This window comes from Crotalus tigris, unplaced genomic scaffold, assembly GCF_016545835.1.
Source record: "Crotalus tigris isolate CLP2741 ecotype Arizona unplaced genomic scaffold, ASM1654583v1 scf7180000017694.5664430, whole genome shotgun sequence".
NCBI classification, from domain to species: Eukaryota; Metazoa; Chordata; class Lepidosauria; order Squamata; family Viperidae; genus Crotalus; species Crotalus tigris.
Window position 1 is genome coordinate 2,697,913 of NW_024096572.1, and position 288,358 is coordinate 2,986,270.

Here is a 288,358-nt window from a genome sequence, read left to right on the forward strand (position 1 = left end):
AGGATCATCAGACAAGCATCTACAGTTCTACCTGGATGTATCAAAAGTTTGGAAATGAAAAAAAGAATGTAGCAATTGGTAATTCATTCCTAAAACCGCATATTGGAAATAAGGTCAAGTAATTCTTAACTCCTAAATCTGAATGTAAATGTGCATCAGGAATATTTTAGTGGGAGGAGGAGGAGGAGGAGGAGGAGAAGAGGAAGAGGAAGAGGAAGAGGAGGGGGAGAAGAAGAAGAAGAAGAAGAAGAAGAAGAAGAAGAAGAAGAAGAAGAAGAAGAAGAAGAAGAAGAAGAAGAAGAAGAAGAAGAAGAAGAGGAGGAGGAGGAGGAAGAGGAGGAGGAGGAGGAGGAGGAGGAGGAGGAGGAGAAAATAAAATGTCAGACCTAAGTTGAATGCCACAATTATGAGGGAGAGGATTAAAAAAAAAACAAAGTGACCATGACATTACAATAAAGTTGAGTTTCTGTCAGTTTTTGTATACATGTCACACATACGATGGATGTAGAAAAAAAGATGTCACACATTCATAGCCACCATCTTGACTTTTTGACATTCCCCCATGGCTGCCCCTGAAGGAGACCAAAAGGCTTCAAAGAGTGTACTCTGCAACTCCCTGGGCCTTTAAAGCTTATCTTTGCAGAAGTTAAATACTTTAAGTACTGGAACTCAGTCAAATAAGTTTCTGAACACATTTTGGTGAGGGGTGAGGATGGCAGCAACTTGCAAAGCAACACACTACATTTACAGTTTGTTAATTGCTTAGTTCTTCTATCAGTGAGGGCTATGCTTCAGAGCTCCTTGCTTTTCCTATATATGGGTTAATTAGCTGCTTTTAAGGTTATCCTTTTCCATCTCTGTAAGTTACTTAGATGCTTTTAAATGCTGTCTTCTTTACCATGTGTTAATTACAACTGGGATTCAGCACTATTTCCTAAATTGTCAGCCAATTTATCAAACAACTTTCCTAATATAACTTCCACATACCCTTTTCCCTATTTCCTCTCCAAGCCTGGATGTCTGGCTAACTTGCTAACTTAGGTCAAGCCACTCATCCTTCTGTGGGCCAGAAAGGTTAATATATTGAAGGAGGAAGGGAGTTGTGGAGCTAACACATAAGTAAGGAAATAGATTTTTCTATCCATTTGCTTCGTTTCTCATTTACAGCAGTTGCTATATCCATCAGGAAAAAAGTACGCATTTAGTGTGAATTTTTTTTCCAATATGCAGCTTTTTTTCCTTCATGTGCTACTTTTAAAGTCAATTTCCTCTTATGTAACCTGTTTTATGTACACTTCTTCTTATATGTTAAAATGCTTTCTATTTTTCTGAGCTATGAACTATTTATAATAGTCTTTAAGTTTAAAGTGTGCTTTCTGCTTCTTCTTACAATTAAGGAAAATGTAATGTAGGTATACTTTGAAAAACAGGAATGGAATGAGTATCTCAATAATCCATATTGAGCATGTTGACTGAAATTTGAACAGTTATGAACAAAAGGAGCAAGCCACGTCAAAGGCAGAATTTAAAATATGGTTTCTCATAACTCATTTACATGATGGGTTGGCAGTTCTGGAAGCTACCTGAAATGTTATATGGTACTTTTTCGGCTCCAATGCTTCTCTAATAAAGAAAGGGCATATAATCCAAATAGTTGGATGTGTGAATTTGAAACCTTTATGCTGAAAGAAATTGTGGAGTTGTAATTCTTAGCCCAAATCTACAACCTTGAACTCTTGAGCTCTACTGTTGAGGCTCCTTCTCCAACTGTAGTCAGCTATAGGAGAAAATCTACCTGTTCTGTTTCAGGAAAAGAGGCATTGAGACAAAGCAACGAGTTCCAACAGTCTCCTTTATTGCAACACCAACAGAACAGCTTTTAAAATGGTGCGGCCCCCTTTTATAGTCCCCCTGCACAATACCTTGCTGGCCAATCATTGCAAAGGCTGGAAGCAGCCTTTTTTGTCCTGGGCATCCACATGGTCTGCCCGGGCCAATCGCTGCAGCCTGTGCCTGCCGGCCCAGGACATAACACTACCCATCAAGACTTCAACATTATTTGGGTCTAGCTTCACAAGGGGATATTTCCACTTGCTGTGTTTTCTGCATGTTAACCCAAACTGGAACACATTTGTCAATCTGTGGTGGAGGTGGGGAATGACAGAACTGGGCAAATCTGTTTTTTGGGGAACCGAAATAAACTACACATGATCTGAATTCCATATAGAATATTTATACATGTAATCTACAATTAATAAGTCAGTGTTTCTCAACTTGGGCAACTTTAAGAAGTCTGGACTCCAACTCCCAGAATTCCCCAGCCAACCATGCTTGCTTTTAAATGTTGGCTGGCCGGGGAATTCAGATTTCTTAAAGTTGCCCAGGTTGAGAAACACTCTAGTAAGCCATTGCTGAACTCCAGCTTGTCGGAACTCCATTCCGTACAAGTTTTTCTGTCTCGAGGCATTGCCCTCTCTATTTGCTCATGAACACTGCATTTAATCTATACTTCTAGGATTGATCCCCAATACTAATTTTATTTTCCCACAGTTATTTATGTAGTACATTGGAAGCTGGCCACAAAACTGCATATAACCCACATTATCCACATAGACTGCATATAACACACATTATCCACATTTATTTATTTATTTATGAGACGTATATACCACTTTAAGTGCAAGCACTCTCTAAGCGGTGTACACCAGTAAGCAATGTGTATATATATATATATATATATATATATATATATATATATATATTTACATTGCCCCCAACAATCTGGGTCCTCATTTTACCTACCTCGCAAGGATGGAAGGCTGAGTCAACCTTGAGCCCGGTGAGATTTGAACCGCTGACCTGCTGAACACAGTCAGCTAAAGTGGCCTGCAGTACTGCACTCTAACTGCTGCGCCACCTCGGCTCTTATCATACATCCACCATATTCAATAAAAATACCTCACTGTGTAGGGTGCAATCTTCTGCAGAGGTAGAGGGGTTTTTTTGGGGGGGGGTTCCATATTCCATTTCAGACGCTGGCTTCAAAAATAGCTGGCACAAATACTGCATCATGATAGTGGCCACTTTTTACACCAGAATGGTTAAATTTTGGGCTAAGAGATCTCGCCCTTTTTTTGTGTTACATAAGGTGGGTCACTCCTAACAATGATGAGATCAAGATAAGCATGCATTTTAAAAGTTAGATACTTTGAATCAGTTGCAGGCATTAAAACAATGAGCAGCATCTTCACCCACTTCTTTTCTTCTAGTTTAAAATTAATGAGGAAACTGCTTCTTTTCCGATCACTTACATTTTAAAAAGACACTCAGAGACATTCAGAGAAAGTCTTGGTTTTAAGAAGGATGATTTCAAAGCAAGCAATTAAAGGCTGATCCTGCACAACGCTTAGGAGTTCATAGCAATTTTGCTGTTCTGTAGGACAATTTTATTGAGAAATCTATATGATTTTTTTTTAGAACTTTGCAGAAGCAGCTTTGGAAATGAGCTGGTCTTTTCCCAAATGACAAATTTCTAGAAGAAAATTAGCTGTTATGCTTGCATTTGGAACATCCTGATCCTGCACGTGCTGCCTTACTAGGAAGATGGAAGGGAAAATGAAAAAGATTGATAGCCAGGTAAAAATGGTGCTTATATATATATATATTTTTTTCCTTCCTCGGTGTTGTTCCCATCCATTTGCTTCCATTAGTTTATGAATCAATCAATTGGAGCAGAAATGTAGTAGTTTAGATTGGCAAGAGAAGAAAGATTGTTCTTATTTCATATTTTTTTTCTTGCATTACTTTACAGGAATTTCTCCTTGATCAAATCTGAACTATTAGATTGTGGCTTTCAGCTTTTATTGTAACTATAGTGTGGACCTGGGCATTTTATGGCTCCCAAGTCACATCCAGGCCTTTGGCTGTCCCTGTCCAGCCCATGTGAAGTCAATCAGAAATTAGAAATCAAATATAAATACTGTAAGTGTGTTGTAGGGGATGGAGGAAGAAGCCAAATCAGGTTCAGCTCTATATATTTGCCATGTACTCCTTCAGTTGGCTGGTGGCCAGAGAGGGAGAAGACAGAAAGCAGTTTTGTGCATCTGTGCAGCACTCACCCTCATTTGGCGCACCCTGAGGAGGTGGCAGCAGCAGCAGTAATCACATAAGGGGACCTGGGTTGGGGCACCTACTGCCACTTTGGTTGAAGCACAGCCTTGTGGGCAAACAGGTGGAGTGCAACCAGGAGGTTTGGCCCTCCACAACAGTCCCAGTTTCTCATGTGGCTCCTTGAAGAAATGAATTGTGCAGTGGCAAGGGAAGAGATGCAGTCTATCATACGTTCCAATGGGGTGGATCAATTGCCTGCCATCAAAGGCCATCAAGTACCCAGAAAGAAGGTCATCTCTCCACGTTGGATGACAGAAAGTTATATCTCACTCCAGCATTATTGAACTCCTATTTCATTGGCTCCCTGAGACATAATCACTTCTACAACTTTCTACTAGGAAGGTAAAGACTGGGATGACAGCTTCAAGCTGTCCAAATGAAATGATGGGATAAGAAGCAGCCAACGTGAAAAAGAGAACATCAGCACAGTGACCTCATTTGTCCTAGGCAGAAAGTATTTATCCTTTGATGCATGTAATTTTCTTCTCCTTTTGTAAGGGAACATATTTTATCTTCTAGTTCCCGGTTGTGAAATCATCATCAGATTGAAGAATGGCATACCATTCATAAATAATACACTGCACATGAATTAAACTTGGATATATGATGGAATGCAAATGAAGATACACTGCCTCTGATAGATGCATTATGTCCTGCAGAGGATTTAAAAGTAATGGTTTTTAAAGACATTTTACACCTCATCACACTTATTAAGACTTGCTTTATATTAAGGCTACCTATAATATGTAGCATAACCCTATCATCCATCCAACCATATCTATACATATCTTTCTATCCATCTCTCCATCCATCTCTCCATCCATGTATCCATCCATGTATCCAATCTGTCTGTCCGTCTGTCTGTCTGTCTGTCTGTCTATCTATCTATCTGTCTGTCCGTCTGTCCGTCCATCCATCCATCCATCCATCCATCCATCCATCCATCCATCCATCCATCCATCTATCTATCTATCTATCTATCTATCTATCTATCTATCTATCTATCACATTTATATAGCCTCCCATCCTGGATTGTGAGAATATGACTTTAGGCAGTGTACAATGAAAACACATCATAAAATAAAAAAAAAGCATCTCCATAGACACATCATAAAAAAGTTTAAAAAAATATTCTACAATTAAAAACACCAAACAGAGTTACTAGTGACAGGGTGGCAATACAGCCATTCCACTGATTCACTACTTTCTTCCATTCCAAAGCCTGATGAAACAACCAAGCTTTAAGGAACCTTCAAAAATAAATAAAAAACGGAGCCAGTCCCACCTCAGGTGGCTGATGTTCCAGCAAGTGTGCGCCATTGCAATAAAGTCCCTTCACCTGATGCCACCAAATGCAACTCCTTAACAGGCAGGACCCTTTAAGCTGAAGTCCAGACTTACTGAAAGGTAACCTGATTGAACTCTACCAGCCTCACTCCACAGCAAGCTTCCTTAGACTTGCAAAGGCAGACAACACAAACAACATTTTATACTTTTATATTTTACAGTGAATGTAATTTGGGGCAAAAGCCAAAACCCTAAATTTCAGGTATAATAAAGAGGCTTTTCCTTGGAACAGTTTTATACATATCACTTTGAATTCAGGATGTTTCTTCATCACTGTTTCTGAACATGTTTTTTGAACTGGGACATGCTATCATCTCTTGAAAAATGGAGGACTTCTCCTCCTCGGTTTGTCCATGAATGATTCCAGTGAAAGCTCCAGGCAAACATTAGCATACAAAAGAACGCTAATAAATAATAGCTCCTGCTGAAGTCATTCATTTTAAGTGAGTTAAATGTAATGAACAAATGGTGGTGCAGAGAGAGGACGTTCAGGATGAAGACAAATATATAATGATGAATTGCTTCAGGTTTCATTTCTGCCAATAAACAGCAACTTATATATTAAAATGGCTTATGGAGATGTGTAGGAAAGTTGCTTTGCACATACTGCTTTTTAAGAGAGAGAGAGAGAGAGAAAGAAAGAAAGAATGGAAATTGTGTTGCACTGTTCTTTCTTTAAGGAAAGACCATTTTGGATCACTTTATTTTAAAATGTCATCCTGGTTTGCACACTCAGGATGGACTACTTGGACCATTCTGCAACTGCTTCAAACCCAGAATAGACTCTCTTGTATTCAAAAGTATATTTCTCTTTTCAAATTAAGCTTTGACCAGCTAGAGATAAATCTGGAATAGGCAGGGTTACTCTGTATTGAACACGCAACAGCTGGTTTTGAATTGGAAATAGAGGGATTTTAGTTTCAAATTTTTCAAATTCAAAACATGTGTTTACTTTTCACATTTTCCTGACAAAATGCACTATGCACTAATAAAGATGCGACATTGTTTATCTGAATAGTGTGTGGTTTCATAGAACAATTTTAAAAATGGCTTTAGCAGATGGTCTGGTTTTACCTTTGTTTCCTGTTTATATAAGGTGACCAACTTTTTTACAACAAAAAGGAGGACACAAATAAATTGAAGAAAAAAATATTGTAAATAAAAGAAACATTGTATTTATTGCAACAATAATACAGAATACACTATAATATGATCAATGCATAATAAAAAACATTTGTAACAATAACATTTTATATTGTAATTATGCTTACATGCCTATTAATTATTTAAATGAGTACTTTTCCATTGAATGAATATTTTTTGTCAATGTATCATCTTCTAACAATATATTGGAAATATCTGAACAAGAAATATCCTTCATATTGAATTTTACGGCAAATGCTGCAGCTAGAGTATCAATATTCAATCTCGATTTCTCACTTGTCCAAAAATCTACATGGTTGGACTGCGTGGGGATGTGCAGCGGAGGCAGGTGTTGTGAGCCAGGCGCTCCAGGATGGCCACGTAGATGCGCAGGGTGAGGTGGTGGCAGCACAGGTCAGCACTGCATAGACCACCAGGTGGCACGGCCCATGGAAGGTCAACTGCCCGCCGCGCCCCTGCCCACAGCCGCCTCGCCAGCACCGCTGCCCTGCCATGGAGAGCCGGCCCCGCGGCTCGCAAAGCACCAGCTGAGCCAGCTCCGGCCCTCAGCCGCCCCCCAGCACCACCGCCCACCCTGCGCATCCCCATAGAGCCAGCCCCACAGCTTGCAAAGGCAAAGCACCAGCTGCGCCAGCTCCGGCCCTGCAGCCGCCCCCCCCAGCTTCTCCCCAGCACCACCGCCCATCCTGTGCATCCCTGTAGAGCCAGCCCCACGGCTCGCAAAGGCAAGCACCAGCTGCTCCGACTCCAGCCCTGTAGCTGTCCCCCAGCTACCCCCCAGCACCACTGCCCACCCTGCGCATCCCCGTAGAGCCGGCCCCGCAGCTCTCAAAGCACCAGCCATGCTGGCTCCAGCCCTGCAGCCACCCCCCAGCACCACCGCCTACCCTGTGCATCCCTGTGTAGAACCGAACAGGGAAGATCAAGAGAAACTTACCGCTCCAGTCTCCTCCAGCTATCTGTGGAACTAAGTAAGAGATGGTGTAGTTGGGTAGCAGTGAGGGGTACAAAGTTCCTGCAACTTGCACGTGCAAAGTTTGCCGCCTGGGTGTTTTGGCGCGTTCAGCAGCAATTCCTATTGGCTTTTGAAAGCCAATAGGGGGAGTAGCACAGCTCAGGCAAAAGTTGAAAAAAACCATCAAAAAAAGGTCCCGGAATGCCTTCTGGATGTTTTATGAGGAAAAAAAGTCCTGCAGATAAGTCTTCAAATATAGAAAAAGAGAACATTTAGGAGGACATTTTTGAGGGAGGACAGAACTCCCAAAAGGAGGACTGTCCTCCCAAAAGGAGGACGGTATATGGAAAAGGAGGACATTTAGGAGGACACTTTTTGAGGGAGGACAGAACTCAAAAAAGGAGGACTGTTCTCCCAAAAGGAGGACGGTTGGTCACCTTAGTTTATAAGAAGCAAAATAAGTCTGTGGTAAGCTCCATTGGTGTGATGGACTGAAAACACTAAACCTAATGTATTCAACTTACATTACTTTTGTAATATAAAGTGATTTGACATATACAGGTGTGCATGTAGCTATTTTGTGATGTGTATAGCTCTATATTGCAATTATTACTACTTCTGATTAGGCACCCCAATTGTTTATTCATCTTGCTTCTTGGTTAGCAAAAGTTTGAAAGGCAGCATCAGTTCATCTGTCTTATCCTCTCTGTACAGTGCATTTCAGTGCATTTTTTACTAACTTTCCTTGACTCTCTGAAGAGAGAAAGAAGCTTAATATAAGGTAAGCTTCAATGTTTTATTTCAAATAGGAAACAAAGGAAGCATTACAAAATACATGGTGAAAATCAATGTTATTCCTCTCAACATAGACGTTGATCTTATATGTTTATTTTTTTAAAAAAATCTGTATCCAATGGTGGCGGTTGTACTAGCTGGCTAGTCTAACTAGACTAGAAAGAACAGATTGTGGTAAAAAGGTGATCTTGAGTTCAGCAGCATTGGTGATCAAATGCCTGTACATATTCACTGTGCCACAGGTAAGCTTTTTATACCTTTTGGGGCCCTAGGCTACACTTCCTATCCAGGAGCTGATTGGTTAGTCAACTGTGTTACCTAACCTACTATCCAAAATCATGCTTGCTGAATGGTCAGATCCCATCTAGATCCTTTTAGATTTTTTTCCTCCTTCTGCTTGAGCAACATGGCCTAATAAAATCTCCAAGGAGATCCAAATGCTACTCTTGGAAACTTACAGGTCTAGTTCTAGCTTTTCTTTGCTGACCTATTTACTAGGTTCAGTTGTACATGTTATTTCAACAACACTTATTTAGGTCATTTCTTCTGAGCCATTAAATTGCAGACCAAAACCAGACTTTCTTTTATGTGTGCTTAGTTATGCTTCATTCAGCCTGAAACATATCCATATTTCTCCAGATGCAAAGCCATGATGAATAGAAAATGCTCATTAGTATCCCCCAGAAATAGATTAAAATACAGACTATTATATGCATGATATTATTGGCTGCCTTAAAAAGAAGTTCAGAGTTTAAAAAGCTACTGAGTAAAAAGGAGAAGTCTAGCTTTGCTCTTTCAGCCATCTACGTGAAGACATTTATTTTTACATCTGGAAGCAATTTAACTTATTCTCCGACACTGTCCAAATATATACTGAATTTCTGGTTTTACACATTGTCTTTCTGTACATTTCACCCATTCCCAAAGTACATAGCTAAATGGAGATTCTCAGTCAGCCAGGTCATAGTTATCCCAAAGATGCTTTTTCATGAGGCAGCTAGACTTTCTTGTTTTCCTTTGAAGACGTTTCGCTTCTCATCCAACAATTTTATCCATTGTTTACAATGCTTTGAATTACATTCTCTACATAAGTATGATTTATTATAGATCGTGCTACCAATCAGCCAATTTTTAAAACTTATTTTTCCCTACATTCAGTTTATAAGCATGTGCCAACAAAAATATAAATTTATTCTGTATTTTAGTCACTCAGTTAAAATAAACATTTTGGAATTTTTCTTACATTCGCATTATAAAAAGGCACAGTAAAAAGTGTGTAATTTGGACAAGAAAGATATTTTTAATCTAGCACATTTGTTGAACATATCAGCAGAAATATTGGAAACTGCTGTCCTCTATTATATGTCAAGTTGTTAATTGAAAAGTAACTTGTGTGTTAAATGAAAAAAAAACAGTAAAGCCTTACTTCAATTGTTATTCAACAGATTGATCATACGTTACAAGGGGAAAAATTGCTAAGCAAAATATATTGAACATCTGTCTCAAAAGTGTTTAAATCAATTGAAAAAAAGCAAAGTTTATTTGACTTGTAGTTACAATCTAATTCTATTCAGACATTTTCTACAGGCTAAATAATTACAATTAACCACTGATTAATGCTTTAATTGATAACAAATTAAGACATTCTTCAATTTTCTATGAGAGTGCAATATAGTATAATTTAACTAAACACAATTAGTTTTGTCCTTATTTGACACCTATATAGAAAGTCATTATTTCAGGATGCATCTCAAGACATGTTTAGAGACATCTGCTAACAGTTAATGAATGATTGCCTTGACTTGTACTTGATTTCTCCATGAGTCTTGTTTAAAGATTTTATTTTATATTCAGAATTAGTTTGCCTTGGCTAATAAGCTGGAAATACTTGGAACAGATTTTTGATTTCAAATAAAAATTAATTAAAACAGAAAGGAATAAGGTCATTGTTTGATGCCTAAAATGACTTTTAGACCTATCTAAAGAACATTCCATTTGTCTTCCTTCCATTGGATGAGGGATGAGAAAGAAAGGCTTAAAACAGGGATCTTCAAACTTGGCCCTTTTATGATTTGTGAACTTCAACTTCCAGAATTCCTCAGCTAGCATGCCTGGCTGAGGAATTCTGGGAGTTGAAGTCCACAAGTCATAAAAGGGCCAAGTTTGAAGACCCCTGGCTTAAAATAATAGAACTTATACTGCCGCCACCACCCCCAATTTAGCCAAATATGTCAATTGGAACCTTCATTCAGACGCAGACACCTATATGATACTTGGATAGATTTTTTTTCAAATACAGTACATGAATGCTGATAATGCAGAGTTTGTGGTCACATATTCAACAATAGGCATGTTATATAAGGGTCCATCTAATTTAGTGCAGTGTTAAAGATGCAGTGTTACTATTGGCATATTGTTGCAACTCACATATTGATTTTATCTGGTTAAAAATACCAAAAGAATCAATGGATATGACTACCTATCTTTATATTCTTTCCAGGGAATGATCAGCAAACTTCTGGGAAAACAGATTCCTAATTTATGACATATTTCATTTAGGCATATGATAATTTGGCAAAGGAGAGATAAAGGGAGCCTGTCTTTGCTATTTTATCTAATTAGTTAGGACTGCTATTCATTCCCCCTAGGATAAGAGGGGAAATCCTACAGCTGTTGTGCCACTTGTTACTTTTGATCTTGCTACCTGTAGTCCTCATTTTAATTTCAAAACTCCTTTGAAAGTTACAATTGTGAATTCCTGATAAGAATCATTTAGTCATTGTCTGCAACTTATTTATTTAAGAGAGGTGGGAGAAAAAGAGGTGTGAAAATGTGAATAAGGGAGAAGAAAACATAGGAAAGAAGGGAGAAAAGGGTTAAAAAAACAGAAATAAACAAATATCCTCCATTTGTTTCTAATATTGACACTTAGCCTTCCAAATTACATGAAAGAGGAAATTGCACCGGGTAGCCCAGCCACCCCAACTCATAAAGACAAACCATTTGTCTTTATAAGCTGATTGCTATGGTTAGAGTATTAGGATTAAGAATTGAAAGACCCGAATTCAACTCAGCTACTGTAAGTAGCACAGAGGATACCTTTTGGTGAATCACTATTTCTCATTCCAACCTACAGTGCAAAGAAGTTGTAAGAATAAAATGAGAGATGACCTACCTTGTCTAATATCATTACTTTTCAGAAGAAAGGCAGATAGATAGATAGATAGATAGATAGATAGATAGATAGATAGATAGATAGATAGATAGATGATGGATGGACAGACGGACAGATAGATAATGAATTATATACCCTAACTAAACAATCATTTTTAATTATATAAAATCTTGTTATGGAAAATCTAAATTCTGAATCTAGCATTTTCTCAGCCAAGGTAGAGATAAACAGCACATTCATTGATTGGCATGAATGTGTCAAGTGAGGGGGGGGTTTCCCCAAGGAGAAACTGTAATGAGGACTGTTTCAGTAGAGCTCATGACATTTCATAGGTAGAGATGCCAAGTTCATACACACTTCATTGCTTTCAGGCTCCGTGCTCTTATGCTTCTTGCCTTATTAAACTGACTCTTTAACTCATCCTTTTCTCCAATTTACACATCCTGATCCTAATAAGTAGAAAAATGCAGTGACACAGGAGGCAAGGCAAGGAATATTTAGAAATTTATATGCCTGTGTACAGTATGCCGTCTTAATTGCTCTAATGCACTTTTTGTGGAGCTCTCCTTGAGAGCTATTCAAGTGTAGCTACTCTGGGATTTAGCTAATTTTTATTCGCTGGTGAATATTTTAAAACTAAGGGAGTTTAAGAGATGAAATACTCAAACACCTCCTTCTACCCACAAAAGGGACCAACAGTTTTGCCTCTGCTGACATTGGGGGTGCCGTGGGAGTCTTATTTCTGTTTCTGTTCTGCATTTGTGCTGTTAAAAACTGAAGCAAATTGTATTTTCTAGCCTTTCAACCACACAAAATAATTAAAAGCAAAATTATAGGGGTACCACCAGTTGATATATCTTGATAAGAGGCAACATTCTACTTAATCATCTATTTATCAGTCTGATTGCTGACTCAATCACAAAATGATTCATTCTCTTAAATAGAAATTAATTTCTGATGGAACTTCCTGTCATTTTAGAAATAATAATGATGCTGCTGCTATTTTTTAATCTTCCTGGGTTGGTTTTTTTTAAAAAATGGATTTTCTTTTCAAATACCTTTTTTGTTACTCTTGTTATAATTTTATCCTAATTCGTACATGTTTGTCTGCAACTTTCCTCAATATAAACTTTGTAGCACATAATATAGACATATAACCGCCATATAAAATTCAGAGAAAGATGCCATTCAAAGGAAGATTTACCTCTCATCCTTTAAATCAGGGGTGTCAAACTGCCGGCCTGTGGGCCGGGTGCATCACGCTGAAACCACACCCACCCTATTTCCGGCAATGGAAAAAAAGTTGCGATACGTCACGACAAGTTATGTGACATTGCAAGTTTGACACCCCTGCTTTAAGTAATCCAAGAAATGCAGACCAGGTAGGTTTTTTTTTGTTTGTTTGTTTTGTTAAAAAGCAGATCAATTTCCCACTTTCCCACTTACTTGAGAAATAAAGTTGACTAAAATGCCTAAAACTTCTACCTAAATATATGTCAGAGTCTCACTAACAAAAAGACCATAAAAGCAAACTTCATCACATTTTGAATGATTTAAGAAGTGACAGAAGAATTTGTTATCTGTTTAAATTCTTACTAATTTATTTGGTGCAGAAAAAAGCGACCTATTAGCGTTTTTCACAGTTATGGCCAATCTAGCATCCCATGATCATGTGATCAAAATTCAGATGCTTGGCAATTGGTTCATATTTATGACCATTGCTGTGTTCCAAGGTCATGTGATTCCCTTTTGCAACCTTCTAACAAGCAAAGTCTTCTTCCTCACAGTGGGAGAATTTTTCAGTGCAGGAGAACTAAAAATTCTACCTGGTGCAGTTCAGAATGCTTCTGTTATAATTATCTTTTTCCTTTGCCATAAACTATTATGGCTAGTATCTTGCTTCTTCATTTGCTCTGCCAATAGTGGGAAGTCTGCACTGACTTTGTAATTTTTTATTCCAAGTTATCCGACACTTTGCAGCTTGGAAGCTAGTCTGAGCTAGTCTGTGAATATCTGATGTCAGTAAGAGGCCTTTTAAAGAATATGATCCTGAAAGTGAACAGAGAGCGGAAAAAATACTACATAATTAATCATCAAATATCCCTTTAAAATTCTTCAATAATATTATTGCATTGAATGCAAACTATGGCCTTAGTCCAGCTCTCAACAAATGCTAATAGGCATTTGTTCATTTCAAGTATTCAAGTGTCATAAATGGAAATTCATCCATTTATGACACTTGACAGATTATTTTTTCCATTGGGATTACATTCATCCACAGAATGAAAATTATAGAAAATTTTCCTGAAACTCTAGTGCAGGGGTGTCAAACTTCCGGCCCGCAGGCCAGATGCATCATAGCAAAACCACGCCCACCCCATCGCTGCCAATGGCAAAAAAGTTATGATATGTCACAACACATCACTTGACGTTGCGAGTTTGACCCCCCTGTTCTAGTAGATCCATCATCATTCACTGGTCTACAGTATTCAATTATCACTAATCTATTGATTCCTAGTTGCATACAACATAGATGACTCCAATTCATTGTTTCTGATATGTATAATTAAACCTGTATGTTCACTTCCCTGCATGTATTCAACAGCTCCACTCCATCAGAACTTTTTAATTTTTTTCCTTCTTTTAGTTTCACAAATTCCTTCTTTCCTTCCTCCCTCCCTCCCCACTGTTTCAAGTCACTTTCTTTCATATGTCATAATTATCTCTAAAATTAGTCAATCATGGTATTCAGAAAATTCTATTAGCTAGATAGAGAAGGTATAAACTAGGCTACCAGCCATAGTCACATATGGAGCACCCTCTGCTAATAGCAAGAATAGTATGTCAGTTTTGGCATGTTTAATTTGCAAGCCCAGTCAAAAAGCCCAGTTTTACAGTAAGAAGGTTCATACTAATCTGTGCAAGTTCAGAGTACCTAGCTACAGATTTTATCATCCAAAGTCTGAGACTGCGGTGCTAACATATCTGAAAGTGCCAGAGGGCTAAGCAGTGAGGTCATATGAGCTCAGCTTGTATATTTAGTCTAAAGTAGTCAATGTTTTTCAGTGTATAATCTTTTTTGTGCTGCCCATATATAGTCATTCTGGCAAGGAAAATCTTCTGTAGAGGCCTTGATTTTATGAAGGGGGAAAATGACATACAGGGACCTTTTTATCATTAAACTCTTTATCATGCTACATCAAACTCTGTGACATCATGCTGCAGCTTCAATTATAGTTAATATCCAGGATGGGTTACATCATTAGCTTCACATTTAAAGTTCTCCATATAGGTGGACTTCGATGATCTGTTCCTGATGCTCACATTAATGCTTTTTAAAGCTGATAGGAGTATGAGCTCAAATTGTAAAGTAATCGTGCTATATGACTAGAAGTGGGGCAGTATCTGGCAATGACATGACATTCTGCTCAGGAGACTTTCTGCACCTGCAGGCTGATTAGATTTGTCTTATCCATTTGCTCTAAGAATGAATCACGGAAACATGATTTGCTGAAATGAGAAGAAATAACTAATGAGACACAGTGAACCATAGACTGTTCCACATTTCAGTGCAATTTTGAAGAGGCGAGGAGAGAAACTAGTACATAGATAGTCCCGGTGCTTTTTTTGTAAAAAAAAAAAAAAAAAAAGGTGCCAGAACTCACACACATCATACAACCTGCCTTGCCTACCCTACAAGGTTTCATCCAAAAAAGGTGCCGGAACTCCATTCTGGACGTTCTATGACAAAAAAAGTAGTCCTCGATTTACAACAGTTTGTTCAAAGTTACAGTGGCACTGAAAAAAAGTGACTTATGGCTGTTTTTCACACTTACAACCATTACAGCATCCCCGTGCTACATTCAGATGATCGGCAACAGGTTCATATTTATGACGGTCGCAGTGTCCCTGGGTCATGTGATCAACTTTTATGATCTTCTGGCAAGCAAAGTCAATGGGGAAGCCAGATTCACTTAACAACCTTGGTACTAAATTAACTGCAGTGATTCACGTAACAACTGTGGCAAGACACTTACATAACAAGTGTCTCACTTAACAACATAAGTGTGGGGCCCAATTGTGGTCCTACGTTGACTACATGTATGCCTTCATTCTATGAAGGTTCATGAAAAATGTGTGATGTGCATAGGCTTATCCATATACAAAACTCACGTTTTTACTGATGGTTTGCACCCTTATATTATTCCTACAGTGATTTAACCTACTGGTCTGAAACATACAGCTACTTAGAGATTGGTATAGATTGGTGTAAACCGAGTCTATTATATCGACCAGTTTATACAGCATTATTCATTTATTTATTTATCCATATTTAGAGGCCATGCGACTCCTTAATGGCTCAAGGTGGCATACAAATAAAAAAAGAATAACATATACAGATACAAATTTAAAAAGGACTTTGGCTCAACTCACCTAATCATCTCATCTACATAGCAAACGTAACGAAAGGAGGCCCCCAACTACTCTTTCCCAAGCCTGGGAGAATAACCATGTAATTCTAAATGTCACAAGGACGGGAGCCATGTGAATTTGTGGCAGGATGTCACTTTAGTTGGCAGGTGAAGGTGTGTTATGTCACTCCTCCAAAATGACATTGTTTAATTGACAGGATCTGGAACATACCCAATAACCTTGGGAGATAGGAGAAGTTGGAGTTGAAGCCCAGGTAACAGTCTGACAGCCATTCCTTAGCTCACACAAGGAATAGCAATGGAGGAAGCATCTCAAAAGCTTTCACTTTTCTGGAAGTCCTCATTTAGTGGCCATCTTGGAGATGATCTCATTCACTAGTTTCATGTAGAGGTTAAACAAAAGGAGACAGAGCATCAAACCTTACAACACTTTACAAGTAAGGGTCTCTGGCTATGATCTTTCTCCACCTGTTCATACCAATTGAAATTGGCTACAGAGAAGGGAACAGAATCACCACAAAGCAGTTGTTGGTCCTAAAAGATACTGTAGTTAACATTACTGAAAGTAAGGTGACCAACTGTCCTCCTTTAGGGAGGACAGTCCACCTTTTGTAAGTTCTGTCCTCCCTCGAAAAGTGTCCTCCTACATGTCCTCCTTTTCAATATTTGAAAACTAATCTGCAGGGCTTTTTTTTTTCCTCATAGAACACTCAGAACGGCGTTCTGGCACCTTTTTTTGATTTTTTTTTTTTTCAACTTTTGCATGAGCTGTTCTACTCCCACTATTGGCTTTTGAAAGCTAATAGGAATTGCTGCTGAGCACGCCAAAACACCCGGCTGGCAAACTTTGCACATGCAAGTTGTCTGTATTATTGTTGCAATGAATAAAATGCTTCTTTTATTTACGATATTTTTTTCTTCAATTTATTTGTGTCCTCCTTTTCATTGTAAAAAAGTTGGTCACCTTACTGAAAGCCATTGAGAGATGAAAGAGCACCAGGATGGATACCTCACCTCTATCCTGGCTCTGTCACAGGTAATCAACATGCGTGACCAAAGCTATCTTTGTACTAAATCCCAGCCTGAAACTTGATCATAATGGATTCCAGATTCCAGATTCCTTCAGGTTCTCTGGAAATTGAAGTCTGACCACTAAGGGGGTTGGGAGATTGGATTATAATTGCTCGTGACAGTGAGTCCAGCAGTGGATTCTTGAGCAGGCCAAAGGGACCACCATCTCACTGAAGAAAGCCAACACTGCTCAGTGGATCTGGCCACAGATCACTTCCTTGGCAACTTTATCAATCCAGGAGGAATTTTTGCTCCCACTGTGTTTTATTATCCTGATTTAAAAAAAAAAACTTGGGGGAGAAAACTGCCTATTTATCAGGGAAAAGAGACTGGAGATGCTTTTAAAATATGTGATTTATCTTAGGCTTTTTGTTTTTTTGTTTTTCCTTCTTTTTAACAGGAAAAATATCCTGTGTGCTCACCCATATAGTTCTTGAAATATTCTTCCACAAGATCATTTCTAAATATGTTAGACTTGTTTATCGTATAAGTATTAAGATATACGTAGTCCAATCCTATAGATTTGCTATGTAGAAAGCAACGATAAGGATTACAACCCATTTTGCTGTTGATACATGATGACTATTAAAGTTACTTTTCTAAGAGTAAAAGATCTTGTTTCTTTTGTTGTAGCTTATTCCCAATCCTAATGACTAGAGAGGCTTCATTAAGTTGAAGTTTTGAGAAATAAGAGTTTCTTTTTAATATTTAATTATCTGTGTTGTGAAAAAGCAAATAAGTATTTTTATTATTTTTATTTGTAATACAGTTTCAGAGCTGGAAAACTGATGATAAAGAAAAGGTTTTCTGTAACATGCCCTCTGTGACATATTGTGTAAGTCAAGCGGAACAAGCTGATTCTGCAACCATACCTGTCACTTACAATTATAGTCAGTTATTCTGCTACTTCTCCCTTGCTGCTAGACAGAAAACATCTACAGGCATAAATGGCCTTAATGTTCTAACAGGCAGCTCATTCCTGAAGACATAAAACTAAAACCAAGGGCCTAAGAAAGCAACAATTCAAATGTGGGAAGTCACAAACCCCCCCCCCCAGAAAAGGAAATATTTTGGGGGATATTAAAAAGGCAGAATATTATAGTTCCCCAAAGGATCTTAAAGGCAGAAAAACAGGCCTAGGTTTTCTTAATAGCCCCAAACAGAAACTAAATAGGCCAGCTCTGTAGAAATGCTGATTTGATAATCTGATTCAGAAAGACTGAGGGCCCTTTCATGAGCAAATTCTACCGAGCAGAAGCTCATTCAGGACAAAATATTTTGAAACCCCTTGCAGCAAAACTGATAGTTAACAATAGCAGAGTGATAGAATTAGAACCAGCAACCCCTCACCCAAAAATCCAACACAGGACATAGCCATCAGCTATGGGAAGCAAGGGAAGCAAGAAATGACCTTTAGGACATAATAGGATTAACCCACCACCATTAGAATACCAGAAGAGGGCACTCAGACTTGGGTCAAAGTTCATGCCACAGGAACAGGAACAACTCCAAACACAAAGCCCAAAAAGGTATAAAAACCCACCACTCACAGGTCCATTTTATCAGCCACCCCAGAAACACATGCTGTGTCACTGAAGTTTCTGGCAACAAAATAAACAACAACCTTCTTTCCTAAGCAGCCTCCATTTTATTTATTCCCGGCTTGGACTAGACCTGAAGATTCTTCTTTCAATACAAGCAATACAAGACTCTTTTTTAAAATAATTGTTCTAGGGAACAATATCTTAACGCAGAAAACAAGTGTGCACCAGAACCTTGTCCTTGATTTATTTCTCAGTCTGTATTTTTTAAAAATTATTACAATATGTTGTTTCGATTTAATATAAAGAACTCCCATCTGTACCTTCACATGCATATGTAGCTAAACTATTTTTACTTACTTCACAAAATACAGTATCCAAGATGGTTTCCAGCATCTTCCTAAAAATGTATACACAATCAATGATAATAACAGTAACAAGTACAGATAATGGCAGCAGTACTAGCAATGGCAATAGCAATATCAAGTCTTTAAAGCAGCAGTCCTCAATTTTTCCAGCTCTATGGACCAGCAACAGCAGGCGGCAATGGCAGGTGGTGGCGCCGGCAGGTGATGGCTGTAGTGGGAGAAGGGGACCTAATCCTGCCCATGTGCAAATGGTGCACATGGTGCACACACGACCACCATTTGTATGTCCCTGCTTTAAACATCCATCAAAAGCCACTAAAAATAAGGAAGGCAGTTTAATTAGATAGTTTTCATGTCAGTCAATTACTGCCATGGTCTTCCTGATCCATACTACATTTGGAAGCAAAGACTTGTGCAATCAATCACACTCAATCTCCTGAATGCATTCTGTAGGATTCTTGGTGCTCTTTGAATTTGGTTATTTTCTTGCAGATGTTTCATTACCCAGCTAGGTAACATCATCAGTGCTAGAAAGAAATAGCACTTGCTCTCTGTTTATATACAAGTGACTTGTATGCGTCAGTATTCATGATCCAGGAACTACCAACTCAGACAAACAATCAAACAGTAAACAACAGCCTAATGAAGGAACCAACAAGAAGACTCTTACCAACACTGAAGGGCAAGTCACTTTTATATAAACAGAGCAAGCCCTGCTTCCTTCAAGCACTGATGATGTTACCTAGTTGGGAATAAAATGTCTGCAGGAAAAAAAAAACCAAGCTCAGAGAGCACCAAGAATCCCACATTCAACCTTGAGCTGTTAAATATATATTCTATAGATTTGCTCCCTTAATCTGAATGCAGTTAAATAAGAGGAGGCTGTTTGCATGTCACAAGGTATAGGGCTATCTTGAACCTTTTGTGGCATCACTTTGAGCAAACCGCGTGAGACAATATTAAATCTTTTTCTAAATGAAAAAGAAATTAGTATCTGAAATTAAGGGCTTCAAACTTAAAATCTAAAAAGGCTTTTCTCCCCAAAAAAATCTACATTGCTCAGACCATTACTAATAGACTAAAATGACACAAGGTTTTAGAAACCCCTGGGAGCCTCTATATTTTCTTCCCATTTTGTAGACTTTATCCACTTCTTCAACAAATGCATTTTTATCTTTTAAGCTTTCAGAGTGCTTTATGCATCTATGCATTTTAAAAATGAGTTTCATAGGAAAGTTTCCAGGTAAATCTCTCTCCCCCACCATGGACCCATCTCCTGCTTCTGCAAAGCAACCTGACATGCAAATGATAAAAAAAAAAACAGCTTCAGTTGCTAAAACACTTAAAATAAGTTGATGGGTCTTATATTTCACTTTGAAATTATATGAACTGCATATTAGGCAATTATCTGTACAGTTTAAACCTGCTGAGAATAGAGATTAAAAAAATGTATGAAAGCAACTCAGTGGTAATACTAAAAGACACTTCCTTCTAAGGCTGTCAACTGAACTTTAGAATGATGACACCCACAGGTAATCACATCAGCTGCCAAAATTATTTTTTCCCCAAGTTTTATTCCGGAGAGTCCTGATTAAGTAAAATATTGCACTTATTGCTTTTGAATGAGTGCTGTGGCTTGATCTGGCTGGGAAGAGAATTACTTCCACCTCTGCAATTTCAATCACCTGTATAGTAATATCAGCCTAAAGTGTAGAAAATCATGAGGTCTCCAGACTGGTGGGTGACATACTGAGTTCTTGTCTTTGAAACCTCAATTTCAAGAAAGGGAATTGTGGGAAGAATTTCATAATATTTCACTAAGAAGAATTTGGTGTTTTATGGTGGAAAGGAAAAAAGTACAGGCAGTCCTAGAATTATAGCCATTCGTTTAGTGACCATTCAAAGTTACAACAGCACTGAAAAAAGTGACTTAGGACCATTTTTCACATAACTGTTGCAGCATCCCCATGGTCACATGATCAAAATTCAGATGCTTGGCAACTGGCATGTCTTTGTGATTGTTGCCGTGTCTAATAATAATAATAATAATAATAATAATAATAATAATAATAATACCTGATGTGGTTGTGGGGCTTGTGTCCTCTGAGGAAGATGAGAGCTATGCCAGAGGTTCAACCATACCGGACAAGTCTCATCAGAGGAGTCAGACAAAGAGTGTCTCTCCCATAAAAAATATGGTGAGACGTAAATTTCAGAATGCCATACCGGTTCGGATGTTGCCCGGGTTAACAAGGTCTGCGCTAGATATTGGAGTTCCTGGATATCTGGTGAAAAATGGGTTACAGGACTCAGGACTGTTGACTGAGCAACTAGGGCCAGCAGCTGCAGAACTACTGGAAGAAAAGGTGTTTACCCGTCGCAGATACACAGTGATTGAAAACAAAGAAATAATGATCTGTTACTACAGATCAAGTCCAACAAGAAGAGGATATCTAAAACGAATGCACCAGTTCTGGAAAGAACAACATCCAGGATCAGAAATAATAGAACAGAGACTAGCAGATCAACACAGATTTATAATACGAAATAAAGTATTCACAGAAACAGAACTGGACGAACTGCAAAGGTTTACCCAGGGCAAAGAAATCAAAGCCTTAACAGAAGTAATTCAGAATGTAGAGGAAAACCAACGGGAGTTGACAGTGAAGGAATCCAGCAGAGATATACAACTGCTCTCATTTGGAAACCAGGCACCTCTTCCTCAGGAAGAACAAAACCCTCTAACTAAAGAAATAAAAGAATTGAAACAAAGAATAACTGAGCATCTAGAACAGCACAAAAAAAACAGAATAAGGCTACCTGCATTGAAGCTTGTTCCAAACAGCTAGCACAAGCATTAAAAGATGCAAATACTGCAATATCAAGTATAAGCACCAATTCACTGCAAGAAACAAACCAACTAATGTACAGCACAGCTGCAGTTATAACTGAATACTGGGATGCAAAATCAAAAAAAAAGAAAAACAAACAAACAGTGCACCACAAAAATAGAAAGTTAGACTAGAAAATAAGATCAGCAAGTTAAGATCACATGCAAGCAAGCTAGAACAGATGAAAGAAAAGAAGCTGAAGAACAAGAAGACCAAAGAATACCTAATCAAGAAATACCACTTAGAAACAAGGAAGATCAAGGAAGCACTGGAAATAATAAAGCAACAAATAACAGCTATAGCCAGGAAAATCAGTAGATATGAAGCTCGAATTGCAAACTATAGGCAGAACCTCCAATTTCAATCCAATCAGAAACGTTTCTACCAATCCATCAATGGAGAAACTGCAAGGAATCAGTCAGTACCTGACAAGGAAGAAACAGTGCAGTTCTGGAAGCAGATATGGGATAACCCAAAGAAATACAACAAGGATGCGGCTTGGTTAAAAGAGGTGGATGCAAATAGAACAGAAGCTGAAATGAAAGAACTAGTAATAACAACAAAAATGGTAGAAAAAAGAGCAAGGAAAATCAAAAATTGGTCAGCACCAGGTGAAGATGAACTGCATGGGTTTTGGTTGAAACATCTAACTGGTATACACCCACTCATTCCCAAGCAGTTCAACAATATACTACAAGGAGGAGAAATTGAAAAGTGCTAACAACTGGGAAAACCTACCTAATAATGAAAAATCCAGCAAAAGGGGCAACACTAGGCAACTACAGGCCAATTACCTGCTTACCAACAACTTTCAAATTACTAACTGGTGTGGTAGCTGATGCAGTACAACAGCATCTAGTTGAAAACAATCTCTTTCCACCTGAGCAGAAAGGAAACCGCCCCAATAGCAGAGAACAAAAGATCAACTCCTAATAGACAAAATGATCTTGGAAAACTGCAAGAAAAGGAAGACCAACCTGAATGTGGCATGGATTGACTACAAAAAGGCATTTGACTCTCTGCCACATGACTGGATAATCAAGTGCCTAGAAATAACAGGAGTCAGTAGAAACATCACAAAATTTGTGCAAAGATCGATGGCACAATGGAAGACACAGTTGCAGATCAATGGTGAGAGACTGGGAGAGGTTAATATCAAGAGAGGAATATTTCAAGGAGATTCATTGTCACCATTACTATTTGTTATTGCACTGTTTCCTCTGTCAACAATACTGAATAACTCAGGACATGGCTATCAAACATCAAAAACATCTACCAGACTATCCCATCTCCTTTACATGGATGATCTGAAGCTGTATGGAAAAACATCATCTGAAATAGAATCGCTGCTCAACACTGTTCGTATATATAGCCAAGATATTGTTATGGAGTTTGGCTTGGACAAATGTGCCACACTTACTATCAAACAAGGAAAAATAGTGAAAATTGAAGGAATCAAGATGCCCCACGAAAATAACATTAAGAGTCTGGATGAGGAAGATTACTACAAATACTTGGGTATCCTTCAAGCTGACAACATCAAGCACACTGAAGTCAAGAAAAAGATTAGAGGTGAATACATCAAGAGAGTGAAGAAGATCTTAAAGTCCAAACTCAATGGAGGAAATACCATAAAGGCAATCAACACCTGGGCAATTCCAGTCATTAGGTACACAGCTGGAATAGTGGACTGGACTCAAGCAGCACTAAAAGTAATGGATAGGAAAACCAGAAAAATAACGACAATGAATCCTGCCCTTCATCCACGCAGTGACATTGACAGACTTTATCTACCAAGGCAAATAGGTGGGCGTGGAATGCTACAAGTACATCAGATGGTTGAAGAAGAAAAAATGGCTTTGGAAGAATATCTGAAGAACAATGATGAAGATGCACTGAAATTAGTATATCAGGAAGGCTTACTGACTACTGGAGAGACCAAACTGGCCTACAAGAAAGACCAAATGAAGAACAGAATAGAGGCATGGGAAGACAAAGCACTACATGGTCAATACATTAAAAAATAGCTGGGAAAGCAGATAATAACAAGACCTGGCAATGGCTAAGAGCAGGAAAATTGAAGAAAGAGACCGAGGGACTAATTCTGGCTGCACAAGACCAAGCCTTAAGGACAAATGCATATAAAGTCAAAATTGAGAAGACAGCAACAGACAGTAAGTGCCGCCTATGCAAAGAAGCTGAAGAAACAGTGGACCACCTGGTAAGCTGTTGCAAGAAGATTGCACAGACTGACTACAAGCAGCGGCATGACAAAGTAGCAACAATGGTGCATTGGAAGATCTGCAAAAAATATCATTTGCCTGTAAGCAAAAACTGGTGGGATCATAAAATAGAGAAAGTCATAGAAAATGATAAAATTAAACTGCTCTGGGACTTCAGAATTCAAACAGACAAGCACCTGCAACATAACACCCCAGACTTAACAATTGTCGATAAGAAAGACAAAAAAGTCTGGATAGTGGACGTGGCAGTGCCTGGAGACAGCAGAATAGACGAGAAAGAACTGGAGAAGATAACAAAATACAAAGACCTACAAATAGAAATAGAAAGACTGTGGCAAAAGCAAACAAGGGTAGTACCAATAGTGATAGGCTCCTTGGGTGCAACCCAAAACAACTGGAGCACCACTTGAACACCATTGGCATTGACAAATTCGCTATTAGTCAATTGCAAAAGGCGGCCTTACTAGGAACTGCTTCCATCCTGCGACGATATCTGTAATACCGTCAAACATCCACATCTGCCTATCCCAGGTCCTGGGTAAGGACTCGATAGGTAGACAAAATGCCAAATCCAGTCTGAACATCTGGCTGACTGTGCGGTGATCAATAATAATAATAATAATAATAATAATAATAATAATAGTAGTAGTAGTAGTAGTAGTAGTAGTAGTAGTAGTAGTAGGAAGGGACCTTGGAGGTCATCTAGTCCAACCCCCTGCTCAGGCAGGAAATCCTATATCATTTTGGACAAATGGCTGTCCAGTCTCTTCTTAAAAACTTCCAGAGTTGGAGCATTCACCGCTTCTGGAGGCAGGTTGTTCCACTGGTTAATTGTTCTAACTGTCAGGAAGTTTCTCCTTAGTTCTAGGTTGCTTCTGTCCTTGATTAGTTTCCACCCATTGCTTCTCGTCCTGCCTTCAGGCACCTTGGAGAATAGCTTGACTCCCTCTTCTTTGTGGCAGCCCCTGAGATATTGGAACACTGCTATCATGTCCCCACTCTGACAACAAAAGTCAAGGGGGAAGCCAGTTTCACTTAACAACTGTGTTACTGACTTAACGGTTATAGGGATTCACTTAAGCAACACTCATTTAACAACTGTCTTGCTTAGCAACAGAAATGTTGGGCTCAGTTGAGGTCAAAAGTCAAGGACTAGAGCAGGGGTGGGCAACCTCCACTCTTTTATGACTCATGGACTTCAGCTCCCAGAATTCAGAATTCAGAATTCAGAATTCAGCTGACTCAGGAATTCTGGGAGTTGAAGTCCATGAGTCATAAAAGAGCCGAGGTTGCCTACCCCTGGACTAGAGGTATAACCTTATTGTAAACCTAGAGATAAAACATCTAGAGGAAGTCTACTTGCCACTGATACATTTTCCTTATCAGAAAGCTGCCTCTTATAGGAATGCAAAACAATTTGTCTTGGCTTTTATCTTCAGCTCTCAGTGGACTCTGTGGCTGGGTGAAAGTCTGCTGGCCTCTAGCTCTCCCCAGTCAAATATCAAATGGGAAGCAATGCCATCTCTGAAAAACAAAGTTCAAATTTGCTTGTTTTCACAGTGCTTAAGTCCTCTGGCAACAGGTTTAAATAGATACAAATAAACCATATAAATTTTGAATTGAAGAAAAAAATGTGGAAAGATAAGCAGAAAGTAAAAAAGAAAAAATATTCTTAATGGCAATTATAAGTACATTTACCTCCTCTCTCTAAGGATTTGTCATAATTCCCTTCTCTCCATAATCTATCCTTTCTAATCATCAAATCTCCAGTTTATTTTTTTCCCTATTTTCTATAAAAAGTCCACAAGCTGTTTCCACTCACTAAATAAATAAAGTTGTTGAAGTTTCTGTAAGCAAACAAGTTAATTTTGCCAGCTCTGCTGGTTCCATCATTTTCACCAACCATTCCTGCATTCTGCGTATTTCAAACTCTTTCCATTTTTTTATGTAAAAAGTAGTCTTATAGTAGTGATCATATATAAAAATATCTTCTATGGCTCTTTTTTAGTGGTCCATTAGTCACAGCAAAAAAAAATGTTCCAGTTTCAGTTCAATATTAACCTTTAAAATTCTTTGAATCATTGTATGTATTTAAACGCATATTTTTTTCTGAATTTTTTTACAGGTCCACCAAGCATGACCCTGCAGGTTGTCCACATTTCCAACATAAATTTTAAGTACCTTTATGTATTCTAGATTTTTTTTTCTGGAATCAAATACCAAGGGTATGCCATTTTATAAAAATTCTCTTTTCAATTATAACATGGTGTGAATTTCATTCCTTTCAACCACATGTTTTTCCACTGTTCTAACAATATGTTACTGTATGATCAAAGTTCTTAGCCCATTTTATCACACACTTTCATTTGTTCTTCTTCCACTTCAAATTTCAGCAAGAGTTTATACATTTTAGCAATTACATGTTCATCATTTATGTATAGTTCAACTTCAGATTCTGTCATGTGCTGCTTAATGTCCAATTATCTATCTTACTGTAAATCTTTCTTTTAAATATGCATACAAAACCCATTAAAACTAAATCCCTCCAGAGCCAGTAGCTCTCTTGGTTTCAACTTATATTCTTCATGTTCTTGTTCTAAGAACTCTCAATAGTTTAACTATATCTCTTTACCTGTTGTTTCTTTCTTCTAAAACACTTCTTGTGCAGAGACCCCAAAAATGCATTTTCAGGCACAGTCTGGATTTATATCTATTCCATGTTTTCAATATGGCACTTCTAATATAGTGATTTTTAAAATCTATATTAACCTTAACTTTATTGTACCATAGAAAAACCATGAATATGTTTTAAAACTTGTTGAATCAATCTGCTTTTTAGGTTTAGGCACAATATCAAAGCAAATTAGCCAAGATTGGATTCACATGACTTCAAGACAAAACCTAATAATGCTAATCAACTTGATCACGTGCTATGGTATTTGTTTTCGTAATGATGGGATATATAATTTTTACATTACAATGGTGGCACACACTATAACTTCAGAACAATCTAACACAAAAATATATAAATAGTATAAAAGCAAAAATAAAGTAGACATCTGGAAAAATAACACAATTTCCAATCAACCTGATGAATGGAGATCTGAGTTCTTTCTTTGTCATGCAAATTCAGATTGGATGTTGTCTTTTGCACTAAGACTCATCAAGGAGACTAAATCTGGTCTAGTGGCTTGAAAGATGTGGGAAAATCTGCTACCAAGACAACAATCAGAGGAGCACAACTTTCAAAAAATAACTTTGAGACAAGCTCCTCCCTAATTCACATGAGGGTAAAGTGGAGAAGAAGGAAGGACTTTCAGACTTCAAAATTCTGTTCTTATAATTCCTGCAGTCAAAGTAGTTTTAAATCTGTATGGCATTGATTTGATATCGAACTTCCGGTGGTTCCAGCGACAACGAATGGCGGCGTTTTACAAAGCCGCCCGTTCCTGGTGCGTGTAAAAGCCGCGGGACTTTGACAATCAGCTGTCCCGCAGCTTGAATCTCCTCCCTGGGAAAAAGGGAGGAGGAGAGCTCTCAGGTAGAGGTAAGAGCTCTCCTGGATTCCTGTTATTTTGGGGATCGGAGGGTAGAGCTCCCTCGGAGCCTGAGCAACTCCGCGTTCCAGGGAGACTTCATTCCGAAGCTTTTGGGATGAAGCAAGTTGCCGCTTCCACATCTGCTTTTTTTTTTCCAGCTGCTTGTGAGTATTTGAAAGCAGACGGAGCAGACCAGGAGAGACTGTGCTCAAGTTTGATGGTGCCTTTAACCTCAGCAAGTTTCCTCTTCCTCTTCTTTTGTTCACTTTCCCTTTAGAAGAAAGGGAAAGTGAAAAGTAAAATGGTGATCGTCTTTCTTGCCTGATTTGCATTACAAAGTAAAACCTGGATACAGATTAACTCTTTAAACACAGAAGTAAGAATTTGGCTTTTATTCTTTTCTCTTTTCTTCTCTGTTTTTTTTTCTAAGAATATTTAAAAGAACTGTGAAAGGAGGTGCATTTGCCAAGTTACAGAACTGTGCCTTTTTTTTTTTCAATAAGAATCTTTCTTCTTGGAACTTTAGAAAATGGCTTCAAAACGTCTGCCTCCCGCCCCTAAGGTTTCTATTTCTTCTCCAATGCCTCAGCCTGCATCTCAGAAACCAAAATCACCTCCACCTTCTCCTCCTCCTCCTGCAATTTCTCTTAATGATTTACAAGATGCTTTAAAACAGCATGCCTTGGATATTAAGGAGGAGGTAAAAGATCTTATAATTGCAGAGAGGGCTAATACAGAAGAATTATTGGAGAAAAAGAACAAACAAGTAAGAGACCATATCCTTCTGGCCTTTCAGGGCTTAGCCCTGCACATAGAGAGGATTGATGACCAGATGGAAAAGATTACTGAAAATGCATCAAGGATGGAATTTAGAATGCAGGAGGTAGAGAACAAGATAGAAATTACACAGGATGAACAAATTATTTCACAATATAGGGAAATGGAACACGCATTGTGTATCAGAGGCCTGAGAGAGAACTCTCAGGACGACTTAAAGATGCTTATTGTGAAAGATATTGCTCCTAATATTGGCTGGCGGCCCGAAATAATTGAGAAGGAGATAGAAAAAATTTTTAGAGTTAATTCACGGGTTGCTAGACAGAGAAATCTACCAAGAGATGTGGTTATTTATTTTTCCAGAAGATCTATCCGTAATGAAATTATACAGGCTTTTTACAAACAAAAGTTTCAAATTGCTGATCAAGATGTGATAATTTTAAAAGAGATACCTCCAAAAATTTTAAGAGCCAGAAAAGATTTTACTTTCTTGTCTGATGAGCTAAAACATCGTCAAATTCAGTTCAGATGGGAGATTCCAAGAGGAATAATAGTAAATTATGAAGGGATACGTCACAGATTAACTACTGTTTCCAAAGCAAGAGATTTTTATCAGTCTATCTTAAAAGCAAGATTGTCACCACCTCCACAAATAAGGATAATGGAAGAGTCTCTTATGGCAGGAGCCTCATCAATGATGGTTATGGAACAAGCTGCACAGAATTCTGACATAAAAGAGCAAAGGATGACATGAGCTGCCCATAAACGTAAAGAAAAAAAGCAGTTGCAGAAGAGTGGTGAAAGTTTGGTTGCTACAGAGCCTGTGGGAGGGGCAAGACCAAAAAGATCTTCGACAGCAGATTTGCAGGCCATCTCCAGAGGCTCCAGGCTGGTGGAGATGGTCAGGTTCCTGACCTGGAATATTAATAGCTTAAACGTGCCACAGAAACGAAGAAAGATATTCCATTATTTGAAACAACATAATAATGATTTGATATGTTTGCAGGAGACTCATATAACTTTAAAGGATTCTAAATTCTTGATGAATTCCCGTCTGGGCTCACATTTTACTGCTCCAGCCCCTGGGGAAAAAAGGGGGAGTGGTAATTTATGTGAAGAAAACTTTTTCAGCTAAACTAATTGAGGCTGACTCTGAAGGAAGGCCGAAAGGTTCTTATTGTTGGACTATATGCTCCCAATCAACAACAGAAACAATTTTATAAGTTGCTGCATGGCAAGATATCTCAGTTAGATTATAAATCAGTAATTTTGATGGGTGACTGGAATGGGGTTCTAGACCCAACCATAGACAAAAGAAGTTCCTCTAAAACTTTTATTCAAACTAAACTACCTATGACTTTCTTTGATTTGAAGGAAGAACTGGAGCTTATTGATATTTGGCGAGAAAGGAATACAAGTGACAGAGACTTTACTTTTTATTCTGATAGACACCAGTCATTTTCAAGGATTGATTTTTTTTTATTACTAGTGACTTTCTCCCTAGAGTGAGGAAGGTAAAAATTTTTCCCAGAACATTGCCAGATCATGGTCCTGTGTGGATGGAGTTATATTCGGAAGATGGGAATAGAAGATCTTGGAGAATGAATGAGAACTTATTTAATCGGGAGGAGTTCGTACAAAAGTGTAAAGAACATTTAAAGGACTTTTTTATTATAAATATGAATAAGGGAACATCGATGTCTGTGGTGTGGGACGCTAGTAAAGCCTATATGAGGAGAATCTTGATTCAATTGAATAAAGTTTTTAGGGAAAAAGGATTACAAAGACGTAGAGAAATAGAAGAAGAGATTAAATTAAAAGAACAAGAGTTGGTTCTTAACCCTACTGATAATAATCTAAAGGTATCCATAAAGATGCTTAAGGAACAATTTAACATGTTGATGGCAGATCAGGTGGCTACCAATCTGTTGTATATGAGACACAATACTTTTTGCAATGCGAATAAGCTTGGGAGATGGTTGGCTTATCAGTTACGAAAGAAACAGAAAGCTAGAATCATAGAGAAAGTAAAATATAAAGGTACTGAGGTTTTTCAGCAAGATTTGATTAGAAAAAGCTTTTTGGACTTTTACACAAAATTATATTCAAGTGATAACATAAGGGGTTTGGATATAGATAAATATTTACAATCAGTACAATTATAGGCCAATTTCATTATTGAATGTTGATTATAAGATTTTTACAAAAATTTTGGCTAATAGACTAATGCAGGTTATGAAAGACTTGATTCATAGTGATCAAGCAGGATTCATAACAGGGAGATATATGAAACATAACGTTAGACAAATTATTAATTTAATTGAGTATTTGGATAAGAATAATCAGATTCCTGTGGCTTTTATCTTTTTGGACGCTGAAAAAGCTTTTGATCAATTGGACTGGCAATTTTTATTTTCTTTGGTAGAGAAAATGAATTTTGGGGATAATTTTTTACATGCACTTAAAGCTATATATCAGCAGCAATCTGCACAAATTGTTGTAAATGGGGGATTGACTGAGAATTTTAATATTCAAAAAGGGACAAGACAAGGATGTCCATTATCCCCATTGTTATTTGTTTTAACATTGGAAATTTTATTGATTCAGATTCGGGAATCAAAGTTAATTAAGGGTGTAAAGATAAGGAAGAATGAGTATAAATTGCGGGCATTTGCGGATGATTTGGTTCTAATTTTGGAACAGCCGAATCAGGCGATTGATGGTTTATTAGAACTTATAACACAGTATGGGAATGTTTTTGGTTTTAAAGTTAATAATTATAAGACTAAGATATTATCTAAGAATATGTCAGTTAAAGATAGGGAAAGTTTGATTAAAGCCACAGGTTTTCAGATGGTAAAAAAGGTTAAATATTTGGGAGTATATCTAACTGCTTCAAATGGAAAATTGTATAAGAACAATTATGAACCACTATGGGCAAAAGTCCAAAAGGATTTAAGAGATTGGAAAAAATTGCAATTGTCATTGTTGGGGAGAATTTCAGCTGTAAAAATGAATGTTCTACCAAAGTTTCTTTTTTTGTTTCAGATGATACCTATTCTTAAAAAAGAGGCAAATTTGGAGGAATGGCAAAAGGGTATCAATAATTTTATATGGGCCGGGAAGAAACCAAGGGTTAAATTTAAGATATTACAGGATGCTCGAGAAAGAGGGGGACTTAAGGCACCTAATTTGAAATTATATTATGATGCAGCCGCCCTAACTTGGTTAAGTGATTGGCTTAATTTAACAAATATGGATATTCTTTTTTTGGAAGGTTGGGATTTAATATATGGTTGGCATGCATATTTAATTTTTAATAAGAAAGTTGATCGGACTTTTAAATCACATATTTTGAGGAATGCCTTACTTCGTGTTTGGAAGAAGTATTATTATAGATTAAATTATAAAATACCTATCTGGGGGATTCCCAGACATGCAATTGAGGGAACTTCTAAGGGGACAAATTTTGATAAAATCTCATATAAAGAATTGTTAATTTGCTCTGGTTCAAATTGGCATTTGAAATCCCTAGATGTATTAAGGCAGCAAAATATTCTACAGTCATGGTTTCAATATTTACAAATAATGGATAGATGGACTGTAGACAAGAAAGAGGGAATAACACTAGAAGATAGACAATTGGTCATTCAGATTAAAAACCAAAGTCCGGCTCATATAAAAAGAATATACAATGTTTTATTAGAGTTAGATTCGGAAACAGAATTGGTTAAAGACTGTATGATTAAATGGGCTCAGAATATACAGGAGCCGATCTCATTGGATTTATGGGAGACAATTTGGATAAGAAATGTTAAATTTACACAAGCTCAAAATTTGAGAGAAAATTTTTATAAAATGTTTTATAGATGGCATTTAGATCCTAAAAAATTATCTTGTATGTATTCCAATATACAGCCCAAATGTTGGAGATGTGGCAATAATGATGCGACATACTTTCATATTTGGTGGAATTGTAAAAAAGTAAAGGCTTTTTGGATTATGATTTGGTGGAACATTCAAAAGATTTTTAGAAAAAAGATAAAGTTTACACCTCAACTATTTTTACTTGGTATTTTTGTTGACTTAAATGAAAAAGAAACTACTTTGATGTTGAATTTATTAACTGCAGCAAGGTTACTAGTAGGTTTATATTGGAAGAAAGATTCCTTGCCTACTTTAGAAGAATGGATATTTAAAGTATCTACTTTCGCAGAAATGGCAAAAATTTCTGCTTATTTAAAGGATCATACACAAGAAAGATATATTACTGTATGGGGAAGGTGGATAGATTATATTCAGAAAAAGTATGGAATTAAAAAGTTTCATTTATTTTATGAGTGAATAAAGTGAATAAAGGTTAATCATGATATTTTTTTTTCTTCTCTTTTTTTTTCTTTTTTTTCTTTTTTCTTAATTATCATATATTTTTTTCTTATTATTAACCCTGTATTCTGCTCTGGGAAGTGAAGGGAGGGGGGTTGGGGGTGGGAGGGAGGGTAAGGGGGGGGGGGTTTCTACTTTAAAATTTTATTGTATTTTTATAAATGATTGTATGTTTTAAAAAAATAAAAAAATTTAACAACAAAAAAAAAGCAAAAACAATAAATCTGTATGGCATTGGCTTCTTAGTCTGGCCTACCTTATAGAAAAGATGAGTGTAGTCTTCAGGAAGTAGTAACTTGTTCATCTGCTGCCTCCAACTTTCCTCAGGCATTTTGAGAAGATGTTTCCAAATGAGGATCTTCTGAAGGGCAAAGAACATCTTGCAAAACATCAGTCAAGCTCTGAATGTAACAATAAATGAGAAAAAAAATGTTATTTTCATAAAATCTGAAGGGACAAACTCTGCCAAGCAAGTGATGTCTTCTGAGACAAAGGAATGAGGTCCTTTCAACTTTCCTTCATAACTTCAGTCATGTGATCTCTCACAATTTGAGTTGCCACGAGGTACTTTTCTTCATTCAGGTTGAGACATATAAACGGAACTCAGTTTAAGCCCAACTGTAATGAGGAGAATGCCTGAAGCTCCTGGCTTGCAAGATGACAGACAACAGATAACACCCTGCACATTTTGTCTACATAAATTAGTCATCTTGTTCCTTGGGATATACAGGTGTGCCTGGCCTATTTTTGGGCACAGCTTAGAGCGCCTCAGGCCAGGTTGTCAGAACATACAAATCAACATAGCATGATAAAGCTCTGCCTCCTGAAAAAACAGCTGACAGCCTTGCCTTTTCTCTTTAAATGAGTCCCTCCTTTGGAAAAGGCAAATGCAGGTGAACGCAGCTGGTCCCGAGGGCCAAACTAAAAGCAAAACAGAGAAGGGGGGGGGAGTCTATTAGCGAGAGAAAAGAAGCATGCAACTTGTCTGCAGCTCACTTATAAGTGCCTTTGAAGCCTAGGGTTTTTATTTCCAATTGGGCGTAATAGAGAAAGAGAGAACATTTTGTACAAAAAAGCTCTAAAGCTTCACCTTGCCATTTCCCATTCTATAATGATGATGAATCATATCTTTCAAATCAGTTTGACATTACCTTCATCACTTGTAAATCCAAGAACAGACTCTCATTATTTCTTTGCTCCCAGAGCAAAAAAACCCAAAAAACTGGAAGAACTGTTTTTACGACTACTGGTCCCACACAAGATGTAGCCATAAACTACTTGTTCATCTGCAAGAGTCCAAGGGTATTATTTATTTATATATTTATTTTTAAAATCAGCTTAAAGACATGTCAGCTAATGCCGAATTTGTATCTGGTTCTTTATGGAAGTCTAACCTGTTGCAACACTTTCTTTAAAAGAATGTACTTTTTTTCCTGTTTTGTTTTTAACTTTTACCTTTCTCAGTTTATCTTTTCCATGTCATGGGCTCCAGGAGCATCCAGAATTTTGAAGAGCGTCCTGATTTAAAAAAGATTTTGTCAGCCTACCTCACCCAATCAAATCCACAAACAGAAGCGAGACTCGTTTTTGATGTAGCTGATCTAATACCTGACTCCCTTGTCTACAACTCGTCCGGGTCCCTGGTTGCGGCCTGGAATGAGGCGGCGTCCGGGGCCCTGGATCGAATTGTGCCTTTGCGACCTCTCTGTGGTGGTGGTCCCCGGAGGGCGCCTTGGTTTGCTGAGGAGCTCCGGGAGATGAAGCGCCACAAGAGACATCTAGAGCGACGTTGGAGGGCCAGTAACTCTGAATCTGACCGATCACTATTAAGAGCCTATCTTAGGACTTATTTAGTGGCGATAAGGGCAGCAAAGTGTGTTCACTTTTCCGCACTTATTGCATCCGCAGAATCTCGCCCAGCCACCCTGTTTAGGGTGACCCACTCCCTTTTTAAAGTGGAGGAGGCAGAGGAACCCTTGCAGGGGAGAGCTGAGGAGTTTGTTCAGTTTCTCTCGGACAAAATCGCTCAGATTCAGAGAGACCTGGACTCCGACTGGGCAGTGCCAGCCGAGTTGCCGGGGGCTGGTCTTAGTCATGTTATCTGGAGCGAGTTTGAGCCTGTGACCCCTGATGAAATGGACAAGGCCGTGAGGGCAATGAATGCCGCCACCTGTTTATTGGACCCGTGCTCCTCCTGGCTGGTTTCTGCCAGTAGGGAAGTGACACGAGGCTGGCTCCAGGCAATAATCAATGCCTCCTTGATGGAGGGGTCTTTCCCACAACCTTTAAAGGAAGCGGTGGTGAGGCCCCTCCTCAAGAAGCCTTCCCTGGACCCAGCTGTTTTAAAGAACTTTCGTCCTGTCTCCAACCTCCCCTTTGTGGGGAAGGTTGTAGAGAAGGTGGTGGCGTCCCAACTCTTGCGATCCTTGGATGAAACTAATTATCTGGACCCTTTCCAATCTGGTTTCAGGCCCGGCTACAGCACTGAGACTGCTTTGGTTGCACTCACTGATGACCTCTGGCGAGCCCAGGATAGGGGTCACTCCTCTATCCTGGTGCTTCTTGACCTCTCAGCGGCTTTCAATACCATCGACCATGGTATCCTTCTGCGTCGTCTCGGAGAGGTGGGGGTGGGCGGCACCGTATTGCGATGGTTCTCCTCCTACCTCTCTGACAGGTCGCAGTCGGTGCTGGTGGGCAGACAGAGATTGACCCCTAGGCGCCTCGATCATGGGGTGCCTCAGGGCTCGGTCTTGTCCCCCCTCCTTTTTAACACCTACATGAAACCGCTGGGTGAGATCATTCGGTGACATGGGGTGAGGTATCATCAGTACGCGGATGATACCCAATTATATATCTCCACCCCGTGTCCTTTCAGTGAAGCAGTCGATGTGATGTGCCGGTGCCTGGAAGATGTGAGGGTCTGGATGGGGGTGAACAGGCTTAGACTCAACCCTGACAAGACCGAGTGGCTCTGGGTCTTGCCTCCCAAAGGTCAACTGGATGGTCCATCATTAGTCCTGGGGGGGGCAAATTTACCTCCCTCAGTGCAGGCACGCAACTTGGGTGTCCTCCTGGACTCACAGCTAAATTTGGAACAACATCTATCGGCTGTGGCCAGGGGGACCTTTGCCCAGGTTCGCCTGGTGCACCAGTTGCGGCCTTATCTGGACCGAGAGGCTTTACTCACAGTCACTCATGCCCTCGTCACCTCAAGACTGGATTACTGTAATGTGCTCTACATGGGGCTACCCTTGAAGAGCGTTCGGAGGCTGCAGTTGGTTCAGAACGCAGCCGCGAGAGCGATTGTGGGCGCGCCAAGGTACGCCCACGTGTCACCTATCCTCCGCGAGCTGCACTGGCTTCCTGTGGGTCTCCGGATGCAATTCAAGGTGTTGGTTATCACCTTTAAAACCCTTCATGGCATAGGGCCAGGTTACTTACAGGACCGCATGCTGCCGCACAGCTCCCAGAGACCGGTGAGGTCCCATAGATTGGGCCTCCTTCAGGTCCCATCGGCCAGCCAATGTCGGCTGGCGGGGCCTGAGGGAAGGGCCTTTTCTATGGTGGCTCCGACCTGGTGGAATCAACTTCCCCCCGAGGTTCGAACAACTCCCACCCTGCCGGCCTTTAAGAAAGCCGTTAAAACTCTCCTGTTCCGGCAGGCCTGGGGCTGATGTCCCCGGGGGGGGCGGGACATGATCGGACTTGCGGTATGATTGAATTATTTTATTGTCTTATTCTCGATGATTTTTTTAATTTTGTACGCCGCCCTGAGTCCTTTGGGATTGGGCGGCATATAAATAAATTAAATAACTAACTAAATAAATAAATAAATTGGGTCATTCTAAGGCATTTCACACCCTTTGAAAGGCACTTCATGGTGTTGCAAAGCACTTTGCAATTTGATGGCTTTCCCAATGCTTCTGGGATTGTTTGTTTGTTTGTTTGTTTATTAAATTTATTTGCCGGCTGTCTTGCCACAAGGCGACTCTTGTGTTTTGTGATTATTGCAGGGAATGTACAACATTCCAGTTTTACTTCCAGCATGCAGAATGTCTAGTGATGTGCTGGTCACTGTGATGGACATTATGACAATGACAGAAAGGACTAGCATCTCAATAAACTCTCAGCCTATCAGAGATCTTTTGGTATTACAAAGATTATTTGCAATGTGCTCTTAACATTAATGTGGCCAGTCACAAGGCAACATCAAACATTTTCCTTTGAATCAAGCAGCTTACAAATTCCTCCACCCCAATTAACTGTCTACAATAAAACTCAGAGTTATTTATGTATTTAACTATTGCAAATTATATTTAGTTTGGGGTTTTTTTTCAACCAGGTCCTAGTTCCTGTAAAATCATGGTTTAATTTATAGAGACGGTAACACTGCAAACATGTTAACATCTATTTTTGAAGAGGCTGTGTTCCAAGATGTTCCAAAAATGCATTTAGGAGTAAAAAAAAAAAGTTCATACCAAATACTGTGATTATTATGAATACCCACCATGAACTTGGAATCCTCGATTTAAAATTTACTTCATCCAATCTCTGTAGAGATTACATCCCTGGGCAGTTACCTAAGGGTGTGCCCCACTGAATTTAATTAGATTTATTCAAGGGAGGTAGTAGGAATTATCTTCAGACAAATGGCTTTTCTTTTGGTTTTGATATCACCTCTTCTGTATGCAGATAGTTGGTGATGGAAGGCAGAAGAAGGCAATGAGGAAGAAAGAAATCTTGGCAAATGAGGACAAGCCACTTGGTAAAATGTTGGGGGAAAAGATTGTCTGAAGGATTAAAGTACCATTTGTGGAGTTTTTTAAAAAAAAAGTCTTTACACCAAAAACTAAGAGATAATAGTGACCAATAAACTACCTTTGTCCGAGGAAGGAGGGGACAAATGAAATAAAGTTATGTTGGCTGAAGTTCAAACCATGATTTGAGATTTAGGGACTCTAGAATTTCTCCAGAGTTGGAGTGGAAGAGAGCCGATATGATCTACTGGTTAAGGCACCAGGCTAGAAATTGGGAGTCTGTGAGTTCTAGTCCTGCCTTAAGCATGAAAAGTGGCTGGGTGAACTTTGAGCCAGTCACTCTTTCTCAGCCCACAGGGTTGTTGTTGTTGTGGGGAAAGTAGGAGAAAGGAATATTTGGTAAGTTAGCCACCTCGAGTTATTTCTAAAAATAATAAAAGCAGGATATGAATAAATATAATAAACAAACGAATAAAAGTAGTGTGCATAGCATGTATATTACAGAAATATGTGTTATTTTCAATGGTATACACTTTAAATGGTTATCTCTTACTTATAAACAGCAGTGTCCTCAGATGTTATCGCCAGAAAGGATTGCATCTATGCAATATTCCAAATAATAGCAATAAAGATTATATCTTATTTTCCTTCTGTTGAGTCAATATATTTACTTCTTGAGTGTACATAAAGAGATGTTTCTGAACCATTAAAATCATTAGATCGGGGGGGGGGAATATGAAGAGGCAAAGAGTAGCACAGAGCAGAACATATATTCATATTTAGTTTAAAATATTTTTATCCAGTTTTTCTATTTAAAAAGCACTTAGTGCAGCTATGATTGCATATCATATCATATGACTACAATTTGAAAAAGGGTGAGAAAATAGGTCTAGGTTTAATTGCATTTCAAATCTCTTTTATTTCTCAGAATCATGGCAAGTTCAATATAAACATTTCTTTATTCATAGTAAGAGCTCAATTAATATTGTGGCATAAGCTTGCAGCCTACACTAACAGGTCATCCTATTACATGCAATTATAATTTATTCTGTTTTACTCTCCAAACAAATCAGTATGATGTGGTCTGCACGACATCAATAGAAAAAGATATTGGGTAATTCAAGCCCAAGAATGCTGTTGTATACTTATTTATTTTTTATGAAACCTTTCTTTTTAGATTTTTTAATCCAACTTTTATTATTTTTATGTGTAAAATAATGCACATAAACACACATAATACTCATCCCTCCTCCTCTTTTATCCATAACAACAACTCTATAGGCCAGTGGTTCTCAACCTGTGGGTCGGGACCCCATTTGGGGTCGAACGACCATTTCACGGGGGTCGCCAAACAACGCAGTCCGCCATTTTTTCCCCCTTTTCCTTAGCTGTGCTACTCCCTTTTATTCTATTGGCTTTTGAAAGCCAATAGAATAGACTCTCTTGAATAGAGTCTAATTCTATTGGCTTTCAAAAGCCAATAGGAATTGTCCAGGCTGTCTCTGACCTGCTGAGCCCGCCAAAAGTCCCATTCTGCAAACGGTGCTGCACCGGTTGAGTAGTCTTCGACTTATGACCGGTTGAGTAGTCCTCGACTTACGACTGGTTGGGGGTCGCAGCATTAAAAAGGTTGAGAACCACTGCTATAGGCTGAGTTGGGCTGAGAGAATGATTGCACAAAGTCACTCAGCTGGTTTTCATACCTAGGACCAGATGAGAACTCAAGGTTTTCTGGTTCCTAGGCCAACAACTTAATCACTAGACCTAGAAATGGCTCTCCTATGTTTATTGCTAACCATGTGAGAAGTATAGTTTCTTATAAAGTTAAATAATCCAAAATATTAGTTTCCTATTTATTTGCATTGTTCCCTCTAAATTTGTCAGTGTATAGATCAAACTACCTACTTTATTGTTCATTGCCAGTAATACAGGAATCTCTCCAAACCAGCAGCTTTTACCTTTACTCAAAGGGGGGGATCGGACCTTGCCTTTTTGTGTTTAAATAGTGAATCCAAACTATACTTTGCTTGAGACTTCCACCCAAAAAGGACAGTTTCTCTCCAACAAAATTGTGCACATATATGGCGGCACAGATGCAATGCAGACCTGCATAGGAAAATCAGTCTCCTATCCACTGTCAAAGACAACATACTAAATGAAAGGAATAAGCAAAGGAAGGAGCCAATGAAGTGGGAGAGGGGAGGTGTAGGAGATGACCAAGCTGAGCACGAGGGAGGGGTTAAGCACATCTTTAGTCTCAAAGCACTTCGCACCCACAAGAGATCAAAGTCCAACCCACCAGTAGTTCAGATTCTTGTAGAGAGCATATGCTTGCAATAAGCCTTTATATTCATTTGACTTCCTAATTTTCCTGATGGAAGAGGAAAAAAGAGATTTATCATCTGAACTAGGCCAGTCCTGAGAATTTCTGCCAGATTCCAGGCTAGGATGAATGGGGCATTGGGAAAGAAAAAGCAAGCAGGACAGCTAAGGAGAGAAAACAGGAAGGAAGGCTATTCAGGTAGTCTTATTTAAGTGACTTTTTAACAGTGTTTTGATACGTACAATTATGTTTCCAGTTGAATAAAACCACTAATTTTTCAATTTTTTAATAATGTGGGAATCTTACAAATATGAAGTAAGTGATGCACTTCTTCAGAAATTACTGTCTCCTGGTTCACAGTTGCCTAGGGCAATCCAACTGTTCCTCAGAGGACATTATTACTAGTACATCTGCTTCCCTGGCTTAGAGACAAAGTGGTTTATTTGTTCAGATTTATCCAATCTTTCATAGTTATAGCACAAACTGAATGGATGATAGGGTGGAGAAGATGTGCCTGGGCACAAGTTGTTTCACAGATGGGGTACTCTCTTTCTATCCTTTTCTTCCTCTCTCTCCCTCTCTACCTCTTCCTCTTCCCTTCTCCCTCATTCCCTCCGTCCCTCCCTCCCTCTGTCCCTCCCTCTCTCCCCTTTATCCTGTTTATGTACCCTGTTTATTGACTACTACCTTGTAATCTTCTACAACTTTCTCAAACTTTATGTAATGTCTATGCTGTACAGTATTCACACAAGCTCACCTACTCCTGACTTTTGCCTAAACACAAAACTGAACTCCAGATTTTCAGTAACCTGTTTTTGTTTTTGTTTTGGTAGTCCTGAAACTGATCACCCTAATCTTATTCTCTTTTAATATGAAAACTCTGCCACTCTTTCTCACAGCATTCTGAGACAGGGTTTTGTTGCCATTACAGTCATCTCTCTCCTAGCATTATCTTTGTCATTCAGCTTTTATAAATGTCCTTGTGATTATTGTTGGCTAGATTGATCACTAATCTAATGCGTGATTTCCAAAAATTCAGGATGCTTTAATGGGGAACCTCCTTTCACAATATCAACCCTGTGAAGTAGGTTGGTCTAAGAGAGAGCAATTAGCAAAAGTCCCCAAATGAAATGCAAGAGATGGAAACAGTCTTGAACCTGGGTGTCTCTAATTCAGCTCTCAATCCTTCATCATCCTGGTTAATCTCTGGTTTATATCAATATCTATAGACTCAGCCTTGTTCTTGAGAATTATCATCACAGGTTCACTTCATCTCTTTTAAAAAATCAATTCATTCTCTGCTCACACATCTACGTTTAAGTCAATGCCCTTTACTGTATCTAGTGACAAGAAATATAAATCAGTATGAACAGTTATAGAAATGATAAAAGTTGTTGAACCATTTCCCAAATTACTATATTCAGTAGAATTCTGTTATCTCCCTGGAAATAAAATAATGACCCAGTCTGAGGAAAGCAAAGAAAAATGTAATGAATATATTTTGGCCCGAGGAACAGCTTTTAGAGTTTAATTTAAAGTTTATTGTCAGTCCAACATTCCTGGAGGACATCGGTTAGAAAGATATACTATGCCTTTCTGTGACACTGGGCTTCCAACAAATTTCTAATCATTATTAGGACATTCTATAAGCTACATTGACTTACAAAGAAGTGGCATTTTTGTCTTGTGAAACACTTCTACTCCATGAAAGCAGATTGTGAGTAAAAGGAAGCAAAACTGGAATTCTGTAAAGCACCAAATGCTGGTTTCAGTATATGCAGCATTAAGCATATTTTCATCAAATGCTTCCTCCATTCCAATCAAATCAAATTAAGGACTAGCTCCTTAAAAAATAGTGGCTCAGAATTGCCAAAATGTTTCACCAGCATATCACCCTCTGTTGTAAGAAGAGAGAAATTAGGCAGGTGAAAAATACAGCATATGATTTAAAAGTGGTGAAAGATAGTTTATTGAGAAGAATCAATGGCAAGGAAGTGACTGGTTCATTTGCTATTCTTTTTAATCACTTATGAGAAGCAATCATATAATTTGCGTGCACAAAGTCCCATGGTCAGGGGTTGGTACCACCCTTTAGGTATTATTGAAATAATACCATTTAGGTATTATTGAAATGGTGAGGCAGGGAACAGGATCAAGTTAGACATAAAAGAATTCTATCCTAAATTTGTGAAACAATTGCCCCAGAAACTAACACTGAACTGTTGAGTTAATGCAAAAAAGAATAGGAAGAAACAAATATCTTGTTTGAGGGGAAAAAAAGAACAGGCTACCTTGAAACTATTGGGCATTGTATACTGCTATTTTAGTGGAATAAACATAAGAAATATTCTGCTGCTATATTAGGGAGACTTTGAGCACAGCTGTGGATTTAACCCAACATGATTTAATACAGTTGAAAATGATAATGGATTTTTTTCTACTTAATTCTTCCAGCTCATTTTTCCTAGCCATAATTTCTTTCACCCACCAGTATGAACTATCAATAGACATTAGTTTTATTTAAAATTGGCCCAAAGAAGAGAACATTACAGAAGATGATTATGAAGAAATTCTCCCTGATTTTTTTTTTTTTTTTTTTGAGATCTGACCTTCAGGGATTTAAAAAAAAGGCAATATTTGTTTATTTCTTTATTAAAGAATTGTACATAGCCAAAATAGCCCTACCCAGTAGAAAGAAATAAAAACTTAAACCAAAACTTGAAAACTTGAAACTATTAAACCAGCTTCGATCACAGTTCCTACAGATCTCATTAGTAGCATGTTAACACAGCCAGAATTCTATCAATATGGTGATCAAGCCTGTGCATCTCAAACCCTGCACACTTTTCATCATCCTGGCATAGTTGTCATCTTGACATGTTTATGCTACTGCAGATACCTCTCTACCTGATCCCACTATTGATCTGCCCACCCAATGAGAATATTCAGCAAATCTTGCTCTTTTTACAAACACATCCATGCACGCACAGAGATACACATTACATGGAAAATAAACTATGTATGATTATGAAGAATTGTTTTTTTAGATATATTTTCCCATCTTATGTATGAATGCATGCATGTATATATGTGTTTTATCTATCTATCTATCTATCTATCTATCTATCTATCTATCTACCTACCTACCTACCTACCTACCTACCTACCTACCTACCTACCTACCTACCTACCTCTATCGTATACCTCCCATCTCACCAAAGATGACTCTAGGCAGCTTACAAACATTGAATACAATGTCCCAAAGGTACTTTTTCCAAAAGGCAACTGGACTTTCTCGGGGGGGGGGGTGTTGTTTGAAAACATTTTGCTTCTCATCCAAGAAGCTTCTTCAGTTCAAAAAAAACAGAGATTTAGGTCTCTGATGGGGATGTAGTGATTTTAAACTGATGATTCATTTGATTCATTTGCCCTAGGACTCAGTCTGGTGCTTTCCTACAAGTCTACCCAAAACTGCAAAATTAAACTTGAATTCTATGTTCTTATGCTGAACACTAACTCTAGACCACATGTACATTAGGAGCACTAATAGTTGACAAATTTCTGTGGGACAAAATGTTTTAAAAATTAAATCAATAAAGCTTAATATTTAAAAATAACAATAAAACTGAAGATTTGTTGCTGTTTGGCATTTAATAAAACACGGATATAAGAATAACGGCATTACAGAACTACTCTCTTAAAGTAGGCAACATATTTTTATGCCATTGATTATTTTATGCCATAAATAGTGATTAATGAAGTGTAAATTCCTTGCCTGATATGAATAATATTCAATGCAGCACTGCTACTTGCAAGAGTATAATTCTTCAGTATAATTTAAGCCTTTACCATCTTCAGACCCCTCTAATGAAGTAATGAACTCTCAGGCATATTTTTTTTTAGAGCAATAATACCAAAAGTGATGGTAAAGCTGAGAGAAAAGATAGTGCAAATTGATTCTATAAAAATAAAATAACAATGGAACAGAAATGGAATTTCACAGATGGGAAAGAAAAGTTTGCTAGTTAACATTTTTACTTTCTACTCAAGGGACAAAGATTGTTTTTTTTTTCCCTTAGCCATGCATCATCTTTTAATCTAACTGAAGCTTTGTAATGTTGGGATTTCTCAATCATAAAATAAGAAACTGAGGAGTCAGTCTCACCTCACCTTTATGACAGCTACATTTCTTAAACATCAGCCCTTCCCATGACAGCACTTGTTCATTCATTTCTCCCCCCCCCCACCCAAAGAAAAGTTAAATGCCTTCTCCAACTTAAAAGGTTTCTCACCCTAGCTTAACGGTGAAGCAGTCATTTGCTATTCCTTCAGTAAAATATGTCTTAGTATTTACTACTACTTGTAAAATTTTAACATTTTACAAGTAGTAGTAGTAACAACAACAACAACAACAACAACAATAATAAAGTTGGAAGGGACATTGGAGGTCATCTAGTCCAACCCCCTGCTCAGACAGGAAAGCTTATACCAGTGATGGTGAATCTTTTAGAGACTGAGTGCCCAAACTGCAATCCAAAACCCACTTATGCATTGCCAAGTGCTGGGTGGGTGTGGCCCATTGGGTGGATGTGGCCAATTGGGTGGGCATGGTCCATTGGGTGGGCATGGCTGCGGTGATAACGGCAGACTGGGTGGGACTAAAAAGTTCAATCAATCAATTCCAACTTTGCAAGATCTTTTTTTTTCCCGCGAGAAGTTGAAATTGACTGCTTGAACATTTTTTTTTTTTTTTTTTGCACATAGCGGCAGAGGCCTAAAGCAAAAAGGGTTTATAAAAACCAGCTTGGACTGGGGCAATGGCGCGCGTGCCCATAGAGAGGGCTCTGAGTGCCACCTCTGGCACCCATGTCATAGGTTCGCTACCACTGCCCTATACCATTTCAGACAAATGGCCTTCCAGTCTCTTCTTAAAAACTTCCAGTGTTGGAGCATTCACAGCTTCTGGAGGCAGGTTATTCCACTGATTAATTGTTCTAACTGTCAGGAAATTTCTCCTTAGTTCTAGTCATCAACTTAACAACCACAATGGAGCCCAAAATTTCTGTTATTAAGTGAGAAATTTGTTAAGTGATTTTTGCCCCATTTTACAACCTTTCTTTTGCCTCCATTGTTAAGTGAATCACTGCAGTTGATAAGTTGGTAACCTGTTTGTTAAGTGAATCTGGCTTCCCCATTGACTTTGCTTGTCAGAAGATTGCAAAAGGGGATCACATGATGCTGAGACACTGCAACCATCATACATGTGAATCAGCTGCCAAGCATCTGAATTTTGATCACATGATCATGAGATGCTGCAACTGAAAAATGATCATAAGTCACTTTTTTCAGTGTTTTGTAACTTTGAATGGTCACTTAACAAAATGGCGCAAGCTGAGGACTACATGCAGACAGGAAGAGCTTGTCCCCAAAGTGTAGCATCCCAGGGTTTTAAAAATTCAATTCTTCCAAGACTGTGAGGTCCTTGGTGCCCTCTGAACTTGGTTGTTTTCTTGCAGAGGTTTCGTTACCAAACTAGATAATGTAATCGATGCACTGATAATGTTACCTAGATTGGTAATAAAATGTCTGCAAGAAAACAACTAAGGTCAGGCGATGGGTTTTCGACTTATATACTGTACAAAAGTCTTCCCACTAAAAATGTACTTTGGAAACAAATAAAAATAATTTTGATTTCATTTGTTTTAAAATGAAACCTCAGGAATACGATTGCTCACAAGTCATGTATGTTATTATTTCCCCTTTCAGTATTAGAAGAAACAATCTGACCAATTTTTGGAAAGCTTTGATGTTCACATCAAAGGCTTTGGGGAGGCACCTGCAATCCTGAGGCCTCAGATTAATATTAATATCACTACTTTAGGGAGATCTAACATGTTTCTAAGATTGACCTCAGGTTTCCTTTGCTTATAAATAAAATCAGTCTTCAGCAGCTTCACAAAAACTCACCTGATCACTGGACATTCTAGCAATGCTGAATTGCATTCTTTCCAGGCTTTAATCTGGATGTGAGAATGGATTAGGTGGTCACGTTCTTTCTCCAAACCTTTTCTTAGTGATACATTCCCCTGGTGCAAAAATTACAAGCATCCTTTCCACAAGACCCCTGAGCACCAAAGCTGTAATCCTATTTTGCATACAGATATATGTCTGGCATTTTATGCTGAAAAACACTTATCATGAATAATGTTTGGATAAGCCTTACAGCAACTGAAACTTGGATTGAATGTTAATGTGTTGGCCTTTATCCAGTCCTTTATTGAGCTTTGGCACTGATTCAGAGTATCTTCTGCCTCCAAAGAATGGGATGAAAAGGAGAAGTAAGGCTGAATGTCACCTGCATACTGAGGATCATGCACCTTTGAAATCATCCTATTAGAATCATGTGGATGTTAAATTACCTGAGGGAGAAAATTAAACTTGAGGAACACTGCAGCGTAATTGCCAGTGAACTGAATGATAAGGCACCAGGGTTACCTTCAGAAAATAACAGCCAAAGAAGAATAGAGTTTCAGCTTCAATTTAGCTGGCTCAGAAGGATAATTGTGGTTCAGTGGAACTGTGTGATGCTAAAATATTAATAGTAATTACTATTTCCTTGCGAAAAAAATATCTTGGAATAGCAGTTGATCGCAAACTGAGAACGAGCCAGCAGTGTGAGGTAGCTAAAGAGAAGACAAATGTACATTTAGGGTCTGTCAAGAGAAATTCGATATATAAGTCAGGGGATGTAATTGTTCCACTCTTCTATTTTGGTCCATTTCAAGTACTGTGTCCAATTCTGAGTGTTATATTTTATAGAAGAATCCAGAGAAAAGAAGGACAGAAAGCAATAGCATTTAGCACTTAGACTTATATACCGCTTCACAGTGCTTTACACTTTAAGTGGTTTTTACAGAGTCAGCCTATTGACTCTAACAATCTGGGTCCTCATTTTATTGACCTCAGAAGGATGAAAGGCTGAGTCAACCTTGAACCAGTGAGAATCGAACTCCTGGAGTGAGCAGTGAGTTAGCCTGCAGTACTGCATTCTAATCACTGTGCCCCCACTGTTCTGATGGAAGGATGATTGGGGGATTAAAAGCAATAAATCCCAAGCTTGAAGGGGTTAGGAATGTTTAAGATAGAAAAGATATAATTGAGGAAAATTCAATATCATATTTCAAATACTTGAAAAACCCATTGCATAGAAAAAGGACCTGTTCTTTTTCATTCCAAAGTACAGGATATGAAATAAAGGATTTAAGTTAAAGAATGGCAGATTTTGAATAAATGTTAGAAAGAATAATTTCAAATTGGAATCAGAGACCCTGGGAGGCAGTGGGCTTCCAATGAGTTGGTTGAGTACAAGTGGAGGCAAGACAGCTATCTGTCTGAAATACTTTTAATTTGAATCCCTGCACTGGGCTCAACAAGATGGTCCGAATGCCCCATGTGAAGGTTTAATTCATAAATCCTTGTTGTATCTTAGAAATAAATTAGTTTTAAGTATTAAAAAGCATGTAACTCAATGCTGTGACCTTAGAACGGAGACAGTAAATAGAAACTAGACAGTGCTCCATCCTTCTGAGTCTGGATGGAATGGTGTGAAAGAATAACCACTCAACAATGTTTTATTAGATAGATACTGATAGATAGATAGATAGATAGATAGATAGATAGATAGATAGATAGATAGATAGATAGATAGATAGATAGATAGATAGATAGATAGACAGAGAGATAGACAGACAGACAGACAGATAGATACAGTAATGCAATTCAGCATCAGTTCGGCAGAACCAAAAGTTAAATTTTGTTTTGTTCGGAGAACCAGCTGAATGCACACCACTTCTGGAAGTCCGTTCTAGGCCTGGGAGGCCTGGAGGAGACCTCCCAGGCCTAGAACGGCTAGCCGGAAGTACAGGGATGCCACTTGTAGAAGTCCATTCTAGCCCTCAGAGGCCAAGGCCTGCATCCACGCAGAGAACCAGTTGTCCAGGGATTTGAATCCCACCACTGGATGGATGGATGGATGGATAGATAGATAGATAGATAGATAGATAGATAGATAGATAGATAGATAGATAGATAGATAGGTGTTCCGGCATCTTTTTTTGAAGGGAGAACCAACTCCTTCTAAGCTGCCAGCGCAAGTAAAGCTCTGGCTTGGTGAAAGGAAGCTGCCTGGGGAAATCGGGGGCATTGAAGGTCAACCCAGAAACACTTCCATGGTCCTGAAAGGAGACCCTCTTCTCTGCCTTGGTTCACGGGGCTCTCCCCACCGCTGCCGCCTGTCCTCACCCCCATGTTGGCCACCAGGGACCAGGACTGGAGCAAATCTCTTCGAGGGACCAGGCGTGCTCCCAAAGCAGCAGTGCCACCACCGCCTTGATCACTCTGGATCTGGAGAAAGCCTCTGGGTCATCAGAGGCAGAGGAGGACAAGGTGGCAGAAGACATGCCGGCTCCGAACAAGCGCCCTCTCAAAAGTCGCAGCAATGATGTCTGTCGGCTGATGCTGCTCACGTGATCTGCACCTTGGAAGCTCCCTAAAGCGGTCCTCTCCCGCTCCATAAAGGGCTTTCGACTGGAGCCAGAGCTGTGTGTGAGTTCCAGCACCTTTTTTTTTTTTACAAAAAAAGCACTGGATGGATAGATAGATAGATAGATAGATAGATAGATAGATAGATAGATAGATAGACAGACAGACAGACAGATAGATAGACATATAAATAGACAGACAGACAGACAGACAGACAGATAGATAGACATATAAATAGACAGACAGACAGACAGACAGACAGACAGACAGACAGATAGTGTTTTTGTGTTTGTGTGTGTGTATAAAACTAGAAGAAAAACAAAGAACAGTAAAAGTCAAAGGGGAAAAAAAGAAAGAAAAAGAAAAAAATATTTAAAAAGTCTTAGTCTTCTTCGCAGCAATAACCAACATGTTAATACTGTTACTACCCTTCCAAATTACATAGCATGGTTCACTTCTTCTCATAAATCATTATTTTAAAAAACCCTTTTTATTAATAAATCCCACAAATCACTGATTCCTTTTTGTCCTTTTTCAGCAAAGAGTCCATAAAAGGTTTCCAGTCTTTTAGAAAAAGTACGTATTCTCCTTCCCTAATCAAACAGGTCAAGTTAGCCATTTGAATAAGATCTACTATCTTCACAATTCAGCTCTCCATTGTGGCATTTCTATATTTTTCCATCTTGATATATAGAATAGCCTTACTGCAGTTACCACACATAATTTTATACCATCTATAAAACCAATTGTCTGTGAAGATTTCTTTAAGTAACTATCCACAAGTTCTAAAAAGGCTCTGGTTTCAACTGAAGATTCTGTTTTAAAATTGCCTTCATCAGTTTATATATTGATTATATCTACAAATTTTTGCTTTTCCACAAGTCCACCTTTTCTATTTCTGTAGTGTAAGAAACCCCCCCAAAAATACATATTCTGTAGAGCTGTTGTATTTGGGCTCTCTCTTCCTCACAATCCATCGGTGAGAAGCTCACTGATCATTGTATCACATTCCAATAAAAGTGTAGCTTGTTGCGTCTATTTCCGATTGCTCTGATTTCTGATTCATTCTGAGCACTTTTCTCCACATTATTTAACACTATTTGTGTTATTGTCTTTCAAAATTTATTTATTTATTTATGAGACTTATATACCGCTTTAAGTGCAAGCACTCTCTAAGCGGTGTACACCAGTAAGCAATGTATATATATATATATTTACATTGCCCCCAACAATCTGGGTCCTCATTTTACCTACATCGGAAGGATGGAAGGCTGAGTCAACCTTGAGCCGGTGAGATTTGAACCACTGACCTGCTGAACACAGTCAGCTAAAGTGGCCTGCAGTACTGCACTCTAACTGCTGCGCCACCTTACCTGCTTACTGGTTGTTTCCAAGAGCTAGGTACCAATACCAGTCTGTTTTTCAAGGAGGAAATACTGTAATACAGACATGTCAAATACAAGGCCCGGGGGCCAGATGTGGCCCATGAAGTGGTTTCATGTGGCCCGCAAAGCCATCCTGGAAACAGTGAGGGAATGGCCCCCGCTGCCTTGGCCCTGACCCAGGCCAGCTGGGAGCCAATGTACAATTTTGTGATGGCCATCTTGGCACTTGCCCTAGTGGACCATGCCTTGGCACTTGCCCCGGTCCCACCCCCTTCTGCCAGAGACCCTCAGATCTGTCCCACTCCTGCCCAGGCCCCCACAGGTACCCTTGATGCGAATGTTGTAGAACTGACCACACTCACCCAGTAGGCCACACCCACTCCATCCACGCCCCCCCAGCCCCCCCAGAGCAACCGAAATGCTGATGCGGCCCTCAGTGAAATTGAGTTTGACACCCCTGCTGTAATATATTTTCTATGAGACTCAGCTCCATTGCTGATCCATCTGAGAGACAGCCATTCTTCCTGCTACCTGAAAAAACTTTCCCTTTGGGGAGGGGAAGATGAGAAAGATTTCACTTCTTTCTTTTTCAAGGAATAAACACACAACCTGCTTCATGTAGAGCTTTGAGCAGATATTGGCACGCCACAAAAGGTTGTGTACTGGAGGGATGAGAACTATCTTGTACCACAATCAAACTCCAGGTGAGTTTAAAGCACAGGATAGAGGTGACTTTTTCTGACAATATCCATTCTATCTGCTCGCCTCACATTTACAGACAGACTGTTAGAGTTGTGCATTGGAGTTGGCTTGTCACTTGATAGCAAAAGAAAATTATTTTCAGCACTACCTCACGCTGGCCTTTACGGATCAACTTTCAGGCTGCTTATTACAAGTCGAATGAAATTTTATATTAAATTGGAGTTGAACTTTTCAAGAATGTTGACATTTTGAATTTAAAAAATTTTCTGTGCTCAATCAAGCTGGGCCACTCAGTTGAAATACGACTTGTGGCAATTATGAGGGACTCACGATAGGGACTAATGATGAGTTTTTGATCGCAAAAACAGCCCATTCAAAGAAGCACTCTCAGTGGATTCCTTGTACATAACAACTGTGAGGTTTGCTTTATTAAAGCATTTAATCAGCAGTATAAAACAGGACTTCAGATGTCACAGTGGCATTTTATTCTACACAGATATTTTTTTTCCTCTATTTTCACTCAGCGTCCAGGTTCATGTTAAAAATTGGCAGTATCAAACAGTAACGTCTCACAATTGTAGTGTTCATATACAACCTGACATACCTGGGCATCACTTGCAAGATCCCAACACACATACAATAGATAATCCTAAATTAAATAGTGGCTCACAAAGGGGCTTTAATGAAAGTAAAATTGCAGATATAAAGTTACAGCAAACAATAGGACCCTCCGTCTAAAATAATAATAATAACAACAACAAAAATCCCACCAGTGAGATTGTCCTGTTGTTGAATGTAGAGCATTATCTGGCAGAAATGCAGTAAGGTCTGAATAGGTCATGCAATCCAAACCACTATTTTAAGCTCAGTCATACTCACATCAATAGTGTTAATAAGTAAATTGTCTTTTATTTGCACTTAGGCAAAAGCCACTGCAGTAAGTGTACGTGAAACTAAGCAATAATTAAAAATTGAACAGCTTGCCCTTTAAAAATGAGTTTTAAAAACCCAGCTGCAACATTTTCTTGTAGCTTAGGCAGACTTGCATAACCTGTAGAAGTTATGTATGAACAAATAGCATTTAAAAGTTCTACAGTTATAGCTCTCAATGATTTATCACAGGGCTGCCTTAAAATAACAACCCCGAAGTTCTCCCTTGGGTCCTTCTACAATAGGCAATGTAAGAGATATAAAGGACAGTGTGTTCTACACACTTGTAACTGAACACATGGAAGCATTCTTCTGGAGGAATATGAAAATGCCACCCTGCACAGCTCTTTCACTCACACATGAGAAAAGCACACAGAAAAGGGCATCTTGTCCAAGGAAACAGGAGTGTTAATATTACAAACAGCCTCCCATGGTTCTTTCCCTTATGTCTCTCTTATCATTGCTGACAATTGCTATTTTGTCTCCCCTGCGGAGTTCCAGCAAGTATAATTGATGAAACCAAGGAAATATATAACATATGTTGGAGAAATGGAGGGCAACACACCCTCATCTCAGCACTGGGGAGCACTAGATAGCTTCCAATGGAAGAGAATATCTGTAGCTACGGGGTTGAACTGTGGAGTTCTTGGTGCTCTGAGCTGGATTGTTTGCTTACAGATGTTTCATTCTCTGACTAAGTAACAGTCATTGCACTGATGATTATATCTAGGTGGGTAATGAATCGTCCGCAAGCAAACAACCCAGCTCAGAGAGCATCAAGGATTCCACTGGGCACTGGACACATGTGGGAAGTCAGCCCCCCGAGAAGGAAATATTAAAAGGGTAGAAAAAATATTTCCTCAAAGGATGTTAAAGAGGCAGAAAAGCATGCCCAGTTTTCTTAATGGTCCCAGGTCTCCCTCCCCCATGCAGAGGCCAGCTCTGTAGAAATGCAGATGTAAATCCAGGAAGGCTGAAGCTAGAAGATTAAGAAGACAAAGACACCTACAATCTACATACCTCACTCAAACTCTAAGAGTCATCAGCCCCAGCCCCAGGGAAGCAGGATATGACTTTGGGACATAATAGGATTAACCCACCACCATCAGAATATCAGAAAGGCACACCCAGTCTCAGGTCAGAATACACGACACAGGAAATAGCCTCAAACAGGAACAGGAAACAACTCTAAACAAAAGGCTCCAGAGGGTATTAAAAACCCACTCCCTACATGTGCTCTCTCTCTCTTTTTTCTGCCAGAGCCATCTTTCTGTCTGGCTCTCCTCTTCAATAAAGTGCAACCATCTTTCTAAAGCAGTCGCCATGTTTATTCCCAGCTTGGACTGAACCACGATGAAGACTTTTCTTTCAACACATATGAGTAATCCCCAAGAAGAGAGCAGAAATTAAAAAAAAAACATTGTCACTTCTCCCCAAATGAAAGATAAATATTTCTCATTCAGTTGGCATTGGCCAATGTGTAGGACCCACATCAACAAGCATCGAGTCAACTTTGGCAAGAGAATTTGTATTCTTCCTTCAGCAAAAGCCCCTCCCACATGCAGGAAGGCACATGCCCTTGTCTTTCATGTCTTGAAGATGGTAGAGGTGCTTATTTTCTGAAACTAAGAAAGAGGGGCAAGATGAACAGCACTAAAAAGTGCTGCTATCGCTACCACTAGAGTAGACATGGAGAAAGCAGATTGCATAGATCTCCTACTTGAGCTACAGGCAAGGAGGGACAGGGTGAAAGATGAGAGGTCAGTAAACAAGCTAGGCTTGGAACTGGTCTTCATCCCACCATTCAGTTAAGGCTCTGAGATAGTGGTGGTCCTGCCATCTTTTCTTTTAATGTAGCACTGCTTGTAGTCATGTCTTTTCCTCCTCTGACCCATATTGTTGAAAGATTTCAGTACAGCAGTGTTTCCCAAACTTGACAATTTTAAGGCATGTGGACTTCAACTCCCAGAATTCCACAGCCAGCGTTGCTGGCTGTGGAATTCTGGGAGTTGAAGTCCTCATGCCTTAAAATTGTCAAGTTTGGGAAACACTGCAGTACAGCATTGACAATACAAGGGCAAGGTAGAGGGAATGCTGCTTGTCTCACCAGAGCTGGCCTTTCTAGTTCACCCTACCAGAATATTTCCCCAAGAGAAAGTGGAGCATCCCAGTTCAGAATTTCCTACCATCTACAATTTGAAGTGGCCTCCTCCAGAGTAGAACAGGGGGAAGCAGCCCATAGGTTTGGTCCTTAAACCACACTAGGTTTGGCCTTTGAGACATTTTGGCATACCATTCCCATTCCCAGCCTCAGACAACAGGGCCAATAGTTAGGAATAACGAAAAAGCTTACCCATGGAGCCATAGAATCAGTATGTATGTATGTATGTATGTATCTATAGCATTTATCGGCCATCCATTTTACCATAGGGTAACTCTGGGTGGCTTTCAGTCATAAAAATATGTCTATATATATACAATTAAAACATAAATAATTGCAATCAAATATTGAAACCTAAGGACACATGGGGAGTGTGGGTGGAGTGGGAAATCTGTTGTTACTTGATCAACCACCTCCACCGTGCTGTTCCCCCACTGGGGCCCCAGGCCAACTGGCAGAGCCACACCTTTGGGCCCTCACAAAAAGATAGGAACCAACCTCATTTAATCTATTTGATGAACATGGGACTCAGAGAACACAATCTTTTCCTTCCTTTGTTTAGATCTTGGTAAAGGTTATTGTCTCTTCTTCAGAGGCTGCTGTGAATAAGTGATGAGCTTTCCTTTCTACAGTACATTTCCCTGTACATTTCAATCCCATTCTAACCAGAGAGAGAGAGAGAGAGAGGAGAGAGAGAGAGAGAGAGAGAGAGAGAGAGAGAGAGAGAGAGAGAGAGAGAGAGGGAGAGGGAGAGGGAGAGAGGGAGGGAGGGAGAGGGAGAGAGAAACCAGTTGCTTTTATTTTTCAGCCAGCAATTACTTAGATGTGATTAACCTAGGTAGATGCTATGGATTTATACAACCTTTCTAAAAAAGCCACTGGGTTTTCCCTGCTCATATTTCTTGAAAAGATGATGGGATTCTCTATCTAAGACTAAACAACATCCATCAGTGATCTGGGGACAGATTTAAATAAAAATTCAATTGCTGTTGCTTTCATGTGGTCAACTGCATTTGCCGTCTCTTATTCCTGATGCTGTTGTATTCAGCTGAGCCAATCTGCCATTATCCACAGGTGGGCTGTAGCTGGGAGTCAGATTATTTCTCTTTCATGCTCTTCCCCTTGGCTGTGTCCCTCCACATTAAGGATGTTTCTCAGGCTGCACAAATGGGTGTGAAATCTCTTGATTGCATTTGTCCCCGTGTACACATTGTCCTTGGCTAGTTATTGTTGTGCCTTCTTAGCGAAGCTGAAAACATTCTCAGAGTGAAACTTCATATTCTCTTATAAACCCACTTTACAAAAGATGTGGTTAATACTGGACACATTGTTCACCAAAAAAGGGGGATCCCATGCAAAAGCCTTCTTTGGTTCTCATGCAGAAATCAGGGCTAATCAAATCTTGTACCTTCTTCAAACTTTCAAAGACATTTCATTTTTTTTACTTATAAAGAGGAGGACACCAATGCAGAAACACTTCACAATGATCTAATCTCTAAAAAAAACCTGGCCCCATTATTGTCATGGCTACAATGTATATGATGTCCAGCTCTGTACACCGATTTATTCTTCCTCAACAGCAACATCTGGAGGATGTTTTCAGTCAAAACTGCAGATTTTTGACAGGCTTTGTGTCATAATAACTATGAGGTTTCTCCAAGAAATTTGTGTGGGAGGATTAAAGACTCTTGTATAACCATTCCTTTTCTTGGTCCTACTGGGTAACGCTTACATTAAAAAGCTCATTCACATAAATAAAGCACAAGAATGTTGTTATTGCTGCAAATGTAAGTTTTACCACTGAAGGAAAGCTGGAAGAGTGATCTAGATGTATACATAATTTATATTATTAATAGCTAATGGGAAATTGGGTGCACAGGGGGTGGTATGGAGGGTATGCAAGCAGTGCTGTATGGGTGAGAGAAAGACATGTGGCTGTGAGGATAGTGCAGGTCAGGGAATATGCGTAAGAAGATAGCATAAGTTGGGGGGCATACAAGGCTGTGGCCAGGAAAGATGCATGGGGGTTAATGTTGTCTTTTTGTCATTTTTCCCCACCCTGTTGAAAGGTAGCATCAAGATAGAGCAATCAGATAGGCATTGTCTCTACATTTGGAAGAAAATCAGATGATTGCAGGAACTTGAAATAGTGTCAATAGGCTTTTATGTTTAGCAAGTCATGCCATTTTGGCATTAGTACTTTTACTAATTTTATGGGTTGTTCTTTTCTTCATAATTGGTTACACTACTGTATTGTTATTTGTCATGTGATATCTCAAATATGCTACATTTGGGACAAGATTTCTAACTTATGAGCTACTTCAGTGATGAAGCCACTCTATTGATCCATAATGGGGTTATCTTAGATAGATGGCCCACAGAAATATAAAATCTAGCAGTAGAAATCACTTGACTGTGGTTTATAAGACAATTTTCCAGCGTAGTATCTTGCAAATTTAATTTCACGAATTGAACACTTCTTCACCTTTCAAAAGTTGTTAAGTGGATAAAGTTTCTGTTCTGATCTTTCATATTGAACCAGGTCGATGCGTTCTTTTTCATATTTTTGCAGTGCAAACACCAGATGGTTGTTATAGATTTCAATTGTTTGTTTCTTAAGGAGTGAGAAGTTGAGCAGAGAAATTTCATCCATTGTTTTCCAAAGTGTTGTCTAATGATCTGATAGCATAACCAGGGTTTAATGTAAATAAGGTGACCAACCGTCCTCCTTTAGGGAGGACAGTCCTCCTTTTGTAAGTTCTGTCCTCCCTCAAAAAGTGTCCTCCTACGTCCTCCTTTTCGATATATGAAGACTAATCTGCAGGGCTTTTTTTTTCTCATAGAACGCTCAGAATGGCATTCCGGCACCTTTTTTTGATGTTTCTTTTAACTTTTGCATGAGCTGTGCTATTCCCCCTATTGGCTTTCGAAAACCAATAGGAATTGCTGCTGGGCACACCAAATTGCTGCTGAGCACGGGCGGCAAACTTTGCACATGCAAGTTGTCTGCAGCGAAGGCGAATTGGCAGGAACTTTGCATCCCTCCCTGCTACCCAACTACACCATCTCCTAGTTAGTCCCGAAGATACCTGGAGGAGACTGGAGTGGCGATGCCACGGTAAGTTTCTCTTGATCTTCAGCCCTGCTAGGGCAATAATGACTGTGGGCGCAAGAGGCAGGGGCGGCGGGGCTACTGCAGGCTTGGGTGTGAGGGGTGGCAGCGGCTGGCTGCCCCCATGCTGTGGGAGCCACAGGGCCCGCTCTACACGGGACTGCGCAGGGTGGGTGGTGGTGCTGGCGGGGCAGCTGCAAGTGGGGTGTGTCGATGGTGGGCTGCCCCCCGGGGCCGGAGCTGGTGCAGCTGGTGCTTTGAGAGCCGCGGGGCCCACTCTGCATTTATCATATTATAATGTATTCTGTATTATTGTTGCAATGAATAAAATGTTTCTTTTATGTACAATATTTTTTTCTTCAATTTATTTGTGTCCTCCTTTTCATTGTAAAAAAGTTGGTCACCTTAATGTAAAGTGCTTCCCAAGTGCATACAACAAGTGGATGGGGATAATTGGTTTGCTACATTAAAGAAACTGGATCATGAGTGAATGGTTGCGAATTTGCTCACAGTGTAAATATATCAGTGGTTTAAATCAATAATTAAGAATTGTTTCACTATATAGGATTTGCTCTTGAAACACAATGTTTTCTATAATTTATTGGTTATGGCTTCCTAGCTTTATTAAAAATACCCATCAGAAAATCTTGGATTCATGTGAGCTTGTTTTAATTGGTTTCAACCACTGAAGCCACATGCCATATTAGGGCTTGGATTTTTAAGACTGTCAAAGCAAACTCATATGGCACAAATATCAGCAGTTAATGGAGCCTAGTAACACCCACCATCCTTATCTCATAAAAATCTATATATACAGGATTTGTTGGAAGAAATGCACCCACAAAAGATTGTGCACTTCTGAAATCCACACACACACACACACACACACACACACACAACAAAAACAGTTACTTATGAAAAGGAGGAAAATCCTAATACGTACTTTAAAAGTATCTTCTCTGGGAAAAGAAATGCAGTTAAAAGTTAGAGTGAAATATACACTATGTTAAAAAAGATTTCTCAGGGAACTTAGAGGAAAACAATATACTACAGAGAAAATTGCAAAGCAAAAGAACAACTCTGTTTAAAAATTCTTTTTAAAAAGCCAATACATCCTTGATACTGCTATTTTGCCATAGAAAACAGAACTGTATTGATCTAAACCAGGGGTTCTCAACCTTGACAACTTTAAGACTTGTGGACTTCAACTCCCAGAATTCCTCAGCCAGCTTTGCTGGCTGAGGAATTCTGGGAGTTGAAGTCCACAAGTCTTAAAATTGCCAAGGTTGAGAACCCCTGATCTAAACATTCCTGGACTAGATTAGCCACTTGCTTATATACAAGTGAATTGTATATAATTGAAGGGTGAAAGGACCAAATGACAATTATATATGATAACATATCTTTGCAATTTTGCAATTCTTGCAACAGGTCAGAATTATAACAATCTATAAGCCATAGATTCAAAGGAAACCAAAAGCATACCGTATTAGAAAATATTCTTTGGTTGACTACTTCCTCCTTCCTATTAGTAAAGGACCAGAATGTGGTGTTGATATAGACAAAAAAATCTGATCCCAGAACGGCTTGCAATCTAGCACATGTGCGTTCTTTGTAAAGCAATTGCTATTTTGTGACTCTGTGTGTATATATTCATGCTAAAGATAATAGCACACAGCAGCCCGAAGAACAGAGTATAAATTATAGTCTCTCAAGTCTATAGTCAATGAAATTAAAGGATAAAATTAGATGGGGTTGGCACTGAGGGATGAAATTGCAAGTCTATGCTGTGCTAATGTAGCATAGAATCAACATGAACCATTCACCAATCTGAAAAGTCAGGCTTTACATTACTGGTTGGAGTTTACAAAGGGCAGGATAAATTAACATTCAAGTACTAATGTCTGCACTCGTAAAACCAAGAAAATCAAAATTAAGACAAGGATGATCAAATATTATGAACGGATTATAAGACACACACACACACACACATCTGTTCTGCTCCTTCAAAAAAAATGAAATGCTTCTGTAAGTTTTATTTTCCCGATATTAATTTGTTATTGTTGTTTCAGTAATGTGTAATCATGAATATACTCTATGGCTGTTAAAAAAGGATGCAAAGCTTGGTTGAGTTTCTGAAAGTGAAATGGTCTGCTGAGTTCACATAGATCCTGAGCATTTTTATTTTTTTTTACACAATGTATGCCAGGCCTCTGATTCTATTTACTGGAAATTAATGATACTAAAAATGTCCAATTAGTTTAAAAGGTTGCCATTTAGTAAGTCAAATGAATGGTTTTCTTTTCTCATTCCACTTAAACATTCTAATTTTGCTTTAATTATTGTGTGCTATTAGGTCTTTGACTCTTTAAAACCTTCACTTCATTCCTATCCTTTCCCCTTATTTCTTCAGCTCTGCTGTTCTACTCTATTATCTTCATTACCCTCTATTGACATGAGCAGCTCTGCCTTTTCACCCTTGTTTGGCACTTTGCCCTTGGCCTACTTCTTAATTTCAATTCACCATTAAAACAAAAAATATATTTTGAACAGGGTTAGAATATTTAGGGAGTTAGTCTTACAGTTCTCATTGAGGAAAAACAGTGATGTTTTCAGGGCTTCCATCTATATCTTGACATAACTCAGAGTCCTATTCCAGCTGCTCTACCAAATTTTTCTACAGGAACCTAGATTCTGAAATCCCTTTTTTACCCACAGCCACATTTCCTAAACAGGGCCTGTTCGACATTGAAAACCGCATGTAACAATACAATTTTCTAAGAACAGCAATACCTATCTTTGAAGGGCAAACTCATAGATAACATATTAGTGTTGATTTATTAGATGAACAAAACTAGGTTGCGAACATTTTTCATAGACATAAAGATGGCTTTAAATAATGACCCAAACTCAGTGCCAAAGGAGGAGCTCACCAACTAGAGGAAGAAAATTGGATCCTTGAAATTGAATCCAAAACTTGATTTCTTCAATTCTCTGAACAATTTCTCCTGAGTCTGAAAATGCAAGAATTGTCATCCCCCAAACCCAACTATATAAGCATCTGTGAATTCAACTTGGAGTGAGACAGAGGGATATAGAGAGAAAAAGATTAGATACACAGGCTGACTTTAATATAATAATTGACCAACTAGGTATCAGATCCATTTCTGGATTCTTGGCCTGCCCCTTTTGAGATTCAGTATTCCTTAAGCAACCGTAGAACATGAATCTAACTATTTGAGATGTGTTTTGCAGATACTAAACTTCCATTTCTGAATCAGTCTCAAATACAGCAAGAAAAAAGGGAGGGGTTAATAAGAAATTTAGAGTTATCTGTATGACTATGTTTGCACTTAATGTCCATTTTCTCTCATACAGTATATATTTTATTGGGTATGTCTTATTCTTTAACACGTGTTTTTTAAAAAACTTAATTATTGCAGCTTATCATTCTGAGCACTGCAGTACAATTTTCGGAGCACAGTTAGAGTCACATCTGCAAGTGGGATGAGGATGTATAAATTGGGAAGTCCAGCTGAAAAGATCATGCTGAACTGATTTCTTCACAAACCTTAACAGAGATTTGGAAAGGATTGCGGGGGGGGGGAGGTATTGCAATCAGTCAGAACAAAGAGCACTTCCAGTGTTCTCCCACCACCACTCTGGTGTTGTAACAATCGTCTTTGTTCTCCAGGTCCTGGACCCTCATTCATAATTTGCATGCATTTTCTGGGTATGCCTGATCAGAGCAAAGTGCCTGAGTTGTTACTTCATTGATAATAGTTGGTTATTTCACCTGCTGCTCACCATGTGTCTATTTCTCCAAGCCAGGACATTGTCTTTATTAGGTATGGGAATGATAAGGTGTAAAGTGTGAAGCAAAAGGGATGTTAGGTATCTTCAATTTGAGCATTTATTTTGCTATGGTTTTCTAGGCGTGTGTGTGTGTGTGTGTGTGTGTGTGTGTGTGTGTGTGTGTGTGTGTGATGGATAGTATAATGGATAACAATAAATAATAGTGAGATATATAAACAGGGATAATAGTTGGTTTATTTATAGCCATTAACATTCCCGGGCAATACCCACTAGATGATATACATGATCAATTTACATGGTAATAATAGCTTAGCTTTGGTTCTTGCTGGCAGAAAGAATGCAATTTCCCTTCCACTCCATTAGAGCTTTCTTATAGTATCGCATTCATCTCGTAACTTGGAAACCATACAACATTTTTTCCAATACTATAAACACCCTAAGACAGTCTTGAAATATATATATTTATTAAACATTATAATTGTAAAATAAAAACCAACACAAACTAAAAAGAGAGAAAAAGAGAAAGAGTCAAAAGTGCAAAGGAAATAAAATAATGTAGAAGAAAGAAAGAAAGAAAGAAAGAAAGAAAGAAAGAAAGAAAGAAAGAAAGAAAGAAAGAAAGAAAGATAGCAAACAAAGAGAAAGGAAATATATAAAGAAATGGCTTCCAAACTTCATCACATATAAATTTTACTAACTCCTCTTAATTTACAGCCAGTGATCCCTTTATCCAATGTTTCATCTCTTATCTAAAAAAAAAAAAAATCCATAAAGAATTGTCTTGGTGTCAGTAAAAGTCCATTAAAGGGTGCCAGAAATAACTACATATCTATTTCAATCTTGATCAAATAAACTAACTTTATATTCCTTCCTTTTAGTTATGACAATCTTAATCTTTACTGCATTCCATTAATGCTGTAGAACTTGATCTTCTTTCACTACTTTTTTGCCGCTTCTCACAAGATTCATCCAAACTTTAACAAACCACTTTTTCAAATCTAATATATAAAAAATCCAAGTCACTCTTTTGATTCAATTAATTCTCTTTTTGATTTTTAAAGCATCAACTGATTTATTTTGTATGTTCAATGAGAAAGCTTTTTCCATGTCATTCTTGCACCCCATCATTTGTAGATCTACTTTCAGTATCAATTGTGTCCTTGTCTTGTCAGATAAAACTTGTTCTTCTGCCATTTCTTCCACAATAATCTTTCTACAGAATTTATTCATAGATGTAGATATTGCTATTAACATTGTTGATATTAACTTCAGATTACATTTTTTAAAAAATGTGCTTTCCAATGTGAATTTCCAATAATATAATTTTTAATGTTATTCTGTAGCCGTTAATGAGTTTTAAGGTATTTTTCTCCTTTAAAATCTTTGCTTTCTTCTTGTGTCCAATTTTAAAATTGCTTACCTGTATTTTATCTTAGAAAAAATTCATTCCCACCTTCCCAAGGGAAGGATTTTTTATAATTAATTCCCAAATCTCATTTCAAACGTATCTGGCTCTTAATCCATTTATAACATTTTAAACTCAAACTCTTTATTGTCTTTTTGCTGTTTATTTCACACTTTAAAAAAATTCTTAAGCTTGTAGTTAACATTTCCTTTGTTAATAATTGAAGGAAGTGTTACCCATTGTTTTCAGATTTGTTGATCCAAAGATCTCTAATAGAAAAATCATTAACAAGCATTTTCTGAATGTGATTACAAAAGGAAGTATGTGAACTTGGTGTCCTTCTAAAGGAGCTAACTGCAGTTTGGTATGGTGACTATTCCTTTGTCTTCCAGTGCTCTAAACTCACCAGAAATGTCTGTCTTGCAGTCTCCTCACAAGAAGCAATTATCTGAAGCACTTGTGGGTGATCACATTCCTCTTCTTGTCTAAAGAGGAATTATTGGAGAGCAGATCTACTTCCTAGCTCTACTTTTCATCTTCTTCTAAAAACCCCCTTTTCTCATTTTATTATTATTTACTTGCCATCTTTGTATTCTCCCAAATTTAAGAAACCCAAGGTATATATCGAAAGTAATCTAATTTTATTGAAACAAGCCTACAGGAAAGAGGGATTGTTCAAAAGAATTCCTAGCAGTCTTGTTCTTGTGCCTTGCTTTTGATGTTCTGTGAAACTACAGAGTAAACTTTGACTTTCACGACTATGATCCTACCTAGACTGATTAGCTGATCCTCCATAGCCCAATTCCTGCATATCGACCTCCCCCAAATTTTGGCTTCAGAACTGGTCCTTTTGCCTGAAGTCCTGCTACCTTGGATTTTGAATCCAGCCTGACGGTGACCTACTTGCCTGAGTAGGACATAAACTGCATGATTAGTCCCCAGCATGTTTTTTTTTAAATAAAAAAACCCGGAAGCCTACTAGTAGGCAGTATGAGAATACTGTGAGAGGTGAATAATAAGATGGCTTCTTATGCTTCAGATTGTAGCAATAGCATTAGCCCTTAAACTTCTATACTGCCTCATAGTGCTTTACAGCACTCTCTGGGAAGTTTACAGAGTCTTCATTTTGCCCCCAACAATCTGGGTATTCATTTTACCAACCTCAGAAGTATGGAAGGCTGAGTCAATGTTGAGTCCCAGCAGGACTGAACTCCAGCCTGTAGGCAGATTTAGCTTTAATACTGCATTCTAACCACTGCACCACCAGGGCTCTGATCCTTGTTAGCAATTATGAACTTGACAACTGTTTTACATCACATACTTCATTCCAGAGATGATGCATATGGCAATTTGTGTATGGAAAGAATAATAATAAAAGGCTTAACAAGAGAACATATCAAGTGTGTATTGTGAGGTTCTGTTTCCAGGTTTTACTTTAATGTCTTAAAAATAGTCATCATTTATTTATAGCATCTTTAAATCTGATTCTTCAGCCCCTGTGGCTTTCAGAGCATCTGTCACACAATTCACTGAGGGAAACATACCCAGTCCCTGACAATAGACTTATTATCTAAAAGGAATGATGCAGAAGAAAAGGAGGAGAGTAGAAAAAGCAAGTTACTAATTTTTAAAATCAAATACTAGTACTTAAGCAATGATCAAGTGGATGCAATTGAGAGGAAATAGGGATCTGACAGAGTTGACCTTTTCAATGGGGCTGATTTATTTATTCATTCATTTTTATCCCACTGTTATTATTTTTATAAATAACTCAAGGCGGTAAACATACACAGATTCTTCCTCTTCCCATTTTCCCCACAGTAACAACCCTATGAGGTGGGTTGGGCTGAGAGAGTGATTGGCCCAAAGTCACCCAGCTGGCTTTCATGCCTAAAGTGGGACTAGAACTTACAGTCTTTTGGCTTCAAAACTTAATTACTAGACCAAACTGGCTGTACATGATCTACTCATGAAAGATTCTGAAGGAAAGTGTTTTTGTCCCCCATCTTCTCTCCATCTGGGGTAGCCTGATAGAATAAATTCACACTGCTGAAAGTTACACAGCCAATCTGAGTGCATTGACCACATGGAATTTTCCCAAACAGAAGGGCTAGGAGAAAGAATGTGTTTTAGTGGTTCAGATCTGGACCACACTGTTGCATCCTTAGAGACTTTGGTGTTTGAGGGAGGGCTGAAGGGGGGGGTCAGAATGATGGAAATACCATGGTGATGCAAGCTCCCCTCTTTCTTTGGAGTGCACCACACCCAAAAGGGATAGCACTTATAGTAAAACACTGCAATGCTGTGTCAACATTCTCTCTAAACCAGGGGTAGGCAACCTTGGTTCTTTTATGATTCGTGGACTTCAACTCTCAGAATTCCTGAGCCAGCCATGCTGAGGGGAAAGGGACAGGTTTCCAGCTGAGCCATGCTGGCTCAGGAATTCTGGGAGTTGAAGTCCACCAGTCATAAAAGAGCCAAGGTTGCCTACCCCTGTTCTAAACCATAGTCTGAAGCTGCTGCTGCTTGCAAGGAATCATTCTACTAGGGTAACAAAGTATGCAATTTGTATATCCGATGCTCCCTCCATCCTAAAGGAAATCAACCCTGACTGTTCTTTAGAAGGACAGATACTAAGGATGAAGCTCAAATACTTTTGGCCACCTAATGAGAAGGGAGGAGAAAACAGAAAAGAAGAGAAAAGACCCTGGGGAAGATGGATGGCAAAAGGGACGGCAGAGGATGAGATGGTTAGATAACATGAATTTTAGCAAACTCTGGGAGACAGCCAAGGACTGGAGGGGGGGGGCTGGAGTGCTATGGTCCATGGGGTTGCGAAGAGTCAGACACTACTTAGTGACCGAACAACAACATGCTCCCTCCAGCAGGGATTTTAAAATTTTGTGCCTCTGTATAATTCAGGAGTATTTACAGTCTCTATAATAGCTGTGTTAGTGTTTTGAATACTATTCACTAAGCTTGCCATAAAATTATCTAGCATGCCTTCTTATATAACTGAAAACCTAGGAGTTCAGAAAGGAATTAAGTTTCCCAACTAATTTGTAGAATATGTAAATAAATCTGCTATTGCTTAATATATCCCGCTCATTTTTTTAAAAAAAACATTCCATTGTCTTTAGGATTTTTTAAAATACTTTTCATTTTTGTCTTATTTGATGTCCATTTTAAAAACACAGTAATAAAAGTAAGATGGTCTACCATCTATGATTCAATTATAAGAGGATTTTCTGGCCATCTGTTTATTGTTCAATTAATTGCCAAATAATTACATTTAATTGAAACATTTGTTTCCAATTTCCAAAGATTAACAGCGTATTAAATGAGACAGGTCAATGACACCATTTAAAAGAGTGTAGAGTTTTGCTGTTAGACTTCAAAACAGCAGCTTTCATTAAACATCACTCTAGAATAATTTGTGTCATTAAATGTGGTAAATTTTATCCAATTACTGCAGCTGTTTTGATTTTATTTGCTTGACTCATTCCTAAGACAAGGATTTGAGTAGGCAGGTTTATGCTTGGGGAGTGTTGATAGGTTTTTTTTTTTATGAAAGTGGAATATAATTATATTATTGTCTTTAACAATCTTGCTCTTTTCTGCTTGTAAATGTAATTATACAAATATGTTTCATAATTAAATACAGATCTTGTCCGATATCTTAAAGAAAAAGTTGGGAGGAAATTTCACAGTTTCACTGGGCTCTTGGTTTCTCTCTCCCTGAATGGGCAATTTGGGAGAATAGCAGTATTATTCTAAGCTAGGCTTAAACAATGCTTTACCGAACAAGGGATCCCTTAGTGAAGTGAGGTCATATTCCGAAGTAGCAATCTAGTGATAACAAAGGCAATGAGTAACTATGACAAACAAGGTAAATAACTCAACTGGGAAAGACAAAGACTTTGGTTTGGGAGAAATCAACATATAAAAAGAGTCTAAACAAACTCAGACCCACCTTTACCCCCTCTTAACATACTGTAGTTATGGAAGCTTCCATGCATATAATGGAAAAATGAGAAAGTTCTTTCCCTGCAGATATTGGCCCTGTAAAAAGAAGGGTATATAATTTGCATCATCTTGGAAAATAAAGCTGTTTGATACAGCTGTGACAACTTTGGTTGCATTGCAACTTTCTGTTTCTCTCCACTCAAGAAAGGAGGTATTATAGAGCAATGCACATCTGGATTTATGGTTGTTTCATTTAAAGGAAAAAAAACACTGGAAATTCAGAGGTCTTTATAATGTGTTTTATTTATAAAACTGCAAGCAGAGCATAAAGGGGCAAACAGCTAGAGCTAAAGGCCTATAGATCATTTCCCAATGCAAATCTCTAGAAAGAGGCCCCATCCCATTTGTAAATGCAGCATCTCTTTCTTCCTCTACCTATTTGAAATACAAAACTGCTGTTTTTTTTTTTTCTCATGCAATCTATCAAGTCCTCCTCCTAGATCCTTTCCAGGCACAGCTATTACATAGTATTAAATTCTTTCGTATTAAAGTCCTAACTGCTTTAGGCCAAACCATACGGATACAATTGTTCATGGTAATGAAAGAGAAACCGCATTATATGAATGTATGTATGAATCATGTATGAATTATTATCTATTAGTATTTAAAACAGAAGTTGGCGGTCCATAGTTCATCAAAATCACATGTAGCTTTGGACCTTTTTTTCTGCATCTACCCCAATTCTGGAAAAAAACATCATAGCAAAAAGGATACTCACCCATCTTAACAGAATAGCAGCATTGGAAGAGAACTTGTGGGTCTTCTAGCCCAACTCCCTGCTCAAGCAGGAAACCCTACATCAGAGGTGTCAAACTGGTGGCCCGTGGGCCGGATGTGTCACGTGGAAGCTGTGCCCACCCCAGCTCCGGCACGGGGAAAATGTCGCGGTACGTCACGACACATCATGTGACACAGCGAGTTTGACACCCCTGCCCTATACCATTCCAGATAAGTAGTTGTCTTCTTAAAAGCCCCCAGTGATGGAGCACCCACAACCTCTGAAGGCAAGCTGTTCCACTGGCTCCACTCCATCCCTGTGCACATTTCTGAATTCAATGTCTGAATATTCAGCTATGGATGCCTAAGGCAGGAGAAGGCAATAAAGACTTGGCCCCACTTTTCTCTTAGCAAATGTAATACCCACAGTTGTGATTTCAGCAAATTATCTTGACATTCACCCAAACTTACTTTCCTGGGCTGTCTGGACATTTGGTCTACAGCGACCAGGGAAAGATGCCAACCCCACAAGCCCAATTCTCTCCACTGCGTATCTTTGAAAAACGTCAAGAAGTTACTTTTCCTCCCTGACTCAAGAATTTACCAATGCTGACTTGAAGCTTTAGCTCTTTCTTGCATGGTTTTTATACCTTCCACTGCAACCCTCCTTAAAGGCTGCTTTGTTAGGTTTCCTTGAACAAAACAGCCAAACTTGGCCACTTTGTAACTTTTGTGGATTTCAACTCCCAGAATTCCTCAAATAGCATGGTTGGCTGATGAATTCTGGGAATTGAAGACCACAAATGTTAAAATGCCATAGCAAGCAGTAGTTTCTGACCAGTCCAGTCCAAACATGTCTACAGGCTACTTTTTTTTCCTCTGGTTTAGTGGAAGTGTTGCCTGCCACACAGTACTTTTCAGGGTCAGTTGTAAAATTGTCTTGGCCTTTTGTCAATTAAAAAAAAAAGGTACCTTTGCTTATTTGTTCCTCTTTTATTCTTTCATATGGGTTGTTCTTATTGCATTGACTGCTGCACTTAAGTTCCATATTGCTGCAAATTAGTTGCTGGACAAAAGATTTACCACAGCCTTTAGCTTGAAAAGAAACCCTTGTTTTTTTTTTTTTCACGACTCTTGCCTGGATTTCACAAACCAGCTGCCACTTCTGATCCCTGTAGCAGAGAGATTTGGTTGTTTTATTCTATAAAATAGCAACAGAAGGAGAGAAAAAAGGCTTCTAGGCCTAAACACTTGGGGCTGCAGGTGGAAAGATGTGACATCAACTTTTCCTGTGACAAATGATGCCTGTGCAAGAAAACCAGAGTGTCAGAGAAAGGCTAATGCCTCTGCAGCTGTTATTTCTAAGAAATGAGCAATGGAGTTTATGCAATATTTATTAAGAAGGTATCCATACTGATTTAAATAAATCTGCTTGAGTTGGTGGCACATTCAAAATTTTAAGCGCATTCTATGAGCACCCACATAAAATGGTTGCCTGACACGCCTGCTATTCACAAAGAGAAAGGGAATTTTTTCCCAGAATCCTGTTCTTTATTGCAGGGGTCTCCAACCTTTTTGGGTTGGTGGACTAGTGGGAGCGGGAGGGGCAGGGGTCTTATGCGCACATGCGCAAATGTGAATGTGGCCACACGTGCGTACGTGTGTACAAACAGGCTGCGATCATGCACACCATGCAAACGGGGCTGTGAGCATGCGCGTGAGGCTCTCAGCGATGGTGGCGTCTGTGTGAGGCTTGTGGCGCTGGTACCGCCAGGCTCGTGGCAATGCTACCATCAGTGTGAGGATCGCGCCACAGCCCGCAGCAATGCCGCCCCAGTGTGAGGCTCGCACTGTAGCCAACCTGCTGCTTGCAGTGTTGCCACCTCCCACGCAACATTCGTGGCAATGCTGCCATCTGTGTGTGGCACACTGCTGCCCATCTGCCACTCTCAGCGCTACCACCCCTGCACAAAGTTTGTGGCAATGGCGCCGCCCACGCGATACTAGTCGTGCTGCCAACACTTGCACAACACTCATGTCAAGGTGGCACAAGGGGAGATGAGCATGCGCACACACTCGTGCACTGCCCAGCTACTCACACAGTCCAGCTGCCAAGAGGCCACGGCCTGATAGTAAGCTGCGGCCCATAGGCTGGGGACCTCTGCCCTATTGCACTTCAGCTGTTCTCTTCCTGGGCAGGTAGACATATCCCCATGCAGACCACTGAATGGCAAACCCATTTTTTAAAAATATTACTTTCTAAGAATATTTCCAGGATTGAAGCAAGATCCAGAAGAATTTCTGGGGAGAAAAAAAAAATTATGCTGCTAGAAGCTGGTGCAGTGCATCAAAGCACGCCAACTTTTCTATTCCAAAACCAGGTTAAAGAATATAATAAAACCAACTAATATAATAAAACCAATTGGTATAACCAGCACTGGAGAGAGTTTGAGGTAGATCAGGTGTCCCCAAACTCTTCAGCTGATTGACTCTTTGTAAAGTTTCAAACTGTTAATCAACCCCCAAACACTTGCCATAAGGCAATAATTTAACAAATAGTACTTTAATTAATAGTACTATGAATCTTACTGTTCTTCCTATTTGTTGTTTTTTCCACAACCACACAGTCTAACGTTTTTCAGATGAAATGAGTGTTGATCCATTGGTTGTGACATGAATTGACTACTACTACTAATATTAATAATAACTGGCCTACAAGAAAGTTTAAATGAAAAATAGAAAAGAAACATGGCAAAGCAAAGTATTACATGGCCAGTACACAAATACACACAGAAACAAAACCTAGAAGGCAAAGTCCATGACAACAAGAATTAGCAATGGCTAGGAGAAGGAAAGTTGAAGATAGAGTCGGAGGGGTTAATTCTGGCTGCATGAGACCAAGCCTTAAGAACAAATGTGTACAAAGCCAGAACTGAGAAGATAGCAACAGACAGCAAATATCTCCTTTGAAGCAAAGAAGTTGAAGAAACAGTGGAAAACCTAGTTAATTACTACAAAACATTGCACAGACTTCAAACAATGGCATGACAAAGTAGCAACAATGATGCATTGGAATGTCTGCAATAAATATCATTTGCCTACAAGCAGGAACTGGTGGAACCACAAAATACACAAAGTTATAAAAAATGAAGAAGCTAAAGATAGTGGATGTGGCAACACATGGAGGCAGCAGAACAGAAGAGAAAGAACTGGCGAAAATCACAAAATACAAAGACCTGTAAATAGAAGCAGAACAACTGTGGCAAAAATAAAAAATAGTACCAATAGTAATAAGCACCCTGATGCAATTCCAAAACAGCTGGAGCATTACTTGAACATCATTGGCATTGAAAAAAATCATCATCAGTCAATTGCAAAAGGCAGCTTTACTTGGAACAGCTTACATCCTGTGACAAGGCCTTTTAACATCAAGCATCATCTGCCTATCCCAGGTCTTTGGGAAGAATTTGACAGATGGATAAAAATGCCAAATCCTGTCTAAACATCTGGCTGTGTGACCAATTATGGCAACATTGACCACTTGGATAATCCCATCAACCCTTGGGGGTCAATATGGGCCACTTTGGAGAATCCTGGACTAAATGATTTCTAAGATACCTTCCAACCCTTCCATTTGTGGTTCTATAATAAGGTGGGACATGAAACCTGGCAGATGTCATAGGAGGGTTTTGCTGTCAAACAGATGCTATGTTAACAGAAGTTCTCCAGCACAATTCAGTGCATCACAAGTAACTTGCATTTGCTGAGGCTGTGGCATGCAGTTGAAGAGCCCAAAGTGCATGCTCCCAGAAGCACAAAGACGGTGGCAACTTTAGTGTCACACTAAAGGCATTTGTCTTAAATGCATGGATTTGTCAAAAAATGTTTTTTAGTATTATTATTACCATTGTATTTGAAATGAGAACTACCTGTACTTTTTAAAAACATGACATAACCATTAAGTGGAAGGAAGTTCTGAACATTATATTGTTTCTAATATTGTTTTAAACCACTAACCATTTACTGTAGTATCAACATACACTTTATTTTACCTTTTCTTCAGCACTACTAGAAAAGGCAGTAATGGCAACAGGGCCAAGAACAAAACATTTTTAGAACAAAACACACATTATTCTCACAAGATTGCTGACTATTACTATTTTATGGTATTTTTCCTCCTTCTTTTAGATGAACTGGTTCAATAAGCTTCATGTTTTAATATGATTTACCTTAGTCCCCCAAACATACATACTACCTATGTCAAATCTGAGATTCAAAAGTAAGAAAATTACATTCTAATTTGAGATCAAAGGGAAGAAGATTATATTCAGGATCTGATTCAACAAAAAGTTCAAGATAGGCAATGCATAAAGATGTCTGCAGATGCCTCTTCTTTTGGCAAAATGAAATGGAAACACTAGCACAGATGATATATCTATTAAGCAAAATTAAGGTGACATGGTTCAGCTTCAAGGGTTTCAGTGTAATACATTTTTGAAATATTCTGATGAATAACAGAATAATAGAATTGGAAGGGACCTTGGAGGTCTTCTAGTCCACCCCCACCCGCCCCACCCCCACTCAGGCAGGAAACCCTATAACCAGTAGTGGGATTCAAATATGTGAACAACTGGTTCTCTGTGTGAATGCCACTTTCGGAAGTCCATTCTGGGCCCGGGCAATAAAAAATTGGCTATCAGTTCTGCCGAAGTGTGAACTGGCTGAATCCAACCACTGTCCTATACCATATCAGGCAAATGGTTGTCCAGTCTCTTCTTAAAAACTTCCACAACTTCTTGAGGCAAGTTGTTTCACTGATTAATTGTTCTAACTACCAGGAAATTTTTTCTTAGTTCTAGGTTGCTTCTCTCCTTGATTAGTTTCCATCCATTGCTTCCTGTCCTGCTTTGGACAGGAGCTTTGGAGAATAGCTTCTTTGTGGCAACCCCTGAGATTTGGAACACTACTATCATGTCACCCCTAGTCCACCTTTTCATTAAACTAGACATACCCAATTCCAGCAATCGTTCCTTCTATTCTCCCAGTTTCTTTTAGTGCAGGAATAAGGAAACAACAATACAGCACATTCTAAATTGCTCTGCAAAGTATCTTAGGGTTAACCATGTTGAACAGTCTCTTGTCAAACTCAGAAATAATTATTTTCCCCAACATTTAAAAAAACAAAACAAAATATCCACCACTTAGTGAGTTCTTACTTTGGGGCCATGACAAATTTATTGGCATGCTTCATTAGAAATGTATCCGGTAATGAATAAAATAAAAAATATCTCAAAAGTATATTTTCAGGTGGGTTATCACAATAGTTAGTCCTTGCTTAAGTATGGCTATTTTGGGACCAGAATTTCCCTTAAGTGGTGCTGTCATGTGATCACATCATTTCGTGGCGGCAATTCTGGCAATCCCCTTGTTGTTCAGCAAGGATGGTGATTAGTTAAATGAATGCCAGGTAGATTTCAAGCAGACAGTCAGGTCAGGCATGGTGTCCATTGGAACATTGTGATGCCAGAGGTGGCTGCTGTTGGGTGGGGAGCTATTGCAAGGGTTCACAAAGCACAATATGAGCAGGGTCAGGGTTCCCACTGCTAGGTGCGGGAGGGTATGAGTGATTTACTGAAGTGATATGTATAGGAGAAGAGCAGGCAGAGTCTGGGGGTGGAGTCAAGAGAGGAATCTGCCTGAAGTCATTACATTCCCACAAGCGACCCAAGTCCAGCCCCTCTTGAATTTTGTTGACTACTAGCACCAATTTAGTGTGACTGTTAGTTGTGTATAGGCCGGGGTGTCAAACTGCCACCCCATGGGCCAGATGCATCATGCTGAAACCGCATCCACCCCAGCTCTGGCAATGGGGAAAAAGTCGCGATACATCACAACACATCACGTGACTTTGAGAGTTTGACATCCCTGCTATAGGCAAAAACAATAAATCATTCTTAATTGGAACTTAATGAGTAGTCCCAATTCTTTGCACCTGACATGTGTGACATTCCCTGATGGTTTCCCCATTGACTTTGTAGGAAGTCAGCAGGGAAGGTCATAAATGGTGATCATATGACCATGGGTCTTGGCAACCATATAATGGCAAGCCGGTTGCCAAGCATCCAGATCACGATCACACGATTATTGCTGTGATGGCCAGAACTTAAAGGACAGGCCATAAGTCCCTTTTTTTTAGCATTTTCATAATTTCAAATGGTCAATGAACATATGGTTGGTAAGTAAAGATTGCTTGCATTTAAGATCAAATTTCTAAAAAAAAAAGGTAAGATTCATTAACATGTATTGATTTAAAATTTATCTTTCACTTTCACTTTATCTATTAATTTTATATAAAAATAATCCCATTATCTATTAAGGTAAACTAACAAGATGATGCAGATTTAACTTCTTGCATATAATTTAATGCTATATGCAAGAGAAGGGATAAAAATAGAGGGGAAAAGTAGTGTTTTCCTGCTACGTTTACAGTAAAGTAGCACATTTTGCAGTAGACACTGAAATTCAGTACCTTAATTTGATGTATTTAACCCTACCTTTCTTCTACTTTCCATCAAAGAACTTTCTTGATTTACTGATTGGCTTCAAATATCCATCTAATTTATAATGGTGGTGTTCTTAGTTTTGGCCAGGTTTTGTGAAAACTCAGCATTTGTGTTTGCTGCCTTAATTAATGGTGTATCAGAGTGAACCCAGTCAATTATAGCTCAGTCAAAAAATTTGTGTGGGCAAAGAGACAGCTTGTTTTAATGGTTCAGGTCCAGCTGTTCTCTTACTGTTGCTCCCAAGTTTTATATTGTACATTTATTGTGGCATACGCTTCTGAGGCGATTAGGCTCTGTTTCCTCAAATATCATTATCATTATTATGGTTTATACATTTCATTTTCCCATGCGACCTTGCGCATTGCACTGCTGAGAAGACTGCATCCATACAAGAATACGGCAAAATCTTTCTCTTCATAAGAACATTATATCTTAATGACTACATAGTGTGTGCCACAAATCACACTGATGGGCTTCATAATAAATACTTGGCCTAAGAGATTCACTCGCTGCCAGAAGCAAGATGGATCTCTGACAAAGTATCTACATTTTAGCAAAAATTAATACTGCATCTTTCCATCCCTGCGTGTGCCCTGGAGAAATCCTGAATTGTGTAGGTCTAAGTGAGCCACCAAGAGTTCTTATATCTAAAGCTGTATCACACTTTCCTTAAAATATCTGGCTTTGTGGGTATTTTCACTGAAACCATAACATTTAAGGTGCCAGATCTTACCTTTTGGCTTAAAAGGTGAAAGGCAGTTAAGTAGTATGAAATATAAGTATAAATAAATAAAAGTGCATAATGGATTTTCTTAGTCTCTTCCTCCATAGGTCAATCATTAGCATACTACTTTTTAAAAGAAATTTGCCATTGGTTAATGAAATGATTACACCTACAGAGAGAAGACTATATTTGTGAGATAACACCTACCTGCATGGAAACTGTCAAGGATTGCTGGTTTTTTTTCTGTTTCATTCTTGTATCTCCATTCTGCTATCTGTCACGGAGAATTTATAAAATTTATTTTAGAAGGGGTTTGCTGTTGCTGCAATATTCTGGCTGTGTTTAACACTTACCTAGTGTACTTCATGATGAATGAAGACTGACTAAGCCATAGAGTGAAACAGGAATCTTATTGTGATCTCATAATATATCACATTTCTTTTTCACATTTGAGATTGAGTTAATGGTCACGTTAAGTGCCCTGGTAATGAATAAATCAAAATACAAAAAAAAAAATCTTGGTCAATTAATCCTTGTTATCTACCTAAATTCATTAACTTTCCTAGTCTGACTGTTCATTTGATTATTAGAGCTGTACTGAATATTGGAAATAATTAAAAAAAAACGGTTTTGAATCTGCAGCCGTGTGAATGTAGCACTTGCCTGCAACTATTTAAAGCTGCAGTGTCTTTTCCCAGGATCATGGGGCAGTTGTAGAATGGAATGGGATAACTTGCTGCAGCCAACATGCCATGGCCAACTCACCGTGGGACAACTGACTATGGAACAATTCAACAATTCACTTATTTAAAATAATTTTAAAAATAATTGTAATTTTTGTCATTCATATTTCATTTTAATGATCTTATTCCACCATTTCTTCGATATGAGTGTAACTTTGGTCCTATGGCAAGTTGTCCCGCAGTGAGTTGTCCCGTGGCAAGTTGGCCCCAAGAACTCAAGGTGGTGTTCTGCTTGTGTTCTACTTGAAAGATGCTAAGAAAGATGCCAACAAGGTCAAACCATGGCTTGTAAAATTTTCCACAATCCCATTATATGTGTATTATAATGTAAGTGGGAATAAGAAGCAGAATAAAACGATGATAAACTAGAAACAGACTTCACCATTAGCCTTTACAAATGAGTTTTTAAAATGTATGTAGGGAAAACCTCTGCCTAATACCCTTCTTCATTTAAATTCAAGAGAGGTGGAATACCAAGCTGTAGATATAAAAAGATTATTAGCTGCTGTGATAGAATGAAATTTATTCACTAGTTTCCTCCAAGCCATCCTGTTCTCTTTTCAGGCCTTCTAATATTGAGATTTCCTAATATCGTAACTGTCCATCAAAGAGACTGACAAAAAGACTGGATGTTCTTCTTTGAAGCTAAGACCTTGACTCATCAACCAAAACAAAAACCTTCTTGCTAGATCAAGAAAGTCTTATTTATCCATCGCCCTCTACTGCAGCAGCCCCAATAACTTTAGCTGATCTTAAAAAAACCCAAAAACCTACGTAGGGCAGACCCAATTAATATTTGGATGTGAAATTATCAGGAGCTTCCAAGTTAAGGGCTAAATCTGAGAATTGTATAAGAAGAACCCCCTGGAAGTGGGCAATGTTAAACCACTTTCTAATGTTGCCAAGATAAAAATATAGATGCACCCAAGAATTCACAATGTTACTCTGGTCTTAAATATTTTTTTTATCTCTACCATAACTCACAGTTGTCAACGCTGCAAACAAATTTGGCTGAAGCCATTTCTACTTCGTTTTCGGTTGCCACAGAATTGGGAAGGGGGTTGTGTACTTTTAAGTTTAGACAAAAACAATAAATTGTCCTGTGGGAACCAAGGTCATTGCTGCCTGAGCTTTGGCAGGCTGAAGTTTTCATTAGAAAGCCCACCAAGATTATTGGGGAATATGATTTATGACCTATTACTGGGGTGGGAAGTTCAACTTTGTAACATTGTAACCTTTGGGAGGGAACTTCAGTTCTGGTTTCACTTATGATCGTGCTGATACTATATAGCCAATAACTATGTTCTTTAAGGAAACCTCGTGCCTTGGAGTTATCTTTTTACTGGTCTCATCTATTGGAACCACGGCAACAGTCTTGTTAACATATTTTGCTCTATTTTGTATTAGTATGCCAAATTTAAGTGTTCTTTTCCTTTCATTGTAATCTTTAATTCCTTCTGTTTCCCTCTAGTGCTCAACCTTGAATTTCTCATCTCATGTTTGTTTGTTTTTTAAGAGAATTCAAAATAAAAGCATTTTCCCCATGGGACAGTTTCTTATAATTCCAAAACTTTATTTCAAATCCATCTACCTACCAGAATCAAAGTTCTAATCATCCTTTGTTTATTTCAAAATGTTTTTGGTTTAGGTCCCCAAACGTACTTAAAACTGCTTTCACTAAATATTGAAGGAAAGTCATCCTGTGCTGCCATAGTGGTGGATCCAAAGTTTTCCAATAGCTGAAAAGCAATTAGCAAGCAATATCCAAAGATGGTTAGAAAAGGAACTCATGAATGAAGGTGAATATAATGTCACTGGATAATGTTGCAGGATCCAATCTGGGCTGATTACTGGGACCAGAGGTATAGTCTTCCAAGCTTTTGAACTTGTACTGCAGACCATCTTTAGGCAACTTCTCTCTAGCAGAGTTGTGCTTCTCTGTGTGGTACCTTTAGTGCCTTTAGTACCTTTAGATGTTGATTGGGATGTACTGATGGCTCGTCAATGACTGAAAAGCCAGTCATCAACATACCCCAGTCAACATCTAAAAAGCCACATTCAACAGGCACTATAAATACCACACAGAACAGCACACACTCTGCTAGAGAGAAGTTCCTTGAAAATGGGTTCTAGTACAAGTCTGAAATCTCAGAAGACAAAACCCCCGGTCCTGGTAACCAACCCAGATTGTATCCTGTAGAAAAGACACTATATCAGGGTAGGCAACCTTGGCTCTTTTATGACTTGTGGACTTCAACTCCCAGAATTCCTGAGCCAGGATGCCTACCCCTGCACTATGTGAACCAGTGTCCTTTTGAAAGGCAACAACCATGCTTTGAGAGAAAATGGCTTTCCCTTGTCTTCCAGAGCTCTGAATTTGATGGAGACCACTGTCTCGCATCTTTTCACAAAGAGCAATTGCATGGAGCACTTGTGGGTGACACAAATCCTCTCCTTAGAAAGGGATGATCTATTCACTGGCTCTTTATTCCGCCATATTTGTCAGTTTCACTTTTAATAGATCCTTCTTCAGTTGCCATTTCTTCCTTGGAAGACTCTGTTGTTGTTCTTGTTACTTCTACAAAGATCTTACAAAGCTTTCTTATGTTGCTATCTGTTTCTTGATAATATGATATGTTGAGCATCCAGTACTTTCCATATGATGCTGTCAGTGAAACATTTAAACAAGCTGTCACTCTCTTCTTCCTGCTGGCAATGAATTGAAAAGTTTAAGCAAACTATGGAAAAAATAAAAAGGGTTCTTTCCCCTTACGCATAATGGAGAAAAATGGGCAGAGATGTCTCAAAAATTGACCTTAACTACAATAAACTGCTCACACCGTGACTAGCAATCCATCAATTTGCTCCATTTTTGTCAGAATGCCACAGTGGAAAGCTATAATAATTCTCAAACTGTTGTTAACCAGAACAATCACATTATTGGTCTACTGAGGTGACCTAAAAAGAATGGCAAGATAGGTTTAAACAACTTGCTTTTAGGTTGCAATCTTACCACAATTATTTGGTAATAGGTTTCACTGACTCAGTAGGACTTATTTCTGAATCAAACTGCACAGGCAGAGCCTCAGGGAACTTTTATACATGGATCTGGGAATTTATTTAATTGTTCTCTTTCTTCTGCATGATAGAGGTGTCCCAATTTGGTGTCAGGTGATTTGACTATCCAACTTCCCTAGTGCTACTAGTTATAAAGGAAGGAAAAGGAGAAATATGTTTTACTACATTAATTAATGTATTGGCCAAGCATTAGAGGCTCAGCAAAAATTTAAAATTAGTTAAAAAAAGTTGCAAAGGCCTTTTATCAGTGGAACCCTTCCCCTTTATTTTGTTATTGTGTGTCTGTCTGTCTATCTGTCTGTCTGTCTATCTATCTATTTATCTATCCAAATTTCTTTTTTTGTTGATAAAAAGTTAAAGAGTTAAATGGGAGACTAGAATAGCTATTTCAAGGTTTCTAGTCTCCCATTTAACTCTTTAACTCTTTGTCAACAAAAAAAGAAATTTGGATTTGTAATGTATCGCAGTAGCGATCTGAGCCTGCTTAACACCCCTAGTTTGGGGGGCTGCAAGGCAAAAGTGATTATACATAGAACTGCAGTATAGCAGTCAAAATACCAAGGTGCATCAATCTGGAAAAAACTTTTTGTGTATGTATGTATGTAGGTAGGTTTGAAAGCCTACTCATGACTGGCAGTTTGTGAGCTCTGCTCATATATCACCGGTCCACCCACCCCAGTATATATATATATTATACATACACACATATATATATATTATACATACACACACACACACACACACACACACACATATATTATACATACACACACATATATATATTATACATACACACATATATATATATTATACATACACACATATATATTATATATACACACATATATATTATACATACATACATATAAGCATAAGAAGGACTCCCAGCAATCTTGCATCACGCTCTGATGATGTCGGTAGTGTTGACCGACGAAAGGCTCAGCTTTTAATTAAACAGTTTTGTTTTTAGTATTATCCTGGTGTTCGGATTATTTTATGGTATACATACATATATACATACACACATATATACACACACACATATACATATATGTATGTATATGTATATAAATATATGTATATATAATCTCCACGCTCATATATACATATACAAATAGATATACATATGGCATGGTGGCCTAGTGGTGAAGACACTCACCTTTCACCAGGTTGAGAGTTCAATCCTAGGTAGCAGCAGATGTTTCTCTCCTAAGGCCCAAAGGAAAAAAAAAATATTCTATGACAGGAGTATCAAACTGCCGGCTCGTGGGCCGGATGCGTCACGAGGAAACCGCACCCACCTCATTGCTGGCAATGGGGAAAAAGTTCTAATATGTTGCGCGACATCACGTGATGTCGTGAGTTTCACATGTCTGTTCTATGAACTTTGCATAGGCATCAGGAAGGACATCGGTCAATAACCGCTCAACTCCATCCAGTCACTCCAACTCAATCTCAAATTAAGGAATTACAGGGTCATAAACAGGAATGTATGTTTGTGTGTGTATGGTATAGATATTGTATAGAACTAATCTAGACTACATAATGAAATTTCATTTTAATATCTGCTGATTAGTGTAAATTCAAAGTGACAATAAAGTTATTATTCTATCTATAAAATATCTTTCTATTCTTGACAGCTAATTTTTTGTATTTAGGGAAGATTTTAATATACTTAAGAATAGATTGTACCATAATATATGTAAAATAAGCAGAGTAATAAGAGTATCTCAGTAATAGTTTGAGTGACATTTTAAAAATTCTCTTGAGTGTTTAGGCTTGCTAGAAAGAAATATGCTTTATAAAGATCACAGTCACTCCCTGTGGAGACCTATAACCTTTCTTGAAGCTACTCACCAGCAACCAATAGTTTTGTTCTCTCTGCAAGAGAGACAATCACAATTAGCTTAAATATATGCTAGCACAGCCTCAGGGAAATATGATAAAGGGCCCTTTAAAAGATTATTCAAGTGTAGTTCAAATAGGGAAGATATCAAAGCACAGTTAGCTGTATGTATAAAGTCAAATGCAGAAAATTATTAATCTAGGTTAGTCCCATATGTTTCATTCTAACATTGTTTCTTTCTTCTCCCCTCCTTTAGGAACACCACTTAAAGCATATGTGCATTTACCAATAGTTTAATTTGCACCACTGTTATGAAGGGGATTTTCAAGAGGGGAAAAAATAGTACATGAACACTAATATTTGATAAAATTATTCAGCATCAGAATAAGTGAGGCAGTTGTGATGTTTTTAAATGTAGAGTACTTCCTGGGATATAGAAAAAAGAAAGGCAGAACTATCAACAAACCAGGAATTCTAATATGCTAACACTGAAACAGTGTTAAAATTCTGGTTACTTCAGAGGACTGTCCAGAAATATAAAGGACAAGAAGTGTAAATGAACTGATCCACAATTACAATTAGTCTCTGATAAATAATTGTCTTGCCCGTATGTTGGATCAAAAATCTTCTGGTTTCTACTGATCAGGTAACTGCCAATTCTGGTCCAGTACATCTCATAAGCATTCAGAATGTGTGCAAAGGCTGGGTGGAATGCTTTGCACAGCCTATCAAGAATGAAGTCCTGGACTTAGAACTATTCAGTGACCGTTCCAAGTTACAATGGTACAGAAAATAATGATTATGACCGTTTTTCACACTTACGACCGTTGCAGCATCCCCATGGTTACATGATCAACATTCGGACGCTTAGCAACTGGCCTGTATTTATGACAGTTGCAGTGTCCTGGAGTCACACGATCACAGTTTGCGACCTTCTGACAAGCAAAGTCAATGGGAAAGGTAGATTCCCTTAATAACTGTGTTACTAATTTAACAACTGCAGTGATTCACATAACAATTGTGGCAAGAAAAGTCATAAAATAGGGCAACCCCCCCCTTTTTTTTTGTCTTGCCTACCAATAGAAATTTTGGGTTCAGTTGTGGTCATAAGATGAGGACTACCTGTATTATAACCTGTTTCAAAATGAAGAAAGTGAAAATGTGCTGTTTAGTCTCACACAGGATAGCCGTTATTTGAATTTGATGGGAAATTGTTTCTCTGTCCCTCCTTCTCCTTTATAAGGCAAATGTAAACTAGCCGGGCACCCAACTGTAAGCAATTTGTCAGGTTTCTGCAGTTACTAACCTACAATCTCCTCTTGTATGAGTTCAAGAAACCTGTTTGTTCATCTTTTCTTTCAGGTCACAAGGTGAAGGGGTTCCCCTCCAATTTAAGTTCACAGCGACCCTGTGAGGCAGATTTAAGCAGAGGCGGAAATTGAGCCAATGCAATTTTAATGGGAACTGAATCTCCGTGGTCTCTTTTCATCATATCCCGTTGGTTTTCAAATAACCAAAGCTAATAAAAGAATAGTTTTCAAAAACCCATCGCAACTTTAATTCAAAATGTAACAACTCGGGTCTTTAATTTAGCTTCTGCCACTGCAGCTCAAACACGCGTTTTGTACCAACGCAATAGCATTTACCAGCAACGGCTCCTGCTTGCTTACTGTGTTACGCGCACATGATAGATCAGAAGACCCTCCGGTAACAAAATGGACTGTTCCATTTCAGAAGGTAGATAAGGGTCCGCTTTCTCGATTGCTTCTCTAAATAACTTTTTTTATTTGCAAGTAGGAAAAGCAGCAGAGCCGGGAGCGGAGGGAGGGAGAGAGTTTGAATCGAAGCCCTGTGCTTCTTTTCGTGCTGATTTTCCAAATGGAGTTTTTAATATCCTGGAGAAGTAAATAAAGTTACAATTTCGCTTCATTTTGAAGTGGTACGGCCCACTTTATGACTTTAGAAACTTTTTTTGTCACGTCACTGAATTGTATGTTTAAACCTGGCATTTTTGAACCAGGCAAAACGAGCTTTTCAAGCTTGGTGTTGGTTTTTTCCTTATATATTCGTACACGCCCATCCTCTTTATTTTTGCTCTAAGAAGGGATACTTCTACCTCTAAGTTGCGGTGTTTACGCAGGGGGTGTTGAGAGTTTAGTTCACACGTTTCGCATGCAACGTCTCCTTTCTCTGACTTAATTTCTCGAGATTTCACTCCCAACCCGTATCTGCAGTCAAGTGTAAGTACCAAGAACTATAATTCATGCTTTTTAAATTTATTTAGGCCAGAAACTCAAAGCTAGTATATTCTTCCATTTTTCGTACAAAAATATGAGATGTGCTACTTGAGAGTGGCTGGATTACTATTATACACTAAAGTATTACATGTTCGATACGTATAGTTTATGGCCCTTACATGTCATGGGATGCCATTGACTTAGTTTCCACATTGTGCACAATCATGCATTTTGTCATGTTTATTAGGCACAGCACAGTGGCTGGATTGATTGCACACCAAACTAAAACCGAGCGAAGTTATTTATTGCATAATTCATTTTGTGAAATTACCTAATGTAGGAAACTATGAATGTGTATTTGTGTGAATGAGGGATATTTTTAAATATGTCCAAGGGAAGTCATGTATGCATGTATCTGAGTGTGTAAAAATGAATGGGCACTTGAGTGAGGGGGGGGACTTAACTCTGTGTGTATGAAATGAGATTAGTTGTCTACTTGTGTGAGAGGTTTGTTTGTGAGGGTATATGTGCATTTAATATGAGGCCAACTTCCAAAATCCAAATGTAGTAGCTACCAGGTGCAGCCCTCTTCTGAAAAGCTTACTTATTCAGATTCTAGACAGAGAGGATCATGTTATTGCTTTTTTTTAAAGAGAGAGAAATGGAAATTATAAATTCTTGCCAATCTACTTCAGATCATTCATATCCCAATTTAATGGCATAAACCTTCATTAAATTGGTATCCTTCTTTTGAAATCTTTGTTTATATTACACCCTTTACCAAAATTCAGAAAAAGTGAAAGAATTAAGTTTAATATCAACAGGATTGTTTGAGTTGAATTTTATGGCTGGGGATGCTTGTTGGTGAGAATTGTGAGGTTGCTAATCATTGCTTTCTTTTTTTACTTTACGGTTACTTTATTTATTCATTTTTGACTATGAAGCTTCTACCTACCACACTACCAATTCCTAACACTGCCATTTCCTATAATTTGGGGTTATAGTGAGCAAAACTGGAAGTGGTTCTTCATATTCTGAATTCTCATGGATACTTTTATTTTCTCATGGGGATCTTCCTCGTGTCCTGATTAATGACCTTTCCTCCCAGCCTTGATTTGACACAAAAGTATATTGACATAAACTGTGCCATTAAACTCCCTTTGCCATGCCTTAACTGTGAGACCAAGCAGTTTTGCTCTCTGAAAAAGATTTCTGTGGTAGTTTTGTGACAAAAAATGGTGGAATCCCTGCTTTTCTTCCCCATCCCACCTTGTGTCATCTCTAGACAGGAACGCCAAACACCAAGTGCACTCCTGACTATGTGAGGGGGTGAGAGATTCAAGCTTTACTTTTTATTATATATTTAGCCTTAGTTTGTACTGTTTTATGCATGCTTCTACATGGTGAGACTGTTGATCTTCCAGGAAAATTGGAAGATCAATAAACCTATATCAAACAACCCGCAGCTTCAAAGTCTACCTGATTTGAAATGCAAACCAAAAAAAAGATCGAACCAGGATTTTTGTCCCTCTGGATCTTTCTTTCCTGAAGCTAGTTTCCTCCCCAAAATGTTTTGGGTCAAGCAAAAATCTGCTTCTCTCTTCTATCCCCAATATCACATACGTGTGCACGTATGTCCACCTATGTATTTTCCCTATTGTACAGCCCCCTTAGCACTCAAGCACATAGAATGTAACATCTGTTGTAAATCCCAAAAATGCTTTTTCAGGAGGCAACTGGACTCTCTTGTTTTTTTTTTTTTTGGTTTTTTTTGTTTTTGAAGACGTTTCGCTTCTCATCCAAGAAGTTTCTTCAGCTCTGACTGGATGGTGGGGAATTTCTATATAGATATGTCAGAAGATCACACAAGGTGATCACATGATCCAGGACATTGGAACCATCATAAATACAGGCCAGTTGCCAAGCTTCTGAATTTCATTATGTGAGCAAGGGGATGCTGCAATAGTTGTAAGTGTGAAAACGGTCATAAATCACTTTTTTCAGTGTTGTTGCAACTTTAAACAATCATTAAACAAGCAATTATAAGTCGAGGACTACCTGTATTTACAACAGATGTCTATGGAGATTCTCAGTCATCCAGATCATAGTTATCCCAAAGATGCTTTTTCAGGAGGCAATTGGACTTTCTTGTTTTTCTTTGAATGGAATGGGGAATGGAAGAATTTAATATTCCTTGCTGACAGAATGCAAATGACCAGCTATCTGTAAAGAATATAAATCCTTCCATTCCCCACCATCCAGTCAGAGCTGAAGAAGCTTCTTGGATGAGAAGTGAAGTGTCTTCAAAAAATAAACAGGAAAGTCCAGTTGCCTCGTGAAAAAGCATCTTTGGGATAATTGGCCTGGGTCATGTAATCACCTTTTATGATCTTCTGACATAGAAATTTGCTGTGTAATAATCTTGTAAATAAAAATAAGGAAAAAGCAGCCCACACATTGATACCAGTTGTCTGAAGCCAATCACTTGTCCCCATTGAGTATTAATTGCAAACCTAATTGCATCTGAGTATATTGATTTACTACAATTATTGGAAATTGGAGTTATTCTCTGCCCTTGTACCTCTCCAGTTGTTTGCCTAGAGGAACATAATTTAGTTGATCCAACAAATTGAAATGGGATAGTTATGTGCATTGAATATGCCACTTTTAATTCTATATTTTAATAATAGGTCAGTTAGGAAGCAGAAATTATTCTCAGTAACATATCTGTTTCTCAATCCGGTGGGCCTTAGCCTGTTATTCCGATGCAGGCACCATATTGCAAAAAATATTTACTTGCACAACTGACTGCGGGCTGATTAGTTAACATTGCCAGTACCTGAACAAATGAGGAATTTTATTCTGTGCACTAAGTTATTAGTTTTAATAAAATAGTGGGATCTAATAATATATGGACAGCATAGTACAATGATGGCGAATCTTTTAGAGACCGAGTGCCCAAAACCGCCCCCAGCCTGCCCACGCTCTGCCCGCCCACCCCTGCCCTGCTCCATCCTCGCTCTGCCCGCTCTCAGGGCCATCCATGGCCTGCCGCAGATCGCCCAGGCAGCCTTGCAGCGCCATGGTGGCCACGCCCTCCAGCCATGCCCACAGCATCATCTGCCCAGCTGCCATGTGTTTGGCTGCGCTGCTCTGCCCGGGCCACACCCAGGGGTGACTCTCCTCTGGGGGGGCTGCTGATGAGGGGGCTGTGGGGAGAGGTGGGGCTGGGGCGACCTCTTGTTTGCCTACAGAGAGCGCTCCGAGGGCCGCCTCTGGCACTTGTGCCATAGGTTCGCCACCACTGGCATAGTATATAGCGACATATAAGAAATAACCTACAGTACTTGGTTTTCGTTGCTAAGATGGGCAGAATTACAGGTAGTTCGTGAGTATTTCCCTCATTTTCACCTTGTTCTTTATTACAGGTTCTTCTTCCCTCCTTATCTCAATTATTAATGCTGGAATGCCTAAGACGTTTCTCCTGGCTGTCTTGCAGCCCAACAAAGCTTTTATGTTCCACGGTCCAGTATCTGAATCTCGTTACCCAACATAGTCCATCTTCTTAGAGTTTCCACATTTTCACAAATGCTCCAGGATTTTCCTCCTAGTCTTAGGGCTAGAATTTCTGGACTTGACAGGTCCCACTCCACTCAGTTCCATTCCACTTCATCCCATCCCATCTTGCTCTCTTTCTCTCTCTCTCTCTCTCTCTCCCTCCCCATCCATCTATCCATCCATCCAATCTTGAAACCACCATCTCTCTCAAAGTGGGAGGTTAGCCAGATGAGGTCCTCTTCAGTAGCATGTCCTACACATCTGAGATAATCCTCCCTCTCCTGCTCTGGCTCTTTTTATATTTTTTACAAGCGTATTCTATTATTTCCCCCTTTTCTGCCTGCCTGCTTGCTCTTGTGCTGAGTCACTTGGCTTCAAACAAACAAACAAACAAACAAATATCCATGAGCTTGGCAGAGATCCAACCACTTTCTTCCTGCCAGGCACATCATCCTATCACAAAGGTTATTGAAATATATAGCTAGGAAATGTTAGTCCACTCCAGATTAGCATCTTACTTCCGAGCAACTATGCATGAGAAACACCCTTCTTTTTTAAATATTAGAAAGGCCAGCTCTGTGTTTAAAGAGATAGTGGCTTTCATGCATATGCAGTTCTCACCTGTCTGGGCTCTAGGTATTTATTGTAGAACCCATCAAACCTTTTTTTTAAATATATAGGGTTTTCAAGTGCGATGTAGGTCACCATTTATTAACCATATGAGAAATGTCGTATCATTCCCACTTAATTTTTTCCTATTTCTAAAAAACCATTTCTGTACAGAATGACAGATACTTTGAGGGGATTCTCCCCCCCCCCTTAAAGGTAGCTTAGAGACATTTAAACATAAATGCCCTTCCCTTCTCTCCCACACATACTTCTAGAACACATGAAATATTTTGTTTCTTGGCTTGTTTAATTTAGACTGCATCTGTTGTGTTAAAAATGGAGTAATGTTGTAAAAGTGTGGAATATGGAAGGCAAAAGCAAGTAGATGCCAAAAATTAGTATGGCATTAAAAAAACAGTGCATAGGGAAGAGATACACTTGAATGGGGTCAAACATTAGCTGGGTGAAAACATTAGATTCTCCTCCCCAACTGCAAAAATGAGAAAAAAGCAATTGTTATCTTAAAGATAGACTTCTGTGGTGCTTTGTAAATAGAAGATGACCAACAAATATTCTAGATTCCAGAACCTTTGGAAATGTAGAGGACAGAAGGAAGGGCCTTGAGGGATAAAAGGGCCCTTTTCAAGCCAGGACCATGGTGCCCTCCCCCAGATAAGATCCATCTCTCACCCTCTTGGGTTTCTGAAAGGGCCTGAAGACCTGACTCTGCCAATTGGCCTGGGGCTTCAATGGGCCATGCTATTCTGGAGGGGGTTAATAGATTAAGACAGGGGTCTCCAAACTTGGCAACATTAAGACTTGTGGACTTCAACTCCCAGAATTCTTCAGCCAGCTAACAGGAATTCTGGGAGTTAAAGTCCACAAGTCTTAAAGTTGCCAAGTTTGGAGACCTCTGGACTAAAATAAGACCCTATCCTCCTCCTCTGTGCATGTTGCTCCCTTCCTTCTCATCTTCGTTAATTTTTAAATCCCTTTTTACTTTGTTGATTGATTTTACTTTGTTGACATTGTAAAGTTTCATATTGTGGCTTTTATTGATTATAAGCCACCTTGAGTCACTTCTAGGCAAGATGGGTGAAATTGCAAGTGCTTCTTGACTTACAACCTTTCATTTAATGATCATTTGACATTACAATGGCACTGAATAAACGGACCTGACCATTTTTCACATTTAATGACCGTTGCAGCATCCCTATGGTCACAGGATCAAAATTTGGATGCTTGGCAACTGGCATGTATTTACAACCGTTGCAGTGTCCCAGGGTCATGTGATCACCTTTTGCCACCTTCTGACAAGCAAAGTCAATGGGGAAACTAGATTCACTTTACAACCATGTTACTAACTTAACAGCTGTAGTGTTTCATTTAATAGTTGTAGCAAGAAAGGTCGTAAAATGGGGCAAAGCATATTTAACAGCTATCTTGCTTAGCAACAGAAATTTTGGACTCAGTTGTGGTCATACGTTGAGGACTACCTGCATAAGTTTAATAAATAAAATAAAACATCTGAGACAAGTAACATGAAAATGGAAGGAAGGAGGCACAATGAGACTTGCAAAATTCTTCACTATAAAAGTACTAAAAGACGTAAATGGCATTGGTTTCCCAGTCTGATGTATTTTGACAGGCAGACATACAAAAAATTAAGCAAGCAAGTGAATAAGGCAATAAAACCTTTGGGGGAGGAAGGTCAGAGTACAAACGATGAAATAACAAACAGAAGACATCATAAAAGGGGAAGGATAAACTGGACTTTGATAATAAGAGAGTGAAAGAATGAATCAGAAAGTTTAAGGTAAGAGAAAAAAAATCCTTTCTTAGAAATAAGGCTGCAGGGTGAGGAGAAGCAAAACCTAAAGTTGAAAAGCAAAATTAATATAACATGCTTTGTCCCACATAACTCTTAAATAAGCAATGTCAAACTTTATGATTTAGTGCACTGGCATCTTGGTTTCACAGGGACATATACACAATTGTTTTTAGTTAAATTAACAATACTTGATGAATCAATATTTAGGGGGAAAATGCTTTATATTTCACAAGAAATTTTAATCATTGTTAGAGTGATTAGTAATTGGGGAAAAACAGGAGAGACTTTAATGACAGTAAGATTTAAGTCCATTCATATACAAAAAAAACCTCCCCAAAATGCATCAGATTTATAATCACATGTGTGTTCTGATGTAAGAAAGTGGAAATGGAAAAGATAAAGTAAAAAGAAACCTTATTTGCAGTCATTATTATTTTGTACCATTTGTTTGAAATGGTATAGAGATTCCTGCCTGAGCAGGGGGTTGGACTAGAAGACCTCCAAGATCCCTACCAATTCTGTAATTCTGCTACTTGATAATCATATACAGTAGCATTTTACTTATCCCTTTCCCCTTAATGCTAGTTGCCTAAATCTTGTTTATTATAATTATTTATCCATAAGAACCGTTTATTTGGCAATGTCACAAGCGGCTGAGTAAAATTTAGAGACACAATTTGTAATGTTTGCATTTTGATCGGAGAATAGCAAGAAAGTATAAAACTCATTGGGCACCCTTGGTAATTCTTTAAAACAAGGAAAGCTAATTTCCTGTAATATTTTGTTATTACCATTCTAATAAAGCATTATAAAAGTTGAATGTAGTGAATTAAATATTTATTTTATTCAAATGAAAGCAAGACGTTAAAGTTCTTTAATTCTCTGTTTTTCTTTTGGAAAAAAAACCCTCTTAATGCGTGTGTATTAAAAATTGGATTGATCTGTACATTGGATGTTTTATTTTGTACGGGCACATTTAATTCAGTAGTTTCCATTTCAGCACTCATAATTGCAAGATTTGTGTTTTTAACACTATTTATTTCAGAAATGTAAATAACTACAAATTTAGATGTAATGAAATTCACTGTTCGGTTGTATAAAATGCAATACTGATAGCGAATTAAATGACCCTATGTTTCTGCATAATGACAGCTTGGGGGGGGGGAATTCAGTACTCGGTCATTTAGTCCTCTAAATATGATTTGCAACAAATTATTCCAGAGTTTTTGCATATATATCCATCAGGATATTCCCTTCCAAGATTAGTAGTGTTGTGCAGAGTACAGAAAAAGAAACATTCAGCGCAAAAATTCAAAGGTGTAAGATAAAGAAAAGGAAGTTTAGCTAAAACAACTTTATACTGATACCATTCCATACCCCTCTCTCCATTTACTGGTAGTTCTTGACTTACAACTTTTCAAAGTCACAATGGCACTGAAAAAGAGACTTATTTTTCACATTTACGACTGTTGCAGCATCCCCATATGCTGCATAATCGTAATTCGGATGCTCAGCAAGTGGCATGTATTTATGACAGTTGCGGTGTCCTGGAGTCATGTGATCACTTTGTGCAACCTTCTGACAAGCAAAATCAGTAAGGAAGCCAGATTCACTTTACAACCATGTTAACCTAACTTAACAACTGCTGTGATTTGCTTAACAATCGTGTCAAGAAAGGTCATAAAATGGGGCAAAACTCAATAATTTAGCTACAAAAATTTGGGGCTCAATTGTGGTCCTAGATTGAGGACCACCGGTCATTTGATCTTCACAAACTATCCACATCTCTCTTTATACTTTGATTTTGGTTCTTTAAACTTCTCTTTCTGAGAATCACATCCAATCCATGCAACTACAACATTTTTTTTATTCATTCTTTTCCTTTTGACTCACTCTTTGAATTTTTTGCTTTGAAATTTGTTTTTCATTCTCTCTGATCAAACCACTTCAATCTACTACTTTATTGCTGGTCACTTATTTTTTGTATATAAACCATTTTCACTTTGAATTCATTCATTCTTGACCTATTTCTTCTCATTTTACCATATGCAATACGCTTAAGTAGCTCATTTGCACTTTATTCAATTCGGTAATGATTGATAATTATTCTCAGAATCTTGTGTCCTTCAGATTCTTTTCTCTCCTGTCTTCTGTGCATCTATTTTTCCCTTTTCTGATGTTCTTTGACTACATTGATTGATTAATCCTTTGATGACAAATATGTTTACAGTATTTGTGAAACACGCTTATCTTTGCAATCATCTGAACAAGCAACCAAATACACTTTGATTGATTCAGTACTGTTGTTCTAGTTATGATCTTAATATCTTCTTTTTTGTTTATGTATTTGTCAGCAAATAATTTTACTGACATATTTTATATGGCTAATTTTACTGAACTGATATTAATTCTGGTTGTTCACATTTGTTTACTTGTTTAGACTTTTTTTGGGGGGGGCTGCCCATCTAAGAAACTTTGATGGTGAATGCCATAAAAATTGAGACACTCATTGAAAGAAAAAAGTCAACTAAAACTACTTTGAGATTCAATACAAAATATGAAACCATTAGATAAATCTATTGCAGACCCTCCATCCCATCTCCATTGCTTAGGAAAATCCAGGTTTTCATGGCTTTGCTAAAGGCCAATCATTTTGCTGGTGGCTAAGAAAAATAACTGCAGCTAAATTTGCCCACAGCATTTGACGCTCTTGATCATTTATTCTCTAAGTTAATTAGCCAACTGTGATAAGATTTCCAAGTTGGTTTTAATCTATATTTCTTATTACATATTTTCAGTGAAGTGGAAGGGTCTCTACTCTCAGTTCTTTAGGTTACAAGTTGTCCTTGATTTACAACAGTTCATTTAGTGACCATTCGAGGTTACAACCACACTGAAAAAAAGTGACTGATGACCATTTTTCACACTTACAACCGCCGCAACATCCCGTTGGTCACGTGATCAAAGTTCAGATGCTTGGCAACTGACTCATATTTATGACGGTTGCAGTGTCTCGGGACCATGTGATCCCCTTTTGCAACCTTCTGACAAGCAAAGTCAATGGGGGAAGCCAGATTCACTTAACAACCATGTTACTAACTTAACAACTTCAGTGATTCACTTAACAACCGTGGCAGGAAAAGCCATAAAATGAAGCAAAATTCACTTAACAAATGTTTCGCTTAGCAACAGAATGGGCTCAGTTATGGTCGTAAATTGAGGAGTACCTGTATTTGATGGATTATTTGTTTGCTTAGTTTTTATGGCACTCATCTCCCCTACAAAATGACTCTGGGCAGCTTCCGTTGTTGTTTCTCAGAGTCTGATATTAAGTCTATTCTTGTATATTTGAACACCTTGTTGTTGGGTTGTTTTTTTATTTCTTTCATTTTTCAGATCTATGTTGATATTCAGGTTTATTTTGCCATTGTCTTGGATGACGCAGCAGAGCCTTCACACTTTTAAATAGCAAACTTGGAATTCCACTTTATTGAGTTCAAAGCTTAGAGTTGATTTCTCTCTTTTCCCTTCCTTTATGTCTTTTCCCTTCCGCATTATCAGTTGCAAGTATTTTGTGCGGTATGTAATTTTGCAGTTTGTACTTATGAGAAACTTACTTTAAAACTTTTGATCAATAAAGCTGCAATAATGTGGATATATTTTTTTTAACTTTTAAATACTTAAGAGTATCCTGCTCATCTCTTAATTTGGAAATAGCTAAGCAGTTAGTTCTCATCTTGGTAATGTCCCACCTAGATGGCTGCAGGAGTTGAGCATGGCTTCCTAATTTTTCTCTCTTTCTCCTGCTCTATGCTCAAATGTTGCAGTTCTAGATTTCTCCTAGCCTATCCCCATCTTTCCTTTTGTTTTTGTCAGTCCCTTCCTTGGTGGGAGCTTTCGGTAATTAATCAGTTTACATTGCTGGTAAAAGACTGGCTTTCTGAGTCATACATATAAGAACATTCAGTTATTAGAATAACTTGATTACGGTTTATATTCCTGTATACATAGCTTGATAATGTAACCGTGGTCTGTTAGATTTTCTGGAATGAAGTGTCTTTATGTCTGGAGGTTCTTATAAAGCAGTGGTTCTCAACCTGTGGGTCGGGACCCCATTTGGGGTCGAATGACCATTTCACGGGGGTCGCCAAACAAGGCTGTCTGCCATTTTTCCCCCTTTGGCCACACCCCTGGCACCCGGTGATGTATAAGTGGTTGGGGGTCACCACAACATGGGGAACTGTATTATGGGGTCGCGGCATTAGAAAGGTTGAGAACCACTGTTATAAAGCTTTTTGCAGAACCATTCTTGACCCAGAGAAATGTTTTCTCTCCTTATTCACCACTGATGTGTACTTAAATGATGTTAATATTAGGAAATGTTTCTATTGGTTATTGTCCTGTAGTAAGAAATTATCATGCTGTTTTGTTGTAGTGTTGTTTTTTTTTCTGATATATATTTTTATTTACCACTACTGCATGGACACATTCTAAATTAATCTTCATCTCTTCCTCTTCGTCTGACATTCCCAATTCTCACTTTCCTCAACTTTTCTCTTTGCTCTTTCCCAAGAGAGAAAGGATAATTGTTGAAGCATGGCGGTGGGGATGAATGCTCAGTTTGAAAAATGTTTGGAAACACTAAGCTTAGAAAATGCTTAACTTAGTAAAAAATGGGTCCTATTATCCTTGGTGTTGGAAAGCTTTTAGCAATTCATATACGTAAGCCATAAGTTATCGTTGATGTAATTAATACTCAATGATTTGCACTCTGAACTTAAAAGAAATGAATTCTTTCATAAAGTTTATGGTAAGTGTCAGTGGCCAATCAACTACAACCAGAAATAAAATACGGGTTAACTGATTACTATTTCGTTACTTGTATATACTTAACCCCTCCCCTGAAAGCCATTATGTTGTCACCTTCTTTTATCAAGCATTTTGGCAACATCTGTCACAGTCACTATAGTTAACAGTAGATTTTCAGATTAATATGTAGATTTTGCTTGACTTTTGTTAGAAAGCATGACAGCTAAAGTCTTGAATATGCTATGAAGGCATAATATTTTGCTCCATTTCAAATCCTCCAGTTGTCAGAATTCTGCTAAAAGGGCAAAGTGAATCAAAAGATTAGAGAGGTGGAGAAGAAATGCAGAAAGTCTTATCAATGGAGCTAAATGTTGAAACAATAAATATTTTTCTGGACGTACAATTGGTGACTGCAATCCTTGCACCCAAGAAGCATTCAACATATACCTTAAACACAACATTACTGCTACTTTTTGCAGTAAGCTGCTATTTCCAATCATAGATTATCAAGGACAGTAGTTAGCAAATGTTAGCTTAATGTAGGATTTGGTTCTGGTTTTGGACCATGCTGAACAAATTTGGAAGACAAGCAGTGCAGAGCACAGGGCCAGGGAGACAGAGTGAATAGAGGCATAACCCTCAAGATTGGTTTCATACATGTTTTTTCCATCCTGGAGGAGAAATGTCATATACTACTAGTTAGGTTGTTGTCCTCTTGTTTTGTTTGATTTTATAAATTTTTGTTAAAGTTTATGTTAACATAACATATAAACAGAAATAAAAATAATAGGAAAATGGAGGAAAGAAAGGAAAGAAATGTGAGTTAGAGGGAAATAAATAAAAAAATAGTGATTTCCAACTTTTTTTAATGTAGTTGCAACCTCAACATTTTTATTTTAGTAATAAGGTAAAAGTAAAAAAAATAAAATGGAGGTTGCAGCTACACTACAAGTAGTCCTTGTCTTATAACCCAAAATTTCTGTTGCTAAGTGAGACATTAAGTTAAGTGAGTTTTGCCCCATTTTACGGCCTCTCTTGCCACAGTTGTTAAGTGAATCACTGTACTTGTTAAGTTATTAACACGGGTGTTAAGTAAATCTTGTTTCCCCATTGACTTTGCTCGTTAGAAGGATCACATGACCCTGGGACACTGCAACCGTCATAAATGTGAGTCAATTGCCAAACACCTGAATTTTGACCACATGACCGTGGGATGCCGCAACAGTCATAAGTGTGAAAAATGGTCATGTCACTTTTTTCAGGGTCATTGTAACTTTGAATGGTCACTAAATGAACTGTTGTAAGTCAAGGACTACTTGTAATTAACAATACTAGCCATTTCTATAACAACACTATAATCAGCAAAACCCATATCAAAGTTTTATCCCCCCCCTTTTGAATACAAAGTTTAGAAGGCCTGTGAAGTGCCTGATCTGAAAAAAATGAAGCTTTTCTTGAGTCGTTTATGGACGTCTGAGATTGCCCATCTCTAGTTATTCCTTTCAATCTATATGTTTCTATATTCTTAGTTTGTGTAAATTAAGATGCCAAGGAGCATAAAGGCTTCTTGGGCTTGAAAATGTCAGTTTAAATGTGGTGATACACCTGCTATTTTCAGGAGCACAGATTGTGGAAGCAATCATGCTGCCGGCAGCTTTCTGAATCCGCAAGTGTGAACGACACTGTAGGATTTGTTACTGCTGTTGAGGCAGTGGTAGAACAGAGAAGTTGCTGATAGAGCTTTATGGGGGAAAGATTATATTTAAAACTAATAGCTTCGGGGCTACAGCAGTCTGCTGCCTTGAAAAATGCTGGAGTTGAGAACTTCTCACTTTCCTCTCACGTTGCCAAGTATTTCATTTTTGAAAAGCTTGTAGTTGGCTGCTCATACATAACTATAATCTTCACATCAGATGCTAACCCATATGCAAGGCATAGTCTCTAAATGGAGATTTCTTTCTCTCTCCCTTTCTCTCTCTCCATCTTTAGAATGAGAAAAGTGTTCCTTGAAAATGGATCTGCCTTCTCATGTCTCACCAGTAAGCGTTATAGAAACAATTGCTTTCCAACTAGCGTGCAGTCCGGTAGACAAGAAAGTCGCTCTGCACTTAGATGAAGAAGATGAGCTAAAACACTTTCGCGAATGTTTCCACATTCCCAAAGTGACGGATCTGCCTTCAAGTAAGAAGTGCAAGTATACTAAGGTGGCTTTGCGGGGTTTTTTTTTTCCTTTTTGTATGCCTCTGTTGTAAATTGCGGGAATTGTTGCCGCTTAACACAGCAATGGAGCGCTGGCAGCCACCTCTCTGAACCCAGCGTGTTTCTTGCATTGCTAAATCAAGGCCTCAAGTTGAATACTCTGTGTTCTCACTCCTGTCCTGAACAAACCAATGAATACAATGCAGCCCTTGTGTAGTGCTTATGCTGTCACTCAGCCTCCCTGAACAATATAGCGCCTGATTGAAAATTGTAGGCAAGAGCATATCTTAATAGGTTTTTGCTGCTTGCGTTTAGTACTTATTGCACAAAAGAAAAGAAAAAAAGCCTCATGCCTACAGGCTTTGCTTTGGTGTTGTTGTTGTTGTTGTTGTTAATTGTTAGAATCCATCAAAATCTTCCATATAAATGTCTGGAATGAGAGCAGTCTGAGAGGAATAATTATTCTAGGATAATTGGCCTTAATGGTTAATTAAATAATTGTACAGATTGATTAATTAAAACAATGCTCTTGATTAATTTTATAAGATCCCCACAGTACTTAACTGTGTTAGAAGTATATATTTCAAGTACACATATATTGTACAACTCCTTTCTATTGTCCGGCTGAAAAAGTTTCTTTTAATATGTTTGCTGTAACTGTGGTAACATATCTAAAATTCAGGAGTAATTGTATTAAAATGCAAAGAGAGAGAGAGAAAAAAAAATATTGATTAGTAAAACACTTGATTAAAATCAATACAACCAATAAGAATAAAATTTCTTAAATCTGGTGACAGGCCTGTTTGTTACTCTTAGGACTTAAACCTTAGTAATGGCTTCCATTCCATTCATTTGAAAAATATCTGGAATGGGGAGAGGGGAGTCAGGGGAGGAAGATTCTCAAATAATTTTTCTAAACCAGTGTTTCTCAACCTTGGCAATGTTAAGACATGTGGACTTCAACTTCCAGAATCCCCCAACCAGCAGCCTTGGGAGTTGAAATCCACATGTCTTAACATTGCCAAGGTTGAAAAACACTGATCTAAACCAATCTGAGCCCAAGAAAATGAACCACCTCTCATCAATATTCAGTAATTGGAGAAATATAATTCCATTATTTGAGAATTCAGAGATACATCTGAATAGATTCTGAGTAGGGGTAGGAAGATTACCATTACATGGCTTTATATGACTTAGTATATTTTAAACATAGTAAATGTTTTTCATATATTATTTCATTCCGTCACTTTGTGATTTATGCTTTTTTAAGAAAAAAAAAACTTTTGCAAAATTTACATTTGCTACCATTCACAACTTTTTTCATCATATGCAAAGTATTGCGAAGAACACTTCCTAAATTATACTTTAACAATATATACCAGGGGTCTTCAAACTTGGCCCTTTTATGACTGGTGGACTTCAACTCCCAGAATTCCTCAGCCAGCGTGCCAGGCTGAGGAATTCTGGGAGTTGAAGTCCACAAGTCATAAAAGAGCCACATTTGAAGACCCCTGATATATACTAACCTACTATGCACATTCCCACTTTTGGGTAGATCTTTCCCAAATAGATCATACTTTATGGTGGTGGCAGTCGTAGATAGATTATCTTCTTTCAACCTATTATTTCTATGCAGGGTGTTAAACTCCCCTAGTTTTGAGCAAGGGATATGCATTTTCCCCCAAGCTTTTTTTGTGTGGCAGGGATCAAACGAGGTGCCTCCAATGGCACTTTGGAGTAGAATTCCTGGTCCTGTATGATTTGTTGGGAATCTCTGAAGCTGTGTGAGTCCTGGTTAAATCTTACAGAGAAGAAAGATCTCATGTGACCTGGAACACATTTATGAAAGAGACACAGTCAGTTCACATATATCTATATCTATGTCTATCTATTTGTATATCTTTTGAGAAGGAATTGGGTTTACAGTCTTTTGAGGTAAGCTTTAAGAAGTCTGATTTTGACAAGTCTTGCAGAGGAAAATAGGAGAGTCTGTTTTGAAATGTGATGAATTTTAACAATGGCAAATGCTTTAAAATATTTGTTCCTCAGGGCAAAAGCTCAGTTTAGCCAATGAATTTGTCACAGTAGCCCCTTCCTTGTTTTTATTCAACTGCATAGTTTTTCCATTTATAAACTTTTCAGATTAACATGTTCTTAGTTGTAATTGGAGGTAAAGATCTTACTTTCATTTTGGCTGTGAAAAATCTTCGACTAATTCTGATTAATGCTTTTGGCAATTTAGTTGGGAACGGATAATTGTTGCAGATGTAAAATGCACCTATAAAATGTAAAGTCACATAGTATTCTCTGCTATCCTAATTCAAGGTCCATATCTGGTTTTGTTTATTTTGTTTGTTGTTTCCTGGTTAATTGATTGATCTAAAAAGCTCTTAAATACACATCTATAAAGCATTCCTCATACTTCTATGGAGATTCTCAGTTATCCAGCTCATGGTTGTCAAGGTGCTTTTTCAGGAGACAACTGGACTTTCTTGTTTTTCTTTGAAGATGTTTCGCTATAAATCCTTCCATTTCCCACCATCTAGTCAGAACTGAAGAAGCTTCTTGGATGAGAAGCGAAACGTCTTGAAAGAAGAACAAAGTCCAGTTGCAAGAAACCTCCAAATGGCTTAAATGACTCTCTAAAACGGGTCTTCAAATTTGGCTCTTTTGTGACTTGTGGACTTCAACTCTCAGAATTCCTCAGCCAGCGTGTCTGGCTGAGGAATTCTGAGAGTTGAAGTCCACAAGTCATAAATGGGCCAAGTTTGAAGACCCCTGCTCTAAAAGAATGTAAATGACCAGCTGTCCGCAAAGAACATAAATCCTTCCATTCCCCACCATCCGGTCAGAGCTGAAGAAGCTTCTTGGATGAGAAGCAAAATGTCTTCAAAGAAAATCAAGAAAGTCCAGTTGCCTCCTGAAAAAGCACCTTTGGGACATTCCTTATACTCACTTTACCGTGGCAGTTTCAAAATTATACAAGCAGCTTAGCTAAGTCAGGAGTGACATTATTTATTTTTCCATGTCCCTGTCAGCAATCACCCTACTAGACTTTACAAACAGATAATTACTTATTAACAGAATACAGATTGTGATAGTAAATATTGAAGAAGAGAAAAGGCAAGAGCAAACATAGTTGCTTCTCGGTTACATGTATAGCCCTTCTCTTGCTCAGCATACAAATAATGCTGTTATGGTGAAAGTTCCAGAGCAAAGCCAATTTTCCCTATAATTCAGCATTGCTTTGCAGATGCATTATTGCAGAAATTTCTCATACTTGCTTGCATGAACACAGTATATGTAACATGGACACAGAGCACTAACAATACTTGCATGATAAGAAAAAAAAAGTCAGAAACATCTTTTTTTAAAAAAAATTGTAGATAATGATATAGTTCTTCTGTGGTTCTGAGATTGTTTATATTGGGAGTCTCAAAAATATAATTGCAAATGCCGTAAGCATGGCTCATTAACTTGAGGGTTACAGTACTGAAGCTTTACATTTGTTAATACAAAAGAGTCTAGTGAGTAAAAAAAATAAGACTGTTGTTGAAAGAAAAATCTTCATCAGGGTCCAGTCCAAGCCATGAATAAACAAAATGGAGACTGCTTTAGAAAGAAGGTTGTAGTCTATTGAAGAGCAGAACCAGACAGAAATGAGGCTCTGGGAAAGCTGACCACATGTTGTGGGGAGGAGTGGTTTTTTATACCTTCTTGAGCTTTTGTGTTTGAAGTTGTTCCTGTGAGGTTCAGTGTGCCTTTCTGGTATTCTAATGGTGGTGGGTTATCCTATTATGTCCCAAAGGTCGTATCCTGCTTCCCTGGGGCTGTGGCTGATGACTATGTCCTATATTGGATTTTTTGGGTGTGAGGGGTTGTTGATTCTAGGGATCTTTGTCTTTCTAATCCCATGAGCTCCAGACTTCCTGGCTCCAATATTTCTGACAGGATTATCACATCTGCATTTCTACAGGCCTAGTTTCTGCTTGGGGCAGTCATCAATATGAGAGATCACCAGTAAATTGAAAGGGGGGTTCCTGCTTAAGATTTTCCATTATTCCTTTGGGGAAATATAATATTCTGCCTTTTTAATATTCCCCAAATATTTCTTTCTTGGGGGGGGCTGTCTTCCCACATTGTCATAGTATGCCATTACACATAATTGCAAACAATTCTACCTAACACACCTGCATTACTTTCTTATGGTTTACTGTGTATGTGCCAAAAGAAGATGTTTTTTGCCTAGTTGATTGATATGGTTGATTTCTTCCAAACATGCCTGCTACTTTTGTCTGCTCTTTTTTTCTTTTTCTATGATCTGTACTTTTGTTCTCTTCTCTAAAGTAAATCGAGAAATGAGGACTTCATTGTTAAAATGAGTAGCACTATAACTGACAAATCTAGCTAAGCAGAGCAGTCATCAATATGAGAGATCACCAGTAAATTGAAAGGATTGTAAGACAGACTGAAAAATTTAAAAAAATCCCCAAAGGAGGCAATACCAAGCCATTTCTATATTATTATTATGTCTTTAAAGTGATTAAAATGAGGCCATCATTTAAAGAAACCAATAGACTGTTGCTATTAGTCCAAAAAAAGTTAAACAATTTGGCTGACTGGACATCTCATATGGTTTTGTCTTGGTTCACTTTTTGGCATTTAACTAAATCCCAGTCTAAGGTTCCCAGTCATTGATTAGCTTCATGAAGCTCAAATGATTATAGGAAAGGATGATGAATATTAATGAAAGATAAAGATAATAGATACATTATCCATAGAATTAATTAATAAGGATTATAAATGTAAATGAATAGTAAATATATTTAAGATAGGAAAGAGGGGAGTGAACTTTGTAGGCTTGCCATAGTATAAACTGGTTACCTAATGTGACTATTAAAATTTGCAAAACAATTTATCTTACGATTTTCTTCCAAGATTCCACGCCATGAAAAATACTTTAGAATTTAGACTGAATCAACATACACACTATTATTCATTCTACAAAGGGACTGGTGTTTTCCATATATACAATATATATGTTGATTTCTTTCTCAAGACCCCTCCCATCCCAAATGTATTTGCAGCAGAAGAAGGGATTAAAGTAGAGCGCAAATTATATTTGTTCCAACTTCAGCTTTTGACAAGTAATAGCCAAGTTAAATCTTGGGGGAAATAAATCCCAGAAAAGTCTCTCTTTTTATCTGAAAGTAAAGATAGATTAAGCGCCTAGGGAGATGGCTTTATTTTGTTTAATGGCTGGGCAAGGCTGACTTAGAGGAGGCAGAAGGGCTGCCTGCAATGAAACATATTTTTTAAACTGGGTTAGAGAAGAGATTGAGACCTCTAGTTCCAATTGGTGCTTCCAAAGCTTGTGGTTGCTAATGTATGCATCCATTGGCTTGTATCTGTGGCCATTATTATTCATAAGAGTCCAACTACAAGATAAAACTGGATTATAACCCAAGTCTCAAGTTAATAAAAACTGGGAAACTGGTTCCAGAGACAATAGTCATCCTCTAATTCCCACATCCTCCCTATACCTCCAATAACAGTTATTTACACAGTGTACCTGTTTTTACTCCTCTTCTTTACTTAGCCATGAGAGATGTTACTGGATCAACCCAGTCATGAGGCTCCATTGAGATTCTTATGGCAACTGGACTTTCCTTTTGGAGAAACTTGCTGAATTGATGGAGTCATCTGTTTTTCATACGTGACTCATGTTGGCTTCTTTGCTCTATATCAGTGATGGTGAATCTTTTAGAGACCGAGTGCCCCAAAACCAACCTGCCCCCACTCTGCCTGCCCACTCCTGCTCTGCTCCGCCCTCACCCTGCCCACACTCAGGGCCATCCATGGCATGCCGCAGATCGCCCAGGCAACCCTGCAGCGCCATGGTGGCCACGCCTGCACCCTGCAGCATCATCTGCTGCCCAGCTGCCATGTGCTTGGCTGTGCAGCTCCACACGGGCCGCACACAGGGGTGACTCTTCTCCGGTGGGGCTGCTGGTGAGGAGGGGGCTATGGGGGGAGGCAGGGCTGGGGCGACAGCATGCGTGCCCACAGAGATGGCTCCGAGTGCCGCCTCTGGCACGCGTGCCATAGGGTCGCCACCACTGCTCTATATACTGTTTCGTCGTCTTAGCAAATTCAATGGAAGGACTTCTTGATTGCTCTAATAATCATTAGTGCTGCCTAAAGATGACCCATGGGCTTCGGGTCTAGTTAGCAGCATCTTAAACAAACTACGAGAAGGTCAAATTGGTGATGTGTCATGGTATCATTCTGCATCCTGATTATACAGTAACGAGTCCTAACCCTTTATAATGTATGAATTCTATAATTTATTTAATCGTCTGCAATGATTAAATCTGTGTTCTCTTCTTCAGGATAAAAAAATGAAAAAAGCCAATAGTATTTCAAAAATGAGAGTCTAATAGCCTTTTTGAAATATTTGCTACTCATACCTAGGATTCCAAGGGTTTGTGGGGTAAGTGCATTTACACAAGCTGTACTCTCACTGCACCAACCACAAGAGGATTTGCATGTTGGTTTGGAAGATGCAAAATGGAAGTTGAAAGGAATTTATTTAACAGCCCAATTCATGATGGGAAACGGTTGTTTAAACTCAGTTATAAGCTCTTTGAATTGTTCCTGTGAGCAGTTGAAAGAGGTAGAAACATTATGAAGATGATATTACCCATAATAAGGTCATGGTATGTTCTCTCTATCATTCCACAGTTGTGAATACAAAATAATGATTTTAAGTTATAAAAATACAGATCCAACACTCTATTGGGGGGGGAGACTTCACAAGGGCAAGAATAGTTTGATAGTGGAACCAGGTATTCAGGCAGGTGGTGGTTCCTGCTTCAGTGGGTCAGTAATTAAACATCTGTTGAAGAAACTTTATTCAGAATTATCTCAATGGCCAGGACAATGAACTCAGTTATATTTCATACTAACCAGAATTGAGTTTAAGCTCTGTCTTGATTATGGTTGATGCTGACAGCAGTATATCTGTATGCATGTTCACCCAAATTCTTTTACAACCAAACATCTTGAACTGCATGATTGGTATCAGTGCAGTTCAAGGCTTAATGGTGTCATGTGAGTGAAGTGGAGAGTACCCTAGGTACTTGACAGTTATATCCTGAACAGATTGTAGCTTCCAAGTGGTTTTCAGTGAAGTCACATATAGTGTGGAGTTTGGAGTTGTCCAAATGGGAGATTGTAGGACATGTGTTACTGTGAGAAGAGCACTCCAGTCCAGATAGGGATGCAATTAGTTTGCAAGATGGAGTTCTATAAAGACTTTCCTGGCCATTGCTGCCAAGTACTCATTGAGCAGTTGCTGAGAGTCTGTGTATCAGGTGTACTTAGGGTTGGGGTTAGGTTCTACTCTGTTGTGATTAAGGGCATCCTTAGAACCAAAAGCCACTATGTCTTCTTAGGATTAAGCCTAAACTGTTCCTCCCTATCCAGACCCTTGAAGCCTTCAGGCATCAGGATAATACCTCTGAGAGTTGCTTTGTTGGGCCAGGGGTCAGAATACAGAACATACAGAGAGGGAAAAAAGTATTTGATCCCCTGCTGATTGTGTACATTTGCGCACGGACAAAGAAATGATCAGTCTATAATTTTAATGGTACGTTTATTTTAACAGTGAGAGACAGAATAACAACAAAAAAATCCAGAAAAAACACATTTCAAAAAAGTTATAAATTGATTTGTATTTTAATGAGTGAAATAAGTATTTGACCCTTTGCAAAACTTGACTTAGTGCTTGGTGGCAAAACCCTTGTTGGCAATCACAGAGGTCAGACGTGTCTTGTAGTTGGCCACCAGGTTTGCATACATTTCAGGAGGGATTTTGTCCCACTCCTCTTTGCAGATCCTCTCTAAGTCATTAAGGTTTTGAGGCTGATGTTTGGCAGCTCGAACCTTCAGCTCCCTCCACAGATTTTGTATGGCAGGGATTCCCAATCCAGGGTGCAAGATAATATTCCAGGTGGTGCGAGATGATATTCCAGGGGGTGCGAAAACTTGGGTTTTCAAAATTATAGTGTATATAGATAATTCATTGCTGTTATTTCAAACTTTTGTAAGGGGTGCAAGAATATATCAGAAGCGTTCTAGGGGTATGGGGTATAGAAAAGGTTGGGAGCCACTGTTCTATGGGATTAAGGTCTGGAGACTGGCTAGGCCACTCCAGGACCTTAATGTGCTTCTTCTTGAGCCACTCCTTTGTTGCCTTGGCCATGTGTTTTGGGTCATTGCCATGCTGGAATACCCATCCATGACCCATTTTCAATGCCCTGGCTGAGGGAAGGAGGTTCTCACCCAACACTTGATGGTACATAGCCCCCTCCATCGGCCCTTTGATGCAGTGAAGTTGTCCTGTCCCCTTAGCAGAAAAACACCCCCAAAGCATAATGTTTCCACCTCCGTGTTTGACGGTGGGGATGGTGTTCTTGGGGTCGCAGGAAGCATTCCTCCTCCTCCAAACATGGTGAGTTGAGCTGATATCAAAGAGCTCGATTTTGGTCTCATCTGACCACAACACTTTCACCCAGTTCTCTGAATTATTCAGATGTTCACTGATAAATTTCAGCTGGGCCTGTACATGTGTTTTCTTGAGCAGGGTGACCTTTCGGGTGCTGCAGGATTTCACTACGGTAATACACCGTAGTGTATTACCAATTGTTTTCTTGATGACTATGGTCCCAGCTGCCTTGAGATTGTTGACAAGATCCTCCAATATAGTTCTGGGCTGATTCCTCACCATTCTCATGATCATTGAAACTCCACGAGGTGAGATCTTGCATGGAGCCCCAGACTGAGGGAGATTGACAGTTATTTTGTGTTTCTTCCATTTGCGAATAATCACACCCAACTATTGTCACCTTCTCACCAAGCTACTTGGCAATAATCTTGTAGCCCATTCCAGCCTTGTGTGGATCTACAATCTTGTCCCTGACATCCTTGGACAGCTCTTTGGTCTTGGCTATGGTAGAGAGTTTGGAATCTGATTGATTGCTTCTGTGGACAGGTGACTTTTATACAGGTAACAAGCTAAGATTAGGAACACCCCCTTTAAGAGAGTGTTCCTAATCTCCACTGGTTACCTGTATGAAAGACACCTGGGAGCCAGAAATCTTGCTGATTGATATGGGATCAAATACTCATTTCACTCATTAAAATGCAAATCTATAACTTTTTTAAAATGCATTTTTCTGGATTTTTTTTGTTGTTATTCTGACTCTCACTGTTAAAATAAACCTACCATTAAAATTACAGACTGATCATTTCTTTGTCAGTGGGCAAATGTACAAATCAGCAGGGAATCAAATACTTTTTTCCCTCACTAAAGCCTGATAGAGGGTAAAGTTAAATATTCAAAGATATTCTTCCGGTAGCCAAGAGATAAAATACACAAACCAGTATCCAGAGTTCACACGCACATATCCCTTATGCACCACATATATGTCGTGCCAATTTCTGAGAATGATTGAACAATTCTATCAAATTTCTGCCAGATTTCTGTGTGGCCCAAATGTGTGTTAATTTAGCAGAATGATATGTCTCAGGTACCCACATTAGTAGATTCTTTTTTAACGTTTTCCTTATTCAGTGCAGTGTTTTTCTTTAATACAGATAACCTTGACTCACAGCCATTCATTTAGTAACCATTCAGTTCTAACAGCATAGAAAAAAGGGACTTATGACCGGTTTTCACCCTTAAGACCGTTGCAGTATCCCCCTGGTCACGTGATCCAAATTTGGTTATTTTGACAACTGGCATGTATTTGTGACAGTTGCAATGTCCCAGGGTCATGTGACTGCTATTTATAACCTTCTCAGCCAGCTTTCGGCGAGCAAAGGTCAATGGAGAAAGTGAGATTCATTTAACAACCACACGATTCACTTAAGTGCAGCGAGTTGCTTAACAACTGTGGCAAAAAGGTCATATAATGGGGGCAAGTCAACAACTGTCTTGCTTAGCAACAGAAATTTGGGGGTCCTTTGTGGCTGTGAATTGAGGACTACCTGTAGATATATTTATGTTTATATTCTTTCTGAAAATTGAGCAGGTTGGTCCTCAATTGCTTGAAAAAAATATCTGAAGTTTGGATTTTGACTTAAATCTACAATGCAGGTTCTCCTACCTGTGAATCTTTTTAAAATATTTAGAAAAAAAAATGAGCTGGTTAATTTATGAGACTCGTGGTCTGTGACAGTGACTGATGCACTCTGGTGTCTTCTAAGCATCTTTGTTGCAGAGGTACAGAAGACAGAAATTAATTAAAAATGAATGGAATGGGAAACAACATAGATTATGATGATTGCTCAGTAAAAATTAGGCAAGTTTCTAAGAAAAGGGCAATAAGTAGTATTATATGAAGAGATACTGTTCCAAGTTGGATCTGTCAGTTTTTTTTACTCAAGAGTAAGAAAGGAGAAATACATGCCAGGTATTTTATACTGTATATGTTTTAATACTCACGGTATTTTATGCCAGCTTTTAACTCACTACCTGCTCTAATGCTTGGCTGAGATTTACAGAGTCCTAATGAAATTTATTGTTCTGAATCTCAAATAAAATATTTGCTACTTATAATCTCTATAGACTTCATCATTATCCTCTAAAATAACAAAGGACTGTGGACATAAGCAATTTACAAGTGTGAATAATATTTTCCCCTTATGATTTTTTGTTTTTATAAGGATGCTCAGAAAAAGCTAGTATTATATATTAGATTGAAATGTTTGTGTTTTCTAAAAGTCTTTAAAGCTTTAATTAAGAACTTAGTTGTCTCTTATATGTGGCAAATGCATTAGCGGTTGAGTTAAAAGCAGTACTACAAAAACTTACTTTGAAATGCTTTGCAGTTATTTAATCTGTTTTCCCACAGCCCTAAAATGAAATTGCTTTAGTATTCTGTTGTATTTATATAATAACGTTTTTATGTAAATTTTAATAGACTTTTTTTTCAAGCTGTCTACTTCTACGCATTCAAGTACAAGCTATCAGTGGCTGATACATGTGAAAACATGCAATTCCAATAAATGGAGCATTGTCCCTCATGACCCTGATATAGAAAATAGTACAGTAGGGAATGAAATGAGATGAAACAGGCTAATCACCTCTTCTCACGTTTAATTAAGGGACGTGACGTTATGGCTTCAGACGTTCCTTCCCATAGTAGAATGGAGTGAGCTAGCAATTGCATTTCTCCTTCCTCGCAGCTTCTCAACTAATTTATTCCTAAAAAAACATTCTGGGATAAATTTGAAAGGGGCATACAAAGAGAATGTGAGAGTTAAAGACTTGTGTGAATGAAAGTCTGCTTATCTTACATGGGATTCCAACCCATATTTTATGCCCCCAAAGTTTTTTTCTCTCCTATTGAGTGAAAATTCTTTACAGCCTATCACCTTACTGATATAATATCATGGCAAGATGAAAAAAGTAAACAAATATATTTCATTTTAATATTTTTTATGAGCAGAGTCCTAATAACTTCTAATAGTCCTCAAAAGTTGTACAAAATGTATTATGCTTATGGAAGACTAAATTTATATCCCTCTTTTATTATTTTTATAAACAACGCAAGGTGACAAATATAATATATCCAATACTCCTTCCTCCTCCTATTTTCCCCACAACAGCAATCCTATGAGGTGGATTGGGCTGAGAGAGAGTGAGTGGCCCAAAGTCACCCAGCAGGCTTTTATTGCTAAAGTGAGATTTGAACTCACAATCTCCCAGTTTCTAGCCTGATGCCTTAACTTAACCCAGGGGTCTTCAAACTTGGCTCTTTTATGACTTGTGGACTTCAACTCACAGAATTGCTCAGCCAGCGTGGGAGTTGAAGTCCACAAGTCATAAAAGGGCCAAGTTTGAAGACCCCTGCCTTAACCACTAGACCAAGCTGGGTCTCATTTTTAAAAATTTGCTTATTAAATTATATTTCTGTTTAACATAACCAAAATACATGGCTATTCATAGCTTTCTTGAGGAGCAAAGACCAGAGCTGACATTTTATTGTAGGTAGGATAGCTGACTTAGTTATCCATATTTTGGGGAGCACTGTTGGCTGAACACGGAGCACCATGTTACTTTTTTCATATTGTTTTCTATTTTGTAAATGTTGATGTAATTGTAATGGATTATATTTTTGATACAATTATATTTGTACGGTATTGACTGAAAATTATTAACCTCTTAATGTTTAGATAACAGACTGCTGAGGATAAAAAGAGCATCAGGTAACATGTAAGCTATTGATTCCTAAATGATAGCATTCATTCCCTGCACATATATTTTCAAACATATTTACAATTGTGGAAGAAAAAAAAAAAAGAAACTTTTAGTAAAGAAAACTCATTGTTTTAGAATTGCCTATCAGTAAATGTACCTTCAAAGCTGATTAGGAGGCTAAAAACTCATCTTATGAATAAAATATATAAAACAATATGGACATAAATTCTGTGTTAATAAATATGTTACTACAGTTTGATATCCACAATATTTGAATCTGTTGACCTTCAGGAAATCCCTTAAAACATGGATGTTCCAGCAGTTTTAAGGATCCCATGGAAATACAGTAGGGAGCTCATAAAGTGGTTAAACCGTGTGTGGGAGGCTGGTCCATACTAACACAACATGTCTTATATTTATGTTTAGTGGTTTTAAAATTGTTGTTTTAGGCTTTTTAAAAACTGTTATATTGTCCTCTACCCAATTCCATATTTGTAAGGTGAGTGGCTAAATAAATTTGATAAATAAATAACATAAATAGAACATTTTTATGGATATTTGGTCATATTCCACTTTATCTGAACCTGCTTCTACTAAAATCATTTAATAACTGAAATGCAATGAGGGTGTTTCTCTATGTGTCCATGTAACATAAGAGATATCAAACTTTGATCATACAGAAATTATTTTCTTCTGCAGATAAAGTGACCAGGACAGGAATACTTTCTCTGACCAGTAATATCCTCCATTCATTGAAAAAGTCCCTCTAAAATTTATCAAGTTAGCAAGTTATCAATTTATTATGTTGAGCAAGTTAGCCACATTAATATAGGTGTTTAACATTCTCAGAAGAGCAGGAGCATCTGTTGAATTGTAATGATGCTCAAGTAATGCCTGTACATTAATTTAAAAGTTGATTCTTTGAACTGAACAAGCATACTGCTTGTAACACAGAGTATCCCATTAAGAATCTGAAGTAAGTATAAAGAAGTCTAATTCCTAAACTGATTTTGAAGCTGATTTTTCAAATTAGACATTTAATAACCAGCCATAGATAACTAGAGAGCCAGTTTAGTCTAGCGGTTAAAGCAATGGGTTGAAAAACAGGTGACCATGAGTTCTAGTCCTGCCTTAGCCAGGAAAACCAGTTGGGTGACCCTGGGCCAGTCAGTCTCAGCCCAACTCAACTCACAGGGTTGTTGTTGTGGGGAAAATAGGAAGAGGAAGGTGGGAATACATTCACTTTGTTGAAGTATTTATAAAAAATAATAGAGCTGGGATTAAAAAAAAGTTTGCTGCCTTGAATTATTTGTAAAAATAATAAAAGCAGGAAATAAATAAAATTAAATAAATGATACAAAGTCATACATGGGCAGTTCATGGGCATACCATATTCCTAATTGCTTTGTAGCATTAGTCACTAACCATGAATGAGTAATGAGACAGTTTGCCAACAAAACTACATATTCTGCTGCCTAGATTACAGCACATTTTATGTCATACTTAATCATACCCCAGATCCTAAAAAGTCCACTGTGTTTCTATTGTCCATGGTGTTTATATTTTGTAGATGTTGAAAATTCATGCTGGTTTGAAAGGGGAGTCAGGGAGAAAAGAGGGATGCTAAAATTATTTTCCAAGAATATGTGGTTATTATTTTTTTTAAAAATGAAATAGCATGCCATTTATCCATACGGACCTCTAACATATTTGTTCTCTCTATTATATAGCATGTTTTGCATAGCTTTGTATTCAGATTTAGGGATCTTGTCTTCCATGTTATTAACATTTTGAAAATTATTTGAAAGGAAAAGAGACACAGTTTTCATCATTCAGTTCATTATGGCAACAGAATCTTTCTTCAAGCCTGAAAAAATACAGACACACTTAAATGAATATTGGACAGAGTTGTTCTCCAGTCTCCAAAGCATGTCTTATAAATAATTTTTGAAGCATGCACAATACTTCATGTCTAGCATGCTGTTGATGCAGATCAAAATTCTTGTATAATGATTAATAACAGAAGAAATCTATCTCACAAATGGAAGTCCTTCATGAAATCATAGAATTGGAAAGGACATCAGAAGTCATTCAGTTCCATATTGGACTCAGTGTGGAATCTGCTCAGAAAAGGGAACATAATACTTTATGAGGCAATCTGCAAGAATTCCAATATAGATCTTGAATCTAATTCCCCATAATTTTAGCCCCCTGATTCTGGCCCTACCTTTTTTTGGGCAACAGATTGAATTAGCTTTAGATATCCGAAGACTGCTATTATTGCTCCTCAATCTTCTTGTCTGTCCACCTAAACCAGTGTTTCCCAAACTTGACAATTTTAAGGCATGTGGAATTCTGGGAGTTGAAGTCCACATGCCTTAAAATTGTCAAGTTTGGGAAACACTGACCTAAACATATGACATTTGTTCAACTTTTCTTCCATTAGGCATGGTTTTTAGTCCCTCATCTTCTTGGGAGCATCTGATCCTTGGTAGCCCTCTGTCAGTAGTTATCAACCTTTTTGATCAAATGCTACTGTTGTCCTTCAAAGAATTGGAACGTTGACTCTAGGATTGCTCATCAATCTTTTTTATGGAGCACTCCAGCCCAAGCACATCTAGAATGAGGCCAAGACTATAAAAACAGCTTACAATCTTCTTTTGTGTTGAAAGAGAAGTGGATTAACATGATTTTGCTATGCTTTGATACATGTAGCATGGTTTTAATGTTTATGCAGCACGATATTATAGTATAATCAATATTAAAACATATGTCTTTGGTAAGCACATATTTTAGAACTGACAGATATCTTTGTGTCTTTTAATGAAGAGAATTTTGGCAATTTCACAAATGCTTTTTGCTCTGCGTACCAAAGGCCTATAACAGGAGAATAATCTTTTGTTAAAAATGTGTTAATGTCTTCAGATATAAATGAATCCGTCATTTTTAATATTTGTTTCAAACAGATAAGAACAGTGGCAGTCTTTTAATGGCTTTCTTGGATTGTTTCCCCTTCAGCCAATCCAACTTTAGTGAAGGAGAATGAAAACTGCATCTACTTTGCTGGACACTCTCTTGGTCTTCAGCCAAAGAAAATTAAAACTTACTTGGATGAAGAACTTGACAAGTGGGCTAAAGTGTGAGTAATTCTCTTGGGTACAATACATTGAATATGTCTGTTTGAGAACAATGCATTGAAGATGAATAGGAGAATATTTCTTAAATATCCCCTTTTCTAGGAAGACTGTTACTACCACAGTATCCTTTTAATAGAATATTACTTTAAAAGATCTGAATTATTTATTTATATCCCCCTTTTTATTATTCTAAATAACAAACACACACAATACTCTTTCCTCCTCCTATTTTCCTCACAACAACAATCCTGTGAGGTGAATTGGGCTGAGAGAGAGTGACTAACCTAAAGTCACTCAGCCATTTTTTTCATGCCTGAGTTTAGACTAGAATTCACCGTCTCCTAGTTTCTAACCTGGCACCTTCACTATTATACTATAGGAAAACGGAATAGTTACGGTAAGTTTTTTACATAGCTTCCATTTGGTTAGATTATTTGAAGAGTACAATTAAAATTTTAATGACTGCAGTTTAAATAATGAGGCCTTATATAGGCTTACCCAATAGTAGTTCCGACTGTGTTCAATTGGAATTTCATTTATGTGAGTGAGTAACAGGACCTGCGTATCTTTAATCTGTTTTCTTATAGAAGTTAGGATTGCATTGTTGAACTTTATCCTGGTTGTGTGATTCAAATCCTCATTTTATGTATTTTAGTCTCCAGTCTTTATCATATGTTTTCGTAAAACATTGTTTGCTCTTTTAAAGAACAATCCATACAAACTATATGATGTTTGTTTCTGGACTGTGTGTCTTGGCATTTGCTTTCTTAATCCTAGACTAACTTGAGTGGGGCAAGATCTTTGCAGCTATAGGCTTTTATCAAGGCATGTAACTTCTGATTCTGAAATTTTAAAATTTAAGTTTTACAATACGAACCAGATTAGGGCTGAAGTTTTTGACTTATTCAGAATTTAGTAGAGTATCACTACAGGAAAGTGTATAGTTTAATATTTGAACATTTTTCAGTGTTCTAAAAGTGACTTTCCTTGATTAAAATTGTAAGACAGTTTTCATATGACTGTAAAATTACCAGAATGTTTAAGATATCTTGAACATTAAAATAAAAATATGTTCAAGTTGAAAATAAAACATTAAAAATCATATATATGTTGATCCTCAAGAATCCAAATTTATAAATGTGCTATATAGAAGCATAGCAGTTCAAAATCAAACTTGAACACAAAAAAGATGAGGATTATTTTTTGCTTGGTTTGATTTTTTTTTATTACCATTTTATGAAATTCACATACATGAAAATATTCTTCAGTCTTTACGCCAGCGGTTCTCAACCTGTGGGTCGCAACCCCATTTGGGGTCGAACGACCATTTCACGGGGGTTGCCAAACAAGGCTGTCCGCCATTTTCCCCCCCTTTTTTTTAGCTGTGCTACTCCCTCTTATTCTATTGGCTTTTGAAAGCCAATAGAATAGACTCTATTCAAGAGACTCTATTCTATTGGCGTTCGAAAGCCAATAGAATCTATTGGCTTTTGAAAGCCAATAGAATAGACTCTCTTGAATAGAGTCTAATTCTATTGGCTTTCAAAAGCCAATAGGAATTATCCAGGCTGTCTCTGCCCTGCTGAGACCGCCAAAAGCCCCAGTTTGCAAACGGTGCTGCAAGGAAAGCTTCCCTCCCTGCTGAGCAACTACTAAAAGTAAGTAGAAGAGGGCCAGGGATGGAAGGTGGGAGGCCGGTGAGTGCAGGGAGGGTTGCTGGCGCGCGTCGGGCTTGGTGGGTGCCTTACCTGCCTGGGCTGGGCCAGCTGGTGGCCCAGCCGGTGGTCGCCCTGCGCCGTCGCTGCCACTTGCCGGGGCCGCCCAGGAGCGCCTGAGCCTACCTGCCGCTGCCCCGAACAGGCGGTGGCCAAGGTAAGGCTAGCAGGGCAGCGGTGGGCGCAGGGAGGGTTTCTGGCGTGTGTGGGGCCCAGCAGGTGCCTTACCTGCCTGGGCTGGGCCAGCTGGTGGCCCAGCCAGTGGTCGCCCTGCGCCGTCACTGCCCCTTGTCAGCTAGGCCTCAGCCAGCGCAGGGGCGGCACCATACATGCGCGGCACTCCCGGGCAGGAAAAGTCTTCGACTTACAACCGGTTGGATAGTCCTTGACTTATGACCGGTTGGGAAGTCCTCAACTTACAACTGGTTGGGGGTCGCGGCATTAAAAAGGTTGAGAATCACTGCTTTACACATTTGTAAAGTTGAGGATGGAGTTCTCTGTTTAAAAATGCATATAAAAATCTATACATTGTGGAAATACAAAAGGGGGGGCGGAGTTCTTGCAGAGGTGAATATGTTCTGGAAAATGTCTAGAAAAATAAGTACACATTTCTGTGCATGTCAAAAGACATAATTTCTGTCTATACTTAAAAAGAAAAGGAACAAAAAATTATGCTTGTACCAGTTGGAGCAAAATTAGGACTGAAAAACATAAATGTTAGAGCAGTGGTTCTCAATCTTTTTATACGGCGACCCCGGTCATAAGGATGCACCGCGCATGCATGGCGGCGCCCCCATGCGCGGTGCGCATGCGCGACGGTGCCCCCTGAGGGGAAAAAATGGCGGATCGCATTGTTTGGCGACCCCTGTAAAATGGTCGTTCGACCCCAAATGGGGTCGCGACCCAAAGGTTGAGAACCGCTGTGTTAGAGGAAAAAATGATGAATCTATCTACTAATACCAAAATATGTTATTTTATATTATTCTTAGTAAATATCATGCTGAGGAAATAATTCATATCCATTTCTTCAATTATCACAGTTCCAGAGATTTTATTTCTGCTTTTATTTTGAGTAGAGGAACTTTGTAAGCTTAGTTTTTAATCCATTAATGAAGCTCTTAATTATTAAATTATATTAAGGCTACTCTCTTGTACACATGGAAAATTATTCTTACTGAACTCAGTGAAACTCAACTATTTTACTATAAGTTCGTTGGTCAATGACCAAAATAAAATGATTGACTGAGTAATGTAAGTCTGAAAAATAATGCTTATGCAGTTTTTCTTTAAAACAGAAAATCAAAGTCAATAAAAGTGTCATGGCTCATTGTGGAGGAAAGGGCGAAGGAGAACATTTTAACTTTAAGTCATATTCTTCTCTGTGCTCATCTAGCATAACTCTGCACTTTGCCAGCCACTTAAAAAATTCAGTCTTATCTATTTTTCTATGATTGTCATAGAAGATCAAAGCAATTGCTGACTTCATCGAAGAGGTAAAAGTTAAATAGCTGTTTCCTCCATTCATACGAGACCTGCAGAAGTAATATTTAATCTTCCATAACTTGCTATTTGATTAGTTCATTTTTACATGCATGAGTTGTGACAACAAAAGGATTTGAGGATGAAGAAAAACATATTTAACATTTGTCGAAGATCTCTATCTTAGAGCAGTTGTCCAAATGTGATTGACAATAATACAAGGTACTTGTGTTGGGAGTTGTGAAGGATGTGGAAACCATCACCTGAACTCTGTAGAATACTTTGTAGAATGTAGCCATACATCTCTACCTGTGAGAAAGGTATTAATCAAAAAATTACAAATCGAAGAATCAAATGTAGCAGGCAGTCTTCTCCATTGGCATGATTCATATGGAAGTCCCATGTACCTTTGTTGGACCCCTGTATTAATTTATTGTTGACAAATCTCATAGGTTTTGAAGTCCTTCTCTGAAATCTTGTGAGATTTTGAAATAAGAATGCCAAAATTTGACAAGATAAAGAAAAAGAGTATATTTGGAAAACTGAGAAAATAGGAAGAAGAAGAAAATGAACAGATGGGAAGAACAGCACTATACACGTGAAATAAAAAAAACTCTCAAAATAGGCTGAAATATCAAAAGTCAGGAGGATTCAGAATGAAAGCAAAGTCATGCATTTTTAGGCATTGGAGATAAGTGAACCTCAGCCTTTTAATGAATACTCAATACTTTCTTCCCCAATAACTTAATATCTATATTTCAGGTAGCAGTGGATTAATAAAAAAATATGACAAGAACAGAAATGACAACTTGTTAATGCCAACATTTATGGGCGTCCTCAGGCATAGTACTGAGTTAAGTCAGGATGATGAGCTTCGTATTCCGTTTCTTCAATTATCAGGATTCCAGAAACTCTACATTTATCTTTCTATGACACTGGTTCTCAACCTTTGGGTCGGGACCCCATTTGGGGTTGAACGACCATTTCACGGGGGTCGCCAAACAACGCAGTCCGCCATTTTCCCCCCTTTTCCATAGCTGTGCTACTCCCTTTTATTCTACTGGCTTTTGAAAGCCAATAAAATAGACTCTCTTGAATAGAGTCTAATTCTATTGGCTTTCAAAAGCTAATAGGAATTGTCCAGGCTGTCTCTGCCCTGCTGAGCCGCCAAAAGTCCCATTCTGCAAACGGTGCTGCAAGTTGTCTGCAGCGAAGGCGAGCTGTCTGGAAGTTTCCACCCCTCCCTGCTGAGCAACTACTAAAAATGTAAGTAAAAGAAGGCCAGGGGTGGGAGGTGGAAGGCCGTCGGGTGCAGGGTGGGTTGCTGGCGCGCGTGGGGCCCGGCGGGTGCCTTACCTCCCTTGGGCTGGGCCAGCTGGTAGCCCAGCCGGTGGTCGGCCTGCGCTGTCTCTGCCGTTTGCCAGCTACGCCTTGGCCGGCGCAGGGGGTGGCCGCGCATGCGCGGGGCTCGCGGGCAGGGAAAGTCCTCGAGTTACGACTGGTTGGGTAGTCTTCGACTTATGACCAGTTGGGTAGTCCTCGACTTACAACCAGTTGGGGGTCGCAGCATTAAAAAGGTTGAGAACCACTGTTCTATGGAGAGTCTCAGTTATCCACATCGTGGTTGTCCCAAAGGTGTTTTTTTCCCCCCCAAAAAGCAACTGTTTTTCCTTCAAGATGTTTCGCTGAAGAAGCTTCTTGGATGAGCAACAAAACTTCAGGGAGAATGTTTGAAAAACACCTTTGGGACTCTATGTGTATCTTTTGTTTCCTTTGAATATAGCATCACTTCTGTGTTGTTGGCTGTTTGGCCCTTTAGAATGGAGGAAGGAATGAAAAACAAGTCATTTGTTCTTCAGAAGCATGAAGATCATTAAAACAAGCACACGAAGAACAATTCCTCTACACTTTAAAAAAATGTACATGACTAGTACAACATTACAGCCGGAAGGCCATTTGCAGTCTGTTCAAGCACCTCGCTGCAGCCCATCATTTTTTTTAAAAAAGTGAATTTCAAGCTATTGCTGGTACCCCAAAAGACATGCTGCTAAGCATCTCAGCCTTGGCCACCATCTCTAGAACTTCTGCTTTTCTGCCAATCACAGAATAGCTCTTTAGCACTCTGGGTAATTCCTTACAGCTCATAATAATTTTTAATTTCTCAGTGTGACCCTTTTCCTCTGTCAAGTTATCCTGGGCTATATATTATTACTGTTACCTGGGGAGAAAAAAAAAACCATACATGGAAGGCTGTGTCCTTTTTTAATCTTATGCTGGAGATGTTAACATTTTTTTCAGCCAGATCTCCTATCCTTACTATTTTAGGAATGTAAGGATATAAAGGTTATTTTCAATAGCCAGAAATATTGGCAATTAATTTCTGTTTAAGAAAACATTGCATGCTTAGTTATAAAAACATGGGCAACTATTAAGCGGTACTCCTTTCCACTGAGAAAAATTGATGGCAGTAGAAAAGCACCCATTTGTTGATTTCCAATTACAGCCTGAAGGAGATAGAAGATTCAGGCTCCAGTTATGCCTCCAAATTAGTTGGAAGTGATGGACAGTTTTCTGACTCAACTCCAAAATCTGTACACATCCCTAATTTGCACTTACGGATACTATAGCAGATAAACAAAGTCATATAAACAAAATTCAGTTTCAAATATATCTTGGCAAAATATATAAATTCAGAAGGAGAACGTTGTGTGAAAAGAGGGAGAACCTTGTGTGAAAATAACAGGAGTGTGCCAGATAGTATTATTTTAGAGAGCCTAAAGTAAAGTAAATGTCAAAATCAGGCCAAGCCGAAAGAGGACAGTTAGAGAAAAGCAAGATATATTTAGAAATGTCACCAAACAAATCCAGCACAAATCTAAGAACTGGAGGCCTAAAGGTCTGAGAAAAAAGTATTGGAAATATTTTGCTTCTGAGTTAATAAACAGAAAGAAAAGTTGGAGATTGGCTGTTCTTCATCTTCTTTTAAATGAATGATGGTTTGTTGTTTTACAATTTGAAGCAGAAAAACTGGTGTTGTGTGGATAAGCCACAGAAGCAAATAAATGTTGATCACATTTTGGATCTTTTTATAAATTGGGTCTACCTTTAATATATGTTGTATCACATTGTTTATTTCATTTTTTTAAACGCTGGCAATGTTTTGATAGAGCAGTGATGGCAAACCTTTTAGAGACCAAGTGCCCAAAACCCACCCCCCACCCTTGTCCCCGCTCCATCGTGCCCCGTGGGCCACCCATCACCTCCATGGCCCACCACAGATCATCCAGGCAGCCCAGCAGCCTCATGGCAGCCACACCCTCCACCCGTGCCCTGCAGCATCATCTGTGCGCGACAGGGCGCAAGGGCGGAGTCTTGTCCCCGCTGCCTGGCTATCATGTCCTTGGCTGCACTGCTTCGTGGGGGGCCATGCCTGGGGGCGATTCTCCAGGGGGCTGCTGGTGAGGAGAGGGCTGTGGGAGGAGGCGGGGCTGGGGCAATGGTGTGTGTGCTCACAGAGGGCTCCGAGTGCCGCCTCTGGCACGCGTGCCACAGGTTCGCCATGATAGAGAATTGGAATTTTATAAGTAGAATAATAGATTTGGAAGGGACCTTAGACACCAGTTCAGGATCCACTAAATTATTGCTGACAGATGACCCATCCGGCCTTTGCTTGAATGCCTTTTAACAAAAAAATGGAAGGGATAGTATGTTCCACTTCTTGGCAGCTTGTATAGTCAAAAAATTCCTCCTGATATCCAGCTTGAACTTGCTTTCTTGTAATTTATAACTCATTGGTACTGATTGTGCCCTCTGGGCAATGGAGAGTAAATCCATTCTCTTTTCTGTGTGGTAGCTCTTTAGATCAGTGGTTCCCCATACCCCTAGAGCCCCTATACCCCGCACCCCTAGAACGCTTCTGATATATTCTCGCACCCCTTACCAAAGTTCAAAGTAATGGCAACAAATTATGCATATACACTATAATTTTAAAAACCAAGGTTTTCGCGCCCCCTGGAATATCGTCTCTCACATAGTTTGTCCTTACTATCCTTTCTTTTTCCTTGGTTTTTTGTCTTGTCTCTGTGATAGCACCAGAAGTGCAGAGGTGTCTCAGGAGTGGGCGAGGCTTTGAGAGGCCTGATGCAGGTCTTATGTGAGTTGGGGTGTGTTCTGCAGTGTGGTACAAAGCTGCTATGATCTAGGACAGGCATGTCAAACTTGCGACGTCACATGATGTCGCGTGACGTATCGTGACTTTTCCCCCATTGCCGGCAATGGGGTGGGTGTGGTTTCGGCGTGACGCATCTGGCCCAAGGGCTGGCAGTTTGACATGCCTGATCTAGGAGGTATTGGCCTGGAAGACCTCAGCCTACTGCCCATCAGTGTGTGCAAATCTGTTATAACCCAGGAGGCCTGCATCTGCTACCTGGCCCCTTGGGCCCAGAAAGCCTCAGAGACATGGGCAGGTGGGGGCAGTTACAATGCCTCTATTGTCGTAAGAATAGGTGGACTGCTAATTGCCCCGATTTTCATCATTTGACTGGGGGACGCTGCAGTGGCCTTATCTTTGGACACAGAGTATAAGTCTCTTAGTTCGGCATCATTGTAATGTTGAGAGTATCTTTATGAATTTTTGTCTGACTCCAACGAATTAACTATAACCAAAGAATAGGGAAAACAAATCCCCAGAAAACATTGTGGTTTTTTTTCCCCACACCCCATTGAAATAGTTGCCAGGTGTTATTATTGAAGTGACCTTGGTGCCTTTCCTGTTTCTTGGCTTGCTATCCCTGGTGCTGTTACAACATTCTGTGCTAACTTAGAAGAAAACTAACTGCCATGAAACCATTATTTGAGGCAGAAGTGGCACAGCTTATTTCTATCACAAGCCTCTAACTGCATGACATATTGTTAGCTTTGCCCAGCCAGGAAAAGAAACAACTGAATTAGCAAGCAAGAGGCAGGTAGGCAGAAATAATACTGATTCATGTTATGCTTGTCTAAGAACTGCAGTAGTGAAGGAACTCTTACAACTCTCTGCCTCACATTTTAATAGATTGTGACCAGCCAAGCATCAAAAATGCTTTTTGGTGAATTGTGTACCAGGGATGCTGAATATTAGGATGAATTTAGGTTTTTCTTAGCAGACTAAACTATAATTGGAATATATCTTCCAAAAAGTATGTTGAGGAGTCCTTGGTGCTCTCTGAGCTTGGTTGTTTTCTTGTAGATGTTTTATTACCCAAACTATGTTAGGTGATATCATCAGTGCTGGTGAGGGGTGGGGTTTGTTCTCAGTTTAAACCAGGAGTAGGCAACATTGGCTCTTTTATGACTCGTGGACTTCAACTACCAGAATTCCTGAGCCAGCCATGCTGGCTCAGGAATTCTGGGAGTTGAAGTCCACGAGTCATAAAAGAGCCAAGATTGCCTACCCCTGGTTTAAACTATCTATCTTAACCATTCTCTGCCATCCCCTTTTGCTTTCAGTCTTTCCCAGCATCAGGGTCTTTTCCAATGAGTCCTCTCTTCACATTAGGTAGCCAAGGTATTTGAACTTCAGCTTCAATATCTGTCTTTCCCCAAAAAAAACCAAAAACCAACAGTTGGGTTTATTTCCCTTAGGATTGACTGATTTTATCTCCTTGCAGTCTAAGAGACTCTCAAGAGTTTTCTCCAGCACTACAATTCATCACAATTCACCAGCCCTCATGTTGGCTCAGAAAATCCAGCTTTTTTTTTTTTTTTTGCTAGATGCTGTGACTGTCTCTTATGGGAAACTAGACAATCCTTGAAGCCTTGGGTCATCTTTTTAGAGAGATTTCCCTACCAGATTCCTTAACACCTTCTAGTATACTGCCTTCACTGGAAAAGTTGGGATGCCTCCAGAGATGGACTTACCTTGAAAATAGCCCATGTTGCACTGTCAAGCATCAGCACAGGAAATGTTTTATGATATTTCTGTTATGTCATAAGCTGGTTTATGATAAGTTATGCGTTATAAGATTTGCCAAATTTTAATTCTACAGGAATCATAGGTCCCCAATATTGGATGCATTCTGCAAATTAGCCCATTTGATGTACCTTGGTTCAAAATGTTTGGCCTTATGGTGCATGTTTTGACCAGTTAAAGCTTACAGGAAAGAGAAGTTTAGGAAACCCATAATCCACTGGGTCATCATTTCAGGGATATTTTCTTACTTAAACAGAGAGAGACTGACACTAGTGGGCAAAAGAAAAACATTGGGAATGGGAGAAACGTCTGACTTCCAGCTTTCCCACTGACTTTTCTTGTAGGAAACTGGTAGGGCGCATTGGAAATGATGATCAAATGACTGGCTGGTTGCAGCAGAGCAGCAGCCACAACATTGCCAAATTTAAATCCCACAGGAGGTATGGATTATGAGATTTGGGGTAAATTCTTCCAGTTAGCTCATTTGAGATAAATTGATTTAAAAATGGTTGCCCTATGATACATTTGCCCAACTGAAGGTTACAAATGATCAAGCATATATGAATTGTACTAATATGAATGACTTCATATTTATTCAGGACTAACTTTGTTTCCAAGGAAGCCTCATTTCAGTTTCGGTTGTAAAGATGCCTCTGAATAAATATGAATGATATGAAATACATCTGAGACTTATGAGAGCCAGTATTGAGCTATGGGACCATGACTCAATATAAGCCATATGGGTATGCTTCAGAAATAGCAATCTGATATGTGACCACAAATGACCAATAATCTACATTTGGGGATCAGGAATTTTTGGTCTTCTAGATCAGGGGTGTCAAACTGCCAGCCCATGGGCCGGATGCATCATAGTGAAACCGCACCCATCCCATAGCCGGCAATGGCAAAAAAAAGTCACAATACGTCGCGACACGTCACATGACGTTGCGAGTTTGACACCCCTGCTCTAGATGATGCTAAATATCTGCCAGGATCGCCAGCCAGTGTGACGAGTGGAGTAGAATGCTGGGAATTGTAGTTCAGTAGCAGCTGGAGGACCTGAACTTCTTTATTCCTCTTTCAAACAACTGTATTAATTCTATTTAATATACCTTGGTGCATCTGATACTAATTTAATGGTTCACTCTTATAATTAAATCAAAATAATTGTAGTAATTACATCAGAAAATTATATATTATTTTCTGAAATTCTAAGAGTGGAATGTCAAAAACAAAATTACCCTTAGAAACTATTACCACCAGTGCTTATTAGACTAGGGAGCAAGGTGACATGGTGTGTGGAGATATAAATTCTCTTTTGCGGAAAACCATGCTTTTACAGTCAAAACGTAAAATACATTGCGCTGTCAGCAAAAACCTTGGGCTATCTTGTGGTTTCAATAAAAGATTCCAAGATTATGCCTTTAAATACCATACAGGTAGTTCTCAATTTATCACCACAATGGAGCCCACAATTTCTGTTGGTAAGTGAGATAGTTATTAAGTGAATTTTGCCCCATTTTACAAACTTTCTTGCCACAGTTCTTAAGTGAATCACTGCAGTTGTTAAATTAGTAACAGCTGTTAAGTGAATCTGGCTTTCCCATTGACTTTGCTTGTGAAAAGACCACAAAAGGTGATCACATGACCTTGGGACACTGCATCTGTCATAAATATAAACCAGTTGCCCAGCATCCAAATTTTAATCACTTGACCACGGGGATGCTGCAATGGTCATAAGTGTGAAAATCAGTCATAAGTCACTTTTTTAGTGACATTGTAACTTTGAAAGGTCATTAAGTAAACTGTTGTAAGTTAAGGACCATCTGTATTAGCATTCTCTCCCTCTCTTTCTTCCTCACAAACACATACAAATGAAAGCAATGTTGCATCATTTAAATATATATAAAGGGAATTAATACTTTCTTGTCATGTTGTGTTACACACTTTGAATATTCATATTTTGTTCTTCAAAATTCTGATGACTTTGGTTCATACCACATTGTCATGATAACTTGAATAAATAGTTTCAAAATTGTGAAGTACAATTTCAACTGGGTGGAAATGGATTTCACCTGCTAAAGTCAAAGCATATACAGAAAAGAGGAGAAAATATGAAGAATCGCCTTTAACTGCCACTTCATTCCATTGTTTTTAACTCCTATCCTCTTAGAAAGTTTGAAGCATTTGATATTCAGAAACCCTTAAATTTCTTTTCAGCTATCTGCATCTACTTGAAATATAATTATACAAGCTAAGAAGAAAACAGTATTTAACATAAAAAGTTTTTCTGAAGATTTAATTCCCCTACTTTTTTCAATTAATTCTCAGTGTATTAATGTCATGCTGGATGTTGAGAAAGGCTGGGAAACATTTCCAGCATATAGTTTCCTGCCATTGGATGTTGAAAACACAGGAAAATAATGATTTCATACATCCCCAAAACGTTTACAAGGCTTTTATTTACCCCAAATTTGCCCATTCCCGAGGGAGATGCTTTCCTTGATTTTTTTGTGCCATAGCCAAAATATCTGAAAATCCAGATCTATGTTTTCCCACCATACAATTTTTCTGAACCCTGTGAATTTTTAGATGTTATTAGTGATTAGTGATTTAAATCTGGAAGAAAATTATGACAAAGCAATATGGAGAAGGGTCTCCTGCACTGGACTAAAAGGTCTGTCCTTACAGCCAGCTTATTTTATTCTTTTTAAAGTCTCCTCAGTAGTGTTTCTCAACCTTGGCAACTAAGATCTGTAGACTTCAATTCCCAGAATTTTCCAGCCAACCATACTAGGACTTCAATTCTGAGAGTTGAGGTCTTAAGTAATACTGCTCTAGAGCACTGCCTAAAATTCCGCTGAACTCAGCCATATTGATTTTTGCAGGACCACTTTGTATTTGAATGTGGCCTCTGGAAAAAAAAATGCAACAAAGCCGGTGCTTTTACATATTCTGAATAAAACTAAGTTGATAACTCAGACTTTCTTCCCTTTGATTTTTTAGATTGGTTTCTATTACAGTGACGTTATAATTTTATACATGGTTTGTAAAAGTGCTTTAAAATGACCTCCCTCCTCTCCCCCTCCCCCCCGGTGCTTCTATGTAGGATGATCATCTAGAAAATGAATCTGGCACTGCTAAGAATAGGTTTAATTTTCAGAGAGTTTTCTTTCTTTTTTTTAAGAGTTTGAAATTTGGGGAATAGTGTTAGAGAGAGAGCACTGAAACTACGGAAGAAGGATTTTGTTGGGAAGGCAACAGAATATCAGGAAAGTTTAATGGTGGATGCAGGGTAAAATTTTCTGCAGCAAAAGGGAGAAACTAAAATTAGTTTAAAGAGCAATCACATCAATATTAAGTCGGAGAAAGTTGCTTTTTTCTATAACATTTTATTTCTGCACTTAAAGTCTGGCTCAATTTAACTCCCTGCTCACGTCAACAACTCTTCTCGGCAAGCAAATTGAGAAAAATCAGTCCAAATGCTCTTTTAAGTATAAAAAAATTCCCTGTCTTCTTTTGGAGGAGCATTTTCCCATGGTTTTCTTTTCTCTTTTTTCTTTTCTTGACTACCTTGACTGGATTGGCCTGTGGGTTCTTAAAAGATCTGACAGAAATTCATTGTAAGACACTGCTTCATATTTTTACCTTATATTAAAAAACATTAAAGTGAAAAACTGGAGTACTTCACGAATAACAAGTGAATGAATTACATTCCGCTCCACTGTGAATTCCACCCCATGGATATGCTCAGATGCAGCAAAATAATTTATTGGATATAGTAACACATATGATTAGTGAGGTCAGATGTGGGGCGAATTGTGTGAGGCAATCAGGCAGAACTACAAAACAATGGTTTATTAAGAGAACAAGGACAATATGCTGTGAGTAGGCTTTCTTTCTAGAAAATTAAATTTATGGATCTATCTTACGTTGGCTTTGCAAGTCTGGGCTTGCCTTCTGGTAACTTCTCTAACTTTCCTTGCATTTCTAAATATTTTAGGACTGAGGGAATACTGTTTTACAAGACCCTGGGAAGGTAATAAGGAAGGGGGAATGTTTTGTTTGTCCTCAAGACTGCCACATTTTCCTGTGCAAAAACTGGGCCATTCAGATTGCAAAGTGAGAACATTTTTCTTCTATACTCAGTATATCAACTGTAGATATATAGATTTTCAGGTAATAATTTGGGCTTCATTCAGGTGTGCATAGATCCATATGTAACTCTATTTTGTAAATTTGAAATTAAAGAACTGAAGGATTTTGGTGGCATTCTTTTTTTTTTCTCAGCCAGGTTGGCAGATGATTTTCCTCTCTGACTAATAAAACACCTGATCTTCTAGCTTCAGCATCACCAAGAACTTTATATGTTGGGTAAACACATCCTTAAGGTATCTTCTCCCCTTCAGTCTCAGCATATTTCTCTGGATCACGTCCGACATGACTCTTCAGCAAACCTCTCTGTTATTGACCTCCACCCTTCAGCAGTACAAACATTTTCCAATCTAATTCACCTTTACCAATCAGTACTGTTCTTATTAAAACCATAGAACTTTACTTATCTACTACAGTTTAGTTCAGGGGTGTCAAACTCGCAACGTCACGTGACGTGTTGCGACATATCACAACTTTTTTTGCCATTGCCGGTATGAGGGTGTGGTTTTGCTATGATGCATCCGGCCTGCGGGCCAGCAGTTTGACACCTCTGGTTTAGTTGCTAATTATTGTTTCTATTCCAAATTTCCTTCCGTCTATTTCCAAGAGTCTTTTCTAATGATTTTTGTCCCTAGGCCAGTGGTGGCACTCGGAGCACTCTCTGTGGGCACATGTGCTGTTGCCCCAGCTTTGCTTCCCTCGTAACCCCTTCCTCACCAGCAGCCCCCCCCCGGAGGAGAGTTGCCCCCGAGTGTGGCCCACACAGAGCAGTGCAGCCAAGGACATGGCAGTCAGGCAGTGTAGACAAGACTCTGCCCTCATGCCCCATCATGCACAGTTGATGCTGCGGGACGTGGGCAGAGGGCATGGCCCCATGGTGCTGCTCGGCTGCCTAGATGATCTGCAGCAGGTCCTGGAGGCGGTGAGTGGCCCTGTGGAATGGCACTGAAAACTTAATTCTGGTCCTTTTGTGGAGAAAATGCTACCTCAAGCATTGATCAACCTTGTTGACAATGTTTTGGAATAAACCTATGCCCAGAATTTTGTAAAGGATAAATAGGGACTACTAACAGATGGTTAGGATATATTTATTTCAATTACCTGTCCACATTTGGGGAATAATTCTGATGCAATATTTCCCCAGACACAAATTTGTGAAATTATTTAGACCTGTGCTTATTTTTGTTAAATGTGTGAGAGAACTGGGTACTTGCATATTTCTTTTTCTGGAAAATATTTTGCATATTCAAGAAAACGAAACAGCCCAGAAAGGAAAACTCCAGGACTTTTCTTTCCCCCAATAGACACTTTTCTTCCTGAAACAATCATTTGGCCATGTGTAGATTTACGGAAAAGCTTAATATGACAATATGTTAGGGAAAAGATAATTTCTAACATCATTTCTGCATTTAGACATTCAGTTATGAATACATAGAGCTAAATGTATGCATTCACATCCTATACCTAGTGTCTTTGAGTTAATGGCACTTTGCAATTTTTTTTTGTTTATTGCAGAGATACTACTACTACTACTACTACTAATAATAATAATAATGATAATGATAATGATAAAGTTGGAAGGGACCTTGGAGGTCATCTAGTCCAACCCCCTGCTCAGGCAGGAAACCCTATACCATTTCGGACAAATGGTTGTCCAGTTTCTTCTTAAAAACTTCCAGTGTTGGAGCATTCACTGCTTCTGGAGGCAGGTTGTTCCACTGGTTAATTGTTCTAACTGTCAGGAAGTTTCTCCTTAATTCTAGGTTGCTTCTCTCTTTGGTTAGTTTCCACCCATTGCTTCTTGCCCTGCCTTCAGGCGCTTTGGAAAATAGCTTGACTCCCTTTTCTCTGTGGCAGCCCCTGAGATATTGGAACACTGCTATCATGTCCCCCCTCGTCCTTTTCTTCATTAAACTAGACATACCCAATTCCAGCAACCGTTCCTTATATGTTTTAGCCTCCAGTCCCCAAATCATCTTTGTTGTTCTTCTCTGTACTCTTTCTAGAGTCTCAACATCTTTTTTACATTGTGGTGACCAAAACTGGATGCAGGATTCCAAGTGTGGCCTTACCAAGGCATTGTAAAGTGGTATTAATACTTCACGTGATCTTGATTCTATCCCACTGTTAATGCAGCCTAGCACTGTGTTGGCTGTTTTGGCAGCTGCAGCATACTGCTGGCTCATATTTAAATGATTTTTTTTTTTTTTTTATTGAAAGTTTTATAAATTTTACAAAAAAGGAAAAATAATACAAAACAAGAGGCAACATATACAGAAAAATAAAACTAAACAATACATATATTAAATAAAAAAAAAAACCCCATCCCCCAGCCCTCCCAAAAAAAAAAAAACAAAAAAAAAACCCTCCCTTCCCCCCCCCCTGAGCTTCCCAGAGCAGAATATAGGCTTAAAAAATAAAAATAAAAATTAAATTAAAAACTTTATATTTATATATATAAAAAAATTATCTATAATATATATGAAAATAAAACTTATGAAAAAACTATATAATATTTTTGTATACCCAATCTAAATTGTATAAATTTTATCCATTTATCCCAAACAGCAAAAAACTTCTCTTGCGTTTGTTGCTTTAAGAAAGCCGAAATCTTTGCCATTTCTGCCAGATAAGCTACTTTAAGAAACCATTCCTGCAATGTAGGCAAAGATTCCTTCTTCCAGTATTGTCCTACTAACAGCCTAGCGGCTGTGATCAAGTTTAACATCAATACAACCTCCTTTGTATCACAATCTGTAACAATACCTAACAAAAATAATTGCGGAGTAAATTTTACCCTCCTTCTAAAAATTCTCTGGATATTCCACCATATTTTAATCCAAAATGCTTTTATCTCTCTGCATGACCACCAAATATGATAATAAGAAGCCTCCTTATAACCACATCTCCAACATTTGGGTTGCACGTCAGGATACATATAAGACATTTTTTGTGGATCAAGGTGCCATCTATAAAACATTTTATAAAAATTCTCCCTTAAGTTCTGTGCTTGAGTAAATTTGACATTTCTCACCCAAATAGTTTCCCAGGTGTCCAATGAAACTGGCTCACCAAAATTCTGCGCCCATCTAATCATACAATCTTTAATTAGTTCCGTTTCTGAGTCCAATTCAACTAAAACCCCATAAATTCTCTTAATGTGGGTTTGTCTTTGATCCTTCAGTTGCTTAATAAGGTTTTCATCTTCTCTAAGAAAACCCACCTTACAATCCATCTTCCATCTATCTAATAATTGCCTATATTGGAACCAAGAATAAGTAAAATTTTCTTGTGCTAACTCTTCCCGTGATTTTAATTGCCAGTTTTGTCCATCCCATTTAAGTAACTGTCTATAAGACACCATATCCATTTTAACCCCTCTTTTTATTCCTTCTATCGCATGCCAAGGTATAGCCCATAATGGTACTTTAAAATCACTTTTATAATATTTTCTCCAAATCCTAAGTAAAGAAATTCTTAAAATATGAGATTTAAAAGCCCAATCTATTTTTTTATTAAATATTAAATAGGCATGCCACCCATAAAGTAAATCCCATCCCTCTAAGTAAAGTATCTCAGAATTTGTCAAATTTACCCAATCACTAATTAATGTTAAAACCACCGCATCATAATATAATTTCAAATTTGGTACCTTAAGTCCACCCCTCTCACGGAAGTCTTGCATAATTTTAAACTTAACCCTTGGTTTTTTCCCTGCCCAAATAAATTTGTTGAGACCCTTCTGCCACTCATTTAAATTAATCTCATTTTTCAAAATTGGTAACATTTGAAACAAAAAAAGAAACTTGGGTAGAATATTCATTTTTATCACTGCAATTCTTCCCATGAGGGATAATTGCAACTTTTCCCAATTCTTCAAGTCCTTCTGTACCCTGACCCACAACCTTTCATAATTATTTTTAAATAATTTTGCATTAGAAACAGACAGCATCACCCCCAAATATTTTACCTTATTAACAATCTCAAAACCCGTCAAGTTGACCAAAATCTGCTTCTCCTGACTCGACATATTTTTAGGTAAAATTTTAGTCTTATTTATGTTAATCTTAAAACCCGAGACCAAACCATAATGATGAATCAACTGTAATAAGTTTACTACAGAATAATCAGGTTGCGACAAAGTAACAACCAAGTCATCCGCAAAAGCTCTCAACTTATATTCTTTTTTATTAACATATATTCCTTTAATTTCCTGAGACTCTCGAATTTTGATCAATAATATTTCCAATGTTAAAACAAACAACAATGGCGATAAAGGACACCCCTGTCTAGTACCTTTCTCTATTGTAAAAACCTCCGACAAACCTCCATTAACAATAAGTTGTGCCGTTTGTTTTTGATATATTACCGTAAGGGCTTGTAATATCTTTTCACCAAAATTCATTTCTTCCATTACTCTTAACATAAAATGCCAATTCAATTGATCAAATGCTTTTTCAGCATCTAAAAATATGAGCCCTGCAGGAACTTGGTTGTTCTTGTCTAAATATTCTAGTAAATTAATAATTTGTCTGACATTATTTTTCATATACCTTCCTGTTATAAATCCTGATTGATCTTTATGCACAAGATGATGCACCACCCTCATAAGCCTATTTACCAAAATTTTTACAAATATCTTATAATCCACATTTAAAAGAGATATAGGCCTGTAATTTTTTGGTAGGGTAAGATCTTGATCCTCCTTTGGAATCAATGATATAAAAGCACTACGCCATGAAGGAGGAATCTCTAAACCCTGTAAAATACCATTAAAAAGATCATGTAATGGTTGGATCATCTCCTCTATTAGAACTTTGTAATAAACAGCTGTTAACCCATCCGTACCCGGTGCTTTCCCTAATTTCAATTGTTGAATTGCTGAGGTAATTTCCTCCTTAGTAATTAAACCATTAATTTCATATTTCTGATCCTCAGTCAGTTTAGGAAAACTTGCCTCAGCTAAATATTTATTTATATCTAGCATTTGTATATTAGTAGATTTATATAGGTTTTGATAATAATCCAAAAAAGATTTTTTAATCAATTCCTTCTGAGAAACTAATTTACCCTTATAGTTTATTTTCTCTATTATTCTTTGTCTCTGTTTCTTTCTTAATTGATAAGCCAACCATCTCCCAGGCTTATTGGCATTACAAAATGTATTTTGTTTCATAAATAATAAGTTGGTTGCAGCTTGATCTGCTATCAACATATTAAATTGTGACCTTAATAACTTTACAGATTCTTTAATACTCTCATCAGAAGGATTTAAAATCAAAGCCCTTTCTTTTAATTTAATTTCATCTTCAAGTTCTCTACGTTTCTGAATCTGATTTCGCTTATAAAAATTATTCATTTTTATCAAAACACCGCGCATAAATGCTTTACCTGCATCCCATACCATTGACATTGAAGTCCCCTTATACATATTCAAAGCAAAATAGTCCTTTAAACACTCCTTTAGTTTTTGAACATTCTTTTCTTGTCTAAACAAATTTTCATTAACTCTCCAAGATCTTCTTTCCTCTTTCTCTTGAATCAGCTCCATCCAAACTGGACTATGATCCGTCAGTGATCTAGGAAAAATCTTTACATTCTTTACTTTATTATACAAGTCCGTGGTAATCAAGAAAAAGTCAATTCTTGAAAAAGATTGGTGTCTATCAGAAAAAAAAGTAAAGTCTCTCTCCTCTTGATTACGTTCCCGCCAATAATCCCTTAATTCCCAGTCTTCTTTCATGTCAAAAAAGGCTTTAGGTAGCCTTGCTTGTTTAAGAAAAGGAGAGGAACCTTTCTTATCCCTTAGTGTATCTAAGACACCATTCCAATCACCCATTAATACCACTGATCTATAATCAAGCAAAGTTATTTTTTGATGTAACTGTTTATAAAATTGTTCCTGTTGTTGATTTGGAGCGTAAAGTCCAACTATAAGTACTTTCTTACCATATATACCAAGTTCAATCATCACATATCTCCCCTGGGGATCTGATTCTACCAGACAAGCTGGTAGGTTTTGTTTAACATATATAACAACTCCCCCTTTCTTCCCAGGAGCAGGAGATATAAAATGAGATCCCAAACGAGCATTAACTAAATATTTCTGGTCTTTAAGTAAAATATGAGTTTCCTGTAGACAAATAACATCATTGGTATGTTGCTTCAAATAATAAAAGATTTTTTTCCGTTTCTGAGGAGAATTCAATCCATTAACATTCCAGGTCAAAAACTTTGCCATCTCCCTTGGCACGCAGCCTGGAGAAGACACCATCAAAATCTGACAGAGCTGCATGTGTTGCATAACTCTTGGGTCTTGCTCCTCCCACCGGCGGTGAAGCACTTCCAGGAGAACTCTCTTTGGGCTCTTTTTTACGTTGCTCCTTCTCTTTACGCTTATAGGCTGCACGAGTCATCCTCTGCTCTTTAGCCTCCGTCTGGCGTTGCTTTGCCGCTTCTATCATCCCTGCGGAAACCAAATCTAATGCCTCAGATTGCTGCTCAGCTTCCTTACCACTCAAAGATTTCCGACCAGATGAAGTTGAGCCTGCACCCAGGACCGAAGTATAAAAATCTCTAGCTTTATCAACTGTGTTCAATCTGTAGCGTGTCCCAGCATGGCTCAAAACAATACCCATCGGAATTTCCCATCTAAATGGCATCGATCTAGCTTTAAGCTCATTGGTTAAAAAAGCAAAGTCTTTTCTACTTCTTAAAATTTTGGATGGGATTTCCTTTAGAATGATGACATCTTGGGCGGCAATCTGAAATCTTTTGTTGTAAAAGGCTTGTATAATCTCATTCCGCAGGGACTTCTTTGTAAAGTAAATCACCACATCTCTAGGCAAATTCTTCTGCTTAGCAATCCAGGAGTTGAGTCTATAAATTTTTTCCACTTCTCTCTGTAATTCTCCTTTATCCATATCCAAGGCCAGCGCCAGATCAGTAAGGACCACCTCCACCAAATCTTGATTGATATCTTCCTTGAGGCCTCTAATCCTCAGGGCATACTCCATCTGTCTATACTGAAACATCAAAATATCTTCTTGTGAGGAGTCCACCTTCCTTTCCACGTCTTGAATTTTGTCATCCAAAGAGTCAACTTTGTCTTCCACTTCCTCAAGCCTTGCGTCGAGCTTAACCACCACAGTAGCCAAACCTGAAACAGCTGCCAATATATCTTGTCGTAGTTCATTATTATTTTCTTGCAATTTAGACTTTATCCCCGTTATCTCTTCTTTGAGATCAGATTTAATTTCTGATTTAATCTGTGAAACAAATTGATTCATTTCCTCTCTCATTTGAACTACAATCTCTCCCATTATGCCTCTAACCTCTTGTACTGAAAGTCCAGGTAGAGGAGGGGAGGGTGGTGGCTGAGCCGGTGGTACATGTTTAGATTGTTGTTGTAGCTGTGCAGTGGAAGTTATAGGAGAAGAAATAACCTTAGGTGCTGAGGAAGGCTGCTGCCTCTTTGAAGCCATTTTAAAAAGCACAATTGTCACTTCCCTTTCCCCTCCAGCCAAAAAGGGAGGAGGAAAGAAAAAAAAAATTTTTAAAAAGAGACAAACTATAGTCATTAAAAGTCCAGAGTAAATCCAAAGAATAAGTAGTAAAAGAGCAAACAGTTCAAAAGAAAAAATTCTAAACCAAAAGCAAAAGCAGAAGCAAAAAACAGTCCTTAGAAAGGGAAAGTAAAACAAAAGAGAAAGGAAAAAAAACTCCGACAGTTTCAAAACGCCATCTTAAATCCTTTCACTAGTATAACAAAAAAAAGGAGGAAAAATAGTAAAAATCAAAAGATAAAAAAATAAACACCTAAAATATAACAAAAAATCCTTTAAACTGCTCCGTCCGTTTAAAAATTACTCACCAAAATGCTGTAAACACGGAGATAGAAGCGGCGGTTTCTTTTGCTTCCTAGGAAGCAAAAACAGCTGGGAGGCGGAGATCAGCAAGAGCTCCGAGGGAACACTCCTTTCACCCCCTCTAGAAATAAATCCAGAGGGGGTTCAGGGGTTCTACCTCTACTCTTGCGTTCTCTGTCCCTTCCCTTTGCCCGGGAAGGGATTTCCGAGCCGCGGGCCAGCTGATGCGCGCTGCGCTCCGCGGCTCTGACACTTCCCCAGCTGGACGGCTAAAAGCTAGCCGCCATCGCCGTCGCCTCCCACCGGAAGCTCTCTGCTCATATTTAAATGATTGTCCACTAGGACTCCGAGATCCCTCTCACAGTTACTACTATTGAGCAAGGTACCCCCTATACTCTACCTGTACATTTGGTTTTTCTTGCCTAAATGTAGAACCTTACTTTTTTCACCATTGAATTTGAAAGGCAATTGTAAGGATGTCTGTGCTAGCAGAAACCAGGACTTATTGTCTTATTTTTTGAGCTCTTTATATTAAACTTCGAAAAATATTTGTAGTAAACTGTGTATGTAGAGCGATTGGGCAACATATACATATCCCCATGTCTCCCAAATCTATTTACTCTTTTGCATATCCAGGCAAATGCTTATTCAGCTTTCAGTCTCCTGGTACATTAGCATTTTATTTTAAAGTTTTTCCTGCTTATTTTCTGTAAGAGAACAGCATTTTCCCATTGTGGCCATTTATTTAGAATTCAGTCATTTTCATCTCCCCCGAACATGCACAGTTTCTAGCCTTTTGTGTTCTCCCAACTGCCCAACTATTTTCATGCTAGTTTTTCTTGATGGTGCTTCTATACTTATCCATCTGACCAGATACATTTTCGACACCAAGGGTATTTCATAGTGTTCTGAAAGATGCTCTTCTGACTATTGATAATACTAATAGCTGTTTAATCCTATGCAGAGTTGTACATGGGTGAACTTATTGATTTCCGTGGATTTAGACATCTTAACAGAGGGATTCGGTTCGCTTTCTGAAGTATAGGTTGATTTAATTACGATGTTCTTCATATGAAATAGCTGCAGCTAATTCTATTGCGGAACATAGCTCAAAATTGCATATTGTACTGTGTGATTTGGCTGTCAATCTCTTCCATTGATACTTCACAGAAAGTATGTCATCTATGCATGTTTCCAGCACTGAGACCATTAGTTTTATCAAGGAAAAAAAAATCAATGTAAAAGTTGGGGGAATGTGGCTGTCCGAGATTTCTAGCTGTTAGTACTTTCTATTTTAAAGCCTGAATTCTTTAGGGCTCAAACGGACCTTAATAAAAGATCATTTTATTCATCTTTTTGTGTACTGGTTCCTCCATCGTTCTTGCCAGAGTGCTACCCTAAGGGGTGAAAAAAAATCCTGATTCCTTTGCATTTATAAATAATGGCTGGATTTTGCCGATAGAGATTGAGGCATTGCAATGCTTTGTACAAAATTAGTGTCCTGAATTCGAGGCCTGATGCCTGGCCTCCACAGAACTTCAAAAGAACAAAAGTTTCAAATACTACATATATAAAAATGGAAGGCAATGATTATTTTTTAATTAAATTAAATATAATGGAAATAAGATCATGCTCAGTTTTGTCATGATGCACCACAGTATTTTTTTTTTAATTCAGCTCGCTTTTTGAAAATCAAATACTATTCTCAGACCAGAAAAAGGAGTTCATGAATCTAGATTACATTTGTAGCAGCAAGCCAACAATAAAAGATTCATTAAATTGACTTCTGCAATTTTTACCTGAATAAAACTGGTCCTGTTTGTGCTGTAAGTCTTAGTTATATACATTTCAATTTATATACCCAGGTTCCAATGCCCAACATGCTAAGTATTATGAATTCCATATTTTTATTAAAACATTTACTATCTCTGATTCTTGAGTATTTCTACAGGAGACAAGAGCTGTTCAAAGATTTCGTTTCCTCGCTAAGAATCTTTTGATTATCCTGAATCAGTGGTCAAGAAAGTGTGGTTTTTGGAATTCTTTCCAATTGCCTTACTAGCAGTGGTCCTAAGAGACATCTGTACTCATATGCAGTAATCTTATCCGCGTGTGTTTATAAGTATATTGGTGTGTGTTGTGTAAGCACTTATATGTTGCTTCTGCATGTGTGAGAAAGTGTAATCAAATGGGTGAATATGTTACCGTATATGTCTGTTTCCGCTCTCATCTCATGTTTGTGTGTGTATCCCGGGAAAGATGGACAACCAGCACATGTTCTTCTTTGGGTTACGTGATCAATGAAGAGAAAGGGGAGATTTAGAATGGAGCAGTTGGCAGCATTCTGAGTGGTGGTCCAAGAGCTTTCCCATTGGCTCATTTTTAAATTCAGTGTTTGTTTTGCTTGCTTCTCCTAGCAAATTTGATCTTTTCTTGGGGAGAGCTATACTGCTGATAGACAGGGGCCCAAACCCCTTTAGATACTTGCCCATGGGTTGGAGAGAATAAATGATGCTAATTTTATTATACCTTGTGAGTACACCTTGTGACCAGGTAACATGGGCAGCTGATAATTTTGCAGACAAAACTTTGGGTTACTCCCTTTCATTCATGGCCTTATGTGAGACTAAGATGAGAGAGAGAGAGAGAGAGAGAGAGAGAGAGAGAGAGAGAGAGAGAAGAATACCTGGAAAATAAAAAGGCACCTTCCCTTCTCTCCTTTTGCTTTTTCTACGACTTAATGGCTATATTTTCTCTTGCTTCTTCATTACTGTGGTTACTTGGACTCGATTCATAATACTGAAAATTGACATTAAACAATCTACCTACAATGCAGCACAAAACACTATTGATACATTATCCATCACTGTTGCATTTCAAACAATAGCAGTAAGAATAGTAGTAATAGTTGTGTTTATTTATTTAATTTATATGCCACCCATCTCATCAGAGGCAACTCTAGACAGTTTATAACCAAGGTGAACAAAGATGGCAAGATGCAGAGCAAAATATACATGGGCAGAGATAGAGTCTTATCCCACTCCATTATCCACCTCCAGTGTAAAATGCCTCCATCAGGGCCTTAGGACAATTGGCAGAGCCAGGTCTTCACGCACTGGTCAAAAGGGTGGGTATGGATTGCACCTCAAGGGGCATGGTGTCCCATAGGGCAGGGGTCCCCAACCCCCAGTCCATGAACTGGTACCGGGCTGTGGCATGCCAGCAACCGGTCCGCACAAACAAGCAAAGCCCCATCCATGGGATGCAGGCAGCACATAAAAACACACACTCTCCGGTCACTGGAAAAACTTTTCTTCATGGAACCGGTCCCTGGTGCCCAAAAGGTTGGGGACCTCTATCATAGGGCATGCTGTAGCAGAAAAGGATCTTCTTCTGGACCCCACCAGCTGGAATTTCTTGACCAATGGGGTCCAGCACATAACCCTTCTCATGGCACAGGTGGGATGAGGCAATTCCATTGGGGTGAGACAGTTCCTCAGGTAATCTGGAGGGCTACCTTTCCATGTGTACAATGTGTATTATATTCTCCTTGCTAACACCATGATTAAGTACTGTGTGTATATTCCCATCTGTTTTTTTTTTCTTTTAGAGGTGTCCATGGTCATTTCAATGGTAAGCGTCCTTGGGCCTTGGGAGATGAGTGCATTGTTGAGCTTATGGCTGAGATTGTGGGTAAGAAAAGATTACTTTAAATGCTTTTTCTCCAACTTTATGCTTTTCTTTGTAGATGTTTCTGGCCTTTTTTTCTGCTCTGATTGCTTCTCACTAAGCATGTGAAGTTAACACTGCATTTTAAAATGGTGAAGTGCAAAGATTTAATGCAGACAACACTATATGAGCAAATGTATGTCCTTACACTAATTGGAGTCTGGGTTCGCCATGAATGACTTGTTCTAAAGGAAACTTGGCATCCCTACAAATGTACATGCATGTCACAGTGAATCAATTATCATTCCTTTTGTTTAGAAAGCAATGGTTGCCTGTTACATGATAATGTCTTTAATTGCTTCAAGAGAACCAAATTCTCACACGGAATTAATGTGGCAGAATATAATCTATAAAATGATTTGGAGATTGTTTACAGGCAAAGAAAGGATCTGGGCAGTTACCTGCAGAAGTCAGTATTTCTCTAGGACAGTGGTTCTCAACCTTTCTAATGCCGCGACCCCATAATACAGTTCCCCATGTTGTGGTGACCCCCAACCACTTATACATCACCAGGTGCCAGGGGTGTTGCCAAAGAAAAAGGGGGAAAAATGGTGGACAGCCTTGTTTTGCGACCCCCATGAAATAGTCGTTCGACCCAAATGGGGTCCCGACCCACAGGTTGAGAACCACTGCTCTAGGAGATGCACAATCAGTTCCTAAAACTAGTCACAAAAGCAATGGATATCCTTTCCAGGTGAAGGAATGGCACTAAACAGTTCAGGCATAAATTATTGTACTGTGAATGACATGAAAATGTATTATCCCTAGAAATGTACATTGTTATGAATGTGAATAATAATTATCCTGATTATAAAATCTATTGTTTTGCCAATTAAATTTTGTATGAGCATGCTAGTAGTCTTTCATATTTAAGTTTAAGGAAATGCTCTACTTTCAAGAGATGCTGGACTATTTCTAAAATCAGCCTTGCTCTATATTAGCCAAATATGTCTTTTTTTTTATTGAGCTAAGCATTGAAATTCCAAAACTCATTTTCCTTTTTGAGTTTACCTTGGAAAGCCCTGATTAAACGATGCATAAACTGAAGGGCACATGCTCCAAAATAAGAGCTGAATGTTTTTTCTATTCCTTTCCATAAGTATGCTTTTATACACATTATAAGATGGACATACCTGAACAAATAGAAAAAGAGTGTGGTTCCATTTTGTTTCAAGACTGCCGAGTTGAACCGTAAGCAGTACCATTACTGTTGGTTTGGGTATATATAATGTACATGTTTGCTGTAAAATAGTAACACAGAGAATTGTTCAAGAGTGTTGGGAAAAATGCTTATAACAAAAAAAAAAAAGCACCACATTCTTTTCTTTATTTTAGGAGGTTTTTTTTCTCTTGGTAGTTATTTGAAGTGACTGGCTGTCAGATATAGCAATAATTTAGAGGCTTAAAAAAAACAGAAGAAAAGAAAATATGTAATTCCAAATGCATCATGGAAACATCCTTGATTAATTTTGGTTGCCTATCACATTTCTTCAATCTGTATTTTAATATTTTATTTTTTAATATTTAATATTTTTGCATAATAGTCTTCCTAATAAGTCTTCTATTGTGTACTTACTATTTATCAATAGATTCATATATATTATAATTGCTGTAGAATTCATTCCTAAAGAGCAAAAAAAAAATATGTAATGGATGGATGCATTTATTTTGCGTATTCATATATTACTGTAATTTACACTGGACTTTTGGCTTGTTACACAGAACAGCACAAAAAAAAATATAGCCACAAAAATAAAATATTAAAACAAGAATAAATGAAAAATGAAAAAGGTACAGATATCAGGCACTTTTCAATCCTTGAATGTCCTCTGGAACAAAGTTGTTTAGTAATTTCTGCAAAACCATTGATCGGCTTGCCAATTAGACCCCCCAATAAGAGGGTCTTCCAAAGTATATGGGCTGCAACTGAAAAACTTTGCTTGTAAGTCCCTGTTCCATTGAACTCAGGTAATTAGGGAACTGCCAGAAAATGTTGGTAAATATTACATACTGGGTGAACCAGATTTGTCATTTTTAGATATAGAAGGCAGTCTTATAACTACCGAGGTACCAAGCCATATTAAAACTAGCATTTTTAATTGCACCCAAAAATTTATTAGCATCGATCCAAATAAGATAATAATACAGAACAGGTATTACATATTTTTGGCAGCCCTCGTTCTCTGTCACATGAACTATTAAATTTGGCAGCTTCTGATTTTTCTTGAAGGAAGGTCCTAGGTAGAGCGCACTGAAGCGATCCAAATATATAATGATCATCAGACAAGCAGTGTTGCTGGACCATCCTCTTCAAGTCCACCAGGGCCCTTGGCCCTTTACCTGCCTGTCTAGGAATAACTGAACTCTGCCTGCATATAGAATTCTACTCCATGCAGAATTATCACCAGAGCTGACAGATAATCCTGCACAAACAGTAACTTGGCTTTATTGTAATTCAGCTTCATCCTATTTTGTCTCAGAGACCTCAACCATCTTCAAGCACTGAGTCAGGACTTTCATAGCATCTCTGGCTCAGCCTGTGTAGAAATTTGAAACAGATGATATCTCACTTCTGAACCAATGAATAACCTCTCGGTAATTTTATATAGATGTGAAAAAGTCAAGGAGAAAGACATGAGCGCACAGCCAGCCTGATTTCTCTTCGCCTGTTGTTACTAGATGGAACTGCCCATTCAGGAAAAAGTGAAACCAATGAAGTCCAGTGTCCCAATCCCCATTGGTTGCAGGAAGTGCAAGAGGATACCATGATCAATGGAATCAAATATTAATGAGTGTCTGTTGGGATTAGGTGGGATGTATTCCTCCATTCAAGCCCCAGTGAAAATAACCAACCTGAACAGCCAGTAATATATATGTCCCATACTCATTCTAAGTCCTGACTGAAAGTGGTCTACATAATTCACTTTGGTGGCAATCTATAAATAGGGCTCTACTATCTTCTCAACATTTCTTAAAATAACAATGGCTGATCCAGCCAAGGCTTCTTGAGGACAGGCAGTACCACTGTCTCCTTGAAACTGGGTGCAATACTTCTTTTCTCATAGAAGTGTTGACCGTCTCCTAGCCCCAGTCCATCACATTTCTCCTAGGATTTCCAAGGAACCAGAAGAGTTATGGATCAAGATGACATAGTTTATTCTATAGTGTACCCTTTCCACTCCATTGGAGTCCGCAGCCTAAAAAGAAGACATTGTTTCAAGGATTTTATCAGATTTTATCATTGTAATATGATGAAACCAATTATACTGGTCCAGCAGAAGGCCTTCCTGCCCATCCTTCCATAATGGAGGATGGGAAATTTTAAAGTGTTTGGATGAGAGTCTGCCTGTGCATTAAGATCAGATAAGTACAAGCATCTTAATATACATGAGATATATTTTGATATGTAGGTATTCCTCGACTTACAACAATTTGTTTAGTGACCAGTCAAAGTTACAACAGCACTAAAAAAAGTCATTTATGCATTTTTCACACTTACGATCATTGCAGCCTCCTTAATGCCCACTTGATCAAAATTCAAATGCTTAGCAGCTGCTTCATATTTGTGACCATTGCAGTGTCCCGGGGGTGTGTGTGTCATGTGATCACCTTTTGCGACCTTCTAACAAAGTCAATGGAGAAGCCAGATTCACTTAACAACAATGTTACTAATTTAACAACTGCAATGGTTCACTTAACAACTATGGCAAGAAAGGTCATAAAATGGGCCAAAACCCACTTAAAAAATGTCTCACTTGGCAACATAAATGTTGGACTCAGTTGTGGTCCTAAGTTGAGGACTGCCTATATATGATACGATATAGGTCTGACCATGAGTTTGTACTCTGTGCTTAGTCAGATTTACTTTTTGTCTTTCTATACTCCCACTCCTGGCCGTGTTGCTACTACTACTTTGTCACCTGGAGAGATCCTAAGTTAAGCAAGGATCTACCTGGTCAGCAAAGAGATGTTTCCTTTGCTTGTTGGTTTCTGACCTATGAATCCTGCCTTAGCATTGGGCATTTAAGACAGGAGGAAAGATTCTGTGCACTTTGCAGACATGTTAGTTTTTATTTTGGAAGTTTGGCTTAAATTATATAACTTCATCCCAGAAGAGATCAGGCAGGTTTCTATCTTTATTTTTACCTTATTGTTATTTTGTCTTGGTTTGGCTGGACTTCATGTTTTATGTCATTTTGTTCCTCTGGATGTTTTAATATTCCTATAGCATATCATGAAAGCCACTGACAGTCACTTAGATTGGGATGGGCTAGAAATCGAATAAATGAGTAAAGCTCTAAGTAAGTGATGTGGTCACAGGAAGGCAGTCCTTACATCCAGTCCTACCTCCTCCTCCTCTTCCTCACTCAACTCATCATCCCCCCTCTTGCACAATAATTGATACCCATGAGAATCTCCAGTCATTGTAGTACTGACTCTTATCTCACATCTTATTTAACTTAGGTTGTCCTACTTTTATGGCTGCTGTATTATGCAAATTTGAGTGTCCCAACCTTTCTTGAGCTGCTGGTTTTACCTTAGAGAATCAGATCTGCTCCATATCTCTGGAGTTATATGCCTCACACAGTTCACTCCTGCAGAGCAACCCATCCTGGTCTCATTAAGGTCTTCAGAAAGGTTTTGTTGCCACTGTCCATTTTGCAAATAAGGACAAATGGGGGTCCACAAAAAGCAGTGCTGCCTAGGAGGAAATCAAAGCACGGAGAACATAGCAACAAACAAAGCAATTACTGGCTGTGAATGTAACAGGAGAAAATGTAATGTAAAATCTGCCAGACAGCCAATAAATCTGTTTTTTACACATTGCTTGTTCCTTTGGTCAGAAAAAAAAAAAGAAATCTGTTTTTTATCTGAGTTTTGCAATGAAATGTAATGTCACTTCTCAAGCAAAAGGAGTAAAAAAAAAAAAGTTTCCTCATGCAATACTAGATACAGCTTTCATATATTTTTCCAGTGCACACTTCTTTGAATATAAGTGGACTTTTATAATTTGGAGTGGCATGTATATTATTGTTGTAATAGTTTATTATTTCATTGTTTGTGGCACAATCAGCCAAATGTTCAGACTGAATTTGACATTTCTGTCTGCTTACCTATCAAGTCCTTCCCAGGGTCCTAAGATAGGCAGATGTTGTTTGATGGTGTTAAATTTAAGCAGGATGTAAGCTATTCCAAGTAAAGTTGCCTTTGACAATTGACGGATGGTGATTTGGTCAATGCTGCTGGTTTTCCAGTGGTGTTCCAGATGTTTTGGGATTGCACCCTAGGCGCCTATTACTCTTGGTGCTAACTTTGCTTTCTTTTGCCACTGTCATTCTGTTTCTTATTATTGATGACAGTTATATTTTTATTAAATTATGTTTGTTTTCAAAACAGCACTTGAGTCCATTTTCTGCCTCAACACAGATTGTGAATTGAATAGTGCCCTTTCAATCATTTGTAATTTCTTGGTTTGAGAATCATATTTTAATTTCCTGTTAAGTTTGAGGCTTTATTTCTTAACTCAGATTTGCAGACATGATACCATTGAATTTGCTGATCTCTTAGTGCTACCAATTACCATCTTATTCCCCTTCTTCTGCAGGTTATTTTTCACCCCCCTGCCCCCAGTGGTTTTATATGTATTCCGCTATATATTCTAGATGGACAGTGATTAGTATTTATATGTAAGGGTGTAGTTATATACATATGTTCGTTAGCATGTCTATATGTGTGTTTTGAGAGCAGGCAACAGAATTCATTTTTAATGTGCGCCAGTGTGCCCACAGTAAAAAATGACCGTAAAGGTTAACTTACCTTACCTTACCTTACCTTATCATCTTACCTTACCTTAATCTAAATTCCAAAGGGTGATTGGCATTCGACCTCCTAGCTTATTGTAGCAAATTTCACTTTAATGATTTTATGGCAGATTAATCAACTCTCTCACATTTTCCCCCACTTTCACAATGAGAACAAATTACCTTTTCAAGAATTCCAAATTGTGATGTCATTATACCAACCATCTCAACTGGATAATTACCAGATATTTTGCCTTTAAGCAAAAATTAAAAAAGAAAAAAAAGCAAGTACGGGATAAAACCCGATTAAAATAGTCTCTGCTCACTGTGGTATTTTCAGTAAATGTTCATTTTCATTTAAAAAGATGCAATATATTATCTGAAAGGAAGGTGTTTGTTTTATTTAATGCACTTGTCATATAAAAATAAACTAATTTAAATAGTTTTGTTGATGATGTTTAACATTTTACAGAGGAGGAGGAGGAGGACTGGCTGGGGCTGGTTCTGCAAAACAGAAAGTGAATATTGTGTCTCGTGTGATTTATTCAGGAATAGAATAAAGACTGGAAATAGCATTTCTTTTTGCAATTTAAAGGTTTATGCCTCTATAATACCTGGCTTTTTAAATGAGCACACATTTCCTTTTAAATGAAGGCTGCAATTGTAAATGCATTGTGAAATACAAAATCAAGGTCATTGAAGGCCTGGACCCTCAGTTCATTTTCCACTTCTAGTTAATATGCTGAGCAATGTAAGAAGGAAAAAAACATTTTGTGGATCTCTCCCCCCCCTCTTTTTCCTTCTGCATTTTATTAATGTACTATAACCTTGTCAGTATTATCTTTTGATGGGATGAAATTATCCTATTTCTCATTTCCTACACTTAAACGTTAGGTGAATATAATGAATACTTTCCAAAGTTACAGTAAAAGTAATGACCAAAGTCTGATGTATATTTGTGTGTCTGCGTTTTCCTTCACAAAGAAGATTTATAAGAAGGACATCTGGGTATTTAGGCTGTCTGTGAATTTTTTGTGGTGGATGAATAATGAGACCAAGGGAACAAACTTTATTTTGTCTACTGGACACTTGTTATTGAATATTGTAATAGCTTAATTGGATCATAGAAACATTACTTCCGAAATGTGGCGCATGCTGTGAAACATCACTATTTTCCTAGGGTATACATAAACTGTTTTGTTGTCATGGAAATCTGATAAAAAAAGCTTTTAATAAATATATCATTGTAAAGAAACCCACATGAAAAATGTGATGCCATATTCAATACAGGATATTGGCAGACTTCTAAAGGTGAACTTTAGATTAACCATTTATTTCTCAGCTCTGTGCTTTATTCTGTAAATGACAGAAAGTGGTTGTATTTATTTTTCCAACACACTTTGAAAGAAAATCAGTCAGGCTATAAATGGATCAGGTCTTGTTTTACTACTTTATCCATACTGGGTTCATAAAGTTGTAGCAAAATATTTTTAAGATTTTCGACTTTCATTTTTAGAATATACTAATATGACTCTTGAGGGAACAAGAAGGTGGAGTGAAAAAAGAAGATGACAGCTCTTATCAAACTGACAGAGGGTATTATTGCTGCAAGGTCTTTTTTGTGGGTCTTATGGAGTGTTGTACCACTCAGCGTACATCACTACTAATTTTATCAAAAGCCCTGAAGATCTATTTATTTACTCACGATTTCCTTGGACCAAGTTTCTTCGCATTTAGAACCCAGATTAATTCTATTATTTTGAAGGTGCGTGAGGAAGATTGTGTAATCATTTTAACTTAGGTGTTTAAAATGTTTTGCTACACTTTTCTGTACATCATTTTTTTTTTATTTTGTAAGCCACTTGGAGAGAAATTGTGATGAGGATAAAGCAGCTATCTTGAACCTAGTCCTGTACATGCATTGAATTGGAATATAGCCTTCTAGAATACAAATACTGAGGGACAGTGTGTTAGGAGAACAATAAACACATTGCCAGAGCACAGTTGCTTTCTTGCCCGGAAACTAGCATTATTTACCAACAGAAGTTCAATTGTTAGTTAATAGAGTGCCAATGAAAAGTATTTAGAAAGGAACAAAAGGGAAATCAAGAGAGTTATCCCCCCTGCTCCCCTAAGACATACCCAATTCCAGCAACCGTTCCCTATATGTTTTAGCCTCCAGTCCTCTAATCATCTTTGTTGTACTCTTTCTAGAGTCTCAACATCTTTTTTACATTGTGGTGACCAAAACCGGATGCAGTATTCCAAGTGTGGCCTTACTAAGGCATTGTAAAGTGGTATTAATACTTCATGTGATCTTGATTCTATTCCCTGTTAATGCAGCCTAGCCCTGTGTTGGCCTTTTTGGTGGCTGCAGCACACTGCTGGCTCATATTTAAGTGATTGTCCACTAGGACTCTGAGATCCCCCTCACAGTTACTACTATTGAGCAAGGTACCCCCTATACTGTACCTGTACATTTGGTTTTTCTTGCCTAAATGTAGAACCTTACTTTTTTCACCATTGAATTTCATTTTATTAGATGGTGCCCAGTGTTGTTTGATGTCATTCTTATTTCTTAACAAGGCTGCATTTTCAGTAGAAGACAATATATAGCTCAGGATTGAATTCTCTGAGTGTGGTTGTTTTCTTGCAGATGTTTCATTACACAACTAAGTAATGTCATCAGTGCTAAAAGTGGGTTGGGTTTGTTTTCTGTTTATATACCAGTGGCTTTTCTGTCAGTATTGGTGGAAATGGTCTTGATGATTCCTTGATTGGGCTATTGGTAACTGCTTGATTGCTGATGTAGTATTAATCTTGGTGTTAATCTCTGTTTATCTTTATGTGAATTGCTGGCAAGGAGGTGTTGTAGTCTTTTAGCTTTTTGCTTGTCTCTTTTGAATGGGATGCAGATGTTGCATTTGAGGGAGCTATGTGAAAACTCCACTGCTGAACATCAGAGAAGCTATAATATTGTTTAAGTTCTCCACTATGCTTTTTTTCATTAAAATTATCTGCTGTTTCTTCCCTTTCAACATCTCACCTTTTTATCATCAGCCCTCAGGTTTTCTTGCTATTTTCGATCTTGAGAGACGCACCTTAAAAAATGTGCTTAACAAGTCAGACTAAAATGTGAAGTTTCTTAAAAGACTTTTCTGATTAGCAGGTATATGTTCATCTGGATTGTGAGGGATAATTGTTCTTTCATTTTTAATATGAATTCACTTGTCCTTTTCTCTTACCAGATCAACTAATAGAAATTGGAATGGATGTTGCTATTCATAGTGTATTGAGAAAATCCATTAGTAGTGGCTGCAATGTCCATTTAGCTGTGTTTTTAATAACATCAGAATTCTGGATTCTGGGCTCAGAACCCGTTATAAATCAGTGTTATATTTGCTGTAATAAAGGTTTGAGCAAGCTTTAAGCAAAGTCTTCATTTTTATTGGAATGCATTCTGCAGTGATCATTGTAATAAAAGATTATTGCCTTTAGCACAGTTGGAAGTCCTCAACTTGTAACAGCAATTGGGGCCTTAATTTCCATCACTAAGTGCTGTGACCATAAATCCCTGCAGTTCCAGTTGCTGTTGTTAATCAAATCCCATATCAATAGTCAACTTTCTGCCAGCTTCCTACAACTAAAATCAGTGAGGAAGCCAGCAGAAAGTTTTAATCCCAGACTGGCAGGCAAGTGGCTGCTGCCAGAAAAGTGCAGAAGAGGGTCAACAAGTGTGTGCGAGGGTTGGGTGGGGAGGGTGTGTGAGAAATGTGGGGGTTGGGGAGGGTGCACAAGAGATGTAGGTCGGGGAGATTGTGAGGGAGTACACAAGAAGCATGGCACAGGTTGGGTAGTATGCAAGGGGATGTGCAAAGAGCATAGGTTGGGGACGTTGCATTAGAAGTATGGATTTGGGGAGGGTGCACAGGGTTGTACAAGTGGCCAGTGTGGCACAAATGCAGAAGGATTGTGGGAAGGTGCATGGGTGGGGGAGATTGAACCCAGTGAGTTGCAACTTTCCCTGCCAGCTTCCCAATAGAATTTCTGGGGAAGCTGGGAGGAAAAGTTGGAAATGGTGATCACATGATCACCGGTCATGTATTGCATGACCGGTCAAAAGTGTGAACTGGCTGCCAAGGACCCAGATTGCGATTTCATGGCTGCGGGGAAGTTTGGATGGCCAGAACTCTGAAGACTGATCTTAACTGGCATTCACTTAGCACCATTGTAACTTTGAATAGTTGTAACCTTCTGATTCTTCATATGGAAAATGTATTTTTAGACAGAAGCACATTCCTGCTGAATTTGAACAAAGTGTTCATGATGAAACCTAATCAACAGATGGATTTTAAGGAAGGAAATCTTGCTGCCTCATTATCTACTTCATTTGCCCCACTAGACTGGTAAAAAATAAATATTTTCCTGCTAAAGTAGCATGTTGAGATGATCACGGAAACATTTTTGTTTCATTGGTCCATTGTGACACATCAAAGACATATTTACCTTTCAGTCATTCGAGAGACTTTGACAGCAAGCTCACATCATGGGGGTTTGAACTTCATTGGAACAGACCTTGTGTAGGACAAAAGGGAAAAAAAAGAAACATCTGTGTAATTGCTTTTCAGGGGCTCGTAATGAAGAGGTAGCATTAATGAATGGTTTGACAGTTAATCTACATCTCCTAATGGTAAGTCATAATAACCTACATAGTGTCTAGCTAGATGAAACTATGCAATAGATAGTGCAGAATTTGTTTGTGCATCTCTTGAGACATCAGTACAACGTGGTATCTATCTAGCTGGATTAAAATTTGTCCCTTGGTATTTGGTTTAGGAATTCTGAAGAGTGTACTGAAATAACTATCCTGGGTTTACAAACAAGCCAAAACAAAACAACAAAAAAAGGGCTATGCAAATCTAATGTGAAGATTGACATAAGTGATAGTAATGGCATGGAGTGAAGTGACTCATTGCTTGCCTTCAAATACCTGGAGTAATATATTGGGCTGTCTAATTAAAGTGCTTTGACATGGAACTAATCAACACTTAGCTTTCAAATGTCATGGAAACTGTCCTAAAACAAGATATGCAAGCATGTACTTACAAAGAAGAAAGAGAAGATAGCTACCCAACTCCAACGTTCATCCTCCTCCTATTTTGTATCTCAGGACTGTGGGTTTGGTAGATAATTAACTATCAGATAATAGAGGAAACTAGTAAACCTCCTGTTCATATAAGTCTATAATAAGATAGACTTGATCTTTACAGAAAGAGCAAGCATGCCTTAAATATCATGTTAAAAATCATCTGTTCAAAAATAGGTTATATGTATTTTTAGTTTTAGAAAATTTAGCCCAAACTCACTGAATCTTATTTCTCTGTCATTTATGGCACTCAGCATTTTTCCCTGTTTTATTATTTTCGGTTTTATATATTTGGCATATCAGTTTCTCATATTATTTAGAGAAAAATGGGAAACTCTTATTTTTTTCTAGAATCGTCTTTTGATTCTGGTCCAAAGTGCAATGCCCAGCCTTTGATATGATTGAAGTTAAATCCGGCTGTGTACCATGGCACCAAATCAGGCCTAGATGGATATCTGTGATTAGTGCGTGTGTTTATTTTTTTAAACATATACAGTAGAAAAATTTTCTTTCTAAATAACATCAACAGATTTTTATCAGGCACTTAAAAGCAGAATTTAAAAGTATGTACAACTCTTGCTTCCATGTGTCTCTCCAAAGTGACATTTTGATTGTTACCCTGACATTCCTCAGAAGCTATTACAATGCAGAGTGATTTATTTGCCAAGAAACGATTATTTCTTTCAAATTTCCAGAAGTAAAAGGAACACAAAACTTTAGGGATATATAGAGTAGAATTACCTTTCTGCAGCTTCTGAGAAACACTATACCATAATATGTATAGACATTGATCCTGTATAGACGTTGAATAGAAATTGATCATAACAGAATAATATAGTGACATTTCTATCTAGCACCTCATCTTTTCATAAAAGCTTTCTGAAAATTTTTATGTATGATGTGTTTATATATAGCACATGATATCTTAAAATAGCTTGTACTAATCTATTCTTCAGGTAACATTCTAAAATATAGTAGATTTTATTCCATCCTATATGTTGTAAGAGGATTTGTTGTTATTTTTTTACAATTATTTTATTAGACAGATCAGGCAGTATATAAACAGATGTGGCCATACTTTAATATTCATAAACCCTCTTTTTTATATAATGCTAGTTAAAGTAGATAGAATTTGATAACATTTAGGATGTCACCAAGTACCTATTCCTATTTTAGAACAGAATTTACAAATTGATAATAGAGCAAGCAAATTGAGAAAAAAGTTGTTTTGCATTTGAATTCCTTTGGCATCTTCAAGTCATTGCTTTCCTACTGCAGTAAAAAAAAATCTCTATGGAGAAATATGCTAATTATCTTCACTGCCTATAAGAAAATATGTAGAACATCTGGATATCTGATTATGTGACATAAAGAAAAACTTCTATGAATCGATTGTTTTATAAGAGCCGTGATGGTGCACTAGTTAGAATGCAGTATTGCAGGCTAATTTGATCTTGACCAGCTCAAGGTTGACTCAGCCTTCCATCCTTCCATCCTTTCAGATGGTTGGGGGCAATATGCTGACTTTGTCAACCGCTTAGACAGGGCTATAAAGCACTATGAAGTGGTATATGGTCTAAGTGCTATTGCTATCTTTTCAGTGGATTGATAAATATTTCATTTTAGATAACATAAATCTGTTTTATATTTACAGTTGACATTTTTTAAGCCTACATTCTATCGCCATAAAATCTTTTTAGAAGCCAAAGCATTTCCTTCTGATCAGGTAAGCAATTAATATTTCAACATATCTATGCTATACAATTTTGTATGTTACCTGATTATTTATTAGATGCTCTTTTTTAAAAAAAAAACCTTAAAAATCCAAGTTAGACACAATCCTTTTGAAATTGACATTTTTTTTTACTGATTGGCCTTTTTTGTTGTTGCTGTTCAAATAAAAATTGTATGGGAGTAAAAGATTGAATTGCCACACTGATTGATTAATCTTTTAAAGATACTGAGCAAGCTATTGACCTAAATCAACAACAGGTTGTAAATGTTTTATTAATTCTTGTTGCTGTTTTACTTTATGAAACCAAATCAATACAAAACTCATACAATTAACAGTTTTATATCCCCAGATAGATAGAGAAATTCTTGTCGAGGGTGCTTTAGATTACTAAGTCAAACATCATTTGTGTGCTACAAAGTAGGACAATAGGCAGTGAATCAGAGACTTAAACACATTAATCTTCACGTTTGTGAGTCACTACTGATATCTCAAATTTAACAAAATGCTTGGAATCAGTGAGAAATTTGTTCAATTAAACATTATAACATTCCCTCCAATAGACTTGTTATATGGGGTAACACAGGTCAGTTGGAACATTTTTTTACGACAAATACTTAATTTGCCATTCATAAGTTGCATGTAATATAGCTTTCACTTTCCAAGGTAATATTATGTTTGGGGAAAATATTATTACATATATTCAGCATTCAAAAGTGACAGGGCTATTAAATTCACAATGCTGTGTGGAATGCAGTTGTAAAGCTGCAAAAAAGTTACTGATGATAATAAGGGATACCAACTACAGACATCCAATTCTAATCCTTTCTTGTATCTCTGTCTGCAAACGGAAATCATAATAGTGCTTTGTTCTTCCCAAAGTAGAAAGAATTAGAAGAAAAAAGGAGACCTTCCCATTGAGCCTTTTCTGTGTTATGATCCAGCATTGCTAGTGGCTCTTTGGGAATGAAGCAGACACGTAGGTAGATTACATCTGAAGTAATTGGTCTTCCATAGCTCAATCATAATGAGAGAGAAATGAGCAAGCGAGATGGTTGCGCAATGCTGTCATTGACATGCTGTTCCTCATCAAAAGTATCTGCCATTTTTGACATCTCCTAAACTTTCTATATTGTCCAAGGAGATGTTCAATGATTTTTGTCTAGTCTCCTTTATGGTCTGATATTTCCCGGTAGTCTCCCAACCAAGTCCTAAGCAACCCTAACTCTGCTCAACAGCAGAACATAGGCAAGGTTGGACATCCTAAAGGTGCTTTTTCGAAAGGCAGCTGGACTTTGTTTTTCCTTAAAGACATTTTGATTCTCATCGAAGAAGCTTCTTCGGTCACTGAAGAAGCTTCTTTTGGATTAGAAATGAAATGTCTTCAAAGAAAAACAAAGTCCAGTTGCCTTTTGAAAAAGCACCTTTGGGATAACTATGACTGGATGACTGAGGATCTCCGTAAGTTGGACAACTGCTGTCACCTGCTGGGACTATGTATCAGGTTATCCAGATTCACATATGGTATGGCTACCTGATCTGTGCTATAAAAATATAGATAGCTCCAAGGTGGGCACACTCTTTATTACTGTCTAATGATCAACTGAATATTTTAGCCCAGGTCTAGTATCCCTGAAATATGTCAGTGTAAACAATACTAGATCATAGTGCAGTAATGTATCATCACAATAATTTAGCACTATTCATATTTTTGGAATCTAAAGAACTGGTTGATACCAGAATAAATTATATGTGTCTCACTCAGTATTATCTACTCTGATTCACAATGACAGGTGTTTCACCCTGCCTACTATTTCATCCTCTAAACCATGAATGCCAGTCATTCAATATACTGTAAAACTCTTTCATGTAGACTTTGCATATCCTAAGCCTAGTGTATTAATTAATTGGTATTAATTAATTGTTTATAACAGAATGATTTGTTTTGCTTTTACATCTGTCCGCTTTTTTAAAAAATATCTATTTTTTTTTCACAGTATGCTGTTGAGTCTCAGCTCCAGTTTCATGGGCTTGATAGGGAGAAGAGTATGCTTATGATTCAACCACGAAAGGTTTGTTGAACATGGTTTGTATCATGCTAGACAATTCACGGCCTTCAACATACATGAAGCCGTCAGCATACAACTTTAAAGCTCCTAGCATCAAAAATGCTCTCACTGAATTTTGGCAACAAAGTGGCCAAATCTCACTGAGATGATTTTTCTTCAGCAAAAAGCCATTGTTGATACTCCTGAAACTCCTACTCACGGTTGCAGTTTTTCAGGCCAATTGTGGTCCTTTTGGGGTTTTTTCAGGTTTTGGTCAGAAATTGGAGTAGAAAGTCTTGGGAAATAACTGTTCTCATCCTCATCCTTAAACCCAGTGAAAACCCTAGGAAAACAACCTCAAATTTCCCTTTTTTTTCAGGGTTTTACATAAATGTATTTTATATTAATACACTTCACATTAATTCCTTTCTTAATGTGGAGATTAGTACGAGTGTGATTCCCAGCAACTTGTTAACCAATAGCCTACATACTTTTGTAGCAATGGTAGCTAAATCTACTGTTAATTGCTTTTTGAAAGAAAAGTTAATGCTAGAGTCATATTTTTCTAATTTTCTCTGCCTAAATTGCCTTTCTGAAGGGATGGCCTCAGGATAGTTTCATTAGAGGCAATAACCAGAAGGCAGAAACTCATGTGCTTTGGGTGTGAGACATTAATTCAATAGACACTGTTTCTCAACATTGGCTACTTAAAGATGTGTGGACTTCAACACCCAGAATTCTGCAGCCAACATGGCTGGTTGAGGAATTCTGGAAGTTGAAGTCCATACATCATTAAGTGGTCAAGGCTGAAAAACAGTGCACTAGCCAATGCTTGACAAGCCAATGCTTGATAAGGTTAAGGAAACAGAAGGAAGGGGAGACAATGGATAAGACTGATGGAATGGATGAAAGAGTTACTGGAATGTTTTGGAAATAAATATGAATTATTAGGTAGATAGATAAAGAAGATGAACATTAGTCCACACAGTCACCAGAAAATGAAGCCTAGCTTGGGGACTGATAGTTACATTATTTAACAAATATATAGAAGAAGTTTATATTTATATTTAAACAAATTTTAGTAAAGGTTTCATACTCTATAGGTTGGAACATACCACAACTCTAAACAATAAAATAATGTATAAACATAAGTCCCTACCTCTATGTATCCACATGCTATAGTTTTTGACAAAAAGCTGGGGGTATATAAAATAATACATCATAAACTGTTATGACTGAAATATTGTCAACATATTACTGCAGTAGTGACTGTAAAGTTTCTGGTTAGGAAAGAAGTGTTTTCCAAATTTATAAAAGATTGCATTCTAGTTTTTTGACGTGAAGAACTTTTGTTACTTTTCGACAGAACTGCTGTGAACTTTTGATTCCAGCAAAAAAAGGTTTTCAGAGAAGAAACTACTCTCAAGTTCTTGATAAATGTTAAAATATAATTAAGATAATAGAAATTACTTTCAAATCAGTAAATCTTATGCCAATTTTTTTTTTTGCAGTGATGTATTTAACTTAATTTGGAGTTTTCACTGCTTAATTGATCCCTTGGTAGGGATATGTTTTACATCATCCCTTGCAGTGAAGGAGAGATGAAATGATTTTGGCTTTAAAGCATCAAAAGATCTTGTTTTTTTTTCCTTTATTGAATATTTTTCCTTAGTTAATAACTTTGGAATTTTTTTTCATCTTTGGATTATTTGAATCTTATTGTTCTGAAATAAAAATACCATTGAGTAAAACGTTTAATAACATTTTTGTGGGATATGGGCTGTTTCTGGAAGTATCAAGAGGAATGTATGAGTTAGCTTCAGCCATTATAATCTTTTAATTTTGTCCCTGGAATGCTGAATTTGGCAAAATATTTTAATCCTTAAGATTGTCAAATAAGACCTTTGTGTGATTGAAGAACATAAGATATATTCATTCATTCCATTTACTCCTGTTCTTTTATTAGCTATTTCACCATTTCTTCTTTTCAGTCCCCTAACAGTAGTTGTTTTTCTACAAAATCCTATTCACCAATAAGCACAATGATTTATGTTCATATATTGGTAAAATGATATTTGGAATTTTTACAGCACTTTTTAACTGCTTTGAATGTTTTACACAGATTCTTGGAAGTCCTTAAAGGTTAAGTTTTGGGATGACATAACTTTACTATTAGGTCAACTTCTGAGCATTGCATTTTAACAATTCAGGGAAACTGGAAAAAATTAAGAGAAGTTTCAGAGGTGCAGAGAATAATCTTTATGAAGAAAGTCAAAGGAGCTGGACCTTGAAGACAGAAAACTCAAGAAGGGTAGGAAAGCAAATTTAAATTAGCCGAAAGAATTTCACACAGAAGAAAGTCAAAAGCTGTTCTTTAATACTCCAAAGGGCAGGCCATTGAGGAATGGATTTCAAGTATGGAAAGGAAGACTCCAAATGAATTTTACAAGAGGGTTGAACTTGATTTCCCACCAAGCTAACTTGAAAACTAATTAAACAGCACAGAGAAATCCAGGAACTCCTGCAAAGTCACTTCTTAGAGAAAAGAGCAGCCTACAAAAATGACTCTCAACAACTGCAGTGTATCAGAAGCAAAACGTTAATATAAGGTTGAAAGTTAGGAATGCGTGTAATATATATATATTTGTTTGCTGTATGTTATTGAAGTGGGCCAGTCCATCCTTGTGGGGCAGGGAACGTAGTTTTTATTCATCCATCCATCCATCCCTCCCTCCCTCTCTCCTCTCTCTCTCTCTCTCTTTCTCTTTCTCTTTCTCTGTGCAATGAACAGATATGTTATTATATGACCCTGGAAGAACATTGTCCCACACTAATGGCATAAATGGCGTGTTTCAGTTCTAAGGGTATATGGTTTTATGAATACTCTCCCCATGATTGCAGATTTATGATGCAAATTTAGGTAAAATGGTAGTTTTGCCCCATTTTGTGACTTTTCTTGCCACATTTGTTAAGTTGTTAAGTTAGTTACACGGTTGTTAAGTGAATCTGGCTTCCCCATTGACTTTGCTTGTCAGAAGGTCTCAAAAGGTGATCACATGACCCCGGGACACTGCAAACGTCATAAATATGAGCCAGTTGTCAAGCATCCAAATGTAAATCACATGATCATAGGGATGCTGCAATGGTCATAAGTGTGAGAAATGGTCATAAGTCACTTTTTCAGTACCTTTGTAACTTTGAAAAGTCACTAAACGGATTATTGTAAGTAAGGACTACGTGTATAACTTAATCAAATAAGAGCTGGAAAAGCTTCTTGGATGAGAAGTGAAACATCTTCAAAGAAAAACAAGAAAATCCAGTTGCCTTGTGAAAAGCACCTTGGGTCAAAAAATAAGAGTTTTGTTGTAACAGAATAAATGCCCATCCAGTCTTGCATCTCTCAGTGGACTCCAGTGAGTGCCCATTAGAAACTTAAAGATATAGTTGTCTTTGCTACTATTCCTCCATTGGTATTCCTGACTGAATGCAGAAATTTCTTGTACTTACCGTGAATAAATTCTCATGGATACAACTCCTCTATGAAAAGTTCTATGAGCTGTAGATTTGTCTTTGTATTTTTTTTTTAAATCCAACCAATTAATTCCATCTTGAAGTATTCAGGTAAGAAAAGTATATAGGGAAGCAAAGCGAACAGTAAATTTTTTAAAAATCTAAAGCTTAAGGTAATGATTACTCGCCTATTTAAAAGCTTCTCCAGGATTCCTAGTTTTGTACCTCACTGCAATTTTAAGAATTTGTTCTTGATGGCTTCCTGCAGTCAGCAAGTTGTATTATAAAAAAATACATTATGAAATAAAAATGACAGTTCCATTAGTTCCAGGGCTGATATAAAATATGTTCTAACTTTATTTCAGGGGGAAAAAACCTTGAGAACTGAAGATATCCTTGATATAATTGAGAAGGAAGGAGACTCAATTGCTGTAATTCTTTTCAGTGGGGTGCAGTACTACACTGGACAGCTGTTTGACATACCAAGGATAACAAAAGCTGGTCAAGCCAAGGTATAGTTATTGCCATGTTCCTTAGATCAGTCTTCCCAGACCTGACAGTGTGTAGATGGGTTGAAAGTGCCAGTCCCATAATTTGAGTCAGCCAGGCCTGGGAGTTGAAGTTACAGAACTAGTACTTCTAGATTTGAATTTTCCTTTGCTATACTCGACTTATTTTTATGAGTAGGAATTGAAGAAAAATGTCAGTCGATAACAGTGATAGTAGAAACCAAATCATGTGTTGCTAATGTTGATTGGTCAGTCCTTCTCAAATTTTGACATATATATTGAAATTGATAATACTGATATTTCTGGAAAGCATTTTAAAATGCCAGTTCTCAGGCATTACAATCCAAGCCATAGCACTGAAGGTAAATTTAATTAAACAAAAAATTCTATAACGTTAAGCTGGAGAGTCAGACAATTACCATGAATAGGTTATACAACAAAGTCCCAGAGTTATACAGATCTAACCTGTACATTTTTGTTTGTTTAAAACTACTTACTTAATTGTGGACTAGATGTGCTTTCTACTGAGTGGCTTATTTAATGCCTAGACAATTTGTGCATTATATATTACATAATATTGGAATGCTGTTTACATTTGCGATGAAATTAAAATACATTTATTCTATCTAGAATAGAGACCATAATATAAACCGGACATGTCAAACTCGGATGTCACGTGACATCGCGCAATGTATCGGAGCTTTTTCGCCATTGCTGGCAATGGGGTGGGCGCGGCTCCGGTACAAAAGAATAGACTCTTTAGTTCTCTGGTTTATACAGTTTAAATTTAATTTCCTCCAAAGAAGTCTTTTTTTTTAAATTAATATGTATGGTTATTGTTCTTCCATACGCAAATTCCTTTCTGTAAGCTCTTTGATTTTTTAAGCTTTCTGTGAAACTTTTTGAAAACACATATTCCTTTTAGACTCATCTTTCAGGCTGACTGAATTTTGTAAATTTTTTTCAGCAGGGCATAAAGATGCTAGCAGTAACTGTTAATTTGAGGGGACCATATCACAACAAATCCTTTGGTGTTCTTGAGTACAGTATTTCACATGAAAACAGATCTGTTGCTTTTTAAAAATAGTGATATTGTACATACCAGAGCAGCCAGTACAGTTAGTCCTCAACTTACAACAGTTCATTTAGTGACCATTCAAGTGAACAAAGGGACTTAAAACTATTTTTCACTTACAACGGTTGCAGTAGCCCCGTGATCACATGATCAAAATTCAGATGCTTGGCAACTGACTCATATTTATGATGGTTGCAGTGTCCCGGAGTCACGTGACCCCTTTTTGCGACCTTCTGACAAGCAAAGTCAATTAGGAAGCCAGATTCACTTAACAATCAAGTTACTAGCTTAACAACTGCAATGCTTCACTTAACAACTGTGGCAAGAAAGGTCGTAAAATGGGATAAAATTCACTTAACAACTGTCTCACTAAGCAGCATAAATTTTGTGCTCAGTTGTGGTCATAAGTCGAGACTACCTGTATACATATTGATGGAAAACCTCTTCAGCATAATTTAAACCCCTGACATGGATTCATTTTAATGCTTTAGAAATGGTCTAGGCCTGCATTTTAACTGTCCCTGTAAGAAAAGACCCAGGATATGTTTCCTCAGCAAGTGATCCAGGAGGTTGCTTTTTCCTCAAGGTTTGGTCACATTTTGCTGCATTTTTCTTTACCCAGACTGCTATATGAATTTCTGGTGATGCTGACACCATTCGTATTCAGCTCAGCAGCTGAACAGGAAACAAACAGATTACTGACTATATCACCTCCATGAGGTAACTCATTTTCAGTGACCTGGCCTTGGGGAATTTACTAAAAAATATAGGCTCTCTGGACACATTTCAGGGATTTGTTTTAACCTCAGGGATCAGAAAGAACAATAGTCAATTAAGTTTTCTTATCAAGAGGTCAGCAGAATTTCAGAAGTTATTGGAAATACTTGTTTTATCTCTGTGTGTATGCTATAAAAAAAAACAACCAAACAACGAAGTGCAGAAAGGGAAGGGTGCATTCTAAGTACAATGACAAAACTATCGTTGCATTGACTAGGAAAATTTGCACATAGGCCAGGGATTGGCAACCTTGGCTCTTTTATGACTCGTGGACTTCAACTCCCAGAATTCCTGAGTCAACTATGTTGACTCAGGAATTCTGGGAGTTGAAGTCCACGAGTCATAAAAGAGTCAAGGTTGCCTACCCCTGACATAAGCAGTTGGTCCCTCTCATTAAAACACCACTTTAAAAATTATATTAAATTTATTCATAAAGCGTATCTTCCTTGGTCATTAAACCTTTGATTTTTCTCAAGGCACTGTAATGGTGGATTAATAACATGTTCCCTCCCATCTATGAGATATCAAGACGTTTTGGTAGCTTCTTTGGTTGTGTTGTGTGGTTGAGTCATTGATAGCAGACAAATCAGACAGAGTAGTCTGTCTGGTTTCTAGTATTTTTGGTTCTCCATAAAAATGTGGGAGGATGGGTCCACAGCTTTTCACATAGCATTGCTCTTCTTCCATAATTTGTTCTCTCTTGGCTATAATATTGAGGGTTTACCCATAAGATAGTGGCAGGTTTACATCTCTGGGAGATGAAAGAAAGCTATCTGTGCTCACACCATGGATGGAGCCTTTCAAAAAGATATTGTGTTTGCCTACTTCTTTTTCTGATTGCTTTCAGAAATTGCTTGTTAATTGCTTTTCAGCTTTTAAAACTTTTGGATCAACATGTTTTACAGCACTGGGTCAGTTTCTTTCAATCCTTAGTGACAGAGGTTTTAACTACAAGTTGAAGGACTTAAAATAATTTTGGAATAAACAGCAAAAGGTTGATTAGAGCTTTGATTCTCGTAAGTTGTAAATGAACGAAGGGTTAAGGTGGATTTGAAATAAGATTTTAATTATAAGGATCCGTCCCATGAGAAAATACTTTTGTTTTGAATTCTCTTTTTTAAAAAAATGTAAGATGAGACTTTGAAGGTTGGATATTAGAGAGAACCAGAAGGAACTAAGGTTGCAATTAAAAGAGAAGAACACTTAAATTTGACTTCCTGAAACACAATGGAGCAAAGTATTTTAATATTCAACATATTGAAGGATATTTTTGAACAATAGACATAGAAATTAATTTTAAGAGTCTCTGCCTCTATATGTAGGTTGTATCTAAGGAAGAGGGGCAACTTTTACTTGATAAGAAGACAGAGTTGAAAGTGAATTTCTATAAGAATAACATGGAAAAAAGATGCTATATTACTATGTATGCAAAAGAAACTGTTTGATTAAAATGAAAAAAAAAGATTTGCATATAACAAATCAAAAAGGGTGACCTGGGTAACTTTCCTAAATTGGCTTTACAAAAGAGACTTGTTAAAGCTTTGAAGAATTTTGTGAGAAGGTACAAAGCAAAAAATGAAAAGCAGTCAAGTTCTAGGACATTATTTGAATGAACTGAAGAGTAAGCTCATTAAAAAGAAAAAGGAGGAATATGAAGCCAATGTAAAACAATACAACCAACCAAGCCAGATAGGCCAATCAAAAACACAATCTACAACAATCTTGATCAAGACACTTTGGATAAAGCTAGATTAAAAAAGCCAGAAAATCCCACTCCTGCCTCTCAGTGCACTGATAACATTACTTAATTTGGAAATGAAACGTTTGTAAGAAAAACAAGCAGAGCAAACATAAAAATTCTCACACCATAATTCTGAGCTGTATGTACAGTATGCACCAATATTTTAAAAAGCTTTAACAATTTCATACTTTGTAACACAATATTAGCTAATATATGGGTTCTAACATATTTGAAGGGCTGAGAGCCACACCTTAGCCTTCTGATTTTCTGCAAATTGCTTCCATGACAGTCTCATATTTTTCTGAATGATTTTTCCCAAGTTCTTTGGAGACTTATTATTGTGGAACCATTGATATCAGAATGACTTCACCTATATTAAATTGCATAATTAGATCTTAGTATTATCTTCTTTTATGTTTGAGGAGCTGTTCAATGCTTAGAGCAGTGGTTCTCAACCTATGGGTCGGGACCCCATTTGGGGTCGAACGACCATTTCACGGGGGTCGCCAAACAACGCAGTCTGCCATTTTTTCCCCTTTTCCTTAGTTGTGCTACTCCCTTTTATTCTATTGGCTTTTGAAAGCCAATAGAATAGACTCTCTTGAATAGAGTCTAATTCTATTGGCTTTCAAAAGCCAATAGGAATTGTCCAGGCTGTTTCTGCCCTGCTGAGCTCGCCAAAAGTCCCATTCTGCAAATGGTGCTGCACCAGTTGAGTAGTCCTCGACTTACAACCAGTTGAGTAGTCCTCGACTTATGACCGGTTGGGGGGGTCGCGGAATTAAAAAGGTTGAGAACCACTGGCTTAGAGTTTTAGTTATTATACAGTAAATCCAATAAGTAAACAATAAATGATATCATAGGAAGAGTTAAGTTGAAGTGTTAGGAAGGATTTTTTTTTTCATATTTTTGGGTGATTAAATAGTGGAAAAGGCTGTGCGAGGTTTCTGAAAGACATATCACTTCTATATTTTTAAAATCCCTATCTAAAATGAAAAAAAATGTGAAATCCAGAAGTGCCAAGGGAGATCAAGGCCAGATGTTGTGACATAAGCTCTGTCCATTTTGTTCATGTGCTGGGACAATGCATGTATGTATGAAAAGAATGGAGGTTATGGTGCATTTTGTTGCAATCTCAGGATCCTTCTGATATCTCTACACAAATCATGCTGTATATGCAGTGCTCAAATGCTGAATTTCAAAAGAATAATTCTGATAGCTTTCTGGTGATTGAGATAAGATGGGAATGGAAACAGTTTATTTCTGACAGAAATTCTACTTCCCATACCCACTTCTAATTTCTCCAAAAACGGCATTGGAAATTGGCCATTTTGTTGCTTTGTTGGCATTCAATACAGTACAATACAAAAATATGTACTGCATATGCATTATAGGCGTGGCTGCTGCCAAATTCAAAAACTATGTTGCTTTGTTTTACTTATGGTGTTTTGCAGACAGATTGCCAGGTGAAAGAAGGGTGCATTCTTAATGTGATATTTCTTTTAGAATAGAATAATAGAATTGGAAGGGACCTTGGAGGTCTTCTAGTTCAAGCAGGAGACTCTAGACTCCAGTGGTGGCGAACCTATGGCATGCGTGCCAGAGGCGGCACTTGGAGCCCTCTCTGTGGGCGCGCACGCCATTGCCCCAGCCCTAGCCCTGTGGTCCCCTCCTCTCCAGAAGCCCCCCTGGAGGAGAGTCGCCCCCTGGCGTGGCCTGCATGGAGCAACGCAGCCAAGGACATAGCTGGGCAGCAGGGACAAGATTCCGGCCTCGCGCTCCATAGCGTGCAGATGATGCTGCGGGGTGTGGGTGGAGGGTGTGGCTGCCATGGCGCTGCAGGGCTGCCTGGGTGATCTGCTACGGCGAGCCATTGAGGCAGTGCATAGCCCTGTGGGTGGGCAGAGCAGGGGGCGAGTGGGGGCGGAACAGGCAGGACAGGAGGCGGGGCGGGGGACAGGTTTTGAGCACTTGGTCTCTAAAACGTTCGACATCACTGCTCTATACCATTTCAGATACATGGTTGTACAGTCTCTTTTTTAAAAAAGAGTAGAAAAATATGTTTTTTATTGTTTAAATTAGTATGAGCTGCATTGAAATAGGTCCTTTTTGTTGGTTCATTTTTGGGCTCAGTTCCATGGACACTTTTAAAAACTTTCACTCAAAAAGTCTATTTCATTATTTCTTTTTTTGTTGTTTGTTTGAATACCTTTCCAACAAAAGACATGAAAGAAATTAGGTTGAAATTTGAATAACAACAGTAAAAAAAGAATTTCTTCTGTAGGGAAATATATTAGAAGGTTACTTGCTCTTTCAGTGCAATGAATGGAAAATAGATGCAAAGCAAGAGGATGTGGAAGCTGCTTGGAACAGATGAAAATCTCATGTTCCATTGTGCAGTAGGAACATGTGGAGTTAATGATAATAGGAAATAAGAAACAAATAAAAGATTCTTGGACAAAACACCTATAAGATGCAAAATAGAGGGTGAGAGAGATGTTACATAATGTGTATAGCTGAAAAAGTGACAAAGAGTAAGTCAAGGAGAGCAAGGAAAATGGTTAAGACTAAAAGAGGCATAGAAAACTGAAAGTTATTTGGTGAAAACTAATATATATATATAAAGTGGATAAAGAGGTCTGATCAAGGAGCTTCCAGTTGAGTGAATAGAACTGAAAGTAAAAATGGTGAAATAATTTGGACTGGAAGGAATATCATACAGAGATTTATATGAGAATAATAGTGGCATATTGAAGCATGGAATTGAAATAAATAGTGTAAATGTTAGTGTAGAAGAAAAAAAAAAGCCTTGAAATTAAAAGATGCTCCTTGGGAGAAAAGCTATGGTAAACCCAGACAGCATATTAAAAAGCAGAGACATCAACTTGCCAACAAAAGCATATAGTCAAAGCTATGGTTTTCCCAGTGTATGGCTTTGAGAGTTGGACCATAAGGAAGGCTGAGTGCCGAAGAATTGATGCTTTTGAACTGTGGTTCCGGAGAAGACTCTTAAGAGTCCCTTGGACTGCAAGGAGATCAAATCAGTCAATCCCAAAGGAAATCAACCCTGACTGTTCTTTAGAAGGACAGATTCTGAAGATGAAGCTCAAACACTTTGGCCACCTAATGAGAAGGGAAGACTCACTGGAAAAGACCCTGATGTTGGGAAAGTTTGAAGGCAAAAGGAGAGGGGGATGGTACAGGATGAGATGGTTAGATAGTGTCATTGATGCAATGAACAAGGCAAACTCCAGGAAACAGTGGAGGATGGGGAGGGGCTGGCGTGCTGTGCTCCATGGGGTCACAAAGAGTCAGACATGACTTAGCAACTAAACAACAACAACAGCAAAAGAAGAAAACTAATAAAAAGGATATCATAAATGTAAAAATATTAAAAGCTAAGTTGTAGATAGGTAACTGGGGAATTATTAAATCATTTATTACAGCCAAAGTCAGAATTATTATTAAAATATGGAAGTGGTCTGTTATTTGAATGGTTGTGTGATTTGTTTTAAGGTGTTTGAAAGAAGATCAAACACCTTGACAGAAGAATATGATTATTGTTCTTCTGTGCAAAGGTAAACGTAGCAAGAGTGAATGCCAAGACTACAGAGGAATTAGTTGTTAACTTTGTTAAGGAGAATTCCAATGTGTTGATTTAGAGAAAATTTGTGATAAATGAAGATTAAATCTCAAAACAAATACATGAAGGAAGAATAAATGAGTGAAGAGTAGGGAAAAACCAAGAAAGTCTTGGGTTAATGATATCACTAAAAAAGAGAAGTGTGAACTTGTATGGACCTGTTGGAAGAAAGGATGGTTTGCAAGGATAGTAGCTCAGGGAGAGGTATAAATAGTGATGATGTCAGACTAGATTCAGCCTGTTTCATTTTTTGTTGATGTATTTCATGATTGTAATCTCTTTGGTTTATTATTTCTTATTTGTTTTCTGTGTTTTGCATAGTACCAGGGGATAGAATGATAGGCATGCTTGTATTTTCAATCAGAACACAACCAACTTGTAAATGTTCTAAGGCTGGCCTAGCCATGCTTGGAACACAGTGTTTTGTTTATTTTCCATTTGCCCTATGCATGTCCCTGTGCATTATATATTCTAGAGGCATCTAATATTATGAAAATCAACTGGCCAGCCTTGAAGAAATAAATATCTCTCATATATATTTCCAAATGAGAGTGGGAATATGCTGCAATTTTGTTTTGCATTAGCCCTTGTGCTGAATCTGGGAGTGGGGGAGGAGGAGGAGGTGGTGGTAGTCAACAAAGACATGTGATACAGAGGCTCCTCTTACACTGAGGAATTTAAGGAATATCATTGTCGCTCATTGAGAAATATTTTCTAATTAAGTTATTTTATTTTTATTTTTTCAAATCAATTTCTTGAGTTTCTTTCCAGTGTAGTGGTAACTACATGTAGACATCTTCACTGTGAAATATTAAATGAAGTAAATAAGCCTGAAAAATCATCTCAGATTATTTCTTTATTATATAACTCAGTCAACACTTTCTGGTCAGATCTCGTTCTCTAGGCATTACTATGCAGCTGGTTTAGTTTCAACCACATCCCATCAACCATCCAATTGTGTTGCTTTTGTTACAGGTTCTGTTTCCCTGTAAATCAGAGGTGCCAAACTGCCGGCCCGTGGGCCGGATGTGTCATGCCAAAACCACACCTACCCCATTGCTGGCAATGGAAAAAAAGTTGCAATACGTCGCAACACGTCACATGATGTTGCGAGTTTGACACCCCTGCTGTAAATTGTGTAGGATTGCTTAACAGGAAGGCATGCTAGTATAGCTTCAGAGCTTGTCTTTCTGATTTATCTCATCTTCTTATTCTTTATAATCATTTATCTTCCTGCCTGCCTGCCTGCCTGCCTGCCTTCCTCTTATTTCTCAATTTCATTGTAAATTGTAAATAGTTTATAGATGTAGAGATGAACAGTTGCTTTATTTATAGTTCAACCCTCAGCTACAAATATTCTGTTCTATCAGAACTACTTTATTATCCCAAATAGATTTATTATCATTGGATAGAATTTTTGGGTTATTCCTCTTTCCTGACAATATTTAACAAATAGCCCTGCTCAATTTAATCCTGACATGAACTATATTAAATTTCTTATAAATTTCTTTCCCTGGTGACTAGCAAATCTATTCCATATGAGCTATTGGTAAATATTATTGTTAATCCTGAGGTTTCCTCTATTGTTAAAAATCCTTGTGATACATTCTAAATACTTCCATTTTAACGCAAGGTCAATTTAATTAGTTAATTAATTCAGAGCGTCTCTTACTAGTTAATGTCTCAATTAATACCAAGGCAAATTTAAGGATAGAACCAAGAGAAATTCAAGTACCACTACTAAAGAACCCAAAACGGTACTGGAATTTCAGTAGCAAGGTTTGCAAAAACAAGGATGAGAATGGCAATATGAAGCATTTGGGACATTCAGCACTCAATGTTCCTTACCTTTAATATCCACAAAGCTCCCCCCCCCCCCCCACACACACACACACCAAAATAAAAAGGGGTTGAAAACCACTGGAATTCCTCTCTTGGAGAAACCGACAACCTGGAAAAAAAATGCCATTCTATTGATGGCAAAGAATCCTGGCTTAAAAAATCCATTAGCACACAGCAGTGTTTAATTTTCCTACTTGTATTTTTTAAAATCTATCATTCTCAGCTTTATTTTGAAACTTACACAGTCTGCAAGTTTGTCCTTTCACCCTGAAAGGACTTTGTATGCTGGCAGCCTCATTAGTGGCTTCATTAGAATTAGTGTGTTCACTTATAAATGCAATTATTTTCAGAGAGTGAAATACAGCCAAGTAGAGTTAATATATTGAAATACAGTTTTAATAATTTAGATGGAGAAAAAGACAGAAGCCAAAGTTTCCAAGTCTTTGTGTTCTTATTTGAGAAAAGATTTGAGAATTTATGCCCTTGCTGTTCATCCTCCCACCATACTTATAAAGGCTTTTAAAAAATATGTAAAATATTCTTCAGTGTGCAGTCCATACAAAAAAATGTACTATATTTTTCAGTACTTTATTTTTCTGTTACTGTTTTTCTATTTAAACATACTGCCATCAAGTGGCAATTTATATAAATAAACCATAGCTTGTGTCTTACATGGACTTCCAGTTTCAGAAGTGAAATGTATACAGAACTCATGGAAAAAAATATACTAAACTGAATTTTTAACACTTTATGACACATTTCTTAATTTATTTCCAATTTGGGGTGAACATGTTTTCACAATATGGAAATGCTAGAAATATTTCAAAATAAATGAAAAACACAGGTTGTTGGATCCATGAAAATTAGACAGACATAAAGATAGGTAGCCTTTTTCTTCCAACATGGACTCCCAGGTCCATAATATTAGGTTCAGAGAAGCTAAATGTTTTTGTCATTTGAAAAAAAAAAACAACACAGTTTTGGGACATTACCTCATCTGTTTCTAAGTTCAAGTCATCAAGGCTTATATGCCTGTTTTTAAATATTTAAGTTCTTAACAATTGTGTAAAAGTTGTCAAAGTATATTTTTAAAAAGTTCATTAAAAAAATGAAAAGAAACATGATGATATTTATTTGTCTAAAAGGGCTGCTTTGTTGGATTTGACCTGGCCCATGCTGTTGGAAATGTAGAATTACATTTACACGAGTGGGGAGTTGATTTCGCTTGCTGGTGTTCCTACAAGGTGAGCATATATTTATCATTCCAGAGAATTAGTAGTAATTAATTTCAGCTGCTCTTGCACAAACTCAGAGCCAACATGGAACAGTTGGTTAAATGTCAGAGAGGACAACCCCATTATTTATGTCACACAACTTTCGGTATATTTTACATGTAGGATTTATAATGAATAGTGCAGTTAGATAAAGTGATTATCAGTAAAAATAGATGCAAAAATAGAAATACGGCTCCAAAAATGAGAGTGAGAGAACTTTCTATAAATTAGTATGAAATAAAAATTCTACTGATGCATAGCAGCACTTGAAGGATCCATTTTAAATGTTCTTTCTCAATGTATGAAATGGCTAGAAATTTAAAAGATGGTCCCTTTATGGATCATTGCTTTGTCATGGCAAAGGGGCTTGTACAGCTCAAAGAAGCTATGAGCAATGCCATGCACCCATGATGGGCAGTTCATAGTGGAGAACTCTGATAAAACCTGGTTTACTGGAGAAGGAAATGGCAACCCTCTCCAGTATCCTTGCCAAGAAAAACCCATGGATAGTAGGGTTAGGCTAAAAGACTAAAATATATGACACTGGAAGATGAGACCCTGAGGTTGAAAGATGTCCAATATGCTGCTGGGAAAGAGTGGAGGGCAATTACAAGTAGCTTCAGAGGATGAGATGTTTAGATAAGGTAATCAGCGCAGTGAGCATGGGTTTGGGTGGATTCCAGGAAACGGTGGAAGACAGGAGGGCCTGGCGTGTTGTGGTCTATGGGGCGGTGAGGAGTCAGACACAGTGACTGAACAGCAACAACCTATTCCCCGTTCATAGTTATTTAGATCACATTTACATCACAGTATAACAATACTCTCCAAAAAGGGGGGGAGCTTGTTTTGCTTTCTCTGCATGATAAAATCAAGAAATATTTAAATGAGGAATTCCATCTTACAGTACCTGAATTCTGGAGCTGGGGGTCTAGCTGGTGCTTACATTCATGAGAAACATTCCAAGTCTATGAAACCGGCGTAAGTATACTCCTTGACAATATGCTGTAATAATCTTTGCTGAATTCATGTGATATCTACTTACAAAAAAGTTGATAAATGTAAGCCACACATTTCCATGGGTTATGATTGGTCCTATGAAGGAGGCATATTTTTCCTGCCTTTTGGGTGAAAAATGGAAGAATTTCTTTAAAAACTGCATTTTTAAAGTGGTAAAAGAATTTGTTTCATGAAGTGCCAAGGTCTGTCTCTCTGTCTCTCTCCCTCTCTTTCTCTTACTCTTTCTCACAAAGCATATCTTCCACACGTTCGCAGTCGTAAAAGACTGTACGACAGTCTTTTGAAAACAAGCATTTTGTGAAGTAGTCATGCAATCGCAAAACATTACGCAATCGCAATATTGTTCTAAGGAATTGCACAGAGAAGAAAGATATGAGTGAAGATCTAGGCTTCCTACTCTGCAATATCATTCTAAGGGAGTGTAAAACTTTCTGGAATGATTCTGTGACCGTACAATATTATGTAATGCTCAAGCATTCGGATAAACTCAGATTACTTTTCAGTTGCAGGAAGATCATACCGTTTTGAACATGGGTGAACATGTTGCTCTCTGAACAGAGACACTGATGATGTTACCTAGTTAGGGTAATGAAATGTCTTCAAGAAAACAAGCTCAGAGAGCAACAAGGACCCCTCATTTCAGGCCTGAGCTACAAATATTCTCCTTCATTGGTACGTGGGAACCATTTTAATATAGAGAGTCAGAGACAGCCTAATTTTTATAAGCTTAGTAGAAGTTCAGCTATTCTCTGCTGCACATCTTCAGGCTAGGATGGCAATTGGGATCACAGTGATTGCTGTTGCTGATAGTATTTTAAAGCACAGTATCACATGACCACATTGCTTAACAACAGCAATCCCGGCAGTCAGATTGCCTTTGTAACCCCAAGATGTGTGGGTCATTAAGTGGAAAGCAGTGAGAGTTTCAGGTAAGGAGTGCGGTGTTGCCCCAGGAGCATGGGGGAAGCCTAATGAAAGCAGCATGTGAGTTGGGAGAGAGGTTACTGCCGTGCAGCGCAAGCGCAGGAAAACCAAGGAGGCAAGAGCATAGGTGTGCACAAGCACAGGAAGGCCAAGGGAAGGAAGAGTCGGTCCAAGCATGGGGAGGCCGAGGAAAAGATGGTATGGATGCTTGTGGCTTCAGGGAGGCTGAAGAAAGAGGGCATGGATCCATGTGAGTGTAAGGAAGCCTGTAAAGGAGGGTACGTTGCAGTGCTCAGGAAGACCTGGGGTGGGGGGAAGACTTAACTGGAATGATTCCTTCCCTGCCCGCTTCCCAGTTGACTTTTTCTGGGAAGTGAGCAGGGAAAGTTGCAAACTGTAACTACAGGACACTGCAACCATTGTTAAGTTCGATCTGGTTGCCAAGTGCCTGAATTGTGATCACATGGGTGATCACTCGTTCCTAGCACCATCAGCTTTGAACAGGCACTGAACAAGTGGCCATTAAGTGAGGACTGCCTGTGTACAGTACATTGCTAATCAGAGTGTTGTGTTTTTACTTACCATGAAAAATCAGCTTGTTATTCATCTGGCTTGAATCAAAGTGCAGTAGATGCCAATAGTTGTAGAAATACTTGATCAGGAAGACCACTTTCTCTATTCTGTATAGACTTTGTGGAGTGGGGGGAGGTTCACCAAACAGGAGTTAATATAGCCTCCCATTTTTCCTTAAATACTCTTTGTTTTAATGGGACCTGATTTGTTAAGATTACAGCTGTGATAACAACCGCAATGTAACAATAATTTTAGCTTTTTCCCCATCACGCTGGTGTTCCTGGAAGTGAAGCTCAGAAGCCCCACTTTCCCAAATGTGTAGGATAGAACTGTGGTATATTGTTCATGTTTAAAATTGTAGGGGTGAAATGGATATGGGAAGAAAAGACTTTGGGCAAAGCCACGGAAATTCTTTGTTTCGTAGAACACAAGAGAGAAAGACGGTCTGCTGCCTTGAGGTTGTTGTGATCTTGTCTGATGGCACTTAAAAAGCCACACACCTGACATGGTAAATGTGCACACAACCAGGAAATTATAGCTATAGTAAAATATGTGCTAGCATTTCTTGCTTCTCTCAAAGCCTTGTTCCAGGATAACATATCCCATTTTTTTTCTTCACTCCTAGGTAAACATTAGAATGACAAAAAGGGTTAGAGTGTTGCAGTATGTGTCCTTTTCCTCAGTTTATTAACCAAGATATGCTCATACCTGTTATGTAATCCCCTGATATCAAGAAAAAACAGGAGACAATTCCTTTTGCACCCCAACTTGTGATGTAGGATTATAGTATTCACATTCTAAACATTCATGACATGAATCATAATGAAACATAATTAATAGGATAACCTCTGAAATTTGCACATACCCTCTCCCTGTGAAATTTATTATTTTGCATAATAATTCTTCTTACAGCTTTAATGTGAGAGCAGCTATTCAGTTCTATGGTTATGATACTTACAATATTCCATGGAGAATATGTTGTAAGGGGTAGCCCTTCTGATTGTACAATCCCAAGAGAATTGGGCAGAAGCAGTAAAAGTTTGTCGCTATATATAGGAAACTAGCTTTCAGCTAGAGAAACAAGGATTTATTTTCCTCATGTTTTCTAAAAGTACAGTAATGCCATTCACGGGATTGTAGATACAGCATGTGCAATCTTTAAGAAACAAAACTAGGTCATCGATACAGAAAACAAAATATAATGAAATACAAAGGGCTGAATCCAGATTTAATGCTCGGTAGAGTGCTGAGGATGGTAGAGAAAGAATTGTGAGGGTCTTTTTGCAGATTCCCACTTCCTTATGCTGTTTAATAGCAAATTGAAGGAATGCTTTAGAATCGTGAGGGAGATAATCCTCTACTGCATTAGCAAAAATGACCAATGCTCTGCTCTTTCAGTGTAAGGACTTTTCGGTTTTGATTCTAGGTTTACAAAGGGGAATAACCTTTAATTCATTCATATGTCAAAATTCAACCAATAAAGTACAATTATTCACATACAGAACAACATTAACGGTGCCATCAATGTTATATAGCCTGCATTCTCAATATATCAGAGAGAATTACAGCACAAAAGTCAACTCTAGGGAAAAAAATGAAGTTAAAATGGTTTATACTTGCAGTCTTCCAAATTAGCCTATTTAATGTTTATTTATAGATAAAAGATTGGTCTTCAGATTTGGCATATTAGTTCCTAATGTTCAAGATTCTTATTATCTGTTTCTTTTTATTTTCCACCAATATCACTGGTCACTGGTAAGGCATTGAGACAAAATTGAATTTGTCTATGTCATAGTATTCCATTTTGTAGCTGATTTAAATGCAGAACATTTTGCTTTATATTGTATAATCAAATAGAGTAGAATTTAACTGCTGTAGAAGCTGCTGGTGATATGCTGCTTCTGGAAAGTCTTTAATCCTCATTTGAATCAAGGATGACACCCAGTGGCCAGACAGCTTCATTCCAATGTATAAATGAAAAACATAATTTCATTTCTTTTTCTTGTAGTGATCTCTTCAAGAAATAATTAAATACCTCTCCTCGTGAACTCTCTATTGTCATTTAAATTGTTTAATCACTTTTTTCACATTGTGGCCTTCATGAGGGTAACATTTCCCATTGCCCACAGAGATTTTTTTTTGAATATCTCTCTTTCATGTTATTGATATTTCAGAAAAGTAATTCATCTTAAATTTATTAAATTACAACATGTGCAATCAGTGTAGCCATATGAATCCCTATTCTTCTCACTAATAAAGGGCACTAAAACTTATGAAGTTTTATCAAGATAAATTAGGATCCATTCTCATTCCCTAATATATCATCTGTCCTGCTTTTGAAAATTGTTAACACTAGTTTCACATTATTCTAAAGGTAAAATCATAAATAGCAATAGCACTTAGACTTATATACTGCCCTCTCTAAGCAGTTTACAACATCAGCATATTGCCCCCAATAATCTAGATCCTCATTTTACTGACCTTGGAAGGATAGAAGACTGTAAATATTCTGAATATTAATATATTTAAAACCTTGAATTTGTTTTACAACTCTATGGCTCACTTCTGAGATAATGGGGGATACTTATGTTAGAGTCTTCACAGGAATGTGAATTTCAGTTGGTAGGTGTAAATACGAGGGCAATTCAGAAATAAACCTCTGTTTGGATATCAGTGACAGACACTCATATATATACCGAACTTTATTATACACATTAGAAAACTACAACATTACATTACTTTTCAACATAATCGCTATTCAAATTGAGGCACTTGTCATAATGTCTTACAAGGTTTGAAATTCCTTAGTAGTAGTCACTTGGCGCCAAATCTAGGCTATGCGGGGGGGGGGGGTGTGTGTGATCAAAAACATCCTAACAGAACTGCTTCAAAAGTTCTTGGGTGCATCTAGCAGTGTGTGGGCGAGCATTATTGTGAACCAACACCACACTGGAAGTCAGCATGCCCCGACGCTTGTTATGGATGGCTTGTCTGAGTTTTCGTAACCTTTCACAGTAGATTTCTGAATTGATGGTTGAACCATGCTCCATGAACTTCACTAGCAGTATTCCTTTGCCATCTTCACATTTGGCTGGATTTTCTATGGCACCACTTCCGATGTGGCATTGATTCACAGTATGCTCACCCACACACTGCTAGATGCACCCAAGAACTTTTGAAGCAGTTCCGTTGGGGTGTTTTGGTCACACACACATACACACACACACACACACACACACACACACACACACACACCAATAGCCCAGATTTGGTGCCAAGTGACTACTGAGGAATTTCAAACCTTGTAAGACATTATGACAAGTGCCTCAATTTGAATAGCGATTACAGTATGTTGACATGTAATGTAGGGTTGTAGTTTTCTAATGTGTATAATAAAAGTTCGGTATTTGCGAGTATCTGTCATGGATAACCAAATGGAGATTTATTTCTGAATTGCCCTTGTATTTACACCTACCAACTGAAATTCACACTCCTATGAAGACTCTAACACAGTATCCCCCATTATCTCAGAAGTGATCCATAAAGTTGTAAAACAAATTCAAGGTTCACCATCAAGAAATTTCTCCTTATTTCCAGGTTGAATTTCTCCTTGATCAGTTTCCATCCATTATTCCTTGTCTGACCTTCAGATGATTTGGAAAATAGGTTGACCCCCTCCTCTCTGTGACAGTCCCTCAAATATTGGAACACTGCTATTCTGTCTTCCCTGGTCCTTCTCTTCACTAGGCTAGCCATGCCCAGTTCCTGTAATTGTTCTTCATATGTTTTAGCCACCAGTCCCTTAATCATTTTTCTGCACTTTTTCTAGAGTATCAACATCTTTTTTATAGTGTGGAGACCAAAACTGATTTCAGTATTCTAGGTGTAGAATACTCATTTGAGTATTACTAAGGCTTTATAGAGTTGTATTAGTATCTCATGTGATCTTGATTGAATCCCTATGTTAATGCAATTTAGGATTGCATTGGATTTTTGGGCTGCCTTTGCCCACTGTTGGATCATATTTAATTGATTGTCCACTAAGACTCCAATATCCCCCTCACAGTTGCTGCTATTAAGCCTGGTTTCACCAATCTATATGTATACTATTGATTTTTCTTGCCTAAGTGTAAGACTTTACTTTTCTCTATGTTGAATTTAATTTTGTTAGATAGTGCCCAGTGTTCAAGGCTGTCAAGATCCCTCTGGATCTTGAGCCTATCATCTAGGGCAGGGGTAGGGAACCTTGGCTCCTTTTTGCTGACTCGGGAATTCTGGGAGTTGAAGTCCACAACTCATAAAAGAGTCATGGTTCCCTACCCCTGATCTAGGGTGTTGGCTATTCCTGCCAGCTTAGTGTCATCTGCAAATTTGATAAGTTCCCTTTTTATTCCCTCATCTAGATCATTTATGAAGATGTTGAAGAGTACTGGGCCTAGGACAGAACCTTGTGGCACCCCACTGCTTACTTCATGTAGATGTAGTACCATTAAGGGTTACTCTTTGAGTGCGGTTTGACAGCCAGTTAAAAATGGTGATGGTGTCTATCCCACTTTTTTAAAGCTTTCTAAGAAGTAGGTTGTAGTCTACTTTATTGAATGCTTTGCTGAATTCCACGTATACCACGTCCACAGCATTCTGCAGGTCCACCAATTTAGTCACCTGATCAGAGAATGAAATAAAATGGGTTTGGCATGGTCTGTTTTTAACAAACTTGTGCTGCTTCTAGTTACAACTTTGTTTGTTTGATGTTAGGCTGATTGGTCTGTAGTTTCCTGAGTCTGTTTTTTTTTTTCTTCCTTTTTTGAAGATGGGAATCACATCAGCTTTTTTCCAATCCTTGTCTTTGTGTTTATCAGAGAGATCTTTGTGCAGCCATGATGGTTTCTTGTTAGATTTCTTGATTTTCTTTTTCAATGGTATTGTGTTGGATTGGGCTTTTATAATCATACTTTTCAAAGTTTCCCAAACTGTTTGAGTTGTTTTCCCTTTTAGGATTTTCATCCAATGAACCTTTCCCAAGTTCTCTAGGAGTTTGTTAAAATCTGCTCTTTTAAAATCTAAGACTCTGATACCACTATGTTCTATTGCTTGTGTTTGAATTATATTGAATTCCAGCATGACATGGCCACACTCGCCCGAGGTTCCTGCTGTTTTAACTCCCTCTATTACTTCTTCTCTGTGAGAATTAAGTCCAGTATGGCTGTCCCTCTAGTTCCGTAAACTATCTTTTGGTCAACCTTGTTCATTTATCTCATGAATATTTTTATATTCTCTTGGTATTCACCATTTGATGATCAGGAGAAATAGCTAATCATTTACCGGTTCAGGGAGAAACGTCCAGATAAATTGAGGTAGGATTTTTTTTTTTTTAAACACTCGCTTCTCTTTCCCAAGCTCAAAGAAAACCGGCATCTTGCTACAAATCCCTGTCTCTCAAGAGTCAAAAGTACCTGGAACAATGATAATGATTGCTTGCACATGGTAAAATGATAAAGACTGCTTATGCATGATGCCATTACATGTAGTAAATAATAATAAAGTTGGAAGGGATCTTGGAGGTCATCGAGTCCAATCCCCTGCTCAGGCAGGAAACCCTACACCATTTCGGACAAATAGCTGTCCAGTCTCTTCTTAAAAACTTCCAGTGTTGGAGCATTTACCGCTTCTGGAGGCAGGTTGTTCCACTGGTTAATTGTTCTAACTGTCAGGAAGTTTCTCCTTAGTTCTACGTTGCTTCTCTCCTTGATTAGTTTCCATCCGTTGCTTCTTGTCCTGCCTTCAGGCGCCTTGGAGAATAGCTTGACTCCCTCTTCTTTGTGGCAGCCCCTGAGATACTGGAACACTGCTATCATATCCCCCCCGTCCTTCTCTTCGTTAAACTAGACATACCCAATTCTAGCAACCGTTCCTTATATGTTTTAGCCTCCAGTCCCCTAATCATCTTTGTTGCTCTTCTCTGCACTCTTTCTAGAGTCTCAACATCTTTTTTACATCGTGGTGACCAAAACTGAATGCAGTATTCCAAGTGTGGCCTCACCAAGGCATTGTAAAGAGGTATTAACACTTCACGTGATCTTGATTCTATCTCTCCTGCTATCTAGAACAGTGGTTCTTAACCTGGGCGATATTGCCCCCCAGGGGGCGATTTCATTTTTCAGGGGGGGCAATGGAACGAAAAGGGGCGACGTGGGGGCGAAGGAACGAAAAGGGGGCAATATGGGGGCAATGGAGTGAGACGTTTTGGGGACACTTTTGAGACTTTTTCATACAGTGAATCGCTGTATATCTGATGGAGGGGGGAGTACTTCTTTCGAAACATCGCATGCTGAGTGGCTCTGTAAAACATTTTGTATTGTACTTTTTTAGCGTGCACTCCAGTTTGATATTATATTTTCTTTGTGTCTTTTTAATCCTTTTTACAGTGTGTGTGACTATATATACTTTCCTCAAATCTTAATTGAGTGTCAGAGTTTTTGTCTTGAAATTCTTAGTTCCTGCATTGCGGTTTGTTCTTATGCCATTTTTATATTTTTTTTGCATCTTAAATTTCACTTGTAATTCAATCATTAAATGTTACTGTTTTTCTTTTTGGGCATTTCACTTTCTTGCAGTTGAATTTTGTTTTCAGTGGTCATTACATTTAAGTGTCTTGAATAAACAAGATAATAATGAAATACATGTATCACGAAATTTGGGAATAAAGTGACGGGTGACACCAAAATTTTTTCACACAGTTTTGATATGGGAAAAAGACTGGAAATAAATTATTTGCATCGATATGTCCTGATGACAGTTTTAAAGAAAACAAAACAAGTGTTTGCATAAACTGAAGAATTATTTCCTATGTTGTGATTGAGAGGTTATGTTGGGGGAGGGGGGCGATGACAACCTCCTCATTGGCTCAAGGGGGCGATTTGTTCAAAAAGGTTAAGAACCACTGATCTAGAACATGTTGTTATGTATAGTGGCTACTTATCAGGATGTATCAAAGCTAACAATGGGTCCTTGGGAAAGACTGAGTAGGTGGATAAAAATGCCAAATCCAGTCTAAACATCTGCTTGACTGTATGAATAGCCATGATGATATTTTATTAAAATTATGCGGTCTGACTCCTGATGATTTACAATTGTTAAAATATTTTAAAAACAAAGGACAACAGTGGCAGAGAGGAAAGGAAGTATGGGGTATCAATCATCTTCTCCAAAGGTCTGGATAAAGAGACAAGTTTTTAAGACCCTTTGAAATCCCAGTAGTGTGAGAACTGTTCAAATTTTGGAGGAAACCTCATTCCAGAAGGCAGATTTTTACTATAGGAAGGTATGTTTTCCAGAATCCCAAGATTAGTTTTAAAGGATGAAAAAGTGATCAATGTATGTAAAGTCACCAAAAGATTAACCAAACCTTTTTGGTAGAACGTCTATGGCTGACTCCAAGGTTTTAGCAGTTAGAACTGAAGAAGCTTCTTGGAGGAGAAGCAAAATGTTTTCAAAGGGGGAAAAAAAAACCCAAGCAAGTCCAATTGCCTTTTGGAAACGTATCCTTGGGGCTGTTTTGATAGAGGATTAAAACAAAACAACACTCATCCTAGAATTTAACATGAAATGTTTTATTATAGAAACTGAGCTCTAACTTATCAAGAAGGGACACAGATGAGAAAACATTTATATAATGTGAAGGGTGACTCTAAATAAGAGGCCTGTGCAAATCAGTCCTGATTTGATTTGAGTTTCAACACCAACCTGATTTAATTCAAGCTGCTTTATTCCGGTTTTTAAAACATGTCCACAGGCTAATAATGTGAAAGCATTCAAAGGCCAGCAGCTGCTTCATTTTTGGCAGAATGGGATGAAAACAACAGAGATAGTTGTTTTAGAGGACTTTAGCCCTGCTAAGTGTCATCTGATTAATTCTCACTGCAGTACATTTTTTCAAGCGGATACGAGGGGAAAAAAACTGCGTAGATGTGCTAAACCAGTTGTATTCCAAGCTCAAAATAAACATTTCTCAAGAGTTTTAAAAGTAAGTCCTAAGTTATCTACTTGCCCTTCTGGGAAACAGGTTTGGCATGGCATTGAAATGTAATCGTTCATTTGTGTCCTTGGGGACACAGAGCTTTGTTGCCTTGGTCACTTGATACAGGTGGGTGCCAAGAGCACTGTCAAAGCTATTTGGCAAAGGTGGTCCTTCCCAAGGAAGATCACCCCTGTCTCCCTAGTAGAGCACATTGATAAACCGTGGCTCCCTCTGACCGGACTTGGAGAAGTACCCTTGACCTTTCTCTTGAGGAATAGTGTGGCTCTGCTCAGCTGAGAGGCACTTGTGTCACACTAGGACAGGGGTAGGCAACCTTGGCTTTTTTATGACTCGTGGACTTCAACTCCCAGAATTCCTGAGCCAGCCATGCTGGGAGTTGAAGTCCATGAGTTATAAAAGAGCCAAGGCTGCCTACCCCTGCACTCGGAGGATTGGCAAGCTTGAGTTTTCTCTGGAAAGGAGCTATTTGTAACCAATTTTGATAGAATATCAATCTTGGCAGGGCATATTAGACAAGCTCTTATGGACATGGACACGGAGGGTGGTGGCTTGCTAGCTGTTGACCGTGTTAGGAGAAACAGCCTGATACAGTGGGATGCAGGGTCACAAAGATAAGCTGACCGGAGAAAGAGGGCAGCTTAGAGAAAGTGGAATTTGTAACTTCACCATCCAACTATCGTTAAGCCTCACACAAATTTGCCCATATGTCAAGAGGCTTCCATTTTCAGAGATCAAAAGTAAAAGACTGCATATTGTATCAATCAGCCTTGTATCCGTACTTTGGGTGCTGATAGTTGAACTCCCGTAAAGGTAGTCCTCGGCTTATGACCACAATCGATCCCAAAATTTCTGTTGCTAAGCAAGACTGTTGTTAAGTGTGTTTTGCCCCATTTTATGACCTTTCTTGCCATCAAAGTTGTTAAGTGAATCACTGCAGTTGTTAAGTTAACAATGCGGTTAGGTGACTCTGCCTTTCCCGTTGACATTTCTTGTCAGAGGGTCACAAAAGATGGATCACATGACCTTGGAACACTGCAACCGTCATAAATATGAGTTAGTTGCCAAGCGCCTGAGTTCTGATCCCATGACCATGGGGATGCTGCAGCAGTTGTTATAAGTGTGAAGAACAGTCATAAGTCACATTTTGCACTGCCGCTGTAACTGCTGTAAACAATCACTAAATGAACTGTCGTAAGTCAAGGACTACCTGTGTATTGTGAGGGAATGGAGGGAGCACATTCCAGGCTAGCAAAAGGCAGGGCAGCTTGGTGTGGGAGTAAAAGGGTGACCGTGTCTCTTTCCCAGTAGTTCTGAGACTATATGTTTTATAGTGCAAGTAGTCTGTTTTAATTTGGCAAGATTTCCGACTGTAGGCAAGGAACAATAAAGGAAACTGCTTAGAAGAATCTCAACCTGTCTTTCTAGGTTTCTGGAGCTTGACACATTGTGTGGACAGGACCCACCCATTCCATTAGAACAGTGGTTCTCAACCTTTTTAATGCCATGACCCCCCCCAACCGGTCGTAAGTCGAGGACTAAACCGGTCGTAAGTCAAGGACTAAACTGGTCATAAGTCGAGGACTACCCAACCGGTTGTAAGTCGAGGACTTTCCCTGCCCGGAGCACCGCGCATGCGTGGTGTCACTCCCTGTGCCAGCCAAGGCGTAGCTGGCAAGCGGCAGAGATGGAGCAGGCCGACCACCGGCTGGGCCACCAGCTGGCCCAGCCCAAGGGAGGTAAGGCACCCGCCGGAAAAGGGGAAAAAAATGGCGGATAGCCTTGCTTGGCAACCCCCGTGAAATGGTTGATCGACCCCAAATGGGGTCGCGACTCATAGGTTGAGAACCACTGCATTAGAATAAAAGAGAGAGCAAGCTGACCACCCTGAAGGAGTTAATGTGGGAAAGTGAACGAAGCCCAAAGCAGTGTTAGCCCTGACATCCCAGAAGAGCTCTGTTAAGCAGGGAATTTAATGAGCTGATAAAGCTCCAGTAGTTTTACAAGTTGCTGATTACCTTTCGAGACCCTGGTGTCTTCATTATTAGTTGGGCTTGCTGTCTTTTTGATCGCTTCTCATCAGTTAAGTGCACACAATGTAAAGGGGGGAAAAGCATAAATGCCTCCGTTGCTTTGAACGTTTGAAAACTGGATAGTACCTGATCACAGATAAAACAATAAGTATATTTATAAAAGACTGGGAACCTCATGTGGACTCTTTGCTGAAAATGGAAAAAAATGAATTGGTGATTTATGGAGTTGCTGATGGAAAAGGGTTGAATATGGGAAGAAGGGAACCATGTAATGTAATCTTAAAAAGGAAGGAGAGATAATAAATTTGTAACTGATATAAAGAAGATCAGAAGTCATTTCTTTATATTTCTCCTCTTGTTCTCCTGTACTTTTTTGTTTTCTATTATTTTTTCTTAACATATTTTCACCTAAAATTTCTAATAAAAATTGTTCTTATAGGATTCTTATTGATTTTTTTAAAAAAAGATAATGACTGATACAAAGTAGCATAAAGAAAAAGAAGAAAAAGCAAAAAGTGCCAGAAAAGAAAAAACACTGAAGAAAAATTGGAAAGAAAGAAAAAAAAGAAAGTGACTTCCGATATTCTTCACAAATTTATGACTACAATTATATTTTAACTTCCTTCGCTATAGTTACCTCATAATACTCTTTGTCCCATAATGTATTCTGTCTAATCATCAAACCCATAAATTACAAGTTCATTTTTTTCATGTTATGCAAAAAGACCATTAGAGGTTTCTAGTCACCAATAAGTGTAGAAAATTTCTCTAATCAAAGAAGTGAATTATCCATCTCAACAAGATCTATCAGTTTCACCAATCATTCCCTCATAGGGGATAGTTTGAATCTTTCCATCTCTGTGCATGTAATAATCTTGTTGCAGTAATAATTTATTGAAATAATCTTCCATGATTTTTTATCACTTTATCCATTAGCTCTAATAAGATGAGTGCTGGCTTGAGTTGAATATTAACCTCTAAAATCCTTAGTATTAAAATATGTATTTGAATCCAAAATGTTTTAGCTTTTTTACATGTCCACCAAGCATGATAAAATATTATTGCATGCTGTTCGCATTTCCAACATATATTTGAAGTACCTTTATACATTCTGTAGAATTTCTCTGATGTCATATATCAACAAGGTGTCATTTTATTAAAAAAATCTCTTTAAGATCAATTTGCAATGTAAATTTCAACCCTTTTAACCACCTGTTCTTCTATTGGTCCATCTGTATAATATAACCAAAATTCTTAGCCTACTATATGGTATATTCTTTAATCTGTTCTTCCTCCATTTCAAATTTCAACAAATGGTTATGTATTTTAACAATCACATGTTCCCTATCAGTACAGTATAATATGGAGCAAATTAAATTCTTTCTTAGTTTGCTCCATACCATAAAACTTTTTGTCCATTTTAATCTTTCTGATAACTATAAATGGTAAAACTATTGGCAACTATATCCTTCTGCTACTAATTGCTTTTTTGATAAGTTAGTAGTGTGGTTGCAAAAGGTGATCACAAGATCCTGGGACACTGCAACCATCATATATACATGCCAGTTGCCTAGTATCTGAATTTTAATCAGTGACCACAGGGATGTTGCAATAGTCATAAGTGTGAAAAACAGTCATACATCACTTTTTTCAGTACCATTGTAACTTTGTACGGTCACTAAATAGATAGTTGTAAGTTGAGGACTACCTGTAAATCAAATAAATCTATAGCAACCCTTTCCCACAGAAGTAGCTAGCTTAGGGGTAGGCAACCTTGGCTCTTCTATAATTGGTGGACTTCAAATCTCAGAATTCCTGAGCCAGCATGGCTGGCTCAGGAATTCTGGGAGTTGAAGTCCACGAGTCATAAAAGAGCCAAGGTTGCCTACCCTAGGCCATGATTTTTTTTTTTTTGTCCTCTCTGTTCATTTCATGGGACTAAGCCCCTGAACACAATCATGAATTTATGTACAGCAGTGTTTCTCAACCTTGACAATTTTAAGGCATGTGGACTTCAACTCCCAGAATTCCACAGCCAGCAATGCTGTGGTTGTCAAGGTTGAGAAACACTGATGTACAGTATTTCCTCCCGCATACTCATGGCAAAACCATTCAAGTCCACCATTGCAGTATCTTAAGGGAAATTGAAGGAAGATTTGATTCAACATAGAATAGCCAACTTTTATATGGATTAGGAAGCATATTCCTAAAACTGTTTTTGATAAATACAACAATTTCTCTTTTTGCCTCCACTTAAAAGACAAGCCAAAGCTGAAATGCCTGGTTTCTTTTCAAAACAGTAACAAAGAATTTTGCATGTAACATCCATAAAGTATACAAAATGAGATGAAAAGTTTTATTTCAGAGTGTACAGTAAAATAACTTTTTTTTCAGATTTCTTCTTATCATTAGCAAACAGCAATTATTTCTAAAAAAAAAAAGGGAGCAGATATAAAACTAGCAGAGACAACCAAATTCTAACCGCATTTACAAACTCGGCTAACAAGAAGCAGAGTTTATTTCAGACTGCAGCTATAGTAAGATTTTGCATAAAGGAAACAAATTTGTTTGCTGATCGGCTAGCCATTTCTTACTGCATTGTGGTAAAATAATGTTAAAATGCTCATCAAGGTTTTTTTTTTTCACATTTTACTCCAGCTTCTTAAAGCACCCTTGACTACATTCCAGAATAAGCCAATTTTTGCTGCCAAATAAAGAAGGAAAGCATAGTAAGTGCCTCTAACTCATTTCAAAACCAAAAGTTAAAGCTTCCCTTGAGAAGAGGCAGTTTAAGAATAAACCCTTTGGCTAATTAGGTTTAATGGGACATTGTCTTGGGAGATGTGATTTATTAGGCCAGTCCAGGCACACAATAGGCCTGCAGGGTTCAGTTTGTGGATTCTCTAACTAAATGGCAAATATCCAAGCAGTTTTTTTTAGAATATATCATTAAGGATCATTAAGAGAATGAAGGACAAACTACATGTTACACTCACAGGTCTGTAAAAGTTTGGACCTGAAAAGCATACTTAAGAGATTGAGATATTGAGTGAAGACATAGGGAGAAAAGAATACCATATATCTTTTTGTTACATTAAACCATGAACAGACTAGTTTTCAAGTTTTTATCCTTTTATTTCTTTGCATATAACATATACTTTTTTTATGAAAGCTGACCTTCCCTTTTTTTTCAGATGTTTTGCTGTTTTCTAAAAGTCTGTTACATTAATCAGGAGAATAGTTGTAGTGGATTATATATTTCATGGTTACCACATCAAACGCTATTTAAAGATTAAAAAATTGGCACATGGCATCTATACCACTTTGGGATCATTTTCTGAGATATTCACAGAAGTTCTCTTATAGAAAAGAGGTATAACATACAACACTTCTGAAAATTAGTATACTATTATCTCCATATGGAGAGGAAATATCTTTGGACATTGATTCATCGTTGAGGTCTTTCTCCTCACTGTCATTTTATGCTCCTGCTTTCCTTGGGGAAAGATAAGAAAAAAAACCGAAGAAATGCCTTAAAGTAGTCAAAGTGTTGATTGTTTACTTGTTAAAGTGGATTCACTACCAGGGCCCTTTCTTAAGTACCTATATGCTTTCCTCTAAGGTTAACACAGGATGTTTAATCATGCAATGAGTCATCAAACAAATAGTTTTTTATGCTGGAGACAATTAACCACTAATAGAAGCAAATAAACCTTTTTATGTCCTCAACGTGTAAACTTTCCATCAGCTTCTATTCAATATAACTCCTGAGCAACAGCCCCTCTTTTTATTAAATCCATAGGCAATAACTCTCTGAGCGTATAACGCCTTTGTGAAGTTATTACAGAATATGTAAGAATATATGACGGAAAGTGTTTAAAGGAAGCTGCAAATTATCAAGAGAATTGAATGGGTTAATATAATGCTCTAAAGCACACTAAAGCAGGAAGGCAAGATCGTTTTTAAAACATCTATTTTTAAACTGGTGTGGTCTTTTTCAGGATAGTTTAAAAAGTATGCTAGCTATGTGATTACATATCAAAGAGAAAATGAGGGTAAATTTACATATTCAGCAGACAATGGTTGTAAGAGCCAAATTGTTAATAAGCAATTAGTGACTTACTGCAGCATTACTATGGACAAATTTCTGAGATGTGCTTGCTGAGTATTTGGCTTTCTTCCCTATGCAATCTTTGAGGCTTTTCCAGTTGCACCTAACTCAACTGTTAAGTCATATTTCCCCTCCCCATTCCAGCACCAACTAAGGACAGTACATAAAATCTATTAAACTTGTCACCTATTATCTTGAAGGGAAATCAGGTGACTAGTAATGACTGGAAATAGAGACAGAAGAGTTCATGTTGTTCAAGTTTGGTCATTTTATCTTGACTTGAAGATGGATGGAAAACATTGTAACTCAGCTGTGTGGAAAGGTTCTTAGAATTATTCCTATTTGACTTGGAAATGGGGTCTTCTGAATAATGTCTTAAACTTGTAAGCTTTGTGAACTTTAGGAAATCAGTTAAGCCCGAGATTGAATGATGCCTATAGCCAAAGCATAATTTTCAAAGTAGTTTGTACTAAAGAAATAAATTGCCGCATATATCATTCTTGGAGGTAAGAGCTAATATCTCTTCTAAACTATAAACCACGTGGATTAGTCCCAAAAGGCAACCGTGCTTTCTTTAATACATAAACAGCATTCTGACGTTTCCACAAAATTGACCGCATGTTGTGCCCTAACAATATTGTACAATTTAGGAGTCGTTGGGTCTGCATAAAATTCGGGTTTTGCTTAGTTTCTGTTATGAAATAGGATTTTACATTAGAGGTTTTGTATTTCAGTTAGAGTGTTTTGTTTGTTGCTTGGTTTTATTTATGACCTCACCATACATACTTGGCTATTCTGCATTTACATGTATTTATATAAAGAATTTCCAGGTAGCAAACAAAAGAGTTTAGGGCAATTATTTATTACTGTAAGATATTCATAGGAAAAGAAACTGAAGGAAAAAAACAAGTACAGATACCCATTCTAATCTTATCTTATAATGATCAGGTAGGACAAATAAACTGGTTGCTTTCTCTTCTTCCTCATCTACTGGGAAATCTGTTGCTATGTAAATTGATGGAGGGTCAGAAAGCTTTGGTTTTACAAATGGAAGTAACCAAATAAGAGAGTTGGAAGGGACCTTGGAGGACTTCTAGTCCAACCCCCTACTCAAACAGGAGACCCTATACCATTTCAGACAAAAGGCTGTTCAATCTATCTTGAAAACCTCCAGTGATTGGACTATTTCTTCCTAACATAATTTTCACCAATGGGAAATAGTTTGAATGCTGAATATGATCTGGAAACTCTTTTGTTGTATGTGTATAGATGTTTTTCCAAGAGTTACTAAGCTCTTAAACCCAAAGTTATTTGTAAGAAAATAAACTGATCAGTCTTGTCCTCTGAAACTTTAACTGCTTACCTGGTAGAAAGAAGTATTGGTTTGTACATTCCACAGCTGAAAGTTATGTAGCATTATTCCTTCATCAGATCTCTGTCAAAAAACATACTCCTTGAAGGCTCAATCAACAAATGAAGAAAGATAAAGTGAGGAAGTGTTAAGATCTGCTTGAAAGTAGAAACTGTATCCCAGAAAGAGCTTTAAAAACATATGCATTGTCTCATTTTATTGCTTTTCAAAGTGTAATCATATTTTCAAACCCCCCCCCACACACACATACACGGCAAGATATTTTGTTATGGACAGAGTCACTATGATGACTCTGTTCAAATAGATTTAAAATAATAAGCATGAATGATAATCATCCAAACATGCATACTTTGGTTCCCAGTTGGAGGTTAAATTTTCCAAGGAAAACAGAAAGATGGAACTGTTATTTACTCCAGAGTATTTTTGGATGTCTTCTTCTTTTCTCCTTTCTAATGGAAATGAACCTCATAAATCCAGCTGATAGAAATAATGTATGAGTCCTCTGCAATGATAGGCAATCACAAGTTGATTTAGCAGCCTTAATTCAACTTCATTAGCCTTGCGGGAGGAGTTTTGGTAAGAGCTCTTTTTCAGATTTAATTTAGACTTCAACTCTTTTTGTGGGCAGCTAGTACTTTTCCTCTGCTTGTTCTCGGTGAATGAAATTACCTCTCTCTTCACAAATGCCAGAGGCTTCCAAGAATTCTACAAGCCCTGATTGGATTCTCAGCATAATAGCCATTTCTCTTTCACATACTCCGAGCACAAAAAACTTGTATCTTGTTATAAAAGTGAACTCAATCTCCTTTTGTTTTGACCTAAAGGGGTAATACAGAGGGACATGTTCAGAAATTGGTAAATTACCAACTGAATGGAATATAAAAGACTAACAAGGAAAAAAAATCAATCTTTAAGAAAGACACATGCCGAGTCCTTGTCTTCAGACCTCTATCAGTAGTAAATCAACCTTAGATCACCTTATATTGGTTTTCTTGTTTTTTGTTTCATAAATACAATGAATGTGAGTTAACAAAATTTTAATAGGAACAATGTTGTTGTTAACTGCGAAGTCGTGTCCGACCCATCGCGACCCCATGGACAATGTTCCTCCAGGTCTTCCTGTCTTCTACCATCTTCTGGAGTCCATTTAAGTTCACACCTACTGCTTCAGTGACTCCATCCAGCCATCTCATTCTCTGTCGTCCCCTTCTTCTATTGCCCTCAATCTTTCCCAGCATTAGGCTCTTCTCCAGTGAGTCCTTCCTTCTCATTAGGTGGCCAAAGTATTTGAGTTTCAACTTCAGGATATGGCCTTCTAAAGAGCAGTCAGGGTTGATCTCTTCTAGGACTGACCGGTTTGAACGCCTTGCAGTCCAAGGGACTCGCAGGAGTCTTCTCCAGCACCATAGTTCAAAGGCCTCAATTCTTTGGCGCTCAGCCTTTCTTATGGTCCAACTTTCACAGCCATACATCGCAACTGGGAAAACCATGGCCTGGACTATACGCACTTTTGTTGGCAGGGTGATGTCTCTGCTTTTTAGTATGCTGTCTAGATTTGCCATAGCTTTCCTCCCCAGGAGCAAGCGTCTTTTAATTTCTTGGCTGCAGTCCCCACATTACTAATATAAAAAAGGATGAAATGGGGGAAAAAGAGAATTTGGTGGAGGGAAAATAACTACTTAAACTGTGATATTTTCATATAACACAGATAAGGTTGGTCTAATGGTTAAGGCAGTAGGCTAGAGCGGAATCCCACCTTAGACATGAAAGCCGGCTGGATGACTTTGAGTCAGTCACTCTTTCTCAGCCCAACTCTTCTTACAGGGTTGTTGTAGTGAGGAAAATGGGAGGAGGAAGTATTAGATATGTTCACTGCCTTGAGTTATTAATAAAAATAATAAAGGTGGAGATGTGGTTATAAGGATGCTTCCTATTATCATATTTGGTGGTCATGCAGAGAGATAAAAGCATTTTGGATCAAAATATGGTGGAATATCCAGAGAATTTTTAGAAGGAGGGTAAAATTTACTCCGCAATTATTTTTGTTAGGCATTGTTACAGATTGTGATACAAAGGAGGTTGTATGATGTTAAATTTGATTACAGCCGCTAGGCTGTTAGTAGGACAATATTGGAAGAAGGAATCTTTGCCTACATTGCAGGAATGGTTGCTTAAAGTAGCTTATCTGGCGGAAATGGCAAAGATTTTGGCTTTCTTAAAGCAACAAACGCAAGAGAAGTTCCTTGCTGTTTGGGACAAATGGATAAAATTTATACAATTTAGATTGGGTATACAAAAATATCACATAGCTTTTTTATAAGTTTTATTTTTATATATATATAGATATTTATATATATATATATATATATATATATATATATATATATATATATATAAATTTTTTAATTTAATTTTTTATTTTTATTTCTTAATTTTTAATTAAGCCTATATTCTGCTCTGGGAAGCTCAGGGGGGGGGGAAGGGAGGGTTTTTGTGAGGGGTGGGGGATGGGGGGGTTTTATATATATGTAATGTTTAGTTTCTTTTTTGTATATGTTGTTTTTTGTTTTGTATTGTTTTTGTTTTTTTGTAAAATTTATAAAACTTTTAATAAAAAAATAATAATAATAAAGGTGGGATAAGAAAAATAATCCTACTCAAAATTGTGACATTTCCATATAACACAGCCAAGGTAGCCTAGTTATGCTTGTCATAATTTAATGTAAAGTTTTAGGGTTACTCTGTGTATCTCCATTCCTCCTTAAATTTTGCTCCTTGGCTTATAGCAGGGGTCCCCAACCCCCACGCCATGAACTGGTACCGGTCCACATGCCAGAAACCGGTTTGCACAAACAAGCAAAGCCCCATCTGCGGGATGCAGGCAGCACACAGAAACACGCCCCCTTCGGTCCACGGAAAAACCTCTCTCCATGTAACCAGTCCCTCATGCCCAAAAGTTTGGGGACCTCTGGCTTATAGGATAGATTGGTCAAAATGAAAGAGCCCATAAAAAGAAGTCTTAACTTCATCAACCATGTTTAATAGTATATGAAAGAAGATTATAGCAGGTCTCTCTATCTGCATTTCCATTATTTTGAAGTTTTTCACAAAAGCAGACTAATAATAAACTTGGAACTTTTCATAGGACTGTGGGATATGTACTATGATAACAATCTGCTAGCAGTTCCATCCCTTAATAGAGTAGGATTGATAATTAGGCAACATTTGCACTTAGCTGAAAAGGCCAAGGGAAGAATATAGTGTGGATGAAAAGACTTGTAGCTCAGCAATAAGGAATGAAATGAAACTTGACATTTAAATTCTTACAGATACATAGTCCTTATAAACACATGACTAATTATTAGCCACGAGATGCCTAACAGTGTCTACTATTTTAATGCTAAATGCTCCATTCAAAGGAGTATGTACGACACAGATATTTTCACAGGTTATTTTTCTCCTTATAGTATTAGAATAGTTGTGCAATGTGGATTAAAATTGGGAAACAGATTGTGTTAAAAGGGAGAAGAGAAAAAAAATATTCTGACTATACACACTACAATTGAAATGGAAAGATGGTGAGGAATGGACAGCCACTTAAAATCTTATGGTGGTACCCTTTACAGAAAGATCTGTCTGACTTGGAAAACACCACGCAATTCACTTTTTTAAAAAGAGGGAAAAGCGTGTGGAAGAGATGTGCCTTCTTCCCTCTGTAGAACACAAATTTACCCCATGATTTTTCAGATTATAAATTATAAATGTGCAGTGTGCTCATCTGCTATTCAGCAACCTGGGCCAAAGGATGTAGGGGGCGGGGAAGGGGGGGGGTCTCCCTTCCTTTCTGTTCTTTAAACTAGATCTCCTTTGATGTCTATACCACTTATACATAGCAATCATTACATCCCACACTCCAGCATCATTAATGCAACTACAAACGAAACAAGTCAAGTTTTGAATACCCAATGTTTTATTCTAATCACACAGATGTGAAGGGAAAACTGAACTGAGTAAAAATAAAAATACTTATGGATGGGATTGCTCCTTAGAGTAACTCTGCTTGAAAGCAAAGGGAGCCAGATATTGCCCTTCTGGCCATGAGCTTCATTCTTCAAAATCTTCTGTTTTCTCATCTCATGATTTGCAAAAAGGGAGCATACTTGGAAGGTAAAAACTAGGCCTCTGAAATATGCTTTGCAATTTCTCTGTATGTGTCTTCTCTGCCTTGATATTGGACAGGGAACTGTGTAACTATCTTCAGGGATTACCTATAGTCATTGCATTACCATTCATTTTTATGATTTATATCCTGCCTTTCTGGCAAATATATAGATCTTTTTTCCTTATATAATAATGGCCCTTAACCCTCATTCTTTGCAGTTTACCATGGCACCTCCCTAAAGGTTGAAATTTCAATTATCCAAATTAAAAAAAAACATACTTAAATTGCCTAGAATAAAAGAGCAATATAAAATTGGTCTGCGAAAATAAAAACAAACATAAAGCCACACCAATGTAATTGTACAGAAGATTGAGAAGCTGAAGAAATGCAGAATTGTGAGTCCTCACAATTGGAAGTAATAAAAAATGTTGAATAGTGTTACTGAACTTCAAGATAGGACAGATATTTCATTCGCAATCTAGGGGAAAGGAAGTTAGTCAATCGGTCAACATCAATGGCTATTATAATCTGGCAAAATTTGTAAACTTATGTTTAGGAATACAAATCTGACTCAAAAGAAAGCTCGACTTTACAATTCTTGAGTCAAAAATGAACCTGGTTTTCCTCCAACTCATCATTGCAGCCCGTAAATTCCTTCATAACTTTCTAAATCTATATACTTGCATGGAAAAATAGCAAAAGTAGATATATAGAGAAAAGATGGAAAGTAGCTTTCTCCTTAGCCTTTTTTCTATGTCCTGGTGCATTAGTTTTATTTGAGACTTGCAAGTACTGAATTCATAATGCAGTTTACTTAATGTTAGGCCCCACACGTTGTCTCTGGTATAAAAGGAAGTTTTTAATATGCAGAACTTTGAGGAGTAGAAAATTATCTGGTGTCCAGTAGCATACTTAATGTACCCCCCACATTGTGGTCTGCAGGCCCCAAGAATGAGACTATACATCTAATTTTCTTTAGGGCTTATAGTATACTCCTCTAGTTTTTGCTTATTTTCTGTTGGAAATCCCATTGCTGAATCTTGTAATGTAATCAGAGTAGATTCTGAAGTAAGGAGTAAGGAATGTGAAAGCTTCAGTGGCCTATCTCTTCTCCAAGGCAAGATGAACCTTGGTCAACCTCCCATTCAAGCTGATGTTGAATTCTCACCACACCAGTGGCTCACAACTTTTCCGGTAAACTTTACCGTGGCATTGTCCTGTATAATTTTAACGTTTCTTGTTTTATATATTTATAAAACGCTAGAGCAAGTCTTTAACACCTAGGCTATTTTGATTCTTAACACGCTGTCATTTGTCAGAAGCAGTATCAAGGCTAATTTTATGTTTTCCCTTACCCCCATGCAAAACCAATACTTTTTTAGAGTTCAAATTTTACAGCCTCTTCCTAACTCATCAATATTTATACAGGCCATTAGGATAGAGGTAAACTGGGCCCAAGTGAACAACTAAGGATAACTGGCTATAACATTGGAAGTTATGTCTAAGAAATTCAATGCAGCACTTTCCATATTTAGACCAAGTTAGGGGCAGAATTTTCTATGAAGGATAATAAGGGTTGCCATAAAATATAACTCCTGAAACTTACTGTTCATAATTTAGTTTTCAAGTTTCCCGAAGACTGCTAACTGTATTGTTTTTGAGAAAACTGTCCCAAAGATTATGAAATGTATTCAGGTCCTGCACTCTTTATGGAAGAAAATATAAAACAATGATCTATTACTTGCCTTTTTTTTTTCTTTCAACAAGAATAGCAAGCTGGATACCTGCCCCAGTCCAGTGATAGGCAAATTCAGGCAGAATGTTTAGAGGAAAGGAGTCCCTTTTTTAAATAATATTTTATTAGTTTTCTAATTTTACATTTAGGTATTTAAAAAGCAACATGGTGTCTGGGTTAATCAATGGTTCAATAACATACTAAAACCTTTAGTACAAATTTCAAGTTACAGCATCAAATATTTCCTCTCTTTTTTCCTTAATATCAACTATCTCGTATTTAAGCTAATACAGTTCTTATTATATTAACTAAGTAAAAAAATCACTATTACCTTTATCAATAAATTTTTAGCTTATACATATCTTAATTACATTTACATTCAATCTTTATAGGCAATCAATGTCTTGTTATTGGCTTTTCCCCAATTTTTAGTTTCCCATAAATATACAAATTTAATATTTGATATTTATAATTTCCAGGCTTTAGGTAACCAAAGTTTCCCTTATCTCAATTCATAACAGATCTAATATTCAAAATACACATCTTATCTACGAGTATAGTCTTGTTCTATTTTCTAAAAGTTATCTATTTCACACCATATTAAATCATCTAATTAATAATACAATATCCCCTTCAATAAATCAAAACCATTATATAATTGTCTGGGTTAATAAATCAAACATATTTATATTTTTTTTCTTTTGGGTCTAATTTTTAAATATTAAACAAATAGAATCCTTATTTTCAACTAATTTCCAAATATTTTAAATTTAGTGACCAAAATTCCCCTTATCTCAACTTCTTCCTTTAACCTTCTAATTAATAATATGAAATCCCCTCTAATAAATCAAAATCCCAATTTTCTTCAGCCTTATTCTGGCTTTCTTCCTTTGCTAACTAGCTTTCCATGTCAGTGCTTTTAAATAATCAAATAGATCTCCCTGTATTATTATATATATAATTTGAAATAGGAGAGACCATTTAGCTGCCATTTTTTGGGGAAGGACTAGCCCATTTGTGTTCATTAGATCGTCTCCCTATTATTGCAATTCCCCATGATTGTCCTGATATGTTTATCTTCCATTCAATCTGTTCTTCTTCTTTCTCCTCAGATTTCTTCTGATTTATATAGAAGGTCTTTTCCATTTTCAGTGCTGTCGCTCTCTTTTCTGGATTTTCCATTAACTGTGTTTGTTGGTCAACTGAGTCCTCTGTCTTAGTATTTGATTGTTCCACTTCTTCTGTTATCTTCTGCATTGTTAGTTCTTTGATTGTAGTCAAAATTTGGGTTTGTATATCTAAACTGGTATCTTGTTCTTTTATGTTGCATCTTATTTTGCCACAAGCTGAAAGAATGGTTTCATGTATTGCTTCCAACATGGAAAGGATCTTTTCCTGGTCTTCATCCATATTCTCTTAATAGTGTGTTAAATTGAGGACTTTAAAATCAAATGTTAAAAATAATTTTATAACTAAATATGGGACCTCTATTTCATTTATTATAGGTGATCTTTATAGTAGAAGTTGTTTGTCAAGTAAGATATTATAATCCAAGGTATTTCATCATCTCATGTAATAACCAATGTTCCTCAGATAAAGAAATAGAAAAGCAATTCCCCACATATAGCTTTGAAAGTCAGTAAAGGTTCAAGCAGGCCAGTTATGCCGCCCAGAAATTCTCTTTACAGCTGAGTTTTTCACAGGTGGTATCTATCAAGATCAAAAGAGTAGATGGATAGATTATATTCAGAAAAAATATGGGACTATAAAGTTTCATTTATTTTATGAGTAAATTTTATAGTAACTGTTGTAGAGATTTGTTTATATGACTTAATTTAAGGGGAGTTAAAAGTTAAGTATGATGTTTTTTCTTTTTTTTCTTTTTTCTTTCTTCTTTCTTCTTTTCTTTTTTTTATTATTGTTAACTTTCTTATTAATAACCCTGTACTCTGCTCTGGAAAGCGAGGGGGGAGGGTTGAGGGTGGGTGAGTGGGTGAGTGGATGGGTAATGATAATATAGTCATGGTAAATGCTTGGGCATTTCCCCTATGCTGTGTTCATGTGTGTGAGAGGGATGAGAGGGGAGGAAGGAGTAGGGAGGAAGTAGGATGGTTAGAGGAGAAGGGGAGGGGAAGAGAGTAGGAGGGGAGGAGAGAAAGAGGAGGGAAGTAGGGAAGGATTAGAGAGGGTGGACGCAGCCTGGGGAGAATGAGCATGCGGTACCAATGGTTAGGAATTTATTTTAATTGGATTGTATTTTGTATGAATAAATAGAAAATAAAAACTTTTTAATAAAAAAAAAAGGTCAAAAGAGTTTTATCTGAAGTCTGGGCTTCAAGCCAAGTCTCTTTTAGGCAATAACAAGTTGTAATACCAAACCTCACCACAAGATGTGACTGATGCCATTTAAAGTTTTTTAAGTCCAAAATTTTTATAATCTTTTTTCCAGTTTTATTTCTTTTTTGTAGATAAAAACAAAAGTCTCCAGTAAAAATAAGAAAACTTTTGGTCCCCAAGTTTCAGAAACTTATAAACCCAATTAGATTAAAATTGTTCTTTTAGTGCTTTAACTCCCCTGGGTAGTCAGTTGCTGCTGTTCTTAGAGGGTGGGGTAGAAATTCCCTTCCCTCTCTCGTCACAGGGGGGAAAATACTTTGGACAGCTTTTACAGGAAAAGAAAATACTTAAGATCTTAAAGGGAAGATCAGATCTCACCCAGTTTCATCTGTGTTGCTTTACAAGTTCTTCATGGTAAGTTTGACTTCGGCTGTCTGCAGCTTAGTGATAAGCCATATTGCCATGGCCGGTCTTTCCTCCGCCGGTTTGGAGGGCTGTCCCGGATCTAGCAGAAGGGATGCCGCCCTCCCATGATCAAGAGGGGGTCTCCTCCTTGCTCATCACTGCTACAGTGTGACGTTCGACCCTTTCTAGGGTCCCCCAGCAGAACAAAATCAAATGTGGAAGACGGAGCTTGCCTTCTAGCGTCAGCAGAGGCTGCAATGGCAAACCGGAAGTCAGGAAAGGAGTCCCTTTTATCAATATCTTAAAATGATAACAGTAAGCATAATCCCTGGCTTGATTTGGGTCAAGACCAAAAATCTAATAAATGGACAACAAATCCAAAGGAAAAGGCAAGAGACACAGAGAGGTGGAATCCAGCATTCTAAGCATGGCACAGGAAACTTAGATTGACAGTGCTGAGGCTTGGAAAACTGTTCTCAGTTTCTTCTCTCAGGGAATGAGGCCAATGTATCAAACAAGCTGAGCCTCCACCCAGTTTGAGCCAGTTTGGTCTAATGATTAATGCACCCGGTGACTATGAGTTCAAGTCCCACCTTAGGCATGACTGCCAGCTAAGTGGTTTTCGGGCAATTACCAAGAGTCTGCTAGCTGGGTGACTTTTGGCCAATTACCAAGTGGCTATGAGTTCTAGTCCTGCCTTAGGCATGACTGCCCGCTGAGTCACTTTTGACCAGTCACTTTCTTCTCTGCCCAACCCACTTAAAGTGGTTTGGGTTGAGAAGACAGAGTTAACTTTAAACACCAAAAGGTTTAAAGTCTTTTAAAATAATGCAAGGGTTGCAATATATATACTTGCAATATATAGTATACCTTAAAACTGCATGGAAGTTGTTAAAGGTTTTGTACGTGATTCAGAGCATCAGAACTCAAATTTCAAAGGCATTTTAATTTATTGGTTTTATATATGTTTATTCTGACTGTGGTAGCCAAATAAAATTATTTTGGTAATGTTTTCAATAGAAATGTCAACAACATCCACAATGTATTTATTTGATTTATATGACTACCCGTCTCACGTATGTGGTTTTGGGCACCTTACAATTAAATGGTTAAAAACAAATAAAATGCAGAATATAAAATGAAGACACATAGCAACTGAGCATCATAAAATAACCATCAACAAAAAAAAAGTCAGGCATATGACACTATACACAGAGAACTTTACTTAAATGTGACAGTGACACCCACAATTTTCTCAACCAGCAATCTTTCTGTCTTGGTCATGTGGTTCACTTAGCAACAAACTACCCGTTGAGTGATTGGGAAGCTGAGCAGGAGGTTAGAGACCTGAGAGCTGTCATGGAGTGGGGATTGAGCTCTCGTCTTTCACTCCAGCTCCTGCCAGAGTCATGAAAGGAGCCACCAACTAGGCGTCCCCAGGGCAACAGTGATGTCACTGGCTAATCCCTTCAATCTGGAAGCGCCCCATTGCTTCTGACATGAGTGCAAAAAAGCAATCATTTCACCAGAACCAGTTGCAGTTGCTAAACAAGGAATACTTGTATTAGTTTTTCTCATACCACTTTTGGAGCCCATATGTACAGGAAACCTGCCTATAGATGTAATTTTTGAAAGCTTTGCAAGGGTAAATGCAGATGTCTTAGCATTTTATACCTTGACATATGAAAAGTTGCTCCTCATTGAGACTAAACCCACAGAATTTGCTGGGGCTTTCTTCCCCAGCCTCTGAAGGTTCTTGTAGGGTTCTTCTGTTCTTGATTGCATTTGCGGACAGAAGATAGTTCTTTGGTTTGCTCCTTGGCCTGGAATGCTTCCCTTGGATTTAGGAAGCTGTCATTTGAATATTTGGTGGGATGGCCATCTTTCTGTAGAAAAGATCTGCATCCCCAAGAGTTCAGGCAGCATTACAGGTAATTCTCAACTTACAACTATTTTAACAACGGTTAGAAGTTACTGTGGTCTTGGAAAAGAGTGATTTATGACCCATCCTTGGAATTATGACTTATCACACAACCTCTACATCAGGGGTCTTCAAACTTGGCCCTTTTATAACTTGTGGACTTTAACTCCCAGAACTCCTCAGCTAGGCACGCTGGTTCAGGAATTCTGGGAGTTGAAGTCTACAAGTCATAAAAGAGCCATGTTTGAAGACCCCTGCTCTACAGTCACATCACAATTTAGGGACTTGGTGACCAGCTCATATTTATGATATTACAGCGTCTTGTGGCCAGCCAGCTTGACAAACAAAGTCAATTGACAAGCCAGATTTGCTTAATGACCATGGTGATTTGTTTAATAACCACAGTAAAAATATTTCTAAAATAGGGTCCAGTCACATGATGACTCAATTGACCACATCACTTAGCAACCGGAATTCCAGTTCCAATTTTGGTCTCAAATCAAGAACTTCTTGTATCCATTGATTACTATGGACGTAGTACTAAGGCCTATGAATCTCTCAAGAGTCTAAAAAAAAACATTATCAATTCCTCCCAATCTATGATTTATAGATTTGTGATTACTTTATGATATAATCTATATTCTATATTATGAAAAATACCTATCAACTATTTTATCTTGGACATCTACAGGAGTACTGAAAATCAAAAAGACTCCACTATGGGCTTTCATACCATTCTCATATTCTTCATACATCTTGCTAGAAAATGTCTTGTGAAAAAAATATATATCTTTTAATTGGGTCACTAATCCTTATCATTTCTTTTTCCCTGGTCCTAAATTTACCATCACCCCCTCCCCAGTTTAATAGGATGGTGGGGTCATGACTACAAAACCAGGTTTCTCATGGAAAACAGTATGTATATTTGCCCTTCTGTTTTAAATTATTTGTTTTAAATTACTGCTTACTTGTTTGTTTTTATGAACGTATATAAACGGCATCAAAAGTAATAAAGTTGCTGCAGAACAAGAGCAACAATTCTTTCAGTACAGGGAAATGTTTCCATTCCAACCTGAAATTAAAGATCAAAGAGTCAAAAGCTTTAAAAAGTCCAAATTTACAGTGTATAGATGATTTATAAAGGCCTGTATAAAGATAGAAAAAGAAAGAGAGAAGGGAAAGAGAGCGCAGGAGATCAAAAGCATGTAGGGGAACATTGCTTGGGAATTTAAAAAGCAAACAAACACCAAAATGTCAAGGAAAAAAAATCAACATTTTTATTATAAAGGTAAAATAAATTAGTGGCCTCTATAGTTCTAGCCTTAACAGGAAGGCAACATTGGTTGTTCTGTGGAAATTCCAAATTTTGATGTTATTTATTTGGCATTATTATGTGCATGTTGCTTAGCAGCCTGTTTTTGTTTCATTTTGATTAGTGTTGTAACATTGACATTTAATTTATACTCTTTTTTATGCATTTAAAATCTACTTGGAGTCTTGAACTTGCTATATCACACAATAAGAATGGATTTCAGGCACTAAGCTAGTAATACTACTAAGGCCTTACTATTTTTTTACAAGTTACTCCTGTTTAATTGTGCTGCCCTCAACATAATTTGGAAAGTATATATTTTTAAAGTTTTTAAAGTCACTTACCATTATCGAAAGTGACAGTTTCTTCAGGGATTAATTTCAAAGTTAAACATGGCCTGTTTATTTCTTTCATCAAAATATGCATGCTTGTGCAACCTTAATAGTCTTTAATCAAATTTATGGGGATCATTTGGTACTATATGGAAAAGATCAAAATGTTTTAAAGCTAAATTTCTACTTTTTGCATTAAAAATATTGAAAATTGTTGACATCCAATTGTTTAGATTAGCTGATGGAGTAGCATCAAACCTGATTTGGAAGGCCTGGCTGAAGCTCTCTACAAGAGAGGACATTCAAATAATATTGAATACAGCCTAATACAGTGATGGCGAACCTTTTACAGACTGAGTACCCAAAAACTGGCCCCACCCCACTCCACCCCCTGCTCTGCTCACACCCCGCCTGCCCGCAGGGCCACTCACCACCTTCGGGGTCCGCACAGATTGCCCAGCAGTGCCATAATGGCCCCGCCCTCTGCCCGCGCCCCGCAGCATCAACTGTGCACAATGGGGTGTAAGGGCAGAGTCTTGTCTACACTGTCTGGCTGCCATGTCCTTGGCTGCACTGCTCCGCATGGGCCACGCTCGGGAGTGACTCTCCTCCAGGGAGGCTGCTGATGAGGAGGGAGTCGCACAGGAGGCAAGGCTGGGGCAACAGCACGTGTGCCCACAGAGAGGGCTCCGAGTGCTGCCTCTAGCACCCGTGCCATAGGTTTGCCACCACTGACCTAATATTTCTCCAACCATATATAACCAGATTCCTCACATAACTTATTATTGTTACAGAATTGCAACTCAGCCCTGGAATCAATGGATTTCGTTTATCAAATCCTTCCATCTTATTGGTCTGTGCTCTTCACGCTAGCTTAGAGGTGAGTAATTATTTTCTCCTAAGGGAAGACATTCAGACAAAGGAAAAAATGTTGTTTCATTAGGCAATATTCCTTTTTGATGACAGTAAACTGAAAAAATCTGTCCAAAGACAAATGCTTTGAATAACCTTTTACAGTGGTACCTGGGTACTCATCGTTAATTGGTTCGAGAAGTACCAAAAATTGTGAGTACCAAACAAATTTTTCCCCTAAGGAATAATATAGTGAGTTACAAGGCAACCAACACTGAAAAGTTCTAGCTTCTGCAATGAGTACCAGGATGATATTTTTACATCAAAATGCACTGAGTACCAAATTTGATGAGTTTCAGAGCAGTTGAGTACCAAGTACATCACCTGTACTTTGCCCACTTCGTTGGTTCCATTGCAGTCCCATGTTCCCCTTTCAGCAGGGACATGAGACGATCCATAGCGAAGTGCTTGAATCAGACAGAAGACAGGGAGGCTTTGAAGCTGGAAACATGCAGTACGTTAATTAATTAAATGAATAAATTATGTAACTAAAATACAAGCATTGTTCTTCTAAATGTATGTTTTTGGTGCAAAAATCAATGAGGTACAGTAGTAGGCACTCTGTAACATCGAGCTGAGCCAACCCATCAGACTAACTAAGAAAAACTTCATAACAATGAAGCCTCCTGCTGATCCACATTTATTTTTCCCTAGCATCAACTGATAAATTAAGAAAGAAATTAAAATTTGCAAGCTTATATGGGAACGTATTTACTTATTTAGTTCTTTTATTTAATCTAAAGCTCCCTGGCTCCTATTGACTCTTAAGAGGCTTTCGCTTTAAAAGCAAGTAATAATAAAACATAAGAAAGAAATCATGGATGTCCAGATGAGAAAAAGCGTACCTACCAACAGACATAGTATGCTCTGAAGCTACTCTACAGAAAAGCCAGATTTTACCACCATTATAAATGTAAAAAATGCTCTTATTGGTAATTCTGTTTCTTAGAACAAAGCTACGTACATCCTGATGTAATATTATTATAGGGACAGTATCCTTTCTTTGGAAAATATGGATAAACTTTTTGAAGAAAGAGCATACTCTTGTTGGTTTGTGTGCTATTTCTCAGCTGCATGTCCACGATTTGTCTCTTGCTTTTTATTCTTAATTTGTTTTTAATGTGAAAGTCTCCTGGAATTAATAGGAGCCAAGGGACTCTAAATTAAAGAAGTAAACAAGTAAATACATTCTAGTATAGGTTTTCACATTTTAATTTATTTCTTAATTTATCAGTTGATGCTAGGGAAAACTAAATGTCTGTCAGCAGAGGGGTTTATTGTTATGAAGTTTTTATCAGTTGCACAGAATGCCGAAGCAACATCACATAGAGGAGCCAGAGTTTTAACCACAAGCAAAATCTCCAAATTTCATAGAAATACTGGGAAGCAATATATCCTGGAATATTATTCACGTTTGAGTTACAAATCAGTGATTTTTTTTCAAAGAAAAGAATAATGTAGAATTTAATATATCAAGCCTCAATCGTGTGACGAGAAGATCTAATATACCTCACATGTCTTCACTTAGTTGCTTTGTAGAAAACAATTAGCAATCTTTAGGGAAACCTAATATAATGGGTGTTGATTCATAATTTGCTACTTATACACTGATTTCTATCGGAAGCTAATGTTGTGTGTATATCTTTGAAAAATGCTATTTCACAGCCATCCATATCCTTCGATATTCACACATATTTTTATTCATCTCAGGCTGCCGAAGTCTCACTTGGGGACATTTTGGAAGTGAAAACCAAGCTATTTTTCCCCTCTAAATTGCATTGCCAGTAAAACAAAACAAAATCAATCACAGAATTACTAATAACGTAGAGAGTTTTATTTGAAAACATTAAGATTTAAAATTCTGCATTAAGAAATGCCAAGGGGATATGGCGGGTATATCGTATGTGAGAGGATGTGTGTGAGGGTGTGCATTTATTTATTCGTTTATTTATCCGTTCATTTGTTCTCTTGAGCAATTAATTTGGTTTACCCTTAAAATATCTTTTGTATTTTGTAAACTTTATATGACCTTAGAGATGATACTGTGCTCTGACCCAGATGGTGCTTACAAATGAGTGGGGGGGGGAGAATCTGTCATTTAGCCCACTACAGGGGGTCAAAGCAGGAAGAGCACATCAGTTTCTATGGACTTGCCTTTTTCTGTTTGCATTACACTTTTGGCACAGTCAGGATTCCCTTGCGTTAATTGCTGTAGTACAGTGAAATAGACGGTCTCTGGCAAAAGATGACACTTACGAAATGGACTGCCATCTTGCATAGGGATACATTAAGCAGAAGGTACAGTTTCTAAAGAAACAGCTGAACAAGGCAAGTGTTGAAACACACAACAAAGGCAGTTTTCCTTTTACAGCAAAAGAAAGAACATTTGTGATGGAAACATTTTTCTTTATCCGTATATTTCCTCTACAAAATCCTTACAAATGCCACTCCAGCTGGGAAAGGTCTACTACAGCAACTCATTTCCCAAAGTTTTTTGCAACATGAGATGACTTCTGTTGCCTTCCCCCATGCTGGCAAGTAGTATTTTTTATCCCTTTCTCTCCCCAAGTCCCAATGCATTTAAAGTTGTGAATATTTGTTCCCAGTGCCATCGTGTTAACAAAGTGCCTCATGCTCCCAATCCACATGTTTCCTGCAAGACCTACTATCCCTGGGAAGCAGTTGCAGCTTTATGCTGTTCGTTTCTTGGGAATGTCTGATCATTCTTGAAACACAACATACAGAAGCAGAGAAGAATGGTACTTAGTAGACAATGTGCATGTAATTAAGCTAGCAAGAGATAATTTCCAAGTGCATTTGTTACGATACGTGGTAGGTGCAGTGAATGGAAGGGCTGTTAGCGAACCGATTGCTTGAATATGTCTGAAGTGTCATTACAATAAGGGGACACCATACAAAAAAAAATGGGCTAGCTATAACTTTGGGAAACTGTTGTTTTGTTGTGTTTTAATGTTATATGATATTGCTAATGATCAAATAAATGTTGACAATAAATCCAAATAGGGTACTGTGTGGTTGAAATGGTTCGTTCTTAGGCTGTCTTTGTAGAGAAAGCAATGTTCTTTCATGCAGCAATGATATTTTTGTTTTTTTGTTTTAATTAGATCTTTGCTCAAAGTACAGTGAAGTGCCTTAGAAGGAAATCCATACTTCTTACTGGTTACTTGGAGTATTTGATAAGGCACTATTACGGCAAAGATAGAAATGACCCTGAGAAGCCACTTATAAAAATAATCACACCATCCCACCATGAAAAAAGAGGATGCCAGCTCACCTTACTTTTCTCTGTTCCAATCAGAGATGTTTTTAAAGAGCTGGAAAAACGCGGCGTCGCTGTAAGTAGCCTAGGTTTATGTTGGAAACTTCAAAAATGCTTTTATTTTGTGGAAGTGGCCATCTTAATTTTAGAATAGCATTGTCGTTATAATAGGCAGGGTAGAATAATCAAAACAAAATAAAGTTTAAAGTAGCATTTCACAATTCATAAATATTGAGAGTTGACCTTGTGGTTTCAGGGAGCAGAAAGTAGAATATGTGAGATGCATTTGCTGGGTCATTGCAGTGGAAGAATCACTTGAGAGTTTTCAATAAGTCATAAAATTACGACCAAGGTTGAGCTACACGTCCCTGTAATAAATATGCAACAATTTGGGGAAAATTGGAACTGGGTAATGTAAAGTTTTGGGTGGTTATACACAGTGCTTTTTTTGTTAAAAAAAAAAAATGTGCTGAAACTCACACACGTCATACAACCCGCCTTGCCTACCCTACAAGGTTCTATCCAAAAAAGGTGCCGGAACTCCGTTCTTGGCGTTCTATGACAAAAAATGCCCTGGATATTCAATAGCATTAAATAGTATAAAGCAGGAGCCAGCAATTCTGGGAGTTGAAGTCCACAGGTCTTCAAAGTTGCCAACATTGGACACTCCTGGTCTAAAGGTTGGTTGGTTGGTTGATTTCCTTCCTTCCTTAAAAGTAATTACTTTTTTTTTAACCATATCAGACAATTCTTTCAAAATATTATCCAAAGAAAATGTCCCCTGAAAATTATGCTGTGTAATTTAATAATGCAGCTTTTATGAACCTTGTGTGAAAGGAAAATTGTGCTCTGGTGGATTCTGGTTCCTTCCACTAGCAGAAAGACAACTCTGGTTCTATCTAATACATTGGAATTATGAGACTTATTAGATTATTATGTTTCCAGTTTTGTGATTAATGGAAAAGATGAGCGGTTCACTGGGATTATCATTTCACCCAAGAACAAAGTAATGATTGGAAAGACACATTAAAAATAAGGGTGTTTTTTTTTTTTTTTTTTTTTTTTTGAAGTTGAAGTCCTAGTGCCAATCATGTAATGGTCTTGAAAAACAACATGGAAATTATTTGTCACTGTGTTCTTCCAGATGATAAGGCAAAAGATTTGTAGGACAGTATGGTGACTGATTAGTATTCTAAAAGAAGCACACAAATGTTACACATGCGATTTTTTTGTGTTTTCACTTTGACAAACCAACACAAAGGCGTTAAATTTATGGAATATTTATCTGGGTGTTTTGCAGTGCGACATGCGGGAACCTGACGCTCTCCGTGTTGCCCCAGTTCCTCTCTACAATACTTTCCAGGATGTGCACACCTTTGTGGAAATCCTAGAATCTGCAGTTGCAGCTGCAAAGCAGACTGCAAACTCGAAGTCGCTTTCCTGATCTTATTGACAACATAAATGTATCTTTGTCCTCTTCTCCTGGCCAAATGCATCGGAGATTTCGAACATCTTTTGGGGGGCGTGGGTGGAATTTCTTCCAGATTGGGCCTTATTCTACTGCTTTACTTCCAATGATTAATTCACTTTCAATATTGGATTGTAATATGCTTTCTATTAAAACTCATGCTTTCACCCACTGGAAGTTTTGTGTGACATCATTATGCAGAATAGGACTTTTGATTGTTCCTGTTTAATGTGATATCTTTCTGTGTAAACGCAGTCCATGTTAAGTGGCAAGCAGCCACCTTTCTCCCTGAGTTGCCTGGGAGGGGCTTTTGCCTGCACATAAAGAGTAAAAACTTCTTGACAACTTTGTGCTGTCACCATGAATGGCTAGCAATTCACTGACTTCATATTGTTACCTTAAGTACACGAGGGGCCATAACTCTTGTTCAGGTATCGAGATCTGTTCTTAAAGGTGTTGTCCAAATATTGATACCTTTTAGGTATGATGTATTTTACATTTGATTTGTGATTTAGATTGAATAAAATATTGTCAGAGTATATTAATATCTTAAACATTTCATATTCTTCAGCTTATATATATAAATGAAGTATGTAAGAGTTCATGAAGGATTTGTAGACTCATAAAATGTATAAGTTGGAAGGGTCTTGTGGTAGAATCACTAGCCAAAGGAAAAGGGGAGAATGAAAAGGCATTCCAGCATGGAATCACTCAGTGGGAGGAAATGAAAGAGGCCGGACTATTGATGTCTTTATCTACCATTTCCCAAGGAAATGCAGTCAGTCTGGTGAGATTCTTGTAAATGGGTGATCAACAATAAAGAAATTGCTTTGGCCTACAGATTGTTCTGATTCCTTGTGTCTGACAAATCTGTGGGTTCTTTCAGTGTAGGAATCCACCAATGGTATTTAGTCCCCAATTGAAAACCTCCAAAGAGGAGGGTCAACCATTGTTTTGGAGACATTGTTTCACTGCTTAAAAGCTCCTTCATCAAAACATTCTTCTTAATATTAAGATTGGTTATTCTTTCTTTTAAATTCAACTCACTGGTCCTTGCCTATACAAACTTTTCATTGAATTGTTCTGCATGTTTCTGATCATGCATGTGGCATTATTAATGGATAGAGTTTCTAGAGCAGTTTTCTAGGCCTGATGGGCACTGATATTTGAGAGACTTAATGCATGCTTCAGCATATGCTGGGCTAATGGTTTCCACTTCCTCATTTCACCTGGAAGCTGTTCTGTGCTTTATCTTCTGTTAGGACCTATATTAGAAACTGCTTTCCCCAGCTTGACAAAGATTGAGAGTTGAATATCAGATTATGCTAGTTTTTGCCCAATGACACTATCCTATCTCATCATGCTGTTGAATATTAGCTAGTGAAACTAGTGTTTTATGTGTGTGTGTGTGTGTGTGTGTTTTCTGAGGTTTTCGCGGGTGTTTGTATGTAGGTCTTTGGTTATTCGGGTTTTCTCCCACGTAAAATTGGAAGTGTCTTGGCGACGTTTAGACGAAGTCTCATTCGTCATCTTCAGGCCATCTCTATGGCTTCTCTGATTATTTTATATTGCTATTTTATAGCAATGCAGTTCACCATTTTAAACCCCCCTGCAACTCAGACTAACCTGAGCACAACAAAGCCCCCACCCAAACAGAACACTCCCCCAGCCAATCAGAGCACAGCCAAGCTCCTAACCAATCAGAACACATCTCCATCCAATCAGAACACAGCCAAGCTCTCATCCAATCAGTTCATACCCCCACTGGTAGTTAAAAGGAGGAAATAGCTACAATCACAGCTACAATTGTTCCTAGAAGCAAGAAGCTGAAAGCACCAGCCTGAAGATGACGAATGAGACTTCGTCGAAACGTCGCCAAGACACTTCCAATTTTACGTGGGAGAAAACCCGAATAACCAAAGACCTACATACAAACACCCGTGAAAACCTCAGAATGAATATATATATATATATATATATATATATATATAGAGAGAGAGAGAGAGAGAGAGAGAGAGAGAGAGAGAGAGAGAGAGAGAGAGAGAGAGAGAGAGAGAGAGGTGGGGGGGTGGGGTAGAATAGTTGATCTCAGATTCTAAATCAAAAGCATTTTTCATAGCGGGGCATAAAGAAGTGTAACTGAGTTCTTGGGAATGCAAAGCACCATTGAACAATGATTAACACAAACACGAAATGTTCTTTTAGTTTTATACTTTACTGACTTGTTTAGCTGTTGCTAACTTTGAGACAAAATAGTATCCTATTTCAATTAATTTCCTTGATATTGTAATATTAGTAATGGGCTATTTGGGGTAGTTTTCTATCAGGGTAGCAATTATGATTTTATTCTTAACTTTTTTACAGAATGAATCTTACGATAATACTCAAACTTAACATTAGGTGTCAGCATTTTACATATTATTTCATGAGAACCAAAGTACCCGAAAGCTGTAGCAAAATGATGGAAGTTTCAAACTTTCATTTCTATAGCTGTCAATTAACATCTCTGAAATAAAAATAAAACACACCATGTTTCTCGAGTGCTTAGCTCTTTACATACGAAACACAATGTAACATCAACATGTTAAATAAAGAACCATATTGTACTTGATTTTGTAATGTTTTGGAAGGATTTTTTTTGGCTAACACAACACATGAAGAGCAAAAAGGAGAAAAGCAATAGAAAGATATGGAAAGGAAGCCCACTGTGCATTCCAGAAATGGAGAAAGAAGAAAAGAATGATTGATGACCAGGATGCATTGCTTGGCCTCATCCATTCTATCCAAGCCTTCTTTGAGTTGAGGCTCTGTTTTCATTCCAATCTACATTCATCACAGGTTTGGGAAACATTCGCAGCTAGAGGTGTGGGTCATGCAGATAGTTGTGGAAGTATTTGGGTTTACACAGTTACAATCTACATCCCGTGTCCTTTCTTGCAAGCCCCCATTTCAGAGCTCAGTATTTTTGCATGGAAAGGAAAATTGATGATGATGAAGTTGGAAGGGAGCTTGGAGGTCTTCTAGTCCAACCCCCTGCTCAGGCAGGAAACCCATGCTGGCTCAGGAATTCTGGGAGTTGAAGTCCACAAGTCATAGAAGAGCCAAGGTTGCCTACCCCTGGACTAGGGGATTCTCATCCCAAATGGCCTATACCATTTCAATCGATGTCATGATCATCTTATCCTTCTGCCTGGAGGCTGTGAGGATCTGGATGGGGACAACAGGCTTCAGCTGAACTCTGGCAAGAGTTTGGTTTTGGGGGCCCTCTGATTCAAGGACTATGTCATTTTTGGTGTTGAATGAGGTAGCATTGCCTTAGACAGATTCGGTGTGCCACTGGGAGGTTTTCCTAGAATCATGACTCCTGCTCAATGAGCAAGTGGCAGTTGTGACCAGGGAAGTCTTTGCAGACTTTGTATGCCAGCTATTCCTGGATCAGCAGGCCTTGCTTATGGTCATTCATGCCCTAGTCACTTTCAGATCACGCTGCTGCAATGTGCTATACATGGGTTGCCCTTGAAAAGTATCTGGAAACTTCAACTGGTATAGAATGCAGCAGTGCACGCAGTTATGTGTGGTCCTAAAACAGCATATTACACCTCTGCTCCACCAGCTGCATTGTTGGCCATTTCAGTGTGGCAAAGGGACCACTAAAATTTTAAACCATTCTTTATTACATTCCCTATTTTATGCTGATACCTACTTAGAGCTTATAACCCATATTTAATATTTCCAGTCATTCAAAGCAGATCATTTGCAACTTTATTTTTACCTACATTTGATTTTGTTACTTTAAGTATAGTCTGCTGTGTTATATGTAAAACACATAGCCCACTAATTGATAAGTCTAATTAGATTTATGATGAATAGTTTCCTTTTTTTATAATATATTTTATTGATTTTTTAACATAGTCACCTTAATATTTGGTAAACTCTGTTGTCTGGGTTTACATTTAAAAAACATTCACTGACAGTTTCTATGATCTATAATCCACATAATAGCGTTATTTGATTTTCTCTTTTTCCCATAATGTTCTCTTTTGCCAACCTTAAGTTAATAAGATGTTGTTGTTTTGGTAGATAACAATTGGATATAAAAATTTTTCTAATATTTCTACAGATAATAATCACATCAATATAATATTTTTTTCTATCTAATCATTCTGGTTGCCTCATCATAGATCCTGTTTACAGTTCTTGTTTACATTTATTTTTCCCACAATGTTCAAGACATTCTTACTGGTTAAGATTTTCTCAAAGTTAATTACATTTAAATATTTAAGTCTATTTTCCTCATGTAAGCCATTTCAATACTTTTACCTTTCTTAAGGAATAAATAAGACTAAAAAAAGAAAAAAAGAATAAGAGTAAAGAAAAATAAAAAGACAGTATGCTACTTAAAATACATGTTCCTCCTTAGCTAATACATATTTATTTCCAAAATTTTTCCATTTTTTTAACCATAATTAAAAATATGTTTATTTATGATAAATACATTTCTACATGTATGCAATATGTTTATGGTATCAAATTTTACTGTGTCTTGATCATTGACCATAATAAAGATTATGTCTATTACTGTCAAAGTGAATCTTGAAGTACAGTCTATTTAGTAAATAGCTTGATGTAGAGTCCTTTCCAGCTTTTGAAAAATTATTTAGAACATAGAATAACAGTTGGAAGGGACCTTGGAGGTCTTTAGTCCACCCCCTGCTCGAGCAGGTGATTTTCTACCACTCTGGTCAAATAATTGTTCAATTTTTTTCATAAAAACGTGGAGCACCCACAATTTCTGGAGGCAAACTGTTCCACTGATTAATTGTTCTCATTGTCAGGAAATTATGGAATGGAATGAAATGGAATGGAATGGAATAGAATAGAATAGAATAGAATAGAATAGAATAGAATAGAATAGAATAGAATAGAATAGAATAGAATTTCTATACCTGTGCTTTTGATTTTGTTTTCTTGCCTAAGTGTAAGACGTTACTTTTCTCATCACTGAATTGCATTTTGTTGGATAGGGCCCAGTGTTTATATCTGTCAAGGTCTTTCTGAATCTTGAGTCTATCATCTAAAGCAGGGGTCTTCAAACTTGGCCTTTTTATGACTTGTGGACTTCAACTCCCCGAATTCCTCAGCCAGAATGCCTGGCTGAGGGATTCTGGTAGTTGAAGTCCACAAGTCATAAAAGGGCCAAGTTTGAAGACCCCTGATCTAAAGTGTTAGTTATTTCCCCCGGCTTGGTGTCTGCAAATTTGATGAGTTCTCCATCTGTCCCTTCGAGACCATTTATTAAAATGTTGAATAGTACTGGGTCTAAGACAGAACCTAGAAAACTTATTTGCTGCTTGGTAAAGTTTAATATTCATTGGGAAAGTTCCTGATGTTGGGAAAGATTGAAGGCAAAAGGAGAAGGGGACGGGAGAGGATGAGATGGTTAGATAGCGTTATTGACTCAATGAAGATGAATTTGGGAAAGCTTTCAGAAACAGTGGAGGACAAGGTGCCTCGTGTGCTATGGTCCATGGGGGTCATGAAGAGTTGGGCATAATGTAGCACCCAACAACAATAAAAAGTTTAATATGGTATGATTTGGAGTTGAAGTTTACTAAAATGTGTGTTTGCACTGTTCTGAAAAGACAGACATTTAAAACAGATCTACATATATCTATTTTCCTATATAACAACAGAGGGAAAATATTTGTTTGAAACAAATACTCATAGGAATCTGCCATGCAGAACGTAAAGCTACTAGGTGATTTAGAGATGAGATTTCTAGAATAACTGCCTTTCACAGCAGTACTTTGAAGAAATGAACACAAATGAACAAAGTGAATTTGAATTGCTGTCTACAAGGCTAAACTTTTGACTATAATTCAATAGTTGAGAAATAAATTTATATGCCTCCGACACTTGTAATTTGAACATAATATGGATCAGTAATTCCAGTTTTGATACCATTTTTATTACTTTAATGTACTCTTTTATGCATCGTTTTATGTTGCCTGTTAAATATAAGTGAAAATTGATTGGGGCATTTCTCCATGGAATTTTATCTTTATTTCATCATAATTACTTCTTATTTGAATAATGAAAGTTGAACTGCTTCATTCAATTTGTATTTTTTAAACGTTGAAGTCACAATAAAAGCAAATAACTTAAATTCTGAATCCATTAGTATGGCAGAAAAGACATTAGGAAAACAAAATCTTGTGATGCTGTAATTTCCCTGAAAGGAAAATGTTTTTATGGCTATTTATCATCCTTTCTGGTGGGATCTAGTAAATGTCTACAGAATATCCAGTTTCTACAACTTTCAGAACATCCAGTTTCTGCAATTTGCACATATCTTAAGCCAAGACCTTATAAATAGAAGAGAAAGGTCCATATAGTCAATAAAACTTAGTGGTTATTTTAAAGCTGAAATCAAATGCTGCAAATACCCAAAAAGAATGTTTTCAATTCAATACAGCTGTGGAGCTGTATTTTCCCACTAAAGAGTTCATCAGATCTTTCTTCTCTCTGACATTTACATGTAATCAAAAATACATTTTAATACTCCCAAGGTATGAATTTAAAAGTCCCCTTTATCACAGTATTCATTTTTGAGCCATTAATCAAATATTATGAAAGCTTTTTAGATGTACAAGAAACCCAAGCAATGGATCATGCATTCAGAATGTGCATTCCAGGCGTTTTAACAAAGTAATTCGATTAAATAGTACAATACATGCATGCAATAACTTAAATGAGGAAAAAGTATATTTTATTTTACTCATACACCCATATACCATGACTATATATGTATGTGTGTGTACACACACACACACACACACACACACACACACACACACACACACACACACACACACATATATATATATATATATATATATATATATATATATATATATTTACATATACACATACATACACACACACATGCAAAAAAACCCTGTATCAACCAATCTTCTAAGAAGTGATATCAAAAGGGAATAGCCACTAATGTAACCACTATTTTGTGGGGGGGGGGGATACAAAGTCTTCTGTCAAAAAAGAAATTACAGACTTACAGGTAATTGTATTTTTTTAAAGAATATTTATTCGGCACAAGGAGATTTCTAGGGAAATACAACTACGATAACAGATTCCGTGGTATGAAAGACCATCTTGCCTCACTTCCTTCGCCTTTGGTGAGAAAGGGGAAATGATGGCCTGTTGATGTGAGACTCTGATTTAGCCTAAATTAAACATTCATTTTGTTTTAAATACAGTAAAAACACACATTTGATGTCACTTGTAGGTCACCTCTGGCAGGAACTGGATGAGGAACTTGCATCCATTCTCTCTTTCCTTGAATTTTCAGCAGCTTCCAATAATATCAATCATGAAATCTTTCTGGACTGGCTTTGAAGGTTAGGAGAGGCCAGTGCTTGTTGTCCTGGTTTTCACCTTTCCACACTTTATTATCAAGGCCAACTGAACAAGCCTATACTATGACTTACCTTGTAGCAATAATGCCTCTTTACAGGAGTAGGTATCTGCCCTGATGCAAGTAATAGTGTGCTCCCTTCCCAAGAAGTCATTCTTGGGTTCCACAGTATGGGACAACTTTTGTCCATTCTCCAATTTTCCTCTTTTAGGGAAGGTTATAGAGAAGTTGGTACAGATCTCCAAAGGATCTTGGATGAGATTATCCTAATCTTTTTCAGTGTGGCCACAGGCTGAAAAAGCATTGGTCAGCCTTGTTGATGACCTTTGGAGGGCTCCAGATGGAGGTAGAGTAGCAATTCCGGCCTTCCTGGAGTTCTCAGCAGCTTTTATGCCATCAACATCTGGACCAGCTTCGGAGAAGAACTCACTTATCAGTTTCCTTCTCCCATTTCCAGCTTCTCCTTTTTCTTTTTCTTTGTACTTTTTTAAACATTTATTTTTAAACATCCCCTGCATGTGATAGTAGCAACAAATGAAGGTAGCACAACAACACAAGAGGGAAAGGATTTCTAACCTAAAGGGCAGGGTTCTTAAAGTGAAAAAAAATCTTCTCTCATGAAATGTTAAAACAACAAAGATAAAAGGTAAAAGGCATTTTACCTTTAAGTCCAAAATCAAATGTCAGAACAGTATATTTTCTGCTGCATTCTGGACACTACAATCAGGATGTGGTTTCATCCTTTTAGTAGGTGGAGCAAATTAGAACCAATGGAAAGAAATTTCAGGGAAGCACAAGTCAGTGAAATACTAGAAAAAGTGATTATTGTTCAGCACTGCAATAGGACTGCAGCTTTTGCATTAAGAGGGGACTAAGATAGATGATCTCCAGTTCTTGAATTCTCAGCCTATTTGAGGCCTTCATTTTGCATTGCTGTCTGCACAGAGAAGCCTTCAAAACTGTGGCAGCTCTCAATGGTTTTGCTGAACAAAGGAGAGTATGTGGCCTTCCATAGGGGTGGAACCGATGGCCTAAGATGTCTATGGATTCCTTCACATTAAATCTGAGAGCTCCTCATTTGTCCACATTCCCACAGAGAATTGATGGCGAATCATTCCACTATTCACATCCCTTAATGCCTTATTTATTTTGAGGCGTAACTGGTAAGTGGTAACAGACAACAGTTTGCTTAATATGTCACAAAGCATATATTCATTCATTGCATATGAATATTTTCTATATCAAAACACTGGCCCTTGGCCTTGTACACAAGAGATGAGTTCAGATCTCGGTAAGAGATATTAATCAAAAGACAAGATTCATTTCCTCCTCTTCCTCGTGCTCCTCTTCCTCCTCTTCTTCCTCAACAGCAACAACAATGGCAACCAAACAAGATATAGAGAGAATAGCCAATATATTCTGATTTGATTCTATCCACCATGAAGCCCTCAAAAGATTATCTATGACAGAACAAGGTCCTCAGTTGTTGTTGTTTTAATTGTCCATCCATTCTTAAAAGTCATAAGATAAATATTCAAAAGCACTATGGAAAAATATTCTGAAAAGAAATTGAAATTTTTGATCAAAGTTTAAATTCACTTGAAATTCATCACTGGTAAATTGGAAGTAATCAGAAAAACTTTCATTAACAGGAATAACCTGTATAGCACACCCGTATGCACATTTAGAGAGTAATATATGTTAAATGTAACCTTTAGGTTTAGATATTCATCTTTATACATGTTTTACAATTATTTAAGACATGGTTTTTCAAAGGTTTAAGAGCTAAATTATTCCTTTTTTTTAGTAAAGAACATTTAAAAACTAGTTTAAATTCTTCAGCTTAAACAGGGAACTAAGACATTGTTTTTACAGAGCTGTTCATCCTCTGAACTTAGATGACATTGTCTCAGAGGATCAAGATGCTTGATGAGTTTTATATTTTAAAGTTTCTAGTAAGAAAAATTAGCTTAGCATCTATTTTTTCTGTAGAATTGTGCTCTCTCTCTCTCTCTCTCTGTGTGTGTGTGTGTGTGTGTGTGTGTGTGTGTGTGTTATGTGTCAAAGAGGGAGAGAAGTCATCATTCCTGTTTCAAAAGCTCAGAGGAGGAAATGGCATCTTTTTTATTATTATTATTTACTTTCAATGCCCTTTTTCACACATTGGAAAAAGATTTTGAACAAGTTCAGAGAAGTCTATATGCATCCAACTGACTTCCTGCAGAAAATATCTTTTGTTTTGTTTGGTTCCACCTGTCACTTTGAAATACAGGAGTCCTCTCAAAAGAAGTGGGGAGAGACCAGTATTGGAAATACCCAGAAGGGGTTTCTGTGCATGTATGGTTCAGCAGGGCAAAAGGAATCAGTGGAGCAAAGCAATACTTCACCTTCTCTTAAAAATGAGAACGCTGTCTTCCCACGTGAAACAGTTTCAAAGATATGCTTCAGTCAAGCTGTCTTCAAAGCAGTGAGGATTTATGCAATCTCAATAGCTAGATTGCAACATAAAGCATGTTTGTTTAGAAAGAATTCAGCAGAACTCAGTGGAATTTATTTAAATGGCTGTAGAACTGCAATCATCATCAATAAACCTGGTTCTAATATAGTAATAGAAATAGCAATAGCAATTAGGCTTATACAGTATACCGCTTCACAGTGCTTTACTACCCTCTCTAAGCAGTTTACAGAGTCAGCATATTGCCCCCCAACAATCTGGATCCTCATTTTACCCACCTCAGAAGGATGGAAGGCTGAGTCAACCTTCAGCCGGTGAGAATCAAACTGTCAAACTGCTGGCAGCTGGCAGTCAGCAGAAGTAGACTGCAGTATTGCATTCTAACCAATGTGCCACCATGGCTCTTCCATAGCATGGAAAGATATTAGCCGGCAGTAGGTGACGGTTTCATTTATATGTATGCCGCTTATTCTCAAAAAATCTGCTGTCTCAACGTAAAGTCCACCCCATCCCCCCAGGCCTCAATATGATTCATTAACTGATTGTTTTAGAGCCAGCAAAATGCATAGAACCAGGGAATCCAAAAATTATGTCCCACTTTCAATCACAGCACAGCTCTTCCCATCCAAGATAAAACTGGTACATTTTCTCAGTTTCCTTAAAGCCAAGGAAGAACAAAGTTGACTGACTCACTGCAGGGAGATAACTCCAAAGATATATGCCAGGTGTCTCCAAACCATGCGTGGGCCACATATGTAGTCCTGGACAGCTACTAATGCAGCCCTACAAAATCATTAAAAAAGGGAACTTTGTTATTTTTATATATTAAGTTTATTATATATTTTACAATGCATACCACCCAAGACAAATCCTTTTCATTCAATGTGGCCCAGGCAAGCCAAAAAGTTGGACACCTGTGATATATGACAAAATAATACATGAAAGTTTATTCAGAGTGCTTCTGTACCGGACACAAATTTTTTGTGTGTTTAATCACACTTGGCCAAATAAAGCATTCGATTCAATTTAAAAAAACCTGTGGGTGGTGTCTCTTTTGTCTGTAATTGATATAGTTCTATAATTGTCCATTTCTAAAACAAAATTATTGATTCTTTTTTTTTTTTTTTTGTATTGTGATGATTAGAGAAGAAATGTATGCTCTATAACCTAAGGATAACCAGCATTAATTTGTCCTTTTTTTTTAAGCAGCATGTTCTCAGCAAACAAGCTCAGAATGATTTACAATGCAATAATAAATATCAGTTAAGCGACAACAATTTAAAGCAATTGAAACAACATCTAACAGAGTAATATAAAATGGTAAAGGTAGTGTTAGTACTCGTAGTGTGTGCTTCTTGTGTGGACTACCTCAAAGGGCCAATGAAAACCAGAGGCCGCCTAATTTGGCTTTTGCCCTGGCTTCAAAGCCAGCTGGCATTGCTTACTAAACAGTGTAGGAAATGTCCAAAGGGGTGTAATTATCTGCTGACACAAGGATTCAGACAGAGGTAACAAAGCATGTCCACTCTCAAACCTTGTGCTGCTGGGTAAAAGCATGGAAACTAGAATTATACCAATTTCAGGAGGTCTCTTTAATGTTTATCTGAGATCTTGGAAGCTTTGAAAGTATCAGAGGAATTTCCCACCATCATTTACAATGCATAACTTATACTGGAGTCTCTGAATTGTTATAAAGACTTCTTCCCGGGGTCCTTGTTACTTCGGCTGAGTTGCTGCTTATGTTTCTCTCTTGATCGTTTGTACTCCCTTCCGTTCCTTTCCTACCCTTATTACCATTTCTCATACCCAGCTTCGCAGGATTTTTTGTAAGGTGCCTATTCCATCTTATGGACACTCACAATCTTATCAAATCAGCTGATTTTAAACTGGGGTTTGGCTGACTGTGATTATATAACTTCCTTCTGCAGGCTGTATTCATATCTAGATGTAGGTATTATTTGTATCTGTCTGCTGTTGGGCATTAAATGTATGCTGAACCAGACTATAACAACATCTTAATGATGGCTGATACAGGCCTCAATTAACAGATTCAGTACTCTGTGGAAAGTGCTTCCTTTTGCCCAAATATTGTTTCATTAGGTAAAATAATATTCTCCCTCAAACAAATGAAAAAGAAAAAAATATACTTGAGAAGGAGAATTGATACTACAGTACCTAATTATTAGGAGCAACATAGGGTTCTTGCTAAGTAACTTGACTAAGTGATTTCTAAGGTCAGCTCTTTGCAGGCATTCATATGGTGGAATTGGCTAGGATTTAACTCAGAGGTCTTCAAACTTGACCCTTTTATGACTTGTGGGCTTCAAATCCCAGAATTCCTCAGCGCGCTGGCTGAAGAATTCTGGGAGTTGATGTCCACAAGTCATAAAAGGGTCAAGTTTGAAGACCCCTGATTTAACTGCTCGCTAGATGAATGTTCTTTTCAGAGAACACCTGAATAAGCATTTGATTTTTAGCCAACCCTACCTCATATGGTTGTTACATTGATAAAATGGGAATGGGACTTGTTTTGTCACTCTGAGATCCTGGAAGAAGGTGATGTCATAAACTTTCATATAATATTTTTAATGAACTCATGCATATGACTCATGTTTGTAAATTTTATCTTGCTATTTGAAATCATATATGATTAGAAACTACAAGAGTTTGAATTGTCATAGTGATATCAAAAACTATATTCAAAAACTGAAACACAGATCATTGAGACTAAAAATTTATTAAAAACTTAGCTTTTGTCAGTGTCTGCTAACATCGTCAGAGTTCTAGCCAGGATTGAGAATCATGTTCTTATAGTCTTTGTGACGCCAAGCGTTTAGCTAATGACCGTGTTACCAGTCTATTCACACATATATATATAATAGTCTTTAAAATATGAGTCTCGGGTATATTCATATTCAAAGTCAGAAAACACAGATCATCAAGACTAAAAAAAATTATTAAAACTTAGCTTTTGCCAGCATCTGCTGGCATCATCAGAGTTTAAGCCAGGATTGAGGGAATACATTCTTATAGTCTCTGCAGAGCCAACAGGAGGGTGGGAGCTGAATAGACCCATAACACGCTATTAGAAGCAATACGGCTAAAGTTAAGTTTATCAAACAGTTGTTAGTTTATTAAACAGTTGTTTTTATATTTCTCCCGGTGTTCAAATATTTTTCTCAACATGAATATACCCAGGATTCACATTTTAATATAATTAGAGACTATATGTATATGTATATATATATATGTGTTAACAATTACACTAAAAATATGATCCCTGGGTATATCCATATTTAAAATCAAACAAAAAAACATGAGCACCAGGGAGTATTTAAAATTTTTTTAGTAAAATTTAGTAAAATTTAATACAATACCAATAAAATCACCATAAAAATTAATAACTAATAAAACGCCTAGCTTTCGTCAGCAACTGCTGACATCATCAGGGCTCAAAATGCCGGTCAGTGGGAGAGTCCTCTTTTATAGATTAGTCAGAGTCTGCACTCGGCTCCTAGATCTTGTCAGTGGGCCTGATGCAATAGGCTGTTTCTCAATTGCCGGTTTCTTATTGGCAATGATTGCTTTCTTGCGTTTTCTATTTGTGTAGTTGTCATTGGGTGTTTTCTCTTTGCCAAATTCGGGGTCTGATGAGACATCTCCCCTCTCCTTTTTTGCTTTACTGTCACCCCTATTTCGTTTGGCTGCACCCCCCTCTCCTCCCCTTTTCTCACTCCATTCTGGTTGCCCCGTCACATCGCACTGTCTCTTGTTTTCTTTGTGTTTTCCCCAGTCATGGTCTCCGCAGATGTTGTTCGAGTTGATTACTGCCACGCCCCTTGTTTCCTCCTTGCTCCTTGCTTGTGCGGTATCGCTTTGAACTACACAAATACTGTCCGCAAGAAAGCAATCATTGCCAATAAGAAACCGGCAATTGAGAAACAGCCTATCCAAACAGGCCCATTGACAAGATCTAGGAGCCGAGTGCAGACTCTGACCAATCTATAAAAGAGGACTCTCCCACTGACCGGCATTTTGAGCCCTGATGATGTCAGCAGTTGCTGACGAAAGCTAGGCGTTTTATTAGTTATTAATTTTTATGGTGATTTTATTGGTATTGTATTAAATTTTACTAAATTTTACTAAAAAAATTTTTAAATACTCCCTGGTGCTCAAGTTTATTTGTTTGATTTTAAATATGGATATACCCAGGGATCATATTTTTAGTGTAATTGTTAACAGATATGACAGAGCAGTTTTGCTCGTGGCCAGAAAGTGGGAGAAGTTTGCACGGCGTATTACAACTAACTACTGTAAGCTGACGTTTTTGCACAACTGCCTCAAAGAAGACCTACCCCCCAAATCTTTGAGGAGAAAACCCACCATTGATTCCTTGGAATGCCGGCAAGCAGTTCAACAATTCCAACGCCGTACCATGCGTGCGCTCATCAATGACCAACATAGGCGCATAGACAGCTTAAAAGCATGGGTACAGGTTCATCGAGAGCAGTGACCAGCCAACATTTCCAGGCACTGAGCCGGCACATTTGGATAACTGCCAAAAGAACAAGCCAGCATATGAGGGGAGTATTCCAACGCAGAATCAACAGCCTGCGTGAGTGGAATGGTAATAACTTTCCCAACAGGCTGGTATGTAATTTGTCAACCAAGACACTGACTCAATCGCAGCTCGCTCTACTACAGCGAGACGTGGGCTACAACCTTAGAGATGCCAAAGCACTTGACTTTGTAGCAGCATTAGAGCCCGCCATATTTCGTATTGGAGCAGGGGAAGAGATTAAAAACTCCCTAAAACAACAAGTCACAGGGCTTCTGATGGGCCATAGGGGCTACCAAATGTTGTCTAAAAGGGAGGTGGAGGCTTTAGAACAACTCAAAAGAGACGATTCCATTATTATACTCCCAGCAGATAAGGGGAGAGCAACAGTTGTCATGGACAAGGCGATGTACACGAGTAAAGCATTGGATTTGCTCAGAGATAGAGCGGCATACAGAGTGGTAGATAAAGACCCCATGATCGCACTTAGGAACCACACCAATAAACTCCTAGATGATATAAAACGGGGCAAGAGAATGAGTGAGGACGTTCTGAGAAGGGTACGCCCCAATGACTCAGCACTAGCTAGATTCTATGGGCTGCCCAAGATTCATAAGCCAAATGTCCCACTCCGCCCCATTGTTGCATTTAAGGGCACCCCTACCTCAGAACTGGCCAAGTGGCTGAGCAATCGCATCGGCCACCTGACCGATGATAACACCAACACTGTGAGATCGGCCGAAGAGTTCCTGGATAGGATAAAACTCCTGAGGGTGGAGGAGGACGAGCTAATGGTGTCCTTTGACATCATTTCACTCTTCACCTCCATCCCACAGGATCTGGCGGTTACGGTATTAAGGGACCGCCTGAACCAAAGGGGCTCGGGTCAACAGCAGGACTCTCTCCAAATCGAAGACCTCATAAAGTTAGTGAAAGTATGCCTGAAGACATATTTCACTTTTCAGGGTACCATATATGAGCAAACCAAAGGTACACCTATGGGGTCTCCGATCTCCAGTGTAATTGCTGAGGTAGTACTCCAACAGTTGGAGTGCATAGCGATGGCCCAATATTGACCTAAATTCTGGGCCCGCTATGTGGATGATACCTTTACTGTCATCAAGAGGCATCAAAAAACTAACTTTATGGGCATACTGAATTCGGTATACCCAGACATCCAATTCACGATGGAGGAAGAAAGTCAAGGTTCACTGGCATTCTTAGATATATTAGTTCATCGACAGCCAGATGGATCTCTTGACACCAGGGTATACCGAAAACCAACGTGTACAGACAGAATCCTCCATCATAAGAGTAATCACCCAGTGGCCCATAAAGTTAGTTGTATTAGAGCCCTGTAGTACTGCCAGAGCAAAAACAGAGGAAAGAAACCATCTTTTCCATATGTAAACGTAATGGATATCCAACAAGGTTCATTAGGCACTTCAGTGTGCCACCTGAACCTCGAAGAGATCCGTGTACAAATGAGCCTGCACCGCAGACGACACTGGTTACCCTCCCCTATATCTGCAACGTCTCTGAAGCTACTGCTAGATTACTAGCACCATACAATGTTAAGGTAGCCCATAGACCCAATCAGACGCTGCGTTCCGCAATCATGCGCCCCAAGGACCCACTCCCCACCATGGATAAGTCAGCAGTCATTTATAGGATCGACTGCGAGGACTGCTCTAAGAACTATGTTCTTAGCCAAGAGAGTAAGAACTAGGGTCCATGAACATAAACTAGCGGTAAAGAGGGGCGAACAATACTCACAGATTCCGGCACATATGACTGAATCAGGCCACCGATTTGATTTTGAAAACGTACAGGTCTTGGCTAGTGACAATACGAAAGGGGGCCGCTTGCTCAAGGAGGCATGGCTATCCAATAAGGACTCAATAAATCGGCATATCGATCTTTGCCCAGCCCACTTAACACTGAGAGCTTGGAGCATGGGCAATTCCCCATCCCATTGGAGACATCTTAAAGAAATACGGAGTATACCAATGGAGAGGATTGTGGAAAAGAATTCCCCCTTTCACCATCCACAGCCCGGGAATACTCAAACGGAAGGTAGACAACGATCGGGATTTCCCCCCACCCCCAGAATGGCTAGGCATCTCCGAGCACTTGGAGAAATGCCAGGAGACACAGGAGCACCAACGTGTGGACTGAGGGACTGCACGCACCCCCCAGGATACCTGGAAGGGGGAGTGCCGCCCGATAAGAGACCCACATTTGAAACACCTCTGGCGAGAGTGCTGAATCACCTACCACATTTGGGAGAGGAAAGGGCAGCTTCTCCAGCCCTACCATCTATAACAACTCGATCGCTCCACTCAGCAACATCGACTCAAACATGCCAACGGGGGGTATGGAGTGAACCCGATGAAGATAAGCATGGGAAAAACTCCGGGAGTAGAGGAGAGAGAGCAATGAGGGCTGACGCCCCTGGCTACCATGTAGAGAACACCCAAGGCGAGTTGATTAGAGCTGGGATGGAACATACCAAGACCGGAGATAAAAAAAGGAGACGTCTGGGGGCAACAACTACCAGATCGTACTCCAAGAGGGGAGGAATGACCTCATTAGCATGTTTGGAGGATAAGACCCGCCCACCTCACCTTGCAATGCCGATCTGCCCGTGTCAACGGACAGCACGGAAGAACTCTCAAAATGATACCGTGCAAGCAAGGAGCAAGGAGGAAACAAGGGGCGTGACAGTAATCAACTCGAACAACATCTGCAGAGACCATGACTGGGGAAAACACAAAGAAAACAAGAGAAAGTGCGATGTGACGGGGCAACCAGAATGGAGTGAGAAAAGGGGAGGAGAGGGGGGTGCAGCCAAACGAAATAGGGGTGACAGTAAAGCAAAAAAGGAGAGGGGAGATGTCTCATCAGACCCCGAATTTGGCAAAGAGAAAACACCCAATGACAACTACACAAATAGAAAACGCAAGAAAGCAATCATTGCCAATAAGAAACCGGCAATTGAGAAACAGCCTATTGCATCAGGCCCACTGACAAGATCTAGGAGCCGAGTGCAGACTCTGACTAATCTATAAAAGAGGACTCTCCCACTGACCGGCATTTTGAGCCCTGATGATGTCAGCAGTTGCTGACGAAAGCTAGGCGTTTTATTAGTTATTAATTTTTATGGTGATTTTATTGGTATTGTATTAAATTTTACTAAATTTTACTAAAAAAATTTTAAATACTCCCTGGTGCTCACGTTTATTTGTTTGATTTTATATATATATATATACATATATATATATATATATATATATATATATATATATATATATATATATGAAAACACTCTAACACACATGGATTGCAAGGTGTGGTAGGATGAAAGGAGTCATTTGACATTTCCTGGTATATCTTAGCCAATTTATGTCAGTTCCTTTTCTACAATGATTAGTTAATTAGACACACTAAACAGATACATTAACCAATTTTCCCAAATGAAGACAAATTCACAAATTCAAATGAAAAGGAAATCAGATTATGGCAATTAAATTATAATTAATCAAAAGGCTAAATAATCAGAGAATACACTCAAACAGAAATACTCGCAAAGAACCAGATTGTCAAATGCTTTTTGGTATTAGTGAATCAGTTGAATCAACGTTCATGTGAATTTAAGCTGAGGAACATTTTTACACATAACAATACAGGTAGTCCTTGACTTACAACCTTTCATTTAGTAATTATTTGAATTTCAACAGCACTGAAAAAAGTGACTTATGACCATTGTTGACACTTATGACTGCTGCAGCATCAGGTGATCAAAATTTGGACAATTGGCAATTGACTTATATCTATGATGTTGTGGTGTCCCGGGGGGGGTCATGTGATCCCCTTTTACAACCTTCTGAGAAGCAAAGTCAATGGGGAAGCCAGATTCACTTAACAACAAGTATTCATAACTTAACAACTGCAGTGATTCACTTAATAACTGTGGTAAGAAAGCTCATAAAATGGGGCAAAACTCACTTACCTTGCTTAGCAACAGAAATGTTGGGCTCAGTTTTGGTCATAGGGTGAGGATATATAAGAATAACACTGCTGGATCATCATAAAGACCTATGTAGTCCACCTTCCTTTGGAATGCCAACAAAAACTCAGAAAAAAGTTCTGAAGATGTTTCTCATCTCTTTCAGTTCCCCAATGAGTGGAGAACCAAGTATGACACTAGAAGCAGCCACTAGCCATTATGATTAACGGTCGTAGGTAACCTCATTTATGATTTGTTATGATGATGATGATGATGATGATGATGATGATTCTGTTACTTTGCATATACACTGACTGCTTTTGGACAAATTTCTTATATGTCTATTCACACTTGGCCAAATAAAGTTTTCTAAAATATGTTTGGGGATATAGAAGAAAACTATACATAAATAAGGAGCATGCTTTGAAACAGTAAATTCCACAGGTTAACTATATGCCATATGAAATGTGCCCATTTTTGTTTGCAGAGTCTTCCATCATTCAGCATCATGAATGAACGCACACACCCCATCATGTACACTCATGACAACTCCAGCATCCTGAACACCCTTTTCCCAACTATGTACAAGACAGTAACACACTTTCTGCTGTCATTTAAAAATGCATTGTGAATAGGATTGGCTAAGCAAGAAATGTATGTAACCTGTAAGCCTTGTTCAACTTGGAAAGTTACCTCTTATAAAGGCTGTACTTAAAAGCAATGGTAGTCTTTCAGATTGTGCATCCTATTAATTATCTCGAAGGTGCTTTTTTCCTACAAACTTCATCAGTTCTGATGGGGGGGGGATGGAAGGTAGATCAATTCTTCATCAGAACTGATTAAGCTTCTTGGATGAGAAGTGAGACATTTTCTTCTTCTTCCTCAAAGAAAAACCATTCCAGTTGTCTTTTGAAGACAACTATGATCTGGATAATTGAGAATCTCCACGCACATCCTATTAACCACTCATAAAAACTGGGCTCCATCAGGACAACACAACACTTCACCACATATTCTATCCCCTCCAAGGGAAACTTTGGGTAGCTCCATGGCAGTAAATGACACATCTTTTTCTCCACCAGGATAGCTGTACTTCCCTTTCCTCCAATCCTATGCTTCTATCTGGATTTCACCCACTCGCACACATCCCAGTCCATGAATTATGATAAACAACCCAGCATATTGTTCATAAGAAACTTATTGTTTAAATTGCTTCAAGTTTTGTTTTTGTTTTTTTGTCACATCACTGCAATTTTATCACAGCGCCTTTAGCACCTAAAGGTCTACTGTTCTCACAAATGAGACTGCTCTGCATTTTCAGCTGACATATTCCTCAACCCTGTCAAAAGCACTCTTTAAATAATGCATCAGAATGAGCTGGTAGCCTTGGCTTGAGATATACATTTTAGCTATTTTAAGTTTTAGTTTTACTGTCAGAGCTACCCAGCACAGCTTCCAGCTTCTCAGGGATCAGTTCTGTGACACAGTCTCTTAATGAAAGCAACTCCAAAATGAAAGCATGCCTCAGTAGCTCTCAGCTCACTTAAATTGGGAAGGGGGGATAATTATCACTTATTCTTTCACACTCACTCCCAATGATCGTCTTTATAAGAGGGAAGTAGAAAAGGCTTTATCTGAACTCAGATGGAATACTTAGATCTGAAATAATGTTGCTACATGAAAAATAAAATGTAACGCATATGGGACAAAGAGAAGAAATTCAGTTTGCCTTGGTAAATTCTTCTACCTCATCTTGTCTCACTCCTATTTTCTCAGCATCCTTTCTTCAAATTGTCTTGGTCTACATCTCTTCTTCAGTTATCTCCCTAGTCAATGTGAAACATTCCCTGGAATTCATAAAGGCATTTGAGCTCCATTCTCTATTATTATTATTATTTGGTCTGTTTGTTTCTTTATTGCATATCTCAAACTGGCCAAGTGAACTTAAATCTGTATGGTGTATCTACCTCTATGTGCAACCCCATCACTCCTCACACCTTGGGGTGTGTAATATGGGCTTTTTGTCTTCCCAAATTTTTTGAATCTCTACAAAACCTTATATATTGCTTTTATTCCATTTTTAACCACATGCTTCTTCTCTTTTGCAATTTTTTTTAGATTCACGGTGCTTCTACTCTTTAGCACCTTACAATCTCTAAAAAACTATTTTGTCTGATTTGGGACAAGATTGTTTGTGCCTTCAGTGAAAGTTCCGTCTAACCTTATTTGTAGTTCAACATTCTAATCCAGCGTTATCTGGTCATTTTTGTGTGATCAAACTTTTGACATACTTTGGGTCTTTGGGATCAAACAATGTCATCTGCAGAACCAGAATCTGGGCCTTCTCTATCACAACACCCTCCTCTGAATAACTTTCCCTTGGAATTTTTATGGCCTCCATCTTACTTAACTTCAAGGAAGCCCTTAGGTACATTGTTTGGTCAATCCTTTACTTTGGGGTGTTGTGGAAGATTTTTATTTGTTTCCTCAGGACATTTTTTATATATAATGTTTTTTCTTCCTTTTTTGTTTTTGTGAAACTAATCAGAGTTATTTTAGAGCAGAGCAGTCTAAATAGTTGATAAAGTATTTAGGGGAGTGTGGGGGGGTTATTGCTTTTTATTTATTTTTTTCTAAACTGTGTTTTATTGCTTGTAAATCATCTAGAGTCACTATGAGCAAGTAGTAGGATATATTTTTCTAAAAATAAAAAAGGAAGGAAGGAAGGAAGGAAGGAAGGAAGGAAGGAAGGAAGGAAGGAAGGAAGGAAGGAAGGAAGGAAATATATAACACTTGGCCAAATTAAGAGGGAAAATGTTTCAGTGTAGAAGGAATGAGTATTGGGTATATTTGCCACCTTGAATTATTTGTAAAAATAATAAAGGAGGATACAAACAAAGAAACAAATAATTAAATAAATAAATGGATGAATGAATGGATGGATGAATAAAAAATAATAAAAAATGGAGGGAAGTTTTAAATTCTAAGACTATACAAAATGGTGTTTTCACCGATGCATCCTTTCAAAGTTATTTGGGAAGGAAAAAATATCCGCTAACCAAACATTGAGAGTGAAGCAGACATGATATTTATTTGTTTGTTTATCCTATTTAGAGACAACCCATTTCCCTCATAGAGAGGCTTTAGGCAATATTCATAGACATAAAAACATAAAAGCTTTATGGAAATATAATAAAAACCATTAAAAACAAGAATAAAATAATTAAAATTCAGAATTAAATAGGCACGGGCTTCAGGATGCTAACCAGCCCCATGGTTGCATGCCTCTTGAGGCTTCAGGCAAATAAGCAGAGCCAGGCCTTCAAGCATTTCTGAAAGGGCCAGGAGAGTGAGGGGGAGCACCTCATCTCTTGGGGGGGGACAATGTTTCAAATGTCAGGGTTAACAGCAAAGAAGGCTCTCTTCCTGGGCCACAGGAGTCGAAATGACTGGTAAGGTCCACAGCTTATCTTCCTGCTGAATGGATGGGGCAGGTCAATGTAATGGGGTGAAGATGAATCTGTAGGTAATCTGGCCTTGTGCCCTGAAGGCATCCTACTCCAAGGATTCTAGTGCTTGACTAGAAATATCCAAAAAGCTTCTGTACACATAGAGATATATGCATAAACTTCTTCAATCTGCTGGAATGGCCCACTGAGGCCTAGAATTGCCACAAATTGCCTCAGTGCATTACAAAGCAGCTCATTTGAGTGAAATAGGGCTGCCTCACACATACCTACTATTAAATACATGGGCAGTAATAATCTTAACTACCTGTAAGGTTCACCTTAACATAATTCAATACCTTTTTTTTTTTTTGCCCTGGCCCCAGCAACCAGTTCAAAATGCAAGACTATTTCTTAGCCCCCTGGTAGATTATGCTCCCCATTCTTGAGGTGGCTTGATAAAGAAAACATAATATTTCTGATTTGTTTGTGTGTGATACTTCTCTGCAAAGTTACCATGCCCATTGCTGAGTTGTTGTCAAGAGAAGGAGCTTCAGCAAGGCTTGCTTGCTACCTCAGCATCATACAACTTCTGATGAATGGGAAGTTTTGCTTGGAAATTCCATTTTCAGGCTCATAATTTGGTCAGATCTCTAGACTTGATCTCATTGGACTCTAATCTAAAGCTTGGCCCTCTTTGAGTAAAATTACTCCTTTAGTTCATTTTAATGCAACTGAGGTACAAGCCAGCAGACTTATGGCCCCGGGCAGTGGTGGGATTCAGCCAGTTCGCACCAGTTCGGCAGAACCCGTAGCTAATCTTTTTGTTGCCCAGGCCCAGAATGGACTTCCGGAAGTGGCCTCCACACAGAGAACCAATTGTTCACATATTTGAATCCCACCACTGGCCCTGGGTATCTCTTCTGTGGTCATTTTCAGACAGGGAACCAAGAAAGCAGAACTGGTCGCAGCTCCCTGTTAAGTCTGTGCAAAACTAAAAAATCAAAATCTGTACCTTGTGTATAGATTTTTCATCGTTAAAGCTGAGTTTCAAAAAAAAAAAGAATTTAAAAAAAGGGGGGAGGGGAGGCATTTACCACCAACATGCTTGATTTCTCAGACACTTTTTTTTTCCCTCTTCAGAAAGCAAAGCAACAGGAAGTTGAAATAATTTCAGCTCGGCTCATTCCTCTTTCTATTTCCTTTGAAACTTGTACAGTTTCTGAAATTGGGTAGTAAGTTGAACTCAAGGTTTTCATGCTAGGGCCTTGACTCACTCTTTGAATCCTATTTGGTGCTGTGCTGTTACTGATGGGGTGCTGAAGTCCTTTTGACAGGAAGTGGTTTTGCTGTATTTTTCTCCTTGACTGCTTTGTGCTTGCCTTAGATGGAACAAGATGTGTAGCCTTTAGAAGGGGGCCATTTCACATTTCCCGCTTTCTTTTTAAAAAGCTGAAACTGGAGATTGTTGGGGAAGATGAGAAAAACAGCGCACAGCAGAATATAGGTAAGGAAACTTAATTTGCTTCTCAATCCTCATCTGCAACTTGTATGACACAGCCTGGAAGGGAGTAATACCACTCTCCTTTCAGATACAAGCTCTGGCAGAAGATCTGAATATTTGAGTTGGCATTTATACCGGGTGAGCAACTGGGAACATTATCTATCTATCTATCTATCTATCTATCTATCTATCTATCTATCTATCTATCTATCTATCTATCTATCTATCTATCTATCTATCTATCTATCTACCTACCTACCTACCTACCTACCTACCTACCTACCTACCTTCCTACCTATCATCTCTATTTAGTCTATTAATTTTTTATACCACCCATCTCCCTTACAAGCTGATTCTGGGTGGCATAAAATCTTTTATATTTCAAAAGGTGTAATTTTTTCCCCATTAAAAAAAGCAAGCAGTTTGTTCAGGAAGTATGAACAGCAAGTGCTTTTAGTGAGAGGCTAGAGGGGGGATTGAAAGCAAAGGAAATCTCACAGCAATTGAAACACATTATGCTGGGACAATAAAATTACAATTAGTATGTTGGGGGTTGGTTGTCCCACCATTGAGGTTTACTAGAAACGGTAATCAACAGAGGGAATATCAGTAGAAATATATCTGGAATGCTTGTAATGCAGAATGAACAATGGACTTAGCTACAGCAACATGCAATATTTGTCCTAATTTGGTTCTAAATCACCAATGCCTGAAAGTTGAAGCCTTATTGCAAAAGAGATCTTCAAACTGAGGGCAAGTAGGCACAAGTTGGTCCATAGAACTTATGCAGAGATATATTCTGGCATACACTGTAATTTCACCATATTCAGATGGCACCTGTTTGCAGAAAGGTATTTTCAGTACTAACCAGCAACACTTTTCTAAGATTAAAGGACAAACAAGAGTTTTTCACATTATTTAATCTATAATCCCTTAAACCACAGAGAATATAAAAAATGGTCTTGGAATGTAAGAGCAGCAGGGGTTCAACCCTAACCCCTGCCACATACAGGTAATTGAGACCCAAATTTATGTTGCTAAATAAGACAGTTTTTAAGTGAAGTTTGCCCCATCTTACAACCTTTCATGCCACAACTGTTAAGTGAATCACTGTAGTTGTTAAGTTAGGAACACAGTTAAGTGAATCTGGCTTCCCCCATTGATTTTGCTTATCAGAAGACCACAAAAGGTGATCACATGAGACTAGGACACTGCAACTGTCATCAATACACGCCAGTTGACAAGCATCCAAATTCTGATAATGTGACCACAGAGATGCTACATAAGTGGGAAAAACGGTCCTAAGTCACATTTTTCAGTGCTGTTGTAAACTTTGAATGGTCACGAAAAAAATGGTTGTAAGTTGAGCACTCCCTGTACATAATACATTGCATGGGCAGGTAGTTCATATGCATGCTGGAGACTTAATAGGCAGGATTCTAACCCTGTAACAACAATAAGGAGAAATCACAATTAGGCCTCCACAATTAGGTCTCCATTTTAATGGGAGCCATCAAAATGGTGTATGTTTTTGGAATATGTTAGTAACATATTAACATATCTGAACCTTAACCTTTTCCCAAGAATTTATTTCACATAGACACAAGGAACGTGTGGTCTAAATCAGGGTTTTCAGACTTTTTCTTTATGAGGAACTATTCATTTTGTAAAAAAATAAATAAATCTCAGAATCCATGATCAGGAGGCAAAGCTCTGGTGTTAGAAAACTGGTTGTAGAGGTATTATTGTCCTTGGTCTCTCACAGAACCTCATTGAGTTCTTGTGGAATAGTTTGAAAAAACATATTTTAGAGTTCCTTCAAATGTTTTACAACTCCAGTATAGAAAAGATGACAGCCAACTTTTTGAGGAGACCAATTACCATAAAAGTAGTTTTTGCTGTCCTGACTGACTGTTCCTTAACACATGAAGCCATTGATTTTATCACATGGGATATTCCAACTCCATATGTTTTGTAAATCATCCATGTTTATTTTTACACTGTTTTAAATATTTGGTAATAATAAATTATTTGTTTAGTGGAAGGCAAGAAAGGCAAATGATAGAACCTGAGTACAGTGTAAGATCACTGCTTTTGTATATGCTTCATGATGTCACAGAGATATATAAAATGATTGGAGCATGTGTCACAATGGCTATGCTGTTGCTTTCTCATTTTGACAGATAGGTGGGTCCTATTGATGACTCTGCAATAGTTAAAGCTACATACATTATGAGGAATCATAGTATGTTCCTTAAAAGATGTAAAGTCCCTTTTAGTTCCAGGTTAAGATTGAGTGATCTTAATAATGTGATCTTAATAAATGTAATTGGTTCACTTCTTGTGTCATTGTCTCTTCATAAAGAAACTACATAGTTCAGTCCACAACACTGAAAAGTCCATGTTGTTTTTATTCTAGTAGATTTCTGAAGCTAAGAAATATTATATCTCCAATGATACTCTTTAAAATTATGAAAATAAAACTATTCATTTTTTTAAACCATGGCTTTGAAAGAGAAATTTAATTATTAACTTCTCAATCTATTTAAAACCTTCAAGAGAACTAAGTATTGAAATTGTTCTCAAATGTTTATATAAATTTTGATATAAGATTTCAGATATATCTTTCCCCACAAATTTAGGGGTATTTTCATCCATTTTTCATCTGGTTGAATTCATACTGCCATGTTTTGTATACATAATAACACTTAGAGAATAAATTAGGAGTTTGAAATATATACCAGAGATCCCTTTGTTTATTTGACTACACATTCACATTTTATGTGGATTTTAGTTTAACATCTTAGTGTTCTCAGTGTGCACATTATTCTTACACTCATGTGCATACACTTATATCTGTCTTTCTTGGCAGTGATGTAACTGGGGGAACTTTGAAAAGTTAGATTTGTCCCTGGTTCTACATGAATTAATATATGAATCCATATTTTCAGAGAAGGTTCCCTGATAGCAGAGATGGAAAGTCAACCATTAACTTCTCTAAAGTTTGTATTTTTTTCCCTGACATGAAAGTACAGGTAATCCTAAACTTACAACCACAATTTGTGCTGTCCCATTCACTCACACGCAGTCGTAACCATGGTTACCCATATCTATCCAAATTAAGTCCAGCCACAAACAGACCAATGCTAGTCCAAAGAGCAATGGCCAATGAGTCCACAAAGCACTTGAAAGTTTCCCAATCAGCATAAACCCACCAGGCAAAATTAAATCCACAATACAAGAGGGCTCACGAGACAAGAAAAGTCCAAAGTTCACAAGGCATGATCCAAGTAAAGGCACAGTGTCAATCAAAAGCAAGGCAGGAATCACGATCAGATAACATGCAGCTAGGAAACAAACACATTGTTCCCAGCATCACCTCCATCTATCTGCCATGCTAAATAGTCAGCTTCTGGTGCAGCCCATCCAGAAGGGTGAGGCTTTCTCCTCATGAGTAGTCTGGCTCACCTTCACTGCTCCTGTCTTTTCTATGCCCTACATATTCTTGGATTAGCTGCAGCTATGTGCTTTCCCCATCTGAGGCCTCAGGGCTCTCCTGCTGCAATTGTGCTTCAGCCAAATCCCTCTCAGACAGCTGCATGGAGACATTGACCAACTCCCTGCCTGACATGCTAGAACGGGTTTATCCTCCTCCGAGCTGACATCTGGAGAGGTATCTGGGGAAGCATCAGGAAGAGTCATCACACAATTGATCCCAAAATTTCCATGGCTAAGCAAGACAATTGTTAAATGAGTTTTGTCCATTTTACCCTTCTTGTCATAGTGGTTATGTGAATCACTGCACTTGTTAAGTTAGTAATATGGTTATTAAATGAATTAGGCTTCCCCATTAACTTTGATTGTCAGAAGATTGCAAAAGGTGATCACATCACCCTGGAATACTACAACCATCATAAATATCTAAATTAAATTTTAATCATGTGATCCTGGGGATGCTCCAATGGTCGTAAGTGTGGAAAATGGTCATAAGTCACTTTTTTCAGTGGGGATGTAACTTTGAATAGTCACTAAATAAATGGTCACAAACAAAAGTCACATGATCAAAATTCAGACACTTGGCAACTGGCAAGTCTTTATGATGGTCACAGTGTCCCAGGATCATATGATGACCTTTTGCGACCTTCTGACAATCAAAGTCAATGGATAAGCCAGATTCACTTAACAACCATGTTACTAACTTGACAACTGCAGTGATTGAGTTAACAACTGTGGCAAGAATGTTCATTAAATGGAGCAAAACTCGTTTAACAACTGTCTCAGTAACAAAAATTGTGGGCTTAATTGTGGTCATAAGTGGAGAAATATCTGTGGAGAAAACAGGTCAGAAGTATTTCTTAAGCCCATGAAGAGGAGATTGTATTAGGAAGAGATTCGGGGTAGCTCCTCCTTGATTCAGTGGGTTATAAGAGGGCTTTTTTCTGACTCAGAGGAACTATAAGACAGAGGGAAAATACGACAAAAACAGATTTGCAAGATTCTGTCCCTAATCTGTCGTAATGAAATTTAGTTCTGCTCTTCTGGTGGAGTCCATTCTTCTTCATAGAGACTGATAAACCCTTTTTCCATTCTCCATACACTGGAATAATAGATTATTATGTTATTGGCAATAAGAAAAGGCAAGGAAAAAAAGGACATAATGGGATTCTTGAATCTTTTAAGATCTTAGCATGTTGAATTACTGTCAACTTTTCAGCAAAAAGCTTGAGACAGGAGCCTCATCAGGAAAAGCCACATTAAAACAACAACAACAACAACAACAACAACAACAACAAAAACAGCTTGTTCAGCTTGAGGAGCGCTTGCATGGATTTGAAAAATGTTGCTCTGTATTTCATCCAGAAGATGGCATTCTTTGCATCCCAATGTCCATCTGTCCTGCAGCTCTTAGGCTTTTCTGATGAATTTCCAACGTAAGCACAAATTGGTCTGACAACCTATAGTTATGAGATCTGACAGATTTAATAATAGCCCAAGGTCCCAAGTAAGAAAAATATCATGCTTGTGATATAAGTAAAATGGTAGAAGCTCAGAAACACTTGATGTGTCAGAGAAAATAGAAGCAGGTTTAGCACTTTTAAACTGCTGAATAGCATCTGAAAATTGAATGAATGTACGTGTTACACACACCTGCTCTGGTAATATTTTAGCAATTTAGTCCACTTCACTAAGCTCCGAATAAAACACTGCCATATTTCCTAGGATGGGAAAAGGAGTCTTTATGGTTAAGATAGTAAACTTTAGGTATAGCCTTTCTTATTGTTAATGAGAGAGCTATGTAACTGAGATTGTTTCCATATGAATAATCTTGAAAGATATTACATCAAAGATTTGCAGTTCAGTTCTTTTTCCTGAGTGACAACTGTGAATTTCTATTATGTCTGCCTCTGAACATTTTGCATTATTTAGACCAGACCAATTATATATATATTGCTATTCCAGGTGTTATTTTGCATTCCCTACTTTTCTTTCTTTCCGGTCTTCTTTCCAGCAAAGACCTTTTTGCACAGAATTGTGCCTGAGTAAATAACTGAAATATCTCAATTTTCATTTCTTGATGGTTTTTACGGGGCTTCTTTTCTCCTGTACCAAGTCTACAACTTCAATATTTTATTTTTATTTTTGATGATTTCAAGTGATTCTCAAGATACACCTTAAAAGCCACACTTCTGCCTGCTTTCAGCCTCCTTGGATACTATACAGGTTTTGCAAATATGCAAATACGAAGGATATAAGATTCCTATTGTTAGTTTGAAGTTTTCTTCCACTGAGTTAGAAAAAAATAATAATGGAAATTTTATTTGCCTTTTTATTTTTCCATGATTAAGTATCCAAAATAAATAACATTTTTGACTAAAATTCAAAAAAAATTGGAAACAACTTTTTTCACCGGACGTGATAACTCTGGACTTTTTTCTGTACAAGCTGCTCTTACACGTACCTAAATATAAGGTGATAAAATCACTGCTTAGGGTCTTGAGCACCTTCTAATCTAAACGATTGTTGATAAAAATACAATATCCTGATCTCCAGCTAATTTGAATTCCCTCTGCATTATAACTGAGCTATTTTAAGTTATTCAAGCCCATTGTGAATGAAATCACATCCCATTATTTTCCCAGTTACTTTATTAAGAATGCAGCAAGCTCTAGTGCTTCTTTCAAATTCTAGGGATTTTTCAAAATTTGCTTAGGTAGTAGTGATTACTACTTTTGTGACTCAACAAGAGGTGTCTCTGTCTCTTTGTCCTTTTTTCCTGGGGCTTAAAAAAACATTAGTGCAATCCAGCACAACAGACCTAAGAAAATATTATTTGTTTTGTGTCCTAAGAATCTAAAAATTTCTGGATTCCATAACTCGTAACAAGTACTGGAAAATAAGGAAGAATGAATTAAACAGAAGAGGTTATCTTTGTTAATCACATATTTAAAGGAGGGTCAAATAAAAAATTGGTACATCATCAAAATATTGCTGAATTATTGACTGAGGAGCTTCTTGTCTGAAGTTAACATTTCCTGTCTAATGCCACTACCAGCATTAAAAGTCCAATTCTAATGTACCACAGCATCATCAGGCTACGTATATATTAAATTGGTTATTATGTATTCTACCTTTACATTATTTTTCTGAATGTCAAAACAAATGTTTTGCAAGTCTATTTTTTAAAAAATAAAATAAAATCAGGATGATCCTTTATGAAGGCCTATATGTAACTTCCACCTTCTGGCACAATTGGTGGAGGCCAAATAAGTCTCTTTCCGCCTTTAAGCAAATCTGAGAGGTCTTTTCTCAGATGTGAGTATGAGAAGACCAAAAGTAAACTCTACTGCCTGCCAGCTGGCTGTAGTAGAAAAGTTACTATAAGATTACAAGACAGAGGAATGGCTATGGAGATAAGAATAATCTTTTATGCAAACTGCACTTTTCCAGGATAGTTTAGATGGCCTGGTGAATAATAAAAGTGCCCAATTGATGCTGTTATTAAGATATCCTGGTATCTTGAGCTATCCTATTGGCTTTACAGTTTTCTCCTTGTTCGCTAAAAGGGATTCCAGGCTGGCTTAGTGCAAAGTGTGTTAAGCATGTTTAACTGTTATATTTTGCAGATTTGACATATTAATCATGCAGCAGTTAGCAGCTTCTGGTCTCAATGTAGGAAAGCTACATCCTTCCTCCGAAAGCACAGGGGCTGTTCAGATGAGGATCAAAAGTCCCAGCAACCCCCATGACAGGTCCAGCCAAAGCAAGTCTCTGGTATTCTCTGAGAATCTGAAAGTCATTGAGTCGGTAAGTACTGATCCCAAATGGCCTTTTAAATTTCTTCACCAGATGCGTGGGCAAAGACGGACATTTTTTTTCTGTTTTTCTTTTTTAATTCAGAGAAGACAATGTTCCCCAATAATATTTCAAGACCAGGTAGATTCCCTGATCAATATTGGGAGCACTGCAATTGGAAAAAAAAGCCCCTTTTAAATAAGGTGACTAACTTTTTTACAATGAAAAGGAGGACACAAATAAATTGAAGGAAAAAAAGTAAATAAAAGAAACATTTTATTCATTGCAACAATAATACAGAATACACTATAATATGATAAATGCATAATAAAAAACATTTGTAACAATAACATTTTATATTGTAATTATGCTTACATGCCGCACCCCCACCCTCAGCCACCCCGCCAGCACTGCTGCCCTGCCATGTAGAGTGGGCCCCATGGCTCCTAAAGCATCAGCTGTGCCAGCTCCGGCCCCAGGGGGCAGCCTGCCATCAACACACCCCGCCTGCAGTCACCCCACCTGCAGCCGCCCCACCAGCACCACCACCCACTCTGCACAGCCCTGTGTAGAGCAGGCCCTGTGGCTCCCACAGCACGGGGGGCAGCCAGCCACCACCGCCTCTCACACCCCCACCCGCAGCAGCTCCGCTGCCCCTGCCTCTTGTGCCTGCAGCCATTATTGCCCTAGCAGGACCGAAGATCAAGAGAAAGTTACCATGGTGTCGCCACTCCAGTCTCCTCCAGGTATCTTCAGGACTAACTAGGAGATGGTGTAGTTAGGTAGCAGGGAGGGGTGCAAAGTTCCTGCCAATTCGCCTTTGCTGCAGACAACTTACATGTGCAAAGTTTGCTGGTCGGGAAAGCAATTCCTATTGGCTTTCAAAAGCCAATAGGGGAAGTAGCACAGGTCATGCAAAAGTTGAAAAAAAAACCATCAAAAAAGGTGCCGGAATGCCATTCTGAGCATTCTATGAGGGAAAAAAAGCCCTGCAGATTAGTCTTCAAATATTGAAAAGGAGGACATGTAGGAGGACACTTTTCGAGGGAGGACAGAACTTACAAAAGGAGGACTGTCCTCCCTAAAGGAGGATGGTTGGTCACCTTATTATAAACATCTGATCTTGTGATTAAATGAAATCACAGAGCCAAAGAGACTGCAGTCACTAGGAGGAGCTTGGCTGAGTGAAAAAGGGGGCACTTACCCATGTGTGTGTGTGGCTCTTCCTGCTACTAAGTAAATGCAAGAACTCCACATTTTACTCCTGAGGATCTTAGACAAATCCTTTCAAAGTGTTTTTAAAGCATATTCTTATACTGTAAAATGAAATCAATTGAAAACTGGTAGAAATAATTACAACCCCCCCCCCCATCATTTTCCACACATTTTTGCTTCCTGTCTTTCACTCATTCTACAGCAATCTGCCTAAAGCAGGGGTAGACAACCTTGGCTCTTTTATGACTTCTGGACTTCAATTCCCAGAATTCCTGAGCCAGCATGGCCTAAAGAAAGGTTTCCAATCTACTATCTGAGAAAACTATAGTATCATTTTTGCAGGCTTCTGGATTAGACCACCTGTGGAATTTTCAATAAAACAAAACCATTGTGGTAATGCTTCTCCTTGTTCTTTCTTAACATGGTGACTTAAAAAGATATGTTGGTTGGCAGTTCTGAGAACAGTAGGAGTGTCCTGGAGAACTATCAGAGTTGTAGTTTCCCATTCATTCCTTGACTTAAGTCATTAACCAAAGCAGCCAAGGCTGTTTTTGTCCTTTAGATTAGAATGGGCGAATTCAAAGTCTATTTAGAATGGAAGGTTTTCTAAAACATTTGTCAGAACTAGATTTTTTTTTCCCCTTAAAGTTCTAATAACTGCTTTTTAGTTGTAGGACGTATATTCCCCACCTATATTCTTTTTATGATCCATACTAAAAGTGGAGTCCAGACTACATAAAGGCCATAAATGAATGGCCACAGATCCCAGGTTGTCTGAAGTTTAGATATTTAGCTAATTGTTTTACTTAGAGTGAGTTCCCCCAAAAGTTCTAAAGGATTATATACACCAGGGGTCTTCAAACTTGGCTCCTTTATGACTTGTGGATTTCAACTCCCAGAATTCCTCAGCCAGCGTGCCTGGCTGAGGAATTCTGGGAGTTGAAATCCACAAGTCATAAAAGGGAGACGTTTGAAGACCCCTGATATAAACTATATATTAGAACAGGGGTCTGCAACCTTGACAACTTTAAGACTTGTGGACTTCAGTTCCCATAATTCTGGGAGCTGAAGTCGACAAGTCTTAAAGTTGTCAAGGTTGAAGACCCCTGCATTAGAGGATATTTAGAAGTGATTGCATAAAAGATCTGAGTCATTTGTTTATTTCAAGTAAATATCAAAATTCAGTTGGAGTACTAGCTAAAATGGAAGGGAATCTTTTTGATGACTTTAAAAAAAATCCTGATTAAACCCTATCATAATGAAATGTGAGATCATTACATTCAAATAAAAATAAAAATAAATACAAAAAGCAAGTTTTCCCCTCCCTCCCCCCCAAAATAAAAGACAGGCCTAAAATTTTAATTCCATTATACATTTCTTTAATACTTATGCCCTGGCCTTTTTTTTTTCATCCTGGTTTGAAAAAGAATGCAAGTTTAATATTTTCCAGATAGTAAAGTTTGGAGTGAGCACCGCAATGGTTGTAGTGACTTAAAACATAAATGTGGAGCCAGGATTGTTCATGTCATGGGGATGCATGGGATTCTGTCTGATTTTTATTTTGTAGAGCTTTTTTTTTTCACCTAAAAATAGCAAGTAAATATGCCATTGATTATCCTCCATCACACCATTGTTGAGAGAGTGGTTAGGATTGTCCAAAAGAAGAACAAGGAGCTTCAGATTTCTCACACCAGACATGATTTTCTTTGGGTGTGACTTACAATCTGTGCTGGCCCTAAAGAAGTGACACATATCCCGGACTTCCGGTTCCGGTTCCTGGCGACTCCGGTCCTGTCTGGAGACTTGTCTCCACCGGCTGGGTTTTTCTTTGCTGGTAGACCCCTTGTGGGTCAAAAGTCGCCCTGGACGGGCAACCACCGAGGAAGAGGCTTACTGGAGACTGCAGGAGGGCGGCAGCTTCTCTTGTGGCTTCAGCTATTTCCTGAAGGCCAACGGAGTAAAAGATCATCCTATAAGATTGCTAATTACCCTGCTGCACCAGCCAAAAGTCACAGCAATATCTAAGCGTGAATAGACCCACCGTGGATGATCTGGGTGAGACCCCTTCTCCTCCTCTTTTCACCCTACTTTGTTCTCTTTTTTTGCCTGTAAAAAGCTCTGTTGGAATCATTTCCCTGTCTTGAAAAAGCAGCTTTGGTATGTGTGGGAAGAAAGGTGCTGAATAAAAAGGTTAAAATAAAAAAGTTTAAAGACTACACTTTATTCTTATCTATTTTGGGGTACAGAAAAAATCTTTTTTTAAGAGCTCTACAATCATATTATACTGGAAGATTGTTTCTTTTTCCATCTTTTTCTCTAAAAGATAGAAAAAGGGGAAAATGGTGTCTGGAAAATTTTTTTTAATTCTATTGAGGTCATCTAGTGGCGAGAAGTTAATATTGCAACTGCTGCTTACTGTTTGGAGATGAGATGGACTTGGCCTTCAAATTACTTTTGAAGAGAAAAGATAAGTGGATGCAGCTGTGGGAACTGTGGGGGTAGATACTGCCTTACTTTTATTAAATACAGCCTCCACTAAAAAAAAGGGCACTCTCTTCAATTATTATTAAAATGGAAAAACCTTATTCACAATTGAACTATAAACTTATATTGGAAAAGATCTACAAAGCTACTGAAGAAATATGTGCTACAATCAAAGGGATTTCTACAGAATTAAGAGTCAGAAGCCATATTCCAAACCTTCAAACTGACTTTCAGACAACATCTGACTATTCTACAAACCAAAACATATTAGAAGAGGATTTAATTGAGACTAAAGAGGAATTTATTTTACCCTACAAGCATTTCATCTATACCTTTGAGGATCAGAAAAATCAAAGACTGAGATTTGAGCCTTTAAAGCAACGAAGTTTCAAGGATAAGAGAAATAGACACCCAATGCAGAGCAATAAAGAGAGACTTATTGGCTGAAAGGGAAGCTTTGTTATGGAAACCTGCCTGGCACAAAAAAAGACCAGAATAAGACTGAAAAGTTAAATTCAAAATTATTTGTGATGGATCAAAGGCACTGTATAATTATGGATTGAGTTAAGGATTAAGATTTGGAGTTAGAAGTAAGAGAAAAATGGGTGATTATTAGAATATATATTTTAAATAGCTTAAGAATGTATTCTTTGGAATAATAGGTTTATTTGTATGAAAACTATTATGTAATGCAGCAGTTCTCAACCTATGGGTCGCGACCCCATTTGGGGTCGATCGACCATTTTTCGGGGGTCGCCAAAGGTGGCGATCCGCCATTTTCTCCCCTCCGGGGGCGCCGCCGCGCATGCGCGCTGCGCATGGGGGTGGCGGCGTGCCTCCGGGGGCGCCGCCGCGCATGCACGCTGCGCATGGGGCGGTGCCGCACATGCAGGCCACGCATGGGGCGGCGCCGCACATGTGTGCCGCGCATGTGGGGGCCCCCGTCCCCATGCGCGCCGCACCGTGCATTCGCATAACATTTGTGTGAGGGGGGTCGCCATCACACAAACGTTGAGAACTGCTGATGTAATGGAATGAAGAAGATTGAAGAGGCATTTTAGATCTGGATTGATTTAATAACTAATTGAATATGTTAAATTAGTAAGATGATGTTTTTTCCTTACAATATGGACGTTATTAGGTATGATAATTAACTGGATGAAATTTGAATTTGGTCCAATGGGCTGAAATGATTTAAGGTTTGATATTACTTTGTTTTTTCGTTATCTTAAAGAGATTGATGGATGGATGGATTATATATGTATAGGATAGACTAATATTTTATTTTAATTAGGAGATATATTGTGTAATGGAAGAAGAAATAAATGAGATTTGTGATAAAATTAAGGATTTAAGAGATTGAGATCTAGAATATATCTGGAAGGGATACCTGAATTGATAATTTGTTTCTTTAAAGTCAAATTTGATTATGCTAATTGTAAATTCACAAAGCTCAAAAACAGGTTTAGGATTGTTAGAAATTTAAATTAGAAATGGATTATTTAAAATGTATTAGGTTAATTGAGGGAAATAGAGAGGGAATATTTAATGTATTGATTTGAGTTATTCATATATGGTTTTATTTCTGGATGTTTGATTACCCCAGCACCATGGTGTGTCTTAAGCACTTTTTTCTAAGAATCAAAAAAACCAATAAAATTTGTTTTGTTTTGTTTTTTTTAAAAAAAGAAGTGACACATATCCCTGAAAAAAAAATACATTTGACAAGTGAGCTCTCAGTAAGGGTTTGGTAACGCTATATCTGTTATGTTCTCGCTCTTCCCTTGCAGAACAATGGGAAAATCTTAAGAGATTCTATTTTGTCAAAAGGAAGACAAAAGAGTTGCCTGAACTCACTGGCTGTGAATATTAGAAAGGTGATAATAAATATAAGATGAATATTAGAAATGATGTGGTATTTGGTAGGGATGCTTCACTTTTGGAAGCTGTGGTGGGGAGGGATTTCATTTCATTTGTGGATCTTTTTGCCTTCAAGCAAGAAGTCTTGCGAAGTTGAGATTACAAAACAAGTGTTTGTCACTAAGGGCCTTTGCAAGTATTGGAACTTGCTTCTCAGATATTGCATAAAATTCCACAAACAGAAAGAAAAAATGTGGGGGGGAGACCCTGTCTAGAAGAAATGAAGATCCTTCACAAAATTTTGCAGTGAATTACAAAGAGTTAAAAAATCTGGAATCTGAACTGCCCCTAATTTTTAAGCAGTAGAAAGAGCCAAATGGCTGTGGATTTATTTATTTATTACCTCTTCTGAAAAGATTTACATGCTAATACTTCAGAGGTGAACTCGGCTGCCAGTCATATCCCTTCCCCTTTCCTCATCCTGTATTACTAAACGAACTGATTGGTATGAGCCTCCCTTGGTTAATTTTCCTCTGTAATGGCTGCAACTTGCAGCTGAGGCCATATGATGTTGCAAAATTATTTATGCAATGTTAGTCACTTGTTTTGGATTCTAGCTCTGTTTTTCAGCTCCCAGCAAACAAGCCAGAGCTCCAAAACTATGCGAGGAGCTCACCAAAAAGACAACACAGATAGACAAGCATGTACTCTCGCCTTCCCTCATCAGAGCCATGCAAAAGTATTATTAGCTATTTTCCGGATATGATGGATCCTTATGAAGAGTAGAGGAAATAAACAGACTGCAGAGCCAGTGTGTTGCTTACTGTCATTATCTCCACGTTCAAATGCAAAATTAACCACAGCATAGTTCAGAAAGATGTGATTTTAATTATTCTTCTCATAGTTAGCTGAAGAGAAATGCGTAGTTCAGAAGAGCTGGCATGACACTTGGAGAATAGGAGGAAAAGTCCTTCCATCTCAGCCCAGCAACTGATGAAACATTCATTTCCTTAACGTTCTAATTTAAAACTGTCACTTGCTTGTGACACATTTGCATGTAGTACTTAAAAAAAAAAAACCACACATACAGGCACATCACCAGCCCAAATCCCATAATTGAGATCGAACATAATTCTTTAGCTACTGAGTGAAAAGCATATTTATAGCAATATATTTGGAAATAGTATAATATATTAACAGTTAGAGCTGTACCTTTCAAAAAGTTTAAAAGTTAAGTATATTTAATGATGCCTAACATATTTTATTGGCTGTGTTTAACAAAAGGCACTAGGCTGCAGTTGTTTTTGACAAGCATGAAAACATCACAGCATGAAACTGCAAAAGGAATTATGTAGAGAAATTACAAGTGATCCATCTCTCAGTGAATTATCCACCTCAATAGCCTGCAGAACTCAGCTACCAATTAACACCTACTTTATTACATGTTGGGATGTACTTAATAACTTTCATGTGTTTATGCACTATTACCTTGACTGATGCCTCTTGTACAATTAGGCATAATTGGCATATCAATATGCAAAAGTTAAAAGGATTAACCCTCTTAAAACTAATGAGCATTTCTGTATCCAGCTGCTAAATGAGACAAAATTAGCATTTTTCACTTTTGGGCAGGATTTTATCATGCAGTTTCTCACTGTTGGTATTACCTTGTTACATAACTTTTTGGTTTGGATGGGGAAGTTGGGGTGAGCAGGTGGTGAAGAATAAGGATGGGTGAGTGGAAGGATACCAAAAATGCTCCTTAAAAGTTGTATCATCCAAAGCATTTTGCATAAGCAACTACAACTGAGTGTCTTTTGGAAAAGTTATGTTTTTTTAGCAGCTAATTATAGAGATGCGAGTATGTCGTTTCTCCATGCACACTTGGCTCTGATAGAAAGGACTGAAAGCTTGCCATACTAATTCTCCCTTTCTTTCTAGTTTTTTAAAATCTCTCCTTCCCTCTTGTGCACACTCTTTTTCCTGTGCAAAGTTTTCTGACTAGATATTGACAGAATGAAAAATATGTTGGCATATTTGGTTGAGTGAGTCTGTTAAGTGGTTGGTAAAAGACAAAAAAGACCAAAATCTGAAGGAAAAAAAATCCAATATTTCAATCATGGTGCTGATGAAATTACAAGGATATGGACGGAAACCGTTTACATTGAAGTCATGATGGATTGCCAATGGAGCAGAACAGAAAAGTGTGATTCAAAAGGAATCTTATTAGGGACTTCCAGGAAAGAATTAGTGAACTGAAGACAGCTCCGCTAAAAGTGGAGTCAATGATTGCAGCAAAATGAAGAGCTGGTGAGTAGACTGGCTCTTTGTAATTCCTTTTCAGACAAGGAGAGGACTTAAGATTGCCCACAAGCACTCCATACAGTTGCTTCTCATGAGGACATTCCAAGAGAGTGGTGTCCAGCAGGTTTAGAGTTCTGGGAGAATGAGGGAGTAGACATTTTTGCTCAAACTGTGATTGTCACACTTATGGTTATAGGATTCACATACTTTCCTTTCTAATCACCTTTGGAAATTGTTGGTTAAGTACTTTCTAGCTATTGGCAAGTTTCAGGGCACTAGGTGAGTTTCTTTCAATCCTTACTGGAAGAAGTTTTAAATACAAGTCTCTTTTTTGAATAAACAGAAAAAGGATGGTTAGGACATTGATTTTGGAAAGTTACAACTAGGAGTCCAAACAGATTTGAAGTAAGATTTTGAAATTACTTCTAAGAATCCTTCCTGAGGGAAAATGTTGTTGCTTTGATGAAGATTGGACATGAGAGGAAAACATAAGTAGCTAAAAGTTACAATTAAAGGAAAAGGATGCTTAAATTTAACTAACACAAAATGAAGTAAAATTCTTTAACGTTGGACATATTGAAGGATATTTATGAAAAATGGAGCCAGAAGTTAATTATAAGGATGCCTACGCTTATAGATATACTGTGTTTAAAAGATATTATGGAAGAAGAAAAAAATTTACCAGAAAAGATACGATGATATGAAAGTGGATTTAAAAATGACCAGCTAAAAGAACAATATGGAAAAAGATGCTATACTGAGTATACAAATGAAACTGGCGAATGTGTTAATAATATAAAATAAATAACAAAATAAATAAATAACAAAACCAAAGGGTAACCTGAATAATTTTTTATACTGTATTTACAAAAAAAGATTCGTTAAAGTTTTAGAGAATTTTGTGAGAAAAAAATGAAAATAAATTAAGTTCTAGCATATTATTTAAAGGGATGGAAATTCAAGATTGTTAATTGTAAAAGAAGAGAATATAAAGTTGGCTTATTTAATCAAGTTGAAAATGGATGTGTTGTTATCTCTGTTTAGTGAACTTTTACTGATCAGGACTGAATGAGGTTTTAAGGATTTGTTTATAGATAAGAGATTAAATATGGAAACAGATCATTTGTTGTAGTTTAAGAGGAAGTGATAAGCTACTAAAATTATTCATAATTATTGGGATGAAGAGTAAAGCCATTTCTTTATCTATTTTTCTCTTTTTTCCAATTTTTCTTTCTTTTCTATTTTTCTTTCTATTTTCTTGTTTCAATTTTTCTTTTTTTCTTTTTTTAAGCTATTTATTCTTTTTGGGTTGCATTCATTTTTACCCCTTTAATTGTAATGTTTAATAAAATTATTATAAAGAATAAGGAATCTCAATAAAGTTTTACCTTTACAAATATAATCTAGATTTTTTTTCCTCTTCCCCACATTTTTTAAAAATAAATTATGTTCAACGCATTTAAGAGGTTCACATCATAAAGTAGAGTTGTGAGATCCCCTGGGTACATATATTTGGCAAAAAAGGCAGTATAATTCATAGGCAGAGTAATCTAATAGGAATTAGATTAAAATAGATTAAAGATTTAGATTAAAATAAAAGGAGCTGAAATTTGCTGTAACTAGTTTATAATACATTATAGGGAGCTTTCTTTTAGATTTATTTTTTTTAGTATTTTCTACTGAATAAGCATTCTGGAACTAAGTTTTCTATAAATTTGCATGATAGCGGTAATTCCACTTTGGGAAAAACAGTATGCAACATTCTCTGCTTCAGGAGAGATGTATTGATATTAATTATTTATATATGCATTCCTCAGGATTTTATTTTATAATCATAAGAACACTGCTATTACTATGGATATAGGACGGAGACAAGATTTGATGAGGGCCAGTTCTAAGGCAAAAGCTCAAAGTCTATTAAATTATTTTCTAATTGATTCAAATTTATTGAAAGGTACAAAATACTTTAATTATTGTACTGAAATATTTAATTAATAATATTGAAATGTAGTATCATTTCTTAGAATATTTTTATCAGGGAAGAATTTTACCAATGTAATGAGGTAGCCATTTTTTCTTTAATGTGATTTTTAAAAAAGTATTAATCCTTACAAAAACCACAGGGCAATATATTAGAAGAGATTTTTTTATTATTATTACCTAATACAAGGAGAAATATTGCTTGTAATCAGTGGTGGGATTCAGCCGGTTCACACCATTTCAGCAGAACCGGTAGCTAATTTTTTATTGCCCAGGCCCAGAATGGACTTCCGGAAGTGGCATCCACACAGAGAACCATATTTGAATCACACCACTGCTTGTAACAGAATTGTTTCTGCAATTGCTGGATTTGCATTAAACTGAGAATATTTTTTCCTAGTATAGCTGAGAATGTATCTGAGAAAATAATATACAAAATGGAACTCAAATAAATCTTAATAATCCATCTGAAAATATATGCAGTTTAATAAATTAATCAATAAAACAAATTAATCAATCAACCAGAAGCTCTTTCAGTGAAAACTCCAGTTATTTTCCATTGTAATCATATTTGGAATGGTTTATATTAAGCTCGCAGCCTAAGGACTTCTGACTCTGGGCCAGTTGTTCTTTGCCAGGTCACTGAATTTGTCTAATGCTTTAAAAGCTGCTACTCACTGTATCTAAATAAAAAGGGGGACAATGCAAACCATTGAAATAGTAAAATTAGGATGAAGGTTTTCCAAAGGCACCCATTATTTACCAAAATTCATGTGATATAGTAGAATATAAGATTTTGTCATATCTGTGTCCATTCTTGTGTCTTCTCTCTTTCTGAGCGATCAGATATTTTTCTAATGGTGATGCTCTGCTATTTTTGAATTCTGCATGACAAGGAAGATGGAGGTAGCAGTGTGGAGAGATTTTAAATATCTCTTGTAAAAGTGGGATTTCCAGCTGGCAACAGGGGCAGAAAGATGCTAAAAAATATTTTTGTGGCCTAGTCTCCCTTCCAGTATAATAGAAAACGCCGATATCACTATAACAAATTTAGGACAGATGAAATAATATTAATGTGTCCACAGCACAAATCTTAAGGCTGACCATTAACTCTATTAAGCAAGAGCTCTTCCTGGATCTCCTGCTGATATGTGACTCCTTGGTATCCATTCTTCAGCCTCAAAGAGGTGCATTTGCTTTCATTCAATGCAAATTCAGAGCATGAAATGTTTTATTTCCTTGGCACATAGATTAAGAATTACAATCTGTTTAGTCATTCCAAAATGTAAATGGATTAGAGTTCTTTTCAATTAGATGAAATAGATTTGATACTTATTTATACTTCTAATGCTCTATCAAGGAAAGGAAAGGAAAGGAAAGAAAAGGAAAGGAAAGGCCAGTTCCTTTGTTCTTTCCTTCTCTCTCTTCCAGCTTGATTACTTGCCAAAAGTAGGAATAACTCAAAAGATTATTATTTCTAGCCTTTCTGTCAAACCAAACTCTATAGGCCACGTAAAAGAGTTGTGTTTACTTCACACAAGCTGTCACCTACTGCCGGCTAATGTCTTTCCATGCTATGGAAGAGCCATGGTGGCACAGTGGTTAGAATGCAGTATTGCAAGCTAACTCATTTCTCACTGCCAGGAGTTCAATACTGACCGGCTCAAGATTGACTCAGCCTTCCATCCTCCCAAGGTCAGTAAAATAAGGACCCAGGTTGTTGGGGGCAATAGGCTGACTCTGTAAACCGCTTAGAGAGGACTATGAAGCACTGTGAAAGGGTATACAAGTCTAAGTGCTATTGCTATAATATCTTCACCTTTACTTCACTGGCTTACCAAATGGGCATATGTGTATCGTATGCTTTGATTAAGATTGGCTGAGAGGCTATTTCAACCCATTTATTGAATTCTAAGTTTTATCCATCCTTTCATTCAAGAGCTCAAGAGTGCATATATAGAGAAGTAGGTTGGACTGGATGAGTGACTCGCCCAGTTAACTTCCCTGGCTCAGAGTGGGTTGCAACCTGGACCTTCCTATCCCAAGTCCAACATTTCAATTACCATGCTATGTTCTCCTCACACATATAGTAGCCATTAAAAATAGTATTGTGTAATTATAGCAATTATATAAATATTTCAGGAAGGAAAAGTCCATGGTTATTGTTCTCTCTGTATCTTTCATATGCATTTTCATGATGGACACTGACAAGTAGGAAAGAGCTTCATGGATGTCTTCTATAGCAAGGCTTAGGGTACAGCTGTAATTGTTAATCATTAGCAGATTATTAAATATATGGGAAGTAATTACTGTGACAGTATTTAATGAATTTATTGAACTTTGAATTGAATTAAAATGAACCAAGCATTGTCTTTGTTGGGGCCTGACCCACTTTATGAATGCAACCCCCAGGCATAGATTGTCCTGCATTGACCTCTAACAAGGCTGTTCATCTCTTCAAACTCAACATACTATTGTTTCTCGCCCTAATCCCAAGAAAGCAAATTGTGCTTTATTCTTCATAAAACCACAGAGTTTATCAGTTGGAAAAGGATTAAAGATCTTCTAGTCCTATGCTGGCTGCGGAATTCTGGGAGTTGAAGTCCACAAGTCTTAAAATTGCCAAGTTCAGAGACCCCTGTCTAGTCTAAACCCCTGCACTGTACAAGAAGAGATTGACCATTGTTTGAAAACCTCAAGCAAGAAACAGTCTGCCATGTTCTTCATTTGTTCCTCTATTCAACAGCACTTATTTTCAGGAACTTCCTCCTAATTTTCAGCCTAAATTCTTTTTATTTTTGCTTCAACCTTACTCCGTCTAACCCATTTATAGACATCTAGATCTCCCCTTAATCTCTTTTCTTTGTCAAGCTAAGTTCATCGTTCCTTCCAGGGCTTGGATTTTAGAGCTTTATCATTATGGTAGCTTTTCTCAGAGCCTGCTCCAACCTCTCCAATTCTCTTTTAAAGTATAGTTTAATTAAATTTACAAATGTGGGCTCAGTTTTCAATTTGCCATTAAAAAGATAGCCTAAGACAGCTGAGGAATTCTGGGAGTTGAAGTCCACAAGTCATAAAAGGGCCAAGTTTGAAGGCCCCTGGCCTAAGAGATCTGAATCAGTTAGTCAACATTTGTTTAAGGCACTGCGTGGTTTTGAAAACACATTGAAAAATCGGAATCTTCACCCTCAATTTATGGATTATTAATTTTGTTGCCTTTCAAAAGATATGCAAGCCTTCAGTTGACACTTGCATTGCCCTGTTGCTATATGGGGAAGTTTTATCATCATTTTCCTATTATCATGAAGTTTTTTGTCTGCAGTATTTATTTCATGTTTTTCTGACCTCAGAAATCTATTAAAAAGAAGAACATGGAAAAGTTGCATTATTATTATTGTTGTTGTTACTAGTACTACTACTGCTACTATTATTATATTTTTATTACTATTTTGCTTTTCATTCTGTAACTCAAAGAGATATGCATATCCCTCTGTCCTCTATTTCCCCACAACAAAAACTTACAAGGTAGGTTAAGGCTGAGAAAAAGTAAGTCTCAAAATATCAGTTGATTGATTGCATTAAGAGTCTTCTATCTAAAAGCAGCCAAGATAAATAAAAAGTGCATTCCAAAGAAGTGTGATACCTATTAGCAAATTCTGAATTTGTGCTTACTTACTGTGTCTCAATTAATTTATTCATTGCATTGCATCTTTCTTACAAGTGTTGAAATATATATATAAATTCAAATATAAATATATATATATACTCTCATGTACACAATTTAACTTTACAACAATTGTGTGAGGCACAAAATTCTTGGTCTAGAATATCCCATGTATTTTCATGGCAGAATAAACATTTGAATTTGGATTTTCCCAGTCCTAGCTTGATATCCTAATATCTGCATTATGCTTACCATTTAGTTTTTATTACTGTATAGTTGTGTTTTGACCCATATCAAAATATTATAGTTTATTATAGTTCATATTGTGGCAGAGCAGTATTTGAAAAGAAAACAGCTACTATTTAGCTACCGCACGTTGTATTTCAAATTCTGTAGTATGTCCTCTCTGCTTCAAAAAATGGTAGAATCTACTATAATGATGTACCATATTCAGAGTGTGATTGCGACTATTCACTTATCAAGTGCCAATTCCGGAGCCATTTAGACTTCCAACTGATTATTTTAGAATAGTCCCACTGAAGTCAATAAGGATGTTTTGAGGATTACGGACTTAAACACAGATGTGACTCCAGCTGCAGTTCTTATATTCTGGAGGGCAACTTAATACATCATACTTTTCTTTCCTGATACAAGTTTTTATTATACCTTGAATATCAATGTTGGAAAGTTTCTTTTGCCAGCACTGGCAAAATAAACACTGGTGTAGAATTTCATACAATTTCCCCCTTGTAAGACTGGTGACATTTTGTTTAAGATGCCTTATTTATAAATGCTAGTATGATATAATGGTTAAGTTACTGGACCCGTGTTGAAGAAATATAAGTTCAAGTTCACTTTCAAGAACTGAAAATCATTGAGTGATTTTGGGCCATTCATTATCTCTCAGCTCAGCCTAAAAAAATGGGAGGGGGGGTCTTGCAGGAAAAAATTGGAAGGAAGTGCTATGCATGACATTTTTAAGGAGAAAATGCAAGATAGGACTTATTTAATTTCTGCTTATTTAATATGTAATGTTTTAATATTCAGATCTCTGTTTTTATGTTTGTAAGATGCTCAGTTGCTTGATAGTGAGATGGGCAGCAGATGAATTTAATAAATAAATAAATATGAATCTTACAAGTTTTAAATAAATAAAATAAACATTACAAGAATATTGGCTTGATATTCTTAAAGATGTCCCCTATTTCCCCTGAAAGAATTATTAGTTGGGGACTAGGATGAGGATAATTGGTTCCACAGAAAGTTATGTGATTATAGCTGTGACAGCTGAGTGAAGGAATGTACTCCTAGAAAAAGGGCAGAAGATCTGTCAGTCATGACGCAAACTAGAAATAGAAAAGAATAATTTTTCGCAAGTAATTTGAATTATTGAATTATTATGGCACTTCCTTGGAATTGGCCAGGCTGGCCTGGGCTGCGAGGGTAGTAGATGGTGGAGGGTCACAGGTTCTAGATTTATAAGTTCTAATTGAATGAGAATCCATAATGACTTGTCACCGACTTGAGAGTTGTTTAGATGATTGCCCACATGTGCAAGGCCTCATTACACAATGTACTTGCTGTTAGATTGCTATTTGCTGATGGTTATTAATTTCGTGAAATCATTGAAAAAAAACTCAAGTGTGGTTGAGTACCTTCTAAAATTGGAAGATGGTATCCCTTGATTTTCCGTGGATTTGGGTCAGCCACATCAGGTAAATAAAGGTAAAATAATTCACTCCCATATCTAATGGCCACTATATATAACTTTATTTGGAAAAGGAAGTGTTTGTTTTGGGCTAAAGTGAGGGAAAAATTATTATGACATCACAGCAATCTGAGTTTTAGAATAAATTTGATTAGCAGGAAGAATCATGATACAATAGGGTTATTTCTGTGGCCAATAAAGTCTTCCTTTTCAGTTTTATGGTGGTGGTGATGATGATGAAGAAGAAGTTGATGATGATTTTTAAAATTAGCACTCCGACCCTATGCTCACAGGCATCCCCAAGTCGTGCTTAATTCTGCACAGGAACTCCAACAAAAAATAGTTGTTGCAGAAATATTTTTATTTGGTTGTAGCAGTATAATCTACTTGTAGCAAAAGTTGACATTTACTGACTTCTTATTTTGTTGATGTATTTACAATCAGCCTTTGTTTTCTGACCTTGAATTTTATTGGCACTTGTCTATTAGGGCAAGTTCACATTGATCCAGGATCCTGGATTCAAGGATAATAATTTTGAAGCACAATTATCCAGCTTTATAAAACTCCCCTCATCTCTGTTGGACAACACACTAATGACATTTGATAGCAAAGCAATCTTCAAAACAATTTTTAAAAACTAGATTTAATTTGCTCCAGATGCCTTGATAGTGTAAGCAATCAGTGTAGCTTTCTTATTAAACCGAGGCAAAACATTATGCTGCTGAGATTGCAATGAGTACCGTGGCTGAGGCCATTGTCATTTATTATTGCTATTTACCATCCTTACAGATATGGAAAAAGATTTTCCAAACCACCTTGGGTTTTTTTTTCCCTCGGTGCAGTGTTGTGATATTTTATTCTATGCAAACCTTTTGTGCAATTTACCAAGCACAAATTATCTTACCAAAGGTTTGGAAAGTTTACTTCGTCTGCTTAGATCCCTGCACTTCAAAGAAAGATGTATTCGTGTAAATTAGAGACTGTGCCCTGCTGTTGTGATGTTAAACTTGAAGTTTTAGCAAAATTTGTTGGTAATTGAACGATGCCACCAATATATGAGGGGCTACTTTTTTGTGTGGGGTTGAGGGGAGAAGGAAGTAAAGTTAATCCTCTGATTACTAATTTGAATCAAAAGCTCTAACCTTGTTAGCATCTGGACTTATTTCCATAATAACAACCCCTTCAGAACCTACAAAGTAATGAATAATTGACAACAAATGAAATGTTTTGATAGTTGTCGGCACAAAGCATGTTTAATGTTTTGTGTTGCTTCCTAGCTAATTATGTAGATGACACATTTGTCAGACCTTGACTGCCATTAGAAACGTGTTTCCAGAGGGGAGAAAAACAGGCTATTCATAGAGTAATTAACTAGAATGCTCAATGACCTGTGAGAGATTCAAATGGCTGCCAGTTCAGACATTGTTTTGTTACAGAAGCAGAGGGGTAATTAAAATTCCAAATTACAGTGCTATGATGAAGCATTTGTTTGTTGACAGTATACTCTTACTCCAGTTTGTTAATTCTCCCTTTTCTGAAACAAAAAAAAAAAAAATGGCATCAAATCCATTTTATAGCTTTAGGAGAGTCCTGTCTTTGGATTTCCTGACAACTAATATGGCAAATTGGTCTTTGGAGAAGTCCTGCAGGCTTTGGCAGTTCCACAGGAGCACAAGGTGGGTGGGATGGTAAACCCGCTCTTTCCCCTAAACTGACATCCCGTGTGCTGTTGCCCAAACACCGTTAAATGACAGCCTATCTTCTGAGATGATATGTTCATAATTCGGCAACGAGGAAGATGTCTACTTGCAGGAGCAAACAACTCCAAAACCAGGATCATAATCAAACAAATTGAGAAAGGTGTCTTAAAACATTATGGCAAAGCCTTAATAGAATCAGTGCCGGGATGAACATCGTTTAGACAAATGTTCTGGGAAACAGATGTACTTGGAGGAGGTGGGGAGAAGCAGGGATTATAAACAGAAAGCACCTCGCCACCCCATCTTCCCTCCCAATGGCATTATTTGCCCTTCCTTGGTATGCTTCTGACAAACCTCCCAAACAAAGAATTGAGAGAGCTTTAAGGTTTTTTTTTCCCCCTTTCTCCGGGAAATAGAGTAGGGAATACTGTAGATTTAAAAAAAAAAAGCAATGCAAGGAGTGAAGTTCTCTAACCGTGAATTTAATACAAGCTCTGGCAAAATATTTATTTGCTTTGCCAAAAGTGAGGCTCTGGCTCGGTTAAAGAGATCTGACAGAAGTAACATGGTGTTTGATGCAGGGAAGCTGACAGCGGCATCGAGTGAGCGCTGATTATCCTGAAGACACTGTCAGCTAGGATTGATTTCTACTTTCTCCCTTTATGTAACGGTTCCTGTATTACAGCTGACCCCAAATCACGTTCCCTTGTCATTTCTCTGAATGGATCAAGAAGAGATGAGCTGAAAATAGCTAGGCACTGACCTTGAACTTGCCAGAACAGTGAGAAGTGACAACAGTGGCTTTGTACGTACGTGTGTGTGTGTGTGTGTGTGTGTGTGTGTGAGAGAGAGAGAGAGAGAGTGTATGTGGGAGAGTGGGAGGGATGGCTTGTGTACAAAGGCTCGCTTTCCATTAAGTTCACCGCAGCAGCACAAGGGGGCAGAGCAGCACTAGAGATTACAGGTAGGGCTGCTATTCAGGAGACTTTTCTCTCCCTTATAAAAGTGTTTGTTTTTATAGTTGCCCGCCACCTTTACAACTTCCACTTCACTGAGGTCTTCCAGGGAGGGGGAAAAAGGAGAGGAGGACTAAAAAAAAAAAAAAAAAAATCAGACAATTTTTTTTTTTTAAATGTTGTGCTGTGTAATTTGAATAGAACTTTGCCCATGATCATCTCCTTTGCCTTGGAATTCAAGTGTCCTGGTGCCCACAGAATGATAGGCTGGACTGACTTTTGTAGAAAAAAAAGTGTCAAGGGATGTGACCCAATAGTAAGTGTCTGAGATGGCCTCCAGGGTTCTCTATCTAGCTGGACAACAAAAGGAATTTTGCCTCCCAGACTCCCAGGGTCAGTTCAACAGGGAGTTGGGCAGCTTAAATTTAATAAATAAATGAACTTAGGGAGCCATGCTAAGACAGGGCAGTGTTGGAATAGCAAATATGCTCAGTGAGGTGGCAGGCATTCTAAAATTCAATTTTTTAAAAAAATGATGGTGGCATTTTAATGTGTACTTTGTACTTCACAGGTTATGTTTCATTTATTATCCACATTATTAAATCACATGCAGAAAAGAATCATCACTACAGATTGTTTTGATCCATCCATCAATTTGCCTGTTGCCTAGAAATAATTATTCATCTATTTTTTCCCCTCCCCCCTCCCAATATTTAGAGAATCCTAGATTCATCATGGATTTCTGCAGGGGTATCCCTATAGTGTTGATTTTTACCTCCTTAGGATATTTCTCAAGTAAGATGTCTAGCTACATTTCTTTTCCTTAAGAATCAGGCTGCTGATAACATGAGGGCATCCATCTCTCTCTCTCTCTCTCTCTCTCTCTCTCTCACACACACACACACACACACACACACACACACACACACAGAATGTTGGCTGGAACTTACATATTCTAGACTATGAATGAATCTTCAATTTCCTCCAGTCTTTCTCCTCTAGCACAGCACAGTAGGAATTGGACTCATTTTTACTCTTTTTTGGAACATGTGCGATTCTCTAGAGATATTGTCTCTTAAGTACCACCTGATTCAAAGGTGTAGGCCAAAGGAGAATGTCCCTTTAGATATTTGTTGTTGCTTCCTTAAGCTAAGCTTTTAATAAGGGACCTTATTCCCTGATGCTTTGGAAGTGAGTTTATTGCTACCATCTGCTTAATTGCCCACTCGATTTTCATTAAGGAACTATGGAAGAATTTTATCCTGCCTTTGAATCTCTTGGTTGTTTTAAAAGACCAGGTAAAATACATATCCATTTCCAAAGAGTATATTAAAAACTGATAAAGAGAAGCATCTTTGGACAGTAAAACTGAAGGAAAGCAATTTTTCAGATAAATGTTTTTTACTAGCAGATACAATGTTTGCTATATGAGTAAATATGCAAGTTTGTCTTGCTTTTGTCTCTCTGTGTTTTAGTTTTCCTCCCTTAAATTTCCCAATCTTCAGCATTTCAGCTCATACAGAAAATAATGTGATTTACCTTTAATCTTCATAATGTTCATCCATAGTTGCTGCTATATTTGTGTATGCAGGGCTTTTTTTTGGTCATAGAACACCCAGAACAGAGTTCCGGCACCTTTTTTGGATGGAACCTTGTAGGGTAGGCAAGGCGGGTTGTATGACGTGTATGAGTTCTGGCACCTTTTTTTTTTTTTTTTTAGAAAAAAAGCACTGTATGTATGTATGTATGTATGTATGTATGTGTGTGTGTATCTCTATTTTTTCTGTTGTTTTAGAATTTATGCTTTTAATTTTATGAATGGCTTTTTCAATTTGTTTTAAACTTTGTCATGTATTGATTACTTTATTTTTGTTTGGAAAAAATCATTATAATTTGTTATCAATTACAATTTGTACAAATATGAGAGATACGTCTTTTAAAAAAGGTGTCTTTATCCAGGAAGTTGTCCCAGCAAAAGCCTACAATTATACCTTGAAGGATATATCTCTTTTAAATCTATCTGATACAACTCTGTCTACTGTCACCATATAAATAAATGGAAACCCCCCCCCCCAAAACCCTTTAAATATTGTTGAAGTCGATTCAGGCTAGATATCAAGAAGAAATTCTTGGCTGTATAAACTGGAGCAGGCTGTCCTAGGAAGTAGTGACTTCTCCTTTGCTGAGGTCTCCATAAAGAGGCCAGATTATCATCTATCACAGATGCTTTGGTGAATCTTGCCCTAAGCAGGGAGTTGGCCTACAGCAGAAGAACTGTAAGATACCTTTCAACAATATGATGGTATAATTTCATGCAATAGGCTGATCAAGAGAAAAAGCAAGTATGTTCATAAGTGTACCAAAAATTATATTGCTGTAAAGTACATTCTTAAGTATAGAATGTATCTCTGTGCTTCTGATTCTTTCATCTATCTCTGTATGCATACTATCAGTGCATTTCTTTGTGTCAGAAGCACCTTCAAATTATAGACATATAACATTCAACACTAAGCAGATAAAATAGAAATAAAATAGGGCATAGAAATATAGCACATGTGAAAAGTAGGTAAACTAAATGATATTCATCCAGTGCATTTATGTTCTTACCCTTTTTCCAAATACTTCAACTGCCATTTTTAAGTAAAAGGAAAAATAGAAATTATTTCATAATTCATTTTAGCACATGAAAGTATGTGTGGGTCTTTTGGCAATATGGTAACATAGGGTAGGAATTAACTGTAAAACATAAATAGTTTCTTGTGGTAACCAAACTAATTTTTTCTATGTTAAATTATTGTAAGTCATAGAAAAGATAAGTGACTTTATGATTTTAGAAAATGGACTCCAGAGGAAACTAAAAATTCTAAGCAGAAGAAAAAACTGTAAGCTTGCTTTTGGTTTTGGTTAGTATTGGGACTTACAAAACGATAAAAAAAAATCATAACATTGGAAATGTTAAAAGAGATCTTTGAAGAATGGACTAAGTAGCTACAATATCAACAGTGTCAGTAATAATGCCTGACTATATAGTCCAAAAGATGCTAATGAGGGAATGACAGACGTGAAGAAATGTTTGTCTGACAAGACAGAGAAAGTACCCAAAGTGAAACTACAAATGACAGACACAGAGAATGATTTGGAAAGGGATGCTTTATTGGATATAGAAAAGAAATTGGCTGAAGTTTTAAAAATTAAAGGGGATGTACAAATGACAAATCAAGAAAGCGAGCTGGAAAATGATTTCTTATTGAATCTACCAAAGAGGCTTGTTAAACCCTTGAAGAAGTCTGTATGATGGACGAAAGAAGAATTGAAGAGAAATGAAATCTATAACAATATTTAAATGAACTAAAGATTGACCATTAGGAAGGAATATAAAGTTGGTTTAATTGATCAAGGTTAAAGTTTTGGCAATTCTTTATGAACTTTTTACTGACAGCTGGGTTGAAAAGTTGATGTTTGTAGATTTGTTTATAGACATAACATTTTGTATAGAGATATATGCTGGTAACTTTATAGGGGATGAAGTGTTACTAAACTTGTTTATGGTTGGGATGAAGGTTGAAAGTACTTTTTTATATATTTCCTATCTTGTTGTTTATAATGTTATTTCTTTTTCTTCTTCCTTATTCTTGGGTTTTTTTTACACTTTTTATGTTTTTCTGTTCTCTTTTCTTTCTTTAAATTTATTTTTTAGTAGTTTTTACTATTGTAAGCAAAATCCTTAATAAAAAGCTATACTCAAAAATTATATACAGACAATGCCATAGTTCTTTTTAGCTGTGTAAAGCAATGTAAAATGGAATGTGCAGGGTAAATCACCCTGCCCGTTTAGTTGGCTTGCGGGAGAATATACTCCTCTAAAGACTGTCTGACTTGGCTTTTTCTGATACAATTGGACAGACCTACAATGGGTATTTCAATCCTAATCTTACAAATAGAAGACAAGTAGAAAGTGTGAGCTCCACACCTCCCACTAGTCTCCCAACTGTTCCTAAGAGGTGAATTGCTTCTGGTACCAGAGATTCTATATTTTATCTTTCTACCATCTTGATTTGCGTAAATAATCTTAGCCTCAATGAATTTGCATAGTCCTACTTAGAGCTATCTAAATTGGTGCCATGCTTGTAGCAGTCTGTCTCCTACATGTTATTTGAAGATGTACTTCTACTTGTCCACATTTTCCATGCATCTGCATGCAAAATTAAAATAAAAATAAAAAAATCTAACCAATCCTTGTCATTTGATTGATTTTTTTCGCCATGCAGCTGAAAACACGAATGGTCTGAACTGTAAAATATAATAGTTGAGGTAATTGGAAGTGAAATTAGTTACAGTAGGTGGCAGCATCTAACTAACCTTTACTTGGCTGATCTCAAAAAACCTAAGCAGATTTGCAATTGCTGAATACCTGGGAAAGGGATCTTCAAGAACTTCCAAGGCTGTAGATAGACTAGGAAGTTGAGAAAAGATCAAGGGCAAACCAGTTCTATGTTATTGCCAAGAAACAATATGGTTGTATCATATAGGTGACATGAGTTAAGTTAAAATAATAAGACACCAAATGCAGGGACCACAATTTTATCAAACTTGGATGGATTTTTATGGTTTATCTCAATAGCAATATATTATCATCTTACAAAATGGCAATTTTTCATATGTAAAGCTCCTGTTTCTTTATTTACATTGCAGAGATCTCCTTGGCATTTTATATATTTTTCCCTTCCCCCCCCCTATGTATCTTGCGTCTACGTTCTTAACAGGTTTTGTTTGGTACAATTATAAACAAAGAGCTGGTAAACATAAGTGTCAGGAACTGAGAACAGGTTGAAGAAAGGTTGATCTTGAATGCAGTTTTAAAGCTTAATGAGTGTGGTCTACATTCAGTTCTTCCCACCAGAAGGATGAATCAGTATACGAACATCAGCTACATAAACATACATTAAGATTACGACTCTGATTTGAAACTTCCTAAACTTTATTTTGGGTTACTGCAATTCTTTGCATAACACCACACTAACTGATAGATCTTGAAAAGACTAATTTATGTATAACGTATGTATCATACGCAAAGCCCCCTCCCTCAGGAATATCTGCAAATCTTTGATAAGATTAATATTGCTGGATTTTAAATTGTATGAATACATAAAACTTGGCTCTCTATTGCTGTCATTATTAAAGTTTGCAAACGAAATGGTATCTCTCTTATTGATCTTCAATCAGAAGCTCTTATCCAGGAGCTTTGTTTCAACATTAAAATCACTAACAATTGCCATAAAGGGAATAGCTTGACAATCAGAAAATGTCAAAAAGGGGCAGTGGGATAGTATAAAGAGACCAATAATCACTTCTGATAACTTTTCCTTCTAACATTATATATGGCCATGAAGTAGAAGCCAAGCATCAATACATCTTTGTAATGAAACACCTCAAAGCAGATCAAAGCCCAATTTTATACAGTTTTTATTAGCTTGTGTTCTTCTAATCAAAGCTGGTGTGGTTCATTTTCTCCCAGAAAAGTGAATACTTCCATTGCCTTCATGTGTAGAAAGGCTGTGAAAGGATGATTTCAATCTTTCTTCTTCCAGATCCAAACTGTAGTTTTTCAGAGGGAAGAGTAGAGATGGTCAAAAATAAAAATAAATGTTTGGTGTGCAGATATGCAATATGAGAGTGCCCAGTTCATTTATCATGAGCTTGTTCAGAAACAACAACAGAGTTGCATATTGAAATCTACACTTTGCCAAACACTGAAGCATATTTTAGCACTGAAAAGAGGTACAGGTTAAATGGATTGCTCAGGAAAAGGTGCAGATAAAAAAGTCTGCTAGCAAAAAGTCTGCTGCCAGAGGAAATAATGTACCAGAATGACTATCCTTCAAAAACTTAACAAGAAAAGTGTGAGAATGTTCCTACGGGTGGTTTTTTTTACATAAATATCTACCTATCATACTATTCCTTTTCAGTGCAAAGAAACTTTATGCCTCATGTAGAAAGTAACTAAGAGCAATCCAAGTTAATTTAAAGGATGTGATAAAGGGGAAAAACACAACTTAGTAAAAATCAAAATATTTATTATATCCTCCATTCTATCCTTGCTTTCATACAGCACTCATGCACAGTCTCCTTCCCTCCCTCCCTCCCTCATTCCATCCATCCATTAGATACTTCATTTTAGTTTCAAAGACACACTGCATATATATTTGTTTCATTTCATTTGTCAATTCATATTTTTAAATATTTATTCTTCTTTCATTCCAAGTCATTATCTTCCTTATGACATAGTTATTGCAAAATGAACCCACAAATATTGATCTCTGTCATGCCTTTGGTTAGCTAAGACTTCCTCCTCCTCCTCCTCCCTTTTAAATAAGTACATTATGTGTGATAGAGACATTATTTTTTTATCTCGGTGTTTTCCCACAAGTGCAGATTTGTGGGAAATTTATTTTTCAGAGCAACCGAGTGTTGAATCATTGGTTAGCACAGGAATTAACCAACCAGTTTGACATCCTGGGCCAAGAGAGGATGGCTGTTCCAAAGTCACCCATACCTAAAGTGGAACTAGAACTCAGCTTCTCCTGGGTTTCAAGCCTGGTGCCTCAATCACTAGGGCAAACTTGTTCTCATTATATATAAACTTCAGGCAGCAGACATACTTAATACTCCTGCCTCCTTTAGAAGAGATCACAGGTACTTAACAGGTTTATTGTACATGTGCCACATGCAGTATTTCCTGCTAACAGTAAGGACAGCACCAGCTAGTTTTTGCACATTTTGTGTAGTGTGCAATAAGAACAATCGAAGTCATGCTTTACTCCAAGCATGTCCACACTGTTCTGATCTAAATATCAGAATATTAGGACATGGGTTCTCCCATCCAATGATGCACACATAATTCATCTGGGAAATTCATTACCCCAAGAATTGTCTCCCTCAGGGCATCCAGTTAGCCACAAAGTAGTTGACCTAAGATGGCCTTGGTCTCATCCAACAAGAATTGTTCTTATGTTGCTATGACTTACATCTGAAGGCAATAGTTTGGCCATGGATGACAGCAATGAGAGAAACCTCACACTAGGCATCACTACCCTTGCTCTGTCTTTTTTCTATGGCAGGACAAAGAAAGTTCCCTCTTTCTCTCACAAGTCCTATCTTTTTCTCTCCATAGACTGGTCTGGTAAATCCAGTTAGGCTGGTAACTCATATCCTCTTGCTGACATCCCATCAATATAGACTTACATCAGTGGTGGGATTGAAATACCTGAACAACCAGTTCTCTTATTGGATGCAGGCCTGGGCCTCTGGAGCCTAGAACGGACTTCCGGTTTTAGCTACCGTTTCTGCCGAACTGGTGTGAACTGGCTGAATCCCACCATTGACTTACATGCAATATATTGACACACATAGGCCACTGTTTTCTGCTGAATTCACACATGGATTTTGCTGAAATCAACTTACAGCAGGCTAAGTAAATTTCAAACTGGCAGATTTATTTTTTCCTGATTCTGCAATATTCTCAATTGGAATGAATGGCAACAATGCCGTTTTCCTGGAAGAGGGAAGTAAAGAGGCAAGCAGATCCTTTTGAAAAACATTGCAGCTGGCTCTTGTGGTTTTTGGATCTCCTTATGCATTACTTAGCTCAACCAAATCAATCGATCAAATGCCTTTTATTTAGAATTTATATCTTAGTTTTGGGATGCATATTTTAAGACCTGTTTGGAGGTTCCCCCACCCCGTAATCCTTTTCAAGGCATATAAAGTTGATTGTTTCCTCTGCTAGTTGATTGATGTTCTTTGATAAAAGGGTATTTTTCTCTTGATCCTGGAACTTGGATGTCTGGATCACTGTTTATTGTATCGTATTTGATTTTCAGCTTTTGTACACTGCCCAGAGTCATTGATGAAATAGTTAGCCATATACCATGTTTAAATAATAGCAACAAAATAACAAACTTTCTAAGTCATACTATCCAAATATTTGAAAAATCAACAGAAATACATTGAAAGCACTGAATAATCAAAAATACAAGTTATTATCAACTAAAACTTGCTAGAACTGTATCTAGCAGTAATACAATTGTTATTTTATCATATGAGAGAGAGTACTGATTTTTGAACACCTGTGAATTGTTTCAAATTTGAGAATAGCTTTCCCAGAGTATAGGAATGAAACCAGGGATTAAATCAGCTTAACTTGCTGTTAATTATATTATCAATTAAGTAATCAGAAGATTATTGATTTAAATAAATTCAAGAAAAGGTCCCCAACCCTCCAGGCCTTGGCCCACTATTGGGCCACAGCCTGTTTGAAACTGGGCCGTGGGAGAAATGGGCAAGCACACATGTATGAAGCCACACTTGTGCAAGTAGAGGGTGCTTGCACTTGCATGCGAAACTTCAAATCCTAACCCTAAACCTTCATAAACATGCACAAGCACTCTCCACTCATGCAAGTGGATTTTTGTGCACAAGCGCAAGTGCCTGCCACTCACAGGAGTGGAGCTTCACGTGTGAGCGTAAGCATCCTCTGCTCAGGCGTGAAGCTCCATTCATGTGAGTGGAGGGCACACATGTGCACCACTCACACAAATTGAGCTGTGAGCATGCGTGTGTGCCTGCCACTGACATACACACACCCTGCACTGGGCCAGGCCACTAAGCTGGAAAGGTTGAAGAAGAAAGGACTTAAAAAGAAAAAAAAAATATTAAGAAAAAAAATGCAAGGTGGAGCAGCACAGTTTAGCCATTGATCCAACTTGTTGTATCCACACTGAATAAATAATGTAGGTGTATGTGTGGGTGTGTCTGGTTGTGTATGTGTATGCACACACACACACACACACACACACACACACACCACAGTACTATGCAAAAACCTTGGGCCACCACTCACTTTATTGTGTTAGCAAAGTTGTATTGACCGTCCATCATTAATTTTTAGTCTTGAATTCCACATCTTGAATATCCAGTTTGTTGATTTCCCTTTGCTGATGCAAAAGTATGGTTTTACTGTATGTGTGTCAGATTTTGACATTTTGACTGGAATTATGTTGGTGAAAGTTGGTCTTATTAGCAAGCTTCAAATGATTTACACTCATGCAACACATCTTGCACAAATCTGGTGTAATAGACCTTTTTGCACAGCAGTCATTTTGGCATGAAATAGTAGGACACATTCAGGTGTTAGCAGTGACAGAATTTATGAGTGGTCTGAGTCTTCCTCAATCTCGGGTCCTGGGAGTTTGAGAGTTCTGCATAGGATCTTAGCTGTTCCTAGCCCTGCACCAGTGGTGGGATTCAGCCGGTTCACACCACTTCAGCAGAACCGGTAGCTAATTTTTTGTTGCCCAGACCCAGAATGGTAAGGTGACTAATCGTCCTCCTTTAGGGAGGACAGTCCTTCTTTTGTACTCATTTAAATAATGATTAATAGGCATGAAATCATAATTAAAATATAAAATGTTATTATTACAAATGCTTTTTATTATGTGTTTATCATATTATAGTGTATTCTGTATTGTTGCAATGAATAATTTTTTTTTTATTTTATATATTTTTTCTTCAATTTATTTGTGTCCTCCTCATTGTAAAAAAGTTGGTCACCTTAAAAATGGACTTCCGGAAGCGGTATCCACACAGAGGACAGGTTGTTCACATATTTGAATCCCACCACTGCCCTGCACTCTTCTAAACAGAGAGTTCTGATAGGATATGTTGGAACCACTCTACCAGCTTAGGAGTCACAGCCCTGTGTGCTCCTACTACCACCGGAACCACTTTGGCCTTTACTTAATAACAAGTATTATAATATATATATATATATATATATATATATATATATATATATATATATGTAGGTCTTTGGTTGTTCGGGTTTTCTCCCGCGTAAAATTGGAAGTGTCTTGGCGACGTGTCGACGAAGTCCCATTCGTCATCTTCAGGCTGGTGCTTTCAGCTTCGTGCTTCGAGCAGCAATGTGTGGTCTTAGCTGTTTCTTCCTTCTTTAAAAGGAAGAAACAGCTAAGACCACACATTGCTGCTCGAAGCACGAAGCTGAAAACACCAGCCTGAAGATGACGAATGGGACTTCGTCGAAACGTCGCCAAGACACTTCCAATTTTATGTGGGAGAAAATCCGAACAACCAAAGACCTACATACAAACACCCGCGAAAACCTCAGAAAATATATATATATATATATATATATATATATATATATATATATATATATATACCGTATATGCCGGCGTACAAGGCGACCCGGCGTATAAGACGACCCCCGTCTTTGGCGCCGATTTCAGCGCTCGCGGAAGTCGCCTTATACGCCGCATATATATATATATATATATATATAATATATATATATATCATATATTCAAATTAACATTTTACTTTTACTTTTGTTGGTTAGTTAAGCACTTTCCTGTGGGGGAAAAAACACCATGGAGTCTTCCCTCCACCCCCATCAGTGTATTTTCACTATTCATTATTTATTACAGTTTTAGTTTCAGGTTTGAAAACAATTAAGGAGAGCATTTAGTATGAAAATTACCGTAATTGCTTGTTAATTGAGGTTATCTGCTTCACATTATTCAAAAAGCAAATTGTGTTGACACTTGTACCCAGAAATGATTACTTAATAAACAAAGTCAGAATGCATCACAAATAAAACACGGCTGTCTGCTGATGGCTACATTCATCTGGTCTGAACTGTTCCCAGGAAAGATGTTAGGGAAGATGTCTTTCCATTGTTTAAACTCATGATTACAACTGAAAGACTGTCTGGATTCCAGAACATGGCACATCTTGTACAGTAGATAGGTGAGAGAATTTATCTGTAAAGATACTTTTATTCTCAGCTGGTTACACAAACACCCCCTTCTTGAATTTTGTTTTTTAAATGAAATGCTTGATATCTTTCACATCTTCATTAGCATCTTTCCTTTCCATCCAGAATGCCAGGCCTCCTTATAAAGGCTTCATCAAGTCTTAAAATGCATACAGTGGAGCTGGAGAAAGTAGATCTCCCCATCTTCTCTGAATGTTGCTCTGTATAGCCCACAACCTTCTCTCCTGTCAATCTTACCACAAATTGTGACACAGACTTATATCTCTTTATCACCTCAAATCTCAAGACTGCATTGACTCTTTTTATCTTAGTTACCTGTTAGCTGATTGGATTGTGATACTCTTTCACAAACAGAGAGCCAGTTTGGCCTAATGGTTAAAATATCAGACTAGAAACCAGGAGACTGTGAGTTCTACTACTGCCTTCAATATGAAAGTGGCTGGGAAAATTTGGCTAAGTCACTCTCTCTCTCTCAGTCCAGAAAAATCATAGTGTTCCATGAATGAAGGTGAATTTATGTGTCCCAAGATAATGTTGCAAGATCCAGTCTGGGTTGGTCACCGGAACCAAAGTTTCTGAGCTTTGGGACTTGTGTTGGAGCTCATCTTCAAGTCCCATTTTCCAGCACTAAACGTTCCAATTCTTAATTCAGAGATTTTTTTCCATGTCAGAGCAAAGTTGGAACATTTGTTGGTTGCTTCTCTCTGTCTCTGTCTCTGTCTCTGTCTCTGTCTCTCTCTCTGTATGTATGTATGTATGTATGTATGTATGTATGTATGTATGTATATCAGTTCGAATCCAAGGCAAACCATTCAATATCACAATAGTCCAAATCTATGCCCTAACCACTGGTGCTGAAGAGGATGAAATTGACCAGTTCTATGAAGCCCTACAGCACCTTATAGAATTAACACCAAAAAATGATTTCCTTATCATCATGGGGGATTGGAATGCTAAGGTAGGAAGCCAAAAGATAACCGGAATAACAGGCAAGTTTGGCCTTGGAGTACAAAATGAAGCAGGGCACAGGCTAATAGAATTTTGTCAAGAGAATACGATGGTCATAACAAACACTCTTTTCCAACAACCCAAGAGACGACTCTACACATGGACATCACCAGACGGTCAATATAGAAATCAGATTGACTATGTGCTCTGCAGCCACAGATGGAGAAGCTCTATACAGTCAGTAAAAACAAGACCAGGAGCTGACTGTGGCTCAGATCATGAGCTTCTCATTGCAAAATTTAGGCTTAAATTGAAAAAAGGGAAAAACACTAGGCCACCCAGGTATGAACTAAATCATATTCCTGATGAATATATAGTAGAGGTGACAAATAGATTTAAGCAATTAGATCTGATAGACAGAGTGCCTGAAGAACTATGGTTGGAAGTTCGCAACATTGTACAAGAGGTAGCAACTAAAACCATCCCAAAGAAAAAGAAATACAAGAAAGCAAAATGGCTGTCTGAGGAAGCTTTGCAAATAGCTGAGGAAAGAAGGGAAGCGAAAGGCAAAGGAGAAGGAGAAAGATACACCCAATTGAATGCAGAATTCCAGAGAGTAGCTAGAAGAGATAAGAATGCCTTCTTAAATGAACAGTGCAAAGAAGTAGAAGAAAACAACAGAATAGGAAGGACCAGAGATCTCTTCAAGAAAATTGGAGATATGAAGGGAACGTTTCATGCAAAGATGGGCATGATAAAGGACCAAAATGGCAGAGACCTAACAGAGGCAGAAGAGATTAAGAAGAGATGGCAAAACTACACAGAAGAACTATACAAGAATGAGCTTAACATCCCAGATAACCACAATGAGATGGTCATTGACCTCGAACCAGACATCATAGAATGTGAAGTGAAATGGGCCTTAGAAAATCTGAGCAACAACAAAGCTAGTGGAGGTGACAGTATTCCAGCTGAGCTATTCAAAATCTTAAAAGACGATGCAGTAAAAGTGCTACACTTAATTTGCCAGCAAATTTGGAAAACTCAACAGTGGCCACAGGATTGGAAAAGGTCAGTTTACATTCCAATTCCAAAGAAAGGCAATGTGAAAGAATGTTCAAACTATCGCACAATTGCACTCATTTCACATGCTAGTAAAGTTATGCTTAAAATCCTACAAGCTAGACTCCAGCAGTATGTGGATCGAGAACTACCAGAAGTACAGGCAGGATTTTGAAGAGGCAGAGGAACTAGAGATCAAATTGTCAACATACGCTGGATCATGGAGGAAGCTAGGGAGTTCCAGAAAAACATCTACTTCTGCTTCATTGACTATGCTAAAGCTTTTGATTGTGTGGATCACAACAAATTGTGGCAAGTTCTTTAAAGAGATGGGAATACCAGACCATATTTGTCTCTTGAGAAACCTATATGCGGGTCAAGAAGCAACAGTGAGAACTGGACATGGAACCACTGATTGGTTCAAAATTGGAAAAGGAGTCTGGCAAGGCTGTATACTGTCCCCCTGCCTATTTAACTTATATGCAGAGCACATCATGAGAAAGGCAGGGCTAGATGAATCAAAAGTTGGAATTAAGATTGCCGGGAGAAATATCAACAACCTAAGATATGCAGATGATACCACTCTAATGGCAGAAAGTGAAGAGGAACTAAAGAGCCTCTTGATGCGGGTGAAGAAGGAGAGTGCAAAAGTTGGCTTGACACTCAACATTAAGAAAACCAAAATCATGGCATCCGGCCCTCTCAATTCCTGGCAAATAGATGGGGAAGAAATGGAGGTAGTGACAGATTTTATTTTTCTGGGCTCCAAGATCACCTCAGATGGGGACTGCAGCCAAGAAATTAAAAGACGCTTGCTCCTGGGGAGGAAAGCTATGGCAAATCTAGACAGCATACTAAAAAGCAGAGACATCACCCTGCCAACAAAAGTGCGTATAGTCCAGGCCATGGTTTTCCCAGCTGCAATGTATGGCTGTGAAAGTTGGACCATAAGAAAGGCTGAGCGCCAAAGAATTGAGGCCTTTGAACTATGGTGCTGGAGAAGACTCCTGCGAGTCCCTTGGACTGCAAGGCGTTCAAACCGGTCAGTCCTAGAAGAGATCAACCCCGACTGCTCTTTAGAAGGCCAGATCCTGAAGTTGAAACTCAAATACTTTGGCCACCTAATGAGAAGGAAGGACTCACTGGAGAAAGTCCTAATGCTGAGAAAGATTGAGGGCAATAGAAAAAGGGGACGACAGAGAATGAGATGGCTGGATGGAGTTACTGAAGCAGTAGGTGTGAACTTAAATGGACTCCAGAAGATGGTAGAGGACAGGAAGACCTGGAGGAATATTGTCCATGAGGTTGCGATGGGTCAGACACGACTTTGCAATTAACAACAACAACTATATATATAGATATCTATATCTATATCTATATCTATATCTATATCTATATCTATATCTATCTATCTATCTATCTATCTATCTATCTATCTATCTATCTATCTATCTATCTATATCATAATATCTATCTATCTATCTATCTATCTATCTATCTATCTATCTATCTATCTATCTATCTATCTACCTACCTACCTACCTACCTACCTACCTACCTACCTACCTACCTACCTACCTACCTAATATCTATATCTATATCCAGGGCTTTTTTTGTCATAGAAACCCAGAACGGTGTTCCGGCACCTTTTTGGGATGGAACCTTGTAGGGTAGGCAAGGCAGGTTGTATGATGTGTGTGAGTTCCGGCATCTTTTTTTTTTTTTTTTTTACAAAAAAGCACTGTCTGTATCTATATCTATATCTATATCTATATCTATATCTATATCTATCTATCTACTAGAGAGAGAGAGAGAGAGAGAGAGAGAGAGAGAGAGAGAGAGAGAGAGAGAGATGATAGATTGATAGATAGATATCAGAACAACTGATCCATATGAAAATATTGAAACCACTGATCCATTGATTTGAAACTCAATGATGAGAAATTAGGATAAAATGAGTGAGGAACAGGCTATCAACACTTTTGTGTAACTGTGCAGGAAAGAGAAAGTACAGTTTTATCCCCTATCTCTGAACAGCAACAGTATACCCTGCTGTTAATAATAATTTACTGCAGCACACATTGGCCCAACACTGTGCTAATGCTGAAGAGAATCAACACCAGGCAGTAATAAAGTAATAGTACAGGTTGATATAGAGCATGGTAAGTTATCTTAAAGGATATAGGCTGTGAGAATCAAAGACAGCATTTGGGGGAAAGTAAGTTTTTACCATTGATTTTTCTTTTCTGCTTTTTTTCCTCTTCTGCCTGACTCTTGGTGATCATGAGATTTAGCTTTGTTTTGGACCCATGGCAGCAGAATGGGGAGATGGGCCATCAGCTGAGATACTGAACATGGATGGAGACAAAAAAAGTGTAAAAACTGAAAAGACATGGCTATTGAAGTATTGTGCTCAAATCTGAATTAGCTCCAGTTTGTTCTAGTGGTTAACCAGGCTAAAAACTGGGAGACTGTGAATTCTAGCTCCGCCTTAGGCATAAAAGTTGACTGGGTGACCTTGGTCCAATTGCTCTCTTTCAACCCCACTCACCTCACAGGGTTGTTGTCGTGGGGAAAAGAAGAGGAGGGAGATGTGTTGGTTATGTTAGTCACGTTGCATTATTTATTTATAAGAATAATAAAGGTGGAATATAAACAAATAGAAAATGGATGGGATTCATGAAGTGAAAATGGGAAGTACTATATACTATAGTATGGTATATTGTGAAACAAGTGAATTTTATTCAATGAGAAGATGGTCCTAAGTTATACAAACACTTTATTCGCGAGAATGAGAAAGGATAAGGAATTTGGCTAGCCTACAATCTGATGACACTCTTGTAACCAAAAATCCAGAGAATAATCATTTATAAAAATAACTACCTCAGACATTTATTCAAGTAAACATAGCATTATTCTGTACTGAATTTTAAATATGTCATCTATTTGCAGTTCTGATAGTGTACAAATGTGTTTCATATTTATGTGCAATAATTATAAGAGCATGCTTGTCTTAGACCTTGAGTAAGTGTTCATTAAAATATATATTCTTCTTCTTCCTCCTCTTCTTCCTCCTCCCCTCCTCCTCCTCCTCCTCCTCCTCCTCCTCCTCCTCCATAGACTTGTATTTTTTTTATTCTGCAAATTTAATTGATAGATTTACCAAGATCAATTCTGTGCTTTCAAATGTACCCATAACCTAGAAAATTCTGCAGCAGTCTATTATATTGTTGTAAACAATTCTACATGTGTATCATGTAAACCGTCGGGAGATTTAAGTAGTTGGCCCAAACCTAATAAATTATCATCATCTCTACTATTAGAGAAATAACTCAGAGGTTACAAAAATAAGCTCTTACTCATAAGCATATTTTTGGGTTAATAGGTCTCTTGATGGTCATTATTAAAAGGGCAATCTGAAATCTTTCCTCTTGATCATATTTTCACAAATGATCATCCCATAATCTAGTCTATGACTAAATGCTTCCATTTATCCCACCCCGACTCAGTTGACCAAAATGCTTTTGTGAAATCTGCTAAGGAACAAGAGTTCCAACTGAAAGCAACTTCTTGAGCAGATTTCATTATACAGAAAGCTCCACACTAAATTTGCTTATGTACAACCACAGGCTCTGTAATGCTTACCAGTTAGCAATTACTACTATTCTCAATGTTACTGGAGGTTTCTAGCTAAAAAGGGTCTCTTTGATGAAGTACTGTGTTCATTTTCTCCCCATAAAACCAGAGGAAGAAAAATTAGAAATGTCTTGGAAATGATGCAACTGATTCTTCAACAAATTCTGGAGTAAGAATTACAAATATAACTTAGTGCCCAAACTTTTTATAATACTTTTATACTGGGGACAAACAAACAAAGGTGCTTGTCAGATAATTTTGAGGAATATTACAATGAAAATCACTATGGGGAAAAATTATTTTGGTCAGACATAATTATTACGGGTAGATATGCTGTTTGTAGGTAACACAATTCTGGATGGCCACTAGATGGCAGCAGTGTGATTCAGAAAACAAACTGCTGCAATCTACTTACTGTTCAGATGTTTGCAGCCCATATATAAGAATGTTACTAATAATTTTTTTTTAATATTGGCATAATCGCAATATCCAAACAAGCTAGCAGAGCCATCAAGATTCCCAGCTGTATGATCATATTTGAAGTAAAAACACTGCTACTTAGCATGATTTCCAGCTTTAAAAATTGATTGGCTACACTTGATGTTTCCTTCCCTTTGTCTGTCCTATATTTTAAAATAAATGAGAGTGTTCACTATATTCCACATAGAAATGTTGTTTTGCTTTGTTGGTTGTTTTAATTGTGGCTTATTTTACCTCTGTTTCATTTGTGGTATAGTCCTCAAATGTGCTTTAAGAAATGTTAGGAAAGATTATGATAAAGAGACATGCCTTTTAAAAGATAATGTAGCTGTCAATGATCTCTCACCAATACTAAGAAAAGTATGCTTTACTTTCCTGAAAGGATCCTGAATCCCAACAAGCCTTTATAGTAAGATATTCTGTTCAATCTGAAAGGACAATATAGAGACATATACTCTTTTACCTTTACAACCACCTTTTTTTTAATCTACTAAAGACTATTTCAGGACAGGACTTCGTGTTGCTATTCTTTAATAAATCAGTGCTTACGGGTACAGGAGAAGGACTATATTTAAAATGTATGCTTTGCTTTTTTGCTCCTCACTTTGTTTACTGATGCCATAACTTTGACTTATGAGTGTTTTTGTGCTGCAGTGAAACAAGCTGCAGCTGTACCTGCGTGATGATAATTTAATTTATAGTCTGATTTCCATATTAGCACTTTTCTTTGTTCCTTTTTCCCATTCCATGCTCCAATCACCATAGTGTCACCTTCGTGATCACAAAATATTCCCCTTTCATTCTCCATATCACCATAATGGATTTAATGTCTGCTTTTTCTGAACAGCATGTCACCTTCAAGATCTATTTTTTTTTAGTAATCAACGAAAGGATAAATAGAGAGGTTTTAAGTAACAAATCCCAATTTTGGTTGGGTATATTAGGCCTGCATTGATTAATCCCAGCTTAGCACATAATGTGGAGAAGGACTTCCTGCAGGAAAAAAGAAGTGATCACTTACAATATTTTGCAGGCTGCCCATCTAAACCCATCATTGCCTGGCACCTACCCACTAAGGGCAAGGTTCCAGCGAACTTGTGAGTGGGCAGTCTGCCATCTGAACAGATGGGCATGGAAGTAGGCAGCCAATAGACCATGTATGTGCATCAACTGTGGGTGTTGAGGGCAAGATTCCCAATGGAAAGTGTCCAAACAGCTGTCTGGCCTGAGCCAACATGCCGACGATCAAGGAAAAGTGCCATCTCTAAATCCTGCTGAGTTGGATTAACCTTCAAAAAATAAAAATTGCTTCTGCAGTAGCATAAGGTGAGCTTTTGGCTTGCTAAAATCTGGGAGAATGAATTAGGCAGGCAAGAGAAAAAGAAAGCACTAATGAAGCATCCACTAAAAGGGAATAAATATAGAGCAAAGAATATTAAAAAAAAAATCCTCTTACACAAGGGCATCTCGGAGTAGATATTAGCTGGCAGTTTCCACCATCCTTATTAACTCTTCAGATCCCATAATGGCTCAAAATGAATCGCACAAACAAATGAAGAAAAGCCAGGGTCAGTAACAGTAACGTTGCTTTTGGCCATGAAATATCTTGTTTTTTGAGTGTTATTTTGAGTACATTGTTATGCATTGGATAAACCAGTCTGTTTTATGGAGAGGATTGGGCCTACAAGCTAATTCATTGCATGTCAGCAAATGTGAATCATACCCATTGTTTGCTTATTATGGGATTCTCTATCCGGGAAGTAACATAAGCCTAATTTGCAGAAGTGTCATAATCTGCCTTGACTAGGTTTCTGGGTTAATATTTAAATGACTGATTCAAGGAGGGAGTACAAAGAGGTGACCAATTTCTTCCTTCTTTTACAAGTATAGAATGAAGGCTTAACAGATAAGGAGTCTATACAGGCAAAATACCTTTCAGTTATCTGACAGGCATGGAGAAATTCTTGGCCACCCCCTAAATTCTGCTGAAGATGTTACGTAGCCTGGTAATGAAATGTTCAGAAACCAACTCACAAGCTCGGAAAACGAATCTTCCTCCTCATCCTACACCCAAGCTACAGATATTCGCCACTATTTCCTTCTCGGCTATCGTCTGTAAAAGGGAAGTCTTCGGAACATGTTTTTCCAGATACATTGTTGAAAGCAGCTAAATATTTAAAAGCACACGAATGTTACAACATAAAATTTCAGTAATGTTGCCACAGTTAAAGATCGATATGACGAAATCCAGTAGACCGCGGATGGGAGTCTACTCATAGAAAAGGACTTTTTTTTTTCTCTGTAACTTCCAACATCTGATACAGACTCTATTCAAACAGGCCTGTGGAATATATCCTGAGCATAGGCATCTGTTCCTAAGCACAGGAGTGACAAAATGATGAAAAATATCGGAATGTCATGTTGCAAGTTCAGCCATTTCACACTGTACTTATGTTGCAACAGGTGATAACTGAGGTTTGTTCTGTGGTGTTATTAAGGATAGCTTTGATTCTGTACCTTCTGAGAAAATGGAAAGGGTTTTTTTTTTTTTTTTTTTTGCCATCTTTCATCACTTGTTCCCGCAGATCTTAAGGCCTTGAGGCTACAGGAAAGGGATCTGAGCAATATCAGCCATTTCGGTTCCATTCCTCTGTTTCCTAAGGCCTCCATCAGTTATTCTGATAATACAACTTCGGCTTGTAGCACTGATTTAATTGTTCCCTAAAATCAAGTCAAGAGATTGATAGCTATAACATCTCATTAAAGAGTATTTTATCAGCTTATTTTGCCTCACACCTATTTATTGCATTTATATCCTCCCTACCTTTTTAAAAGAAATTAGAGAAACTTGCATTACATTTCTAATAGTCTTTCATCTAGACTATTTGCTGTGATCTGTAGTACATCATGGCCTAGTTTAGTAATTGCCTAAATTTATTCAAGAAACTAAATCCTATGAATAATACACTTTATACTTCTGCCTTGTGGTTAGAGCTGTAATAGAAGACCACTGACCTGATTGAACATTTGCAATGTAACACACCAAAAACAGGGCACATGTGGAAGGGATATTCAATACAATGGTTGTAAACATCAAGATTCTAACAAGTAATATCCTTAGAGCTTGCAGAGCAAGCCATCCCTTCTGATTTTGATTTTTAAAATATCCATTGATATAAAAAGAATTAATACTGTGACAAAGGCATAGTTTCTCAATAATTTTATTTACAAGCAGGCAAATGGACTGTTCAACGGGCTACAAAAGTATTGGTAGAAAATAAAAATGGTGGGTGAATAGAACAAAGTTAGAAATTTGCTTATCTGCCAGGCTAAACATAGAAAAAGAGAGAGGAATCTGGGAATATTTTAGAAAATATTTTGGCTAAACTGTGGTGAGAGTAAACTCACAGTTAAAGTTAGTTACATAGCCAAAAGCATACATATATATACACACAGCACACAATACTCTAATGCAGGGGTATCAAACTGCCGGCCGTGTCACCAGGAAACTGTGCCCACTCTATTGCTGGCAATGGAGAAAAAGCTCCGATACGTTGTGCGACATCACGTGACATTGCAAGTTTGACATGTCTGCTCTAATGGGATAAGCAACATTATTCACAACTTGAAAGGAAGAGTACATTATCTAAATTAAAGGCAGAAGTTAAAAGAAAATCTAATTAAATCAAGTTTATGCCAATATCATTCACAGTAAGTCTCTATATCAGACATGTCAAACACAAGGCCCGGCAGCCGGATGCGGCCCACAAAGTGGTTTCATGTGGCCCGCGAAGCTATCCTGAAAACAGTGAGGGAATGGCCCCTGCTGCCTTGGCCCTGGCCCAGGCCAGCTGGGAGCCAATATACAATTTTGTGGTGGCCATCTATGCTGAAATGCATTCAGTCTTAGCTCCACAAGGCCGTCTAGAAACAGAGAGGAACCAGCTCCTATCATGTCAGCCCCGCCCCCTGGGTCCATGCTGGGGAGGTGTCACCCTTTGTGAGGAATGAAGAAATGGACCATGCCTTGGTGCTTGCCCCGGTCCCATCCCCTTCTGCCAGAGACCCTCAGATCTGTCCCACTTCTGCCAGGCCCCAACAGGCACCCTTGACGCGAACGATGTAGAGCTGGCCATGCCCACACAGTAGGCCATACCCACCCTGGCCACACACCCCCGCCCCCCCCCCGAGGGCAATCGCAATGCTGATGCGGCCCTCCATGAAATTGAGTTTGACACCCCTGCTCTATATCTTTCTATTCTTAAAAAAAATGCTTCCATCATACCCACCCGCACCCATGCCCCCATATATATATATACACACACTTTATTTTGTTCTTAAAACTACTCACTTGTCACTTTTTAAAGAGTTCATCAACTCCTTCGAATCCCAACTTGTTCAGTCTTCCTCTTGAAAAGTTCACTCTGCTTTCATAGCTGTGCATGTGATTAGAATTCGTTCTCGATCCACATTAATATACTTCATCATGTCAGTCCACACTCATTCAACATCTTTTCTTTCTTGACCTTATATTTTAATACATGTAGTTCAAATCATTCTTATCTAACATAGTTCTGATTTTCTTGTGACAAAGTAGGCAGAAGCAGAACTACCTAGATGTTTGAGACATTAGACAAATATTTCTTATTGAATAATTCAATTGGTCTAATATTTGCTGAAAATCTTTTGGATCCCAAACCATAACATGGTATTTCAGTCATTCAAAAGGATACATGAAATTGATGATGCCAACCAGCCTTAATTATACCTATAGTACATGCTAATAATGTAATAACAATAGTAATCAGTTCTGGTACAAGTTGGTCTGATTTCATCTGATCATCTTGCACCAGAACTAATCAAGGGGAGAACCAACCTAGAACTAAGGAAAAATTTCCTGGCAGCGAGAACAATTAATCAGTGGAATGGCTTGCCTTCAGAAGTGGTGGGTACTTCATCACTAGAGGCTTTTAAGAAGAGACTGGACAGTCTGAAATGGTATAGGGTGTCCTGCTCGAACAGGGGTTTGGACTAGAAAACCTCCAAGGTCTCTTTCAACTCTGTTATTCTGTTCTGTTCTGATTTGCACATATATAATTAAAGGCTAGTGTTATTCAAGCACATTCAAGTTCTCAGTAAGCTAGGATCTGTAATCTCACATCAGCATCCCTCCAACTAGATAGTACATAAAATATGTAGGTCTTTGGTTATTTGGGTTTTCTCCCGTGTAAAATTGGAAGTGTCTTGGCGACATTTCGACGAAGTCCCATTCGTCATCTTCAGGCTGGTGTTTTCAGCTTCATGCTTCGAGAAGCAATGTGTGGTCTTGATAAAGACCACACATAAAGTATATTGATATACTCAGAAGCTGAAAACATGTAATATATCTAACCTCAGTTAGAGAAATATATCTGTTGACAATGTAGAGATGTTGCACAAGGCTTTTCATCCAATGTTGCGCTAATTATCACAATGCTCATCGCATGTACTATTTCTAAAGGAGGATTCTATGTTCAAAATAATTGAAACATTGACTGCCCATATTTAATATCAAGCACTGTGCTGCTTATCTAAATCCAATGTATACCATATTTTTAGTTCAATCAATAGTGTGCTAAGCTCCTAGCTAACCACTACCTGTCATTGTAGGGAACAGAATGACAAGACAGGAAGGGGTAACCAAGGCTGTAGGAACAAAGACAAGCTCTGATAAAGCTACAGAGGAGAGTTAAAGACAAAGTCTAGATTTCTTGATTCAATTATGGATCCAATTCTGATCCAAATATAAGGCATTGTTAAAGACTGAAAAGTTGTCTTATTATAGGAATCAGTGGAAGGAGCTTGGTCTCAGGTTAATTAAAATTGTAGTATAACATATAATATAAAATATAAGGAAATTTAGGTAATTGGTGGCTAATGTTATTTCAATACACAGCCAATTGCCCCATATATTCATCTCAACACAATATTGGATCTAATACTTTTCTTCTATTTACAGCTGCCCATGGACTGAGCCAATAATAGTCTATATTGAGTGATCACTCCTCTGCTCTAGCAACATGTCGAGTTGTCTCAAAATTTGAGTTTAAACAGCTGATTTCAACCTTGGCCCTTTGAAAAGCCCCTGGAGGGGATATGATTCCTGTTATTGTATTGTGTCTTGTGACACACTGTAAGTTACGACCTGCAGTAACGAGAACAAACTTACTTACTTACACTTCTTATTATTCAATTTAAGCTATTGGTGTATTGGGCCCCTCTGAGTGTCAACCATCATCTTTTTTTATTCTGAAGCAGTACCTGCACAGGCGTAAGCAAGAAGGAAGCCTCTCTCTGCCTTAAAATGCCTATAAAGTTCTGATTTATAACTGAATCAAGACTCAAGGCAAGTGAAGCCATTATCGTTATTCTTAGACCCTCTAGGGAACTGGACTGTGTGCAGAAGGCGGCATAGTTAAAAGGAGATGTAAGGAGGAAAAATGTTCCAAACATTTGTTTTCATCATCTGACGTTCTTTGACAGATTTTCACAAAGGAATGTGTGGTACCTTTCCTCCAAGACCCTAATGGAATTCTTCATATTAAGCAATGTACAGTATAGTTGAAAGAATAAATTAGAAGCAGGAATGACATAACCTTCCTTCCTTCCTTCCTTCCTTCCTTCCTTCCTTCCTTCCTTCCTTCCTTCCTTCCTTCCTTCCTTCCTTCCTTCCTTCCTTCCTTCTTTCCTTCCTTCCCTTCCCTTCCCTTCCCTTCCCTTCCCTTCCCTTCCCTTCCCTTCCCTTCCCTCTCTTCCCTTCCTTTCAGGCACAGTTTTTGAATGTATTGTCACTATTTTGTCACTGATAGCTAGAAGCTTGCACATGCTGAAATCTAATGTCCATAGTAGGCCTTATTCATGCAGTTTGGACATTCCTTATGGTCATGCTCAGCGGCCTGACAATCCCAAAAGGCATGTGTTGTTTTATTATACTTATCGCAAACTTGCACATGGTGAAGTTACACTGTCAACCTTTGATTTACAACAAGCTAACAGGCATATTTTTTGCCGAACCTCTGATTTTGCAGAAACTGACAATGAGTTCTTTCTTAGATATTGGGAGGCTCTTGTGGAACAAAGATACCCTTTAGCTAACTTTGAGTGTGTGTGTGTGTGTGTGTGTGTGTGTGTGTGTGTGTGTGTGGAGACAAACAAGGAAAGAGGAAAAGTTGCTGAGCAAAATCAAACAAAACCGCACTTGCCCACAGATTTGGTGAATGGAGTTTTCAAATCTCTGGGTAAAATGTTTGTTAACTGAAGAATACTCTTGAAAGCTGGGAAATGGTGATCAGATTAACTTCCCCTGCCCCAAAGGAATAATCCAATGAATCTTCAACCTGTCTCAATACATAGAAAGGAAATTAGGAACAAACAAAAATACAAATCAAATCAAAATAAGACATTTTGTGGGATGTGGGAAGACAGTAAACATAGCTGATATCTTAAATCAAGACATGAGTTATGTGGGGCATCTGAATATGTCCCTATTCTATTTGATGTGCAGTTAATATGCATTAAATGCCCAGTGGAGAGAGGCATACATTACATTAATACAGCTGATGGTAATCCTTCTTGCAAGCACTTGTATGCTGGAATAGCCAGTCTTCAGAATTAATACTGTAATTGATAAATTCTTAAGAAAAAATATTCCTTCCTTCCTTCCTTCCTTCCTTCCTTCCTTCCTTCCTTCCTTCCTTCCTTCCTTCCTTCCTTCCTTCCTTCCTTCCTTCCTTCCTTCCTTCCTCCCTCTTTTCCTTTCTTAGCATCTACATAGAATAGTATAAACTGGATTGTCGGTATTTACAGAGATGATGGAATGAGAATCAAATGGCATATTGCTTTGAAAACATAGCTAGCAGCTACATGTTTTTCTTCTTTTTTACTCTCTGTGAACGAATCTATTCCAGTTGCTCAAGGCTGTTAATCTAGAAGCATAATTGTGTCCACCAGAATGTGATTACACCTCCTCACAGACCTTGCCCATCAACATGACAAGGTCAAAGGTGGGCAACCCATAGGACATTTGCTGTTGTCTGACACATTTTTTGTGGAAACTTTGGTGCCACTGATAAAGATAGCCCTTGGATCTGTGATACATTTGGGTGGACAGTTGCTTCTTAAAATAATATGAGGTTACTGTACACAACTGTCTTTTTCCTGTATTTTCTCTAAGTGTTGTTTCTCTTCATTATTTGAAAATACCAGAATACCCTTTTAAGAACAAAACTTTTATATAGAAAATGTTTAGCATGGGACTTTACTAATTTGCCATATAAGAAGCATAGCAGCAAGAGAGAGAAAAAATATTCTTTCAGCATGAATCTGAGGACATTCCCTTTGCCTGTTATTCTGCTTAAAAATGGTCCCGGCAATGTAATTGCATAGTTGCATTATCACTTCTTATAGCTTGTAGAAGGGGAATAACTGTACCTACACCTTGCATACTTAATGGTGTTTTTAAGCTTTAAGTCAATCATATGAAAGTAATCAAACAAAACTATCCATTGTTAATTTCTTTGAGTTTCCAGCCTTACATTAATAGTCCTGCTTCTGTCCCAGCTTGAAATCTCTCTTTCTCTCATCCGTCTAGAAAAAAATGTGAATTTTGTGATACACATTCCCCTTACCATATGCATTTTGTGCAATAAATAGAATTTTCCATAAATATAAATTATTTTGCTTGCTAATTTCACTAATATAGTCATCATTGTGTTTGTGGGTAGAACTGTAAGAACAAACAGCTTGAGTAGTTTCTCCTATCTCTATCATGCAGAAATCATCACTTGAAGTTGTGCATTTTATATCTCCAGCACAGTTGGCTGCAGTTTCATTTTATCAAGGTTCAAAGCATAAAGTCTACCATTGCAAAGTCTTATGCTCTACTCGCAGAGACTCTCTAGTGATGTCATTAATGCAACTTGTAGAAAGAAGAACTTCACTACTGTTTACATGTTCTGTATATATAGGTTTTGACTTAAACAGGGCTTTTATATGAATTTATTGGTAAAATGTTCATGAAGTGATTGGTAACTTTTTACCGAAGAATGTCCCAAAATTTAGAAAGTATGAACTTCAAAATAGAAATTAATTTTAACTCATATCTGAGAAATTAAATAATTAGTTAAAATGCAAATTATTTGGCTGACATTTGGTTGACAAAGTAATGACATTTTCCCTGGTCTTTACTTTGTACCCAGCTTTTGACATGTTGTAATAGAACTAATGCACACTTGCCACAAATGCAATTAAATTAAATTTCAGCATACTTGAATTTCATGCTTAACTCTTTTCCTGCTGAACTCAGAGAAGCACAGGAACTGAACAAAGCCTCATGCCACACAGCTTTAAATTTAAATACAGTTTAAAGTTAGTTTGGTTTTTTTGTTTAAAAAAAGAAGTCTTCATTTTTTTGGCTTTATCATCCCCAATGCCTCCTCCTTCTCATATTATAGGTAAAACAACATCGATCAACTCCTAAAAATGATGGAATTGGGATTTTTTTTTAATTACAGAGAGATGAAATACATTTGTGCAGAATTTAAATGTATTCTACCTAAAAATACAATTAAGAGTGGAATTGTTTAAGTGAAAACATGCAGACAGAATTGACTAGTAAACATTAGTTTCAGATCTTTAGATCTTAGAATATTGGACAATGTGAGGAAAAGGATAAATAGATTATCCTATTTAAAAGAATATAGAGAGTAACCTATTTATCCAGTATCTATCTATCTACCGATCTATCTCTATCATCTATCAATTTACTTTTAATTTATACAAGTGCATCCACCTTCATTCAATATCAACCCAAAATTAAATGAAAAGTCAGAAATCTTACAAGTTTTCACAACCACATCATTATTATCATTCTTATTTACTCTCCATGCTAATAAAAGAGGAGTATGACACTTCTGAAAACAAAATTGCAAAATACAGAAAATTTGGTTTGACATTTTTTGTTCCCCAGAGGACGGACTGCTGCTTACAAAAGTATTTCTTACAAAAGCTTGAGTGCTTAAGACACAAAATATTAAGACAGAAAACACTTAAGGACACAGGCATGTCACCAGCTGTTACTCATTCCTAATGAAATTGTTAAGTAATATTTTTATAAGTAGGTCAGTGAAACTTTTGAATCTCAGAAAGTGATTCATTTGCGGTAACTTTCCTTCTTGGTAATACAGAATTAAATTAAAACAGGACAATTAAATAAGTGTGAAAAATCAGTATCTATCTGTCTATCTATCTATTATCTATCTATCTATCTATCTATCTATCTATCTATCTATCTATCTATCTATCTATCTATCTATCTATCTTTCTATCTATCTATCTATCTATCTATCTATCTATCTATCTATCTATCTATCATCTATAGTCTCTCTCTGTCTCTCTCTCCGTCTCTCTCTCTCTCTCTCTCCATTATCTATCTACAACCCCCCCTCTCCCTCCCTCCCTCCCTCCATTCATCCATCTCTAATTTAGAGAGCCATCGTGCTCTATAAAACTCTGAGTGGGGTACCTTACGTTAAAGCATATTTCCATTGGTTTCTCTCTTCTCTCCAATGCTGTCAAAACTGTTTAAATATTAAATACTGATATTTTAAAAAATAATGTTGTTAATGGTTAAGTTATGCAGATAAAACTAATTAAAAATTTGTGAAAATTTAAAAAGAAAAAAAATATGAAGAAAAAAATAATTAAGAAGGAAATAAAATAAGTAATTTCCTCCTTTTCCAATAAGTATAAACAACGTTAACAACTTGTCACCTCTCTTAAAATACAACAATCTCTTCATCCCATACTGCACTTATTCTGTATAAACTATCTTTTAAAATCTCATCTTCCATCCTAATCAGCAATAGTCCATTAGAGTTACCAGAAAGGACAAAGTGTCTATTATAAACTTGATCTAATAAAGCTATTTGAATTCCTTCCTTTTATATTTATATCTCTTTTACTTATCATTAAACAATTCCCCAAACCTCATCATTCAAATGTAATAGGTAAAAATCCAATAAAAGTTACCAGATATCACAACATAACTATTTTAACTTTAATCAGATAAATTTAAAATACATCAAATTAACTCATTCCCATATAACTGTTATCTATAAACAAAACCTTAAAATATCATTATCCACTCCTGGTCAGAAAAAAAATCATTAAAAAATTTCCAGTTATCATAACTTATCTATTTTAACCTTGGTTAAATAAACCAACTGTATATTCCTTCCCCCAACATTCTTAATCTTTAGCCCCTTCAAATAATGTCCAAACATTTTAGTTTTTTCCCTCATTTTCTCTTTGTCTCTTCCTTTGAGATGGCAATGTTAACAAATCCCTTGTTTCCTCAGGCATATCTTCAGTTCACTATGTCCTCACCAAAAGTCCCCAGTATGGACAATTTTAAAAGGATGTCATCATGTCTCTCAAAAAGAAAAAGTGCAAAGACTTAGAACCCATTGTGGACCTTCATTTTCACCAATATTACCCTGCAAGATGTAAATGTATAACTCAGCTTCCTCCCTATTCTCACACACCTTAGCCAATGTTCGTTTTCTCCCTTGCCACTTCAATTATCATGTCATTTAAGAGCTATATAGGCATAAAGGGAATTTGCCATAAGCAGAAAAGAAGGTAGGGAAGAAGTAATTTGAAAGATGGTAACTGAATTGGTTAATTCATTCAGTGCTTAGACAGCTACTAGTCACAACAATGGGGGAGAAATCACATCTAAAGGAATCTGGAATTGGATTCAAAGCTTACCATGGAAACACCGTAGTCCAACTAACCATAACCATGCCACAGTCCAACTCTTTTTAACATAGTATTTCACATGTCTAAATGTGAATTGATATGGTAATGGTATGTTCTTCTAAAACATTTTTTAAAGCCTTTCAAGACACAACCTTTTAAATATCTTGTGTAAGGGTAGAATGTTGCAATGAAAGCATATTAATTTCATTTACCTGAAAATGTTCAGCCACAAGTATAGTTCAAAGTGAATGTGTTCAGCTAAGTTACTTTCAGTTCATCCTTGTATCTTTAAACGTTGCTTGATTTGAGCATATTCTGACCTCAAAATGAATGTATTTCCAGGTATCTCGTCACAGAAGGAATCATTCCCAACATAATATACCACATCTTGAAAGTACTGGCCCATTGGAAAAACAGGTAAACAATTGCATTATAGCATTTACAATGTATTGTGCATTTTGTACTTCAGCTTTTATTAATGAAAAGAAAATACATGTTTGAAAGATGAATACTGAAGGCTGAAGATGTCTTATTATCTCAACAGAATAAAAGGGAACTAAAGATCTGAGCAAAGTTGGCAAATGATACACAGTTTAAAATACCTATTCTGTTAAAAGAACTAAATATTTATTATTGAGTAATATTGCTTTTCCAAAACTAACACTTGCACAATAGTAAAATAATATTGTACAATAAAAGCATAAATTGGTCTTGCTGTTATCCTTTCTACTTCAGGTGTATATATACATCTGATATAGATAAGAGCTTGATATCTTTTTTAAAAAACAATAGAAATCAATTTTGGAAGATGGCATTAATTGGTAAAATTTGGGGAACAAAGAAAGAGAAATTGAATCCTCTTTGCTGTCATCCTACATACACTTAATTACTTTGTAGCCAAAGTCTAGGCTGTTTTTATGGCTAGTGCCATCCAGAGTCCAAAAAGGCAGAATAGTTGATTAGTGTTAGCAACTAACAATCCTTATTAGTATTGGTATATTTTGAATTAAGATTTCTTTCCTGGACAGCTCTTATGTTTCTGAGGTAAATTACAGTTGTCCCTAGAAAAAGTTAAAGTAACAGTTTTATTATCTAAGTACAGGGAAAATGATCAGTTGGAAGAATGGGGTCAGTACAAGGCAAGTTTGAAGCAGACCATGTAAGCAAATTATAACTGATGAAGTTAATAATAAGACATGTTCAGTTTTAGCCCAATGGCCACATAAATACATAGGTAAATAAAAGAGAATATTTGTAGCTCAGATTGACGTGAGGGGTCCTTGGTGCTCTCTGAGCTTGCTTGTTTTCTTGCAGACATTTCATTACCCAAACTGAGTAGCATCATCAGTACTAGCACATAGGACACCACATAGGTTTATCTCTGACAATAACTTCCTCAGATAGTCTTGCAAATGTGTTTTGCAGTTAGCAAATACCATACAAGGAGATTTTTTTTAAAAAAACTTATCTATCAAACTCATATGCTGCCAAACTCCCAATTTATGCATCTATACTGTAAGATTCTACATTTAGGCAAGAAAAACCAAATGCACAGGTATAGTATAGGTCACTGGTGGTGAACCTATGGCACGGGTGCCAGAGGCGGCACTCAGAGCCCTCTCTGTGGGCATGCACACCCTTGCCCGGCCCCGCCATCACCCGTGGCCCCCTCCTCACCAACAGTCCCCCCGGAGGAGAGTTGCCCTGGGTGCAGCCTATGCAAAGCAGCGCAGCCAAGGACATGGCAGCCGGGCAGCGGGGACAAAACTCCACCCTCACGCCCCATCCCATGCAGATGATGCTATGGGGCACAGACAGAGGACATGGCCACCATTATACTGCTGGGCTGCCTGGGTGATCTGTTGTCGTGGGCCATGGAGGTGGTGGGTGGCCCTGCGAGCAGGAGACATGGGAACGGGGCAGGGGCAAGGCGGTTTTGGGGCACTTGGTCTCTAAAAGGTTCACCATCACTGTTATAGGTGGTACCTTGCTCAAAAGTAATAACTGTGAGAGGGATCTCAGAGTCCTAGTGGACAATCACTTAAATATGAGGTAGCAGTGTGCTGCAGCTGCCAAAAAAGCCAACATAGTGCTAGGCTGCATCAAGAGAGGGATAGCATCAAGATCACATGAAGTGTTAATATCACTTTACAATGACTTGGTAAGGCCACACTTGGAATACTGCATCCAGTTTTGGTCACCACGATGTAAAAAAGATGTTGAGACTCTAGAAAGAGTGCAGAGAAGAACAACAAAGATGATCAGGAGACTGGAGGCTAAAGCATATCAGGAACGGTTGCTGGAATTGGGTATATCTAGTTTAATGAAGAGAAAGACTAAGGGTCAAATGATAGCAATGTTCCAATATCTCAGGGGTTGCCACAAAGAAGAGGGAGTCAAGCTATTCTCCGAAACACCTGAGGCCAGGAGAAGAAGCAGTGGATGGAAACTAATCAAGGAGAGAAGCAACCTAGAACTAAGAAGAAATTTCCTGACAGTTAAAACAATTAATCAGTGGAACAATCTGCCTCCAGAAGTTGTGAATGCTCCAACACTGGAAGTTCTTAAGAAGAGACTGAACAGCCATTTGTCTGAAATGATATGGGGTTTCCTGCCTGAGCAGAGGGTTGAACTAGATTACCTCCAAGGTTCCCTACAACTCTGTTATTCTAAGTACTCCTCTTTCATTACCATAGAAAAAGGTTGACAATTGGAGCCTCTAATAGTTTCCAATTATGCTTTTTTATTGCCAAGTTTGTATACTTAAAAGTATGAAACTGGTCATGATCTTTCAGTATGTCTATGTCTAAGAAAAATGTGTTGCATGCAGATCCTTCCCATATCAATTTTGCCTAAACCCAGCAAGCATAATGAAGTGATTAGATCTAATAAAAGAGAATATTTATAGCTCAGGTTTGAAATGAGGGGTCCTTGGTGCTCTCTGAACTTACTCATAGGGATGTGGCACATCATCACTAGGACTGATGATGTTATCTAGTTGCATAACCTCATAGGTAGAGCCATATTCAGTTATAATAGAATGCAATGAAGAGAAGCAAAAGTCATAGAATCATAACTTTCAAAGGGATCTTGGAGGTCTACCGCAGTGGGAATCTTTATACCACCCAGTTGTCTAAATTTTACTTGAAAACTTTCAGTTATGAAACACCACAACTTAGAGGCTGTTCCATTGTTAAATTGTTCCAATCATCAAGAAATTTGTCCTTATTTTGAATTCTGGGGGAAAACAAGTGAAGAAATGAAATCTGCTGAGAGTAGAGCCCACAACTGAACAAAATGAAGAGCTGGTGAACGGACTTACTTTTTCCAATTCCTTTCTAGACAAGGAGAGGATGTGGGATCACCCATAAGTGCTCCAGTCAGTTTATCATGAAGGGACAGCAATACAATGGTCTCCATCTGGGAGACAAGGAATAGCCATCTTGCTCAAACTATAGACAACATCTGGGAAAGGACACTGAATTCACTTATTTCCTTTTCTAATAACCTTTGGAAATTACTTGTTAACTGCTTTTCATATATTAGGAACTGTTGGAGTTTTATAGCCCCAAGAGAGTTTCCTTCACTCCTTAGCAAAATAAGTTTTAAAATCAAGTTTAAGGACTTTAAAAAAACCTCTCAAAAGGGTATTAGAATGTTAATTTTGGAAAGTTACAAATGGATAAAGATCCAGAAGGAATTAAAAATAGATTTTGAAATTAATTATAACAATTCTTACAATGGGAAAATGTTATAATTTTGAAGTCTTTTAAAAATGATAGGATGATATTTTGAAAACTGGACACTAGAGAGAATCAGAAGGAACTAAAATTACAATTAAAGGAGAAGAAACCTTAAACCTGACTTAATAAACAGATGAAGGAGGGGTGTGTGATGGTTCAGTGGTTAAAGATATTGAGCTTGACAACCCAGGTTTGAGACCTGAGTGCCACATGATGGGGTGAGCTCCCATTACTTACCCCAGCTACTGCCCAGCTAGCATCTCGAAAGTATGCAAATGAGAGTAGATAAATAGGTACCACTTTGGTGGAAAGATAACAGTATTCCATGCATCTCGGTGTGTAGTCATAATGGCCACATGACCACAGAAGTGTCTTGGGACAATGCTGGCTCTTTCAGTTAAGAAACTTGAGATGAACACTGCCCCTAGAGTTGGATACGACTGGACAGGGAAACTTTTACCTTTATCTTTAAATAGAATGGAGCAAAATCCTTTAACATTGGATGTATAAAGATATTTGTGACTAATTATCAGAGTGTCTGCCATTATAGATAGACTGGGTACAAAGATATGAAAAGGAAGAAGTTTTATTAGATAATACCGAACCTGATCTGAAAGTACACTTAATAATGATAGGCTACAAGAATGATATGCAAAAAAAGATGCTACATTGGAGATTCAAATGAAACTGGTTGATGTTAATAATTAAAGGATATACAAATAACAATCCAAAATAATAATCTGGATAACTTTTCTATCTTGGATTTACAAAAGAGACTTGTTAAAGTTTGGAAGGATCTTGTGAGAAGGGGTTTGACAGGATGAAAGATCAAGATTGTTAAAAGTATAAGACATGAATGTAAAGTTAGTTTATTTAATCAAGATTAAAATATATATGTTTTTATGTCTAGTAACCCTTAATGGACTGAAAAAGGGTTTAGAATTTTGTTTATGGATAAGAGATGAAATATGAGAAGAAGAGATCTTTCATTATATTTTAAGAGAAAATAAGTTACTAAAATTGTTTATCTTTGTGATGAAAGGGGAAGTAATGTTTTATCTATTTAATATTATCTTTCATCTCATTTCTTTCTTTTTTCTTTTCTGCACTTTTTCTTTTTTTGTTTCATTTTTTAATGTGTATTAATTTTTATGTTTTAATAGTAACGTTCATTAATATTACTATTTTTAAAAAAGAAAATTTGTCCTTATTTCAAGTTTGCATTTCAGTCCATAAATTGTCTACCCGCTAATTCTTTTTTCTTGTGTGCTATGGAAAATTAATCCACATATGTACATCATTCCTTTGTATTGAATCTGCAATTATTTTTAGATGAATGAGGTTATAGTCTCCATGGAATTAGTAACCCGATATAATTAGAGTGCCTGTCACCCAAAGAATTATTACCATGCTCAAGTGAATAAGGTCTTACCCTAACTGACCACTTCCCCCATTAATACAAGTAAGTCAGGATAAAAAAATGGACTATAACATAAATTCCCATCTCCCTTCTATATGTTCCATTACCTGTAAAGTGAAATGAGATCCTGGCTAAATATTTATCATCATTGCATTCATGTGTTCATTTGTGAAGGAAATCTTTGTCAAAGGGAGTATTTTTTATTCCAGGAAGAAATAATTATCCCCCAGCTTAATTAACTATCTAGATCACATTCCTGAAATAAATCAACATATTTCTATTATTTCTAAAGCCACTTTCATGTGCATTTCATAATTTTTCTTGCCACTATTAAAGCATATGCCCAGTAGATGCAAATAGAGATACCACAGTACCTCTAAAGAAATAAACATATGCTAGCTAATCATATATACTTATATACATACAAACATATATACATACATACATACATATACATACACACCCATGTTTTCCCAAAAATAAGAAAAGTTATATTAATTTTTGCTCCAAAAGACGCATTAGAGCTTATTTTACGATTAGGTCTCATTTGGGGGAAAATACTGTACTAAATGCATCCATCTGGCTGACAGTCTTAACTGGGAATTATTTGGGGGTTGGGGCTTATATTATGAGCATCCTGAAAAATCATGCTAGGGCTTATTTTCCGGTTGGATCTTATTTTCAGGGAAACAGGGTATACACACACACACACACACACACACAAAACTAAATTGGGTCCTTCAACTTTCTGCCTTGTTTCTCTATTAATTTCTCTCCATCTCTTCCTCAACTTTTCCTTCACTGGAAAGGTACAGAAAGGGTAGCACTGAAAAAAAAATCACAAACAAATGATGGATATTTATTGAGGCAGAAGAGATAGCAAGTGCTGTAAGGCCATTTCATGTTCAGTAATCTCATGTCATCCATCTGTGAAATGGCTGAAAAGATAACTTGAATTATCTTGGAGGGACTGTGATGAAACTATTTTAACAGATGGTTCCCAGCACAGCCGACAGATGTCTAATATGGTCCAGGTTCAGATGTAGTAATCTTAATTTCTGAACTGTGCTCTTATGCCCTAAAACCAAGGGAAAAGATATAATGAAGGCAAGAAGCAATCCCAATGTCTACCTTTTGCCACTGTTAAATTTGCATCAATACAGAATTGCAGTTTCTGGTTGTTTCCAACTTTTGCTGGATGTACTGACCTCCCCAATTTGGTGCCTTCCAAAATCTGTTGGATTTCAATTCCAGTGTTGTATTTTCCATCTTGGCCAAGGCCTACTCTTACTACTGTAAGTTCAATGACAATATTAGTCTAATATCTGGAGCTCATTAAGTTGGAAAGTTTAGACTAAATTACATAGGCTAGGAATAACAAAGAAATCTCAGCTTGGATGAATAGAAGATTTCTCCAACTCAAAGTTTAGCTAGAGGAAAATAATTTTCTTGTCAGTATTCTGAAATGTACAGTGTAATATATAAGATAACAAAGGAGAAGATGAAGAAACCACATGTTTACTGCAAACATGATGCTACAGGGTGGAGAGAATATAAAATAGAATATTTTTTATATTAATTATATTATTTAATATGAACTAATTTATGGGAACTTAATGGAAAGTAATATAATCTCAGTATGCAACAATGCAGATCTAGAAACAAGGGTGATACATGTTTTTATTTTAAAACAACAACCCTGAGAAGTTTGAATGATATAAACATTAGTACCTTGAACAAAGGTTTTAAAATTCTCAGGGGCTCATGAAGAATATGCATCATGTAGCATATGTGTTGCCCAACATGTTTCAAAGTATCAGCTGTTCATATGCTTTTGTGTTTACATTTAAAAACTTGCTAATAAAAACAAACAATATTATAAATGAATCTTTTATAGCCCATTGCTTGAATATTTTAATTTTAAAGTGTCTATTAAGCTAAGAGACATATTTTATTTTTAGTAACAGCCTATGAGGTTATGCAACAATGTGCTATTCAGCCAACCTTCATCCTTTGATGATGATGCTATTACGTACATAAGATACAGAGGTTACATATACACATACATGCATAGATAGAGCTCAATCATTATAAGATTGAATAAAGCTCTGATTATAGTGGGATATAAATTCTAGCATTTTACTTTGGATAGTTTTTAGACTTTGATCTGCCGTGATCAGATTCCTTCTTAGCCACTGTTTCCAGTCCTGGCTGCCATATTTTAAGAAAGATTCAGAAAAATTAAAACAGGATTAGAGAAGGGAAAATAAAATACTAGAAATCCAGTTTTATGAAGAGAAATCCAAGAAGATGGGAAATATGGTATCCCTTTTCAAATACCTGAGAAGATGTTGCATAAGGAAGAAGATCCTCAGCTCCTTGTTCTAGAAACAGAGTTATAGATTTAAGTTAGAGGAAAATCTGTTTTAGGAGAAAAAAAAATCCTAACAATAAGAGCAGTTTGACAGTGGAACCAATTGTCCAGACAGATGGTATGGTTCCCATTCATTGAGTGCATTCAGGTGGAAGCTAAACAGGCATTATGTCATCAGAAATAACAGTATAGTAGAATAAATAAACATTGTGCATCGACTTATTTATTGCAGATAATCAAAGAAGGCTATCTTCTAAAGGCTAAAATTGCAGATGAAGGCAAGAAGCTAAGGTAGGTGACATTAAATAGTTCTAATACTGTATAATCAGAAGTACAAAGCAATATGTTATTTGACTTGAGATTCAGAGAACAGGCAATCATCAAGCTTGGTCTGCAGATCAAGTTCATTTTCCCCCAGTAATTTTCTTCGAAAGTTCAAAGAGCTGTAAATTATGCCTCCACTTCCCCCAAAGCTCTCTAAACATCAGATCTTCTATAATTTCATTATCAAGTTGCCATTTTTAACATGAAGAAGAAACAAGAACTTTAACCCATTCTATGGCTGATGCAACTTTGTTCCTTAATTTGAATCTTGCTCTACAGTCTTGAATTTTAATTTTACCCATCATTATTCCATAGGGGAAAAATTGAAGTGTAAGCCTGGAATAATATCCCTAGAAAGCAGAAATGGAGAACATGCTGAAGCTCTCTATAATTTGTGGTGAAAAAAAAAACTGTATTAGGAAGAGAGCAGTTGTCTGTGTGTCATTCCTACTCTCCACTTCAGGCTGAGAACTTAAAACTCTTTGTGATGTACATGATTATCCCTCTGCCTGGATCCTAATCTGAGGGGAGGTTACTTACCCAACCAGTGCTGGAAATATCTCCAGTTGATGATATTTGAATATGGAAAATGTATCAAGAGATTTGGGGGCTGGAGTAATAAATATCGGAGCAACTGAAGTTTCAACTATTTTATGTCTGACTTCCCGTATCTGTATTTCCTGATAGCCATTTTGACATCCACAGTCAATTCAGATGCTCATTGGCTGAGATAATACAGTCTCATGGATGTATCAATCAGAGGGGGAAACATTGATTTTTTTCAAAGGGTTACATTCTGATGTGGAACACTAGGACTCAGGGGTGTCAAACTGCCAGCCGGTGGGACAGTTTCATCATACCGAAGCCACACCCACCCCATTGCCGGCAATGCAAAAAGAGTCATGATACGTCGCGGCACATCACTTGATGTAGTGAGTTTGACACCCATTCACTACGTGAAAAGTCTTTTAAGTCAATTGTGGAATAAGTTAAATAATCTTGTAAGAAGACTGTATCCTTACAGTAGTGATAAATAGTCACTAAGCATATAGACCTGCTCACATATCTTAGTTGCTTTTAATTAGTGCTGTCCTAAAAATCAATTGTCCAGTTAAGAAGGACCTTTTGCAATTTTTCAAAGGGCTCTTATCTTATTTATGTATTTATTTATGTAGATTGTACTTTTATCCTATGCTTCAGCCAAAGGAAGGTGGAGCTTGTGATCAATACTTTGTTTTCAGTGCAATGTGCTCCGAGAGGCAGAGAAAAACACCACAATATGCATCACAGTTGAACGAAGAATTAAATGCAAGTTACCAATTCAGCCCCACTAATGATCCAAGCGTACCAAATTATAATGTTATGTTTTTAAATATACTGTATATCTGTCATGGATTACATTTACTGTATACATTCACACCTATGAAAACAAAAATATAAGGAATGTAGAAACAAGTGTTTTTTTCTTCTTCTTTAAATGATCACTTCCTATCATTCAGGTGGAATTCAGGAAAATTGGAAGTGCCAACATTCTTTTGCTAAATTGTCGGATGAAACTTCAAAAATCTGTATCTTTAAGGCTATATAGCAGTATAAACCACATTGATCTTATAATGTGCTGCCATCAGGTGTCCATTTGCTAGAATGCAAATATAATGATCAAAGGAAGACTGCTATGGAAAGTCATTGATTTCAATTTTAAAAACTAGCTCAAACTCTGAAGCTGTATCTCCTGCAGCTGTGAAATCAATGTCCTATCGTTGTATGTAACAATTTTATGATTCAGATGGGTTAAATCTGATAGCTGCAGGATTTTTTGCATCATTTTTCTGTTACTTTCTGAATGATGCTTCCTTTTAATGTTTTGATATTTAGGTTTCTAACTAAATTCCAACATTGTTTGCGCTCTCTCTCTCTCTCTCTCTCTCTCTCTCTCTCTCTCTCTCTCTCTCTCTCTCTCTCTCTCTCTCTCTCTCTCTCTCTCTCACTCACTCTCTGTCTCTGTCTCTCTCTAGCTGTCTGTCTCTCTCTGTGTCTGTGTGCCTCTCTCTCTCTGTGTCTCTCTGTCTCTCTGTGTGTGTGTGTCTTCCTCTGTCTCTCCATCTCTCTCTCTGTGTGTGTCTCTCTCTCTATCTCTCTCTCTGTGTCTATCTGTGTGCATCTCTCTCTCTCTCTCTCTCTCTCTCTCTCTCTCCCTGTTGCATGGTTGCTGTCATTCATCCATCTGCACATGTGTAAAACTGCTTTGACTGAACTGTTTTCTGTTGATGGAGAAAATGATAATTTATATATATAGTGCTTTGTGAGTCTTTCAGAGGGCTCTGCGTCTGTAGTTAATTTTAATATAATTTTAGGTCTTGATGATGCAATGACTTTATCTCTGACCAGTGGGCCTAAGGCAGAGTATGCAAGAGAAAGCAAAGAAAACTGAAGATAAGTTACATGAAAACTAAAGTGTTTACTAAAAGACACAGTAATTACAAGCATAATTGGAAAATAAATATTTGGAAATCATCATCCAATCTTCCCTAAGTTGGGAAAACCAAACAAAAAATTTCATAATTTGAGCCTTAAGGCTATCTAATGAAATACTTTGTTTTCCTGTATGCCTAGACAATTATTTAGTTTCTACAATTATAACATTTTGTAAGGGCAAGGTATTGGGCCTTCTGCTGAATGGCACATTGGTCTCTTCATACAAGCATCTGAGAACCATACAAGAAACCTGGACTAAATATACAAATGGATAAATATGCAACGGGACAGCCACTTGTCTGAAATGGTATAGGGTCTTCTGCTTGAGCAAGGGGTCTTGAAGACCTCCAAAGTCCCTTCCAGTGCTGTTATTCTGTATTCTGTTAAGTGCTACTCTTCTGCGTCCTTTG

The 288,358-nt window shown here is 37.7% G+C and overlaps 2 protein-coding genes across 7 annotated transcripts in view; both read left to right on the plus strand.

The window, feature by feature from the left end:
• The first annotated feature begins 81,339 nt into the window (after nucleotides 1-81,339).
• Nucleotides 81,340-200,432, plus strand: KYNU (kynureninase). 3 transcript variants are annotated; one of them, XM_039338228.1, is made up of 14 exons: nucleotides 81,570-81,927; nucleotides 94,721-94,912; nucleotides 110,217-110,337; nucleotides 135,116-135,198; nucleotides 145,664-145,725; nucleotides 147,836-147,907; nucleotides 149,911-149,985; nucleotides 153,837-153,983; nucleotides 164,204-164,302; nucleotides 165,237-165,310; nucleotides 193,820-193,872; nucleotides 195,396-195,481; nucleotides 198,639-198,869; nucleotides 200,094-200,432. In XM_039338228.1, the coding sequence occupies exons 2-14, from the start codon at nucleotides 94,744-94,746 to the stop codon at nucleotides 200,235-200,237; spliced, it is 1,416 nt and encodes a 471-aa protein (XP_039194162.1). In that variant the 5' UTR covers nucleotides 81,570-81,927; nucleotides 94,721-94,743; the 3' UTR covers nucleotides 200,238-200,432. The 3 variants fall into 3 exon arrangements, with proteins under 3 accessions (XP_039194165.1, XP_039194162.1, XP_039194163.1); XM_039338229.1 differs by lacking the exon at nucleotides 81,570-81,927 and adding an exon at nucleotides 87,827-87,907; XM_039338231.1 differs by lacking the exons at nucleotides 81,570-81,927; nucleotides 94,721-94,912 and adding an exon at nucleotides 81,340-81,424.
• Nucleotides 200,433-223,464: 23,032 nt separating this feature from the next.
• Nucleotides 223,465-288,358, plus strand: part of ARHGAP15 (Rho GTPase activating protein 15) — a 448,034-nt gene continuing 383,140 nt past the window's right edge. For 2 of the 4 annotated variants that reach the window (XM_039338233.1, XM_039338234.1), the window contains exons 1-4: nucleotides 223,466-223,671; nucleotides 230,793-230,973; nucleotides 277,955-278,029; nucleotides 285,382-285,440. In XM_039338233.1, coding sequence (XP_039194167.1) covers nucleotides 230,809-230,973; nucleotides 277,955-278,029; nucleotides 285,382-285,440 — 299 coding nt within the window. In that variant the 5' untranslated portion in view covers nucleotides 223,466-223,671; nucleotides 230,793-230,808. Of the gene's footprint in view, nucleotides 223,672-230,792; nucleotides 230,974-277,954; nucleotides 278,030-285,381; nucleotides 285,441-288,358 lie in introns of all 4 variants that reach the window. The other 2 variants (XM_039338235.1, XM_039338232.1) reach the window with 2 other exon arrangements.

Excerpts from the sequence above, each read along its gene's own strand:
- KYNU (XM_039338228.1), top strand. The coding sequence starts at position 94,744 with ATGGATCTGCCTTCTCATGTCTCACCAGTAAGCGTTATAGAAACAATT. Across the intron at positions 94,913-110,216 it reads AGTGACGGATCTGCCTTCAA|CCAATCCAACTTTAGTGAAG; the intron begins GTAAGAAGTGCA and ends TTTCCCCTTCAG. Across the intron at positions 145,726-147,835 it reads TTAATCTACATCTCCTAATG|TTGACATTTTTTAAGCCTAC; the intron begins GTAAGTCATAAT and ends TTATATTTACAG.